At 40.7% G+C, this 288,358-nt stretch overlaps 1 protein-coding gene and 1 pseudogene across 2 annotated transcripts; both read left to right on the forward strand.

Annotated features, from left to right (window-relative positions):
* The first annotated feature begins 6,770 nt into the window (after positions 1–6,770).
* On the forward strand, positions 6,771–230,678 carry ROR2 (receptor tyrosine kinase like orphan receptor 2). Of its 2 annotated transcripts, XM_043514831.1 has the most exons (10): positions 7,267–7,357; positions 8,458–8,667; positions 168,798–168,875; positions 185,294–185,581; positions 186,769–186,799; positions 210,210–210,337; positions 222,216–222,530; positions 223,785–224,030; positions 226,253–226,455; positions 227,617–230,678. In XM_043514831.1, the coding sequence occupies exons 3-10, from the start codon at positions 168,803–168,805 to the stop codon at positions 229,057–229,059; spliced, it is 2,727 nt and encodes a 908-aa protein (XP_043370766.1). In that variant the 5' UTR covers positions 7,267–7,357; positions 8,458–8,667; positions 168,798–168,802; the 3' UTR covers positions 229,060–230,678. The 2 variants fall into 2 exon arrangements, with proteins under 2 accessions (XP_038259065.1, XP_043370766.1); XM_038403137.2 differs by lacking the exon at positions 8,458–8,667 and having other exon boundaries at positions 6,771–7,357.
* LOC119856062 lies at positions 16,891–17,282 on the forward strand (annotated as a pseudogene).
* Positions 230,679–288,358: the final 57,680 nt, after the last annotated feature.

The following is a 288,358-nucleotide window of genomic DNA, read 5'->3' on the forward strand; positions in this document are numbered from 1 at the left end:
AGAAAAAGCACATCAGAAAATGGACTCAAATCCAACAGCACTTAACTGCCACAGAAAGCAGCAACTATGGCCAGCTTTAGTTTTGTGGATGTTCCCATTGCGATGTCTTCTGTGTCTTCTTTGATATTTATCCATGGTTGCTTTTGCTGTCTTATGTGTGCATGCCATGTGTGCCCGAGGGAGCAGGGGAAATTCTGCTTTACCACCCAATTGATCTCTGACTGACAAATCCACATATTTAACTTCTCTTTGTTTGGCTGGACTTGTCACATGTTCTGATCACTTTCTGGCCACCCACACCCATTAAAAGTTACTACAAACTTGCTTTCTCGGGCATGATAAATATTAGGTTGCAATTCTTGTTTTTTATTTTATTTTCTCTTGCACTTTGCCACTCGTACAACTTTTTGGGAATGTCAGTTAGCTAGATATCTCAAGCTATTTTTTTCAAAGCTGTGGCCTACTTTGATACACCTCTACAAGGCTGGTCATGTTAGCTCTGTCATCTGGAGCCCTCTCTCTGACTCCTGGGAGTAGACAACTTCTTATTCCTGTTTGACGTGGTCCGGAGACCGGAACAGATTTTCAAAAGTGCCCATCATCCACAACTGATGCCAGACTTTGAAAAGAGCTCAGGTCCCATTTAGGCATCAAAATAAGGGTAGGTCTACACTGCAATAAAACACCTGTGGCTGGCCCAGATCAGCTGACTTGGGCTGGTGGGTCTTGGGCTGCAGGCCTGTAAAATTGCAATGTAGAGATTCAGGCTCTGTCTGGAGCCTAGGTTCTGTCATCCCACAATGGGGAAGGTCCCTTTGAAACTCTGGCTCTAATTGTGGGTGCTGAGCACTTATAATCTGGCCGTGAGATCCTTTCAAAATCTGGTTCTGTGAGTTCTTTAAGTGGTAGAGCTCCTGTATATTTGTCAATACACTTCTAGTTAGTTTTACCATCTCTCTTGTATATCATTCCAGGGTATCTAGACCTGTAACAGTCCTGACCCTGTACCCATCTAAGTTAGGAACAACAAAAATTATTTTTGTATTTCAGTTTTCTTGGTGAGAGAAACAAGATGATTCAATCATAAGGGCACTAGCCTAGGACTTGGGATGCAAGTTCCTGCTTTGCCATATCCTTCCTGTGGAACCTTGGGCAAGTCACATAGCCTCTTTATCCCTCAGTTCCCCATCTGGAAAATGGGGATAAAGAGCACTCCCCTACATCACAGGGGTGTTGTGAGGATAAATACACTAAAGACTGAGATACTATGGTAATGGGGGCCATGAAAGTATCTAAGATTGATAACGTGCACTAAGATTGATAGGAGTCTTTCAGTACAATCAACAACTAATTATAGTGGGAATCACATTAAAAAGAGTATCTTAGTTATTTTTATTTGGGGAAAGGGGGATTAAAACAGACAAACTCATTCTTCAGTGAAATCACAGGAGTACCAGGGATGACTTTGGCCCTAAGTGGAAATTTTTTTCCAGGTTGGGGTACTTCAATTTTTTATTTGCCCTTATTAAAGAAGCTTGATCTTGCACTGTGTTCAGTTTTGAGCATCAGCAAAGAATTCTTTGGTTGCATTGTTTGTAGTAATAACTGACATTGAGGAGATGGAATGAAGCTTTTCCCCCTTTTTCAATTTTTCTGGTTTTATGTGTGTCAGAGGGTTCAAATGGCAAAATACTACTCAGAGCTTCATAATCCAGATCACCTATAAATTATGGGGGCCAGCTCTGTCTCTTTGAATATTTCTGGAGCATACTTTAAAAAATAATAAAAAGTGTTATTTGTTTTATTTTATTTTTTAGGAAGGGGAAATGCCAGAGATATAATGTATTCACTTTTAAACATATCACTTATGATGACATGAATGCTTGTCAGCATCTGTTGACTGCATGAGACTGACTGTGGTCAGTATGGTATATTTATGTAGGTGAAAGTAACATGGAGACAGTTGCCCTGTGTGTGCACTTGAAAGAGAGGGCAGAAGAGAGCGAGAGATTCCTGCAAATTTTTTTCTTTATTTCTTTTGTGCTAACTTACTAATTAGTGCAAGTGTGTGTGTAAGTGTGTAATATTTAATGTACACTATGTGTAATCTGCTATATGTAGTTATCTACAAAAATATATCATATTACCACTTCTGTAAGAAAAATGCTTTCTAATTAACATAATTTTTCCAGTCTCGTATTTTGGTTGCTATTGAGAACTGTAATTTCTATGTCTCTTTAAAAAAATGTGGGAAACCTGCAAATTTGTTCTGAATAATAGGGACATTACATAGAGCATAGTTCACAGTGGGTGAAATTCACAAGGTCTATGTAGCATTCAAGTCCTATGCTGAGGACTTACGTGGCACTTAACTGGTACTTAGACCTTGAGCTGACCCTCTGCACAGGGAAGAATTTCATCCATTTTGTTAGCCTGAAGTTTGTAAAGTTAAAAATATTTCCATTTTCAATGTAGTAAGAAGGTCATATCTCTCTGAGTTTTACTACCACTAGTAGAGTCTTCTGAAAACTTTAACATAAAACTAGTTTTATGTTTGTATGTAGTGTATGTTTAAAATATATTAGTACATAATACTGCCATTGTATAAAGCTATAAAAATATAACTTTTATTTTGGAGGTCATACATGCTTAGTGGGGATGGGAAAAGACTGTGTTTAGGAATGAGGAGCCAAATTCATCTCTAGTGAAACTTCATTGATTTAGTTGAATTATGTGGCAGGTACTTGCCAACTGTTTAATGAAAACTACACGTGAAGAGCTAGGGGTTGATTCAGCAAGCCTGAGGAATAGAAGCAATCCTTTCCTGTGCAAGTAGTCTCATTGCCTTCAGTGGGCCTAATTACATGAGCATAAATATTGGGCCCCTAACCAGGCGTTGATTTATGTAGTAGATTTAGTGCATGAATTAGATTTTCTCTGGATTTTGGAAGTGATTATGGGATCATTGAAACTTTATGAACTGAAGCCTGAACCACACCAGAGCTCATAAGCCTCCTTAAAACGTAGTTAATATGGGATGTAGAAGTAATATGGTAAAAGGAAACTGTTCAATTTTTTATCAGATTCTCAAATAAGTATCCACCAACTAGCCCCACCTACTGCTTTAAACTGCTCCTATCAGGCACATTTTCAAACCATTTGGTCATTCAAATAAATCCATGCACAGATCTTTCGTAATCAAATAGCAAGGGAACAGTTTGGGACCATATGCTAAAGAACACAAGTGAACGGTCTAATACTTTAAATTAGCAGGGTGAGCAAACCCAGAAGAAATGTAACATTTTGTGCTTGCTGCACATATTTCTTGCTATACAGAGACGGAATTTATACTGTGGTTTCTTATGCTTAGGCTCTGCCAACTGATTCTCCCTGAGCATGCAGCATGCTCATAAGTGGAATATTATGAAACCATGTCTTTGGAGTCAAAGAGACCTAGTTGTATATGCCTTTGAATGCAAATGTTTGTTGCATTAATTGGTCAAGTTTCCCTGTGCTTCAGTTTCCTATGTGAGATGGGAATAATGACATTTAGGTTTCCATCAGAATCTGATCAATCGCTAAATTCAGAGTTTTTTGGATACAGGATCTTGTTTCAGGCCAATATCCTAATTACTTTGCAAGGTGCTTTGAGATCCACAGATGAAAAGCACTGAATAAAGGCAAAGTATTATTTATTTATTTTATTATTTTATTATTATGGGTACATGTGAATAATGAAAACAAGTTATACATGAAAGTAAGTGCATTTGGATTTGCTGCTTCATAGTTCATATAACAAAGAAATCTCAGCTGTATAAGGATAAAATACAGGGGGATTTAGGCCTTATCTATAGGCCGTCAGTTGACTGGTTTAATTTAAATTGGGTTTAAAAATGATTTAGTTAAACCAGTGCAAATTCCTATGTAGACACTCTTCATTTAAGAGTGACTTAGTTTAAACTGAATTTTAATCAATTTAAAGATTAAATTAAACCAAAATATTCTTGGTTTAAACTGAAATAAGAGTGTCCACACAGCCTTTTGTACTGGTTTAACAAAATCAGTTTAATACACTATTTTTAGTTAAACTGGTGCAATTTTCTTTAGAGGTACAGTAGTTCATTCTCAGTATTGACTGTCCCTTGATAAATTAATTGATAAATTCAGTAAATATATTATCCATAATTGCTCTTTACAGAACAGTCACTGCATCTAATTCTGTACAGTGTAATCGTGGGGGAGGGAGGAGAATTGATATGTGTGTAGAAAAATCAACTATTCCTGCAGTAAAACCCACGGGAGGAGGTTCTGGGAAAAGAACTCTCTGCTAGGATGCATTTAGGAATTTTTTCTACATAGTTTTGTCTAACAGTCTTTGGACCAGATTCTGATCTAATTTACACCAGAGTGACTTGACTGGCTTCAGAATCTGTCTCCATGTTATAAGCAAGATGGCCTTGCTTATAATAAGTGTGAGATCTGCCAGGGGACAGGAAAAGAGTTAAGGTTGCTTGGATAATGCTCGCAGCACATTTCCATACTTCAGAATCTTTTTATTTTTGAGAAAACTACAGTGTTCTCTTACTAGCTTTTTTCTTTCAAGTAATTGATAGGATAGTTACTTCAACTATTTTTAATTATTTATTTATGTATGGGAAAAAAAGATTTTTACAACAGAATGTAGTGGACAGTTTTGTTAAAGACATAGGAGAAAGAATAATCAAGCCTACCTTATTCTCCCATGACTATGTAAGCTCTACAGTACAAACAGGAGCAAAAAAGTGGGAAAAACTTATTCTATGATCTATAATCAGTAGATATAAGTTGGAATGTTGTGTTGGAATCCTAAAGGCAGCAGTGGGGTGTGTGCTACTACATAAAAACCAGCAAGGTGAAGTTTACTAATTAGAAAGTGAAATAGACCAATCTAGTTACTTTTTCCTGTCCAAGCTGTGTGGCCTGACAACATTTAACATAAAATGTTAACAATAAATTTGATTTTAACATTATAATTTAATCAGGGTTGTTGTTAGTAATAATAATTCCTTTAAAAAATTTTTTTTTATAATAAATATACATTTTCAGAGAAGGCTAGAGAATCCGGATACTTAGCTTCCTTTAAAATTAATGGAAGTTACATAAATCCCTACATTACTTTTAAAATCTCAAGAATGATTTTTTTCATCTTGACAGGGCCCCTTAAACTGTGTCTCAGGCATACTGGCTGTGTAGGTTGCCTTTGGTGGTAAAAGTTTCCCGAGGATGGCTGGAGGTGGAAACAGATTCAATGTAGTCTGGCATTACTGGCCCCAATTCAAAAAAGCATCCCTGTTCAGAAAAGTGCCTAACTGCTTTCACGAATCAAGGCCTCTTTGCCTAATGATGATCTGGTGTTAGCATTAACTAAGCAGTGACCAGAAAGGAAATTATGACTATTCCAGTCTCTTTCCTTTTTCATGATGAGGTGCCACAGAAATCTTCAGTTTGGGACTGGAAAACTTGGAGGAAAGAAACTGGCCACAGTAACAAAGACATAAAGGACTACGTTGCTGTGTTTGTCTTTGTTTAGGGTAAGTAGAAAATTTTGGACAAAATAATATTTTTTGAAAGAAATGTACATTCAAGGCCGGACTCTGAGAGGCACTGAAATCAATGCCAGTTGTGTGTGCTGAGCACTACTCAGCATCAGGCCATTACACACAATACCTATAACAAAGAATAATAACATTTGTAAGATCTTATATATTTATAGCCTCAATTATTTGATGAGATTTCACCATCACATGATTATGTTTTTGTTTATTCCAACAAATCAAATACATATCTAGAAATGCTATTTCAGTTGCAAATGATATATCAAGCCTCTAGATTTTATATCATGGAATGAACAAGTCCCTACTCTGTTTTCTGCATTATCATTAGGGAATGATTTCTTCATATTGAAGAGCTCTTTGTATGTGCAAAAAAAAAAAGAAAATTGAGAAAGCAAAAAAAAAAAAAGTTGTGCTCAAAATATTTAGCACTAACTGTAATAAATTACGGTTAGTGTCTTGCAGCTTTAAGGGAACAAATCCTGCCCCTAATAGGTAAAATTCGACTTTTTATTTTGAACATTACAACTAAAGAGTATCCACTGTGCTTTCAAGGCAGGATCACATTCTCGGGATAAAAGAAAAGGAGGACTAGTGGCACCTCAGAGACTAACAAATGTATTTGAGCCCAAGCTTTCGTGAGCTACAGCTCTCTCATCTCCTCGTATGTGTTGCAGCGCTAATGAGGCCGGACGTTTCCTTGGAAAGAGTAATGGTTTGTGATCCCTTGCCACGGGATGGAAGTGAAAAAGCTGCTCTTTCTGCAGCTGGGGAAAGGGAGGCCAGTCCCATCCAGCGGTGTATTGTTTCTTCCCTCACGTTTTCCTTTTCAAACACCCTTTTTTGGTATCTTGAAGAATGCTGGAGCTTGTCCCTGCGGGGACGCGCTTGTTGCATGGCCCTAAACGTGCGCAGTCCTCTGCGAATATTATACCGCCCACCTAATTCATTCCTGGATTGCGGCCCCCTTTCCCCTAACAGCCCTTCCCGCAGGCTCGGCTCTCTCAGCAGCGACGGTTTTGCCACCTGAAAACGGGAGTAAATCGCCAAACGCAGGCTCCTGGCCGGTTCGCGGCAGAGCCCGAGATCCGAGCGCACCTGAGCCAGCCGCCCCTGAAGTGAGCAGGGAAAGCCCCGCTCCAGCGGCCCAGGTCCGGCTCGCCTCCCGCTCCTGGCCTTTGCTGGGTTGCCAGCAGAGGGGGCAGCAGCGCAGGGCTTTTCCGTCCCCTCGGCGCCGCGCGTGAGCCGCGGGCTGGGCACGCCCCCCCCCCGTCCCCTGTGGGAGACTCTCCCCAGTGACGCTGGGCTGCCGGAGGCGGCGGCGAGGCGCGCGGCTCGCTCAGTCCGGGACGGCCCGTTACAGTGAGCGCCGGCTGGAGTCCGGGCGCCCCCGCCCCCGCCTGCTGGGCCCTGGGCCGCCGCTGGAGGAAGCGGGAGCCGGACCCGAGGCGAGCTGCGCGGCGCCGAAGCGAGGAGGCGAACTCCACCCCCAGCCCCGGGCTGTCACCGGGCGCAGCGAGCTCCGGGCGGCGCCTCCGCTTCCAGCCGCGGCGTGAAAAAGCCCCGGCCGCGGGGGCCGGAGCGGCTGAACCACAAAGGGCTCTTTGTGCGGCGGCCGGCCGGGCGAAGGAGAAGCGGAGGGAGCCCCGCGGGCAGCATGGTCCGCACCGGGGCGGCCAGGGGGGCACCAGCGCGGCGGCGGGGCGCGGCGAGCTCCCTGCTCGCCCTGCTGGCGGCTTCCTCGCTCCTGCCCCTCTATGCAGCAGGTAAGAGGCGCTGGGACCCCCTTACAGGGCTGGGGGGAGGGGGGGCTATTTCACCCGTGGGTGCTTCCCCCCCGCTGGTTGGGCATGGTCGTTATTCGCTGGCTGCCCGCCTTGCCCACCCGGCCGGAGGGAGGATGCTACTTTTTTTTGGTGGGGTGGGGTGGGGGGGGATGTTCTTGGTTCTTGGAGCTGTGCAAAGCCTCCCCTCCGAGCCGGGGCTGGCGGAGCCCGTTTGTTTGTTGTTGTCTTTGGGGGCCCAATGGAAACCTGATGTTACATTTTGTGCAGGAGAGGCCTGGAGCGGGGGCGGGCGGGCGGGCGGGGGGGGGGGAGAAAAAGCTTTTGAAGCTTCCCCTTCCCGCGATCCATCACCGTCTCTTCTTCCTCATCCCCAGCTGCTCCTGCAGCTGAGCCGCTTAATGGGTTTCAGCCGTGAGTGCCCCGCATGAAGTTTGTTGGTTTTTTGAGGGGGGGGAGCAAAGAAGGGGACGGGGGACGTTTGTTGCAGGCAGAGGCCCTGATGGGGAGCTCAGGGTGGGTCCTCCCCCCCCCCCAGTGGCTATAATAATGTGTTGGGCTGTTGAGCGTTGCCAGAGTCTCGAGGGGGGTGGGGATTAAGGTTGAGTGCGGGGGGGGGGGGGAGAGCAGCGGTGCTTGGCGTTGATGGAGGCTTAATTGAGTCTCTTTCTGTGTGTGTGTTTTGGAGTGTCCCATTTCCTGTGTGTACCTGGCTGAGCCGCCGCAGAGAGCCGAGGGGCTAGCCCTGGGGATCAGGAAGCGTCCGGACTCGGTTCACCAAGCGCTGCGATTGTTTGGAGAGCTGAATAAACTGGCCCTATTAACATCTGACCTCGCACCGTGGCGGAGTGGCTGCGGCTGCTGAAACGTTGCCAGTTTGTCCGGCGTCTCCCTGGTCCAACAACGCCGGGATTTATAGCGAGCTGTGGGAGCGTGTGGGGCGGGAGAGCTGCTCTGGTGTAAGCGTTTCAGTGCCTGTAAAAGAAGCTCCATCCATGGACTGCGTGTTTCGTGCCCAGCTAAGCTGTGTGGCCCTCCCCTTGAAGCAGGCAGGGAGAGGTTTAACGTTTCCTTTCCCCTAGGTTGTGGAGTGGGAACGGGCGATGGGAGCTGCTGCTGGGTTCAGTCCGACACTCTTTGATCTCTCTCTAAACCGTTCTTTGGAAAAGTGCCCCCTTCCCCCCCCCCGCCCCCCGCAGCTGATAAACTTTGCTCCCTAAACCCCTTCCCGGAGGCGTTTTGCCCCGTGATCCTGGGGAGGAGATGACACTGAGTCGTCATTTGCATTGCAGGTTTGTAACCGGTCCGTCCTGGGTCAACTTTGCGACGGAGTGGTTTGGCTGATAACTAATGACTCTTCATTACTTTTTAAGAGGCTTTAATTTAATTGCCCTGACGTGCATGAGGAACCCGACGATGTCTGTAAGGAATAACAGTGATGCTGCAGATTGGAGGGGATTTGTTAATCAGTTGCATGTTTGAAAGGGTTTTTCTTTCCTTTGTTGGTCTCGTAATCCACTTACCTCTCCCCGGGAGGTAACAGATGTCTATATTTCCTGTTGGTCAGCTATGGGCTCCTCGGTCGTGCCATTTGCTGCATTAGCATGGAGGGAGTGGGGGGCGGCACGAGAAAGCTGGAGGGTTTTGGGGGAGGCGGTGGGGTAGGAGGGGAGCCTCACCTCAGGGACTTGGGGTCAGTTCCCGTTGCGCGTCTTTTCTTGAGGCTTTTATTGCTCCCTTAGAAGGGCCTGGGGACAGCGCTAGCAGACTGCAGCGCCCGCACTGCCGCCCCGGCTTCCCTGCAGGGAACTTCAGCCACAGCTTCGGTGTACCTCGGAGCAGAAATTCCACAAGCAGCAAGCCCCTAGCGGTGCGGGGTGTCCGCTGGGCGCAGATGTTCAGTGGGTGCCTTTAAAAGCCTCCCGGAGTCTGGGCTATGGACATGGCGATCCTTCGGTGTATGCTGTCGTTCCAGCTCGAATGCCAGATACTATCCCCCTTCCCCCACCATTTTCTTCCAATTTCTCAAAACAGCTGGATCTGTTCTTAGGGACCAACATGAAGGACTTGCACAGGATTTCCAGAAAGTTTTACTCTACCCTTCTCTGCAAGACAGGACGCCTCCCTCCCCTTTCAACAAAGAGTCTCTAGGCAAAGTCCTAAACTGCCTTATATGCTTAGTTTGATTTTGGTGAGATGATTTCTGTACTCTCGAGGGCTTCGGCAGTGAAATCATAGATGAATGGCATCGTAACTAAACAATATAATCTAAACATTTGACTGCCTGTTACCCAAATCTGCATATTCATTGATTATCTGGCATTCCCAGCTCACTCCTTCCCTTCTTGTGCTGGCAGAAGAAACCTCCCCTCCCCCTCCCTTGCGGATGTCTTTGATGGGTGACCCTTTAAGTATTATTCGCAGGGTGTAGTCACACAACGTTTGCTAGTGACACAGCTCTGCATAATTGACTGCAAAAACAAAGACATGCCAAACAGTTCTCTACATCTCCTGTGAGCAGCAGTTGTCTCTACTGGGAGTTAGTAGGGGAATGTCTTTTTTGTGGGGACAAAAGCACTGAGTGTAAGACAAAATATTCTAAGGAAACCCTGTTGGGTGATGTAAACTGTGCATGCACAATCTTAATTTTATTGTTGTCTGAGATTGTATTGACAATACTAGTTTTATTTCTGTAGTTGCCTTTGTAGGCAATATGACTTGGTTGTGTTGGAATGGTCCTAAAAATAGAATAAATCAAAAAATGCAATTAAAAAAAAAATGTAGGGAGATTTTTTTCCCTCTATTTATTTTTCCTAGAGCTAGGTTGGCTGAAACATACATTGATCTGAAAATATTAGCATGCATATGGTAGAACTCCTATTATTATACAGAATTCGTATCCGCATCTGATCCTCAAAAATGATCTGCGGGTATCTCATCTGCGGATATGAAGTGGGTATCTGCAGATTTGTAGGGCTCTAAAAATGTTGTTTGTTTAATGTTAGGTGCAAGACCTGCACCTTTTAATGACCCTATAGCAACCATTTATGTGCCTTAGAAAGGATGCAGGACATTGGTGTATGATTTTTTTCCTGTTAACAAAATCCCTACTTGTAGAAAACTGAAATGTGTTATGATTTTACAAATACTGCACTTCATAAAATTGTAGATGCTATTAATGAAGAGAACACATTTCTTTGAGTACAGTATTATTAAAATTATTATAGTGCAGATTACATCTAAATGCCTTTAAATATATTACTAGATGTAGTAAAAACCTTGAATTTCTAAAGTTGCATTGGATTTATCTTCCTTCCCCCTTGACTTTAATATATGGGATTTAGCCAGAGACTTCCCATGAAAGTCAATGTAGATTATTTGGCTAAGTCCCATGCAGCTCTGAAAATGGAGGAATCTTAATACAGTTAGTAATACATTTCACTAAGATTTTCTATGGCGAGCTTTTTTCCACATACAAGACATAAATCTTTTTTGTTATATTTACAATGCCAGTTGTATAGCAATTCAGTTTGTCTTTGAGTCAAAAGGTAAATGAAGTTTCCACTGAAACTTTTTTCCCCTGGAGTGTCTTGATTTTGTTAATAGCAATTCCATCACAAATGCTTTTCTCCATAATCTCTTTTCTGCTGTAAATAGGACAGAAATGCAACTTCGTGGGGAGAAAAAGGCAGATTGACAGGCTGGGTGAATTAATCCTATTTAGTGAGCTTTCAGTTGTTTGCAGGAGGGCTGATCTCTTTTTAAATTCACTGCACTTTTGGGCAAGGTGTTAATAGTACTGAGTATTGTCATTTGTATGGAAATGTACTTGTTCATTAATTACGAAACTAGCAGCTTTGGCAGACAAATACTGGTTGGAATGAAATTAAAAAGGGAAGGGTCTTCTTGCAATATGTATTGAGTCTCCATTGATAACTATACGAGTTCTAAATAAAGATTTGTTAGTGTCTTTTTCAGACTGTATCTTCAGAGAACCTTTATTATCAAGTGAAATGTTGTATTCAGTTAAAATGATAGGTAGATGCATTTAGCTTCTGTATATATTGGAAACAACTTTGCAGTCAATAGTCAAGTTTTTTTTCAGAGTCCCTTTTTCATAGTTTGTACATTGTCTACCCAGCAGTCATGTCAAATAAAGCGAACCACCTTTGTTATGCATCAGCTTAGTGTGTTTATAGAAGTGCAGTGTGGTGTTTCTCTTAACAGGGAAGAAATGCTGCTTACAATATTTCATTTAGTTTGTAATATTCTTGTAACTAGGCTCCCTGTGTGAAGGATGGCTTGCTATTTAGGCTTGTTTGTTCTCTCTGGAGCTGTTGCTTTGTAAAGGAAGGTTTCAGAGTAGCAGCCGTATTAGTCTGTATTCGCAAAAAGAAAAGGAGTACTTGTGGCACCTTAGAGACTAACAAATTTATTAGAGCATAAGCTTTTGTGAGCTACAGCTCACTTCATCGGATGCATTTGGTGGAAAAAATTTGGTTTTTTTTCCACCAAATGCATCCGATGAAGTGAGCTGTAGCTCACGAAAGCTTATGCTCTAATAAATTTGTTAGTCTCTAAGGTGCCAGAAATACTCCTTTTCTTTTTGTAAAGGAAGTTTCAGTAGGCTCAGAATGTCTGGAAAGTAGGCAAGTGCTCAAGTCTTCTAATCCAGTGACTACAAAGTAGTTAAAGCTTCAAAGAAAAGGAACAACAGGATTTTGCTGCCCTGACAGAAGATGCATTGTTTGTTAATCCTATTTTTTATTGTTACTAATACTGCAGGCTCCTGCAGCATAGTTATTTGGGACAAATAACAATTTAACTTAAATGATTCTTTCCTCAAAAGATGTGAATAGTTTGAAGTCAAATGTCCCTTACCAATTTACTTTTGTACAAGCTTTTTGAGCTGTTGGCTCAATATTAGTTCTGTTGCAAAAAGCATTCTAGAAAATAGTTCTCTTCAATGATGTTTCCGTTTCAAAATGAAATCAAAACAGGTTGGACAGATACAATTAGCTTATTCATTATCTGCACAAAAGTCAATAAGATGATCATATCTATCAATTCCTAGTACCTTTTTTTCCTGTTTCTTATCGTTTGCCAATTTGGAAATTATGAATCCAAGAAGAGGGAAACAAACTTTCACTTTTGTGTTGTGAGTACAAACTGTGTTTTGGTACCCAGCTTATTTAGAACTGTTACAAATGGCCAAGAGAGAACAATGTAAATAATTCTTGAAAACTTTAAAAAGTAAATTAAAGGCCCAAATTAGGAATTGACAGCTTGATTCAGAGCATTCAGTGGTTCATTTTGCCTAGTTTTTAATTGAGCTATCTACTGCAAGGTTCAGCTCTTTTTCCTAGTGGTTACAATTAATGTAGAACCTAGCAGCAATTGAGTCCAATTGACTCTTACTGGGTATTCTAGTTCTAGAGGGGAGGGCCGGTGCACATAATTATTAGAAATAGATTACACCACGCCTGCCTGTAAAGGACATTAATTTAACCATTGTCTTATTCCGTATTAAATGCAGACTGCAAAAAGTAAAGTAGTATTCTGAATCCCTTTAGGCATTATATTATTCTTTTTCCCTGATATGGTCATATTTTGCATTACATATGATGTGAGGTTTTTACCACATAGGTGACTACTTCAGTATTATCAAGGTCATACTGCGTTGCCAAGGAGTTCCTTTTTCATTATTTTGGTTTGCTCGGGGATCCTAATTTTTTGAGTGGATATGCTTTCCATGCCTTAAAATCCTTGGACTAGATCCACAAAGCATTTAGATGTCTCTTGTTATTTTAGGTGCCTAAGTTCAATAGTTAGATGCTCAGATTCTGCCTAGCCCTGTTGGTGCCAAAATTCCCATGGTGCCTGAGTTTCTGCCAATAGGCATGCATACAGCGGCTTAAATCCTGATGCCCAATGCCTATCTTATGCCTTAAGCCGCAGTGGGAGTCCCAGACTGGGTTCAGAGCACACCTACCAGATCAGACTCTGCATAAAGCACAACCAGAGGAGGTGGCATCACATGTCCTCCCAAGTTATTAGAATACTTTCCCACAATGCAGGAAAACTTGGATTCAGATCCCCATTCTGCCTGATTTGGATCAGGTACTTGAATCCAGGTCTTCCACTTCTTAGCTGACTAGCCTATAGAGTATTTTGCAGCAGAGCAGTCCCCTATTGAAGCAGTTCTACTTTGTACAAAATAATGAAATATTCTAGGGGTGGGAGGGAATAGAGACAGCATCTATATTCCAGTATTTAGGGAACTCTCCTAGGACATGGGAGAGTCAGGTTCAAGTCCTTGACTCAATGAAAATTCAAATATTTTAAACAAAGTGGGAAAGTTTCAACAGGAGATTCCATTAGAGTGGTGGCAGAGCACCTAAAGTTGGACATTGCAATGCTGAGCCTAAGTCCCTTTGTGTCCACGGACTGAGTCCTTTGGGCTTGCCTGTTCCTAGATTTGGTATTACCCAATCAGCAATTAAGGTTGTATTCTCTGAAACCAGCCACTGAAAGATATTACCAGTTGTAATCAATTATACAGACATTCAATAGACGGGCAGTCAATGAAAGCACTGATGACAAACAAGGTCTTAAGGACCTCAAAAAGAGCTCCAGGTAAGCTTTTCTCTCTCACCAACAGGGTTTTGTGTGTGGTTTTTTTTTTTTTTTTTTTGCCTTCCCATGCTATATGGCACGTGATTTGCCAGCTGGGATCATCTGGGCATATCTCATTTAATCAGTTCACTGCCATTGCACAAGCTTTGGGCATTGTGGCATTGGGCCTCACCTGTTCTCTGCCTGTAGCACACAGTTAAGTCCCCTGGGGACTGAAATGCTTTAGTCTAATTAAACTCTTTGTGGCTTAATATATAGTATCTGGATGAAATTTCATGTCCTGCAACATACTGGAAGTCAGACTAGATGACTTAGTGGTCTTAATATTAATCCGTATTATTCTCTCCTATTGGAAAAAACTCACTGAGAAACCTGGGGAGACCTATGAACCCCACTGAACTTAGATTTCTGGCTTCCAATTGCTCTGACTGTTAAAAACTTCTTCTCCTAATATCTATAGCCTAAACATTTTCTTCCATAACTTTAGGTCACTGCTCCTTGTCCTGTTTAGAATTGTTTTAGGTGGTTCATTAACAGCTCATCTGGTAAGTATTATTTCAGGATGAAGTGGCTTCTTTAACTGATTTTCCTTGCTTTTGCCAGCTTAATGGCTTAATGTTATTTTTCTATACTTTTGTGTATTTAACTAGAATGACTTTACTTTGTTGTATAAAGAAAAGATAAATTCAGTCACGGTTCTGCTACAAGTTAGCCTTCACACTCAATTAATTCAAACTAACTTTTCAGCACAACATATGTAACTGTCCAACTGATCGTAAACTGAACTATAAGGATAATATTTTATTTTAACATTGTAAAGATCATGCAATATAACATTTTTGTTTAGAGTGATTGAAGTACCATGTAACTTAGAGTAAAAGATATTACAAATTTTTAAACTCACATTTTTTCCCCAAGAAAAAGTTTCAAGTGTAATTGCATAGAGATATCAATATTGTTTGTACTAGCCAAATACATTTCGTCTCTTAAATTCTATTATAAAGAAAAATAACTTTCTATCACAACATAAACTACAACCTAGGACATTTAAATAAGGTTACTATATGGGGAGAATCTCAGAAAATTATTTTGCTGACTCACCTGACAGCCAGACCAGGTGGGTTTCATTAGCACCAACTCAGATGTAGAAAAGGGGTTGAGTGTTTTTCAGAGGATTGGGAAGCCAGGGACAAAGAAAGAGAGGTTCAGAAGAGAGAACTTTAGGAACAATCTAACTCTGGAAAAAGCTTAGGATAAGGTTCATATTTTCTTGTTTTAAGTTAACAGTAAAGACACGTGTGAGGAAAGGGGTAAATATAGCCCAAGACCTTTTGTATTATGTATATACTTAGTAGCAAGATGGGAACAGCATCTGTTTACATATATCTGCATTGGTAAGATATTAATAATTCAACATATGCACACACCAGAGCTATGCATATCCATACATTTAAAATTATCAACCATAAAGAAGTATGCAAACTCTGTGGAACTCTCCTTTTGTTCTTCAACTCTCACCCCACCCCTGAAAATGGTTCAGTAATACAATAATATGTCCACAAAATGTATAAAGCAACATTAATCCAAATCAGAATATCAAAGTCCTTCAGTCTGAAATAAGATAACATAATACTGCACATCAGGACTTGGGTCGAATATCTAGAATTTCTTGATCTATACTGTTTAGTATATGAAATAAGGAGTTTGACTTTATTTGCTAAGAAATTTTAAGAATTGATGAAAGTTAATGCATGTGGAAATACCATTTCCTTATTATGTTAGTTAGGCTGGTTTTTCCATGATCAATACAAATTCTGCCTTGCATTTTTAAACTAGATACTTCCTTCCTCTTCCAGCCATCAACACTTGCACATCTGGCTGCCACCAGTAAATTGTTTCATTAATTTGTTTTTCTAAAATATATACTTTCTCATTTGGGACATGCAAATATAATATCGGTGGCTAAAGAGGGAGGTCATGACCTGTAATCTCTTTAAGATGTATAACTATTTGCTTCTAAAATTTTACTACCTTTGGGCATTCCCACCAAATATGTAGAGAATTTCCTGCATCACCCCCAACACCTATTAGACTTGCTCTCCTGTAAATTTAGTCTAGTTGGCATGAGATCCCAGTAGTACACAATTTTAAAATAATTTACCCTTATGGTAGTTCTATGTCAGTGAAAGGATATGCCAATCAGAAGTTCCCTTTTTATCTTCCGATGTGGCCCTACCAATAGTATTGTCAGTACTTCAATAAATGTGCATTTCCTAACTAAGATCCAGAGTATTCCATAAAATACACTTCTAGAATTTCTCCTCTAGAATTTCTTTTTTAAAAATGTTTTAAATTTGTAATTTCCCAACATTATTCTTCCATTTGAGCTGTAAGGTAATTTTGATTCATTTGAGAGGTTAAGAAAGGTCACAGTTTTTCTTGTCTGTATCCCTATACCTTAAATATCTTCTTCCAGTGGACTGTCATCAAAGAGAAAAATTTTTTTTTTAAACCAAATGGATGGTGGATTTAATATCTCTAGTCCCTTTAATTGTTTATATTGAAGGGTCACTTACTTATACTCAAGAGACTTTTGCTTTAAGCTATTTCTACACTACAATCTTAAGTCAACCTATGCTGGGTGCACTTACAGCCACCACATTAATTACTGCGGTTCCTGGTGTTCTCCCTACCCTTCTGTCGTGGTATGCGTCCTTACCAGGAGCGCTTCCATCAACTGAAGGGGGCAGTGTGGGGGACTGAGAGCCAAGCTGGAAGATGTGGCCATGGCTAGAGGTAGCAGCAAACTGCTGGGAGCTGCAGGGAATGCTGCTGTTTTTGCTGGGCTAGAGAGAGGTTGGTAGTGCGCTGCAGCAAGGATGGCCCATACCAAGCAGACTGCTCGTAAATGCACCAGCAGCAAAACGCCCTGCAAGCAGCTCACCACTAAGGCAGCCCTGAAAAGTGCCCCCAGCACAGGTGGGGTAAGAAGCCCCATTGCTACTGCCCCAGCACCATGGCCCTGTGGGAAATTCACCAAGCTGCTGATCTGCAAGCTGCCCTTTCAGAGCTTGGTACGGGAGTCGCCCAGGACTTCAAGACCAATTTGCACTTCCAGAGCTCAACCATCATGGCCCTGCAGGAGACGAGCAAGGCCTAACTGGTTGGGCTCTTCAAGGACACCAACCTGTGCACCATCTATGCCAAGAGAGTCATCATCTTTCCCAAGGACATCCAGCTGGCGCGCCACATCTGCGGGGAGAGAGCCTAGAGCACCCCCCTCAGAGCCTGCCGGCTCCCAAAACAGCCTCTCCTCATGGATCTAAAACAGTGGCCCCTCCCTGCAGCAGCTCTTTGCCACTGCATGTAGGGTGGAGCTAACATTTGGGAGCTATATGGAGGGGTTGCTGAGGGTACAGGAGGGGCATGCTTGGGGTGTGTGACTCAAGCTGTTGGGGGGGATGAATCTTTAAATTGTTCCCCCAGGTCTCAGTAGGCCAGTTGTCTTTGGCAGAAGCCCTTAGCCCCACCACCCTGCTGCATGGTAGAAACCCCAGTTCCCCCCTTCTCCCAGTCTGGTAGGTGTGGGAGAGGGGAGCTCCACAAACTGCACTTTAACTGTAAAAGAGCCATATTTGATTTGCGAGCCATAGTTTGGCCACCCATGTTTTAGTATGTTGGCATATCAGGGGAGTTACGTCAGCAGGAGAAGCATTTCAGTATGTACACCTCCACTGTTTTGTCAGCAAAACCTGACTTTTGTTGACAAAACTGTGTAGTGTAGACAAGGCCTTAGATGCTCTACAGGTTACAAGTAATAATCTCATATCTGTGCGGTTCTAATTTATAATCTCTCATACTAACAAAACTTGAGAACTTGAATTGGGACTTTCAAATACATTTTAAAGTAAAATTCACATACTCTCTTTTATCTTGTACCTAAATCATCCTAAGACAGAGATAATATTTTTGAGTGTGCCATATATTTTCTAATTGCTTGGGCTTGATTTTATTCCAGACCTTTTCAGGATATTCTCACAGTTGATTGCCACTTAGGATTCAAATGTCCGCAAATCATATGCTCCTGAGCTCCATCCGTAATGTCCATATAGGACATCATTGGCCACCAAGTGTCCTGTCTGGAGGCAAACTTCTAGGTTATTGTTGATCAAAGACAAATGCCCAAAAGCGCTTCTTCTTTTACCAGAATGAGGAAGGTAATGAACCTCAAAAACCCCCTTGCATTGTAAACTCCAGCAAATGCTGCTTAGCTCAGTTTTAGGACCTTCATCCTAAGCCTTGCATCACAGTAGGTAAAAATGAATGAACATTTTTAAACTGAATGTGTCAGGTAGGAGAGTCTTCTGTCATAATTATTATGACATAAAAATGATATATGGACTAGAGATAAAAATTATGTGTTACTGGGATCTCATGCCAACTAGAGGAAGTTTATACCTTCTTACTAAAACATTAATTTTGTCTTATAAATATAATTAAGCAGTTGGAATATATATATTAGGATAAATCTGAATTCAAAGTATCAAGGAAGAAGGTGTGTCTATGCATAATTACCCCATAAGTATTAGGACAGTGTGTTGAAAGAAGTGATGTAGACCATACATCATTTTGAAGAGATGTTTTAAAATAAAGCTGAAGGAAAAAAAATCTTTTGACAAGCCAAAAACATACTAACCTTGTGGGGAATTCCTTTACTAGGGAACAGGAAATAAAGACATCACCTAGAGTACCCTGGGAACCCTGATAGTTGAAGTTGACGCTATTTGGGATCTTGAAACTTGAAAATATTCTCTGGTTACTGTGGTGGCTGATGGCAAATTCTCTTCTCTTTGATCATAATCCCTTGCATAGGGATAGGTGATCTGGCTTGGGTAAAATTACAAGCTTGAACAGGATCTGAACCAAACCTATTTGAGGATAACTTTGCTGTTTTAATTTTTTTAATAACTGCACTTCCTAGTTCTGGCTGGAAGCAATTTAATGCTGCAAGGGTGAGTAATCTTGAGGTATTTCCAGCCAGACCAGAAGCAGTACTAGATGTCTTGAAAGACTGTGTCTGTTCTTGCTAGAGTTGTAACCCAGTTTTGCAGACTCAGTTGATTTGGACGTAAATATGTGAATTTTCGGATACTTATCCAACTCTTAGAACCCTCTCAGGCTCCTCTCTCATTTGCCTTGTCCTGTTTTGTCAGCATAGTGCTGTAGAAGATTTACTGAATCTCTTTAAATCCTGATACTTTAAGTATATCAAACTAGCTAGAGTTTCATGATGTATTTTTTAAAATTTTAGGGCATATGGATTAGACATTTTTACAAAATCTTCTAACATAATGAACGTTATAAAGAAATGACGTGTGATCATAATATTACTAAAACATTTTAATAGGTGCCCATAGAGGCATCAGACAGAAGGATTCTGGGAATCATTCACAAAGTTAGGAATGGGATACTTATAAATGAACAATTTTATGGAATGGGGAATTTGTAGTAATTCCTGTTGTAGACAGTGTGCATGGATTTTTAAAAATGTTAGATGAAAAATGTCTTACAAATGATCTGTCTACTCTAATAATTATTTCTGATCATGTCATTTTTTGAAGAAAACTTGCACATCTCATTGAGGTGATACGTTAAATCTACCTCAAAAGTAGGCAAAGGATTTGCCATACAGAAATGATATTGAACATGGTCTTACTAATCAAGGACCAGTTTTCAGAGTAGCAGCTGTGTTAGTCTGTATTCGCAAAAAGAAAAGGAGTACTTGTGGCACCTTAGAGACTAACAAATTTATTAGAGCATAAGCTTTCGTGAGCTACAGCTCACTTCATCGGATGCATTTGGTGGAAAAAACAGAGGGGAGATTGATATATACACACACAGAGAACATGAAACAATGGGTTTATCATACACACTGTAAGGAGAGTGATCACTTAAGATAAGCCATCACCAGCAGCAAGGGGGGGAAAGGAGGAAAACTTTTCATGGTGACAAGCAAGGTAGGCTAATTCCAGCAGTTAACAAGAATATCTGAGGAACAGTGGGGGGGGGGGGGGAGAAATAACATGGGGAAATAGTTTTACTGTGTGTAATGACTCATCCATTCCCAGTCTCTATTCAAGCCTAAGTTAATTGTATCCAGTTTGCAAATTAATTCCAATTCTGCAGTCTCTCGTTGGAGTCTGTTTTTGAAGCTTTTTTGTTGAAGGATAGCCACTCTTAGGTCTGAAATCGAGTGACCAGAGAGATTGAAGTGTTCTCCAACTGGTTTTTGAATGTTATAATTCTTGACGTCTGATTTGTGTCCATTCATTCTTTTACGTAGAGACTGTCCAGTTTGACCAATGTACATGGCAGAGGGGCATTGTTGGCACATGATGGCATATATCATATTGGTAGATGCGCAGGTGAACGAGCCTCTGATAGTGTGGCTGATGTGATTAGGCCCTATGATGGTGTCCCCTGAATAGATATGTGGACAGAGTTGGCAACGGGCTTTGTTGCAAGGATAGGTTCCTGGGTTAGTGGTTCTGTTGTGTGATGTGTGGTTGCTGGTGAGTATTTGCTTCAGGTTGGGGGGCTGTATGTAAGCAAGGACTGGCCTGTCTCCCAAGATCTGTGAGAGTGATGGGCCGTCCTTCAGGATGGGTTGTAGATCCTTGATGATGCGTTGGAGAGTTTTTAGTTGGGGGCTGAAGGTGATGGCTAGTGGCGTTCTGTTATTTTCTTTGTTGGGCCAGTCCTGGAGTAGGTGACTTCTGGGTACTCTTCTGGCTCTGTCAATCTGTTTCTTCACTTCAGCAGGTGGATATTGTAGTTGTAGGAATGCATGATAGAGATCTTGTAGGTGTTTGTCTCTGTCTGAGGGGTTGGAGCAAATGCGGTTATATCGTAGAGCTTGGCTGTAGACAATGGATCGTGTGGTATGATCTGGATGAAAGTTAGAGGCATGTAGGTAGGAATAGCGGTCAGTAGGTTTCCAATATAGGGTGGTGTTTATGTGACCATCGCGGATTAGCACCGTAGTGTCCAGGAAGTGGATCTCTTGTGTGGACTGGTCCAGGCTGAGGTTGATGGTGGGATGGAAATTGTTGAAATCCTGGTGGAATTCCTCAAGGGATTCTTTTCCATGGGTCCAGATGATGAAGATGTCATCAATGTAGTGCAAGTAGAGTAGGGGCATTAGGGGACGAGAGCTGAGGAAGCGTTGTTCTAAGTCAGTCATAAAAATGTTGGCATGCTGTGGGGCCATGCGGGTACCCATCGCAGTGCCGCTGACTTGAAGGTATACATTGTCCCCAAATGTGAAAGAGTTATGGGTGAGAACAAAGTCACAAAGTTCAGCCACCAGGTTAGCCGTGACATTATCGGGGATAGTGTTCCCGACGGCTTGTAGTCCATCTTGGTGTGGAATGTTGGTGTAGAGGGCTTCTACATCCATAGTGGCTAGGATGGTGTTTTTAGGAAGATCACCAATGGATTGTAGTTTCCTCAGGAAGTCAGTGGTGTCTCGAAGATAGCTGGGAGTGCTGGTAACGTAGAGCCTGAGGAGGGAGTCTACATAGCCAGACAATCCTGCTTTCAGGGTGCCAATGCCTGAGATGATGGGGCGTCCAGGATTTCCAGGTTTATGGATCTTGGGTAGCAGATAGAATACCCCAGGTCGGGGTTCTAGGGGTGTGTCTGTGCGGATTTGTTCTTGTGCTTTTTCAGGGAGTTTCTTGAGCAAATGCTGTAGTTTCTTTTGGTAACTCTCAGTGGGATCAGAGGGTAATGGCTTGTAGAAAGTGGTGTTGGAGAGCTGCCTAGTAGCCTCTTGTTCATACTCCGACCTATTCATGATGACGACAGCACCTCCTTTGTCAGCCTTTTTGATTACGATGTCAAAGTTGTTTCTGAGGCTGTGGATAGCATTGTGTTCTGCACGGCTGAGGTTATGGGGCAAGCGATGCTGCTTTTCCACAATTTCAGCTTGTGCACATCGGTGGAAACACTCTATGTAGAAGTCCAGTCTGTTGTTTTGACCTTCAGGAGGAGTCCACCCAGAATCCTTCTTTTTGTAGTGTTGGTAGGAAGATCTCTGTGGGTTAATATGTTGGTCAGAGGTGTGTTGGAAATATTCCTTGAGTCGGAGACGTCGAAAATAGGATTCTAGGTCACCACAGAACTGTATCATGTTTGTGGGGTGGAGGGGCAAGAGGAGAGGCCCCGAGATAGGACAGATTCTTCTGCTGGGTTAAGAGTATAGTTGGATAGATTAACAATATTGCTGGGTGGGTTACAGGAACCACTGTTGTGGCCCCTTGTGGCATGTAGTAGTTCAGATAGCTTAGTGTCCTTTTCTTTTGGTAGAGAAGCAAAGTGTGTGTTGTAAATGGCTTGTCTAGTTTTTTTTAAAGTCCAGCCACGAGGAAGTTTGTGTGGAAGGTTGGTTCTTTATGAGAGTATCCAGTTTTGAGAGCTCATTCTTAATCTTTCCCTGTTTGCTGTAGAGGATGTTGATCAGGTGGTTCCGCAGTTTCTTTGAGAGTGTGTGGCACAAGCTGTCAGCATAGTCTGTGCGGTATGTAGATTGTAATGGATTTTTTACCTTCAGTCCTTTTGGTATGATGTCCAACTGTTTGCATTTGGAGAGGAAGATGTCTGTCTGTATCTGTGCGAGTTTTTTCATGAAGTTGACAGATTTCCACTCTATACGGCTAAATTCAGTGCCTTGCATAATGACACGTTTCAGAGTAGCAGCCGTGTTAGTCTGTATTCACCAAAGAAAAGGAGTACTTGTGGCACCTTAGAGACTAACAAATTTATCTGAGCACACTACGGTGCTAATAAGCGATGGCCACATAAACACCACCCTATATCAGAAACCTACTGACCACTATTCCTACCTACATGCCTCTAGCTTTCATCCAGATCATACCACATGATCCATTGTCTACAGCCAAGCTCTACGATATAACTGCATTTGCTCCAACCCCTCAGACAGAGACAAACACCTACAAGATCTCTATCATGCATTCCTACAACTACAATACCCACCTGCTGAAGTGAAGAAACAGATTGACAGAGCCAGAAGAATACCCAGAAGTCACCTACTCCAGGACTGGCCCAACAAAGAAAATAACAGAACACCACTAGCCATCACCTTCAGCCCCCAACTAAAACCTCTCCAACGCATCATCAAGGATCTACAACCCATCCTGAAGGACGACCCATCACTCTCACAGATCTTGGGAGACAGGCCAGTCCTTGCTTACAGACAGCCCCCCAATCTGAAGCAAATACTCACCAGCAACCACACACCACACAACAGAACCACTAACCCAGGAACCTATCCTTGCAACAAAGCCCGTTGCCAACTCTGCCCACATATCTATTCAGGGGACACCATCATAGGGCCTAATCACATCAACCACGCTATCAGAGGCTCGTTCACCTGCGCATCTTCCAATGTGATATATGCCATCATGTGCCAGCAATGCCCCTCTGCCATGTACATTGGTCAAACTGGTCAGTCTCTACGTAAAAGAATAAATGAACACAAATCAGACGTCAAGAATTATAACATTCAAAAACCAATTGGAGAACACTTCAATCTCTCTGGTCACTCAATTACAGACCTGAGAGTGGCTATCCTTCAACAAAAAAATTTCAAAAACAGACTCCAGTGAGAGACTGCAGAATTGGAATTAATTTGCAAACTGGATACAATTAACTTAGGCTTGAATAGAGACTGGGAATGGATGAGTCATTACACAAAGTAAAACTATTTCCCTATGTTATTTCTCCCCCCCACCCCACTCACCACTATTCCTCAGATGTTCTTGTTAACTGCTGGAAATAGCCTACCTTGCTTGTCACTATGAAAGGTTTTCCTCCCTCCCCCTCTGCTGCTGGTGAAGGCTCATCTTAAGTGATCACGCTCCTTACAGTGTGTATGATAAAAACCATTGTTTCATGTTCTCTGTGTGTGTGTGTGTGTGTGTGTGTGTATATCAATCTCCCCTCTGTATTTTCCACCAAATGCATCCGATGAAGTGAGCAGTAGCTCACGAAAGCTTTTGCTCAAATAAATTTGTTAGTCTCTATGGTGCCACAAGTACTCCTTTTCTTTTAATCAAGGACCAGACTCCCCTGAACCTTGTGTTGGGGGAGGAAGCAAAAGTTCCAGGACTGATTTTTTCCTATAACATTGTGCCCCATCCAATGGCAAGGAACAATTCTGATAACTTCAGAGAGATCCGGGACTACTTGTACTCCCTGTGCACTCCTGGAGGTCCAGATTACTCTGGAGGAGTACCATCTATTGAAATAAATGGGGCAGTTCATACCTCGGAGCTATGATTTTAGGCTCTGCAATCTCAGTAAAGCGTCTTTGCATCTGTTATACCTGCTTAACAATCTGAGGTAGTGGTTGTTGGTTTATTTCATTTTTTTTTTGTAACCATAACAGCTAAAGTCTTAAAGAAAGAAAGAGGAAAGGGGGAAGAGGTGAAAGCTGAGACACTGGAGAAGAATTTAGGTCTGTCTGCACCCCTTGCCCCACTAGTCATTTGTGCACTACTCTCTCACTTTTGAATCCACTGCGAATGTGTTTCCCACTGAGTTAAAATCTATCTTACAAAATTAAGACTACCACGAAGAACAACTTTATAATTGTGATGAAATAGCTTTATTTGCAAAACTGCTACTTGATAAGACTTTAGCTTTTCATTACGAGACACAGAAAATAGCTGGATTTAAAAAGATAAAAGATTGTGTGACTCTTCTTTTCTGTAGTACTAAGACGGGCAGCCATAAGCTTGCCCCTCTTCTCATTGGCTGCTTTCATAACCCTCGCTGCTTTAATCACCTCAATAGAGCCAAACTGCCAGTAATATATGCTAACAGCAAAAATGCTTGGCTGATGAGACATTTTTGATGACTGGTTCTACAACAGCTTTGTTCCAGCTGTTCATAAGCATCTGCAGTCGAAGAAACTTGAAGCCAAAGCACTTTCGCTACTTGACAATTGTCCAGCCCATCCTCCAGCCGAATCATTGGTATTGAGTGATGGAAAAATTTGAGTGCTGTACCTACAATCACACAACATCAAAAATCAAACTTAAGACCAGGGCTTTATTCAGAATTTTAAAAACAATTATTGACGGGAGCTGATTCGGCGATCATGTCATGCACGTTTTCAGGCATTTCTGAATTCCTGAAACAGGTAAACATGAAGGAAATTATTTATTTAGTTAAAGCTTGGGATGGAGTAAACAAAAGTCCATTGAAAACTGCTGGATGAAGGCTCTCGGTGATGTCTTTTCTGTCAAAAACAGCTCAGACTCTGAAAACTCCATCAGTGGCACTGATTCAGAGGCAGACTGAATGATTTTCAGAAGAAGACATCCTACAAACAGACACGCAGACAAAAAAGGATAAAGGTAAACTTCCTTTTCAAATGGTAAAAGATTTTAGTTTGAATATGTCGCCGGAATCATAACCGAGTGGCTGGAGATGGATGAAGATTGCCTGACTTCAGAATTTCTGTCTGAGGAAGAAATATTAGCAGGTTGCAAGGCTACGTTGGACCACGAAAGTGATGGCGAGGACGTTGTTGAAAAGGTCAAAATTCGCCCACAGAAGCCCTTAGTGCTGTAGAAACTGTTGTAAGATTTATGGAGGAGCAAAATGCGGAAAATATCGAAATCATTCATCTGCGGCAAATGAGAGACTTCATAAGAGAGCAGAAAATAATGGCGTTTTTTTCTAAGTGAATCATAGACACTTTTTGCAGCATGGCCTTCTTAATCCGTGGTCTGTTAACACACGGTTGTCACGGCTTAACTCCTGACATCTGTACGTAAACGGGTCTGTACTGTACAGACTTTGCAGGCTGAATGCTCCCACTGTGTGCCAGAGAGAGATGGGAGGGATTGTTCCTCCTTAGGACCAATCTCACCCTCAGCTCCCCTTGGGATGATTTGGGTCCACACTATCCCTCAGTGCAAGCCAGGAGCCAAGTATCTGCATAGTTCAGAACATATAACTTCATCATCATAGTAAACTTGAATCCTCAGACTAATTTAAATAAATGTTTAAGCTTTGAACTAAAGCCAATTAATACTATAAAAATATGCATTTCATCAATGTTTGCCATGTATCATGCATTTGCTCCTTCCCTGTCCATCTCCTTTAACCCCCATCTTTGTATGTCTTGTTTCTTCATTCTAACTTCTCTTTACATATTTTCTGTTTCCACCCTGTTAGATATGTTGTTCTCTGCCCACACTCAGTTTCATTCTGGCCCTTTCTTCCAATCTCCTACAACTCTAGATTCTTAATTTGCCATAGTCAACAGGTATAGCACTGTCAGTGCATGCATCTCCACCAGTGGGGGCCCTACCCCAAGGATTAGAGGAGAGTGGAGTTTGTGTCCAGATCTTGGTCTACCTGCCACTTATGGTGGTGGCTCTTGTGATGGGCAGGTACCTCAAGTCACTGAACAGCTGTCAGATGGTTACATTTGAAACAGTGATGGAGAGATGAGTTCCTCCATTTTATTTTGAGAGTTACAGTAAAAATAATGGGCTTGGCTTTTAACCATTTGAGAGATGTCAACATTCTCTCTTTCTGTGAATTAATACTGTTGGTTACAAAAAAGTGGAAATTATGAACTCCTTTCTCCTTTTAGTACATATAACACAGGCATTCTGTGTGAGTTTCTTCATACTTTTCTCCCAGTGACTTTTATCTATGAAGTAGCAAGGCCACTCTCTTTGGTAATTCTGAGTCAGTTAGGTCAGATTTGGGCTTTTCTGTGCAGGGATTGCCAAGTTATACTGAAATGTGTGGTGGTTTTGTGATTTGGATGAATGTCCAAAATAGACTAAGACTTGAGACTACCAAATGTCTTTAATTTAAAAACATAATTTGGACTGGAACCATAGGTCCCAGGGGTAAAAGACCAGTGCTTTCAGTTTTACTACTTAGTTATCATTCCTCCCTCCATAGGGGACTTTTTTTTTCCACTGTGCAAGGGCTACAGTTTACATTGCCTCTTTACCAAAAATGAGTTCAGTTGATTTAGTGTTCTGTTTTGTAATGAAGTATAGGCCTAGGTCATAGTTTAGCTGTTAACAAGATATTTATGAAGTGGTAAAATTTCTCTACTCTGTGGTGAATTTAGTCTCTGGAGTAGGGCGAAAAGTTGGCTGCTTAGCAAATAAAATAAATACACTTTCAAATTATATGTTAAAATTAAATGCAATAGTTTTAATCTTTTAGAACCACTTAAATCAGTTAAATTTCTGGAAACTGCTCAGAACTATTGTAAGCTGATCTTTGCCATAGGAAAGGCTGAAACCATTTCAGTTGGATGAGTAGTGCACAAGGCTGTCCCAGGGAGCAAAGTTTCTGATTTACAGAACAATTTAAATTCATACCTTTATGCTGAATATAAACTCTGAAACGTATTTGAAAATAAAGACCCATTCTTGAGCTCCTTTCTCTGACAAAGCTCCCATTGACTGACTTACATGAGTTTTGCCTAATAATGGACCTGAAAGGTTGACTTAAGATTAGCATTTCTGATCGACTGCTAGTTGTGTTAGGGGTTTTTTTTGTGCTTTTGGGTGTTGGTGGTGAAGTGACATTTGTGATAACAGCAGTATGTTTTTTTCATCTTTGTCTAGTTACTGTAGTTGTTTTGTATTGTGGTAGTACATAAGGCCTAGTTAGAAATAGGGGTCTCATTGTGCTACGCATTGTATCCACCCGTAATGAAAAGATGGTCTCCTCCCCAGAAAGTTTGTTCTCTGTAAATTAGTGAGAGGTTTTTTGACTTGCCAGCAAAAGTATTGAAAATTAATCTTGAATTTCAATTGCATCCATGAACCAGCAGTGGTTCCTCTAAATATTGTTCATATCTATGAATGGCCTGTAGAAGCTTTTTGCAAACTTTCCTCTCCCTTTTTGTATATTGGCAAACTTTGTCAGACCGCTATTCTATGATATAATGAATTTTGAGTAGTGTTTATTGTAATACATCATGTGGGGGAACTTGCACAGTATTTCACCTGTGTCATTAATTAGCTGGGCATATCAAATGTGCTTCTTAAGTGTCAGCTCAGCAGAAGTGATTCTTGATTGTTTTCTCTGAGAGAGGCTGCACGTTAGCTGAGTTCCAGTTCAGGTGGAATTTTTTTTTTTTTTTGTAGTCTCTGTTTCTGTCTGACTCTGGCAGGTAGTGGCTTTCTGTAGTGTAATTCCTCCAGTTACTGGGAAATAGCTCAATTTTATTTTATATTTTGGCTCACTTAATTAAAAGTTAGACTTAAAAGGGGAAATTTGTTTTCCTGAGACTAAGTTCTGTTTTTGCAATAGAGATGAGATCTTATTCAATTTCCAGCTTCAGTGAACCAGTAAAGTGGTGAGAATGGCCCTCAAGCTAAACCTTGCTTGTAGATTCACAAGATCTGACCATGGGGAGGAAAGTGCATTTGTTCGAACATGGACCTTTTTCAAACTTCAGGACCCAGGAATCATTTCTGACAGAAATTTGTCCCTGATTTTCCCCCTCCCCCCATTGAACTGAACTTGAAAGACATGACTCCATAAACATGTTTTGAGTTCATATTTTGCCTGTAAACTACTTATCACCTATAGTTAACATCTCCTAGATCTGGTCCTGCATTATTAATGCCACAAATAATGTAGCTTTGCCCCAGGGTTGGATTAAGGTTATGAGGGGCTAAAGGGAGGGAAGGGCCTAAGTATGAATTACATATTGCAAAAAAAAAAAAGTCATCAAACATTTATCTACATATGTATTATTTATGTAAAATTAACAAGTTTATTCTACTCTCACTAAACTCAGATCTTCAAACAAACACATTTTTTCCCTAGGTTTAGCTGTGGCCAAGTCATGAATGATGTCATTGTAATTCAAAGACCTGACGATTTCATTCTCAGTCCTCAAAAGGGACAAAGCATTGAGATGCTCTTGAGTCATGGTGTATCGGAGGGCATTTTTGACCCTTGTTAGAAGAAAGAAGGAACGTTCTTCACTACAGTTAGTGATCATTAGTGACACACACAGCCGTAATGCAGTTACAACATCTGGGAAACATTCTGTCACATTGGATTCAGTGGTAACTCAGTACATCCAAATAGATTTGCTTTCGTCATTTTTCTCTCTATATCTGAGAGTGATGTGAATTCAACTAACTGAAGGAATTCTTTAGTAAAATCTACTGGGAGATCATCTGGGTACTTCTGACACAGACGTTTGATACCTTCACTGACTCTGGTACTTGAAATGTTAGGGGAAAAATTTGTCAGCACACGAACAGTTTTGTCAATATTTTCATAAGCTCGATCCAATGGTCTAGTGAACTCTTCAGTTTGTCGATGATTGTGATAAAGGTAACTCTGAAGGCTTCCTTGTCACTGAGTGAGTGGGCAGTTGCATCGTCACATGTCTCTTATCTTTTGCGGCATTTGGTTGCATCAACTGATTGATACAGAGAAAAAAATTGTACAATTCTTGGACAAATCCAAACCGCATCAACACAACAATCCACGGCAGACTGGTCAACAAGGTTGAGTGAGTGAGCAGCACATGGTATGTAATCAACCAAAGCATTGTGCTCTTTTATCTTTGCCTGCATCCCTGAATATTTGCCACTCATATTATTGCATTGTCATAGCTTTGGACATGACAAAGGCTGATGTCAATCCCATTTTCGTTGCAGAAATTTAGTAGGTATGAGGCAAGTTTCTCCCCTGTCTGGCTGGCTGGTGATGTTTATGAAGGTCCTGAAACGTTCAGCTGGTCCGCTGGGTAGCACATTACGCAAGATGACAGTCAGCTAATGTATATATGACGCCTCTGGTGTTGAGGCGATGGACACTGAAAAATATCCCACATCTTTGATCTCATCTACAATGGCTGATAGTGTCGTCTTTGCCAGCAGTGCAATGAATTAATCACAAGTAGTCTTTGATAGATATGATGTATGGCCTGTTCATTGACGTGTTGAGCTAAGAAAGGGTCAAATTTAGCGATTAGCTCTAGAACGCCAAAGTAATTGCCATTGGGTTTTAATCCAACAGTCTCATATGAGCCATGGAATGGCAGACCATGCTTAGCAAGAAAAACTATGGTTTCAACTAGCGTATGAGGATATTCTTCCAATAAGCATGAGCTTCCAAAAACTGGTTTTCCAGTTGGGTATCAATTCTGCCACTAACTTTCTTTTGGGCTTGGTAGCTGCTAACTGACAATGTACGCTGCTTACTCATTGCATGATTGGTAATGTATGCAGTATTCTTCCAATCACTGAAGCCTTCATTGAACAGTCCCCACATTTTGGTATCAGAAAAGAGGCAGCAATAAAAACAGTACACTTTTTCTTCTTAGAAGGTGAATAGATGAGCCATTCTCGCTTGCCAATCTGTTAGGCTTCACATATTCCAACATTGATTTGGTCAGATAACGATTCTGATTGGTGTACTCTCACTTTGTCAGTGGAAAGTCAGCGTCTAGATTCTGGCACTTCTGTGGGCCTTTCTCAGTCCAATATGAAATGAGATCTTGAGAAGTCATGTCCTGCTCGCCTGGATCGTTGGAGAAGGATATTTTTGTATTACTATCACTGGAAAAGTCTTCAGAGGAGTGGGGTGAGACTGCAGCTAGAGAAGTCACAGGAGGCTGCTCCTTTTCAACAGTGCAGGTGAAGCAGGTTCGCTTGGCCTTCTTCACCACCAGACTTAGTAGGAGGAAAAAACGTAGGAGAGAAGGAGAACCTTTCAGCACTACATCTTGTCGTTACTGTCTTTCTTTGGCTGCCTCCAATTTCTGCCAGCCTCCTTTTTTCGACATGGCTTCTATTGTCCAGTGTAGGCCTACTATGTACAAAGTTCAATATTGCTTGGGCCCACAAACAGTTGCTTAGTCAACGAAGACAGAATCACAACCACCATGAATTGAATTCACGATCTTGATGGATTAATTTGTACAAAGCAATATCTAATGAGAGAGAAAATTTCCGATCGCCCTGCTATCATCACTCAGCTGTTACTTCAATATGGAATGGAGGGCCTACAGTAGGGCTTAAAAATAAGAGAGCCTAAGGCTATAGCCTTATTAGCCTATGGTTAATCCAGCCCTGGCTTTGCCAATGGCATACCAAACTCTGAAGAGTAGGTATATATTTTTGTTTGGAAAATAAAGATCTCTAATTGAACAACAGTACAGGAATTAGTCCTTTCTGTGCATATGTCCCTCAGTTATTTCTTTCAACCTGTCAAATATACAGCTGCTGGGACTGATTCTGTGCAGGGCAGTGAATTTACGAATCCCATGTTAAACGGAGCCATTTATGTAAGTATTCTCTGTGTGTCTGTCCATAGCAGATGGTAAAACCTTACCCTCTGTGTACTATTGATGCCTAAAGGCTCCCTAATTCTGCTCCATCACATGCAGTGTGGAAGGCCAATATCTCTACCAGACATTTCCATCTGTATTTCTTGGGTCCCATCTCCCCCTTTCCTCCTACACACCCTCCCTCCCTCCCTAGTGGTAAAGGCTACTCATTAAAGTAGTGGTAATATAATTCAATAGATGAAGTGCAAGGAGTTAACTAAATCACACACGCTCTTTTTGTTTGATCTAAGCACCACAGGTTTTCTCAAAACCACTTAGATGCGATGTAGTGCTAATCCTAGGAAAAGTACACTGAGGTCATTTTTCCTCCTTTTGTTAAATGGGAAAATTTGTTTGTGATAAACCAGATTATTTCAGTGAACATATAGTACTTTATTGAATCCATAACAAAGTGTGAAAAGGACTATACAGAGATAATATTGCTTTATAAAATTGGAACTGAAAAGTGTACCTGCCGAGACTTGAATCCAGGTTTCTGTGTTACTTCTCCAACAGTTAATGAGTAACACCTAAAACACAGCAGGGAGTTGCATCCCTTACACAGCTTTGGATGCTTGAGATACTGTGAGTTGGCAAGTGAATAATAATACTTTGGATTTGGGGGTTGGGGTTGAATAGGTGTTACTTAAATTCAAAGATGTCCTAGAATTTTTCAACCATGAATTAAACCTTCAAATCCTGTGCTGTAGCACTGTAAAAAATGTAGCTACTTGCTACAGCAACAGACAGGGTTTTTCCTTTCACTGGAGTAAATCCACACCCTCAAGAGGTGGTAGCTAGGTTGATGGAAGAATTCTCCTGACAACTTAGCAGTGTCTATATCAGGACTTAGGTTTGGTTTAACTATGGCCTGGTCTACACTACACAGTTAGGTGAACGTGAGGTAGTTTAGGTTGACCTAATTATGTAAGTGTACCCAATACAGCCTTGTCCTGCCGATGTAAGTGCCCTATTACATGGATATAACAACTCCACCTCTACAAGAGGCATAGTGCTTATGCTGGTGTAGTTAGGGCGACTCAGTGCATTATGTACATTGGCTGTTGGCTGTCTTGTCAATTTCATGGCTCCATGCTGGGACTGTGAAATTGACAAGAAAGCTGGGCAGCTAGAGCCCCGTTGCCCCTGGCTCCCCACTCCCAGCTGGGGTGCGCCTGCCCATCTTACCTGCTCAGAGAGGTGAGAAGCCCTAGGCGGCTATCTTTGTTGCTCCTGGGCGGGAAGCGAGAGCTCGGGGAAGCAGCTGGGCTCCCGGCAGGGAGTTGCACGGAGCTGAGTGTCCTGGCTTTCAGCCCCTCACCCTGGTGAGGATGTGCACCACTGACAGGAGGAGGATAGCGTGGATATCGGCCACTGCAGTATTTACTGCAGTCGCTGTAAGTCGACCTAATGTAGGTTGACTTGGGGCTGTAGTGTGGACATGCCCGCGCATCTCATGGGTGCGAATTTTTCAAACGGTGAGTGACACAGCTAGTTTGACCTAAGTTTTAGGTATGGACCAGGCCTAAGTTTCCACAGGTATTAAACTGGAACAATACTACTTAGCTACGTAGCCTGAGACACAGAGAGGCTAAGTGAGTAGACCACAGAGAGGTTTTGTCAGGGCCATCATTAGAACTTGGAATTTCTGGCTTCCAGTCCTGTGCTTAGGTCACATCTTGTGGTAACCTAAGAACTGCTTTTAATGCGTCTTTTATTTTGAAATATATTTGTAAATCTTAAGAACCCAGTGCTGCATCTGTTGAAGAGAATAGTGGAACTTCTGTAGACTTAAACTAGGGGATCATCATCAGGTCTCTGTTCTGAAGTATAATGATTAAATGTCTTAAACAAGTTCACGATGTGATTTTTTTTTCTTAAACTGTTTTCAACTTTAAATAAAACAATGTATTTTTATTTGATTTTTTGCCATTACAGAACTTCAAAGATTGGCTTTGATCCTGGTTAATTCAGTTTGGCAATTTCTGTATGGAGAACGAATGGTTTGGTGTCAGACATGTCCCAATAAAAAAGGAATGTACTGTGACCCTGTGGATAGCCCTGGATTGTAATAATAATAATAATAATAATAATAATTAATAAAGGTAGTAAGGAAAAAAAGCCAAAAGAAACAATTTGATTGGAGATTGGCAACTGTATAGGAACTATTGCATGCATTTGATAAGTAGGAAAAAAGTTAATAGGACTAATAAAACTGTAAATGACCCCCAGAGACTTGAATACAGTTAATGACTTGGGCAGAGGATAATGTTGGAAGGTCATTAATCTTCTAGTCTCCTTTGACAAATAATCTTACACTTAAATACAGCAAGGGAAATGTAGGGTCTATTTAAGTATTATTTGATATAAGCTAACCTCTTATGTGCACGCATAGGTGCATAATATATTAGCGGATGAGCCTGTAAGAGTTACAAAAAAAGAGAATAACCAACCAAAATGCTAAAATAAAAATCCTGAACTAGAAGTTCCTGTTTTAACTTTAGACGGAAGAAGAAAAAAAAAAACCACTAGTGCAGATAATGCTGACTTTATTTCATGAAGATTTTCATCATGGGAAGTGAGAAATTTAAAAAATCTTGATGCATTTAAACCTTGTAGCACTACAGTTCTTAACAAGGATTAATAGATTCAAAGGCCAGAAGATATCATTGTGATAATCTAATGTGATCTCCTGCATAACACAGAGCAGAGAACGTCCCCAAAATAATTTCTAGAGCATACTTTTAGTAAACATTGAATCTTGATTTAAAAATGGCCAGGAATGGAGAATTCACCACATCCCTTTGAAAATTGTTCTAATGGTGAATTATCCTTACTGTTAAAATTTACTCCTTATTTCCAGTCTGAATTAGTCTAGCTTCAGCTTCCAGTTGTTCGACTGTTATACCTTTCTCTGTCAGACTGGAGAGGTCATTATCAAATATCCGTTACCCATGTAGATTGAAATCAAGGGTTTGTCTACACTACACTTAAAAAACCTGAAGCACTGAGTCTGAGCACCAGCTCAGCTGATTCGGGCTTGCGGGGATTGGGCTGCGGAGCTAAAAATGCAGTGTAGGCATTCAGGCTTGGGCTGGAGTCCAGGTTGTGAGACGCTTTCCCCCATTATTAGGTCTCAAAGCCTGGGCTCCAGCCTGAGCCTGGATGTCTGTACTGCAGTTTTATAGCTCTGCAGTCCAAGCCTGAATCTACTGACCCTGGCCAGCAGCAGTTGTGCTGTAGGTTATTGCCATGTAAACATACCCCAAGTCACTATTTAACCTTTTCTTCATTAAGTTGAACGGATGAACTCAAGGAGCTCAATTGTTTTATAAGGCAGGGGTTCTCAAACTTCATTGCACCCCGATCCCCTTCTGACACCAAAAATTACTACATGATCCCAGGAAGGGGAGCGAAGCCTGAGCCCAGAAGCCAAAGTCCCAGTCCCCCCGCCCCGGGCAGGGGGTCCAGAGCCGAAGCCCAAGGTCTTCAGCCCCAGGCAGGGGGCCTGTAACCTGAGCCCCACCACCCAGGGCTGAAGCCCTTGGGCTTTGGCCCCAGGTGGTGGGGCTCAGGGTTCAGCCCTGGGCCACAGCAAGTCTAAGCCAGCCCTGGTGACCCCTTTAAAACAGGGTCCCGACCCACAGTTTGAGAACTGATGCTATGTTTTCTAATCCTTTAATAATTTTTGTGGCTCTTCTCTGAACTCTCTCCAGTTTATCAACATCCTCCTTGAATTGTGGGCACCAGAACTGCACACAGTGCTTCAGCAGTGGTCTCGGAAGTAAAATAATCTGTCTACTCCTATTTGAGATTCCCCTGTTAATGAATCCCAGGATCACGTTAGCCCTATTGGCCACAGCGTCACACTGGGAGCTTATGTTCAGCTGACTATTCACTCCCTCCCCCAAATCTTTTTCAGTCACTGCTTTTCCAGAATGGAGTCACCCATCCTATATTCTTTGCTCCTAGATCTACTTGTTTATATTTATATGTATTAAAACAAACATTGTTTGCTTATACCTATCTTTCCAGCCAATTTGGATCACTCTGTATTAGTAACTTGTCGTCTTCATAATTTACCACTCCCCAAGTCTTCTGTCGCTGCAAACTTTATTAGCAATGGTTTTAAATTTTCTTCTAGGTCATTGATAAAAATGTTAAATAGCTTAGGGCTAAGAACTGATCCCTGCAGGACCTACTAGAAACATACCCGCTTGATGGTAATTCCCCAATTACAATTACATTTTGAGACATATCTGTTAACCAGCTTTTAATTCATTTAATGTGTGCCATGTTTATTTTATAGAGACAAGGTGGGTGAGGTAATATCTTTTATTGGACCAACTTCTGTTAGAGAGAGAGAGAGAGACAAGTTTTCGTGTGTACCCAGAGCTCTTCCTCAGGTCTGGGGGGTATGTCTTCACTGCTAATGTTAAAGCGCTGCCATGGCACCAGCACGCTCCCAGTACTGTAAAAATAACCACCCCCACAATGGGAGTAGCTACCAAAGCTAGAAGAGTGGCTCCCAGCGCTGGTGCACTGTCTACGCTGCCACTTCACAGCACTGAAACTTGTATCGCTCTGGGGGTGGTTTTTCACATCCCTGAGCGAGAAAGTTTCAGCGCTATAAAGTGAAAGTGTAGACAAGGCCTGGGAAATGTACTCAGAGTGTCGCACCTAAATACAAGGTAGAACAGATTGTTTAGCATAAGTAGTTAACACATTTTAAGGGACCAATCAAAGTGAAATGGCCCATTAACACCCCTCCAGTGATAGGGAGGAAAGGAAGGGGTGGGGAAAAGCAGCTGGGGAGGCACTTAATGGGTTACAGATTATTGTAATAAGCCATAAATCCAGTGTCTCTGTTCAGTCCATGATTTTTAATGTCTAGCAGAGTAATGAATTTAAGCTTCCTGGCTCATCTTTTGAAAATGTTGTGCAGGTTTCCTTTGAGGATGGATAGGTCAGATACAGAGTGATTGTTTTGTGACAAGTGTTCACCCACAGGTGATGTGGTTTGTCTTTTATCATTTTCCTGTATGTCTTCATTCAAGAGCATAGTGATTGTCTGGTTTCACCCACATAGTTGCTATTTATATCCTTTCAGGTTTTAGGTCAAAATGTTGAGGGGTGCCAAGTCACATGCCTTACATAAGTCTGTTATGTCAACATTATTATCTTTATCAAACTAATTGTAATCTCATCAAAAAAAGATATGAAGCTAGGTTGACAGGATCTATTTTTCATAAATCCATGTTGATTGGCATCGATTATATTACCGTAATTCTTTATTAATTGGGTCCCATATCAGCCATTCCGTTATTTTGACCAGGATTGATGCACTGGTAATGGAAATGTAGTACTGGGAATGAAAAAGGGGAGAGGGATCCAGTCACAGATATCCAGAGTTTTTATGCCTGCAGAATAAATCAATGCTAACAACTGATGAAAAACTGCTTTATTGGGGGAAAACAGAAATACTAGAGCAAAAGGAGGCCTATTCATAAATAGTTAAAATCAACAAACTTTCTAAAATGGCTCAGCCACTGAACTTCTCTTTTAAATCTGTTTTTTAACAAGAAAAATAGGAAAAGAAATACAAACAATTAGAAAACAATGAAAAATTTGTAATTATAGTTGTATTGGAATAGTTGGAAAAGCTGAATATTTTTTAGACTGTGATAGTTGCTAGCAGTTAGTATGTCCCTCACCTAATTGCTTCAAGTCATGCAGGTCAGGGAAAAGCATTGTGATACTGATTTTTTTTCTGAAAACAGAACAATGCTGGTAATTCTAACTTCCATCTCTAGAAAAGCAATAGAACCTACTAGCTCAGTGGTTTTCAGTCTGTAGTCTGCAGACCCCTGAGGGTTCACAGACTATGACAAAGGTTTCTGATGGGTCTGCACCTCCATTTGAAATTTTTTAGGGGTTTGCAAATGAAAAAAAGGTTGAAAACCCTAGTACTAGCTAGTTATTGGATACTTCCACTTCCCTCACTCAATATCCTACCAGTAGGGGGCTCCATAATCCCCAGTGAATGAGAAAGGGAAGTACAATCTGGGGGAAGAGGGTTCTAGGCTCAGGAAATAATCAGAGGCTGCATGAGAGTATGAACTGTATCCTGGGTGCTGGGACTGGAAGGCAGTGAGCCAAACAAATTCACCCTGTTGCTGGCAGAGGGCAATCAGTAGCTGCAGCAGAAGAGGCTGGCAGGTAGGAGAGTAGCATGGAGGAGTTACAGTGAAATTGTTACATTTATACCAGAAGCAAAGAGCTGGAGGTGTAGGGCTGAGCCCCCGGTCTCCCTGCTCTCCTTAGCCACGCTATGTATCCCTGTGCAGTGTGTGCCCTGGGCTCCGCAGCTGAGGGTGCTCTCTGCCCTTCTCTTCCCCCCCGCCTTCAGCTTCTTAGGCAAGACCCCAGAGCAGAATGAACCTGGGACTACGGAGGGGTGAGGTCAGGGTGATCTCCTTGGCAATAGGCCTCTGCCTGGGGGGCCCTGGCTACAGAGTGCACACAGGGCCCTGGCGCTAGTACCTGGTAGAGGAGATGGTCCCGGGCCAGGTAGCCTCTTTCTCTCCTGGACTGCAGAGTGTCCTCCAAGCTGGTAGGTGCTTGCCAATGGGCTATTGAGGCGGGAGCTGGGGTGCTGCAGCTGGAACTGAAACTGGGGATGGATGTGAGGGGGCTGGAGCCACCCGGAGTCCTAGGCAGAGTTGGCTGATGTGGGGAGCTGGGTAGTGTGGCCACACAGACAGTGGAGTCCTCTATGGGGAGCAGGAGCTTTGCACAGATAGAGGGGAAATGGGACAGGATGGACTCGACAGGGAGTCACTGCCTGTTCTCTTGGGTCACCCCGAGCTCCCTCATTGCCTCTATCTTCCTCCCAGCACCTCCCAACTCCTCTCTGCTGAGTTGGTAAATTGCCCCACTTGCCCCAAAGTTCACAAGCCATCACCGTCTCTACCCACCTCCCATCCATAAGAAAATTCTGGTTGCCCTCTTGCTTTTATATTCATGTAGTGGACTGCCCTGTGGCTGAATTAGGAACTATTCTGATTGTTTACTGTAAGTATTAGGGTGTTTGCACCCTATGTTTTGCCATATCTAATAAAACAACTCTTTGTTATTCAAAGCATAAATGTTTATGGGAATTCACCAGGGTCTTGTTTGTAGAATCTAGCATTTGGAGTGCCTCCAGAACCTATCTCTGAGGTCACAGAGCACACTACCAGTCATCATAGGGGCCTGGTGTACCACAGAAGCACCCTGCAGTGAGGTCAGTTACAGTATAAATGTTTTGAGTACCTAGAGCATAATGGAATCATGACTACACTGGGTATATCCTGAAGGAAGAATTTGCTCAAAATGAAATGGAATATTTTTCTGACTAGTTTACAGGAGATAGGTGGCAGGTTGTGCCGTTAGTGTAGAGCCCAGCAACAGACACACTTTTTACAGAAAAAAGAAAAGGAGTACTTATGGCACCTTAGAGACTAACAACTTTATTTGAGCATAAGCTTTCGTGCCTAACACGGCTGCTACTCTGAAACCACTTTTTACAGAATTGCTGTGCCATTTCATTCACACTCATGGTACGTGGCTTTTTATACTGCTGACTACAATAGAAAATTCACCCTTCAGTTTTTCATTTTTTTTTCTTCTGTCTCAATGGACATAGCTAGAACGTGAAATCTGTTCCTTTACCAGACACATGTTTTATGGGTTCAGAAAGACACTTTAAAAAATATGGGCTGGATCTTCAGCTGGTGTAGATTAATGCGTAGTATGGTTCTATTGAAGTCAATGGAGTTGCACTGATCTACACCATCTGACGATCTATCACTAAATAAAAAAAAAATTAAATTTTGAGCCTTGTAAAGTTGACAGATGACTTTTTTCACTGCTGAGAATGGTTTAGATAATAAGGTCTGACTTCAGGCCAACTCACATACCCGGGAGTTATCAGTAACATAGTAAATAACATTCTTTTAGCTGGTTTCAGAGTAGCAGCCGTGTTAGTCTGTATTCGCAAAAAGAAAAGGAGTACTTGTGGCACCTTAGAGACTAACAAATTTATTAGAGCATAAGCTTTCGTGAGCTACAGCTCACTTCATCGGATGCATTTGGTGGAAAAAACAGAGGGGAGATTTATATACATAGAGAACGTGAAACAATGGGTGTTACCATATGCACTGTAACGAGAGTGATCACTTAAGGTGAGCTATTACCAGCAGGAGAGCGGGGGTGGAGGGACCTTTTGTAGTGATAATCAAGGTGGGCCATTTCCTGCAGTTGACAAGAACATCTGAGGAAAAGTGGGGGGTGGGGAATAACATGGGGAAATAGTTTTACTTTGTGTAATGACCCATCCACTCCCAGTCTCTATTCAAGCCTAAGTTAATTGTATCCAGTTTGCAAATTAATTCCAATTCAGCAGTCTCTCATTGGAGTCTGTTTTTGAAGTATTTTTTTGTTGAAGAATTGCCACTTTTAGGTCTGTAATCGAGTGACCAAAGAGATTGAAGTGTTTTCCTACTGGTTTTTGAATGTTATAATTCTTGATGTCTGATTTGTGTTCATTTATTCTTTTACATAGAGGCTGTCCAGTTTGGCCAGTGTACATGGCAGAGGGGCATTGCTAGCACATGATGGCATATATCACATTGGTAGATGCGCAGGTGAACGAGCCTCTGATAGTGTGGCTGATGTGATTAGGCCCTATGATGGTGTCCCCTGAATAGATATGTGGACAGAGTTGGCAATGGGCTTTGTTGCAAGGATAGGTTCCTTGGTTAGTGGTTCTTTTGAGTGGTTGCTGGTGAGTATTTGCTTCAGGTTGGGAGGCTGTCTGTAAGCAAGATCTGTGAGAATGATGGGTCGTCCTTCAGGATGGGTTGTAGATCCTTGATGATGCATTGGAGAGGTTTTAGTTGGGGGTGAAGGTGATGGCTAGTGGCGTTCTGTTATTTTCTTTGTTGGGCCTGTCCTGTAGTAGGTGACTTCTGGGTACTCTTCTGGCTCTGTCAATCTGAGTGAGACTGGGAGTGGATGGGTCATTACACAAAGTAAAACTATTTCCCCATGTTTATTTCCCCCCCCCATTCCTCAGACATTCTTGTTAACTGCTGGAAATGGCCCACATTATCACTCCAAAAGGTTTCTTTCCCCCCCCGCCCGCTGGTAACAGCTCACCTTAAGTGATCACTCCTGTTACAGTGTATATGGTAACACCCATTGTTTCATGTTCTCTATGTATATAAATCTCCCCACTATATTTTCCATTGAATGCATCTGATGAAGTGAGCTGTAGCTCATAAAAGCTTATGCTCAAATAAATTTGTTAATCTCAAAGGTGCCACAAGTACTCCTATTCTTTTAGCTGTGGATCATGGTAAAGTGACTGATTTTAGTCTCAAGCTTTTTTGGTATTCTTTTGAAATTGCCTATAACTAGTCCTCCATTGTACCTACTTTGTTATCATTCTATTAACATTTAATTGAGAGGTGTGCAATTATACCATTTGGATTGCTTATTTACAGTCTAACTGTTCACCGTTTGCTCAGTTCTTTGCAAGTGAATATTAGAAAAATAAGATATTTTAAATGCCGAAGAATAAGATAAGAATCAATTTATTCCAAAGCAAATGCTGCAGAAGATCTTCAGTCTATATTGGAAAGACTTTCTTGCAACATCAGAAATTTTAAGATGATGGACATATTTAGGACATACTTTAAGGATTTCACCATCATGACTTTCATGTCAAGTGATGATGTGGACACCACCTGGAAAGAGAAAAAGAGGGTGACCTAGAGAAACACTGCATAGAGCAATAGAGGAAAGAAGCAAATCCATCAACGTGACACTCAGAAATCTGAACAGACCAGCACAAGACCGAAAGAAATAAATGGTAGAAACTCTGGTGAACGCCCTGTGCATCTGAGAGTGTGGGAAGATAAACAAAGAAGATGACTCCTAACAGCCCACAGATAATGTTTGATACTAAAACAAAGCTTGCTAATATGAAGGATAATTTGTAAAAGTTTAGATGGTGTGTCTTTATCGTGTATAGAATTACCTACAACTTTGGCACAGATTGTAAGTGTTGTGGTGTTTTTTGGTAAACACACAGAGTAAAATCTGATTCCACTGAAGTCAATGAAAGAATTTTTCCACTGACTTCAACAGGACCAGGATTTCACCCATTGATTTTTCTGCATAATGGACTGTGTGACCCTAGGCACCCTGGTATTTATACTCTATACACTAATGCAATGACATTTGTGCAAAATATGATAAACAAGTCTGTTGTAGACAAAAGAATGTGGGTTTACCTCATTTTACGTAGTAGTAGTAAACAAAGCTATCAAGCTAAACCAGTGGGGACTATCCTGTTCCTGAACTCAAGAAATGGAGAATGAACATGGTTCCTGCTTGTTAGACACACACAGGAAACTGAATCCTGATCAGGTGTTCCTGACTTGTAAGACAAAGACATCTCTTTAGGGATATAAGAGAGAGAGAGAGAGAGAGAGAGACTCCATCTTTATCTTTCATCTAGGAAGACAAGGGAAACCAGCACCTTGTACTTCTGTGGAAGGTCCTCGCTGGCAAAAAGTCAACCATTTTGGAAAAAAGAAAGATTGGTAAGAAATCTATCTTGAACAAAGACTGTGGCTTGTTAAGTTGGGTCTTAGCCATTAGAAAGCATAATTTTTCTTCTATTTGCTTGTAACCATTTTTGTCTTTATCCTGTGTACCTGAACTCACTTAAAACATCTCTTATTTGACTCTCTTTGATTAAATAAACTTGTTTTCCTTTTAATCTATACCCAACTCAGTGCTGTGTTTGAACTAAAATGAGTGTTAGCTCTAGTTAAAGTAATAGGTTGTGCTTTTGTCTCTTTAAACGAGCAATGAACCTCATTACTTCTTAGTGTTCTAGGTGAGGTCTCGACTCTTCAGGGCAGATGGTTTTGGGGAAATTCAGAACTGAGAGTATGTTGGTAGTAATCCAGGCTCGTGAAGACCAGGGTGGCGCTGTTGTGTTGTAGGGAGGTTGCTGGGGTCGGAATGCTGAACCAGGGCTGCACAGCACATAGACCAGTGATGGGCAGCTTGTGGCCTGTCAGGGTAATCTGCTGGCAGGCCCTGAGACAGTGTTTACATTGACCGTCGGCAGGCATGGCCGCCTGCAGCTTCCAGTGGCCATGGTTTGCTGTTCCTGGCCAATGGGAGCTGTGGGAAGTGGCGGCCAGCATGTCCCTGCGGCCCGCGCTGCTTCACGCAGCTCCCATTGGCTTGGAATGGTGAACCGCAGCCACTGGGAGCTGCAGGCGGCTGTGTCTGTGGACGGTCAATGTAAACACTGTCTTGTGGGCCGCAGGTTACCCACCACTGACATAGACAGTCTGTGAACTGCATGCTTGGTTGCTGGTGTCTGGGCTGTGAGCCACAACAGTAGAGCATTTAAGGCCTCGCATTTACAGGGCAGTTGGTGTCTACTTGTCTGGGTAGAACCCCAAAACATGACACTCTCGAATTTTGATTGTTGGATATAGTGTTTTCAATAGCTCTCACTTTCATGGTGGTTGTTACCTGTGAGAATATTGGGCACTGTGCTTAAAGCGAGATCAAACTTTTGGTTTTGCCCCAGTGCAGAGGGATGAGAAATGATTCCTGCCTTAAAGGATGTTCAAATTTCAGTCTTTGCGTTTTTGTTGAGTAAATTATTTTGGAGAGCCATAGTATTTAAACTTAAATTCCTGTCAATGACCATATATGGAGTGTTTCTTCATATTTTTGATGGACTGTATTTCAAAATGGCAGGTAAGCTGAAGAGGCATGGGTTTTGATCTCTGGGACGTCCTTGTTGCAATGCATGTGTACGACCTTAAGCCTCGTGGCTTATCTTGCCATCCAGATTTGCAACAAAACAGTTGTAAAAAGTACAACAAAAGAAATAGATTTACAGATAGCAGAAAACAGGTGTATTAGTCAAAGAACTGATTAATCAAGTGGCAGATATATGCTATTTGTGTGTGTGTGTGTGTGTGTGTGTGTGTGTATATATAATAAAAAAAAAATTTTAAAAAAATCCTCAAACACTCAATACCCTTTAAGAAGCCAATCTAGTTCTGAGATGTCCACTCACAGTTGTCGCGGTGTTCTGGGATATGGTGTCACCAGGCAGCACTCAGTCTGACAGTCTGTAAAGGCAGAAGTTATCCATAATTTCTGGAGTCCAAGAAAAAGCTCAGTTCCAAAACAGTCTTTACTGTCTCCCCTCTCCCAGCCTCTTGGATTACTAGGAGAAATAAATAAAGAAATAATTAAACACATACAAGTTTTCTTACCTTTCTTCTGCTTCCAAGGCCCTGGGCTAGTGCAGCTGTCCCTTGCTTCCTTTCAACTTTGGACATTTTTACCAGTCACTGTTTTTGTCCCTCAATTTAAACATCAAAAACAAAAACAGAGCATGGCTCTTTTCGTTCATCACCTCTTCCTGATAGTTATTGCTTTAGTCTCTTTCTTTTTTCTTTCCAATCAAGAGGAGTTGTTTTGTTTTCAACTGAAAATCCCTTGTGAGCCAGAAAGTGCTGATGTTGGGTTTGATACTTGAATGACTCTGCAGCCTTGGGCAAGCTACCTGTGCCTCAGTTTCACCATCTGCAAAACGGGGATAATGCTTCCTTAATCTCAGCAGGAGGAGACTGATTGTGAAGTGCTTTGAAGATGAAAAAACTTTTGTTAGATATTTATTAATAATCATTTCTCCACTGTCTGTAATTCTCTTTCCTCCTTAACTGATCCATTTGCCTTTTTTCCTTCAATTTTGATTTCTCCTTCTAGGTTTCATTGGTACTTCTTAATTACATGTTGTAAAGTAGAAATACTTATTCTTAAGTCCTCCTCCCCACTTACTAACTGCTCTGTTCTGTTACTTGCCCTGGAACACTCTGGCTTGAGCTGTCATGATACCCCTTATAGAATATGAGCCTGCCCCTTCTCAGTCAACCAGCTACTTTTAAATGGGTAGCCAAACTGATGATTTATTGTGGTGTAATTACACTAATCTTTGGCTCTAACGCGAACAAACTCCTCTCTTGTGTAGTGTGGTTTTTTTTTTTCTATTTTGTTTTCCGTGAACAGTGTTGTGGACCTGCGTTGAAGAGCAACAAGGAGACACTATGTCTCTCCATTCCTATAAAAGATATGACATTCTGATACAGCTACTGAATGCAATGGAAAAACTCTTGCTAATTTTTATACTCTTGAAACCGTTACGCCTTTGCATTATGCAGTAGGGTTAAACTTTTCAAACTTTTAAATAAAAGTGGGCTGATTTTCAGACGTACTGAGCACCTTTGTCTTCTGTTGGAAAAAATACATCTGTGAGAATTTCAGGAAGTATCATATTTTTAGGGCTTCTAAATTTCCCTCCCACTCCACATTATAGTGGAAGAATCTTTCCGTTTAAGCAGATTACTGTGGATAGTGTCCTGTCTTCGAATTCTCCCCGTCAAGAGGGTAGTAGTAAATTGTATTAAAGTATACTTTTGTTTAAACTTTTTTCTTTATTGCAGTTAAAAACTATATTGCATCTTTCCTCTTAAATTTACAATGGTATTTTTCTGTTTTGAGTTGCTGCTGTTAAATCAGGGCCTAGAACTCTATCCTTGCATGTTTAGGCTTACTTGGAACTCCATCTGCACTGGTTGTCAGCCAGTTAAGAGTTCCAAGTGGATGCAATTTAATAACCCTTATGCTGCTTTGATTTGCTTTCTATACCATCTGGTCTATGTCACAAAGTTTTTTTTTTTTTTTTTGTTTTGTTTTTTTAAGGATACTCTTTTTTTTTTTTCTTCCAAGTAATATTTTAAACTTCAGTCATGTCATCTGAAAATGGAAGGAGACCCTCTACGGGGGGAAAAAAAAAGATAGAACATGAACAGGAACCTTTAGACAGGTTGGAATGGCAGGAATGTAGTGCACAATAAAGATGTCTGTTCTTTAGGACTGGAGTATTATTTAAACACCTTATAAAATTGAGATTATTTAATGGTACTGAGATCTTCTAGATTGCCCTCTGCTGTTCTGTTCCTGGACTCTGTAACGTTTAATTATTGGGGGAGGATGACGATAATCCTCTTATTTTTGCAATTCAGAATCTCTTCAGGCATTCAGAGCTGAAAGCTAAGCACTGCATTAAAGCTTGTGATCTATTAGCTGTTTTAAATTATACTCGGTTATTGTTTCTCTATAGAATGTAATGACAACATGGCGTAATGCTGCCTAGCTTTAACCATATGGGCGTTTATTCACCATGAGGTTCAGTAAGGTGCTCTTTGAAAAGCTTGTCTGTGTTGTGTGCTGGAATTCATTCTTATTGAGATTGCTCTCATAAATGTAAAGCTATTTGCCAAAATAATCTGGGTGCCTTTCCTTCAGAATTAGGGTTCAGTGTTTTTTTCTACGTTATTTAAGATGGGGTAGCTGATTTAGGTCCAATTCTCAGTGCACTGTTGTCCACATTACATAAATTGTCATTGTGGTTGGCAGCCTTTTTGGCCATCCCAGGTAAAATGGTCTATGGTTTATTGTATAAAGGCACACCACCATATTCTTACAGGTGGTCAGGGTGGAGGCACATTGGGGACAGTGTTTGGAAATTTGTACTGCCACTATCTGTACTTTGTGATGGAGGACTTCTGTCTTCATCACCATCGTCATTCCAGGAGAAGAAGCTGGATGGGGGCTTCTCCAATCCGTCATCCATGCATGCATCCAAGCGGAGATCCTCTGCACAGCATTCTCTAAGTCCTTGTGGGAGTAGTCTCAGTTTCTCTGGTGGTTTCCTTGTTTGATACAATGATCTGCAACCCCATTCCTGTTATTTTTTCATTTTTGTTCCCTGTAATGCATTACATTCTGGGTTCTGTGGCCCCTCCCTCATCTGAGGGGGCAAGCCTTTTATTGCTTGATCGACTTTGTCTACCATCCGAGACTGGTACCATTCATGAGCACTAAATTCACAATTTAAATGTGATTTAACGTACCCCCCCCCATTTACAACCTTTAAGGCCATATATGTTTCAGATCTGGGTAAATAGAGACGCCATCTGAGTTGTGATCGATGGTGTAAGGAGTTAAGGGAGTCAGAGCGTCACTGTGCATGTATTGCCCTGAGTCAGCCATTTAGTCTCACGCACTTTATCAGACTGTTGACATTTTGGCTCAGTCCCTACTCCCCCCACCAATGGCCTGGCTTCCCTCCTCAAAATGGCCAGCCAATTCTTAGTTTGCCAGATATAACATGCTTGTCCTGTCAATCAACTGTTGCTAGATAGGGCATGGCTTCCACAGCTGCTGTAATGATGTCATTTTTCTCCTGCTGAAACATAGTTCCACAGAGGCCACATAACATTTGATATAATTTACAGGGTCTTTTTGTAAGTGATGTCTCTCTCATGCTCTTGCTGAAGTTTGTAATATTTAAAAAAAATTAACCATGCATACTTGCATGTAAATCTATCCTATAATTTTCCAAATTCTGTTTAATATGTAGAGTCTTCAGCAGTTACCCAAAGTTTCCTAGCCAAAAGCAAAATATACATAGCAAATGGAATCTAAAAATACTTTGTACTACATATTTCTTCCTGCCACTGCCACCATTCCCAGAGACACAGGGCTTTAATTCCAGTTTGATTATCAAGGGGGATTTTTAAGGATCCCTGATACCTTCATCTCCATTTGAAGAACAGTATTTTATCATGAGGTATTTTCAACTGCTAGTCTTATGAACCTTATTTATTACTCGAGGGTGGAAGAAAGTTGTATTTTGAAAGGGAGATTTAAAGTGTGAAAAGAAGAAGTTGCAGAAGATGAGTCTTTTGGACTCGTTTTCTTCTGGCCTGCACTGCTGATCTGATCTTTTGATTTTGGAAGCAATAGTTTATTTCACTTTGATTCCAAGTCTATGACCTGTTGAGTGTGTGGGCTCTTGGAGTTCCTTTTCCGCATCGAGATCATAGCAAAATTCCATTTTCCAGTTAAGTATCCAATAAATCTTGAGCTGTCAATATGAAATTTGTGTTCAGTCCCTCAAGATTTCAGGAGGGATTCTGGAAGAGCTCTCATCTGTTGGAGTTGCAGTCCAGGATTTGACTTCCAGAATTAATCAGGGCTGTCAAACGATTAACACCCCCTACAATTAATCGCAAGCTTAAAAAAATAGTCACAGTTAATCACTATTTTAGCCACACTGTTAAACAATAATAAATACCAATTTAAATTTATTATAGATTTTTTTTTCCTCTACATTTTCAAATATAGACAAATGGGAGGATTGGGCCAAAAGAAATCTGATGAAGTTCAACAAGGACAAGTGCAGACCTGCACTTAGGAAGGAAGAATCCCATGCACCGCTACAGGTTGGGGACCGACTGTCTAAGCAGCAGTTCTGCAGAAAAGGACCTGGGGATTACAGTGGATGAGAAGCTGGATATGAGTCAGCATGCCCTTGTTGCCAAGAAGGCCAATGGCCTGTTAGGCTGTATTAGTAGGAGCATTGCCAGCAGATCGAGGGAAGTGATTATTTCCCTCTATTCGGCACTGTTGAGGCCACCCCTGGAGTATTGTGTCCATTTTTGGTCCCCCCCACTACAGAAGGATGTGGACAAATTTGGAGAGAGTCCAGCGGCGGGCAACGGAAATGATTAAGGGGCTGGGGCACATAACTTATGATGAGAGGCTGAGGGAACTGGGGTTATTTAGTCTTCAGAAGAGAAGAGTGAGGGGGAATTTGATAGCAGTTTTCAGCTACCTGAAGGGGGTTCCAAAGAAGATGGAGCTAGGCTGGTGGCAGATGACAGAATAAGAAGTGGTCTCAAGTTGCAGTGAGGGAGGTCTAAGTTGGATATTAGGAAACACTATTTTGCTAGGAGGGTGGTGAAGCCCTGAAATGGGTGACCTAGGGAGGTGGTGGAATCTCCATCTTTGGAGGTTTTTAAGGTCCAGTTTGACAAAGCCCTGCCTGGGATGATTTAGTTGGTGTTGGTCCTGCTTTGAGCAGGGAGTTGGACTAGATGACCTCCTGAGGTCTCTTCCAACCCTAATATTCTATGATTCTATATTGATTTCAATTACAACACAGAATACAAAGTGTAAAGTGCTCACTTTATATTATTATTTTTTGATTACAAATATTTGCACGGTAAAAAAGATAAAAGAAATAGTATTTTTCAGTTCACCTCATAAAAGTACTGCATGGCAATCTCTATCGTAGAAGTGCAACTTACAAATGTAGAATTATTTTGTTTTGTTTGCCCCTTCATGCTTTGACTCAAGTGTTACATTTTTTTTTTTAAAAACATAACTGCACTCCAAAAACAAACATTTGTATGTCCCATCATGCTTTAGAATATCTGGCATTAAATATGTTTCAATGCTGGCTACAACAGTGCCATGCGAATGCCTGTTCTCGCTTTCAGGTGACGTTACAAATAAGAAGTGGGCAGCATTATCTCCCATAACTGTAAACAAAGTTGTTTGTCTTAGCGATTGGCTGAACGAGAAGTAGGACGGAGTGGACTTGTATGAGGTGAACTGAAAAATACTATTTCTTTTATCTTTTTTACAGTGCAAATATTTGTAATAAAAATAGTATAAAGTGACCATTGTAAATAAAAATATATTTGAAAATGTAGGAAAAAAATCCAAAAATTATTTATAATAAATTTAAATTGGTATTCTGTTTAACAGTGTGGTTAAAGCTGTGATTAATGGGACTTTTTTTAATCTAGTTAATTTGTTTTGTGTTAATTGCATGCATTAACTGTGATTAATTGATATCCTGAGAATTGAAGTAACAAAAACGAGCCTGAACCAAATACGGCTTAAGCTCTGCTCTAGTGATAAGGTTGGTTACTTGTATCTCTTCTGTATTCGGTTTACCCCTTTACCTCCATGTTGGCTTCTTCCTTTTTTCTTTGTGCTTCTAATACCAGATGTGTCCCTATCAGTGTAAGTTTTCAGCATTTTATGTTGCTTTTGTACTTAGTTGTAACAGAAAGTGATATCTAAAGTTTGATTTTTACCCTCACTAGTTAAGTCACTTTTTATAAATTAGTCTTTTCATTAAGGTAAACATCAAAGAAGACTAAACATCTGTTCTTTTGCTCACTGCTACCTATACTTTAAATCAAGAAATAAGGCACTGCTGGCCAGTGTTTATTAACCGTGGCGTTATATTTATCATCACTGTACACAAGTACTGAGATGCCAAGGTGATGGGCCACATAGAAGAACCATATATTTAGACAAAGTATGATAGTGAGTAGAAAAATACATGAAGTTGTGACTTTGTTTAAAAATGATTAGTTGTTTGTAGCACAAAAATGTCTCATAACGGGAGACTTATTGACCGTTTGTGAGGCCTAAATGGATCATGACATGTCAAAAACCCAGCTTAAACCCCTTTTAAAAACTTTTGATGTCGCTAGCCTTTCAGAGGTGAAAGTAACTTAAATTACTGGTACGCAGGGTGGCTGGGGTCCTGGCAAGGTGTGCGGGGGGTGGCTCTGGGTTGCTGGAAGAGGTGGGGCTGGGGTCGAAATCCCCCCAACCAGCCTTTCAGCGCTGCCCAGCCCCAGCTGCCCAGGGCTTCATCAGTGATTTAAAGGGCCAGGGGTTCTCTCCGCAGGCACAGCAGTGGCCATTTCTGGATGCAGGTTATTGAGGAAACATGGTTCCATTGTTGGTGGAGCTTGTCAACATCATCTGATTGGGAATGTGGTGGAAGGCAAGTACCTCCTATCTTTTGCTCAGTAAACTATCTTTCTATGTTGGCAGTGTTGCTAACTCGTGATCTGTACCCAATTTCATATTTTGGGGGAAAGTAATTGAGAAGGTAGTAACCTGGCAACTCTGGTTTTTTCTAGGTCATCAAATTTCCATCGCATCTGTCAGTCAATTTTTAGGCCGGGTTTTGGGCTTAACTTTAACTGATCTGGTGGTATTGCTTGATCTCCTTCTGAGAGATAAAGATTATCCATGCTAAGTCTTTTGGCCCTGTTAGTTGCCTTGGATATGAAGACTTCAGCAATGAGATTCTGTTGGCACATTTGAGTCCTTTACTAGGTGTGGATGGAGTTGCTCTATGCTTCTCTTTTCAGGGAAGTCTCTGAGGGTAATATTGGGCAATTGCTTCTCTGCCTTGTGGGATCTCTTCTGTGAGGTATAACAAGACTCTGTTTTATTGGGATCATGGGTGTAGTTTGTATTTCAGTAGAGTCTATACTGTTAGGAGCTTTCCAAATACATGATTTCTCTCTCTTTCCTGCGTGTGTGTGTGTGTGTGTAGGTTATTGGGAGGGTTAGTGGAATGACATGGGATTTGATGTTCAAGAACCCTGCTCTAGACCTGGCTACTGCAGTGGAACAAATGATCCAGTGTTTCTCTAAGATTAGAGTCTGGACAAGGGCTAGCTTTTGAGACTCATTTGGAAATTGAAGCCAATGCAGAATGCAGATGTCCACTTATTAAGAAGACCTTCCATGCACGAGGTACATCACAGAAGTGCTCTGGGATCTGCCCTGGCTCTTCACAATTCTCTGGTGGTTGAGATGTTGGTTTTCACCTGTGAAACCCTAATTGTTTGAAAACTGGGGTTACAACAGAAACTCCCCCCCCCCCCCCGCCATGACATTACTGTTGCAGTTGCAGAGGTGATTGAAAAAAAGGCTGTTCTGTTTAAATGGTCTGGGTCTGGTAGCATTGCATTCTTTATGAAAAGGTCCTTGGTTTTGGAACTTGTTTTTCTCCATTTGTCCACCAGAGCCCATATTTGTTAACCTCCTCCGAATGCTGCAAAGCCCACCTCTTGTCCTGCGCAGGCCTGTAGGAAAAGTGTTGAGGGGAAAGATATACCAGGGTTGAATTGGAGTAGCTTTTGTGACTAGCTAGTGAACTTTTGTATAAATGTTGGAATAATAATAATAGCGTATTAATTACCTTATTTTTTGTGTTTAATGTTGTTTAATTAGCGAAAAGCACCTAATATTAGCATTTTAAATTCCAAAGCGTTTAAAAGAAACCAAAGTTAACTCTGGATTTTTTTGCGGGGGGGGGGGAGTAATTTTTGGTTTCTGGATTTTTTCCTTTTAAGAAGAAAGGAAGTCCTGAGTTGCATTGAGTGCTTGTGTTAGTAATTGTACCATTTCACCAACAATAACAAACATTTATTACTAATTATTATTATAGTAATTGAAAATGTATAGAAGCCTGCTTCAGTATTTGTGTACTAGTGTTGGTTGAAACAAAATAAGGAAAAGGTTTGTCTTTGTTGGTTTTTGTTGTTGTTGTTTTTTTTGTGTTTTTAAATATGGGAGCAAAATTTTATCTTCATGAAGGAAATGTTTTGGAGTCAGTAGTGATTCACCCAGATCGCCAGAGGGGAGAATCTCCTGCTGGGATTTTAAAATATTACAGGAAGAACCTGTAAAGTGCATAACTTGGTTGCCTCAAATTGTTTTACAACAGGTGTTTAATAGAGCTTTGCTGTTTATTACAAACCTTAAATGGATTTTCTGTATTTTCATCCACAATAACAAATGTATATTTGCTAACTCCAGTTTTTTTCTTTACGTTTGGGTGCACAAAAATAATGTTTCTTTTGTCAGGGGTTTCTCTGTATTTGATTTACTTTGGTGCAAATATAGTAGTAGGTCTTCTGTTGTCAACTTCGTTGGAAGTGTGAATCATAAATTAACATCCTGAAATATTACATCTACATTCCATTGCTAATCCTAGTGTTACAAGTCAAACATCAGATTGGGGGATTTTGATAGTTTATCTCAACAAGAATTGAAATAGTTATCCCTTTAACCTTGTTGAAAAGTATTATCTCTGAAAACAAAACAATCAAAACCCAAGAAGCATGCAAGCTTTTTTTCTCTATACAAAAGAATAAAAATGTGCCACAATCTCTGTTTATATAATTGATTGAAACACTAATTCCTCTTTTGCCTGGGTTCTTAAATATTTACAGTTGTTTAATAAAATCCATGATAAGGTTGTTTTTATTGACTTCTCAAGGTGAAAAGTTCTTACCATACTTTTTGCATTTTTAAACAGAACCCATAATTCAGCAGCTACCACTACAAAGGTCATGATCAAAAGATATTTCAGTTAGGCAACAGGCTAAGATTTGGCTTATCAAACATAAAGTCTGATTTTTTTTTTTAAAATTACTTTTGTTTTCCTTGATGATAAAGTAACACTGCTTTGTAAATATGGCAAGTTCCATGTTTTCTTATTCAAACCTAATTTGTTTAAAAACCCAGTTCTCAGGCACAAGCAGATGAATGTTTATTACTCTGACCATGCTCTCTGTCACACTGAGTCAACATTGCCTTGTGGCTTGTTCAACTGGCTACTGTATCTCATATGCCAATGAAGATATTTGGTGCTGCCAACCTGTATCAGGGAGGATGAAACCTAAGAGGGTAGACGCACTGAAACAAGGTAGTTCTTAATTTTAGCCCAGCAACAGCTTAAATATCAATAACTTTGTCAGTTTCATCCATCTGTTTGTTACATTATTTATAAAACATCATGCAGGTTCCGTGGTTAATACGCTGTAGCTTCAGCTGACTTGCGGCTGGAACTAAAGACTATGGCAAATTTCTGTCTCTCCTTCCCCAATTGTTTTTTCTTTAATGATTCAACAAAAAATATTTTTACTTCAAAAAAAACAAAGCTCAGTCTCAGTGTGACATCTCTCTAATACATTAATATTTATTTATACCAGTATATATATTTTGTGGGAACTAGATATCACTGCAGTTGATTGTATCATTCTTGGTACTATGAAAAATTCAGCATCTATGCTTTTCATATAGGCCCCAAAATGTATTCCTGTCATTCATTCCCTACTACTGTTTCATTTTCATGCAAGAGCAAAGAGAAGTATTGTTATACTATACTATTTTTGTCTAAGATTTTGTAAATTTAAACTTGCTAACTAAATGAGAGCATTTTAAAAAATTCTATGTTTTAATCCCTTTTATGTTACTCCTAAGCATATTTTTTTTAAAAATTTAGAACTGATTAAAACAACAATGCTGTGTCTAAACCTGCATTTTTTCTTACTACTTTCTAATCATTCCGTCACCATCATCAAGTACTGTATTATTACAATGCAGAATTCTGTAATCAGTCCTGACATGCATCCACTTTCCATTTGGCCTGGCCCCAGCAAACACAGTTGTGCTCTACTACACGTCATTTCTCTCCATAACCTCCCTTTTTCCTTTGGGTAACATACCTCATTTCAGTACTTACCTCTTGCCACATGAAGAGAGCCTACACATCTGAAAGGATTAATCTAGAAGTAGAATATTTGGTGCATGAATAGGATCTCATTTAGGCCCACAAATACTACTGAACATACAGTGGTTATGTCCTTTTTGACCTTAAACTTAACCAAATCAGCTGTAAATCTAAAATAATATTCTTGTGCTCTCATCAAACTTCCTGCACTTCTTTGGTTAAAGAGGAAGTTTGTACAATGGTCCTCATCTATTGCTTTCCAGAACATCACAGGTTAAAAGACTGCCCTAGGGGTCAGTGGTCCCCAAAGTTAATTGGTGTGTATACAACCTTCTTAACATTTTTTTGTGAATGAATTGATGGAACGTCAAGTTCACAGCTCACCAGTAATACACATACTGCAGTTTGGGAACCACTTCTCTAGATAACATTATGATGAGTGTTCTAGAAATACTCAAGCCTGAGAGAGACTGAAGATTTGGCACCATATTCTAAAATAAAAAACTGCTGTCTCATGGTGGGGGGGAACAGTATGGATGCCAAATACTACCCCATTGGTGCTACAATAAGACCCGTGAAAAATACTTTTCCAAAAAGCAAGAATAATACTCTGCAAAGTTTGGGGCAGGGGTGGGTGAGTGCTCTAACTCAGTTTTAGAATATGCCTTATGTTTACTGATCATTGATATCCAAAGGTCTTGGCACTTTACTCTTGAAACTCACAATTCAGTACAAACAGCAGCAAAAAAAAATTTCCAGTGTATAAACATCACAAAAAAGAATTTCTATTTTTGCATACATTACAGAAACGGTAAGACAGCAACAGGGAGATTGCTGTTGCTAATGCAAAACAAAACAACCCTAAAAAATATTTGCTGCAGCAAGTTCTCTAACATAATAAGTCGTCTTAATTATGGTCCCCATCTCAGAGCATGTTGATGCTTAGTTAGATAGTGGTTTCTTAGGCGCAATAGACTTGATCCACAACAGCCCATTAAAAAAACTTCAACTGACTTCAGTGCACTTGGGATCAGGCCTCAACAGCACAATCCCTAACATAATACTAAATTTGTATGAAGCTTTGGGGCTGTGTTTCTCCACCAAACAGGCTATGGACTTCCCCTGCCCTCTACTACCTAAAAAAACCAAAAAAACAACCCAAAAAATTCCAAACTTTCTTGGTCCTAGAACATAGCTGCGGTCAGAAGCATTTTCAGTCCTGTTGCTTAGGAACAGGAAAACCTGTCTGATGATCATAGAACTGGAAGGGACCTTGAGAGGTCATCTAGTCCAGTCCCCTGCACTCATGGCAGGACTAAGTATTATCTATCTGACTGATATTTGTCTCACTTGCTCTTAAAAATCTCTGACAATAGAGATTCCACAACCTTCCTAGGCAATTTATTTCAGTGCTTAACCTCCCTGACAGTTAGGAAGTTTTTTCCTAGCGTCCAACCTAAACTGCCTTGCTACAATTTAAGCCCATTTTTCTTATCGTCCTATCTTCAGAGGTTAAGGAAAACAATTTTTCTCCCTCCTCCTTGTAACAACCTTTTATGTACTTGAAAACTGTTGTCTTCTCTTCTCCAAACTAAACAAACCCAGTTTTTTTCAATCTTCACTCATAGGTCATAGTTTTAGACCTTTAATCATTTTTGTTGCTCTTCTCTGGACTTTCTCCAATTTGTCCACATCTTTCCTGAAATGTGGTGCCCAAAACTGGACACAATACTCCAGCTGAAACCTAATCAGGGCAGAGTAAAGCAGAAAAATTACTTCTCGTGTCTTGCTTACAGCACACCTGCTAATACATCCCAGAATGTTGTTTGCTTTTAAAAAATATATATATTTTTTTACAACGGCGTTACACTGACTCATATTTAGCTTGTGATCTGCTATGACCCCCAGATCCCTTTCCACAGTACTCCTTCCTAGGCAGTCATTTCCCATTTTGTATGGGTGCAACTGATTGTTCCCTCCTAAGTGGAGTACTTTGCATTTGATACTTATTGAATTTGTTTACTTCAGACCATTTATCCAGTTTGAATTTTAATCCTATCCTCCAAAACACTTGTAAACACTCGCTTGATTTATTTAAAAAAAAAAAAAGAAAGAAAAGAAAAATTGTGCACCCAGCAGCCTAAGTTCCCCCTAAGCTGTGCAGCCACCCACTAGTCTATCAGGTACTCTGTATTTTAGGAGCCTCTCGCCCTCTGCCTTGTAGCCCCTGGCCAGCCACTCCTGGGACCCTCCCGCATGTTGTGCAGAGCGGGGGTGCTGATGTCAGGGTGTCCCCTGCCCCTGTACCCCATCTCCATAGAGCGGGGTGGGGTCGGGGGGCTGTGGGACATGACAGGGCTCAGGGGTGGGATGTAGCTTGCTGGTGGCTGCTGCTGAGTCTGAACAAGCAGGCTTCAGACTGGTAGTGCCCAATCTACTTAAAAGGGCAGGGTATGGGTATGTCTCTCTCTCTCACACACCTCCCAGCACATACTTGTATTATTGTTATTTCTTGATAGTTCCTGCAATGCACATATATTCTCTGTAATTTTATTTTATTCTTTCAAAGTGCTGCTGTTGTTTTAGTTTTTTAACTGGTCTATGCATTTCATAATTTTTATTTCTCTTGCGCTTAAATTTAATTCTTTGAGTAGTGAGTTCTAAAGTGCCTAACCTGTCTTGCCTGGAGTAATTATCTATATAATAACTTTTAAAAAAGATATATGTTATATCTAGGTTTTTTGTTTCTACTGGTGGCACACATCCTTATATTACCTTGATATTGGTGCACATAACAAAATTCATTCCGCATATGGATGGAAAAAATTAGAGGGAACATTGCCAGCAGCTCCCACTGAAATTGTAATTTAATGAATGTTAACTATTTTGTAACCAAAATAAAGTAATGTTATAAATATATGAAAATGTATCTGTGTTAAACTGGTATCTCTTTTCCATTCAAGCATTGTAGCAAATGTAGCAAATTGCAATTAAGTATTTGATTGTTTATACAAATAAACAGGATGCCATGTGCCTCCTCCCTTATTAGACAATCCATCTGTAATAAAGCACTTTTCTAAGGGGTTTCAATAATTTGCATTGCCTTGACCTCATTAGTTAAGTTTAAGTTGTTGGTGAAAGCTCCTTAATCCATTTTATGTATTTTTTGAAATGTAGCATAGATTCAAAGACAGATCAAATTTAGGTTAATTCTTTCCATATATATATATATGTGTGTATATATAATACACACACATTTTTAACTATTCATAACAGTGTGCAAAAGTAAGGTGAAACAAAATCTGGATTTACTTATGTAGTCTAAACATGAAGTTTGAGGAATAAGAAGGCATAATTAAGAAATCCAGGAACACTATATATTTCAGAACAAAACAGCTTGGTAACTTAATATTAACAGTAGGAAAATACACACATTCTCAGCACTGCCTAAGTAATGTAAGAGACAAAACATCCACTTGTGTCTTCTTCCATGCTTGCAAAACATTGTGTCACAGATAATCTGGTCCTTTCAGCCCATGCTTCCCTTCCTGATATCTTGGTTTTATATTTGGAAGAAGAAAAATGTCTCCTCTATGTGACTGTAGCTGTGTGTCTCCCATGCATTTGATGAATACGACTTCTTTTGAGAAGTAGTCTCAATGAATTCTACATTCAAAACACAATCCCATTAGCTATAGGCTGAAACACAACGTTCTTTGAGCTGTCTCCTTCTGAGTGACTTCTCCCTGTCACTTTAAAACACAGTGACATTGGCAGCCCTTTCTTCCTATATCTACTCCATTCTTCTGCTTCTCCCTCCCCCCTTGTCAATCCTTCAGATTGTCCCAAGCCTGCAGATCCCCCCCCCTTTTTTTTTTTTAAATCATGAAGGCCAATTTAAATGCTGAGTCCAATTGGAAATACAGGGTTTTGCCTTGTGTGTCGAGCATTTAGAATTTCAGCACTTTTCAGGATTGAGCCCTTAGTTACATGCCTATTTGAGCACCTATATTTACAGAGAAAATGCCATCAGAATTTCAAAAAAATCAGGGGAATCACAATTGTGCATGGATCACCGTCTCCTCTTATTTGTGCTATGTGGACAGCTTTAACGGGTTTTGTGTTCCCAATTCTGTAAATGAATTGCAGAACACATCTAACTTCTAAAGAAGATCAGATTCTCAGATCAATCTGTTCTGAGCATTGGACTCAGACAGGTATATCCTTAGAGCCTGTTCCTGTTTAAAGTCTATGGCAAATCTCCCACTGGCAGCTTTGGGAACAGGATCGGTTCCCTATTTTGGAGGGAGGGATCAACAAATCTCAAGTAATTCAAGACCCACAATAAACTTTAATTAAAGAACTACCAAACATTGTTCTACCCAAAAGATTAAGGAATGAAGCCTGATGAAAGGAGACAGATGCTGGAACTGTTCTTGTGCTTAGAGCCAATCCCCTCAGGTTTGAAATGGACACACTTTTACTTTAAAAAAAGAAAAAAATATCAAAAGCCGAAGGGACACTTTCAAAGCTACTTGTTGATCCCCAGTTTACCTTATTAACTTTTTAAAATTAATTTAAAAACATTTCTTTTTTTAAGCAAGCATGTCTGCTTCTGTGACTCTGGAATTTTGCAGTGAACTTTCCGTTGGAAGCTTTCATCCTGTATTCTGCCTTGAAACACTACTGTGGCAGGATTTAAAATACAACAGGAGCTAGCTTGAGAAGGAGCATTCCTAGATAATGCCATTGTAATTTGCAAGGTATTTCAGAAAATAAACCAAACCTGGAAAAATGGTTTATTAATATTCTGCAGCTCAATTTACCTTTTAAAAAAAGAAAGTGTGCCAGTCTGACGGGTTTGTAAAGTCTCCAACTGTGTACTTATGTACGGATGAGCAGGTAACAAACTGTTGAGGTTTGTATGCTATTACCAGTATTCGTTCAGTTGAAGAGTGATTAACTCACTTTTATATTTCTATAAAAGTAAATACTAAATTGTATCTGGGATACAAGTTAACAGAGGTCAATAATGTTTGATCTAGAGCATCTAATATGTTTTTTGTTTTTTGTTTTTTTTTTCATTTTAAATGAGCTCTTGACAAACAAACTTAATGTTTTTAAAAAGCACTTGGGCAGGTCAGCTGTATCCTTTTAAAGGTGTTGAAATGGTCACTTTGATGTGAACAGGAACCAATATGGAATCCCATGACTCCATAGCTAACTGGATCAGCCTTTTTTTATTATAAAATAATTTTGACCCCACTCAGCTTTTTTTTATAAAACCCTTTTTTTATTTAAAATTTGTCATGTAATCTTTGTTTGGAGAAGATTTTATTTTGGGAAGTTTGGGGTTATTCAGATATGTTGTTTTTGAGTAATTGAAAAAATGGTGTGTTTTCATTCAGTTGTTCTAATTGTTTTTCTATTCAAAATGATTTGATGTAAAAACTTAAGTGAGAGCTAGTTCACAAGGACTATTCTGTTATGAAGTGGAAGTGCAATAGTCTGAAATTATTAGAAGTAATATTATCATGTGTTATAACTTCCAAGAGAGGTGTGGCAAATGTTACTCTACTTCATGTAATCTAAGTTCTGTTTTATTAAAAAAAAAATACAAAAAAATACCTCATTTGACATGTATGTTAACTCTAAAGGGCTCTGGCCACTGCAAGTGTAACTCCTTGTGACTAGGTCTGGGGATTAGCTTTTGCCTCATATGGCACCCTCTGTCATCAGTTGCTCACACTGTAGTTACATTTTCTCTTTGTAACTCAAGGTGCTTAATCCTTCAGACAGATCACTGTACAGTCCCCCCTTCTGGAGTAGACAAGCTGTCTGGATGTCACCTGAGAGAGCCTTTCATTCCACTTCTAGGTCTTGTAAGTGGCTGGTATGAGAATCCAGGCCTACTCACAACTCCAGGACCCTGTGACTAGGGATTCTGGTCTGCTCAGTCTCAGACCTTGTTTGTTTCCCTGGGCTCCTCCCTACCCAACCGCTCTAACACCAAAGCTTCCTCTGCCCATCCCAGCTACTTCACCCTCTTGCCAGACTCTAGTCCAGGGCAGGATCCCAGGGCTTATTCTCCTCCTGGACTTCCCTCCTTATCCCTGACAGCTAACTCTCTTTCCCTCGAGGGAATGGACTGCAGGCTCCCACCCTGTAGCCTCCTCCTGTGCTCACTTCCTGTCTTTTTATAATCCTAGCCCAGCTCCTACCCTGTTGGGCTTTATTTGCTATTAGGCTTTATCAATCCTTGGCTCTCCTCCAGGTGCAGCATATAAAGTTAATTTTGCCCACTCTGGCCCACATCAACCTGCTCAGGGCTTGTGTGGGATAAGCACTCCCATCACATTGCTACACTCCTTTGTTTCCCTTATAATTTCTGGGTTACTTTTGCCATAATTTTTTCAAAATATCTTTTCTTAATTTCTTCCTTGATTCTCTATCCTCCCAACTGTACGGACTCCAACCTCCACAGAGGTGGAAGGAGGGTATGGACACGTGGTCAGAGACAAGGCTGGTGGTAAAAACTTTACTAATTTCTTGAATTTCTCATGTGTGGATCTAAACTATGACAGTTCAGTTTTTTTTGAAAGGCAATATATTCCCAGACTTTGTTTTTTCTTTTCACTGAAAATAACCTAACAATGGCTGACATGATCCATATGAAGTCTTGTTCTTGGAACCCATTCAAGATTTCTCTGGGTGATCAAAAGAATCTTCCAACCAGATTTATTCTAGTAATAGGTTTCACTATATTTTTATATTATATTTACTTCATTTTATCATGTTTTCCTAATTAGGAAGGATAAGATTAATGGTTTAGAAACCTTTTGGATGAAGCTGTGTTAAGGAGATGCCAGTAACAGTAATAATTTAGCCCCCTGTGATTTTTGGCAGTTTAAAAAAATATCTTGAACAGTTATGGCTTATGAAAGATGTCAGTTTTCTTTGGAACGTTACTCCCATCCTCCACCCTCAATACACTTAAACCTCGGAGTTACAAACATCTTGCAAATGGATGATGTTCGTAACTCTGAACAAAACGTTATGGTTGTACTTTCAAAAGTTTACAACTGAACATTGACTTAATATAGCTTTGAAACTTTACTTCGCAGAAGAAAAATGCTGCTTTTTACCATCTTAATATAAATGAAACAAGCACAGAAACAGTTTCTTGTCAAATCTTTTTTTAAACTTTCCCTTTATTTTTAGTAGTTTATATTTAACACAGTACTGTACTATATTTGCTTTTTTTCTTGTTTTATTTATTTATTTATTTTGCTTCTGCTGCTGCCTGATTGCATACTTTCAGCTCCAAATGAGAGGTGTGTGGTTGATCGGTCAGTTTGTAACTCTGGTGTTGGTAACTCTGAGGTTCTGCTGTATATCTATAGTTGCAGTCTGGTGAGTTGTGATAAATTGGCTTCATGTTTTATGTCAGAAGATGTAGCATTTATTTAATATGGGGAGGTGCTCAAATTTTAATACCATCATTCTATAGTCTAAGATTGGCTTATAAAAGAACCTTAGATTAATATCTGGATGCAAATGAGTCAGCTTCTAAGTTGCTTTATTTTCCTACTTTTTTGAAATACTTTTAAAATCAGTTTAATTAGTTTATCTAGAAGCACTAGTTTTTTCTAATGCATATATTTTGCTCTTTATTTTAAGTAATTGCCTTTATTTTAAATGAACATCTTATTCATATAACTGAGAGCTTTGAGATATGAATAACAATTAACTAAAGCTTGCATACCTACTGATGAGGGTGAAGTTGATTATTGTTCTCTCTAGTGGAGATTATGCAATTAGACTTGTCCACTGCTGCAAATCAGGTTTAAATAATTATTACAGACATTTATGGTTGGTTTATAAGTGTGTTATCTTCCCTAACAATCAAACATAAATATATCTAGTGTTCTAAGATAAGGGTACATGAGATGACAAACCACATTTGTTTCAAAGTTAATTAAGTAGTTTTTAGGATACCTACTTTCCGAAGAATATTTTAAATTTTTCAATAATGAGGGGCACAAGTAGCTGGACCCTACAGAAAATATTTTGATTTAATGTTGCCTCATAAGGAACCAGAAATGAAACTTGAATTAATGTGACAAAAGCAGAGGGTACTAAAAACTGTTTTGGGGGGCAGCAGAGGCAATGCCCTAGTGAAAAGCACAACTCCTCTGTTACTGGGAACTGGAATAATGATGGGATTCCTATTAGTGTGCTATATCTGGACACTGGGGGCACCACCATTTGTTCCAGTCTCTGAATGATACATTTTGCATTGCCACCCCCTTTATCTTTTAAGAGTCAGAAGAAGCTTTTGTATGTTCTGCCTCTTGCAAAGTGTGAGAATCTTTACTGCTCCCCCAGAGCCAACTAGCTGCTGTGAGATGATGGAGAGATTGCAGAGAAGAGGATGGATTACTCTACATGTCCCAAAACCTACGTATTTTGGGTCCTTCTCCCCAGTGAATAACTCTAGTGCCTGCTTCTGCTGTTCTTTAGAGCTTTTCTAGGCAGTGTGAAATTGACTTGATTTGTGACAGTTTCACTGATTCCCCCAGGATTGCAAAGAGCATCTGTAAACCTGACCAGTGACTTAATGTCACTCTGTTTCTATCTGTTTGCAAACTTTAGATGAAAACACTGCATTGGTTTACACTGAAATATTGTTTGTACAACCACAATAGATAAATACTACTATTTTTTAAAAATTGATGTCTTAAATGCTGAAGAAATATATTGTTCATTCTCCCACACTTGCCCGGGAGAGTTCCCACTTTATATTCGTAATTGGATACATAGAATTTTAAAACGTGGATTTATTTATTTATTTATTTTATTTTTTTACTGGTGTGGAGGTTGTCTTTGAGTAGACGCAGCCATGTATTCCACTTGTGTGTGTGTGTGTGTGTGTGTGTGTGTGCGCGCCCAGCACATTGGAGCTGGAGAAATTTGCCTAGCAGTACCTGTAGAGGGGCAGGACTCGCACCTCGTGGCTATAGCCTTTCTCCTGGCTATATGAGGCAGTGCTGCCCCAACCTTCCTTCAGTTCCTTCTTAGCACCCATGACTGGAGTCGCAGCCCTCTGTGGCCTTAACCTCACAACCTGTCAACTAGCATAGCATTCTCTTGTTGTACTAACATTAGTACCCTTAATGTTCGTTGGATGAGTTTAGTTTTACTTGGTGATGCCCTCACTGGGATTTTAACATTGTCTTTTGTGTGGAGGAGCGATCCCTAGCAGCGCTCCCTACACAGGGTGCTTACTCTGTCTCAGCGGGGCCCACATTAAAAAATGTGGTGTTTATCGGCAGATGCTTCAAGAGGAGTCACCTAACTGGCATGCACGGGTACATCTACCTGAAGAATAAGAAATGGTTACTGACTGTAATTGTGGTTCCTTGAGATGTGATGCAGCTGTGTATTCCATGACACACCTTCCACGCCCTCTGCATCAGAGTCGCATTTCCGTGCCTGTGGTGCGAAGGAATTGAGGGAGGGTCAGGGTGGCACTGCTTCATGTAGCCAAGGGAGGGCCTATAGCCATGAGGTGCAAGTGCTATCCCTCTACAGTTACTGCTAGGCACGTTTCTCTGGTTCAAGTATGTAGTACTTAAGTGGAATATATGTCTGCATCGCATCTCAAAGACCCACAGTTATCATAAGTAACCATTTCTTGTTTAGAGACTTTACAGAACAGAAGATATGTGTGACTTGCTGCTTTATTGAATTTCATGGATTGCTTTACTTGTTTTATTGCTTTTTGGAATGGCCCTTTTGTACTTTCCGTTATTGAGCTGGATGTCGTCTTGTAGGTACAACTGGATTCCCAAACATTGCCAGCAATCAAGGCTTTTGCCAAATGAGTTATTGGGGATGTGTGGGGAGAGGAGAAAAGACTCCGTATAGAAAAGCCTCCGTATAGAAAAGCTCTGGTTATTGCTAGATCCAACTATTTCTCATTAGCAGGGGTGTTGGAACAGTTTTTATAGTGGTGGTGCTGGAGCCATTGAATCAAACTGTAAACCCTGTATATAATAAGAAAAGGAGGACTTGTGGCACCTTAGAGACGAATAAATTTATTTGAGCATAAGCTTTCGTGAGCTACAGCTCACTTTGTCGGATGCATTCAGTGGAAAATATGGTGGGGAGATTTATATACACAGAGAACATGAAACAATGGGTGTTACCATAAACGCTGTAAGGAGAGTGATCAGGTAAGGTGAGCTATTACCAGCAGGAGAGTGGGGGTGGGGAGTGGGGGAAGAACCTTTTGTAGTGATAATCAAGGTGGGCCATTTCCAGCAGTTGACAAGAACATCTGAGGAACAGCGGGGGGACGGGAATAAACATGGGGAAATAGTTTTACTTTGTGTAATGACCCATTGACTCCCAGTCTTCATTAAAGCCTAAGTTAATTTCAATTCAGCAGTCTCTCGTTGGAGTCTGTTTTTGAAGTTTTTTTGTTGAAGAATTTCCACTTTTAGGTCTGTAACTGAGTGACCAAAGAGACTGAAGTGTTCTCCGACTGGTTTTTGAATGTTATAATTCTTGACATCTGATTTGTACCAGTCTCCTACCAAAAGGACTGAAGGTAAAAAATCCAGTACAATCTACATACCACACAGACTATGCTGACTGCTTGTGCCACACACGCTCAAAGAAACTGCGGAACCACCTGATCAACATCCTCTACAGCAAACAGGGAAAGATTAAGAATGAGCTCTCAAACCTGGCTACTCTCATAAAAAAAAACCAAAAACCAAAAAACACCAACCTTCCACACAAATTCCTCATGGCTGGACTTTACAAAAACTAGACAAGTCATTTACAACACACACTTTGCTTCTCTACAGAAGAAAAAGGACACTAAACTATCTAAACTACTACATGCCACAAGGGGCCACAACAGTGGTTCCCTTAACTCACCCAGCAATATTGTTAATCTATCCAACTATACTCTTAGCGCAGCAGAAGAATCTGTCCTATCTCGGGGCCTCTCCTTCTGCCCCTCCACCCTCACGAACATGATACAGTTCTGTGGTGACCTAGAATCCTATTTTCGACGTCTCTGACTTCAGGAATATTTCTAACACACCTCCGAACAACATACTAACCCACAGAGACCTTCCTACCAACACTACAAAAAGGAGGATTCTGGGTCGACTCCTCCTGAAGGTCGAAACAACAGACTGGACTTCTACATAGTGTGCTTCCGCTGACGTGCATGGGCTGAAATTGTGGAAAAGCAGCATCACTTGCCCCATAACCTCAGCCGTGCAGAACACAATGCCATCCACAGCCTCAGAAACAACTCTGACATCGTAATCAAAAGAGGTGCTATCGTCATCATGAATAGGTCGCAATATGAACAAGAGGCTGCTAGGCAGCTCTCCAACACCACTTTCTACAAGCCATTACCCTCTGATCCCACTGAGGGTTACCAAAAGAAACTACAGCATTTGCTCAAGAAATTCCCTGAAAAAGCACAAGGACAAATCCGCATAGACACACCCCTGGAACACCAACCAGGGGTATTCTATCTGTTACCCAAAATCCATAAATCTGGAAATCCTGGACGTTCCCATCTCAGGCATTGGCACCCTGACAGCAGGATTGTCTAGCTATGTAGACTCCCTCCTCAGGCCCTATGCTACCAGCATTCCCAGCTATCTTCGAGACACCACTGACTTCCTGAGGAAACTACAATCGTTTGGTGATCTTCCTGAAAGAAAACACCATCCTAGCCACTATGGATGTAGAAGCCCTCTACACCAACATTCCACACCAAGATGGACTACAAGCCGTCGGGAACAGTATCCTCGAAAATGTCACTGCAAACCTGGTGGCTGAACTTTGTGACTTTGTCCTCACCCATAACTCTTTCAGATTTGGGGACAATGTATACCTTCAAATCAGCGGCACTGCTATGGGTACTTGCATGGCCCCACAGTAAGCCAACATTTTTATGGTTTGACTTTGAACAACACTTCCTCAGCTCTGGTCCCCTAATGCCCCTACTCTACTTGCACTACATTGATATCTTCATCATCTGGACCCATGAAAAGGAAGCCCTTGAGGAATTCCACCATGATTTCAACAATTTCCATCCCACCATCAACCTAAGCTTGGACCAGTCCGCACAAGAGATCCACTTCCTGGACACTACGGTGCCTGGATGATCAAATAAACACCACCTTATACTGGAAACCTACTGACCGCTATGCCTACCTACATGCCTCCAGCTTTCATCCAGACCATATCATACGATCCATTGTCTACAGCCAAGCTCTACGATACAACAGCATTTGCTGCAACCCCTCAGACAGAGACAAACACCTACAAGATCTTTATCAGGTGTTCTTACAACTACAATACCCACCTGCTGAAGTGAAGAAACAGATTGACAGAGCCAGAAGAGTATCCAGAAGTCACCTACTACAGGACAGGCCCAACAAAGAAAATAACAGAATGCCGCTAGCCATCAGCTTCAGCCCCCAACTAAAACCTCTCCAACGCATCATCAAGGATCTACAACCTATCCTGAAGGAGGACCCATCACTCTCACAGATCTTGGGAGACAGACCAGTCCTTGCTTACAGACAGCCCCCCAATCTGAAGCAAATACTCACCAGCAACCACACACCACACAACAGAACCACTAACTCAGGAACCTATCCTTACAACAAAGCCCGTTGCCAACTCTGTTCACATGTCTATTCCGGGGACACCATCATAGGGCCTAATCACATCAGCCACACTATCAGAGGCTCGTTCACCTGCGCATCTACCAATGTAATATATGCCATCATGTGCTAGCAATGCCCATCTGCCATGTACACTGGCCAAACTGGACAGCCTCTATGTAAAAGAATAAATGGACACAAATCAGACATCAAGAATTATAACATTCAAAAACCAGTGGGAGAATACTACAATCTCTCCGGTCACTCGATTACAGACCTGAGAGTGGCTATTCTTCAACAAAAAAAAACTTCAAAAACAGACTCCAATGAGAGACGGCTGAATTGGAATTAATTTGCAAACTGGATGCAATTAATGTAGGCTTGAATAAAGACTGGGAGTGGATAGGTCATTACACAAAGTAAAACTATTTCCCCATGTTTATTCCCAACCCCAGCTGTTCCTCTCATGTTCTTGTCAACTGCTGGAAATTGCCCACTTTGATTATCACTACAAAAGGTCCGTCCTCCCCCTTCAAGCCCCCTCGACTCTCCTGCTGGTAATAGCTCATCTTACCTGATCACTCTCATTACAGTGTGTATGGTAACACCCATTGTTTCATGTTCTCTGTGTATATAAATCTCCCCATTGTATTTTCCACAGAATGCATCCGATGAAGTGAGCTGTAGCTCACGAAAGCTTATGCTCCAATAAATTTGTTCATCTCTAAGGTGCCACAAGTCCTCCTTTTTATTTTTGAGAATACAGACTAACACGGCTGCTACTCTGAAACCTGTGTATAATAGAAACCATTTCAAGTAAATGGGTGCGGCAGCACCTCCAGCACCCTTGGTTCCAGCAGCTATGCTCAGTGGTTAAATAAACTAGCAAATCTAACTGTTATTTTAATGTTTATTATGTGTTTTCCAAATAAACAATAAAATAAGGGACATCTACAAACATTTTCAAAGATGAATTAACGTGAAAATACTAACTGATGTTTCAGAAGCATGAGTAATTTGTGAGAAGTTTCAAATATTAGCGTTGCAAATTTTCACTATGTCTTTACTATCAAGGCGTTGTTGAGTTGAATGCTGCTCAGCCTATTCTGAATTGTGACCTATTTCAACTATTTTTTGTTAAAGCCAAGTTTAAAGGAAAGATTATGAGGAAGTTAGGATTCTGGTAATGCTATCAATTGTAAATTCTTGGTCTTTCAATATTGTTTTTATATTGTGGACTGAGATGGTTTTATATTGTGAACGTGAAGGATATCATCTCTTTTTCTGGGTGGATAAAAAATAATTTATTTAAAAAAAAAATCAGATTCTTTTAATGTAAATCAGATTTTTTTAAAAATTTAAATAGTTTTTTTAAAAAAAAAAACATTTAAACTTGAAATTGAAAGCCTACCTTAAGGCCTAAATTTACTATAATCTATTAAAATTTAAATTGATTAAAAAAGATGAAGCAGTATATGTTTGCTGCCAAGTTCTAAAGAGAGTCAAATTGCTGGAAGTCATGGCTAAGTATCTAGAATCAGAGTTTGCTGAAGTGCTAAACCAGCTTTTGACAGCAGTATTTTTTTTCACGTATGTTTGTTCAACTAGTTCAGTTCAATGATTTAGATTATTCAAAAATAAAATAAAATAAAATTCGGAGTTGAAAAAGCAGGAAAGCTTATCTTCCTCTTCCAATCTATGAAGAAAAATTAGGTGCGAGAGGATGAGAGTTTCTTTTTCTAAAATCTTGAAGGACACGTTAGCTAGAAACAATCAGTTCAATTCACTAACTAGATATTGTTTATTTAGCTCAATACCTTAGTTTTTAATGCAAAACATGTTTGGACAAACTTTTCCTTAAATATCCAGCACATTTAAAGTCGTTATTAGTTAATTTAAAAAAAAGTTGTTTTTGTGCATTTTTAGTTGAATTTGAATTTCTGTCCAAAGAGAATTTGATGCAGGACACATGTTTTTTAAAAAAATAACAAAATCTGTATAGATAGAGTATCCTTCTGGGTAGTAAAAATAAGCACCAAATTTGGTGTTAATGCTATAGTTAATTGCAGATCAACGTGTTTTAATGGTTACCAGCTGTGATATTTAAGCACCTTGGATTCACACCCTGTACGCTATTGTAATGTTAGTTTCAAATGATATCTTACAAGCTACAGTTTGTTCAAACAACACACTTCGTCATTAATATCTTTGTAAACCGTATGTGTTAACTTCAGGGTGACTAGATCACAACAGTAAAATATCGGGACACATTGGGGTGCCATCTGCTCCGCCCACAGTCTACCCATGCTGCTCCCAGGCTCTGCCCTCACTGTGCTCCAGGTCCCGCCCCCTCCCTGCTCGGCCCGCCTGCTGCGGCACCCTTTCTCATCCCCCGGCCCGCCGCTGGCTTGCTGCATCCCTCCTCAGTCCCCCACCCACTGCTCACCTCCTTCCTCTCCCCACTAGCCCTATGGCATCGACTTCCCCTCTGCCTGGTGGATGGTCACCCACCCCAAACCACCATTGCCCTTCCCCCATTCCACCTCTTGCCCCAAGTCCCCGCCCCTTCCTTGCCTCTTCTCCACCTCCTCCCCTAAGTGCGCTGTGTCCCTGCTCCTCCCCCTCTCTCCTGGAAAGTCCTAAGCGCTGCCAAACTGCTGTTAGCCGGTGGCGGGGGGGCAGGGGAAGCGCTGGGAGGGAGGGGGAGAAGTGGGGATACGGTGTGCTGGGGTGGGAGAGGGAGGCGACGGGAGGGAGCTTGGCTGCCAGTGTTGTGGAGCACCTGCTAATCTTTCCCTGTGGGTGCTCCCTTCCTGCTTGCCTCCTTGCCTGAATATCGGGACACATGGGGTCTCGATCGTACATTGATCGGGACACGGGACAAAGGGTTAAATATTGGGACAGTCTTTATTTTATATGGACATCTGGTCACCCTAGTTAACCTTATATGTGAAGTTATGAATTCTCTCTGTATAATGTTACTGGAATATGTTTAAGACAAAGACAGCCTAGCCTAGATAAAGGTGATAAGCAGGTCTGTCCTGTAAAAAGGAATGTGGGTTTACCGCAATTTATATAGTCAAAAACAAAGCTATCAAGCTAAATCGGGGGGGGTTGTCTTGAGCCTCAACTTAAAAGACTGAAAATGTGGCTCTTGCACCCTGGAGATACAGGAGATGAATCCTCAGAAGGCCTTCCTAACTTTGAGAATAAAGATGATCCGTTGGGACTATAATGGGCAGAGGGAGACTCTTATCTTTTTCTTTCACTAAGAAGTCAGGGAAAATCAGCACTTCTGTGGAAGGTCTTGAGTGAAAGACAGCCCTGTTGGAAAAGTATACTTTGCTTAAGATGGTATCTCTCACCAAGACTGTCATCTTGCTAGATTAAGTTTTTCACTTTTGTTTGCTTGTAACCATCTCTTACTTGGCATCATTTAACCTATATTCTGTTGTTAATGTTAGTTTTATTTTTATCTAAAGCAACCCAGTACTATGTTTGAATTGAAGTAATTGTTAACTTTGGTTAATGTGGCAAACTGCTTGGTACTAACTGTTGAAAGGAACAAACCTTAGTGGGCCAGCAGAGGGCTGGATGCTTCAGGTCAGACAGTTTTGAGGAAATTTGGGACTAGAAATGGGTTTGGATCATCTTGCCAGATGTAACTAAAACTGGTGGAAACCAGCGTGAACCATTTGGGATGAGAGCACTGAACCATGACTGCACAGCACGAAAGCTTATGTTCAAATAAATTTGTTAGTCTATTATGTGCCACAAGTACTCCTTTTCTTTTTTCACAGCACACAGACACTCAGGATGTTGCATGCTTGTTTGCTGGGTACTGAGGCTGAGAGTCACATCAGCAGAGCATTTAAGGCACCCAGAGTTACCGGGCAGATAGTGACACAACCCCTTTACTGGTCTGGATTGCACTCCCAAAACATGACACCAACCAATGAAAATCTACCTTTCTTTAGGAATATAGTGTAAACGTGAAACCCGATTACAATTGATGATTTAAGTTTTCCTGCTTGCTGATTTAAATCATGTCCACCCTGTGGTCCTTGATCTCATGTTTGTGATCTAGCAATACGCATCCACTCAATCAAGGCAGAAAGCTTTATGACTGAGATACCAAGCCCTTCTATTTTGTGAAGACTTGTCATACAAAGTCACTATTTTTGTTTTGTTTTAATCAAAATGTAATGTTATTCATTTGGCTTAGTTTGGATTTCTAAAAGCAGCTGTTTTTATATAAACTGGTCAAATACCTTCAGAGATGCATTGGTATGAAGGTCATTGCATAAATATAATAATGGTTTCTAAATTAGAACTTTAATTTATAATAGCCAAAACTCAATTATTCTCAATATACAATGCAACTACTTTGACTAAAGGTCTTTTTAGCAAACAGTAAAATAATATAAAAACTCTTGGATGATAACATTTATAAACTCATTTCATTTGCAACATTACATTTTTCACACTGAGATAATCCCAGTATGAATCTGTTTCTGTTTCACACTTCCTCAAAATTAACTAGATTTCCCCCCCCCCCCCCCAAGATATTTTCCCCCTGTAGTTTTATCATGACTTTCATGGAACCTCAGTTTGTGCTGCAGGGGGCTTGTTAACTTACCTTTCCAGGTGGCTTCTGTCATGTTCCCCTGCCTGTTTGACTACCCATTGATGTAAAATACATTGCAGGTCATAAGAACAGAAGGTTTGGAGGCAGGATTGGTAATGGTTGAATGCAACATGCACGTTGGGGATCAGAAAAGACTCTCTTTAATATAGTCTAGAGTACCATCCCTGGTCTTGTTATCTCAGAAGGCAAAGTGAAAATCAATTTGTCAGAGGTAATTTATAGCTTGAAGCTTTTGAAAAGGGGATTGCTCCAAGGAGCATGTGGCTAAAGTGCAGGCCAACACTGATGATGTGCCTTGGATGCTTTCTGACCTGGCTTGATCCAGCTGTACTGAAGCACATACATCACAGTTCTGTCAACAGTTCAGTCTTTACAGTTGTTATGATAAAATATTTTATTGGTTAGGAAAAATGCCTATGCACCCCAGTGAACACAAGCTGCAGATGCAGTTTTGAGTACTTCAGTGAACTCTGTAGAACTTATTTCCTTTTGGCATATTTTCAGCATTTCAGAATGGTGGATATATGTATATGTATAAATGTATATGTAATCTCTTTATAAAGAGGCACACACCACAAGTTTGATTTATACGTTGTTGGAGAGTCTGTGATTTCATACCCAGAAAAGGAAACAGCCCACATCCGGTAGTATAAAAGGAAACTGATTGAATTGGCTTTAGTTAAAATTAGGGCACTGAAAGATTACCCAAAGGAACTTTTGATTCTTAATCAATTTATATAGGTTTTGTCTCGTGCATATGGGAAAAGATGCAGCATATTATGACACATTCTGTATCTTCTCCTTTGACACGATGCAATCCAATGCAATAGGGAACAACAGATATGGGATCAGGGAGAAGTTTGGACTGGCGGGAAATATAGGATTAATTCTTTTTTTAAACTTCCCACAATCAATTGTATAAATGCAAAGATATTGGTACTTTTAAAACATCAGTGTTCCTGTCAGTATATTGAAAATACAGTACCATGAAATGAGCTGTGTATCAAATTTGACCTCATTGTATTTATATCCTAGATGCTAATTAGCACAATAAAACAGATCTTACAAAAAAGTAATTAGTAGTAACTTTGGATCATGAACATTAAATAGAAGATAAAATTGAAATAATCAAAACTACAGATAATTTAGACGATCCCATTGTAGACACTTCAAGAAAATCCTCTGCAGGTTTGGTGGCCTCAGATCTGAATGTAGCCTGAATAAATATTTCCCCCAGGTGCACAAAATGTTATGCACACCAACATCAGTTTTCATTTAAAATCCATTCCATAACTGTAGCTGGAGGCAATTCCAGGCTGTATGAAATAACGTACTCCAGATTGTTAAAAAAACAAAGGAATTTCTCTTCCTTTTGACAGTTTATGCATTTAACGTTTTATTCAGCTTTAAGTAAGAAAAGTGTTTTATTTAAGAAACCAAACATATTGTTTATATAAATAGAATCTTAAAAACTTGTATCTTTAAAAACTTTTTTTTAAATGGATGAAATGCTGAGAAGGTGTTAACTACAAAATAGATGATCTTGAAAGTCTTGATAGGAAAGCTTAGTGTAGTGACTGGTGGGACCTTTCCATTCATGTGAATGGCAGTCCATCTCATTCAGAAAATGCATTAAACTGTTCGTGCTAGAACAGAGGCTGCTGCATATACATATTAGATATTCTGTGATTTTTATGTAGACGAGGCATCATGGCTGACAGTTAATTTTCAGAGCAAAATCTCATTTTCTTTACATTCAAAAGAAGCTAAATTCTGTAGGCAATTGTAATGATTACTTGCATGCTAATATTAGGGCCATTTTGACTCTCAAGTAAAATCCCCATGGCTTCATCAAGTCCTTAATAGTATTATTTTTGGCAGGTTTTTTTCGGTTCACAGTGTGACTAGGACAGACATTAACACAAGTATAATAAATGGGAAGAAGACTAGGGTCACCAGATGTCCAGATTTCATAGGAACAATCCTGATATTCAGGGCTTTGTTTTATAGAGGCACTTACTACTCTCTTTCTCCCTGACCCGATTTTTCACAGTTGCTATCTGGTCATTCTAAACAAGACTGAGAGCATTCATCTGCCAGTTTGTTAATTAATAGAGCGGATTGATGTTGAAAGTATGCCGTCTAGAGGCACAGTTCTACAAACATTTATGCATTTGAGTAACTTTGGTCTTAGAGTTAACATACCGTTAGTTTCAGGTACAGGTATATCCAGAGAATATGGTTAGTTGTAAGTGAGATATGTACCGACATACATTACTTGTGCCAAGCACTATCAAAGTTCACAGACTGAATTTTTTACCTATTTTAAAAAGCAACTTTAGTTAAAGTGAGCAAATAATAGAACTAGTAATATATTAATAACTTTGTCTTTGCTAGAAACAGCCAAGTCAATGTTAAATTATAAATTCAAAAGGAATAAAGGAAATTTCCTATAAAAATTAGAAAATCACCTGTTGTATTTCTCGTTTCTCTTTTCCTGTAGCATTTTCTAACATCCTTTTCCCTCTCTCTTTCTCTCTCTCTAATTTTTTTATCCACTCAAAAGGCCTGTTTTTTTCGCTCAAATCCTTTCACCTAGAAATGTTGTCTTTCTGACTTTTTCCTTTTCCCCACTCTGTTTTCAATGTTTAGTGCGCTCTCCTCCTTTCCTTTCTCCTCTTCCTTTGTTCCTCGCTGTCTTCAAATGTTAGGTGAACTAATGCAGAGTGATGATGCAGGTGTCACTCAGTGGTCAAAGGAAAGAAGAAAAGTGGTAGAAGTCTTAATCATGGCCCATTCATCATGCTGTCTCCCTGAGTGGTTCCCCTCTGCTCTCCTGTACCCTCCTCTGATAGCTGTGGCCCTTCTTTTCTATCCTCACCCCATTGGTGCTTGCTGCTTTCCTTTTTCCTTCTCCCACTTCGTTGGTAGCAGAAGGGGACAACACATGAGAGAAAGTGCTCTAAGTAGAGTCATGACTGGCAAGGGGATGAGATGATTGAGTACATTTTCTCCATCTCAATCTTCTGACATCCAACAGTACAGAATCATAGCTAAATTGATGAGCAGTAAATAGTTATAATGTCCACAATGTACTTCAGAATGAATACTTCATTGAGATGAACTGTGACATTTGAATGGTGACAGGGTACAGCACTCAGAGCTATTGTTTCAGTCTATATGCCTGAAGATTCATATTCTGTAATACTTTGGCCCAGATATTCAGAATTGTGTATGCAAAATTTTGGGTGCATTTGTACACAAACTCTCTGTGACGGCATGCAAATGTGTGTGGACAGTTTGGAAAACAAGCATGTCTTCATATTGGCACCCTACTTTTCTGTTTGGGGTTTTTCTTGACCAGAGACAGCCAGTCATAGAAATGGTATGGTTTTGTGGTGGTCGCAAATGGACAATTAAGCTTAGACCACTAAACTTGCTCACTTGTCAGAGCTAGGATATGACTGAGGTCTCCAGATGTAAAAGGCAAGTACCACTGTACCAGCTATGATGTATTTTTTTCCAGACATGAAGAGCAAAAATATACTTTCAATCAAAATTGCCTCCTCTTTAAAATAAGAGGAAAAACAAGATAGAACGATAGTAAAGTCCCAATGAGAGATCATATTGAGTGACTGTTTATCAGACTATCTCTGATAGTTTGCACTGAACTGAATATATACCTGTCTGTCTCTGTAGGCATCAGGGTCCTTAAAAAATTTAGCAGTAAAGTCTACAGGAAGCAAAGACGTAGAAGTTACATAGATGAATACATCGCATAGCAAATTTTATTTCGAGTCTTTGAGAAATTATTATAAAGTATAGTAAAGAGGGGAAATGATAGAATTCTATTCAACTGCATCTCCATATTCTTCATATTGTTGTTAAAAAAAAGTATATAATTTCACCCTCCCAGATTATCTAAATTTGTCTCACTCTGTTCTTCCCCTTCTCTCTGCTCTGCTGTTGTCCCCAGCCATGACTGTTTACTTTTAAGCTTCTCACATAGGGTATGCTTACACTAGGGAGAAAGTGTGCATTTTATAATGAGAAAGCTGAAATGAAAAATCCTAGAGTAGATAGGGCAAGTTGTAGTTTTACCATTATTTAGTTGATTGAGGTGATCACTTGCTAAATTAACCAGCTAAATTGAGGTAAAACTACAACTTGCCTCATCTGCTCTAGGACCTTATAACATGTCAGCCATCACCTTGTAAAAACAAACTTTTTCCCTAGTTCAGACTTACCCATAAGCTCCTTTGTGCCTTCTTCCCTCCTGCTCCTATTCATGACCCCACCTTCCTGAGCTTGTTTTTAGGGGCTCTACCACTTCAACATACAAGTCCCTCTTGACCTACTAACTTTTCCCATGCTGCCTCCAGTGTATTGAGAGGACATCTAAATTAAGTAGTAATAAAGGGGGAAAATATTCTGTTTCTTATTATCCCTAACCTCAGACTACCTTTAGATTTTTGAGTTCCTTTAGCACATGGACCATTCCTCCTTGTGTGTTTGGACATCATCTAACATATAAAAACTGCCATAAACAATTCACTAATATTATTTTTCTGATTACCCTGATTCTAACTTACCTATGCGTTTCTGTAAGGATTTTATGCAGTAACTAGCATAAATATAAGTGCATATTTTCTCTCTAGTCAGTCCTCTGTCCCAAGTTTTTCATTCCTTGAATCAGGTAAATAGACATATTGAGGTGCTAGTCCTCAAGCTCTCCGTAGCAAACACATTGACAAGGGAAATTCGTGTGTCTGGGAGCAGCAATGCATACTGCTACACTTTCGGAGTGAGAGTAAAGATTATTTCTTAACTGAATAGTTACATTCTGTGTGGAGCATGTTAATTACAACCACCATGAACTTGGGTTTATTTAATTCATTCTTTCAGTCTGACATTACTGCAATATTTTGAGCACAAATAATTTTTCACTTGACAGTGCGTAAGGGGTATATTACCTGCAGTTGTAGTTGAGAGAAGTCCCAGTGTATAACCTTTTTCCTTCCAAACTTAACTCCTTTATTTTCTTATTTCACTTGAACAGGATTTATGCTTGATTAAGTTACTGTCTTTTATCATAATTAAAGGAAAATGTTGTGGAGATTGAACTAAAAACTCTGTTAAATGAAAAACAGATTGTTGGGCCTGTAGTGAAACAAAAGGGACCCTGTCACACACTTTGCCTCCCTTTTTCTGAATAATCAGCAGTCAGAAAGATTTATCTACTGTGAGAATGATTCAACTGTCCTGAGCTGGGGGGCGAGGAGGAAAGAGAGCATATTTAAACTTTCCAGAAAGGAAGCTACATGCTGCAGAGTTAGACTGAGATCATAGGAATGGCAGCCCTAGTATAGTGCTTATAACCTGTATTTGTAAACCGTCTTGCCTGTTTGCAGGTCATGCCAAAAAAGGATTGGTTGATTTTAACAATATCTCTCTTTAGTACGATAAGTGAATTACTGTGTACGCAGTGCTCTTGATTTATAAAGGGCTTCTCCTTATGCTGCCTCAGAGTCTCTCATTTTAAATAACGAAGCCTCCTTGCAATTTTTTAAATGTATATTTCTGGCTGACTTAATTCCACTGTTGTTCTCAACTTCCAGCTAGTTACAGTTACCTGCAAAGAATAACATGCTGTATAAAAATTGTGATAGATCACTGCAAGGTAAACAAAAGAAACCAATTGCTAGTCTTTTTATTCAGATATTTGTTGAAAAACTGTGTTTGTGTTTTCACTTCTATTCCACTGACTTATTGCTAACTTGTGGTGGATCAGGATTTGTTTTTGGGCATTGGAGAAACTTGACATACTACAGTTATTTAATTTACTATAGAAGTGTATAGTTCTACCTATATAATTTAGTTTCCAAATTTTAAATGAAAACACGTGAATAAGCTGCAGATGAAGTTGTCTTCAGCTCTGGCTGTATTGTTGTTGTTTTGTGCTTCAGTGTTACATGGGAAAAAGTATTTTCATATATTTTGATTCCCCCCCTTTTTTTTAAAAAAGTCATTTAATTTTTAAATATTTTTGTTTTATTAAAGTGATACAATTAGCATCTATTGTAATAGAAACAGAGGTGCTCCAACCAAGATGATAGAGGGAACTGATGTCAATGTCTGAATTGGAATCCAAGTTTCGTTGGTTCCTAATGATATGCTAGTAATTATGCCATATCCCTCTCAATAATATGAACAAAGATAGTCAGAAATTATGGGGTTGATAAAGGAGGATATTAGAATATATTTTTCTGTACTTTTGAACACAAATATGAATTGATTACTTTATATTTTTTCGTTCTGAGAATGACAGAAATTCCAATCAAATTGTACTAAAGAATACATCATAGTGTCACTTTTTTTTTCTCCTGTTTTCCCAACTGCATACTCTGCCTTGATTAGTTGGTCACAGTAGCAATTCCTGTTGTATGAAAGGAAATGAATAGGAAGAACTGACAAACAAGGGCAAGAAATGCCTTGCAAGTGGGGTCTTGCTTCAGCCTGTCTCTTTGGGGATCTATTTGCCTCGGTTCTTAAGCATATTTAGCCATTAAATGAGATGGTGTCTGCTATAGCTGTTAGCTAGGGACCTTCAAGTTTGTGATTCATCATCAATTCTGACAAGCTTGTCCCGGCAGCATAGAAAACTCTAGAAGGTATAGGAAACTTCGTATATGTGGGGACCTCTGGCGCTTATTTCAGACCACCTGCCAGAAATCATGCACTATCTGCATAGTGCCCAACCAGATTTTATGTAGGTAGGTAGGTAGGTATTTTATTTGTATTGTGGTAGTGCATAGGAGCCCCTTCGATAAGTCTCTTTTGAAATAAGATAAGCTGATCTGCTTGTGTGTCCAAAGCCTTAGTAGTTGTTCCTTTGTCTAAAATTGTCACTTTGTCTCGGTCTGAAATCTGAAGTCAAAGACCTTAGCCATAAAGGAAAGATCCACTCATACCTCTTGTCTCCGCTGCAGCAGCAAGAATCTCCTCTGACCCAGTTAAGGGAGGGGAGGCAGAGTCATCTTTGTGCTTCTGCCCATATACTGGAAATGTCATTTGGTTATGTTCGGGGATAGGTGGAGATCTTGCTACTTAACTCAAGTTCAACCTGTATAATGAGGGGGAGTTCCTTTCTGAGGAACCATTAGAACAGGCACTGTAAGACCTTGCTGAGAATAACATACTATGCTTTCTGGCTCATGAAAGCCTACTGCTTTTAGGTGAACAAGGATCTGTTTGCTGTCCCTAAGGCGTTCTAGTGGGAAAAGTAATCAGATTCTGCTGAATATTCCCTTCTTGTTCTCTGTGATATAGAAACCTTAACTGAGGGAGGGAAAAAGGAGAAAGGAAGATAAGTTCATTGTACAACAATATCTGGCACAGTTGGTTTGGCACCACTAGATGTCAGTTACATGGTGCATGTCAGTTACTAACCCACAGGTCCAGATTGATGTATCCAAAATGTGGAAACTTTTACAGGCGCTATGTCTTGTTTTGAGAATATGTGTGGGCAAGGAAGAGGTATTTTCCTCTTATAAATCACTGTATCTACTATAAAAGAAAAGAAGTACTCGTGGCACCTTAGAGACTAACAAATTTATTAGAGCATAAGCTTTCGTGAGCTACAGCTCACTTCATCGGATGCATTCACTACTATATACCCCAAACTACAATATTCTCTGTAGCTGAATTTATTTATTTTCCTTTTAGGATGACTATCTGACTCTTGAATTACTAGGTCCAGACCTAAATCAATGTATGCTGGTGTTACATATATGGTTTCTCCATGTGATACTACTTAAGGCCCTGATCCTGCAGACATTTATATAAGTGTTTCACTTTATGCACATGTGTAGTCGCATTGATTTCATTGGAATTACTCACATCTATCACTGCACTATATTTTTTTTAGTTTGAGCATTTTATTTTTAATATTGCTAAAGTGTGGATCTAGTCTGAAAAGTAACCAGGTAAGAATGGTGGCAACTTGTTCAACTGTGTGTATTTAGAGGTATATTTGTGGACGTCAGTGACTAAAATAATGTGCATGCCCTTTTAATCATGTTGACCCTGCAGTCAGCACAGCTAAGAGAGAGGATTTTATTCCTCCTTGTGCACCATGTATGGAATAGTTTACTAAACTTCAATTACAAGGCAATCAATTACACCCCGTACAACTCCACTGAAGACCGTGAAGTTGCAGAGATGTTAGAGAGGGCAGAATTTGGCCTCCGTTATTGCTGATCATAGAAGTATAGAACTGGATGGGTCCTTAATAGGTCATCTAGTCCAGTTACTGGCACTCAAAGCAGATCTAAGTAATAACTAGACCATTCCTGACAGGTGTTGGCTAACCCTGCAATGACAGAGATTCCACAACCTCCTTAGGTAATTTGTTCTAGTGCTTAGTTACCTTGACAGTTAAGAAGTTTTTCCTAATGTCAAACCTAAACCTCTCCTGTTGCAATTTAAGCCCCTTGCTTCTTGTCCTGTCCTCTGAGGTTAAGGAGAACATTTTTTCACCCTCCATCTTTTAACAACCTTTCATGATCTTTAAAACAGTAGTTATGTTCTCCCCCACCCCTAGTCTTCTCTTCTCCAGACTAAACAAACACTCCCCCCCCCCCCCCCCCAATTATTCCTCATGGGTCATGCTTTCTAGACCTTTAATCGTTTTTGTTGTTTTCCTAATTTGTCCACATCTTTCCTGAAACATGGCACCCAGAACTGGACACAATACTCCAGTTGAGGCCTTATCAGCATGGAGCAGAGTGGAAGAATTACTGCTTGTGTCTTGCTTCCAACACTTCTGCTGATACATCCCAGAATGATGTTTGGTATATTTTTTTGCAGTCAAGTGTTGCATTGTTGACTTGTATTTACTTTGTGATCCACTATGACCCCCAGATCCATTTCATCAGTACTCCTTCCTAGGCAGACATTTTCCATTTCATATGTGTGCAACTGATTTGTTTCTTCCTAAGTGGAGTACTTTGCATTTGTCTATAGCAAATTTCATCCTGTTTACTTCAGACCATTTCTCTAATTTTGTCCAGATCATTTTGAATTTTCCTCTCCTTTTCCTCTCCGCTATCCTCTCCTATCTTCATACACAAGAAGGAAAGAGCCCAGCTTGATTCTCTGTATCCAGGTTGAATTTGTAGAATTGTCGCATGAGGGGAGAAAAAACTTGTAAATTGAGCACATTTACTCTGGAAAAGACTGAGGGGCAATAAATAAATGGAACCCCATGATGCCCTTTTAGAAAGCTGCTTTTCAGAGTAGAGCTGTGCTTAATATTAAAATATTTTAAGTAATAAAACTTTGCCTTTTAACCCTCACTAATAACCTCTTTTTATTAATTTGTCCTGCCAAAACTTATAGAAGTTTCATCGTTTATAAAAGCTTGTGATTTAGTGAAAAATTCATTTTCTTTTCCCCTTCCTTTCTCTTCAGCATATGCATAGTTTTAATATCCATGCTGAAGTATCATTAGTGGTGAGCCACAGGTGATAAGTCACCCTTAGTTCCTAATTTAACTGAAAGATTCCATGATATAAATAACTTTCTTTTTAGGGTCATCTGTTTTGCATTTAGCATGGAGTTTCTATACTACCTTGAGATGTTAGCATTGGAGTTGCAGTGGAAATATGTGTGCTTCACTTTGTAAATTAATCAGAAAGCAGGTTTCCATCAACATCAAAAGAGGAATGCTGAACTATAGAGAGGCTAGTTTGGTCAATGTGGGATATATCTTGTGGTAACTATGAAGCAACGAAAGATAATATCCTGCTGTTGTTTTTCTTCATATACTTGAATTGTTAAGGAATTTTTTTAATGAATTTATTTTCTCAGACACTGTCATGATCAGATATATTAAAACAAATCACTTTGCGGGGAAAAAAATCAGAGCTGGCTCACATCTTTGCCACATCCACCTGTGTAAACAAAAGCTCTTTTAAAAAAAAAAAAAGGGTTTAGGTCAGTTCAAATTAAAAAAAAATCTAAGTGACGTTCATTCCATTATAGTCTAGAACTATTTGGCATGGAAAAGAATAGAGTTAGATGGGACTGAGACTGAAGAATGTAGAATTATCTATTTAGATTCTTAAATTGGAACAATTCATTGTAACATCAGAGGTGCTGGGAGGCAAAGACATGGGGTGGGAATGATCAATCACTACTTTTTTACTTCATTGTATAATATGAAAACACTAACAGCTAAATTTAAGGGAAGTAAATGAGAATCAATAAGAGGAAATACTGTGATGGTTTATGCAATGTACAGCTAGCTGATATATGTGCTGTTCACCATTAGTGGAGGTTATCAAGGCAAATATTATAGATGGATTGTTTTATGAAAAAGACAGGATTATTTTATGACAGTAAACATTTGTTGCTCTGTGGTTGAAGGTACTGTTGTGGTCAATTAAACCCCAAGCTTTCTGAGTGTAAACTGAACGCCTGATGGGGACATTAAGGAGTTTCTCTTTCTTCGTGTCCGTATGACCTAAAAACAGACATTATGGGTTTTTTAATCTTTCTTAGTAGCATATTGGCTAATTCCTGCGGCATTTGGATACATAACTTTTAGTTTCCTCTAGCAGCTTCTATGTTACTCAAAGTCATCAGGGCATTCTTCACAATTTATAGAGCAAACCATGCAAATATCTGACATGATCTTCTCCTGTTTCCCTTTCCACCCTCCACACCCTTCTGAAGTGAATCACCTGACCCAGTACTGTTACTCTTACTGCCCTTACTACCTTGTGCTTTTATTTTGAGTACTGTTGCATTGTGGACTGACTGAGGTAAGGAAGCAGTGTGGGTCACTGGTTTGGCACTGATGGTTTGAACCTCTATACTTGTCTGTGATCCAAAATACCTTTCTTTGGAGCTAAAGACATTTCTTTTAAATTAGAGCTTAAAGAAAGTCATGAATGGCTGTAAAAAAAACCAAGGAGTCTGGTGGCACCTTGAAAACTAACAGATTTATTTGGACATAAGCTTTTGTGGGTAAAAAACTCACTTCTTCAGATGCCATGGAGTGCAAATTACAGATACAGGCATAAATATATTGGCACATGAAGAGAATGGAGTTACCTTACAAGTGGAGAACCAGTGTCGACAAGGCCAATTCAGTCAGGTGGATGTGGTCCACTCCCAATAATTGATGAGGAGGTGTCAATACCAAAGAAGGAAAATTGCTTTTTTTAGTGAGCCAGCCACTCCCAGTCCCTATTCAATCCCAAATTAATGCTGGTAAGTTTGAAAATGAATTGTGACTCTGCAGTTTCTCTTTGAAGTCTGTTTTTGAAATTTTTTTTGTTGAAGGATGGCTACTTTTATATCTGTTGTTGAATGTCCAGGGAGATTGAAGTGTTCTCCTACTGGCTTTTGTATGTTACCACTCCCGATGTCGGACCACATCCACCCTGACTGAATTGGCCTTGTCGACACTGGTTCTCCACTTATAAGGTAACTCCCTTCTCTTCATGTGCCAATATATTTATGCCTGTATCTGTAATTTTCACTCCATGCATCTGAAGAAGTGGGTTTTTTACCCACGAAAGCTTATGCCCAAATAAATCTGTTAGTCTTTAAAGTGCCATCCGACTCCTTGTTGTTTTTGTGGATAAAGACTAACATGGCTACCCCGCTGATGAATTGATGTAGAAACATTTGAAGGTATTGTAGTCTATTCAGAATCACAGGGGTTGCGTCTTCAAGCATAAGGATAACTAGTTAGGGGAAAGAATTAGGACAGCCTTGATTGGAAAGGGGAATAGTTTTTATACATAGGGCAGCTGGGCCTTGATAGTTTGGAATTGGATATGAGGCACTGTTTGTAAGAAGGTGGGAAAAAAGTCAGGTCAGAAAAGGAATCGCTCTTGGGGGCTAAATCTTTTCAGGTTTCTTCTATCACTAATTTAAATTGCCATATATATAATTTCATACCAGTCTTTTTCCTTTCAATAGTGCAAAACTATCTTTTTTTTTTTTTTTTCAATTCTGTTTTGTGCAAACAGAATTCCTTCAAAATTCTGTCCTTTGTATCCTGAAGTTCACGTTGGCCCTGGCTTGCTTTCTTCACTTCTAAGAATTGAATATGCTTGTAGGAAGTGTTTTCAGAAGAAGATCTGTGCACTCTTTTGAAATGTTGATGGTTTTCTTTGGAAACAATCATCGCTAAATATTACAAAGGGTGTTTTAGGAATGAGCAGAAATAATTTGTATGAAAGTACTGAATAGCAGGGGTCAGGTCATATCCTCCCAGTTCTGACTTTCCACCTTCCAGACAGTGAACTGTCAGTTGTGGAAATAAGCTGTCCTATAGCTAGACCACCCAGTGAACAATTCAGTGTGTGGAAAGTATGCTGGGAGGACACAAAGGGCGTATGGATTCCTTTATGCCTGGAATCTGTTAGGACAAACCTCCTAAAGTAAGTACCAACATAGTCTGTTTCCGAGCAGAGGTTTAAATCAAGATAATAACTTTATGTAGGGATTTAGTTGAAGAAAGATCTTGTATATCCAGAAATACTAAAATGTACTCTGATTACATTCTGCATGTTTTATAGTTGTTGAAGTACTTAAGATAGCTTGTGGAGGAATCTCAGTGCTAGAAAACAGATAATGGAAGGACATTGGCATCTGAAAGAGGATTTATGACACAGGATGTTAAGACTGAAATGAAGTGACTTTGGGTTTACTTCTTTACTTGAGTAAAACTCCAGATTAACAACTGCAGAATTTGTCCCAGAATCACTGTTACACCAGAGTTAGTTTATTTAAACTATTTAACAATTTTGAATGATGGAGGGAAACTAGAATGGCAATATATCACTTCTGTTAAATAAGATCAAGTTAAGTAGCTTTTAAAATTTAGGTATTGGATTGTTAATTATATATTGCATTCAACTGTGTAGAACTTCCAACGACTGATCCACAACAAATCAGTGCTTAAATGTTGTTTCTGGTTTACTATTATTATGTTACCTTGGTAATCCATTTATGATGATTGAAATGCTTTCCTGCAAAACTTTGGGGATAACATATTTTAGCTCTCCACTTTCTGCTTGTGAGAAACTTAGTGGTGGGTTTTTTTCCCCTCTAATTTATTTAGATTTACAGTTTTTAAGATTGGCTGCTTGGTTTTTGCTTAATCCTGGTTTCCAGTCAGTTCATCCACATTATGAAAAGTTCCAGCCTTCACCTCCATTTCATTGCAAAGATGAAAATCTAAAAAGTAACTTTAGGAAAATCTCCACCTTTAAATTAAATCCTGGACTGCGGCCAGGAGCTGCTTTCTTCCTATGCCAGCATGAGTTTAGGCCTTGCTTATGCTCATCTGCTGGTTTCCTGATGTGGCAGTTGCATATTCATGTACTCTTTTGGGAAGAGTCAGAGTGGGTGTGTGCACAGCCTACAGGTGTTGCTGTTGGAGAAATACATTGTTTGGGAGTATCCAGCATTGCTAGGCACAAGCTTTCAAAAGTAATGAGTTAGATTTAAACAAATAAAGATGATAGCTTAAAAATCATCAGATTTTAAAAAGTAATAATTTGGGGTTCTAGTATTTGAGTGTTTAAGGTCCTGTATTCAAGCTATTACCACTATGGCCAAAAAACTTGTTAAATGAAAACTAAGATTCACAACTATTCACATTCCTCCAGGAGCTGGGGTTTCAAGAAAAAAAGCAAATATTGTGAGAGGTGCAGTAATATTGTGAGAGTTGACAGTACTGAGTATTCAAGAGCCAGCTTAGAGATGACACTCCTTCCCTCCCACCAATATGGCGGCTCCTTAGAATTATCCACCAGTTCTTCCAGACACCCAGCTTGTTAGAAGTTCTGTGGCCTGTACCTTGCTTGTGGTGCCACTATTTAGTGCCTCGCAGGCTTGTGCTCTCAACAGCAGAGAGAGAGAGAGACTGACCGTCATTGTACTTCTAACAAGCTGGCTCCTTGGTGGAGAAAGTGTCTAGCTATCATTACAGCCTGTCAGAAGTTTGGTTAGAATAGAAAATAATATTAGGAGCTGAATCTGTAATCATGTCTTTAAAATTAAAAAGTGTAGGTAGATTGCAAGGATTTTGGTAGTGGGAGAGAAACCATAATGAAGTGAGGCAAGATTTTAAAAAAAATTAAGCATAAAATTAATCGTTTTTGAAAATCTTGATCTAGAAACCTAATGATTTTTGGGTGCTCAACTTGAGACACCTTAAAAGGATCCAATTTTGAGAAAGTGCTAAGCACTGTCCCACTTGAAATCAGGCTCCTTTAAGCCGTCTCAAGTTGAATACCAAAAAAATGGAGGCACTCAAAATCATTAGTCAGTTTTGAAACTCTTGGCCCTAAGTCTATATTGAACTTTAGCCAGATCTTGGTTATTTTTAAATACTGTTTTAGTTTGTAGTCAAACAAGTATGGCTTTCGAATAGACAGATAATCCAAATGTATGATAAATGTATGTTTAGGGGGACTCAGTATGGAGACAAATGCTGAAATCTTAACAACAAATTATTTTAGTAATTACTTGCTCTAAATATCATTTAGAGTCTAACTGGATGACTTGTGCCCTGTGACATCTTTCCCAAACTTTGGGTGACAAACAGTGGTTCACAATATTCCTGTGAAACTTATATGTTGAGTTGTCCTTGGAGGAGAATCAAAGAAGCCAAAGCTCTTCAGATAATATTTTATCTCTAGTCCTCACATCAGAGCTTGGAGGTTGCTAGGAAACATGCAGTCATTGCCTACTGCTTTTCTTCTGACTCAAAACCATATTGTGGTTTGTTTGCTGCACAACATAGGAACTCAAAATACAGGATTCCATTGCTTCTCTTCCTACTCTTCTCCACTGGGAGGGGTTGGCGTGTGGTAGGGGTCTGATGTGAATATAATTGGGGTGGTAGAATGGAGTGCAAAGAAGGAAACCGTGGAAATCAAAATGACTGATAGCACAAAAGTAATAGTGCTGCTAAAGGGCAGTTTTATCCCCTTAGCACCTAATGGCAGACATGCAGCCCTACTCAGAGGGATGGGTCTACATGAAACCTGTAAGTGATTACTTAAATGAAAACAGAAATAGACTATATTTGTCCTTTTTAAAAAAAAATAAAAAGAAGAAGAAATGGAAACTTTGCAACATTTGTAATAACTCAATGACACTTTTCAACAGCAATAAATATTTCCTATTAGTGAAGATTTATGAAAATGGGAATTTAAGGATGTGTCTCTTTATAAGATAGCAGTTGGAAATAATTATCATGGTTACCTATGTACTCCATCATGACAAAGGTGGGTCTTAAGATTTTCCTTCTTATTCTTGGATCGTGACAGTTAATTTTCAGCAACTTTTGCCTACCATTGCTTTGCCTCATTCTTCATGAGAGTGGTCTTTTTCTTGCAGCAGGCACTAAAGCTTATGTAGCTTGATCCTGCAAGGAACAGTGGGCCAGATTTGGAAAAGTATTTAGTCTCCCCTAACGATGCAGATAGGTGCCTAGTGGGATTTTCAAAAAATGCCTAGCTCCCATTCAGTGGTGTAGTCCTAAATCTGAAGGTTCTGAAATGCCACTCACTAAAAGGGCAGAAAATGGGGGTGAGACTTGGGGGTAGGCACAGAAGGAACGGGGGGTTATTATGGGGGGCAGAGAATAGTGGCTGGTTAGGGCTCAGGTCAGGAGTGTCTAGTATAGAGGGTCTAAGGAGAGTTAATGCAGTGGGACCCAGAATCCCAGAGAAGCTTCTCCTAGTCACTCTTGGGAAGTGGTGTCTCCAGCTACCGACTCCAATTTCTGCCTCTGCCCAGAGATGCCCCTGTCTGCCCCTCTTGCCTATACCTTAGAGGCATGGGGGCTCAGGGAGAAGGTGAGGAGTCAGTAGGGGATAGGGAAGGGTCAGATTGAGGCTTCCTCACCAATGCAGCAGCTTATGCTGGATCTGGCCTTGCCACCGCTCAGACATGCACTGCAGACATGAGATATCTGGGCTCCTTGCCCTGGGAGATGTCTCTGAACTCCCTGATTTTTTGGGGGGAGAGGGAGGGACAGCGATGAGACGGGGAGATCGACTGGTGTCAGCACTGACTCTGAGGCCCAGAGCAGCCCAACCAGAATAGCAGTTTCTCCGTTGCCATCTCTGAGGCTGGAGAAGAAAGTAGGAGCTGGGGCCAGCACCAAGATACCCGGCCAGAGGTTTTAAGTGTCAGGGCCCTGGACTCTGTTGTTGCTGCTGCTCAGGGCTCCCTGGTGCAGCAATCTCCTGCCCTTGGGAGCATCTGAGCTGGTGCCAGTAGGCGGAAACACTGAGAGGTGCAGTAGCAGGGAGTGAAGCTGGGCAGGGGTCAGAAGACTGAGCGGGTCTGCTCAGTAGTACCAAAACAGTGTTTCAGTATCCTCCAATTCAGCTACACCACTGCTCTCCTTGAAATCAATGGGAGTTAGGCACCTAGGTGCTTTTGAAAACCCACTGGCGCTTATCTGTATTTTTAGAGGCCTAAATACCTTTGTCTGGCCCTGAGGGCCTCCAGTGAAAACAATAAAATTGAGGATGCTCAGCACCACTGAGAAACGCACAGTGCAGGTTCTGATCCATGATTTGCATCTGCTGGAAAGTCCTGTATAGTAATCAGTTCTAAATTATTTTTCCTTTCACTTTTGTTCTCTGCAGCTTCACTGAACAATAGCCTCGTTTCTCTTCCTTGATTCCCAACCTGGATCCTTTTCTTCCTTTTTTAGGCAGTTTTACAAGCAGTTTAGAGGAATTTTACAAAGAGGAAATTAATACAGAGTAATATAAACAATGTGACATGAAAATACAAAAATGTGACTGAGAGGCTTTATTAAATGCACACAACTCGGATGTGAAGTGACTGCCCGGAGTGGTGTGAGGCCTCCAGTGTACAGAAACAGCTCCTGGCTCCTGCAGCGTGATCTGAAAAACTTGCTGTAAATACATTGTGCTTGTGGTTCCCTGCTCAACCAGCGGCGCCAGGAATTGGTCCAAAGGTTTGGGTTTTTTGTGTAAATGTTACTTCATATTTTGTTACATGATTAAGTTTTTTTTAAGTGCTATTGTTCCATATTTGGATCATTAAAGGCTTTGAGGTATGCCTTGCCCTTAAGAAGTATGGATGTCATCAGTATCCTGTGCAGTGTGTATTTTTTGTATCTTTATTTTAATGTCGTTTTTGACACTCTGCCCGGGATTTGGTTATTAGGTTTTCCTCTCTGGTAAAACAGAAATTAATCTAGTTTTCCCCTTAGAGTGCACAAAGAAGCCTTTTTTTCAGTTTTAGTGAAGTACAGTTTTACTGTATGTGGCAAAAACTCTGTATTCTTATTCCTATATACACTTTTTTTAACTAAGAACAGAACATCTGTCTATTTTATGAAAATGACTTAAAAAGATGTAGCATGAATGATTATACTGGGATGACATTTCCCACTGATCATCTACTTCACTTGCATTTTTTCTTCATATTTTAAGATACATTAGTCAATATATCTTACTTTTTCTCAATATTTAGTCAAAATAGAAAACAGATGTATTTTCGATACTGCCTTTTGTATCAGCTGTATATCAAAGACCTCAAAGGGAATAAGATATACGTTTAGGCCCCAGTCCTGCACTAGGATGCACATAGATGGACCTGTGCTAGGGTTGCCAACTGTCTAATTGCACAATCTCAAATGCCCCTATCCCTCCCCTTCTCACTCCATCCCGCCTCCCTCCATCACTCGCTCTTCCCCACCATCGCTCAATTTCACTGGCAGAGGGTTGGGGTGTGGGAGGAGGTGCAGTCTCTGGACTGGGGGGTGGGGCCTAGAGGTTTGGATTGTGGGAGGGGGCTCCAGGCTGAACCTGGGGCAGGAGGTTGGGGTGGAAGAGGGGGTGGAGGATGCAGACTCTGGGAGGGAGTTTGGGTGTGGGAGGGGGCTCAGGGCTGGGGCAGAGGGTTGGGGTGCAGGAGAAGGTTTGGGATGCAGGCTTTGGCTGGGCGGTGCTTACCTCAGGTGGCGGCTGGAAGCGGCTAGCATGTCCCTGCGGCTTCTAGGTTTGGGGGTGGCCGGGTGGCTCTGTGTGCTGCCCCTGCCTGCGGGCACTGCCCCCGCAGCTCCCATTGGCTGCTGGTCCTGGCCAATGGGAGCTGTGGAGCCTAGGGGCCACAGGGACATGCCAACTGCTTCCAGGAGAGACACGGAGCCAGGGCAGGTAGGGAGCCTGCCTTATCCCTGCCGACAAGACGTTTGGCCTGTTAAAATCTCCCAGATTGCTTTCAATAGCAACTGAGAGATTGAGGCTGATTCCGGAAGACTCCTGGCCAGTCTGGAGGGGGAGGCATCCCTAACCTGTGCACATGAACAGAGCTCCACTGATGTTATAATTGTTTTACTTCAGTAGTCTCGTGGAGGCAAGAATCAGCTTCTATGAATCTTTGTGGAGGATTGCGGTCATAGAAGCTCTTCAGTGCAGTGTGGTTTTCCTTGTTGTTTGTTAGGCACTGAATGCATTTTAGGGACTACCACATTAAAAATAATGTTAATGCAGAAAAGGCAATAAATACAATATATGGCAGGAGTTGTATAGCTTGCAAACAGAGTAATGTTGGACATACCACCTGTAAAATTGGACGGCAAAGGGGTTCTTGGGAATGAGGCAAGATGAAGCTACCTTTTTAAAATTTCCTTTCATTTACTTTTAATTGGCTAGAAAAATGTGTGTTTGTCTCTTAATTTTACTTTGTGTAGATAAAGAAGACTGAATGGAGACCTAATGTTTACCCATTCCTAATTATCTTTCCATGCATATGCAGTTTTGTCATTTATCTACTAGTATTCTATTTTATAATGGACATTTTAAAGCCTGTTAAACTTTACCGGTTGTACTGTAAATATTTCGGTTCTTAACATTCAACTTAAACAGTTTATATTCAGATAACTTTTACTAGGGAGCATGTTATGCGAGTTCCAGTTGGAGGAGAAGGGTAGTCCTTTTTACCCCTGAAGATCTCATTGTATGTTTTGTCCCCACTGCTCTTTGCTTCTCAAACTCAAGGCTACACATCATGGCTAATGCTTCTCAAACTCAAGGCCACACACCATGGCTAACGCAGATTTTTAGATTTCAGAATGACATGTGAAGAGAAATAAAATATTGGGTTTGTGCCTCTTTTTTGCTTCTTTATTATGTTTGAAGAAAGCCTCTTTCCTTGCTCTGCACCCAAAAAGTGCATTGTGTTGAGTTTTTTCCTGCCTGTAGTAGTGGTGTTGGTGTGTTTCTTTTTTACATTACAAATTAGTCCCCTATTTAGGAAAACACTTTAAACATATATCTCAGAATCAGAGCCTCAGATCCAAGACCCATCTGTATAAATTGGCAAATATTAAAATGGCACTATCACACTCACTATCCTTTGGTTTTGCATACTGCTTGAACTTAGTTATGAGGCAGTTCCTCATGAGTAAATGAGGATATGGACAGGATGTTTAGCTCAGCCTCTAGCACCTGCAACCACTTTAACTAGTCTAACTTCATGGCATTGTCGTAAGGACCTCCAGGTGCCAAGTGATCTTTCTTGTCACAGGAGGTAGTGCCGCAGTAAAATCCAATGCTTTACATGCTGCAGTGGCTATATGAGCATTCTGTGGAAATGCAACAGTTTCACTTGTTTTCAGAGTAACTGAAAAATCCCAGTAACGTGCATAGAGATGACTGGTTCATGTCTTCTGGGTTTCGATGGAACACAAGTAAAGCTGTTACATTTCTTTGGATTGCTTATACAGCCATTGTACCATGTACAGCATGAAATTTGACTGTTGCTGCCTCCTGTGGCAGTAAAGATGACTTGGCACCTGGAGGTCCTTACAAGGATGCCATGAAGTTTAGACTAGTTAAAGTGGTTGCCGGAACTAGAGGCTGAGCTAAACATCCTATCATCCTCAGAGACTCGCAACTTAGTAGCAGTATGCACAGCAAAAGATCGCATGTATTCCCTTTCTCTACCCTCCAGTCCTTGTTTACTGCTCATACCAATTACACTTTTGAGTGTAGACATTTATTTTGCTAGCTGTAAAGAAGATGTAAATAGAACTATCTGGGAGTTATAGGGAAGCTTCTCTCACTTCCTGCAGTAGAGTCTTGTAGCCAGATTTTCAGACGTTAACTAATGTGTGTTTCCAGTGTTGGGTGCTCTGATTTTCATCCTGTTGAAAATTTTGGCATTGTAATAATGCATGTTTTGGAGATGTATTAATGACTTCTGTTGCTAAAGGTGCTGCTACTGCTCATATTATCTATGTGTTGAAACACACTGATGCCTCACTCAACCAGAAAAGACCTCTGTGTTCCAGGTCTAAAAGTGAGGTAAACTGCAAGGCTTATTTCTAATGTCAAATGGATTAAAATCCAGTCAATTCCCTGGCTGTATAGCCAAGGAAAGATTAAACAAAGCAATTGCCTAAACTTGTTGTTTGAGTCAGGCCTCAATCATGTGTTTATATAGAAGGGGGAAAATCAGAGAATTACACAAGGCAATAAGGCTTGAGGAATATAGATTTCCCAGTCCCCTCAGAAGGTGGGTTGCTCATGTTCTCCTTCTAAAACTAAATCAGTAACTTTTGGGAGATCTGTGGATTCAGAGCTTGAATAGTAATCTGTTCTCTGGGTATACAATTATTTAGTTTGTGATAAAGTAAAAGGACAGGTAGTCAGAAACATCATGGTCTCAAATAAACTGTAAACCAGGGATCTCAAACTCAAATCACCATGAGGGCCCCATGAGGAGTAGTACATGGCCCGAGGGCTGCAACGATATAAAAGTATAGTCAAAAATGGAAAAACAAAAAATAATATAGTATGCTATTAAAAGTCAGTGTATTAACTTTTTAAAAACTGCAATGCGAAGAGGGGTTTTAATAAAATTTAAATACCTGTAACTATTCCTTACGTGGTCAGTAATACTGATGATGATATACACTAACAGTCTATCAACATAGCTGTAATAGCAGCAACTTTTTAAAGTCACTATTCATACAAAATACATTGCCACTTTTAACAAATATTCTTCCCAACTGCTCACAGCAAAGAATCATACATGCTGAACTTCCCATAGCTCAGATTGCTTGTCTAGTTCATCAGGCCCTGCCCTGCCTCTTTCCACCCCTTCCCCAAATCCCCGTCCTGGCCCTTCCTCTGTTGTACTTCCTCCTCTGAGCACGCTGAGTCCCCTCTTCTCCCCCTCCCTCCTGGAAAGTCCTAAGCGCTGGGAGGTAGGCAGAGGAGCAGGGATGCGGTGCACTCGGAGGGAGGCAGAGACGGAGGGAGCTTGGCTGCCGGTGGAGTCAGTGCGTATGGCAGTCTGTAGGAAATAATCCGCGGGCCGCATGTGGCCCATGGGCCACGTGTTTGAGACCCCTGCTGTAAACATAGTTCTGCTGAAAAGTGACTGTGCAAATAGCATCATGCAGTCCTGTCTCAAATTTTATATAATAAATGCTCAATTGGAGTAAAATATTTTTTTCTAACTGCCAGCCTTGCAAACTCAGCCTGGATTCTGAGAGTCATAAGAATGGCCCTACTGGGTCAGACCAAAGGTCCATCTAGCCCAGTATCCTATCTTCTGACAGTGGCCAGTGCCAAGTACCCCAGAGGGAATGAACAGAGCAGGTAATTGTCAATTGATTCCTCCCCTGTTGCTCATTCCCCAACTTCTGGCAAACAGAAGCTAGGGACACCATTCCTGCCCATCCTGGCTAACAGGATGGACCTATCCTCCATGAATTTATCTAGTTTTTTTTAACCCTGTTATGGTCTTGGCCTTCACAACATCCTCTGACAAGGAGTTCCACAGGTTGACTGTGCATGTGTGAAGAAGTCAAGCTGGAGTCTTTTTAATCTCATGAATCATCATGGATAACATATTGTGCCTTTATCTACAGCTGTGTAACACCACTGTCTTCAATGTGGTTATGCAGGTTGTACTGTTTGGTAGTCTGTAAATAAGCATATTGATGTGCAAAAAGGAACACAATCTATTTTACTTCCTCTTGACTGTCTTGGCCTTTCAGGAATAATGGAAGTAAAATGTAGTGAAAATTACTTATTGTTGTCTTTTAAAATGAGGGCCTTACTCTGAATCACACAGGAGACAGAGCTGTTGGGTAAAAAATGGCCATTTTTAAACGTCTCCATTTAGGGCAGAGCCGTACTTCTATCTTTTTCAGAGAGAGACTGTAGTTAGTCAAAATGGCCTCAACTCACATGGGAAGGCTCAGATGAGGAAACAGAACCAGTACAATATGATTTTTTTATCTGCATTATCCAAAGAAGCCATCAAAAACTTCAAAATGGATCCTTTACTGTTTTCTAAGGGCTTGTACTTGGTGCAAAGTATGACACAGAAGAAGACATTTTAACTCTCCAGAGGAGGTTACAATCTAAGGGCCAATTTTTTTAAATGTTGAGTGCTGGGGCTACAATTTGTCCTAGTCTTTATGCAGGTGGCAGTAGGGGGAGAGCATAAGAAGTCTTTCCCATCCCTCTGTCCCTCCTTTAAGGTGAGGGAGGATAACCGTCCCTGTGTTACTGAGATATAGCATCTCAGTGTGGATAAAGAGAAGGCAGGATCATACTTCGGTAACCCTCTGCATAGGCACATGGAGCAGGATAAGCATGCAGAGGGGAAAAGACTGTACTTCATAAAAGGGTGTAGCAGCAAGTTCACCCTATCATACCAGGGAACCCCAGGAAACCCCCAGGAAACACTCTAGCATGATTGGTGATACTCCTGTTGGTACAACACAGTTATGTACCACTGCTTAGTCTGAGCTATACTTGAATGGCATAATCTAGCCCTAAATAGACAGACTACAAAACAAGTGGGAGTTCCAGAGCAAGTTTCAATCTGAGGCTTTTTATGATAAGTTATTGATAATGAGAGGGTCCAGCAAGAATAGTGGCTTTGAGAGTTCCCCAGGCGTGTGGTTTGCATAGTGAGTGTGTGGGACGGGGAATCAGTATTAAACTTAAAAAAAAAAAAAAATTGACCAGAAATTGTCTAAAAGTACTTTTAAAAAACAAAAAAAACCTGTGAGTTCAAAAAGGTGCCACCTTTTTCAGTGTGTTCAGTTTTGTTATGAATAGCCTGAACAACTTTTGACAATGATAAAGGTACAGGCAGTCCTCGACTTTACGACGTTCGACTTACAATGAACGGCACTTACATTTCTGATTTGACACCCTGATTCGACTTACAACAGTTGGTTTTGACTTTACGATGCTCAGTCCCACAATGGAGTATATTGTGGTTCCAAGTTGCAACGTAATTTTTAGGAACCAGTTGTGTCACAAATCTGAGGACTGCCTGTATTCCATTCTGGCTTTCTTGTGCTTTTAATTTGTAATGTGTTTTCAATGGTATTGATGTGATTGATTAGAATTAGGCTATGTTGCCACTGCTGTGGTGTGCATAACTGACAGTGATTTAATCTCCATCTTTTGTCATTTGGTCTCTTTTCCAGGCTCTTGACAGTTTGTTTAATGATGGAAATATATAATTACAGTAAACAAATTCATGGGCAGAATTAGATCCCGATTCTACAAACTCTTATCTTCAGTAACTACACATTTGTGAATAGCCATTTTCAGCATATGGGTCTCACTATGGATACTCACTTGATACTTAGTGAAACTTTTTCTGTATACATGGAATTCAAGCTATTTTCAGTAGTTCAGGCTTTTTAAAATTTTCTTCTCCATCCGCACATGACCATCAGTACATCATGATTTGAACAACTGTGTAGAAGGTTGAGATATCAAGAAGTATAAGTATGGATCTGTGAGCCCTGTCCAAACCAGTTGGCCCATACTATACACGGTAACTGTGGTATTCACCTGGCATTGACTTCTATGGAGTTAAGCCAATGCTGAGTACTTTTTTGAAAATTCCATCCATCCATAGATTCATAGATACTAAGGTCAGAAGGGACCATTCTGATCATCTAATCTTACCTCCTGCACAACGCAGGCCACAGAATCTCACCCACCCATCCAAATTCCATCCGTTAAACTTGATACCTTTTTAAATAAGGGAAAACATCCCCATCAGTGTCTTTAGACCCTTCTTGTTTTCACTCTATATACTTTCTCCTTTGGACACCTCTTTTTCTCTCACGGTTTCAACTACCACACCCAAATCTATTATTATATTAATTGACAGTGGGCTGACAACTCATCCTATCTCTAATATTGCATCTTGAACTGAGTTTCAGACGTCTTTTCTTGGATGTCCATCTCAAACGCCGTCTGCCCAAAACTCTCCTCCCTACTAATATCACTCCACTTCCTCCCTTTGCTTACTGCTGACATTCCTCCTCTTTCACTCCAGCTCTCAACTTTTGGGATTGTCTTTGATTTCTCTCTCTTCCTCCTCCTCTACACTTTTCAACAAGGATCTTAAGTTCTGTCCCCTCACATTATGTTTTGCTCTTGGATAGTAAGGTGATGAGCCCAAATAAATCAACCAGCAGAAATGCTTGCCTCACTGTATTCTTGTCCACATATTTTTAAAAGATGGCAAAATTTTATCCAAAACTAATTTTTCCCCTCTTATTCACCTCTAATGGAGAGCAAGTTGAAATAAAAAACAGGCCAAAGACTACTCAGATGGTAGCAGGCAGGATGAAGTGAAGTGTGTTCTTCCAGATGTCCAAGGAGAGCATAATCTGTGGTCCATCTCTTGGGACTCCATTTTAAACAGATGGATCTCTTCTTCAGAGGCCATGTTAGAATGGACAAAATAGTTTAATCTGTGTTACCAGTTTGAGTATTTGGAGGACTTGGAAAGAAATAATTTTGGGTGGATGGGGTCTTCAAATATCATCTGTAATGATGGATCTGGGAAAACAAGATTCAAAGAGGTTACTGATCAGATTAAATCGTGTTAAACACTTATCCCACAAATGTCAATTTTGGACGTAACTCTGAGATAATAATATAAAAGGAGTCTAACTTCCTGTCAGTGCTAGTTCATTAGTTTTCCACAGTTTGATATAGACAAGGCACCTTATTTTCATCATTTAGACTTGCTTAACAATATTCTCACCCTGTTTGGCTGTGCCATCTGCTGTAAAATACTCAGTTTAGGACAAACTCATGAATGGGGTGTGGTCGTACCCTTTTACACATGGCCTGAATTGTAGGAGGCATCCCATTCCGAAGATGGATTTGAGTGTGCTTGGTCTGAATAGTGGGAAACCTTAATTTAGGATTTTTGGTGGTGTAAAGATCACCTCGTTACTTTCTTAGATGACTGCCTGAGCTAACTGAATTCTTGCTGGGCCCATTAATAACTTGCATATTTGCTAGGGATCTCAAGGCCTGCATTACAACCATACAACTTAGCAGCTGCTAGGTAAAGTCATGCAAGCTCGCATACTCTAGATCTAACCTTAAGAGTAGGCCTGGGAAATAGAGGCCTAGTAATATAATCGCTTTCCCAATGGCATAGCGGAACATAATAAACTTGCATCCACCAATGTCCATGTATGGTGGTATGGTCCTTACATATTGCTCCTACAGCCTTAAGCCTGAATCAGCTTCTCAAGGCAACACCATCGCCTGTGGCTAGAAGTGCTGTTTCTGGCATGCTGGATTATCTTCATCTTTCTTTAGTTATCTTTAATGCCCCTTTCTCCTCTTTTCTCTTCCTCCTTTCCCCTTTGTTTCTTTTGCCTTATCTGACGACTTCTGCCCCTTTTATTTCCCATCTTGCTGTGTTCCTCATTTCCCTCCATGATTGTCCGGTATATGAAAATTGTGGGAACATTAGTTTTGTGACCCCCCTCTATTTGCTGCATAATCCTGATCTGTTAACTCTGTGTGATCTCGTGCTCACTTCTCTCAGCAGGCGTGCTTATCCCATGCTACTGAATTCACTCATTTTCCAACTCTGTACGTTGTACACTCTGACTGGAGAGCCAAGAAGGAGAAAAGAGTACCAGGTATTGCAGGCAGCACAGTAGTGTAAGCAGCATAAAGAGAGATTTTTTTGCACTTTACTGCAGGGCCTACCTACAGGGTATGTAGGCCCCTAAAGGGTCAACACACTTTTTAATTTAAAAAAAATTGGGACATCGTGAGATAGATGTTCCCATTGTGTTTTTTCTTAGAGGCAGTTCCTTTAAGTTCTCTCCCTCTCCTCTGCTTTTCTTGACTGGAGTGTGCCTGGGGCTGATCCTCTTCTTCATTTGCCTTACTCCTCTCTGGTACAGTCATTCTGCTTTGATACCTTTCTGGCTTTCCTTTCAAAAGGGCCCAACACTGAAGCCTTTTTGTGCTGCACAACATTTATTAAGGAAGGCATGGCATCCAGCCCACTGTAAAGGGATCAGTTGAAACTGTAGGTTGCATGCTTAACAAAGAAATGAAACACATCTATCCCAAAATACTCAATATTGGAGACTGTTTGTTTGTTTGACAGCGACACAGATTGTCACTGGGTAGTTGAAACGTAATTCTTTGAATTTAATGTCATGACAGATGTTAAATATTATGCCTATGCTCATGGATGGAAAAAAAATTCCTTATTTATTTGAAGTGGGTAGCTTAATGGTAAGGCATTTTGCTGTCATTAGAATGAAAATTTAGATAATCCAGAGGTTGTCTTTCACTGCCTGTGCTAGAGACTGTGGTAGTATTGTTGATGTGGTGCCTTCAATGTTAGTGCATGAGAATGCTTTGTTTTGTACCCTGGCACTACCTTATGGCTAACAGGGATGGGAATCTGCTTTGGAGGAAGACTATTTTCTGTCTTCAGTAAGAGGAGAGTGCTGCAGTACTTAGTAGGGAAAGAGACATGGCTGTTTTTGCTGCAGGGCTAGTGCTGGAAAGATCTTCAAGCAAAAAGGAAGTTGCTGTCAGATACAGAGTTTCTTACAAAGAACTACATTGAGTTTATAACAACTTAAACAAGAGCGTACATGATATCTTTTAATGTTGTATAGTTAGTTAAATAAATAATGCATGTTTGTGGTTTTATTATTGTAAACCTTGTTCTGATTTGAACGATGAAGTACTGGCTAAGTATAAATTAAGGGGAAGAAAAACAGATGCTTAGCAAACTACGTAATACCTTACAGAGCCTTCCTTATATGTTAGCTGCTTCTAACGAGCAGTATGACAGAACCGTAAAATCTAGGACCAAATCTTAATTCTGCCACCATTATCTAAGGTCTAAACTTAGCCCCTGAATCCTCCCTCTTTAGCCCACCCATAAACAGAGACATTGTTGCCAGCAGACATAAGGCAGAGCAACATTCTTGGGCTGAACTGGAAAAGCAATCATTTCCTGGCAGAGAACACAGTTGGTCAAGTTATAAAGTGGTTTCACGTGAACAGAGCCCATGCTATCAACTTTTATTAGGGCCCTGTTTATCTTGGGCCTTGTGGGAGTCAAAAGAAGTTGTTTAAATAGAACTTTTAGGTAAACCTTTGTGCTGCATCTAATGGGTCATGTCTGTATGAAATATAGGATTGAGAAAGTGTTTTATTTAACTCCGAAATCACTTTTCAGTTTTGAAAATTACCTTTTTGTGAAAATGACTCGTTAAAAAAAATAACATAAACAAAACATATTTGTATATTTCCGGAGAGTTCTACTGTTTTGATAGATGTGGCTGTGAGGTTATATAATGGTGGTATTTTGACTAGACTGTAGGCCTTGAAAATATTATTTTTGTGTTTTTAAAAATAAATGTAAATGCAGTCATGTACAATCTGCATTACTTTTTGTTGGACTATAAACTTAATCTGTTAAATCTACTTGGTCTAGAGAATGAGTATGTTGACATAAATAATGCTATTCATTGTCTTGTTTTTTAACTTGTGAGACTAGCAGCCCTGCCTATCAAATTCTTAGTATTCAGATGACTATTTCAGTGATTTACACTACACTGTATTCGTCTTGACTAATGAGGGCAGTATAGTTTATCTCTGAGCCGCATATAGTAGTCACTGAGGAAAAAACATAGGAAATGTGGTTTAACCTCTCCCCCCGCCCCCCAAGTACTTTTTAATTATGCTAACACATGTGAATATAAAGATGTACTCTAAAACAGATAATTTTGGAAGGGAAGATTTGAGCTATGGAGAAACACCTTGTAAATCCTGATTCTTAACTGAATAATGCTAAAATAATTGAAGAATAGATATTATTTGAGCCTCCTCTGGGTTGGAAGTATTGAATCATTTTTTAATTAATTGAAGTGGCTGAGATATGTGTTGTGGAACTCATTTTGCTTTTCTCATCTCAGATAATTTTGGTAGACTAGAAAGGAACTGTATCCACATGTCACAACTGAGATTCCAAAAGCCAGATCAGGATTTCTGCAGCTGATTTGAAAGCTAGCAGCACTTTTTGAGGATGATGGTTGCAAAGCACTGTCCTGTTGCATGAAATGGAGTATTTTCCTATGGGCTGAGAAGGGTCAGAAGTCACTTTTGCAGAGCTGAAAACTCTTAAAGCCTGAGGCTTAAAAGACAGAAATGCATAACATCTGCACACATTTCAACAGTATTTTCCTTGATGGGATGTATCTTTAAAATCTCCTCTCCTTTTTAAAATAAATGCTTATTCATAATATTTAACATGAGCCTGAAGAGATTTATGCACTGCTTGACTCTGCTTGCAGGGAAAGGAAAGTGAATAATGAAGTATAAATAAGGCATTGGCTAGAACAACTGTGTTTTTGTATTTGGGCCCAAATATGAATACATCCCCAAATGCTCATCTCTTCCTTAAATTTTCAGGACATGGACTTCTGACATAAATCATGTTTGAAATTTGGATGAAGATCTAGCAACCATGATCTGCACATTAGTCACCTCAAGACTAGACTACTGTAACTTCCTGTGTCAGTCAAAGCCAGTCCAAAAACTCCATATGTGATACAGCACATTACAGCCCACGTCTTGAGGGTGGAGAATAGCGCACACTACTGGCTCCTCATTTCCTTCTAGTTAAAGCTGATATTGTTCTTGTACTGTGCTGTCTCAAGGATTGCCTCATCAGCCACAAATTCCCTCATCAGGGATGTGTGAAGTATAAACGGTTAAGGCTCAGCATTAACTGTGGGTCCCAGATTTTCGAATGCCCCCCTGGCAGGTATCAGAATGAACTTAAAGCTGCCTGTTTTTATAGCTGACCTTCAATAAGAGGCAGAAGCAGGAAGGAACAGACTAGAAACCAAAAGCTCATTTAAATTGCTAAGGTAGAAAGAGTAGAATTCAAATCTTATTAGGCTTATCTTTACATTGTATTTTGTGCCTAGATACTGGTGACTGATACCCCATAATTTAACTAAGACAGATGTCCATATAAAGCAGAAAAGCATTGTGAGAACTCTTACTATGCTAGTTTGGAACTGAAGGGTTGTAGCTCCTCCTTTTTCAAACAGGCAGCAGTACCGCTGATCACCACCAAACATACTTTGGTACCACAGGGGCTGTTTTGTCCTGCTGTGACACTTCCTCTACAATTGTTCGGCCTTATGAGAGAGTCCCAGTAACTTGACCTCTTAATTGTTGAATTGCTGTTTTTCTTTCTCCCTCTCAAATGTCAGACTATGCACACAGAAAGGAAAGAAAACGTCTGGAATGTAGGCAATCCCATCAGCCTACAATTGCGGGGTCAATTTGGGCTAATTGCACCAAGGCAGCTGTTACCCTAAGGGGGAAAGAAGTCTAGTATCTCAGTCAGAGGCCAAGTAGAATGGGAGCTTGCTTGTTTTCTCAGAAACATTATCAAAATACAGCCATGAAACCTATAGCACAAAAGGAGAGGGATAAAGCTAATTCACCCCCTGGATCAAAGGCAGTGAAGCCTTTACAACCTCATTTCATCCTAAATTGGCAACATTTTTATGTTTAGATCTGTATTGTCTGACTAACCCACCTGGCACTGTAGTGTTCACCTTGCCCATAATTCATCAGAGCCTTGCAACAAGTAGAAGCATATTTTTATGGCATTCTTGCTTGGTTTTCCTTAATATCCTTTCATCTTTGGCTGGCTGAGAGATGGTACCATTCCTCTCAAATATCAATCATGCCTTTATACTTTGAGGGTAGGCTATTGCAGTGTGCTTTGCCTGAGATTAGCCTTGATATTGCTTCAGTTACTGCAAAATGTGGTTGTTTACTTTTGAGGTAAAACAGACTGAAGAAGAGCTATTACACCTGTGCTATCAATTCTTCGCTGGCTGCCAGCGCACTTCAGGGTGGAGCTAAAGATGCTGTTAAATACAGTCCTTACTGATCCAGGCGTCAGTTATCTTGAACCACTTATAACATCTGTTTTCAGAAAGAAGGTGTTGGATATTTGTCTCAAAGGTGAAACTTGCAGAAACAGGAAGCAGCGTACTTTCAGAGACAGACTCTCTTGAACCTGTCCATTTTTCAGTGCAAGGTGTAAGAGTCCTCTTTGTTCAGGCTTTTCACTAACTGCAGAATATGGAACCTCCTGAGATTTTCTTTACTGGCTACTATCTGCCATCATGTATACTCTGAGTGAGTCTGGGTCATATCCTGCAAGTGTAAAGGAAATGTTTTCTACGTTGGAGTAAAAGTTTGGTACTGTTCTGACCTTTATATAGTGCAATGAGGTACTACAGTGATAGATGTACAGTGATAGATGTTTTATAAATACTTTGTGGCAATAATGGTCCTATTCTTTCTTGTTTTTAATCAGATCAGCTGTTCCTTTCCCTGTATCTCTGTATCAGAGGTCTTGAGGAGAGAGGTGAAAGAGAGAGAGTCCTCAACCTTTGATTTTTAACATGTTTGAGGCATTTCAAAGCAGTCATCTTGGCTGGTTATTTCATCCGTCATCCAAAACAATTATTATACTATCACAAATTACAGAAACATAACAATCCTTCAGTTATTGTATTTCTTTTCCAATGGGCAACAATATTAAGTATGCGCACATCAGACGGAGAATATTTCAGGCCATCTTCTAACTGTCATATATGTTACTTAAATTTACAAGCAAAAGGAAATATGATAATGATATAAAATAGTTCTAGATAATTATTAGCATACTAATTTATATTTTATGGAGCAAAATATGCATTTGTCCTTATAAAAATTACATTTTAAATTTCATAGACGAGGAGGAAGGGAGATGTGAAATGTACATGTTGGATATTGAGGGCCTGGTTGGACATTGTATGAATTCTGAGGGCCCAAGAAACTTCCAGCTACTGGATGAGTGGGCATAATTCAATGTTGCTATCTCTCGTAACTTTATTATAAGTCTTATGATAACTTGGGTTTGGGTTTTTTTGGTTTGTTGGTGGGGTGAGGAGGGAAGGAGATTTGTGAATTTCTGACTTGAATCTCCCACACTGCTCTGATCCAAAATAGCAGCCATCTCCCATTTCTATCATGGGACGAAAGCCAGATTTCCCTTAGCAAGATGGCCTCTGTCACTTCAACAATTGCAATGAAGGTGAGAGTGCCACCAGAAAAGATGGATCATTGTTTCCAAAGAAGCAGAAGCCAAACTGTTCTCAGAGAAGGTGGTGATCCCTTAGTCACTGTACTTGTCAGCGGTCAAGAGAATGTGGAACAGGTATTGGAATTGGACTATGGGGAAGAGGATGTGTTAGGGACCTGGGCCGGAAACTGGTGTTGCAGGGGAATATGGCATGATAGAAAGGGAGACTATGATGAGTAGGCAGAGGTGAAAGTAAGCCGGTATGCCATACCGGGGTGAATCAGCTTCCCCAGGCGCAATTTAAAGGGCCTGCAGCTCCCAGCAGCGGCTGGAGCCCCCGGCCCTTTAAATTGCTGCCAGAGCCCTGGGGTAGTGGCGGGGGGGCTGGGGTGGCGATTTAAAGGGCCCAGGGTGGTAACGGCAGCCGGAGCCCCGTCCCCGGAGCCCTGCTCCCTGAGAGAAGCAGCGGTGGGGCTCCGGGGACGATTTAAAAGGCCCAGGATTCCGGCCGCTGCTACCATCCTGGGCCCTTTAAACCGCTGCCAGAGCCCCCAGCTGCCGCTGTGACCCTGGCGGGGGGAGGCACTTATCAGTACAGGGTGGGCCAAGGCTGGCTCTGACCCCCCAGCCCTACTCCTTCCGCCCAAGGCCCCGCCCCTTCTGGAAGCCAGAACCGGCCCCAGCCCAGGCCCGTACCGGTAAGTCCTTAGACTTGCTTTCACCCCTGTGAGTAGGAGACTGTAAGGGGAAAGGGAGGGGAATTTAGGGGGTGTTGGATGAAGCACGTGGGACAAGAGACGGCGGGGGGGAGTATGTAGGGAGGACATGCATGGCGCAACTGTCTTTCCTGTCTAGGTAGTGTGGGATAAGTGAGGGATTCTCTCCATACCCCAGGGGCAAAAGTGGATGGGTAGAATTCTCTTCAATCAATGAATAGAGGGGTAACATTTTTATGTATTTAAGGATGATATTTTTACCCTGAGGGAGGGTAGGGAATCAGTGGCTTCCCCCCAAATATGAGAATTCAAAACGCAGATAAGAACTCTGGGTATGTCTACATTGCAATAAAATACCTGCGGCTATATTCCATGTCAGCTGACTCAGGCTTGCCGAGCTCGGACTGCGGGCCAACAAAATTGTCATGTAGAGGCTCTGACTCGAGCTCTAGCCTAAGCCCTGGGACCTTGCAGGATCTACACTGAAATCTTGTAGCCCCAGCCCTGTGAGCCCAAGTCAGTTGGCATGGGCAGCCATGATGGTTTTGTTGCAATGTAGATATACCCTATGTGACTTGTTATTTTAAAATCCTGTGAGTTAATCTCCCCAATTTAAGATTTTTGAACATTTTGAGTTGGTGTGGATGATTCAAGTCCTTGCATTCTCATCTGCCAAAGAGATGAGGTATAAGGTAAGCAGATGCCACATCTTTTAACAGAATGGTGTAATGGAAGTACTCTACCTGTGTTCTCAGGGACTCCAGGATGCATTGTGACTTCATGAAACACAATCCCCCCAAGAGTTTAATCTCCAATGTGATTTATATCATAAATACACAGCTGAGCCTTAATTATGCTGTTGATCAGCATATGTTTTATTAAAAAGAAAAGGAGTACTGTGGCACCTTAGAGACTAACAAATTTATTTGAGCATAAGCTTTCGTGAGCTACAGCTCACTTCATCAGATGCATCCGATGAAGTGAGCTGTAGCTCATGAAAGCTTATGTTCAAATAAATTTGTTAGTCTCTAAGGTGCCACAAGTACTCCTTTTCTTTTTGCGAATACAGACTAACACGGCTGCTACTCTGAAACCTGCCATATATTTTATTGAGGCAGTGGGATAGCTTCTCCTTATGCCTCTTGATTTTTTTAAGATCTCAGTTTTCGTAGCAGTTTCCTTGGTCCTAGAGCAGAGGTGGGCATACTACCGCCCTTGGGACCCTCCTGCCCGGCCCCTGAGCTCCTGGCTCGGGACGCTAGTTCCCGGCCCCTCCCCTGCTGTTCCCCCTCCACCGCAGCCTCAGCTCACTGCGTCGCTGGTGCAATGCTCTGTGCAGTGGGGCTGCGAGCTCTTGCTGGGCAGCCAGCAGCAGAGCCTGGCCTGACCCGGTGCTCTGTGCTGGGCAGTGGAGTGGCTGGCTCCAGCTGGGCTGCATGGCTGCCTGACCAGGTCCTCTAGACGGTGTGGCTGTAGCGCTGCCAGCCACCAGTGCTCCAGACAGCACGGTAAGGGGGCAGGGAGCCGGGAAGGGGGAGGGGAGGGTTGGATAGAGGGCAGGGGAGTTCAGGGTTGTGGTCGGGGTGGTGGGGGTGTGGATAGGCATCAGAGGGCAGGGAACGGGGGTTGAATGGAGACAGGTCCCGCAGGGGCAATCAGGAAGGAGAGGGGAGGTTGGATGGGGTAGCAGGGGGCAGCAGTCAGGGGCAGGGTTTCCAGGGGCGGTCAGGGGACAGGGAGAAGGGGTGGGTGGATGGGATAGGGGTCCCTGGGAGGCAGTCAAGAATGAGAAGAGGGGTTGGATGGGGCAGTGGGGGCAAACAGGTGGGGGATCAGGGGACGGTCAGGGAGGGGTGGATGGGGCAGGGTCCCGGAGGGGGGGTAGTCAGAAAGAAGATGGGGGGTTGGATGGGGTGGCGGGGGGGTAGTCAGGGGACAGGGAGAAGGGGTGGTTGGATGGGGCAGGGGTCCCAGGTGGGCAGTCAGGAATGAGAACGGGTTTGATGGGGCAGCAGGGGGCAGTCAGGGGTGGGGTATTTGGGGGTGGTCAGGGGTTCCAGGGGGGCCATCAGGGGACAGGGAATGGTGGGGGTTGGATGAAGCAGGGGGCTGTCAAGGGGTGAGAAGCAGGGGAGGTCAGATAGGGGTGGGGGCCGGGCCACACCTGGCTGTTTGGGGAGGCACAGCCTTCCCTAACTGGTCCTCCATACAGTTTCGGAAACCCTCAGGCCAAAAAGTTTGCCCGCCCCAGTCTAGAGCCTATGGGAGCATAGTGACCTTATTTTTTAAACAGTGCTGATTGATTCAACAACAACAAAAAAAAAACCCAGTCCTTCAGATGATACTGGTGTAACTGACTCTTCCTCTTTAGAGGTGGAACTGTCATGTTCACTTAAGCCAGACCTTTCTTGAGTGGATTGAGGAAGTGAATATGTTGTTCAGATCTGTTTACCATATTATTGGAAAGAGGATCGCAAATTGGAGAGAGTTGAGAAAAGGTCAACAAAAATAATGAAGGGTTGGAGATATGGAAAAATGAAGAAAGGTTGAAAGGGCTAAATGTGAATAGCTTGGCTAAGTGATGGCTACATGAAGAGAGACTTAAATTTACAACATTTACAAATATTTGGAGGGTGTATACAGAAATATTGTGGTACACGGGCACAACATAACTAGGAATAATAATGGGATGAAACTAAGACAACGTTTTTTCAGTTTCACTGTCAACTTAATATATTTTGCTCTCAGGAACTGTTTCTTTTGGGAGGTGGTGGGAGTCCCATTACTTAAGACTTGCAGAACTAGACTGGGTAAAACACTAGAAAATATACTTTTATTGTCAGGGAGGCAAGTAGGTGATCTATTGTATTTTTTAACATCTGTTAGCACTTATGATTCAGAAGTGCAAAATACTGTTAGTGACTAATACGTTTTGGATAAGAAATGCAAAATGAATGTAGATATTAGACTCACTGCACAGTCATATTATTGGCCACACTTATTTCTTTATCTGCCTGCTGGTTCCTTCATACGACAAACATTCCTTAACTATAATCAATTGTAAATGAGATACTGTGCCGGATTCCAGTGAAGCCTTAGGCTTATAAAATCTGGAAAGCCATTGACATCAGAGGTCACTATGTTGTAACAACATCAAACTACGCCATCTGCTTAGAAAGGGAAACATTCTGTATAAACAGAGATGATGGTGATCTGAAAATATTGAGTGTTCAGTGGCAGAAATTTCCAACTAATTTCCTACACAGTGATGAAAAGGTTTATAACTTTATTATTGGTTTTTCACTCTTTCCCTCTCCCCCCCAAGTGGATGAAATATGTAATATGAAACACTCCACTGGACCCACATTACAGTTGTTCATCCTCTGTATCTAGTAGTGGTGATCAGTTTTGATGAATCAGGGGTGTAAATTGCTGACAGATATTTTTCCTAATAATCTGTGACATGTAATAGTGCCTATAAAGAAGCTATTACAAAGCTTATGTTCTTTAATTCTCTTTTTATTTTTTTCAAAGGGATGTTGTAAACGTAAAACATACAATTTCATCTTTATTATAAATAAGCTGATTTTTAAAATGTTCTCTCAAAAACAACATTTGTAACTACTGCCTCACTAAAAGTACTGGGAAATTAACAGTCTACTCATAACAAAAGGGTGCTGAGTTACTTTGCCTTTATGACCCTACATGTTTTATTCCTCCACTCTGCTCACAGTAACAGAGTAGACAGGCAAGGGGAGCGTTGAAGTATGCAAGAAGTCTGCCTTATGAGACATACCTAGTTTTCATTTGTAGCTTTTTTAAATAGATAACAGTAAATATTGATCTTATCCATTACCATAGAATAGTACAAATTTCCCTAATGTTGTTGTTGTTCTACTCAGATTTGTTTTTCTTGCATTTCTAATAGTGTTAATTATTAGAGGTGCCTGAGGAAGCAGTATTTGGATGTGGGCTAGTTTTCACCTAGGGTTTGGGTTCAATCCTGAATTCTGGATGTGATGTGGGTCTGACTTCAGTTATGCTGAATTCCTGGGAACAGTTTATCAGAAACATTTCATCCCCAAATGGTAAGAATGAGAGATCAGATTACCTTGTGAGATTGTCAACATCTGAATCAGTACTGGAAAATTCCATCCCATCTGGTTTTTGGATCTAACCTAGATCGGGCTCCCATTTCCTCCAAGAAACTGCAGGGGTTCAGATTGTTGGTTCTGTTTTTTGACCCATCTGTATTAAATATATAATTACATTAAAACTATATATTTTTGATTTTTTTGTTGACCAGATATGGAATTTCAGTATCCAGTAATTTTCTTACACACAAACACGTAAGTCATCAAGAGCCACCCAGGAGACGGCATAATTTTTTTTTCCTTACCTCTGTCTTGCCCATTTTCATCCTTTACCAGTATTGTCTACTTCTCTGGTTCTTTTCTTAATTTAGGGCCTGATTTGGCAACTCTGATAACGAGTAATTCTACTGATGGGAACTCAGTATAATTGTCTTTTGCAGAATCGGCCACCTGCCTGTACGCTTTTTGGAACTTCAATTGTTCTGTAAAATGTCATGTATGTCAGTTGTACTATATAAATAATAATCTGTCTGCTTTCCTTGAGAGTATTTTTCTGAATCCAGCTCTTAATAAACTGATGTTATGTGCTAACAGAGAAAACATAATTTGTGACAACTAAAAACAAATTTTAAAATCATCGGTGAAACTAGGGTCTACTTCAGGGATACTTTCTCCTTTTGTTTTAGGAGTATTTTTGCATCTTACCTATTCTCTGTGTAATCAACAAACTTACTGTATAGAATACAATAAAATGAAGGACGAAAAATTACTTTTAATCCCAACTTTACACAGTGTTTTCTTTCCCTAGTTCCATATTTTTCTAAATTATTGCTGATCTCACTAGTAAATGTAATTGGAGAGTTCCACTGTAGAATGAAATCATTCTTGTAATATAGAATTGTACCCAAGTTAACTGCTGCTACTCTTGACCATAGCCACTGATGTTTGCTGTTGACTCAGCTGGCTTGCCTCTGTTTGGGATACATTGAACAGTCACCAGACAGTGTAGCAATTGGATGACCTAAAGAAGAGAAAATGGCTTGTAAACACATGTAGGGCAAAGTATATTCTTGTTTGTTTGGGCACTCTTTTTGCCCATTGTAATGAAAATACTATGCGGGAAACAGAATCACCAACTCAGATGAGACTCTGGGCACAGGTGCCAAATTTGGGTTTTGAATTTTATTTCTTAAAGCTTGAGTAGCTGCCCTGACTTTTAAAAAGGTGTATGGAAATTCTCCTTGTAGTTGGGTGGCTGATGCATTGCTAACAATGCTAAGCACTCTTCCTGGGATATAGTGCAACTTGAATCTGCCGTTTAATTATTTGTACCCTGTTGTGCTGCTTAGTTTAAGTGCTACAGTTTAAATCTTAGCCAGTAACTCAGATAGGCTTTCAAAATTTGAACATTGTTTACAATAAGAAAAGGAGTACTTGTGGCAGCTTAGAGACTAGCAAATTTATTTGAGTCCGAATCCGATGAAGTGAGCTGTAGCTCATGAAAGCTTATGCTCAAATATATTTGTTAGTCTCTAAGGTGCCACAAGCACTCCTTTTCTTTTTGCAAATACAGACTAACACGGCTGCTACTCTGAAACCTGTCATTGTTTACAATGTATCACTTAAATCTTGCATGTTTTCTCTTCATTTGCTTATCCACATCTTGAAATTTGCACTCTCCATGACAGTAATTAAGCATACAATCCCATTAATGATGAGTTAACATCTGTGTTTATTGAGCTATCTCAAGATGATATTACAACACGTGGACTATTTGACTTCTTATCTTATCACAGTATTTCATAATTACTGAATACAGTAGTGACGTGTTAACATCTGAGTTATCTTGTGATATAGAAGCAATAAATGGATGTCATGTCTCGATATACTGTGAGGTAACTCAGAAGATGATGCAAGTCACCATTATACACCTATGTGCATGTTTCAAGGCTATGGTGTTTTACTCCAGTAATGTGTTGGTTGCATCTCTGTCTTATGTAAATTCCTGGAAATGAAGGGCCTCCAACTTTGTGCCTTCCTGCAAAGAAAAAATGCATATTTCTTGAGATACAACCTACAGCTCTTTCATTGGGCAGATGGTTGGAAATTTCAATGGGAAACATGCAACTAACTGAATGCAGGAATTAAATCACGTCCACTGTGAGAGTCAGATCAGCAGATATTTGAATCCTTCACAAACTATCCTATGCTTTCCTCTGTATCTGTGATAGTCAGAATCTTAAAAGTTTGAGCTTCTGTGCATTAAGACCTTATTGAAATGGATAAAAACAGATGTGAATTTTCTAAAAAATTCACTGTACTTTTCAAGGCGTCTGTTTGTCATCAGCTTCTGAGAGCTGCACAAGTCCATCTGTGGTCCTTATGATTTACAGCATGATCGATTTTTGCAGAGGAAAGCAGATGATCCTTCCATTTAATTTTCTCAGTGAGATTATACACGTGCAGGAGCCTACTGTTTGGCTGTTGTGTTATAAACCGTGCTAAGGCTGAGTCTTGGTTGTTCAGAAAGATTTTTTTTCTGGAAAACAGACTTCAGCAACCCTCTTTCTGTGCCAAAGTAGCCCACTAACTAATTGCAAACACATGGGAGTATTTATAAAGAGCAGGTCACTGGGCTCAAAAAGTGACTGATCATATGCTCTGGTTCAGTGTGTATGTATGACAGCCCTTTGCAGTCCTGTTCCATGTCAGCGCAAGGCTGGTTCATCAGTTAGTGACAAAGAACAGCTGCTCTTTAGGCACTAAGCACCCCAAAATATTTCAACAATAAAAGACTGTTCAAGGTAACAGATTTTGAAAATTAGTTTATTGATCGATGATAGGAGTTGGTTGGCCTTTAACTAACTTCCATCATCGACTCATAGCCTGTCTTTGGGAACTTGAGGAGAGCTTGAAAATCCCCAGTTTTCCACTCTCCTTATCTCTCCAGTTATGTAAGCTCTTTATCAAAAGTAACTGTTGCAATACAAATGCCGGCTTCTCAACAGCAGAGCCTGGATGTGAAAGCTTTTAAACCTCAGAAGTTTGGTTCCTCTTAAACTTTTTTTTTTCTTCTTCTCTGTGCTCTTCTAAAAGATTCCTATTTAGTATAAGTAGTCTATAAGGAGAAAAGACTGTCAAGGTTCTAAATTTTGCCATTCAAATATTAGTTTGTGTGGTATAGGGACCTGTCCTTTTAATGTAAAATAGCTAGCATATTGCAGGTCTATAATAATAATAATAATTAATAATAAATAATTATCCTCCATATGTTTTTAAAAAACTGTAATTCTAATGGTGATCTGATCAAGTTCTGAGTAATGCAACCATGCAGGTTATTGCTAAACATTTATTTCACTATTATTTTCACTAGTTCTTGAACAAACCAATGTTCAGAGGATCATTTTGGATAAGTGTGCAAATTTTGGGGTGTTTACTTGAGCCTTATTCAAGTTCTTCAGTCCTTTGGGATATACAGAACTGGCTATCTTGCTTAATTTGACAGTTCTACTGCCAACTCTTGCCATCACCACAATGTGCAGAGGTGCATGGAAGTGATTAATAATAGCAATGGGATTGTGGAGTAGGAGCTGAAATTTTGTTTGAGTTATGGTTGGTTTTGACTTAGCTAATTACCCTAAATCTGATAAACTGGCTATTTTGGCTATTACTGAAATTTTGTCTGAGTTTGTATACCTCCATATTGTCAATTAGTCATACCTACAGAGAGAGAGAGAAACTTATGGTAGTCAAAAAGGGGTTATTGCACTGCTAACGCGTTTAATTTACTGCAAGCAAAACTAGAAGTGAGCAGTTTAGAAGAGACAAGCACCTGGAACACAAACTATCTGTACCTTAAGTGAGTGACTTTTAAAACTTCTGATTTAATTCTGTTAAATGTCTTAAGAATTGGAAATTTTAATTTTTACAGTTCAATTTATAGGCCCAGTTCTGCAGCCACTCTAAACCTGGAACTCCCAAATGGTCTTCTGTTTGCATAGAGGCTGCATGTTTGGGCCCCAAATTATGACTTAAAATGTCAAAAGCTCTGGAAAACTGATTATTTCAGTGCTGATATGAACGTCTGAGGTTCAGAGAAGTTAAATTTTTACACTAGCTCCCCATGCACCTGATCTGTAAGTCTGCCTGTACTTCAGTATACTTTGAGGTTTCAAAGGTACAAATTTATTTTGCCAGAACTTCATAAACTGTTTTCTTTGGTAGGATAGCTCTCTGGGATCTTGGTGTATTTGGCTACAAGCTTGGTGTCGATTAAATCTCCCCTTTCTTTTTCCTTTGGCCATCAGATTTAAAATGTACAGACTGTTTTTCTTGTTGATCAGTGAAATCTTTTTTCTATTACTATGGGTATATTTTGAAAGGGACAATAGGTTGGCCAAATTGGTAGAATATTTCAAAAGTAATAGAAATTTGTTTAAACTCTAACTACAAAAGGACTGAGATAAACTGATGTATGAGTAAATGAAGTATACGAGCCTAAGGCAGCTTGGCCTGGCATAGTTATGTGAGCGCACATTTAATAGCTTCAATTTTTCTTTTTATGGTATCTAATAATTTAAAGGTGTTTTCTTGTAAATAATAAGTAACTTGCTTACATATCTATCTTTGCATCAAACCTCAGTAGCACAAGTCCATTGAAGTCAACGGAAAGAGTGCCAGTGACTTCAATGGGCTTTGCATCAGACTCTTGCTTTGCATAAATAGTATATTGGAATTTGTCTTGACCTAACAGATCTGTGAGGTTTTTATTATGGTGTTAGGCAGTGGAGACTTCTTAAATGATTGCAAATAAGCTGAGACTGAACCAATCTTCTAAAAACTTTTCCTCTATATTTTGCCTTCCATTCTTGGATACATAATCATTAAATGACTAAATAAATCTGTCATATTGTATAGACAGAAAAATAAATAAATGACAATATGATGTGTCATAAAGAGACAAAACAATGGAAGCTTGGGGCTAAATTTGCGTATTCCTCAATGCACTGCAAACATACTAGTGACAGTAGATTATATTTTAAACCTTAAGAAAATGAGGAAGAGGAAAAACCTGGACAATTGCAGAGCACTAATGCTCTGGGATTCAGTTGACCTATCTGATGAAAAAACATAGATCTTTGTTGCATCTGGTAAGAGAGATTCCCATTCACCCTGCCAAATGCCTTCTCTGTATTCAGAACCATGCAGTGACATAATAGTCTGACTTCCTTATCCTCTGTGTGTGTGTGTGGATAGCATCCTACCTTAAATGGTCCAAAATAGCACAGATTACAATAGTGTCATTAGTTTCACTACTAATATACTATACTATACTATACACTATATATACTATATATATTTACAGTAGTGAAATTGTAACAGCATTATTGTAATCTGTACTGTTTTGGACCATTTAAAGCAGGATGCTCTGTCGTCTCTTCTTTGAAAATAATAGAGGGATAACTAAATACTCCCATATTACAGTCCACTTGACTATTATTAATTATTATTATAGGTTTAATTATTTTTATTCTGTGAGTACCTACAATGTACGCTGTTAACACGCACATGAACACACAATCCCTGCAGAGAAGACTTTAAGATTTCATCTCAACCACTACCAATATTCCTTTGATTTTGCTGTTCTGCGCTAGATTTCTCTGTTCTTTTATAATAAAACACCTTTGAACTCTTCAGAATGAAAACAACTGAAATGTTGTGAAACTAATTTTTCATTTTTAGACCACATCTTCCTGTTATAATCCCACCTAAAAAATTGGGTGGGAAGGGATGTTCATTGCTTTGTGAAATTCCTCCCTTTTCTTACCACGAGGCCTTATGAGCTATAGTATACTTGAAAAAGAAATTACAAAATGTTCTGCTTTGTTTTGAGTTTTAGAGCTCATTAAAATGGATTAGAAAATATGTATTTGAGCCCCAGTTACCTATATTTAGGGCCCTACCAAATTCATGGCTGTGAAAAATGCATCACGGACTGTGAAATCTGGTCTTTTGTGTACTTTTACCCTATACTATACAGATTTCACGGGGGAGACGAGAGTTTTTCAAACTGGGGATCCCAACCCAAAATCAGGCCTATGGGGAGGGGGGTCGCGGTATTGCCACCATTACTTGTGCACTGCCTTCAGAGCTGGGGGGCCGGAGAGCCCAACTCTGAAGGCAGCAGTATAGAAGTAAAGGTGGCAATACTGCGACCCCCTTACAATAACTTTGCAACCCCCACCACCAACCTGCTTTTGAGTCAAGACGCCTCCAGTTACAACACCATGAAATTTCAGATTTAAATATCTGAAATCATGAAATTTATGATTTTTTAAAATCCTATAACCGTGAAATTGACCAAAATGGACCGTGAATTTGGTATAACATTTTGTATATTCCTTCCTTTTCCCTTTGTAGTTTTAAATAAGTGGATTATTGGGTAATCAGTTATCTGCATAGTCAGATAATTGGAGTACTTCAGAGTGACATGTTTAACTTTGTGGTATACATTAAGGAAAGCTTATCCCTAATACATATTTAGAAAATATTCTTTATAAAATCTGGTAGCCAGTGTCCCTTAGTGTGAGGCAGTTCGGTGGTCAGTACTTTGTATTGTGGGGCTCATTTTAACAAGAGTTCATTAAATATGGGTTGTGCTATTGCAGAAGAAATAAACTATTACTGTCCTGATTATTGAGTGAAAAAATGTGTTGAGCTCAAAGCACAGTGATATGTCACTTTACAATTCACTAATTTACAGTTATGTGACACATCTGAATAATTAGTGACATTAATTGTAAAACTTGTAAAACTTGGTTAAATTATGTTGACACTTCTTTGAAAAAAGTCAAACTTTAAGTGTGACCAAGCAAATTGTGACTCTTTAAAAGTTGTCACAAGCTGAATTGATTTAGGTTGGCAGAAACCTCACAACAAATATGTATTTTAGAAAAGCAAAGACTGAAGTGAACACAATTTTTGGCCCTAGTGAAAAGGAAATGATTCTAAGAATTGCATAATTCACAAAAGTTCGTTCTTTGCACACACCCCTTCCCCACCCCACCTCCAATTTCATGTTGTCGGGAACAGCTATAAAGAAAGGACAGAAACTAAATTGTTAACCCTTTCAAAACTGGCTCATCCCCAGGTTTGCTGGGAGCTGGCTATTTTCCTAGGGTCCTTGTGTGCTGCGCCAGGGAGATTTTGGATACTCCCAGCCGCCCTTTCATCTCACTTCTCTGCAGTGTTGATGTCTCCTGCTGCTCCCTTCCTTTTTTATCTGGGAAACAGGAGGGGAGACGCATGTTACAGTAGGATGTCAAGTTTGAGGCTGGGAAGACTCGGTCAAGGAATTTACAGCATAAACGCAGGGTCAGCAAGGCATGGAGGTTCAGCTTTCTGGGGTAGTCTGTGGAGGTGTTTAGTACTTGATGTGAGGCAAGGGAGGTGAGTGTTTGTTTCCCTCAAAGAAGAATGGGAGGGAACACATACATTGGAAGGAGAGATGCTGATGATGTTTGTTGCATCCTTAGTGTTCTAAAGATTTATTGGAATTCTCTGGGATGTTTAGATGACATTTTCTAAGCAGGGAATGTCTGTCTGTTTTAATGTGGTGGGAAAAACAAACTACTGCTTTGGTTTTCTTTGTTTTAAGTAACTGCTTTCCATTGTCTTGTGCCTTTTTGTTGCAAATGGGATTATGCACAGTTACTCTTCGGAACAGAAAATAAATTCCTAATGATATGAAGATATGCATTCCATTGCATTCTAACTCAGTTCCTGTAAAGCTTCTTCCCCTCATAGTCCCCATGAGGAGTTGGTTGAGACTATAGATTTAATTATATTGTTGTTTTTGAGACCTCTTGAGTTGTGTATGAAGTGGACAGGAACTAAGAGAGCTGGATTAGTAGCATGCCTGGTAAGGCTGTCTCTCTTCATGTGACTCTAGAGAACTGTTTTGACATTTCCTCTGGGTGTGGCGGGTGGAAATATTTGCTCAAGTGCATGCTAGTTTAGCAGGTTTGTGTCTTCAGTCTACTTTCAAAGCTCGTATAAGGTTCCCAGTGTTTTGTTAGGCCTTTTGGAAAAACAGGAAAATGTGTGACCCCATGACTGAAGATAGTTTCTATGAGTTTCCATAATTGTAAACATTTTAAAAAAAGTAAATTAAAATAATAAATTGAGTGATGAAATTTGTTGGCTAAATTACTATACTCAGTTGGATAAATTACCTGTTAGAAGGTCTATTACCTATTTTAAATATTTGTTTTAAAAATCTTCATGAAAGACTTTGAAAATTGTTTAGACATGAAGGTAAATATGTTATTCCCTGTCAGATTCTAACTGATATAGATTTCTTGAGATTTAGAGATGATTAATCCAAATTCAGGTAATTCTGATCACGAGAATTCAGTCACAAATGTAACTGTATACTTTTTTGCTGTAAACAAATTAGTTTCCTGTTGGCTATTTTTTAAAAAAGGTGTAGTATTTAAATTTATAGTGCCTAACAAACTGTAGTAGTAAGGTTTATCTCTTTATGTATAAGTGAGTTTGGCCTGAATCAGAGTTAGTTCCCTGTATTTTTCTGAATTGAAAGAATTATCCAAGTGGCATACAGTTTTTAGAAATGGAAATCTAACTCTTAGGACCAGACTTTCAAAAGTGCTTGGCACCCAGCAGCTGCTTCTGTTCTCAGTGGGAACTCTGGGGTGATGAGTTCTATTGAAAATCTGGCTTTGAGCTTTTAATCTGTGTTTTGGAACACACTTCAGTTGGCAGGATATCGTAGGGATTTTTCTCTTGAGATGAATCACTATTTAAAAGAGAGAATATCTGTTTATCAAGTTAGAAAAATGTAATTACTAAACCTGTTCAGGGTCTTTTGGCCAGTTCTTAATACTTCAATAGTACTCCTGTACTGAGGTCTTCTGGAGTGTGGGACACACCAGGGTAGGCTCCAGACTAATGAGCAGCTGTGTCACCCCTGCCCTGCAATTGTGGGTGCCTTAATGCCTTGCTGTAGTAGCTTCCATCTAGGCTGATCACAAACAGCCTGCCAGCATTCAAGCCACACCCTGAGTGTCTGTGTGTAACTGCAACCTGCCAGCCAAACTTGGGTTACAAGCTGGCTCTCACCAGCCTTGGTTGTAGTGCAGGGAGAACCCAACACATACCCCAGTCCCAGATTTCCCCCAGAAATGTATGTCCTGTGCTGCCCAGCCCTCTCCAGGAAAGTTCAAAATATTTTAAGTTCATTATTCCTTTAAGGGAATAATATGCATTATTTCAGATAGTTATTCAGACACTTCAATTTAAACACACTGGATGACATAAAACAGTAAAAACAAGTTTATTAACTACAACGAGAGATTTTAAGTGAGTACAAGTAACGAAGCATAAAAGTCAGAAATGGTTACAAGAAAAATAAAGATAAGATGTTTACTAATGAAATTACCTAACTTAGCAACGATATCAGATTCAAGCAAAGTTTTCCTGCAGTCTCACAGACGAAACCTTGTTGGTCAGGACCCCTCCCCCAGAGTCCAATGAATGGTTCCTTTGTCGCTTCAGGTGCAGTGAATGCAATTGGTAGGGGTGTCTGCCCCTTCTGTTTATAGTCCTGTCCTCTCTTTGAGAGGCATTTCCAGCTGGGAGCAGGGCAGTCTGTGTGGAAGGGAACTCCACGATGTTTCTTTGCCGAGATGCAGATTTTTTTTGCCTCTGCCCCATTTCCTGCCAAAGAATGGCCTCTTAGCATGTAATGATCCATCAGCTTTATTTATCTCTGGCTGAAGCGTCAGCTTACCCTTTTTCTATGAGGAACTGGTTTGGCCACTCCACAGACTTCTCTAGAAAACATATTTTTAGTCATGATATCAGTTTGTTTATAACCTCACATGTAATGCTGCTACATGCATTTTCCATTATATTATTGATCAACAGATTGAGTTTTTAAATGATACTTCACAAGACGGATCTTGTACAAACATTATTACAATAGTGTGTAGTGTGTGAACACGGGTATAGTCTGTCGGAGATTGCTATTCCATTCTCCACTGAGATGGAAGAACAAATTGGACCCATACATTGTTCCCTAACTTGCTTTTGTCTATATTTTTTTATTTCATTAATTGCTGATGTCTTCTTTACTACCACTTCTCCACTACCACTTCTCCTCCCCAAAGCAGTTTGAAAATCAATTTAAGTTAAACTGGTACAACTATTGTGTGTAGAAGTGGCTTTATTTAACTGTGGTAAATTAAGATGATGTAAACCTGGTTTAAACCAGTGTAAGAGTGTCCAGACATAAAGGGCTGGCCGACATCCAATTCCTCTATTTCTTTAACTACATCAATTCAGAGGCTGTAAAGGAACAGAAACAAACAATCTCAATATAAGCACCTTTATATTAGCATAACTGTGTCCTTACTAGGGGGTTGGTATCATTTTAACTAAAGCCTGGTCTACACTAGAAAATTAGTCAGTGGTAAGAAAGTCACACCCCGAGCAGTGTAGTTCAGCTGACCTAAGTCCCCAGGTAGACAGATGGAATTCTTCTATCAACATAGCTACCATCTCTCAGGGAGGTGCATTACCTATGTCGATGTGAGAATCCCTGCCATCTACTTAGGGAGTGTCTACACTGAAGTACTACACTGGTGCAGCTGCAGTGTTTCGGTTGTTCCGCTTTAGCATTTTAAGTATGGACAACCCTAAATCAGTTTCTGAACAGATAGAAGTAAATTGGTCTAAGGCCTTGTCTACACTGGCAAGTTTCTGTGCAGTAAAGCATCTTTCTGCAGTGTAACTCCCGAGATGCACATACTGCCAAGCCGCTTAGTGTGCAGAAACTGTGCAGTTGCAGTGCTGTGTGTAAAAAAAAAAAAAAAAAAAAAAACAAAACACAAACCACCACCCCAACGAGAGGTGTACAGCTTTCTGCGCCAGGGTACAGCGCTGCGGTGCCAGTGTAGAGACAGTGGTCGATTACAGCACTGCGATTGGCCTCTGAGAGGGGTCCCACAATGCCTGTTCTCACCTCTCTGGTCATAGGTTTGAACTCTACTGCCCTGCCCTCAGGTGACCAACCATGAGCCCCACCCCTTAAATTCCTTAGGAATTTTGAAAGTTCCCTTCCTGTTTGCTTGGTGATGCATGCAGTGGTCTCAGCGCATCTTTCCAGGTGGCCAGGCCTGCTCCATGCACAGGGCAATCCCCCACTTGGAGCAATGACGAGCTGCTGGACCTCATCAGCATTTCGGGAGAGGAGGCTGCCCAGTCTCAGCTGTGCTCCAGCCATAGGAATTATGATAGCTATGGAGAGATTTCACAATGCATGACAGAAAGGGGCCATGACTGGGATATATTGCAGTACAGGGTCAAAGTGAAGGAGCTGCGGAACATCTACCACAAGGCATTGGAGGCAAACTGCCACTTCAATGCTGCACCCACAAGCTGCCAGTTCTACAAAGAGCTGGACTTGATACTCGGTGGCGACCAAACTCCACTGCGAAGGCCACTGTGGCTGCTTCGGTGGCTCACATACCACCTGAGAGTGGACCGAGCCAGAAGGAGGAAACCTTGGATGGGGAAGGGGACCCAGAGGCAGAAGATGACTTGGAGGTCAGAGATGCATGTAATCAGGAGCTCTCCTCTACCCTGGAGGAGACTAGCCAGTCACAGTTGTCGAAGCTTGGCGAAGCGCAAACAGGAGAGGAGGCCCCTGGTAAGCGTCTTTGATTTTGGGAATCGCTGAAGCGAGTTGTTGAGGCAAGAGGGTTGCAGAAAGCAGACTTGTCTGTATGATGCACGTACTACCACATGCCTAGTTTGAGCGGCTGAAGAGGGTGTTGACTGACTCCCTCACTTCATGAGAATCTGCCTTAGAGATCTCCATGAAACTCTCATGGAGATACTGGGCAATCCACTGCCGCAGGCTCTTTGGCAGAGCTGCTTTGTTTCTTGCCCCATTAAGGGTAACTTTCCTGCACCACTCTGCCATCGTACGGGGCGGTGGCAGGAGAGGGAGGGAGGCGGGGACCATTGCTGCACAAAGGCAAGCCACATAAGAGCTAGGGTGGAAACTGCAGTCTTGGAGAAGACCCTCCCTTGATTTACCTGCTTACCCTCAGCAGTGGGATATCTTCCATAATGACCACAGCCTGTGGAAAATGTGGGGATAAGAATGATTATCAGACCCCTCGCTACACATGCTGGCTCTCCCCAAGAGCCATGTGCCCAGGGTACAGTACGGTCCTGGAACTCTGATTTCCCCTGCCCATGTGGTTATTTACCATTTTGGGGGTCTTGTGACTGATGTGTGCTTGCCTAGGGTCAGCCAGTTAGTGATGGGTATGTGAATAGTGGCTGTGTTTTTAAATCACTGAATCAGTGGTTTAAATCACTTTCTCTGTGAGGTCTGCACTCCACGGCCGAAAAACAAGAAATGAAGGAGTGGCGGAACATTGAGAAGAGGGACTGAAAAGAGAATGTGGCGTGCCAGAGTGAAGCCATGGAGCGGCTCTTAAACATCATGGAGCGCCAAGCAGACGCGCTCCAGACGCTACTGGCCCTGCAAACCGAGCAGCTCCATGCCTGTCTTCACCTGGAACTACTGTTGCAAAACTCTTTCCCATGCGCCCACCACACACCGCCAAAACACGCTTATCAACCTCCTGGCTCCAGTCTGTACCCGCGGCATTCCACTTTTTCCCCCGTCACAGTCCATCCCTGCAGACTCCCAGTACTCACTGCACTCAACACCCATCCCTCTGCAGTTTAGCCCTGCTGAAGTACAGTACCTGATGCACTGTATTCCAAAGGAGAAGGTTGGATATGATACCTGGACATACACAAATCTTTAATCGTCATGGGACCCCACCTCCTCCTGGGACCTTCCCTTTCCCCATGCACCTCACTGCTGATGGTTTTGGTTTTGGTTTTGGTTTTGTTTTGGTTTTGGTTTTGTTTCGGTTTTGTTTCTCTCTCCCCTCCGGTGGTTGTTTTGTAATAAAAGAATTGTTTTGGTTTGAAAGCAATCTGTATTCTATTAATTGAAAGCAAACAGAGCCCTGCAAAGCAACAGGCAGTTTTCTTAAACCTTCATAGTGCATCAACTGCACCAATCTTAATCGCCTCCTAGTATTACAAGCACTGCACTCCCGAGCATAGCAACAAATACTAGTGGCTTTCAGCTTCAAATTGCTGCCTCAAGGGATCCTTGATCCTTATGGCCCCATGCTGCGCCCCTCTAATAGCCCTGGTCTCTAGCTGTTCAAATTCAGTCTTCAGGCGGAGCCTCAGCGGTCCAGCCCTGAGTGAAAATTTCACCCTTCCCTTCACAAGTATTATGAAGCGTACAGCATGTGGCTATAAGCATAGGGATATTGTCATCAGCCAGAACCAGCCTCCCATATAGGCAGCGCCAGCGGGTCTTTAAATGGCCAAAAGCACACTCAACAATCATTCTGCACTTTCTCAGCCTGTTGTTGAACCGCTCCTTGCTGCTGTCAATGTGCCCTGTATATGGCTTCATAAGCCACGGCATTAAGGGGTAGGCAGGGTCTCCGAGATCACAGTGGGTATTTCGACTTCCCCTATGGTGATCTTCTGGTCTGGGAAGCTTGTTTGCAGCTACCTGAACAAGCCAGTGTTCCAAAAGATGTGTGTGTCATGCATCTTTCTGGACCAGCCTACGTCAATGTTCATGAAACGCCCACAGTGATCCAGAAGCGCCTGGAGAACCATAAAGAAATACCTCTTCCAGTTAACGTACTTGGTGGCTAGGTGGTCTGCTGCCAGAATTGGAATATACGTGCCATCTAGCGCCCCTCTGCAGTTCATGAAGCCTATTTGTGCAAAGCCATCCATAATGTCATGCATGTTGCCAGAGTCACAGTCTTTCAGAGCAGGATGTGATTAATGGCCCTGCACACTTCCGTCAACACAAGTCCAACAGTCAACTTTCCCACTACAAACTGGTTAGCGCCTGATCGGTAGCAGTCTGGAGTAGCCAGCTTCCACTGTGCAATTGCCATGCACTTCTCCAACGGCAGGACAGTTCTCATTCTCGTGTCCTTGTGCTGCAGGGCTGGGGCAAGCTCATCACACAGTCCCATGAATGTGGCTTTCCTCATCCGAAAGTTCTGCAGCAATTGCTCATCATCCCGGACGAGCAAGACAATGTGATCCCACCGATCAGTGCTTGTTTCCCGAGCCCAAAAGTGGCGTTCCACTATGGTCAGCACCTCCGTGAGTGCCGCAAGCAATCTCATGTCATAACTATTACACGTGGTGAGATCAATATTGAACTCCTCTGGCCTTTGTAGTTTAAGGAATATCTCCATTGCCACTTGTGACCTGTTGGTGAGAGTGAACAGCATATTGATCAACAGTGCGGGATCTATTCCTGCAGACTGAAGAGGCAGAGCGCGCAATACACAAATGGTTGAAAGATGGCGCCAAATGTGGATGGAAGCACAGGGATTGCTGGGATGCGAAGCAATGCATCACTGGGCATTGGGACAGGACCCAGGATGCCCTGCAGCCCCTCCATCTTCCTATAACTCTTAGCAGCAGAAGAGGAAGAGATGCTCTGTGAGAGAGCTGCCCAGAGTGCACTGCTCTGAATACCACTGCAAGTGCCGCAAGTGTGAACACGCTCTTGTGCAGGCAGCTGACAGTGTGAACACACAACAGCGGTTTCTCTTCAGTGCGCTCTGAGCGGTGCGGTAACTGCCAGCGCTGTAACTCTGTCAGTGTAGACATACCCTAAAAAACCTGTGTAAAAACCAGCCTAAAGGTGCACTAGCTTAACTAAATCAGTGCAGCTTCACACTTCTTATTAAATGGATGCCCCTTTTTGTGTAGACCAGGACCTAGTAGAAAAGTCAGTGTGTACCACAGATGTTTAGTTTCACCAGGATAAATAAAATAGAATTTAAAGTAATAATAAGAATGCATTATGTAACTGTCATAGACAATTATGAGCCTGTATAATATGAACTGTATCTACTATATTAATCTTGGTAATGTTTGTGTCGGGTTGGATCACAGAAACCCCCTTGGGACTGCCACTTGATGTGCCAAGACTACTTCTGCTCCTGCTTTCCTACCCTGTCAGCTTAGGACTTCAGTGCCCTGCCTGGTTTGAGCCAGACCCGCTAGCCTGCTGCAAACCCAGACCCAGGTCTGAACCACGTTCCCTAACAGGTGTAGGTTTAACTGGAAGCAGCTTACAGAAGTGTTCCTGTCTTCAACATTCAGATGCCCAACTCCCATTGGGGTCCAAACCCTAAATAAACCTGTTTTACCCTGTGTAAAGCTTATATAAATAAAAAAGTGATCAAGTAAAAAGTGATTTTATTAAATACAGAAAGTAGGATTTAAGTGGTTCCAAGTAGTAAAAGACAGAACAAAGTGAATTACCAAGCAAAATAAATAAAACACGCAAATCTAAGGCTAATACAGTCATAAAACTGAATATAGATAAAATCTCACCCTCAGAGATGTTTCAATAAGTTTCTTTCACAGACTGGACGTCTTCCTACTCTGGGCACAGTCCTTTCCCCTGGTACAGTCCTTGTTCCAGCTCAGGTAGTAGCTAGGGGATTTCTCATGATGGCTGCCTCCTTTTTTCTGTTCCACCCCCTTATATGGGCCTTGGCACAAGGCGGGAATCCTTTCTTTCTCTGGGTCCCCCCCACAATGGAAAAGTACCAGGTTTAAGATGGATTTCAGTACCAGGTGACTTGGTCACATGTCCTGTGAGACCTGAAGCCTTCATTCCTCCCAGCCTGACTCACAAGAAGGCCTTTCTACAAACAGAGCCATCCACAATCAATTGTCCTGGCTGATGGGAGCCATCAAGTTTCCCCACCACCATTAATGGCCCACACTTTGGATAATTACAATAGTCCCTCAGTTATACTTCATATTTCTAGTTTCAGATAAGTGATACATTTATACAAATAGGATGACCATACTCAGTAGATTTGTAATGATACCTTACAAGAGACCTTTTGCATGAAGCATATTCCAGTTACATTATAGTCATACCCATTAGCATATTTTCATAAAATCATATAGAGTGCAACATCACAATGTTAATGTTTAGTTTTCTGTATTAGGACTTTCCTCCATTTGCATGGTAATTAAACCTCATCTCACAGTGTTTTGAAGATGCTCACTGGAGATGAGGAGACTTATGTGAAACACCTAAGGCCAGAGACTGATTGGAGATGGATCACGATATTTGGGGTTAGGAAGGAATTTTCCCACAGGTTAGATTGGCAGAGACCCTTGGGGTTTTTCACCTTATTTTGCAGCATGGGTCATGGGTCACGTGCAGGTATAAACTAGTGTGAATGGTGGATTCTCAGTAACTTGAAGTCTTTAGAACATTAAAATAAAATGCTTAAGCTGGAAAGACTCCATTTGCAAATCAATGGCTAATCTTGGCTAATCTTCAATTTGCAATATAGAGCCCTACATATGTTGCATTTACTCATGGGGTATTTCTTTGAAAAAAATGTTTTATTCGTGATTCCATAATCCAGTGCATTACACATATATATGGTTTTGTCATGAATTGCAATGTTAGAGTCTCACCGCCAAACATGGATGTTGATTATCTTTGTAGTGCAGACATGAAACCAAACATGCAATATTCTACCTCTTGTCTGTAACCAACTGACACAGACACGGAGTACCTTAAGAGCCTTTCTGTTGGTGAGGGATGACAGGGCTTCATTTTCTTAGACAAAATAATTCCAACTACATCTATTCCCTTTTACTGCTTTCTTAGTACATTTTAAAGGAGTTTTTCTCCCTTGATCATGAGTATAGAAAGCTTTTAAACATCTACATTGCTAGGTAGTGTTTTATGTGTTTATACCTTCTATCACATAATTTTTCTTTTAATCTGTATGCTTATACAGCGGGCAGCTGGAAAATTGAGTGTTTCTAGAAGGGTGTCTGACAATCAAGGTAATGTCATATTTTCCAGCAATACCAGAACTATGCTGTGTATGATTTAACAGGCAATTTCTGCATCAAGAACAGTATTCACTTTGTTTAGCTGAGGATTAGTGAAAATCCCATAATTCATCACTAGTCTGACAGAAGTAGGTTTTAGTTGATTTAGTACCTCATTCTGTATTAAAATATGCACATTTTTCCTTAAATGTTTAATGTTCTGTTTCAAGTACTACTTTGTAGCTTCAATTCATATTCCAGTTGCCTTAAAGTTTCACTTTTGAAATGACAAATCATATTAACGAATGAAAATGCTTTGTAATACATTGCTACTGAGATAAAATGCATTGCTAAGTGTTATTATAAAACTATTCTTCAGAGGAAAATAACTTGCACTATACTGTTATAATAAATTACAAGGGGCTATAACTTATTTACCCATATGTAGTAGTGTATGTAATATGGGATAATTAAAATTGGTTGGCCTATTTTAAGTAGGAAATTAAATGTCTAAATTTATAATTTGATTTCTTAGATTCATCACAACCTTCTATTTGCTGCCTCAATCTACTATTAGGCAAAATGGACTAAAAAGAGTTTTTTGAATTACTGCATTAACATGGGGCTCTACCACACACATCATTGTCGTCCATGCTCTTCTGGCATTTAGTTCCCAGTCATTGTATGTTCACAGCTAGCAGACCCTCCAGAGTGGCTCCTCTTCCACCTTTTGTGCCCTGAGCCACTATTCATTTCATCTACAGAAAATATGGCAGGGGCCCCATTCTCCTTGGGGAAGAATTCAGGCAAGTGGAAATTATAAGACAGTGAGTCGTATATAATTCCTGGTAGATATTAGAGGCAAATTTCTATGTAAACTTTCTTTGAGGAAAAAGAAAAGGAGTACTTGTGGCACCATAGAGACTAACAAATTTATTTGAGCATAAGCTTTCTTATGCTCAAATAAATTTGTTAGTCTCTAAGGTGCCACAAGTACTCCTTTTCTTTTTGTGAATACAGACTAACACGGCTGCTACTCTGAAACCTTTCTTTGAGAAGACTCTTCGCCAGTTGCATGTATGGACTTCATTGCCTTTTTGAAAATTGGCTAAAAAGTTAGCCAACACTTACTTTTTTTATTACCCTGCTCCTATTCATAAAGTTCTGTGTTCCCTATAGTTTGTGTAATGACATCCCTGGTTGGGCCCTCTAGAGGGAGTGAACCCAGGCCCTCTGTGTGATACTGCACCCCATATTTGTCATAGTAGTATTATGATATGATTATGGCATAATTATGACGCATTTTGTACAAGATAAGTCATGTGAGGTGTCATTGAAAAAGTTATGATTTGCTGAATATGATTATCCTATGTGTATGCATGTATCATTTTTGTATATAAAGTTAGGAATATTGACTGTGTATCTGTATTTCAATTGTGCTTACTGTGGGTGACACCCACAACTAGCCTTTCTGGTACAACACTGAAGAAGCCAGACAATGCTGATGGCCCATCAGCAAAGGCAATGGACTGTGGAATATCTTAATCTTCCTATGGGTGTTTTGGCCAGCCTGTAAGCAATGGCTACTGTAACACTGCAAGGTCATGTGATCAAGCCTCATGATTCTGGACTCCAACTTGGGATGTCAGTATTTTTCCACGAACTGGTCTGGGAATTAAGTTTTGAAACAAAGGGTTCCCACCATATGCTAAAGCTATATAAGGCAGGGAGTGACATCATCTGTTGTTCTTTACTTTCCACACAAGAAGACTCCTGGAGACACCTGAGGAACAAAGACTGAACTGGAGGAAATGCTGGACCCAGGCTAAAGGGATTTCTAAGCTTTCTTATGTATGAAAGACCTCAGAAACTCAAGCTGTAAAGTTAATACAGTTTTTGCCTTAAGCTACAAGTCTACCTGTACCATCAGTTAGGGTGAGAATCTGCTAATTCATATCCAATCTATCTAGTATATTAAACTCAGTTTGCGTTTTTGTTTATTTGCTAGGTAATCTGCTTTGATCTGTTTGCTATTGCTTAAATGTATTAACTACAAAAGATAGATTTTATTTTAATCTAAACCAGTGAGTTTTGAATGAAGTGCATGGGAATCTTAGCTCAGAGAGACTGTTGCATATTTCTCTTCACATGGACAGAGGGGTGGAGTGGGCAAACTCTGAGCTTATACTGTACAGTTCCCTGTGCAGCACAAGATGGTATAATTTGGGGTTTATGCTCCAGAGAAGGTGCGTGCCTGGGGAGCTGAGAGTTATGTTGGCTTTAGCCTCTCTATTGTTGGTTCATATGCAGTGGCTGGTCAGAGAGCCTGCATGTAATTGCAGCTGGGTGTGTCTCTACCTGTGTGTATGCTGGTGGAAGTGTAAGACTGGGAGCATGTCTGCAGTTTGTCGTAGCATCACAGGGTGAGAGAGAGCCCAGGTTGGTGGGTCAGAATGCTCAGTGGTCCCCAGTTCCAGTTGGCACCCTGGGGGGAACCCATCACACTCTGGATTTAAAAGTGTAAGCCTCTACTGCATGAGGTAAAGAATCAGGTCAGTTGACTTCAGACTCATAAACCTCAAAGAACCACACTGTGTGCGTTACTTTTTTTTGGGTGCATTTTTGTAAGAGTTCAGCAAGTAGAACCCCAAATTTTAGGAATCTGAGAAATATAGATTAGATACCAACTCATCTTTTGTTTTAAAAGTTGAGAGAACATAGTCTAATTCACAATATCAAAGAACAACTCTCCATTTCATTCTCTAAGAATTCCAAACCTAGCAGTAGATGTATGTATAAAATATATTTGTCCAGAGGCAAACTAGATACTTTGATAATGCTTTCTTCTAAAAATAAACTCATTGTTTTTGGTTTTGCAAGATTATATAGTCTGCTGTATCAGCTTCTCCTTCAATGCTGCAAATGATAGAAAAATAAATCAAAGCATTTCAGGGTATGAAACATCTGCTAGTAATTTGCTTGAGCTCTTGTGCATCATATATCCAGCATATGTAAGTCTAACTAATTTGGCTTACTGAAGTGTATCTTTCTTTCTCTCTCACACCCCTCCCCCCGCCCCATTGTCTTACACCTCCAAAGAGCTTTCCAATGTAGTTGGGTTTTTTAAATCTTCATATTGTTGAACTGCTTGGGTTAAATATATTTGAGAATGCATACCAAATGTGGAGAGTTTAGGTGTATCAGTTGGAGGACATACATGCGTTTATAGTGGGTAGGAAAGAGTGAATGGCAGAATGACACCATAAACTCCAAAATGCCATGCACCGCTTCTGTCCTAGTTGGCACTCTCTTTCCTAGCGAACTCTAAATGGTATATGATGATAAGCCAGGCATGAAGGACAAGTCTCCATCATATCAAAGGCCATGCTGCTGTGAGAAAACTCTCCATTCCATCAGCTCAGGTCATCATTCTGGCTGTGGGAAACGTACAGAATGAATCAACTGACACTTAGATCAGACTAATGAAAGTTAAAAAAGAAGTAATTAACATTGATATGTGCCATTGTTGGGAGTGTCCATTAAGAGCAAAAAGTTAACTGATGATGAGGCACTGCTTACCTAGAGCAGGAAGTACTACAAGCCACAGAGGCCTTCTCAGTTAAGTGAGAATTTTCATCACTGTATGATCTGTGTTTTCTCCTTTCATAAACAAGTGTCCTGAAAAAGATTGGCCACCCCAAAGAGCCTCATTGCCCAAATATTTCTTAGGCAGCTCCCCTCCCCCATTCTGCACTACTGCTTAGCTTTGCTTGCATTAAAACAGATGTATTGTCCCAGGGGGAGCTTCTGTAGAAGAGTGAGTTGAGTGCTGCTCTGATGTCTTGACTCATTAAAGGAAATGGAAATCCCATCTCACTAAGGTCATAAACACTCACCTTTGTGCTAGTGCATGGTCACTACCAAATTTTAATATGAATTCTGTAACATCTTTGTTAGGTGGATTGAAGATCTGGGAAGTGAAATCCAGAATATGTTGTTGATATGTTTTAGAATTCTTGAAGGGTAGATTAAGAAAGTTTTCTTGGGGTATGAGCAAACTAATTTTTACTTATATTGAACCCGCTAAACATCATAGGTTTCAAATATGAAACACTCCTTCCTACATTACTGGGTTTCCACTCTGCTTGAAAGGAAGTGTATGACGGAAACAGCAGAGGGAAAAAATAATAATAAAATGGTGGGAAGGGGATGCGCACACACATGCACACAGTATGCCTGCTTATGCCAACCTACATTTTGAGGCATCATTTATCTCTTGTTAATACTTAGCATAGATTTCTGTTTAACTACAAACCTTGACTAAATATTTTAATGGTATCAGCCTTGAAAAGAAATATGGATTTAAAACATTGGTGGTTAAAAGATGTGTGTATTCCAGCTACTGCAATGAATGCTGCAAACACCGCCCCTCTGCCCCACAAATGAGTTTGAGCCTTGAAACTCTTCCAATTCAACAAGGTTCACCCATCCATATCTTTGAATATTTGTAGAGTGCCAAACTTGGATTTGGGTTGGGTTCAGGTAGGGGATTATTTATTATATAGGTGATAACTCTCTGATACCACATTTCCACAGAGTAGTTGCTAACATATAATTAACATTACACATGAAAAAAAAATAAAATAAAGGATACTCTAAGTAAAAGCTATAAATAAAAGGCACTGCATTTTAGTTTTTAACAATTATAAATCTAAACAGTGGTGCTACAGAGCTAGCAAAGATTTAATCCATATGCAGTTTCCTTGCTAAAAAATTCTTGTTAGGAGGAAATTTCTGCTACTTTGAGCGTTCAGATTTAGGTTAACTTATTATGATTACTGAAACTTGATTTTCTTTAGATGCATAAAAAGTTATACCCCATGTCTACACAAATGCACAATCCCTATAACAACCCTGTTACTGTTTAAACAACTAGTATAAATAATGAACCACTCCATTACCGAGAATATAAATAAATTTAGACAAGTAAGAGTTCTCTGGAGCTGAAAGTTTAGGTTATGCAAAAACTTCAACAGCTGTAATTTGTAGGTCCTTGTAGACGGAGAGTGTGAGTGATGTAAACTATAGAGAGTCGACATTTAGTGTATGTATATTTTGTCACTTTGCCAACAGGCAAGATTTCACCGTTATGTTTCCTCTGCTGGGTACAAGGTTTGAATAGGGCAACATCTGGCAGCAAAGAATTCCACAAAATGCATTAAGCTATATCTTCTGGTAAACAGAATATAGCACTTCACTACATTATTAGTAATAAATCTTCATTTTAGAAAAGTCTGTTTTTAGTAAACATTTCCTAACTGGATGAAATTAAGGAAGAAGAGACTCAAGAAAACAAGTATCCATTAAATTACATTTATTTACATACGGTATTTGCCAATATGTAAAAATTTAATAACATTAAAAGGTAATTTTGAAAAACTATTTCAGTCCAGAAATATGCTTCAGAAATTAGAACATGAACTTGAAAAGTTTGATCCTCTTCTGGCTAAAGAAATAGGAGCCAAAAATTTCAAACCTAGGTGCTTAAAATAAATGCTTAATCCATATTAAAGCCCCAAAGTGAAAGTGGACTGATTTTTTCCAAAAGTATGAAGCACCTGCAATATATGTTAGTGGGATCTGGGGTTGATCTAAACTTCAGAAAATCAGGCCTCTTTTCTTTAAGTGACTGACATTTTAAAGCCTAATTTTAAACATCCAGGTTTGAATATTTTGGCCATGGTGAATATTGTCTTTTGGATGAGATTATAAAAAATGGCAACATGGGTAAAGTTAAGAGTTTTCCTTTACAGACAAAAGGGTAAGGTGTAATGTGTCTCTGGTTCAGGGAATTTTTGTTAAACAGAGCATGGTTCATATTCTATGGCATAAGTCCAGAATTTGTACAGGAGCACCACAGTATGTACCGCCAGTTAGTCTGAGATTGTGACCACACAAGTAATCGTAAACTGCCCATGTGCTATTACATTAGTGAGTAGGGACATAGAAATAAAGTTAGTTATAGGTTTTAACTGGCATGTTTCGGAATCATTAATAGTGGGGATCTTGGATTTTTGAATTACTTCATAGGATTTTTTTTCACAGATATGTTAACTTTCTTTTTAGCTCCCCTATTTTCATTAGTCTGGTTAATGTTCTGTTTTTATTTATAATACAGCAACGTTTTTCAAAGCAATAACACCTGATGTGCAAAATAAACCCCAAACTCAAGTCTGTAGCATGAGGTTTTTCCTCTAAGAGCTGCACAGATTTATGGAAGAATTCTTTTCCACCTTGAAGAAAAGACCCAAGTTAATTCAGGAAAAATAAGAAACAGGTAGAAATATATTAAATGCTAAATGGACTATATTCAAGTGACATAAAGAGTCTACCAAACCAGAGTTCATTTTGCTGTTCAATCCTTAACATGCAGGTGCTATACTCCCCTCTGCAACTTCACATGGAGGAGATCCAAATGCAGCAGGCCCCTATGTGTATGAGAGAGCAGAAGCTTGGTGGAACCATTTCTTCTTCCTGCATCAGTCTTGTAGAAACCTTTCTGTGGATACATAATGACATTGTGGCTCTAGAGACAGAGGATAGGAGGGACCTAAGGGAATGACCAGATCTCTAGAGCCCTAATTTTAAACATCCAGGTTTGAATATTTTGGCCATGGTGAATATAGTCTTTTGGATGACATTATAAAAAATGACAACATGGGTAAAGTTAAGAGTTTTCCTTTACAGACAAAAGGGTAAGGTGTAATGTGTCTCTGATTCAGGGAATTTTTGTTAAACATGCATCTGTATCTGCATCCGATTCATGATTTGCAAACATAGTCCGCAGATGTGGATATCTGTGGATATAAGGTTTCAGAGTAGCAGCCGTGTTAGTCTGTATTCGCAAAAAGAAAAGGAGTACTTGTGGCACCTTAGAGACTAACAAATTTATTAGAGCATAAGCTTTCGTGAGCAGTGAGCTGTAGCTCACGAAAGCTTATGCTCTAATAAATTTGTTAGTCTCTAAGGTGCCACAAGTACTCCTTTTCTTTTTGTGGATATAAGGTGGATTTGCAGGGCTCTGCACTCCCCAGGGCATTCTTTCCCTTCTCTCCCCCACCCAGGCATACCTATGGCAATTTACTAGGGCTGTCGATTTAATCACAGTTAACTCACACGGTTAACTCAAAAAATTAATCGTGATTAAAAATATTAATCTTGATTAATTGCAGTTTTAATCACATTGTTAAACAATAGAATAGCAATTGAAATCTATTAAATATTTTTGGATGTTTTTCTACATTTTCAAATATATTTATTTCAATTACAACACAGATCAAAGTGTACAGTGCTCTTTTTATATTATTTTTTATTACAAATACTTGCACTGTAAAAATGATAAACCAAAGACAGTATTTTTCATTACCTCCCTATGAGTACTGTAGTGCAATCTCTTTACTGTGAAAGTGTAACTTATCGGATGCATTCAGTGGAAAATAGTGGGGAGATTGATATACACACACACACAGGGAACATGAAACAATGGGTTTTATCATACACACTGTAAGGAGAGTGATCACTTAAGATGAGCTATTACCAGCAGGAAGGGGGGGGGGAGTAGGAAAACGTTTTGTGGTGATAATCAAGGTGTGCCATTTCCAGCAGTTAACAAGAACATCTGAGGAACAGTAGGGGGTAGGGTGGGGGAGAAATAACATGGGGAAATGGTTTTACTTTATGTAATGACTCATCCACTCCCAGTCTCTATTCAAGCCTAAGTTAATTGTATCCAGTTTGCAAATTAATTCCAATTCAGCAGTCTCTCGTTGGAGTCTGTTTTTGAAGTTTTTTTGTTGAAGGATAGCCACTCTCAGGTCTGTAATCGTGTGACCGGAGAGATTGAAGTGTTTTCCGACTGGTTTTTGAATGTTATAATTCTTGACGTCTGATTTGTGTCCATTTATTCTTTTACGTAGAGACTGTCCAGTTTGACCAATGTACATGGCAGAGGGGCATTGCTGGCACATGATGGCATATATCACATTGGTAGATGTGCAGGTGAACGAGCCTCTGATAGTGTGGCTGATGTGATTAGGCCCTATGATGGTGTCCCCTGAATAGATATGTGGACAGAGTTGGCAACGGGCTTTGTTGCAAGGATAGGTTCCTGGTTAGTGGTTCTGTTGTGTGGTGTGTGTGGTTGCTGTGAGTATTTGCTTCAGATTGGGGGGCTGTCTGTAAGCAAGGACTGGCCTGTCTCCCAAGATCTGTGAGAATGATGGGTTGTCCTTCAGGATAGGTTGTAGATCCTTGATGATGCGTTGGAGAGGTTTTAGTTGGGGGCTGAAGGTGATGGCTAGTGGCGTTCTGTTATTTTCTTTGTTGGGCCTGTCCTGTAGTAGGTGACTTCTGGGTACTCTTCTGGCTCTGTCAATCTGTTTCTTCACTTCAGCAGGTGGGTATTGTAGTTGTAAGAATGCATGAGAGAGATTTTGTAGGTGTTTGTCTCTGTCTGAGGGGTTGGAGCAAATGCGGTTATATTGTAGAGCTTGGCTGTAGATAATGGATCGCGTGGTATGATCTGGATGAAAGCTAGAGGCATGTAGGTAGGAATAGGAATTCTCTCCCCACCCCCCCACCCCGCTGGTAATAGCTCATCTTAAGTGATCACTCTCCTTACAGTGTGTATGATAAAACCCATTGTTTCACGTTCTCTCTGTGTGTATATAAATCTCCCCACTGTATTTTCCACTGAATGCATCCGATGAAGCGAGCTGTAGCTCACGAAAGCTTATGCTCTAATAAATTTTAGTCTCTAAGATGCCACAAGTACTCCTTTTCTTTTTTGTTTTTTACAGTGCACATATTTGTAATCCAAAATAAATAGAAAGTGAGCACTGTACACTTTGTATTCTGTTATGATTGAAATCAATATATTTGATATGTAGAAAACATCCCAAAATATTTAAATAAATGGTATTCTATTATTATCAGAGCGGTTAATCATGATTAATTTTTTTAATCACTTGACAGCCCTACAGTTTACCTATATGTGCAATGTTGACCCTATCATTTTGATGACAGCTCTGTGGTATCCTCCTGAAGGGTTTGGCAGCAGCCACAGGTGGGGACCACATGGAACCAGAACATTTACGTAAGCCTTCATTGATTTCAGTGTGATGATTCTTGCTTTGCTGCAAAGAGCAGAAGGGTGTGCCAAGACTGTTTTGTGGGCGCTGAATTATTTTGTTTGCCCTCTTTTGTCTTGGGTTGCAGTCGTGTCTTGAAGGCTAGAGCAACACCTACAGCCAGAGAGAAATGTTGGGGATGAGAGAGGCTCTCTAGAGAGGGACAGCCTGTGACACGCTGGAGAATGCAGGCATTCACTTTCCGTTCCTCGTACAAGAGTAAATCAAAGGCAAATTGAAAGCCCATGCATGAAAGAACCTAAACAGCATAGATCCAGGGTTCAAGTGGCTGAGGGAGCCAGCGACAACAGGCAACCCAGTAGAGCAATGCCAGCAGCAACTTTTGCAACTGTGGGCCACTCAAGAATAGCACCAAGTGACCCAACAGCTGCTGCATGAGATGGTGACCTAGCCAAAAGGTAACAAAACCAGGTACAGCAGTTACTGATGAGGCTACATCTGGCTGAGGCAGCCCAGGATCCAATGGCTGGAGCTGTGAGCCCAGGGCCTGTACTCCCACCAGTACCTATGAAGCTGACTAATCTGGGGCCTCATGCTGACCCCTCTTTCTGACTTCTTTTGAGTGGGTGGCAGTGTCTTCCAGAGCATTGAGCCCTTGTGCTGGCCCTACTTTGCTGGCCCACTCCAGGCAGGGGCTTGATCCTGTGTAGCAGATGGGTGCTGAACTTCCACCAGAACACAGAGCCCAAGTTTTATATTTCATTGCTCCTTCCCCAGTATATTCTCTGTAGCTGTCAGAGCCAATTTATATACTATCGCTTCAAGACAGGTTGGAGAGAATCCTCAGCCTTTACCTTGGAAAATCTGGAAGACAGTCTGTGAGGAGTTGTAGGCTATCCTGGATCAAGGAATAGTTGAAGAGTCCTGAAATGACTGACAATGTCCCATTGTATTTCACCCAAAAAACCAATGGCTCAATATGCTCCTGCATGCTTCCGAAAAGTTAATATGACATCTAAGTGTGAGGTGTACTCGATGCCACAACTGGATGACCCATTGGAGCGTCTAGGGGCTACCAAATATATCAGTACTTCAGATCTTACAAAAGTGCAGATCCCTTTGTCACCCACATTGTAATAAAACACAGCCTTCTGAACCTTTGATCTCTTTCATTACATATCAATGCTCTTTGGCTTACATTTGAGCAACCACAATGTTTCAATGTTTAATGGTGCTCAGGCCTCCTCAGCACTCTACCACTACATACTTGGACAATAAACTATATATAGTGCCAACTGCGGTGATCACATGCAACAAGTACAAACTGTTCTCCAGTCCTTGGTTGAAACGGGTCTCTCAGCCAATCTGGCCAAATGGAAATTGGCAAATAAAGAAGTTACCTGTCTGGGTTATATGTAGAAAGAGGCCACTTTAGGCCGCTAGTTAGCAAAGTGCAGGCATTGTCAGCACATCCCATTCTTAAAACAAAAAAACAGGTAAGACGTGTCCTTCAGTTGCCTGCCTATTACAGCGATCTGTCCCTGGTTTTACCACCATGGCGAACCTTCTAGCTACCTAATAAAAGGTTGTAGTCTGAGGAGGATCTATTGTAGTGACCATTGTGAAAAAGGCCTATAACTCCTTGAAGAACTGGTTTTGCCAGGAGTGAATTCTTTTCAATCAGGAACAATATCCCCGATAATGTCACGGCAAACCTGGTGGCTGAGTTTTGTGACTTTGTCCTCACCCACAACTATTTCAGATTTGGGGACAATTTATACCTTCAAGTCAGCGGCACTGCTATGGGTACCCGCATGGCCCCACAGTATGCCAACATTTTTGTGGCTGACTTAGAACAATGCTTCCTCAGGGCCCCTTCCACCCTAATTGAATTGGCCACATTAGCACTGACCCCCCACTTGATAAGGCAACTCCCATCTTTTCATGTGCTGTATATTTATACCTGCTTACTGTATTTTCCACTTCATGCATCTGATGAAGTGGTTTATCTCTGACAAAAGTTTATGCCCAAATAAATTTGTTAGTCTCTAAGGTGCCACAAGGACTCCTCGTTGTCTTTTCAATCCAAATTTCTCGAAGGAGTTATTTTACAGCTGGATGCCTCAGAGGTAGGCCTGGTGTGGTACTGTTGCAGGAGATGAATACTGAGCAGCACCCAGTTTTGTATCTAAATAGGAAAGTGTTCCCAAGGAGATAGCCTACTCTGTGATTGAAAAGGAGGCACTCACAGTCAAATGAACCATAGAGTCCCTTAAGTATTATTTACTTGGTAACCCCTTTTCCTTCATTACAGACCATGCCTATTCCGGTGGCTAAACACAATGAAAGGAACATATTCCTGAATTATGCAATGGCACTTAGTTCTTCAGTGCTATAGTTTTAGGGTGCAACGTTGTGACAGAGAAAAACACAACAATACAGACGTCTTTTTGTGGGAAATGAGGGAATGAACATGGGGTGAGAGGAACCAGAATTCCATCTTGAGGGGCAGGTTATGTAGTGGGACACGTTCCCACCCTGGTCAGGAAGGAGTTAGAGCTCCTCTGGGCACAATGAGCCCCAACTTGGTGCACCTGTGGCACCTGGAGAGGGGCAGATCCTTAAAAGGGAGAGTCTAAGCCCAGTGGAGGGCAGTACTCGGAGGGAAGCAAATCTACAGCACAAAGCTTCCTAGCCCCCTAGAGCAGGACTGCCTACCCAGCAAGCTGCTGACAAGCCTCTGCTACCTGGTTCCACTGGAGAGGTAGAGGGGTCATCTTATCTTTGCTTTGCTTCCTTTTCATTAAAGCCAGGGTGCTCAGCCTGGGGCTATTAGACACAAAGGGGGGTAGGAATGCCCTTCACAGAGGCTGCCTTGTGAGGAACAGCACAGCTATCCTGGCCCATTTTGTGGGCTGCAGGATTATTTTGTTTGCCTTTGTTTTCATTTTGGACTGAGGTTATGCCTTGAAGTGAGGGAATTGCCGTCCTAGGACTTACACCCAGGAGACTGCACCTTACACTCCAAAGAGTCAGCCAGAGAGGGATGTTGGGGATGAGGGAGATACTGAGGTGCGGTAGGGATATAGCCTATGATAATACATAGATATAAAAAAAAACCCTGAAGTTAATACCTGATGTAAAGGGATTGATTTTAAGAGATGGTTTGGTCCCGTTATGAATATAAAGCAGTATGTTGATAGGAATTGTCAGTGACTGGGATATGGGTGGTTGTGCCTAGTGGTTAGAGCAGGAGTCAATAGTCAAGTACAGGAGCTAGGAATGAGAGCTGAGGGTCATATTACCTACAGTGAGGCAAGGCTGGGTCCTAGGCAGAGATTCATGGGCAAATGCTTTGAGCAGCTGCTGAACAGCTGCTGGGTTTAATAGCTGGTTTGCGGACTCTTCCAACTAATTAGGCAGTGTAGCCAGTCAGGTAGCCTACAACAGGCTAGCATCATGCATTAGATTGTCCTGAGACTGGTTTTGCTGCAGGCCCTTGTTCCAGAGTGGCTTTGTAGCAGGTTCTAATTCCTGTGGAAATTTTTTTTAAAGCTATGTAACTATCATTCTTATGATCTTTTGAATGCAAGTATCCTAATAGTGTCAAGATATTCTCGTTTAAGTTCTGACTGCCAATGTTAAAAGGTCAGTCTTAAAGGCCTTTAAGGACCTTAATTTCTAAATTCAGTCATTGTGATCTTAGTAGTGGTGAGCGCATGTATGTATTGAGGGTGAAGGGAGAGAAGGTGGTGTAAGGCTTTGAAAATAATAGCTTTTCTCTCATCTTTTAAATTAAAAAAAAAAAATTTTTAAAATGAACTAACTTGTTTTAGACCAGACGCCAGAACAAAAGTTCCATCTGTATAATAATGCCCAAGCTCAGGTTTTAGTCCTTGTATTTTTCCAGCTTGGTAGACTTGCTGGAAATGGACTGTTTATCCCTAGGCTAATGATTGGAACTAACTAAGGGGAGGGGGCAGTGAGAGAAGACGAAGAGCAAAGCTCCTCTCTGATTTTTGCTAGTACCGTATTAATGACAAACATATAAATGATGAATATGAACCTTTTAGTTGAATGGAATACTTATCTGGGTCTTACGTTGATAAGAGGATTAGAGTTGTATCTGGAGATCCATTTCAAGAAAAATAATCATGATGTGTCACAAAACCCAGGCACTTTCCCTCAGTTTATTCAGTCAGTCATATGGTTACCCACTCTTGGAGGAGGATCAATCTGATTTACACGGCAGACTACTGGCAGGAATGTGTCCAGACTTTGTGCTCAAATAGCACCTGATCCAATTCCGACTGATGTCTTTGGGAATTAAATCAGACTGATACATAGGTGGTCCTGTTCTTTGTTCAACAGTTCTGATCCCAGGTCTTAAATCAGTTTCACCAACGTATGCTAGACCCGGCTTCCTTCTGTTCACAGGAACAGGAAACCTGGCAAAGGGCAATAATAGATCTTTGTCAGATTCTCTTCCTTTTGTATTTAAGTACTTTATGCAGCAAAGAACACTCTTGCTTATTTCAAGTAAAAGTCACCTATTCTTTGATATATTTACATCTTCGTGGTAGCCAGAGTCACCCTTTGGGTAGGGCGAATTGGGGCGGCTGCTCCGGGCCCCGCGCTTTGAGGCTCGGTGCAATTGACCAGTGTGGTCGGTCCCAAAAAAGCAACCCCTAAGGGACGGCCCTGATGGTAGCTATTGTCGAGCAACTTCAAATTAAGAACATACTTAGTGGTGGTGTCTGGTTTTCATTTGAGGATTTTGAAACATTCTCTGCACTTGGGAATTGCAACTAAAATTGGTCTTCAGTTATATAATCTTGTCCACTAACTCTTCCACCTTGCTGAAAAACATTAATGTTTATGAAATATGAAGTATTACAACTCCTACTGGGAATTAGTGGCCCATTTTATGGAATATTTTGACTATTGTGATTATTATTTGTATACTGGAAGCACTTTGGGGCCCCAACCACATGTATGACTCACTGTGTTAGCCACTAGACAAACAAATCATAAGAGATGGTCCCTGTCCCTAAGAGCTTACAATATAAATAGACGAGACAGACAAAGAGCAGAAGTATCTCCATTTTACCGATGGGGAAATGAGGCACAGAGAGATTTGCTGATTTGTCCATGGTCACACAGGAAGTCAATTGCAAAGCTGGGTATTGCACCCCGATCTCCTGACAAGCTTCAGCTTGATTTGAGTTAAAATGGCCTGGATTTAACCCTCTGGGGCTGCGGGGAGGGGGCAGGAAACTGTGTTCATAACTAAGGCTATGATTATGTCACAGAAGTTATGGAATCCGTGACTTCCATTGAACTCCCTAACATTTTCTGCCCCAGGGCTGGAGCTCCCAGCCACCCCCCTACTCCACACCCTCTGGCAGTTCTCAGCCACTGCCCTGGTGGGAGGACCCTGCAGCTGCCCAGCCACAGTGGTGGGTGAGGGGACCTTACAGCAGCCCAGTGCCTGTGCACAGGGGTACCCTGGGGCTCCCACTCAGTTCAGCGGTTGGGCAGGGGGGACAGATCCCCAGCAGCAGTGAGTGCTGAATCGCCTCCCCATTTTGTCAGGGATATTTTTAATGAAAGTCAGGCAAAGGTCACAGGCTTCCGTGAATTTTTGTTGTCAGTGACCTGTCTGTGACTTTTACTAACATCATCTGTGACAAAAACTTTTCCTTATTTATAATAAAATGTAAACACATTCTTAACTGTAACAACAACCACCTGCAAGTTTAATATCAAGAAGCACACTTTCAAACTACTACATGAAATATAAAGTGAAAAGAGATTTGTCAGTCACACAATCAATGCAGAGCTTTTTCCACCTGTCTTAAAAGCTTACTTGTATAGACCATCAACAGCATAGAACAGATGAATTAATACATTAGTTTTCAGTGGGACTCTAATTTGTTTTTCTTCTTGAGTTTTGATGAACTCTTGTTTCTAAGTATGGAGTGTAGTGTTTTTTTTTTTTGTTTTTTTTTTACCTCTCACAGGCACAAATCCTATGTGTAATCAAGATCAAAACCTGTATAATATTTAATAGTACAAAATAAAAAACTCTGAAATAAAATGATGGGCTAGATCAGGGTGGGCAAACTTTTTGGCCTGTGGGCCACATCTGGGTATGAAAATTGTATGACAGGCCATGAATGCTTACAAAACTGGGGTTAGGGTGCGGGGTTGAGGTGGGGATTAGGGTTCTGGCTAGGGATACGTGCTCTGGGGTGGGGCTGGGGATGAGGGGTTGGGGCGCAGGACAATGCTCCAGGCTGGGACTGAGGGGTTCGGAGGGCAGTAGGGGGATCAGGGCTGGGACAGGAGGTTGGGGCATGGGAAGGGGTCGGGGATGCATGCTCTGGGCAGCAGTTTACCTCAAGCAGCTCCCAGAAGCAGCAGCATGTCTCCCCTCCAGCTCCTACACAGAGGCGCGCCCAGGTGGCTCTGTGTGCTGCCTGCACAGCCAATGGGAGCTGCAGGCGTGGTGTTTGGGGCGTGGGCAGCATATGGAGCCCCATGGCTGCCCCTATGCATAGGAACCAGATGGGGGACATGCTGCTGCTTCTGGGAGCCGTGCAGACTGGGGCAAGCCCCAGACCCCACTCCCCAACTGGAGCACCAGAGCAGACCAAGCCCTGGACCCCAATGGGAGCTCAAGGGATGGATTAAAATGTCTGGGGGGCCAGATGCAGCCCCCAGGCCGTAATTTTCCCACCTCTGGGCTAGATTCTGCCACCTTTATTCATGTTTACAGACTTAAAGGCCAGAAGAGACCACCAGAACATCTAGTGTGACTGCCTATATATCACAAGCCACCAACACACTAAACCCCACAACCAAAATGAAACCATAGATGATCAGCTTGTTGTGTGCCACAAGTGAACATTGGAGACAGAGAAGTGCACCAGTGGAATACCTTACTCCATGAGTATTCCCCTCAGAAGGTCCTAATTTTTTGTCAGTCAGATTTACAGTCCCAAATTATTTCAGTGAATATGCCTACATTCTGATTGGGTTATCTGCACTTAATGATAGTTCACCCTGAGTTCATGCAGCTAGACTGGCTGCATATGCAAATCTCTGCTTCATCATTGGCTCTTTGGTCTGTTATAGCTTGCCTGGGCCTCTAACTTCATCTCCCCTTCCAAATATCATTTTGAAAAAGAGTAAAATCATTATGCTTTTGGTTTGGGATCTTTACAAAGGAAAGTTTATTGGTGATGAAAGTATTTGTATTGAATGTTGGACCTCAGCAATGTATCCTGTAATATTTTTCAGTATGTTCGCTGTGGTGTTTCTATACTAGTGTGTAGTGTACAGTGTAGCTATGTAGCTATAAATTCAATAAAGTCAAGGGGAGAAAATATCAGATTTAGGAAGGTAGGTAAAGCTAATATCAGGTTTTATTTAACCTCACTGCATCAGTGTAGTTCCTCTTTAATGTAAAATAGGAACTGTTTATCAAGGGGGAAATCCCATATATCGTGGGGCATCCTTGGGTCTAGACCCTACAGACCCTGCCTATAATTAATACTTCAAATAAATATAACTTATTCTACATGTTGTTACACCAATCTAACAATTTTAGGTTTTATATCAATATAATTACTTTGGTGCAAAAACTGTGTAGCTTAGGCCTTGGTGTTGATGTGAAGTCTGTTTCTTTTAATGAGTAGCAAAATGCATACATGCATTTAATTCCTCTTTGATTAGTGACTTGATTAGTAATAGCATGCTGGAGCTGTATTAATAGGCAACCTAGCCTATCATGGCTCCTTTTGCTTTAAATCAACAAAAAACATGCAGATTAAAATTTAATAAAGTAGGAGATTTAATTTTATGTTTTAATCTAAAGCCACAAAGAACTTTTCCAAATGAATTAAGTTTGACCATAAATTATGAGTACACCAAAGATCACTTTTTCATGACTCAGATCAATAAGGTCATTTGTAATCCCCTTAAAGGCCTTGCTTTAGCAACATAAGACGGTATATGCATTGCTTCTTTTGTTTATGCAGTTGTTTAATAAGTTAATATGACTGGAGAACAATTCCTCTGACCTTTTGTCCCATGAAATGGTAATTGGTAAAGAAGGTAAAATTGGATCCTGATAAAGGAAATCAACTTTTCTATTGCCCATTAGGACTTGAGTTGTGATGGTGTGACTGGGATAGGATATGTGTCAAACTCAACTATTACATGCTATGGAACTCTGTCGTTATTTTATTGTACTTTGCCCATTTTGTATACCTATTCCTGGAAGGGGATTTAGTCCAATTAAGGACTCACATATGTTATTGTTCAGTACTCAGACTTCTATTCATATCAATGCAAATTTTGAATATGCAGGAACTGCAGTGCCAGGCCATTTTATTTTTAGCATCTTTTTTTTTGTCTTATACAGCAGCTGTAAACTTTAGGTTATTTTCTAATTTTTTTCACTTATCTCTGTGTGTGTGTTTGTGTGTAAACATAAATGCTGAATAATTACATGATATTGTGGAGTCATTTTTGTTGCTTGTATACAAGTGAATATGTTTGGGTTCCTTTCATTTTTTTTTAAACGCAGAAGTCATGTCTGTATTCAAAGTGACTATTACTTATTTCTGGTACAAAGTTTTGCCTACGTTTTATCCATAATCTGCCTATACAGGAAAAAAAATATAAAGGAACGAGTTTGCCTTTATTTTATCAAATTATTTCTTGAGGGAAGTGAGGTAAGAATTTTGACTGCCTTCAAATTTATTGCAGGTAATTGGAGTAGTTCATTAGAACATGGCAATTCCAGTCATTTTGATGCATACAGCCATGTAGTGTCCAGCTTTTTACTTATGTGTGAGTCTTAGTTTAACAAGAGGTTCGTGCAGATAGCACCTTTTGCATTTTAATATAATCTGAAGTTAACTGCTCTTTTTAAAATGTTTGAAGTGTAACTTGACATTTGACTCTTAGTTATCTTAATAACTTCTCCCACTGATGTTGTTCTTAGATGAATCATCACATGAGCAAAAGAGATGCCTCATTTATCGAACCCATGCTATGAAGCTAAGAGACACTAATGGACAAACACATAATTGAGCAGAGCACTTCTTAATTTATTAGAAATACAATGCTTATTCTGTCAAGCAAATCAGGTTAGCTATTTCAAATTAATCTACACTAAAGGGGCACAGAAACAGAACAGAGAAGAACAGAGCCAGCAAGGTCAGAGGGGAATATATCCATCTTTTGAATTTCTGAGTCATAGTTTAAATATTTGAGAACCCATTCTAGGAGTAGTACAGAGTTCTTGGTGTTAGATCTTTGACCGGATCTTATCTACATCCATACAGCAGTATTGTAAATCACAAAGTCTCTTTCATGTCAGCTGCTTTGTAGAAAAACTGAGAACCATCATGTAATGGAAAATCTAGAGGAGCTTTTCTAGTGCATCATAACTTCTTATCTCGCGGCAGAAAGTGCAGTGCAGACAAATAGTCATTCTGATCTTTTCAGACGCACGTTTCTTCAGTCCCATAACACATAACGCTGATTAACATGGTACATTTTTGTTTAATGCTTTGAACAGAATTTTTAAAATATTTTCCCAAAGTACACAAATTACATGGCAGCATGTCCTCGTATCTTTATTACAATGCCAGCAATTACCCAGTGCAACCAATTATAGTCCCTCCCACCAAAAAGATCTTCATAATTTGGCTGTGGATTATTATTTAGATCAGAATATAAACTGCCTCTGTACATCCCCCAATTAGGGACAATGAAATAGTTTGTAAGTTCACAAAATGAAAAAGTAACATCACTTAAAAAACACTTGGTGCTGAGAAATTCAAGTATGACAGCCTTGGAGAAAAGTTTTGTGTTAATAAAAGTTACTTTTTGGGTGCCAGATATTGTAAACCTCCCTCACCCCTTCTGCCTTTACAGTATAATTGAACCCTGCATCTCTGAGGGATCATTTCTGATTGCTAAATGTTGGCACTTCTACGGACTGCTAACGAGTGCCAGTTATTGCTAGTTTTGATGGTAGTCTTTTGTGATGGAAATGCTCATTTACCAGAAAGCAGCCATCAGTTGCCTACTTTTTATTCCCAACCTCAGCTAGTGAACTGGTTTTTAAGATAAGAAACCTATTATTGGAGTGTTGATAGTGATGGGTAATGTGAGTTGCAAAGTTTTCTGACATTTGAGGAAGAGTCCATTGCTTTTCAGCCTCTCTTGTCAGCCAGCTACCTTCCCACTCTCTTATGACCCACCCTTTCCACTACCTTTATGGAGCCTGGGTCCTGCTGCTATGATCTCCTCCTTCATGTTGCTTATCTGAGCCTTAGCTGTATGCTAACCCCAACATGTCATCTTTCTGCCTTCTGGCAAACTCCTCACTGATTATGCTGCCACACTATGGATTATCAAAAAGAAAAGCAGTACTTGTGGCACCTTAGAGACTAACAAATTTATTAGAGCATAAGCTTTCGTGAGCTACAGCTCACTTCAGCTGTAGCTCATGAAAGCTTATGCTCTAATAAATTTGTTAGTCTCTAAGGTGCCACAAGTACTGCTTTTCTTTTTGCGAATACAGACTAACACGGCTGCTACTCTGAAACCTGTCACTATGGATTATGACAGGTTTCAGAGTAGCAGCCGTGTTAGTCTGTATTCGCAAAAAGAAAAGGAGTACTTGTGGCACCTTAGAGACTAACACATTTATTAGAGCATAAGCTTTCGTGAGCTACAGCTCACTTCATCGGCTGCATTTGGTGGAAAATACAGAGGGGAGATTGATATACACACACAGAGAACATGAAACAATGGGTTTATCATACACACTGTAAGGAGAGTGATCACTTCAGATAAGCCATCACCAGCAGCGGGGGGAGGGAGAAGGAGGAAAACCTTTCATGGTGACAAGCAAGGTAGGCTATTTCCAGCAGTTAACAAGAATATCTAAGGAACAGTGGGGGGTGGGGTAGGGGGGAGAAATACGTTTACTTTGTGTAATGACTCATCCATTCCCAGTCTCTATTCAAACCTAAGTTAATTGTATCCAGTTTGCAAATTAATTCCAATTCAGCAGTCTCTTTTTCAGGGAGTTTCTTGAGCAAATGCTGTAGTTTCTTTTGGTAACTCTGTGGGATCAGAGGGTAATGGCTTGTAGAAAGTGGTGTTGGAGAGCTGCCTAGTAGCCTCTTGTTCATACTCCGACCCATTCATGATGACGACAGCACCTCCTTTGTCAGCCTTTTTGATTATGATGTCAGAGTTTATGGAACTCGCTTGGGAAAGCACCATAATTCACAATCCGATAGGTACAAGTACAGCTGAGCTCAAGACCACTCACGAAGCACAGAGAAGGTGACCGGGTGATGTGTACAAACTTGAACAAACCCCTAGTTTCACAGAATTGACTTGAACAGCCCTGGTGAATTGGGATGTCTGGCCACCCTAACTAGAAGTGATAGTCTGTTGTATTTCATTAATACCCTGAGCTATCCAGTAATCTCCTCCCATGACATCACTCTCCCAAGGAAGGCTTTGAAATGTTTAGTTAATTGAATAACCTGACTGGATTCATATTCCTAGGTGTTTTATAAGAACTGAGATAATTTGCTGTTGAAACCTTTGCTGCATCCTAACCCCCTAAGCTTTCTCACTTTCCATTGCACAAGATAACCATGCTGCTTCTACAAATATCAGATACATGGAGTGCACCAATCCACATGAAGCCTCATTACCAACAGAGGTTTTGGCATCTCCTCCAAGGACCTAGAGTCACATAATCTGTTAACACTGTTCTGTTTAGTGCCTGGATATAAAGAAGCACTATTGGTTCTTGTGTGCTTTCCTGTATATTAGATCTACCCACCTGTACCCTTTTCTATATCCTAAACTTTAAAAGTTACCTATAACTAATGTAAAGGAACTTGATTGCTTACATACTTGGAACAATTCCTTTGGCAGTTGCCCGTAGATGTTATAAAGTATTAGTTTCCAAGAGAAGTGGGTTGGTGTTTTTTTGACTCTTACTTGTGTAACTTTATTGTAATGCATCACACAAATAAGTATTACTTATGCAAATATTTGCTTAAGGATAATGAAAACCACACCTGTCCCTTTTGATTAGGTAAACAGTGGTTCTAAGTAAATGGATCAAATCTAAAAGTGACAATTAAGGTGTGTACATAAATACTTATGGGATTGTAAAGCGCCTATTATATATATATCATCTATTTTGAAATGTAGACATTTTATTTAAATGCATTAAGATGAAATGCATATCTTTGCTCATTTTGTATTCTCACTGTGGATAATATTCTGTTTCACAAATGTCTTGAAAACAAAATCCCTTTCAAATGCCAAAGATAAGTGAAAATGTCATATTTCAGAACTGTTAGGAGTACTGTTGGGTTATCTGGCAGTTGCTTGGTCTTGGTGTCTACTTTTGTGGACTTCATAATTTAAGGGTGGAACCAATCAATTTTACATCAGTAAATACTGCTGGGGTATAATAGAGCACAGCTTGTTCCACTTCTGCATATGAATATGTTTAGAACACTTTTTTCCATGGACATCAGTTTTCGTTGCATGTGTTGAAATTAAGTGGCCTTAATTAAACTATAGTAATACAACGGAAATGAGTGTAAAAACCATAAATGTGGTGTTCTGTGTTTGAATGTGACTGACTTCAAGATCAAGTTTTCTCAGTTTATTAGATGTGGGGTTTGGTTTTTTTTTTTTTTTATTTTCAGTTCTCACCTTTCAGAGTAGCAGCCATGTTAGTCTGTATTCGCAAAAAGAAAAGGAGTACTTGTGGCACCTTAGAGACTAAGAAATTTATTTGAGCATAAGCTTTTGTGAGCTACGTAGCTCATGAAAGCTTATGCTCAAATAAATTTGTTAGTCTCTAAGGTGCCACAAGTACTCCAGTTCTCACCTTGGAATGTAAAGGTCAAGATGTGTTTCTGGCTTATGTATCAACAACGATGGAAATTCTGTGATCAAAACTTCATAAATTATTTTATGAAGCTCACTATCCTAAAGTTTTGTTGGCTTTACAGTGGTAATAGGAATTTAAAATAGTAAAGCATGTTTTACACAGTAAAGGAAGCAGATACAAGTATGCACAGGTTTCAGAGTAGCAGCCGTGTTAGTCTGTATTCGCAAAAAGAAAAGGAGTACTTGTGGCACCTTAGAGACTAACAAATTTATTAGAGCATAAGCTTTCGTGAGCTACAGCTCACTTCATCGGATGCATACCTTTTGAGTAAGAAGGTGCCAGTTTTACAATCATTTTCTGAGTTGAACTGCATTTTCAGTAGCTGTCACTTTCTGGATAGCCATTTACTTTGCCAATTCATTAATGTGACAGTGTCCTTAAATGATGCTATTAAGTGTAGATCATCATAATGTGATTACAGTTGAACTGCTTATGATTAACATGAGTTGCAGTCATGTAACTGGATAATGAGTTATAGGAGTTCCCTGCCTAACTTAGAGAAAATGTAGCAGTTCAGCTCGAACTGCCAATGCTTTTGAAAACCCACCCACAAGTGCATGTGCCTGCATTCAGGAAAGCTCAGCAGAAGACATTTTCTGTACATCAGTGTATTGTTGAGAATGAGCTTGTTGGCTTCTATCTGTGGAACTGTGACCAGATTTTAGTTTTGGTTGCATGCTGTCCACCCTCTGAAAGCTGCAAGTGTTTCCAGCTGGGTATACTCCCACTATTCAGTTACTCGCTTCAGTGTTTTATTTTGAGGAAAGAATAAAGCTCAGTAAATTTTGTCTTTTTGTAGTGTAAAAGTTTTTTGTTATAGCTCTACTAATTAAAATAAATATATTAAGAGTAACTGACAGCAGCTCTGTTTTAGGTTGCTGAGCTATGAATCATTCCTGTAGCTTTTAAGGGAGGCTTGAGAAGGAGGAGAAACAGGAATTTCTCATGTGGAGATTGTTTATCCTTTCTCAGTTTTAATCAGAGAGCTCAGACAGGCTCTTCAGTGAGAGAAGGAATCACTTGTCCTGCCTAGAACAGTTAAACAGCATGTGAACCTGAGCTCAGTGCTGAAAGTAGGCTGTGCTGTGTTGAATTTAAAAACTCATCCACCTATAGCTCCCCAGAAAACACAGAGGTGGTTTGGTTGCTTGAGAAAGTGGTGCAGTGTGGCAGTTTCCGAAGCAGCACTCAAAGATTGGCAAATAGGAAATGTAGCACTGACCATGCCTGAACAGGGAGTGTACCTGCAAGGTCCTTGTTCTTAATTTCTCAAGACAATACCGCTAGCCCTGGTGCCCCAATATGTATGTGCAGGACTGTGGGATGTGCACTAAGAATAGTTTTTGTGTGCATTTCAGATTGGAAAGAAAGCCCATTCAAAAGAGAATGCAATTGCCATCAAAATGTAGTATTTGGGTGCAGTGAACCCAAACATGAGAAGAAGCTGACTGAAAAACCAGTATAAATAAAATTCATGATTTTTTTCTAATTTTGTTAAAATTTTTATTTACGTTTTTAAAAATTGAAGAATTTTGACCAGCTCTACTCCTGAATCCTCCCTACCTAGGAATTCAGATTCCATACACTAAACACACTTTAGTTTTTGTTTTTATTTTGTATTTTTTTAAAAAAACCATCCATGTCTGCTTGTGAAAGTTCAGATTGACTGCATGCAGACTGAGTTCTCTGTCCACAACGCAGTTACAGCACAGAGTAGTATTGCAAGCTTACCTGCTAATGCACCTCTACCCCAGCCTTGAGTCTTCGTGCTAACACAGCCTTTGGCCTGCACTGAAACGATCAACAGTGATGCCAGTTAACATCAACTGCAATAGTACTTCAGTTTTTGTGATGAGAATACATATGCTGTAAGAACTAGAACAGTTTTTCACCTAGACCACACAAATCCACAAAAATGGTAATGACTTTCAGATATTGCTTACCTGAATTCCGTTCAGACTGGTGGCATGTTTCACAGAGACACTATCCCATTTTCCAGAGCCATCCAGTTTTTCATCTCTGTACAAAAGAAAAGGAGTACTTGTGGCACCTTAGAGACTAACAAATTTATTTGAGCATAAGCTTTCGTGAGCTGCAGCTCACTTCATCGGATGCATCTCTGTACAGTTATCCCTAGCAAGAGAGAGAGGTGGCCACCTTTTATATATGTAGAAACTATAAGCAGTAGTTGTATTTAAGACCTTCTCTTCACTAGAATATTGCCTTGTTAGAACACCACCTTGAGGAGTCATATTAACTAATGCAGTGTTATACACAACTTTGCAATCTACAAATCCAGAACTGTTATGTTTAACCATCACGTTAGCTGGTCTTGAGTAAACCTATGGTTGAAGTAAGGTTGATCTGCGAGCAGCTGACATGAAGTTTAAACACAATGGTCACAGTCCCATTGTGTTTTGTTAACATGACTTTGCAAAGCTGTGTTCTAAAATGACCTAGTTTTCTAGAGAAGACAAGCCCAAACACGGTAATAATAACGCACATCTGCCTATTTGTCTGCATGGAATTTGTCTAGAATTGCCATGTCAGCTGATTTCAAAGAAGATAATTCTAAGAATCCACTAAACTACTTGAGAATAAATATTGTATTCCAGTGCATTAGGAAGTTTTGGGTATGCTGTACCTCTGAAAAATCAAGTTTTATTTAGGTGCTTACATTACTTCAATTGATATTTAACTTTAGGCTCACAGGTTTGAAAATTTTAGTGCTAATTTGTCTCTATTTCAAATTCTGTATTGGTAAGATAGAGATGGTAAGTGCTTACCCACGAATATTTCAACATTTTTAAAAAAAGCTTTTAGTTTCTTAAGTACTGTATAATACTTTGCACTTGCTATTTGTAGGAGAGTAGATTGGCTAGAACTCAAGCCACCCCTTCTTTTCAGACTGATGTAATTTTTTTATTTTTGGAAGATAGTTACAAGATGTTGATATTAGGGCAGTCAAGCGATTAAAAAAATTAATCATGATTAATCGAGCTGTTAATAAAATACCATTTATTTAAATATTTTTGGATATTTTCTACATGTTCAAATATATTGATTTCAATTACAATACAGAATACGAAGTGTACAGTGCTCACTTTATATTTATTTTTGAGTACAAATATTTGCATAAAGGAAATAGTATTTTTCAATTCACCTAATACAAGTACTATAGTGCAATCTCTTTATCATGAAAGTGCAACTTACAAATGTAGAATCATATACAAAAAAACACTGCATTCAAAAATAAAACAATGTAAAATTTTAGAGCCTACAACCGCAAATATTTGCAGATAATGCTGCCTGCTTCTTGTTTACAGTGTCACCTGTGAGAACAGTCATTCACATGGCACTGCTATACCTGACCTCGCAAGACATTTACATGCCAGATGCGCTAAAGATTCAACGTCCCTTGATGCTTCAACCTCCATTCTAGAGGACATGTGTCCATGCTGATGATGGGTTCTGCTCGACAACGATCCAAAGCAGTGCAGACCGATGCATGTTCATTTTCATCATCTGAGTCAGATGCCACCAGCAGACTGTTTGTTTGTTTTTTTGGTGGTTCGGGTTCTCTAGTATCTGTATCAGAGTGTTGCTCTTTTAAGACTTCTGAAAGCTGGCTCCACACCTAACCCTCTCAGATTTTGGAAGGCATTTCAGATTCTTAAATCTTGGGTCGAGTGCTGTAGCTATCTTTAAAAATCTCACGTTGGTATCTTCTTTGCATTTTGTCAGATTTGCAATGAAAGCGTTCTTAAAATGAACATTTGCTGGGTCATCATCCGAAACTGCTATAACATGAAATATATGGCATAATGCAGGTAAAACAGAGTAGGAGACGTACAATTCTCCCCCAAGGAGTTCAGTCACAAATATAATTAACACCTTTTTTTTTAACGAGTGTTATCAGCATGGAAGCATGTCCTCTGGACCAATGGCCGAAGCATGAACATATGAATCTCTAGTGCATCTGACATGTAAATATCTTGCAACACTGGTTACAAAAGTGTCATGTGAACGCCTGTTCTCGCTTTCAGGTGACATTGTAAACAAGAATCGGGAAGCATTATTTTCTGCAAATGTAAACTTGTTTGTCTGAGCAATTGGCTGAACAAGAAGTAGGACTGAGTGGACTTGTAACCTTTAAAGTTTTACATGGTTTTATTTTTGAGTGCAGTTATGTAACAAAAAAAACCCTACATTTGTAAGTTGCACTTTCATGATAGAGATTGCACTATAGTACTTGTATGAGGTGAATTGAAAAATACTATTTCTTTTGATTATCATTTTTACAGTGCAAATATTTAATAAAAATATAAAGTGAGTATTGTATATTTTGTATTCTGTGTTGTAACTGACGTCAATATATTTGAAAAGTAGAAAAACATCCAAAATACTTAATAAATTTCAATTGGTATTCTGTTGTTTAACAGTGCAATTAATCACGATTAATTTTTTTTGAGTTAACTGCAAATAATCGACAGCCCTAGTTGATAGCCTTCCAAAAGTTTAACATTATTGCAGCATCATAATGTGAAAATGACTTTTAGGATAAAATATTTTTTCTTTGTCAGACTCAACTGTGACCTATATTCTTTTTAGCCTACTTCCTATTACAGAGGGTCTAATGTTATTACTTTGGCCCTAATACAGGAAATTACTTAAGCATGTGCTTAGAGTTAAGCCCATGCTTAAGTGTGTTCCTTGAATGGGGTGTTTTTCTCATCTGGGGCCTTTAAAGATTTCAGCCCAAAGCTGCACATAGGACTGGTATTTTTGGATTTTAAATGATTTTTTAGAAACTGAGCACTATGAAAATTGTTCTCTCCTAATGGTGGAGTGTTATACTCGTAAATCATGATTATTTTTAGTCTTTTGGTTGAGACTGTTTTATTTTCACAGCCAGAAGCAGTAAAATAATGAATCATGTAATAATGTCATGAATAATTGTCTTGTTAACTTGAGGTTCTTTGAGCTGCAGGTGTGTTTAGTGCTGCTGTTGAGGGCTTTCAAGTTAAGATTTTACAGCTGAGGTGGAGAAGAGCTTTGGAATGTGTCCATGTTTTCCAAAAGGTTTTCTTTAGTATAACACTTAACCAATAATTACTGTCTGTTATGAAAGCTAGCTTGAGTTCCATGTCTTTCTCTTTATTTAAAAAAAAAAAAAAAAGTTCAAGGGTTTTTACATGTTCCTGAATGTATTGACTTGGTGGTGTGTGTTTTTGCTTCAGAGCTGTTTAACATAGATATGGTTTCTACATATGACATAGTGTGTATTTGTGATACCTAGTCAACTTAGGGGTTCATAAGTTGCAAAAATCACATATGACTTTGATGTGACTTCATGGCTTAAATGACTCAAGTGTTTTATGCCATAAATACCTCAATTTTATTATTAACTATCTGAAAGAGTTTTATTTGGCCCTAGCCATCTCTTTCTTAATATTAACAAAGCCTGTTTTCCTTGCCCCTTTTTATTATGGGTACATAGACAATATAGTTTCTCCATTTAGTATAGAAAAATATGGCCTCTATTAGTAGATAAAGTGTATGGACTCCTGATGGGATCCCCTGCTGTCCTATGCTCTAGCAAGTGTGTTTTCACCTTAATTCACATCCTTCTCTTGGCTTTTATAGCTTCATTATTTCTAAACCAAACTCCTTTAAATGTTTCATTGAGGAGTTTCAGAGTAGCAGCCATGTTAGTCTGTATTCCAAAAAAGAAAAGGAGTACTTGTGGCACCTTAGGGACTAACATTTATTTGAGCATAAGCTTTTGTGAGCTACAGCTCACTTCAATGCATTCCGATGAAGTGAGCTGTAGCTCACAAAAGCTTAAGCTCAAATAAATTTGTTAGTCCCTAAGGTGCCACAAGTAGTCCTTTTCATCGAGGAGTAAGTCCCTGGCAAATCAGGACTTGTTTTACAGTTTAAAACTCTGAAAATTATGTTAACTGCTGAACACTCCCCTATTTTCATGCCTAGATCTTTCTAGCTGTCTTATCTTAGGTGCTTATATGCCCCCTCCCCCCCGTCAAATCTGAGCACCTCACAATTTATATCATATTGTATTATATGTATCCTCACAATACCCTATGAGGAAAGGAAATAATACTATTTCTATTTTACAGATGTGGAACAAAGAGGTTAAGGGACAGATTTTGAAGTCAATGGGAGTTAGGTACCTACACACTTTTTAAAATCCCACAAAGTGCCTATCTGAATCTCTAGGTGCTTAAATACCTATGAAAATCTGGTGATTTGATTGGGGCCAGTCAGGAAATCTGTGGCAAAGCAGAGAATTGAACTCAGGTCTTCTATTACCTGACCACTGAACCATATTTCTCTCTCTCTCTCAATCTAACAAAATCAGACAAGTTGGATTATACCTTACCCTTTTTTAAAGATCTTTTTGACTGACTATTTTTATACCGTAGCTTAGCTTTTTCAGAAATAATTTGTATTTGAAAATGGGGACTTAAAAATGAAACCATAACTAGTTTCTACCCCAATGTTGTTATAATTTCTCAATGAGGTTTTTATTCTGAAGGAGATCAGAATAAATATTTATTCCATATGTCTCTCTCTAAGGTTTATATAGAATTTGACCTTTCATTTTTAAGATGCAAATATGATATGCAGAGGGAAGAACTTTAAGTCATTTTAACAGCTTAACTCACAAAATGTGAGCTGTGTAAATGGAAGGCAAAAGATTGATAGGGAGTTGGAAATGCTGTGTGGTATAGAATATGCATAAATGATATGAGGAGTCTGAATGAATCAGATGATCCGCTGAACTCTGTATGAATTTCTCATATTATTATTTTAGATGGCTGGACTGGTTCTGCATTTAATATTGACCTGATGCTACATGTAGGGGCACCTGGAGGATGAGTAAAAAGTAGATATACTACAAATCTTCATTGTAAGATTTTTCTTTTTGGAAGTGGGGTAGGGTTTCCTGTGGAGATCAAGATCATTCCAGCTTTATGTAGATTCAGCATTTTTTTTTATGCTACACTGAATAAAGTGTTTTATCTCTTTTTAGGGACATGCATTTGATATTGGTGGATCAGTTTTCAAACATAGGCAAATTAATATATCGTAATAAGCATATGAGCACAAACATTCAGATTAGTACATGTATGCAAATTCCGTTTTTGAGTGCCTAAGTGCCAACTGAATCTCTGATTATGCGATTTTGAAATCCTATTAAGATGCAATCATTTGAAGATTGGGCACCCTCTATACAAAAGTCCACCCTGGAAATCTTGTTTGTAGATAATACAGGAGAGGGTTGCATGAAGGTGATATAGCATATATTGCTTAAAAACTTATTTTAATTTTATGCAAAAATTTCTGACCAAAAAAGTGAGTGCATTAGCCACTGTCAAGGTTGATTGGCCCCAAATGTGAGCTAGCCTTCTACTTCATATATATTTTGTTTCAATGTTTTTTTTTCTTATTTTTCTAAAAATGAATCATTTCAGTCTAGTAGACATGAAAAACAGAACAAATTTATGTTAAGGAAACAAGTTTCATGATTCCAAGAGAGATGCTTATAAATAATGAGAACAACTTGTGTATATATATATATATATCTGACCCCTAGTAAAATGGCTTCTTATTTAGGTGTGTATTGTGCCAACCTGAGTTTTAGTTACTTGTAAGGTTGGCATTTCTCTTAGGTTCAACATTCTTGTATCATGTGAATTTGCTAGTTAGCTCTTGTTGAAGTTAGAGCAGACGTAGAAAGGCTGACTCGAATTCTAACATTTTAATAGTGAAAGCTCCTATTGCTGTCAATTTAGCTTGAGATCACGTTAAAGGATACTTTCTCTGAGGAATCAAAAAATCAACTTTTACATTGAAATAATTGATTAGATAACTTCACTGTGTGTTGTGTATGTTCTAAGAACTGTATATAATGCCTCTGGCACCAAACAACTGAATTAAAAAGTATAGACATTTTCCCTCTTTGTATTTTTATGTGAAATGACAACTGTCACAGAAAAAGTAGATCTCCTAAATCTTCTGTAACTATAAAAGCAGTGTACTGATCTTGTAGTACAACTGCATCTTTTGTAGACGGTTCGCCGCCCATTACAGGTTTGCCAAGCCCATTTTGCAATTGGTTGCCAGGGCTGAAGATGTTGGAAAAGGAATTTCAATTAAAGGCCCTGATTCAGCAACCTAAATAGCCTGCTTCCCAAATCCAAAGTAATCAGATTGGTAGCTGAATCAAAGCCGACAGTGGGTCCTTTGTTTGGGGAGTTCTAGAGGTTAGTAATTGACAGAAGGTCAACAAAGTTTTATGAAGAAAAGAACAGAATATTAGGGGGTATTAAACTGAAGTTTTTTTTTCTTTTGGGAGTTTTATATTATTGAAATAAAGTTAGAACTTAAGTCAAAGGTTGACATAGTGAGTGGTAAAGAGGGTGAGTTACTATTTTAATTCTAGAAAATTAATTCAGCTCCTGGATTAATATATATTGATAAGTGAAAGGTTTGGACAGAACTAAGATCTATGGTTTGCTCCTCAGCTATAATTTACAAATAATTCTTTTAAAATATAAAAATGGTTAGTGTTTAAGCAGTGGGAGCTTACATGTAATCTGTTTTTTTGGTTTTTTTTGTATGGCTGATAAACATGCAATATAATATTTTAATAGTGTTACATCCATAAACATTATCAACTCTATTTATTACAACGGATTTGCATATACTGAAATGATCCCTGAACTAAAGAAATCGTTAAATTCTGAAATGAGTATTTAACTATTAGTTTATCAGTAGTGCATGCCCTGTGATTAGACTTTTTGTTAACTGAGAAATCACAAATTCTGTATTGGTACATGTGCTAGGGCAATCTTGCCTCTGCCTTACAGGATGTTTACTTCCATGCCAGTTCATGAGAAGGAGTCCCAAGAATTTTTATAAAAGGTGGCCTAAACTGTCTACCCCCCCCCACCAAATCCCTATCAAGTTGACCACTTTTCCTCATGTTCTATCACAAAAGAGTACATTCTGAAAGGGATGGAATTGACAGAGGAAGGGATAATACCATGCTTAATGTAGAGGGTTGGTTTTTAAATCCAAATTGGGCAAGGACCTTGATTTTTACACTACTGTTTTTCTTTCTTGAATTTGCAAGGATGGCTGCATCCTTGCAATGTATGTGCAAAAACACAGTCTGTTCTCTTATGTTTCCTTTTATTGAATAATGAATAGATTTTTTTAAAAAAATAAAATCTTCATAACTAGCTTATGGCATACAAGCTCTTATGAACTAAGAGATTTCTTATCTATGCAATCAACAAATATAGCACACACAATGAACTAGCAAAACCACTAGAACCTTACTGCTCTTTCACATTTTATCAGTATACTTTAATTGCTTAGTACCAAAAGGTTAGGAGTTCAGTTCACATACCTGTCTCTGTAGTCTTACTCTTTATGACCAATGTATAATTCAACCAATCCAAAGAGGGAGCAGTACTATCCAATGCTGCTATCTTTCAGTTAAAGCATTAAAGATGAAATTATGTCAATCTCTTTCTTCTGTTTGTGGTTTCTTAAGGATCTGTTCTGTTGGCCTGAGCGATTAATGGCTCCTTTTTCTGTCGGTCAGCATTTTCAAAGGGGACTATTGACACTCTGGTTACTGAGTGCTCCACAGTAGCCTTGGTGGTTTGTCTGACTTCAGTTAACTACAGAGATTTACATACCAGCATGCTACTCAACTAACGTTTTAGCAATGTGAGTTCATACTATTGCATCTAGGCTTCAGATCATGCGCATTTCTCTTCAAGTCAATTATTTAATAATAGCTGTTTGCATACAGTTAATGTGAAAGAGCAGTTCATCCTCCACCTATTCTTTCATACCTGTAATCCTGGTTGCTCGCTTGCGTATCCATCCTTTGCTAGTTGACATACTTAAATTTTGATGCGGACGGACACAGTGGCTAAATGAGGACAGACACATTCATGGAATAAACAGCAGGTCACAACTTTTAATACATTTTAACATAGTAGAGGGGCACTACCTGTCCATCACCCATACTCTTTATACCAAGTATTTAATAGGTTACAGTGAGGGGGTTACATGTTCCTTACCATATAACCCATAACTCAGGATTGGCTCTCCTCAGCCTACCTACCAGGATTCAACTTGCTCTGAGTTCTGCCATCCTCCTCCTTGCGAGGGGGACAGAGAGTGCAGAGGGTGCTGGCGGGGGACCATGGCCCACTTTATCCATTACTTTATCCTATGAGCCCCCGGCCCAGCATCTGTCGGGACCATTCCTAGGTAAGTATGGGTAGAGTAGGGCTGCTGGAATGGAGCTGAAAGAGGCTCCACATGGCCCCAGTACTAAGTTAAATCCTGGGAGCTGGGGCATGCTGGCCAATCAGCATCCCTCTCCCCCCAGTTGGCCAATGGGGGATCAAGACTCCCGTGGAGGGGGGGAGCTACCTGGTATCCCACAGTGAGTATCTTCCTTCCTCACCGCAGGAGACTTTTCCCTCTTCAGTGCCAGACCTGTCGAGTCTTCCACCCACTGAAGTTAATGGGTGGCATTTTTTGGTAAGGTTGAGCAACACTGCTGGAACTGTATACTACATGAAGTCTGGTGTTTTTGTCACATCTGAAATTAATATAATAATACGCAATTAGGTCTTATCTACCAAAAGCTTTCTACTTGTAAAGATACTGTAGCGCAAACATAAGTCATGCATCTGAAAAGATCCAGTAGGTCTGCTCCTCTATCGCTACCAATTAAAGTATTGGGTAACATGGCAGCCACCCAGTTCTTCCCCCAGTTGTAATAGCAGGAATATCTAAACCATGACCTTAAATGCATAATATTTTAAATTCTGTGTACAATATGAGGAACAGCTTGATCCTTTAAGTTTTAAAACCTTTTATTCTCCAGACTCCCAACCAAATTAATGTTTAGGAACATAGATACGATATACCATTATTACTGTTGGTTTTATTTTTATTTTTAATTATTATTCATATGCTTAGTAATAAATATACTGTGCACTCTGCAAGATATCAGTGAAAACCGTAGCTGCCTCAAGGAATTTGCAGTCTAGAGTGGTCTAACGGGATGCCCTGGAAAGAAAGAAACTGGAGGTTTTTTGTTCAGTCCATGTGTGCATGACGGTGTCAAAAATGCATGGGAAGAAAGGAAAAAATGGGAGAGTAGCCACCAGGAAGGGGCAAATTGGGAAATCAGAGCTGGGATCTTGACACAGCGGAGTGGAGAAGAGATGCAGTGACACACAAGGTCTCAGATGTAAGCTGGAGAAAAGATGCATGGGGTCTCGAAAGGACTACCAGCAGTGTAGACTTGATGCAGAGATCACAAGTTTCAGAGTAGCAGCCGTGTTAGTCTGTATTGGCAAAAAGAAAAGGAGTACTTGTGGCACCTTAGAGACTAACAAATTTATTTGAGCATAAGCTTTCGTGAGCTACAGCGGTGGCTCTCTCTGTCATAGCAATCCAGGGAGTAAATGGGTGGGGGATACATCGAGGATTATTTTCTGTTTTAGCTCAGCACTGTGGATCCGGTTCTAGCAGAGGAGAACGTATTAAGACGACAGGAATGTAAAATTATGAAGAATTTAGAGAAGCAGTCAACAGGAATGGAGAAGTGGGTGCATGAACTCTGCCTCTGAGCGGCTCTTGGCACTTTTGAATCTGTGGTTCTCTCATATTGTTTAATATAAAGGGAAAAAAACTTTCCATGTGCAAAATGACTCATTGGCAGGTCTGATTCAGAGGCATGTACAATGTAAAATCTTTGGAATATTTCATATTGAATACAGCTCTGTGTTGCTTTAACTCTTAGTTCAGAAATGTCAGAGTTAGAATTAGGGCTGTCAATTAACACATTCTTAAACAATAGTAAAATACCAATTTAAATTTATTATAAATATTTTGGGATGTTTTTCTACATTTTCAAATATATTGATTTCAATTACAATAGAATACAAAGTGTACTATGCTCACTTTATATTTTTATAACAAATATTTGCACTGTAAAAAACAAAAGAAATAGTATTTTTCATCTCACCTCATGTGAGTACTGTAGTGAAATCTTTATCGTGAAAGAGCAACTTAAAAATGTAGAATTTTTTTTTTACGTAACTGCACTCAAAAACAAAACAGTGTCAAACTTTAGAGCCTACAAGTGCACTCAGTCCTACTTGTTCAGCCAGTAGCTAAGGGTATGCCTATACTATCCACCAGATCAGCGGGCAGCGATTGAGCCAGCGGGGGTCAATTTATCGTGTCTAGTGTAGACACGATAAATCGACCCCCAAGCGCTCTCCTGTCGACTCCTGTACTCCACCTTAGCAAGAGGCACAGGTGGAGTTGACGGGGGAGTGTCAGCAGTCGACTCAATGCAGTGAAGACACCGCAGTGAGTAAAATTATGTCGACTTCATGTAGCTGAAGTTGCATATCTTAAATCGATTTCCGCCTCCCCACCCCCAGTGTAGACCAGGCCTAAGACAAACAAGTTTGTTTACATTTACAAGAGATAATGCTGCCCATTTCTTATTTACAATGTCACCTGAAAGTGAGAACAGGCGTTTGCAGGAACTGTTATAGCTGGCCTTGCAAGGTATTTAGGTACCAGATATGTTAAACATTCATATGCCTCTTTGTGCTTTGACTTCGAGGCTCTGAAGTTTTACATTGTTTTGTCTTTTGCATGCAGTTGTGTTAAAAATAATTCTACATTTGTAAGTTGCACTTTCATGATAGACATTGCACTGCAGTGCTTGTATGAGGTGAACTGAAAAATACTATTTATTTTGTTTTTTACAGTGTAAATATTTGTAATTAAGAATAATAATTTCTCCCTCTCGTCCTTTACCCTGTCCTCCCTTCCCCTGTGAGACACTGTACACTTCATGTTCTCTAAAAGAAAAGGAGTACTTGTGGCACCTTAGAGACTAAGGATACATCTACAGTACGAAATTATTTCGAAATTATTCTATTCGAATTTTCAGAAGCTATTTTATACGTTTGGTCTTCTGTGTCTCCACTAAAGTGCATGAATTCAGCAGATTGCGTCCACAGTACCAAGGCTAGCATCGAATGTCAGAGTGGTGCACTGTGGGTAGCTATCCCACAATTCCCACAGTCCCTGCTGCCCATTGGAATTCCAGGTTAAGCTCCCAGTTTATGATGGGGCAAAAACATTCTCGCGGGTGTTTCTGGGTGTGTGTTGTCAGAAAGCTATGGCAGACAATCGTTTTGCGCCTTTTTGGCATGAAGACGCCATACCGTTTTCAGCAGACGGTACACCGCTGCTCTCCTGCTACTGTGAATCCACCTCTCCAACTCAAATCTGCTCAGCCATCGTGAACCGAGCAGCACAGCTTCCGCCACCAACTCTGCTCTCCTGCTATTGCCACGCTTCCGAGCTTCTCCATGTTGTCTGTCCTGGGCTCCCACCTCCATGAAAGCCACAGAAGACCACCATTTTCAGCCTTTGTTCGGCTATCGTGAACCAAACAGCACAGCTTCTGCTGCCACTCTGCTCTCCTACGTTTCACGCCCTTTTTCCAGGATTACCCATGCAGGCACCATAGCCATGGAGCCCGATCAGATCTCTGCTGCAGTTTTGACCATTGTAAACACCTCGCTCATTATCCAGCAGTATGTGCAGTACCTGCAAAACCGGGCGAGGAAGCAATGACAGTGCGATTACTATAGTGATGAGGACATGGATACAGACGGGATGGCATGTGGTGATTGGGAGATCATGGTACTGTTGGGCCAGGTTCATGCTGTGGAATGCCAATTCTGGGCCCGGGAAACAAGCACAGACTGGTGGCACCGCATACTGTTGCAGGTATGGGATGATTCCCAGTGCCTGAGAAACTTTCGTATGTAGTAGGGCCACTTTCATGGAACTTTGTGACTTGATGTCCCCTGCCTTGAAGCACAAAATGAGAGCAGCCCTCACAGTTGAGAAGCGAGTGGCCATAGCCCTGTGGAAGCTTGCAATGCCCGACAGCTACTGGTCAGTCGGGAATCAATTTGGAGTGGGGAAATCTACTGTGGGGGGCTGCTGTGCTGCAAGTAGCCAACGCAATCATTGACCAGCTGCTATCAAGGGTAGTGAGTTTGGGAAATGTGCAGACCATTGTGGATGACTTTAATGCGCTGGGGTTCCCTAACTGCAGCGGGGCAATAGACGGAATGCATATCCCTATCTTGGCTCCGGAACACTGGGGCGGCCAGTACATAAACCGCAAGGGGTATTTTTCCATGGTGCTGCAAGCACTGGTGCATCACAAGGGACGTTTCACTGACATCAACGTGGGATGGTCGGGAAAGGTGCATGACGTTCGCATCTTCAGGAACTCTGGTCTGTTTGAACAGCTGAAGGAAGGAACTTGCTTCCCAGACCAGAAAATTACTGTTGGAGATGTTGAAATGCCTACAGTTATCCTCGGGGACCCAACCTACTCCTTAATGCCATGGCTCATGAAGCCGTACACAGGCACCCTGGACAGTAGTAAGGAGCAGTTCAGCTATAGGCTGAACAAGTGCTGAATGGTGGTAGAATGTGCGTTTGGATGTTTGAAAGCGCGCTGGTGCAGTTTACTGATTCGGTTAGATCTCAGCACAACCAATATTCCAATTATAATTGCTGCTTGTTGTGTGCTCCACAATATCTGTGAAAGTAAGGGGGAGACATTTATGGTGGGGTGGGAGGTTGAGGCAACTCACCTGGTGGCCAATTTCGCACAACCAGACAACAGCGCAATTAGAAGAGCGCAGCAGGGCACGCTGCACATCAGAGAAGCTTCTCTGATGACGCACATCAGAGAAGCTTCCATCCTCCCCATGGAAGGAAAGGCCTGGGTAGAGACTGTCGAATCGTGGAAGTCAACGAATGGCTATGCAGGTGGTGTTGGAGAGATGGCTTTGGATTCTTTGACCATGGGATGGTGTTCCAAGAAGGAGGAGTGCTAGGCAGAGACTGGCTCCACCTAACAAAGAGAGGGATGAGCATCTTCGCAAGCAGGCTGGCTAATCTAGTGAGAAGGGCTTTAAACTAGGTTCATTGGGAAAAGGGGACCAAAGCCCTGAGGTAAGTGGGGAAGTGGGATACCAGGAGGAAACATGAGCAGGAGCGTGCGAGAGGAGAGGGCTCCTGCCTCATACTGAGAAAGAGGGATGATCAGTGAGTTATCTCAAGTGCCTATACACAAATGTAAGAAGTCTGGAAAACAAGCAGGGAGAACTGGAAGTCCTGGCACAGTCCAGGAATTATGATGTGATTGGAATAACAGAGACTTGGTGGGATAACTCACATGACTAGAGTACCTGTCATGAATGGATATAAACTGTTCAGGAAGGACAGGCAGGGCAGAAAAGGTGGGGGAGTTGCATTGTATGTAAGCGAGCAGTATGACTGCTCAGAGCTCAAATATGAAACTGCAGAAAAACCTGAGAGTCTCTGGATTAAGTTTAGAAGCGTAAGCAAGAAGGGTGATGTCGTGGTGGGAGTCTGCTATAGACCACCAGACCAGGAGGATGAGGTGAATGAGGCTTTCTTCCAGCAACTCACGAAAGTTACTAGATCGCAGGCCCTAGTTCTCATGGGAGACTTCATTCACCCTGATATCTGCTGGGAGAGCAATACAGCAGTGCACAGACAATCCAGGAAGTTTTTGGAAAGTGTAGGGGACAATTTCCTGGTGCAAGTGCTGGAGGAACTAACTAGGGGCAGAGCTCTTCTTGACCTGCTGCTCACAAACTGGGAAGAATTAGTAGGGGAAGCAAAAGTGGATGGGAACCTGGGAGGCAGTGACCATGAGATGGTCGAGTTCAGGATCCTGACACAGGGAAGAAAGGAGAGCAGCAGAATACGGACCCTGGACTTCAGAAAAGCTGACTTTGACTCCCTCAATCTGCGGATATGATTGCAGAGCCATTGGCCATTATCTTTGAAAACTCATGGTGACCGGGGCAAGTCCGGTCTGGAAGAATGCTAATGTAGTGCCCATCTTTTAAAAAAAAAAAAAAAAAAAAAAGGGGGGGGGGGGAAGGAGTAGGATCCTGGGAACTACAGGCCAGTCAGCCTCACCTCAGTCCCTGGAAAAATCATGGAGCAGGTCCTCAAGGAATCAATTCTGAAGCATTTAGAGGAGAGGAAAGTGATCAGGAATATTCAGCATGGATTCACCAAGGGCAAGTCATGCCTGACTAATCTAATTGCCTTCTATGATGAGATAACTGGCTCTGTGAGTGAGGGGAAAGCAGTGGACATGTTGTTCCTTGACTTCAGCAAAGCTTTTGACACGGTCTCCCACAGTATTCTTGCCAGCAAGTTAAAGTAGTATGGGCTGGATGAATGGACTATAAGGTGAATAGAAAGTTGGCTAGATTGTCGGGCTCAATGGATGGTGATCAATGGTTCCATGTCTAGTTGGCAGCCGGTATCAAGTGGAGTGCCCCAAGGGTCGGTCCGCGGGCCGGTTTTGTTCAATATCTTCGTAAATGATCTGGAGGATGGTGTGGATTGCACCCTTAGCAAGTTTGCAGATGACACTAAACTGGGAGGAATGGTAGATATGCTGGAGGGTAGGGATAGGATACAGAGGGCCCTAGACAAATTAGAGGATTGGGCCAAAAGAAATCTGATGAGATTCAACAAGGACAAGTGCAGAGTCCTGCACTTAGGATGGAAGAATCCCATGCACCGCTACAGACTAGGGACCGAATGGCTCAGCAGCAGTTCTGCAGAAAAGGACTTAGGGGTTACAGTGGATGAGAAGCTGGATATGAGTCAACAGTGTGCCGTTGTTGCCAAGAAGGCCGATGGCATTTTGGGATGTATAAGTAGGGGCATTGCCAGCAGATCAAGGGACATAATCGTTCCCCTCTATTCGACATTGGTGAGGCCTCATCTGGAGTACATTGTCCAGTTTTGGGCTCCACACTACAAGAAGGATGTGGAAAAATTGGAAAACATCCAGCGGAGGGCAAAAAAATGATTAGGGAACTGCAACACATGATTTATGAGGAGAGGCTGAGGGAACTGGGATTGTTTAGTCTGCGGAAGAGAAGAATGAGGGGGGATTTGAAGCTGCTTTCAATTATCTGAAAGGGGGTTCCAAAGAGAATGGATCTAGACTGTTCTCAGTGGTAGCAGATGACAGAACAAGGAGTAATGATCTCAAGTTGCAGTGGGGGAGGTTTAGGTTGGATATTAGGAAAAACTTTTTCGCTAGGAGGGTGGTGAAACTCTGGAATGCGTTCCCTAGGGAGGTGTTGGAATCTCCTTCCTTAGAAGTTTTTAAGGTCAGGCTTGACAAAGCCCTGGCTGGGATGATTTAGTTGGGGATTGGTCCTGCTTTGAGCAGGGGGTTGGACTAGATGACCTCCTGAGGTCTCTTCCAACCCTGATATTCTATGATTCTATGATTTGAAAGCCAGTTTCATGACTGGCCAGGGTACGGTGTGAGAGTTGTGCATTTCTATTAAAGTTACCTGCCCCCTATATATATATTAAAGGAAATAAAATCACAATTGTTTAAAAACCATTCTTTATTATTTGTTGCACAAAACATTGAGAGAAATCAGAAGCTAGGCGTCGGGGGGGGGGGGGTAATTGGGTTAGGAGGGTGGAGGAGGAGGGAAGGACAAATCCAGAAACCAAATAAAAATTTAGAGTATGCCAGCTTTCTGCTGCTTGTGCAATCCTCTGGGGTTGACTGTGTGGGTCCCCGTAGCCTGCTCCCCACCCCCGTGTTCTTGGGTGTCTGGGTGAGGAGGCTATGGAACTTGGGGAGGAGGGAGGGCAGTTATTCAGGGGCTGCAGTGGCAGTCTGTGGTCTTGCTTCCTTTCCCGCATTAGATCCACCATATAGTGGAGCATGTCAGTTTGCTTCCCCATGAGCTTGACCATAGCATCCTGCCTGGTCTCATTGCGCACATCCCTTCTCTCTTCGTATTCATGTAACGCTTTACGTGACTCCGCAATTGTTTGCCTCTATGCATTCAACTGGGCCCTATCAGGGCAGGAGGACTGCATGAGCTCGGCAAACATGTCGTCCCGAGTTCTTTTTTTCTGATTTCTAATCTGGACCACCCTCTGGGATGGAGTAAATAGGGGCCACATTGAAACATTTGCACCTGCTGCAGGAAGAGAAAAAGGGAGGGTAGTATTTTAAAAGATACATTTTAGAGAACAAAGGGGACACTGTTTCTCAGTGAAACAGGCAATTCATAGTACACAGCACATGTTCTTTTTGTACAAGGTCTCATTTTGCCTCTTATACTGAAGTGCCTGCCACTTTGGTGTGAGTAAGCCATCACATGCGGCCAGGCAACAGAATTAAGCTTGCAGGTAGCCTGTAAGCTCTCTGGGATGATTGCTTCACACAACACCCTCCTCCCTCCCTCCCCCCCACACCCTGTGGGACTCTGATGATGCTCTGAGCAGGGATGAGCCCTTTAAGCTAAACGCGAACAGCCCAGCGTGACTAGGTTTCCCCCCACCCCCCGTGTAGCTCCGATCAAGCTCTCACTCACCAGAAGTGCCTTCTCCAGGGTCATGGTCTGGGAGCATGCTTTGGGAGTGGGGGAGGCTATTGGCTCCGGTGTTAAGAATAGTTCCTGGCTAGGGAGGAAAACAGATTCCCCACTTGGCACCTGTGCACTGTCGTCCTCCTTCTCCTCCTCTTTGTCCTCCAATAACTCCTCCTCCTCACTCCGTGCTACTCCCCTCTTGCAGGTGTCCACGGACAGTGGTGGAGTAGTGGTGTCATCACCCCCCCCATAATTGCATGCAGCTCATGGTAGAAGCGGCATGTATGGGGCTGTGACCCAGAGCGCCTGTTTGCCTCCCTGGCTTTTTGGTACGCTTGCCTGAGCTCCTTGATTTTTGTACGACACTGTTCTGTGTCCCCGGAGTAGCCTCTTTCCATTATGGCTCTGGAGACTTTAGCATATGTATTTGCATTCCTTTTTTTTTTTTTTTTTTTGGGGGGAACGTAGTTCTGCCATAACAGTTTGGTCTCCCCAACATGCAATGAGATCCAGTACCTCCCATTCGGACCATGCTGGAGCTTGTCTGCGAATCCGGGACTATGTGGTCGCCTGTGATTGGTGGACTCTTCATGGTCACCTGTGATTGTGGACTGTGCTGATGGTCACCAAACAGGAAATTCAAAAGTTCCCGGGGCTTTTACTGCCTACTTGGCTAGTGCATCGGAGTTCAGTGTGTTGTTCAGAGCGGTCACAAGGGAGCATTCTGGGATAGCTCCCAGAGGCCAATATCGTCGAATTGCGTCCACAGTACCTGTAACCCGGAACTGCAATCTCGATTTTAGTGCTACTCCACTTGCCGAGGTGGAGTACAGAAATCGGAGTAAAGAGTGCTTTAAATTGAAAAAACTGGTTTGGTCATGTGGATGGAACCAGTTTTATTTTGAGGTAACTCGGCTAATTAGAAATAACCACGTACTGTAGACCAGGTCTAATGAATTTATTTGAGCATAAGCTTTTGTGTGCTCAAATAAATTTGTTAGTCTCTAAGGTGCCACAAGTACTCCTTTTCTTTTTGCAGATACAGACTAACACGGCTGCTACTCTGAAACCGTTGTATTCTCTGTTGTAATTGAAATCAATATATTTGAAAATGTAGAAAAACATTCAAAAATATTTATAATTTAAATTGGTATTCTGTTATTAGCAGTGTGATTAAAACCCTGATTGATTGCTACTATTTTTATCTTGTGATTAATTGCGATTATTTTTAATCACTTGACAGCCCTACTTAAAATTAAGAGTTCATAATAAATATGGTTTAAAAAAGAAAACTTTCAGATTAGAATATTTAAAAGATAAAATGTTTCTTTCATTATTGTGACAGTTGAAAATGGCAGATCTGTTTCGGCTTTAGAATTTACAGCCCACACAGAGCATTTTTTGATTTAACATTGCTTAGTCATGGAGACTTTGCTGGTGTATACTGTCTGTGGTTTGCAATTATTTTTTGATAAGGCACATCTGGAGACAAATGTTTTTGCCAGATGTAAACATACCAAGCACAAGGAGAAATTACATAAAGCTATTATTAAAGCATTTTAAAATCAGCAGATGCTTTTGTCTCATTCCATTCTAATGTGAGAGTTAAAAAACACCAGCTAGGGATGTGGGTGTGGGAAGAGAGAGTCGCTCTCTATAGGCTTCTCATGTTTGTCCCTTTTGAGAATCCCACTTAACTGATAAAGGAATGCAGAAAACACAGGAAATAAAGTTGAGCATAGATCAATAACATAAAAAAAATAGTAAAGGACACTTAAATCATTGCATGGGCATTGAATGTTCCATAGAGGAATGTGAGTGTAGGTCATCATGTATCATAACTGCGCCTGTCCAAAATTTTATTTATAAAACCGTCCTGTTCTTTTGTAATTCCCAGTGTACTCCGGTCACTTGAAGAAGTCATCAATTGAAAGCATAACATTGAGAATAAGCTGAGTTTATGCACATGTGACTCAAAGACCGCCTCTCCAGGATTGTCACACACTGCCTTCCCCTCCAACTCTTGGTATGAGACCTTGGCTTTGGCTTCACTGCCCAAAAAAAAAAATGTGTTTTTACAGCAGAATAATTAACATGCATTAGCTGTCCCGCTGTAAAAATCCTAGTGGAGACAAGGCAGTGTAATTTTACCAAAGTAGCTAGGTAAAGTGAATCACAGGAGAGAGTATAGGATAATGAAGTACTTTTGCTTGGATCCACAAAGGGACTTGGGCACATTGAAAGACACTGGAATCTTTAAAGCCTGAGTTAGGTGCTCCCAATACAATGTGTGGGGAGAGAGAGGTGCTTGAGAATGGGAGCCATAACAGCCAGCACACTAGCCAATGGAAGATGTCAATGAGGGGTGTTCCCAAGCCCCACCTCCTCACGGAGTTCAGTGCCCAACATCTGAGCTGCAGGGAGGCACCTATCTCTGCTTGAGCTGGGAACCCCTCTGGAGGAGTTAGTGGTTGAGCTGTTTCTTGCGAGAAGTAGTTCTAGTGAAAGCAACTCTATAACTGTATCTCTTATAAATCCATCCCCCTCCCTGTTGCTGAAAGAATGTTTTAAAACAAAAAAAGTCAAAACCCTGCGACAGTAGTCATCATTTTTGCAAAAACCATAAAAATAAAAAAAAAAACAACTCTGTGTGCTGTCCCTACTGCTCTTCAGGAGCAGCCAACTAACAGTTTCCAGTGCTGTGCTGTGATATTGTATACTGGTGCGTAAACAAAAAGTTGAACAAAAAGATATTAATTGCAACACCATTAGGAATATTGAGGTGGGGGGGAAGAGAGTTCTAGGTTTGACCTAGAGTAAATGGTGGATTCTCTGTAACTTGAAGTCTTTAAATCAAGATTTGAGGACTTCAGTAACTAAGCCAGAGGTTATGGGTTTATTTCAGAAGTGGGCAGGTTTGGAGCCTGCAAGGTGCAGGAGGTCGGACTAGATGATCATGATGGTCCCTTCTGGCCTTAGTCTGAGTGCGCGCTAATGGTAAAATGATAGAACTAGCTGGGGAAATACTAGATTTTCAAGCCCCCAGTTCTAAGAGACTTTTACAAATAGCAAATAATGTGTAGTTATAAAACACTCTGATTTGAATTCTGTTGCTGTCTTTCAATGCCTTGGTGGCATCATTCAAAAGATGGTGTTGGGGTTGGGAAGCACAAAGCATCAGAGATGGGTCTAACCTGTGAAAATAGAATTTAAATTAATGTAATATATTCTCAAAAGTAAATCTGATGCCGTGTTTCTCTCAAGAATATCAACAGAGTTTCACTACTGATTAATCTGATATGACAAAGGCGGTTTGCAGAAAGTATTTGAATTTTTTGTGTGTGTGTATAGAACTGTAACACACTCTTTAATGCTGTCACTATGTCAAGCACAATACCTTCAATTTGTTGTGCTGAATAGATCTTATAGTCAATAAGGGCTAATTCCTGATCCCTTGAAGTCGATGGGAATTTTGCCACAGGCTTCAGTGGGACCAAGTTTTGGCCCCAAGTGAGTTTAAATACCCAACATTTTTATTCTGTTCAAGAAGAGAAAGATCAACTCAATCTCAACTGGTTTAAAATTTCAGTGGTTTATTTTTCACTTAGGTGAAATGGAGATACCAGATTCCAATGATCCTCTGAGTCAAGTGGATGGACATGACAGGCAAATTCCAACACCTAAAGGTAAAAATAAGAATGATTTCAATTCTTTTCTTTTTTTGAGTAAAAGTGTAGTTTAAAATGTACTATGCAAAGGAGTCATTTTTGTTATGTACTTCCTTTGTTTACCCAGGCATCAATATGTTGTGAGAAAGATAAGGCATGTCTACACAAACGCTTACTGCCTGGCAAGCCAGGGTTTAAATCTACAGTACTCCAGCATTCTGCACGCTAACTGTCCATGTGGACCCTATGATGTGCACTAAAAGTTCCATAGTGTGCATTGACCTACTGCTGTACCACAGGGCTTGCGTAGACATGCCCATGTTGTGTCCCAAATGTGACTTCATATTGGTATGGAAAATACCCTCACCAGTGGTCTCATCTAGATTCCAGGAGTCCGATTAATTTTTGTTTAAACTTTCCTTCAGAAACTTGTTGGGTAATTTGATGACTGAACCACAAAAAAACAAAAAAAAAAGTTTCTGTTACATACTCAGTAAAACCATATCATTATGTTACTCCATAGGCAGCATAAAAGTGACATACCTATGAGATGCTACATTCCAGTTTGGATACAATCTCAGGAAATGCATGTTTGCATTACTTACCTGTATTTTGACATGACTGTTTTTGGTAATGTCTTTCTGCCAGCTCCCTTACCACATACAATACTAAAGCAAGGTCACAGTGGGGAAAGGAAAACGGTGACAAAGCCCCAGAACTGCCAAGGTATAAAGGATGCTATAAAACAAGCAAAACGCTATTAATTGACTAGAATAATGGTCATGATGTAGTATCATTGAACATCGTACTGCTGATAATATTACAGAGCAGGGATTTGAGGAGGAGATGGGGACAGAATCGTATGGCCCTTTTGAAATTATTGCATCTTGGGGAGTAACAAGCATATTTTTCAGCAAAGCTGCTATTTATCTTTTCTTTTTTTCTCTTGTTGGGGGAGAGTTTTATTTCATATTTAGTGTTGAGTTTATATATCTTCATTGGTTTAACAGTTTTCTTTTTGTGCAATAACTCCGTCTCTCTCTCCTTCTTGCTGTGGCAAGGATTTCTTTCCCAATGGTTGGATTTTCTTGGTCATATTTAGTGTACATAGCTCTTAGTTAGTTAGTATATATAGTAGTTGTCCCTGTCATCAAGGGACTGTTCGCCCCAGGGGCTGGACATGCCCTGTTCCCCAGGCTTCAAGCCATGTGTCCCTTGCTGCAAGCCGATGCCACACGCTAGCCGTCTAAAGTGGCTGGGGAGTCTCACGTTAAAGAGAGGGCCAGATCTGCAGGGACTTCAAACCTCATACCAGAAAGGACAGGGAAATTCAAATGAAAGCCATTCTTATGGAGATGGCCCTCAAACCAGGATCAGAACTGAGCCTCTCCAAATCAGCACCGAGCACTCCTCCAGCACCATGTTCTTCCCAGCACCAGTCTCCATCCCTGGTGCTGAAGAGAGACAAGCGGGGAGGAGCTGGCATAGTGAGACCTGCATCGGGCCACTTGTCCTCCCCCGAGCCACTGATGGCTCCACAGACTCCGTCTAGAGTGCCTTCCACAGAATCCCATGAGCAGCCATGTAGCCAGATGGTTCCTGGCCCTCTTGACACCGGAGACTTTTCAGGTGCTGTCCCTCCTGATCCCGCTGACTCCTAAGGACCCCTGCCGGCGAGGGCAACCAGGGTCAGAAGGAAAGAAGTCCATCAAGCTCCGTCCCAGTATGAGGCACCGTCCAGAGGCAAGCTCTCCATGGTACCAATGCATTGGTCACCGTCCTGACACCGGTCCCCAGTCTCTCAGCACTGCCCAGTGGTGGAAGCGGGTACTGCACCACCATGGTCTCCAAAGGAAGAATCCTCTTAGGAGCTGGAAGGAGTGAAGGATTCCCCTTCAAAAACCTGTTGATACCTAGCCTCCAGATTTCGGTACTGGCCCTCCCGCTGGCACCTAGCCACCAGGCCACTGGCCGATGTACTGGAACCTCTGGGGGTTTCCACAGATACCAGCACCCCCATTCCACCACTCGACTTGGTGGTGTCAGAAAGGTGGGCCACTACCTTATCCAACTTTTCCAGTTTAAGCAAGCTTTGAGGGTAAATCATAGGCCAAGTGCAGTTAACAGTAGGCCATAACAATATTGCGATTAGGGGAATTTTAAGCGGAACTGGCTGAATAGTCGGGCTTTCAGAAACTCTTTTGCTGCCATATTGTCCCTTGGCCGCCCACTAAGAGGACCTTTACTCATCCTTCCTTAGCACATACTATTATCCTGCAACAGGGAGTTCTTAAAAAAAAATGGAAAGGTTTTATTAGATTATTTTTGTTCCACACCAACTATATATCTCCAACCAGTAGGCTCTACTGGGGAGGTACAGTTTTAATCTGTGGGACTCGCTGTCCAAATATAAAGACTCCCTCCCACAGGAATCAAGGCAGGAATTTATGGCCATCTTGGAGGTGGACAAAACTGTGGCCAGAACTTCCCTTTAGGCGGCTCTGTATGTGGCCAACTCAGCATCCAGGACTAAGGCTTCAGCTGTCATCATGAGGCACTGTTCGTGTCTTCAATTGTCTGCCTTCCTGACGGGTTTTAGAAGACTGTCCAAGACCTCCCCTTTGAAGGCTCCTCACTGTTTTCTGAGCAGACAGACTTGAAGCTCCACAGCTTCAAGGACTCAAGAATTACACTTTGTTAATTAGGCATTTATACGCTACCAGCCTCCAGGAAGCTCTTTAGGTACCAGCAACCTTCCAGGTTCACGCACCTTCCAGGCAGGAGCCCTACAGAAGTAAAGGGAAGGATTATAAACAACAACCCCTCCCTTCTACCTCTGCCTCCCAGTCAGGCTCTCTCAGATACTCTTGTGGGGCTAGCAGGCCTTTTGAAGGTATGCCCAAGGACATTATTACCAGTCTCAGTTCCAGATGCGCCGCCTCTTTTTTGTTTTTGGAAACCTGTCACCCTTCAGCCCAGCATGGTCCTATATAACATCAGACAGTTGGATATTGAGTACAGTAACTGCTGGTTACACCCTTCAATTTTCATCCACCCCTCATGAGCAGCTTCTCATCTAGGAGGTGCAAGCCCTCCAATGCGTGGAGCTGGTGGAGGAGGTTCCTTGAGCGTTGATCCCAAAGACCACGGGGGGGACTACGGCCTATCCTGGACCTGCGTGGTCTCAACAAATATCTCAAGAAACTGAGGTTCTCCATGGCCTCTCTGGCCTCCATCATTCCCTCCCTGGATCTAGGAGACTGATACTCCACCCTTGACTTAAAGGATGCCTATTTCCACATCTTCATTTTCTGCAGCCACAGAAGATTCTTCAGGTTCATGGTGGGGTAACACCACTACCAATACACTGCTCTTCTGTCTATCAGCAGCCCCATGGGTTTTGACTAAGCGTATGGTGGTGATGGCAGCCTTCCTCAGGCATCGAAGCATGCAAGTCTATCCATACCTTGATGACAGGTTGATCATAGGTCGGTCACTGGCTCAGCTGTGGCACAGTATCAGCAAAGTACAGGTCACCTTCCAGGCACTAGGTCTATTGATAAACGAGCAGAAGTCAACCCTGGTCCCGGTTCAGAGAATAGAGTTCATCGAGGCATTGCTCGATTCAGCCCAGGCCATGGCCTCCCTATCGGCTGCCCGTTTCCAAGCTATGTTGGACCAGATTTCCAAAGTCATGATCCACCCACTAACGACAGTTTGGGTCTGCCTCAAGCTGTTGGGTGACATGGCGGCATGCACCTACATGGTGCAGCACGCAAAGCTGTGCCTCGGACACCTTCGGATGTGGCTGGAATCGGTCTACTCTCCTAGCAGACACATTCTGGACTCGATACTCATGATTTCACCTCTGGTCCTCGCTTGGTGGAGAGATCCAGGATCTGTAATGAAAGGGTGCATTTTACTGCCCCTCATCCATCAGTAATCTTGGTCTCAGATGAGTCAGATCTGGGGCATCAGACCTTGGCAGCGTCAGGAACCAGGGCTTTTAGTCCCAGGAAGAACTCTCCCTGCATCTAATGTCAGGGAACTCTACGGTACGCTTGGTTTGCCAGGTGCTCCTTCCCCAGATCTCAGGCAAAGTGGTGCAGGTCTTGACAGACAACACGGCATCAATGTTTTACACATCAGTGGTCACCAACCCATAGATTGTGATAGATTGGTCGATCCTGGAGCCTCTGCCAGTTGATTGCAATCTCTGGCTGCTAAAAGTCTGGTGGTGCAATGGGGCTGCCACTAAGGCAGGCTCCCTGCCTGACCTGGCCTCACGCCTCTCCCAGAAGTGGCCAGCATGCCTCAGCAGCCCTTGGGTGGGTGTAGGGGGCAGTGGTCTCTGCATACTGCTCCTGCCTTCAAGCACCACTGCTGCAGCTCCCATTGGCTGGGAATGGGGAACTGCAGCCAATGGGAGCTGCAGGAGCAGTACTGGAGAGGGAAAATGCGCAGAGTCATGTGTCTGCCCCCAGGGCCATAGGAGCACGTTGGCCCCTTCCAGGAGCGGCGTGGGGCTGGGGCAGGCAGGGAGCCTGTCTTAGCCCTGCTGCGCCGCCTCCTAGGAGCCACCTGAGGTAAGTGCCGCTCGGTGGGAGCCCAGTCCTGAGCCCCCACCCAGAGCCAGCACCCCATACCCCCTCCTGCACCTCAGCACTCTGCCCCAGTCTGGAGCCCTCTCCTGCACCCAAACTCCATCTCAGAGCTTGCTCCCCTCATCCCCTCCTGCATCCCAACTCCCTGCCCCAGGATCAGTCTAGAGTTGCCTCCCACACTACGAACCCCTCAATCCCAGCCCAGAGCCCACCCTTCCATCCCCAACCCGGTGAAAGTGGGGAGGGGGGATGGAGTGAGCAGGGCGGGGCTTCGGGGAAGTGGCAGGGACTCAGTGAAGGGGCGGGGTAGATCCTGGGTTGCACTTAAATTAAAAAAGTGATCTTGTGCGTAAAAAGATTGGAGACCATTGTTTTACATCAACAAGCAGGGAGGGACTCAATCTTCAGCCCTGTGCCAAGAGGCCCACAGGCTGTGGGACTTCGGGCATGAAATACGCTATTCATCTCAAGTCGTCACATCTCCCAGGAGTCTGAAATATGCTGGCGGATAGCCTCAGCAGATCCTTTACCTCTCACCACGAATGGTCTCTTCACCCAGTGCTAGTCAGTGTCATCTTCAAGAAGTGGGGGTCCCCCAGGTGGACCTGTTTGCCACCAGACAGAGCAGGAAATGCCATCAGTTCAGTTTGTTGCACGGGCACAGCGTGGGCTCCCTCTCCAATGTCTTCCTGCTCCTGCGGGCAGATTGCTTACTATATGCCTTCCCACCTATTCCCTTGGTTCACAATGTCTTCCTAAAGATCAAACGGGACAAGGTGAAGGTTATCCTGATAACTCCTGTGCGGTCATGCCAGCATTTGTTCATGTAACAGGGCGTAGCAGGAGTGCCCCCCCCCCCTTTGCTCCTGCTTCTACTCTGTTCCAAAAACCACTCAGAGACATTCTGGCTCAGCAATCACTGGGGCAGTTTATTTACAGCATGTAATCTCACCACCTTCTTACCATCTACAGCTTGGGGGTTTCAGCCTTAAGGAATTCTCAATCTCTGCAGTCAAGAAGGAAGAGTTACCCCTCTCCTTCCACTCTCCGGCTTCCCCCTTTCTGTCTGCTGGCTCAGGGATTCCTGCCCAGCACCTTGTCACAGTTTGGTATGTTTCTGAACCTCTCAGTGGCAGTTCCACTCATGCTCCCACCCTGCCTGGACTTGATTTCACAAGACCACGGATGGTTGCTTGGCTTGAACGTCACCTCCCAGCACCTGATGGCATAGTTGCTGAACCCTGAAGAGTAGGCCTGCTTGGAACAGGATCAACAAGTCTTGCTAGCTAGTAGAAAGCCTTCCACCAGGACTACCTACTTGGCCAAGTGGAGACATTTCATTTGTTGGGCCTCTGAATAGAAAATCTCTCCATTCCGGTCCTCTCTGCAATCTATCTTGGACGATCTGCTCCACTCAAAGCATCAAGGTCTGGCTCTCTCATCTATTAAAGTTCACTTGGCAGCCATTTCAGCCTTCCACCCTCCAGTTCATGGCAGATGAGTGTTCTCCCCTGAGATGACAGGTTTCTCAAGGGGCTGGAAAGACTCTACACTCAGGTTCATAAGCTGATCCCCTCATGGGACTTAAACCTGGTCCTGTTGAGGCTCACTGGGTCTCCCTTCAAGCCATTAGCGTCATGCCCCATACTGCTTCTCTCTTGGAAGGTCGCCTTCCTGATGGCCATCACCTTGGCCAAAGGGTGTCTGAGATCAAAGTCCTGACGTCAGAACCCCCTTATATGGTGTTCTTCAAGGAACCCATCTGGCTTTCCTACCAAAGGTGGTGTCACAGTTCCACAACAACTAGGACCTTTTTCTTCCTGTCTTCCCAAATCCTCACAAGACGGCAGAGGAACATCAGCTTTGTACACTGGATGTTAGGTGGGCCCTCACCTTCTATATTTAGAGTACAAAGCTCTTCCACAAGTCCACACAACTCGCTGTAGCAGTAACAGAAAGGATGAGCGGCCTGTGTCATCCCAAAGAATCTCATCCTGGATAACCGCCTGTATCGCTTGCTACGAGCAGGCAAAGGTTCCGCTTCTGGCCATCATGACTGCACATTCCATGAGAGTCCAGGCTGCTTCAGCCGCGTTCCTCACACAAGTACTAATCCAGGATATCTGAAGAGCCGCCACATGGTCGTCAGTTCATACCTTTGCATCCTGCTATGCCATCACCCAATGTGACGAGGCCAGTTTCAGGAGACCAGTGTTGCAGTCAGTACATCCGTGAGCTGACCTCTGGGGTTATTGCTTGTAAGCAATGTAAGCTTTGGCATTGCACATACATTTTTTTATCATTGACCTTGGTAGGGCCTCTTTCCAGAATGTTGTTTTGAGATATTTACCTAAAAGGTCTTCCTTTGTGAGTGAATTTTTGCATGTAGCAGTGATTTCACTCCTTGCTGCAATCAGCTATGTGTTCCAAAATGGATATTATTTAAACCATACATATTTTCTTCATTGGGAAGCCCAAAAGTATTATCAGTCTAGTGGTAGTTGTAGCCTTTGTTTTTTAACCTGTTTAATAACTGTTCTTAAGAATTTGGTAACAGTTTGATAATATTCCCATAATCTGTGAAAGAAGTTTCCTTATTTCTACCATCTTTCCAACAGTCACAAGAATCACTGCTCCATTTTAATCTGTTTACTGTGAGATTCTGTTTGCTATAATTTATATTATTTTCATTCCATTTTAAAAGATGAGGAACTGGCAATCTAACAGAGGTAATTCAATACATAAGAGTTCTGACTATATTGCAGTGTCAGTTGTTTCTGTAACTTAGTGTATATGTGGGATGCCAGGGCTATCATAATTTGATATGTAGACTAAATTTTGCTAACCTCTAAACTCTTGACAGAACAGTTTTGAATTTGTCCAGGCAAGATGGAAGAGTAGAATTGATTGTAAGACATTTTATAAACCATAACAAGTGAGAAGTTTAATTTAAAACTACTGTGCCTCTGGCAAATACAGAAATATCCAGCAGATAGATTTTTCTGTCTGAATCTTTGGCATTCAGACAGCAGATCCAAAGCCTATTGAAGGCAGTGGGAGTTTTTCCTTTGATTTCAATGGGCTTTGGATCAAAGTCAGAGTAAAGCAAAGATTCCATAACAATAACTTGTGTATAATGAAGCAAATTAGTATGCAATATAATAGGACTTTTAAAAATAAAAGTTTTCTACTTGAATATCTGTATCCCAAGCAAATGTAATTGTTGGAACATAACACATATTTATAACTGCAGTAATACTATTTGAACATAGTGAACCTTAACCATTTTTGTAGGGGCTTTTCTTTCCTTGTTTCTTAAAATATACCACTGCTATAGCAGATTGTAAACTTAAATAGATTTAGTAAAGTCTCCAGTTGGCTGGCACAGTATTTGAAGTATTGCTCACAAGACACAATTTAAATACGTAAACATAATTCAAGTTCTGTTACATTGCATTTCACTTTTTCATACATTTATGGGAAATAGAATATTTTTAAGGAGAGAGCACCAAATTTTTTAGGAATCATGAGATGCACAATTAATGAAAGAAATCAGTTTCTTACCCCAAATCATTGCATCTAAGTGGAATCCACACAATATTTGTGGCATACCACGCACCATAAAAAGTAACTGTTCATTATCACCACAGAAATTAAATAAAGAAAACATTCTTAACAATATAGTTGGTTAAATTTTCCACTTTGTTTGGAAGATCTGCAATTATAGGTTATCTGAAAAGAACTTCAAATAACAGGGCAGCATAACAAATGGCTGGCTGCAATGTCATACAATTACTTCAGATTTAGTAAATTCTGTAAACAGCAGGCTTCTGTATCGTTTCTCAGAAGAAATGAAACTACCAAATAAAGAGAGTGTGCTTCAGGGTATTGATACAGAAATGGGGTAGGTGTAGTACATTGTGCTTATCTTTTTAACTTTTTCTGTAGGATGTTGGTAGGAAAACATTGGTGCCAGGGTAGTTCAGTAGGTCAAAAATATTTATTACTTTATTTATTGTAACAAAGTAACTTAAAATATTATTGAATATGTTTGTAAAAATGGCAGGAGAAAAAAATAAATTTGAGCAAAAGTCAGAGTTAGTGAAAGTGGATTTCATTTCATTGACTTCAGGGAAATGGCATCTGGTCACACCAGATCTGAATTTGGCCATAGAATATTGGCGTTTCTTTCTCTGATAGCAGTTTTGTTCCTGTCACTTTTTGTATTTGGTTCTTAAATTCAGATCACATATTCTGGATCACTTAAAAGATGTGCAGCAAATTCATTCTTAGAGTAACTGGTTTCACTGAAATTGCACAGAAATGAATTTGAGCCGATTTGTCTAGTAATCCTTTGTGGTTGAGGTTTTGATCTGTAATAATTACCTCTCATGCATCCTATCTCGCTGAATTAAATACCATTCTACAGTTGAATAAATTTTAATTTACAAGGGAATGTCTGTGACTAGGCTGATTTAGCCAAATTCACTCCGAGTCAAGATTTTTAAATAGCTGACAGTAAAAAGTATTGAAGCAGGTGGTGCCCAGCCTATGAGCTGGAGGTCAATTTGTGGCTTTCAAGGGTGATCATATTAAGAAGAAAAAGATTTTAATTATGAATTGAAAGAGTGCTTCCTGACTGCACCCTGTGGTTTTCAAACAAAAGTGCTTAAAGCAGCCCCTTCACTACAGAGAGGTGGTATGGAGCACAGTGACCTCAACTGCCTTCTGCCACTTGCCTGGTAGAACCAGAAGCAGCTCTGATATGACCTGGGAATGCTCTGAGTAGCAGCTGTTGTTTCCCGGCTATAGCCGCAGAGCAGCTTCTGATCTGGCCATCTGCTATATCACAGGGAAAAGAGTAACTGGGTAGTTCAAAGATGGGAATTCAACTGGAATTGGAAGGAAGTACGTAATAAAGGATAGCTCCTCTCCTCCATACAGCAATGCAGAACACCCACGAGAGGAGGGAAAGGAGGAAAGCACCGGCAACCAGTTACAGCTCCCTGACTCTTTGACGTGGTTCAGGTCATAACAGCCTGGGAAGAGCCAGGGGTAGCAGAGAGAGAATATAGTAGCCAAATATGCTGGCCCCTCAAAAATCCCCCATGCCTGGGGAATCCAGACAAGGGACTTGTGGGTGGCTTCTTCTCCCTAATTGCTGTTTGGGTAACACAAGTATAGTGGAGGAAATGAGAAGAAATGACCCAAAGTATCAATTGTTGCCCCTTAACCCTTTTGGAATGAAGTTGGGCCCTGGGACTGAAAAGGTTGGGTACTGCTATATTAGATCTTGCCCTATGTATGTGATAGAACTATGTGCTGTAATGATCACTCCCAGGCTTTCATTGTCCTCAGGTAAAGATGCTGCCATGAAACCAACAAATTCAAAGAGCATTCTCACTGATGACATTAAGGATGGATAAATGATGTGAGCAGTCTCTGAAACTGAGCTCCAAACTTTTAATAGTTTTGTATCGGGTGCCCTTTAACAGAGACTCGGATATTCCCTTACTGCTTCACCCCGTTTGCAAGCGCCTCTGCGTCTGAGGATCCCATTGTGAGATAAGACTGGCAAACTGCACAGGATGCTGCTGCATCCCAGTGTCTCTTACTCTTGTGTGCAAAACATTCTCTAGCAGCCAAAACTTCCCCCCCACACAAACACACACAACGACCCAGGCCTCAATCTCATCCACATCTTTTCTGCTGAACCTTCCTGCCCCATCACCTGTGATTAACGTATTAAGCCTGGCCCGCTCAGCTGCTAAACTGCCTGTTTAAACTTGTGCCCCCACCCATAGTCACAAGAATTATGGTTCCACTCCTCTTCTGTTTAGATAGCTACCACACTACAGCTGTCAACTGTATGTCTTTACACTGGCCCTCCCAAACTTAGGGCTTGATGATTTTGTCAGAATTGGAGAGCAGAACTTTATTTTTGTTTCTTTTCGTTAAATATTTTTTCTGATGTAAGTGGTATCATTGGAAACCCATACTTTGACAAGTATATTGAATTATTGCAACCTGTCCATCTTCCTCCTCCCATCTCTGCCTTGACAACCCAAAGTGAAAGTAAACTATGTTGTTGTTCCTGGCTTTGTAAAAGTGGCAATATCAGTTTTGGATTTTTTAAATACTACATTAAGGATGAGAGAGTCTTGGAAATTGCTATTCTAATTTGTGGTGGGATGTATGTGCGTTCTCTGTTGCTAATTGAAATACTGGGGTGGGTGGGTGAGTTCTTCAGAAATGTTAAATTCAAATAATAGTTAGAAATTAGTTACTTGTACCCGTCCCAATAACGAAGGTATCAAAAGATACAGAAAGGTCAATTGGTGATTTTCTAAGAACATAAGAATATAATAGTGGGCATACTGTGTCAGACCAATGGTCCATCTAGCCCAGTATCTTGTCTTCCAAAAGTGTCCGGTGCCAGATGATTCAGAGGCCATGAACAGAACAGGGCAATTCACCTGTCGTCCTGTCCCAGCTTCTGACAGAAGTTTAGGGACACCCAGAGCATGGGGTTGCATCCCTGACCATCTTGGCTAATTGCCATTGATGGACCTATTTCCCAAGAACTTATCTAATTCTTTTTTGAACCAATTATACTTTGGGCCTTCACAACTTCCCCGGCAATGAGTTCCACAGCTTCACTGTATGTTGTGTGAAGAAGTACTTCCTTATGTTTATTTTAAACTTGCTGCTTATTTATTTATTGAGTAATTTTGTATCCTCTCCAGACTTTCCCACCTCGCTGTTTACCCCTTTTCCCAGATCTTTGACTATGCTGAATAGCACAGATCCTAGTACAGATCTTTGGGGGATCCTGCTATTTATCTCTCTCCACTGGGACAACTGAACATTGATTTCTACCCTGTGTTTCCTAGAAGACCTTCCCCCGTATCCTATGTATGCCTACTTTGCTTAGGAGCCTTTGTTAAGGGACCCTGTCTGAAAGTCCAAGTACACTGTATCAACAGAATCACCCTTGTCCACATGTTTGCTGACCTCTCCAAACAATTCTAATAGATTGATAGGAATGATTTCCCTTTACAAAAGTTTCATGTTGACTCTTCCACAACATATCATGTTCATTTATCTGTCTGTTAATTCTGTTCTTTATTATAGTTGCAACCAATTTGCCTGGTAGTGAAGTTAGGCTTACCAGCCAGCAATTGCTAGGATCACCTCTGGAACCTTTTTTAAAAAATTGGCATCACATTCCAGTCATCTGTCATAGAATGTGATTTAAGTGATAGATTACATACTGCAGTTAGAAATTCTTTAATTTCATATCAGAGTTCCTTCAGAACTCTTGAATGAATACCATCTGGTGACTTACTACTGTTTAATGTATCAGTTTGTTCCAAAACCTTCTCTATTGACACCTCAGTCTGGGTCAGTCCCTCAGATTTGTCACCTAAAAAGAATGGCTCAGGTGTGGGAATATCCCTCAAATCCTCTGCAGTGAAGACTAATGCAAAGAATTAATTTAGTTTCTCCACAATGGCCTTGTTTTCCTTGAGTTCTCCTTTAGCACCACAATTGTCAAGGGCTTCTGATGTACTTTTTATTTGCTGCTGTTAGTTTTTTGTCTTTTGCTCATTGCTCTTCAAATTCTTTTTTGGCCTGATTAATCGTACTTTTACACTTGACTTGCCAGTGTTTATGCTCCTTTCTATTTTCCTAAACAGGATTTGACTTCCAATTTTTAAATGATGTCTTTTTGTCTCTAACCACTTCTTTTCCTCTATTTAGCCATGGTGGTATTTTTTTCATCCTCTTAATTGTTTTTTGTTTTTTTGGGGGGGTTATATATTTAATTTGAGCTTATATTTTGGTCTTTTTTTAAAGATTTCATGTAACTTGCTGGCATTTCACTCTTGTGATTTAATTTCTGGTTAAAGAGCCTTCTCATTTTTGTGTAGTTCTCGTTTTTGAAGTTAAATGCTACTGTGGTGGGTTTCTTTAGTATCCCCCCCACACACACACACGTTAAATTTAATTACATTGTGGTTGCTGTTACCGAGTGGTTCAGTTATATTAATCTCTTGTTTCAGAGTAGCAGCCGTGTTAGTCTGTATTCGCAAAAAGAAAAGGAGTACTTGTGGCACCTTAGAGACTAACAAATTTATTTGAGCATAAGCTTTCGTGAGCTACAGCTCACTTCATCGGATGCATTCGATGAAGTGAGCTGTAGCTCACGAAAGCTTATGCTCAAATAAATTTGTTAGTCTCTAAGGTGCCACAAGTACTCCTTTTCTTTTTGCGAATACAGACTAACATGGCTGCTATTCTGAAACCTGTCATTATGCAAGGCACTCAATTCAGCCGTATAGAGTGGAAATCTATCAACTTCATGAAAAAACTCATACAGATGCAGACAGACATCATCTTCCTCTCCAAATGCAAACAGATAGGAATGCATCCGATGAAGTGAGCTGTAGCTCACGAAAGCTTATGCTCAAATAAATTTGTTAGTCTCTAAGGTGCCACAAGTACTCCTTTTTCTTTTTATTAATCTCTTGGACCAGATCATGTACGCAATTTAGAACTAAATCAAGAATTGCCTCTCCCCTTGTGGGTTTCAGAACTAGCTGCTTCAAGAAGCAGTCATTAATGGTGTCTAGAAATTTCACCTCTGTATCCTGTTCTGAGGTGACATTTTCCCAGTCAAGACAGGGATCTTTGAAATCCCCCATTATTATTGGGTGTTCTATTTTTGTAGCCTCTCTAATCTCAATCTGAGTATTGTACAATCACTGTCACCATACTGGTGAGGGAGTCAGTAATGTGTTCCTACTGGTTTATTGTTGTTCAAGCATGAAATTCTATCCATAGATATTCTGTGGTACAGTTTGATTCATTTAAGATTTTTACTATATTTCACTGTATAGTTTCTTTCACTTATAGTGCCACTTCACCACCACTGTGACCTAATCTGCCATTCCAGTGTATTTTGTACTCTTATTACAATGCCCCATCAATTATCATCATTCTACCAAGTTTCTATGATGCCTATTATATCAGTATCCTCATTTAATACCAGGTACTCAAGTTAACCCATTTTAGCGTTTAGATCTAGAATTTGTATAGAAGTACTTATAAAAGTTGTCAATATTTGTCTGTCTTCATGTAATGTAACTGAATGGGCCTCTTTTTCATTTGATAACTTTTCTTTAGTTCCTACCTGTACTTTTCAACTTCTATCCTCTCCTCTTTATTAGGATATGGGATATCCCTTTCAATAAATCCTTCCCTAAAGAATGTCTGTGTCTCAACCGTGTGCTCCCCTGCACTTTTCAGCTTTCCCTTGGTTTAAAAACTCCTCTTCAACCTTTTTAATTTTACATTCCTGCGGTCTGGTTCCATTTTGCTTTAGGTGCAGCCCATCCTTCCTGTATAGCTTCCTCCTTTCCCACAAGGTTCCCCAGTTCCTAATAAACCAAAATCCCTCCTTCAAACATGATCGGCTCATCTATGCCTTGAGGCCTTGCAGTTCTGCCTAACTGGCCCTGCACATGGAACTGGAAGCATTTCAGAGAATGTTATCATGGAGATCCTGGATTTAATCTTTGACCTAGCAGCCTAGATTTGGCCTCCAGGACACTCTCCTATCTTTCCCTATGTCATTGGTACCTACATGTACCACAACCACCAGTGCCTCCGCAGTACTGCACGTAAGTCTGTTTAGGTGACTCAAGAGGTCTGCGACCTTTGCATCGGACAAGCAATTCATCATGAGGTTCTCCTGGTCAACACAAACCCAATTGTCTATATTTCTAATAATTAAATCCTCCATTACTATTACTTGTCTCTTCCTAATAATGGGGTCCCCTCCCCTGGATACATATCCTCAGTGTGAGGATGTTCTGTCTACATGCAGGCATGTCATCCTTTTAATTCAAACACTACAAAAATAAAATCTAACTAGAATTATGTTACAACAAATGTAGTTTCATTTGTGCATAATTGTGTAATCTCCTTCATACAGACAATCAAATAGAATTGCAAAGTATTGGGGAGAATTTTATTTTTGCAACTACCAATCCAATGTTATAATTTTACTTTCTGCCTTGTATTTTTTGTTATTCTCTGATGCTCCATTTAATCATTGTCTCCCTCATTTCTATGCTCTTTCCCTTTTGAATTGCTCTTTGCTTCCCTCATTCCCCTACCCCTCTTATTTTTTAAAAAAATCAAATTTTTGAAGAGGTTTTTCAGGATGTCTTATTTACCATCTTTAACTGCTTCCCTCAAAAAGGCCTCACATCAAGGTGACACTTCCACTTCTTTTGAAGAGGCTGGACATGTTTCCTTCTTAATGCTCCTCCTTCCAGGAGATTGATTTCTGGTAACCTGTTCTCTCTGTCTTCCCTATCTCTGCCTACCTGACCAAAACCATGGGTAAATATCCTATTTGTGCAGTGCTTCTACCTTTTGTGGCTTAGTGACTAAATTGCCAGTGAGCCAACAGCATAGCTTCTCCCACATCCACGTTTTTTGTCAGTCTTCTCTCCTTTGTCTTAGTTTGTCTTTCACAATCCTCTTTTATCTCCTCCCTTCATCTTTCCCTTATGTTTTTCTCTTTTCTCGTTTCATTTTCTTCTCCTTCTATCCCCACCTGTATTTCTCCTCCTCCTCTTTCCACTTCCCTCTTTTCATTCCCCTAAGGATCTCCCAGATCTCTGACCTTACCTCAGGTCATCCTGGTGCTGCTGCTTCTACATATACAACAGCCGTTCTTCAGCTCAAAACTGCTGATACTGATATAAATGTTAAACGGCCTGTCTTTATTTATTAAATACTGTTCAGTTCAGTGATAATACCAACTCATTTAAGTTATACCTTGCATCATTGGTGAGATGCTTTTCAACAACACATTGAATACATATTCACTCTATTTTGCAAACCATTTGAAGAGGCTTGTGCCATCCAAGTGTGGAGACTTCTAAATAATATGGTAGTGCCTCACTATTTAGACATTAGTATTAAAATAAATAAATTGGTCCATCTTTCTACAAATACAGTACATTTTATAGTACATTTTCTAGGATATGGTAGAGGTCTATGAAATCATGAATGGTGTGGAGAAAGTGAATAAGGAAGTGTTACTTATTCCTTCACATAACACAAGAACTAGGGGTCACCCAATGAAATTAATAGGCAGCAGGTTTAAAACAAACATAAGGAAGCTTTTCACACAATGCACAGTCAAGGTGTGGAACTTGTTGCCAGAGGATGTTGTGAAGGCCAAAAATATAACTCTGTTCACAAAAGAATTAGATACATTCAAAGAGGATAGGTCCATTAGTGGCTATTATCCAAGATGGTCAGGGATGCAATCCCATGCTCTGGGTGTCCTTAAACCTCTGACTGTCAAAAATTTGGGGATGGATCACTTGAAATTGCCCTGTTCTGTTCATTCCCTCTGAAGTATCTGGCACTGGCCATCACTGGAAGACAGGATACTGGGCTAAATGGACCATTAGTCTGACCCAGTATGGCCATTCTTATGATACAAGCTAAATAGAGGAGAAAAAATCTTATTCCAGAATTCCACACAGGCAGTTATAGTTGTATAAATTTACATTTTACCTTATCTCCGTGTAACTTGCCGTGTAGGTAAACCCTCATTCATGACACAGAAATTGGAGGATGATACTGTTCCAAATCCAGGGTGATGAGAATTGTGTTTCTGCCTAGCATATATTTAAAAGAAAACTGAAACCATTTTAAAGAGCTGTTCATAAAAATAAGCCCTTGGGCAGTCTCTTATCCAAATCCCACGGAAGTTTGATCTTTTCTGAACTTTCACTTTTACAGGTTACTTTCTGACCTTTCTGGAACCAGTCAACAATATCACCATAGTCCAGGGCCAGACAGCAATTCTCCATTGCAAGGTAGCAGGAAATCCTTCCCCCAATGTCAGATGGTTAAAAAATGATGCACCAGTGGTTCAGGAGCCAAGAAGGATCATCATAAGAAAAACAGATTATGGTTCACGGTTAAGAATCCAAGATCTCGACACTACTGACACTGGGTACTATCAGTGTGTAGCTACTAATGGAATGAAGACAATAACTGCAACAGGAGTTCTTTTTGTAAGGCTTGGTGAGTCATTTTGCATTAAAATGTGGCTTTTTATGACTACTTTAATTAGTTTATAAACTAGTTCTTAATTTTCACAATAGAAAAATAAGAAATTAATTTGCTGTTTAAAAAAAACCCCTCAGCATTAAAAGAAATAAATAAAAGTTGTTGCCTGCGACCTCTCTTTTTGCACAAGAGCTCTTAGCTAAACCTGATACCCATTTACTTGTAATAAAAGAAAGGAAATACAGATGGAATGGTCTGTAAATATACATCTCAAAGAAAATCACAAATGTTAAAGAAGGCCCAGTGCAAGGTACAAAAATGGTATGTTTCATTGCTTTCAAATTATCACAATATTCATAGAATATCAGGGTTGGAAAGACCTCAGGAGGTCACCCCTGCTCAAAGCAGGACCACTCCCTGAACTCTGTTTATAAAAAAAAAAAAAAAAAAAAAAAGCTTTTGAAAGGAAAAGGGGAATGAATAGCAGTTCAAAGTGTTCACTGGTGTTCATAGTTTGGAGCCCAATCCTTGTGAGATACTGAATGCCCTCAAATGGGTAAAATTAATGGAAGTTGAGGGCACACAGTACCTGGTAGGAGGTGCTCATCCCTTTTGAGGGATTGGTCACTTAATCTGCAATCAGGACTTCTTTGAATGTGTTTTTTAAAAGTCCCTGAGGTGGTGGCACAAAACTCTAGGGACACTCCATTTCCTAGATACTGTTTAATATTGTTATGGTAATGACTAACTCCGCTATTTGCCTTAGAGAGATGTATTAAATACTAGAGCATCATATCATGTTTCTATTGTGACACAGGTTACAGGCATACCCCTGATGCATCCTAATAGCTCTGATATTAAGCCTAGAATGATTTTAATTGGGCTTAATAAGAGATAAGTGATATGCCAAGATAATGCTTTGTATTTTGGGGCGTGTATGTTTCTATACCATGAGATGCATTCTAACAAAAACTAAGTCCCCTCATGTTTCTGCCTGAGTAGACAGAAGATTCATGTGATTTTTATTTGTGGTTTTGAAAATAACCATATTATGGGCAGGAACTCATAGCCTTTTATTTGATGCTTTGCAAACCTTCCTTAAAAAAATCTACGGAGTTCTATTTAGCCTGCTACTAGCTTTTTTTAATGCTACAGTCATGAGCTGAATTCGTCAATAATTTTTATTTGTTTTATGTTCATAGGTCCAACAAACAGCCCGAATCATAATTTTCAGTAAGTACTTTTTGGAAATCATTTACTGCATCCTTAATGATTTTGCAGTGAAAGAATTTGGGTCATAAATACTGTTAACACTGCTAGCAGTCACCACATGTCTTTGCTAAAAATATTTAGCTTGATTGAAAACCGTCAGAATGGCTGAAGTCTTTTCAAACAAGGATAGCATTGTATTACAGTTAGTTTTGGTTTGACAGAATTTTCTTGAGCAACTTCTGCTTGCATATTTCTTATTTTAGAGACACAAAATACCGCAAAACTGTGATGTTTAGACAGTAACCATTTACAGGACAAGTATGAGCAACACTGGTGGTCAGAAATGAAGAGGTCAAATTTTAGGTCACTGTGGTTGTAACTTTACCCATGTTATGTTACTGTAACTTGAAAAATCAAGTAAAATTAGTTCAGGTATTTGTCTCTGAGCAATTAGGAAACCTCTGTTCTGTAATGTAATGTAATTTATACATGAATGTTTCATGATGGCTTCCTTATTTCTGTCAGCTGCCTGGAGCTGGTGGGCTAACCAAATAAAATAAATAAAAAATAAAAAAGAAAGAAAGAAGGAAGATTGGCTTTGTTTTGCCATTACTGTTGCATTTGTTTGAATAAATTTAAGTAAGCTTTATTGTATCATTTCTTCATGTAAATTCTGTGAAGCTGGTATTCAGTAGTAGATTGTTCAGAGGCTTATAACTGGGCCAATTTAGGCACATTTTCACAGGTATGACAAAAGTCCTGACACCAGGATGACTCATCCAAGCTTCCCACCTTCCCCTCCCCGCCAGTCCCTTGTCAAATTTTAAGTCTTTTCTCCAAAGCATGGAGGCACTAGAGCTTTTCAGAGAAATAGTTGTAAGATTTTTTTTTTTTAATATGGGCAAAACAGCATATTTCCCCCTAACTTTATTTCTGGAAATGACTGAACCATTTTACCTGAAACTTTCCCCAAAATAAGTGGCCATTGGCAGACACCTAACATAGACAATTTCATCATGAATAGTTTAAATTTAACAGTTGGCAACAGGATCTTATCATGGAGATTGTTGGGCAACTTGAAATACAGATTTCTTTGCACATAACACCTACAATTGATGTTTAAAATCTGAATGTGGTAGGGAAATAGGGGGATCTGGAGTGTGGGTAGAAAATAATGGATGTGGGTATGGAGAGAGATGTTGAGGAGTGGGGCTTTGGGGAGACAAAGGGAAGAGAATACATGTCACCACTGATAGCTAACAATGTTGATAACTATTAGACTTCACTCCACTGATACAGACTTCATTAGAAACTCAGAAATTCCTTCTACGTAGGTGCTCATTCAAGTGCATATACTACGAAAACAAGCATAAAAAAGCAAGAAAATCACTAGTTAGTCCTCACCCCACAGTTGCAACTTACAACTATTATTTTGCTTTCTCAGCATTACTGTAACTTGACTCACAGGTTTCAGAGTAGCAGCCGTGTTAGTCTGTATTCGCAAAAAGAAAAGGAGTACTTGTGGCACCTTAGAGACTAACAAATTTATTAGAGCATAAGCTTTCGTAATGCATCCGATGAAGTGAGCTGTAGCTCACGAAAGCTTATGCTCTAATAAATTTGTTAGTCTCTAAGGTGCCACAAGTACTCCTTTTCTTTTTGTAACTTGACTATATCCACCACCCAGAGCCACACGCCTCCTCTCTTCATCTTCACACACAAGGAGGAACTTTAACTTCAATACCAAATATCAGCTATTGAAAAACAGTGCACAGCATTGTACATCCTCATTATATCACCTAAATAACATTCCTGGGGAATGTTACAAACAAGAACTCCCCAAAGTGTTAAACACCCCATAAACAATAATCTAGCACAACAGTCTTAAATGTCACCATCAACTAAATCCTCACCTGACTATACACACTAGCCTTCTCCTTCAATACAATGAGATCATCATGCCAAACAATTAGAAAGCATCCATCCCTGATGACTCTAGTGTCTGAACTGAAGACTGCACATTTTGTGTGGAAATGGGAAGGCATGTGCTCTTTGGCTGGTGGATATGGAAGAAGTTGTTGCAGGGGTTGGGTGAGCACTTTAATGTTTTCTTGGCTTTTTATGTTTGGTGGTGAAATTATCACTTTAGTAATCTTTAAATGCCTTGGAATTAATTTTTTGTTTTCAGGAATTAATATATGTATTTAAGAAATATTTGAGACAGATTCAGGCTCCCATTCCAGAAGCTCTGCATAGGGAACATGGCTGGGAAAAACAGGATGTGACTGGGGTGATCCAGCTATTTATTCCTAGCAGTCAGAACAGTCCATCAAGAACATAAGGTGCTAGGCATAGGTTAAAATAGCCTTGCTAGCCAGAGAATCCAGTTTTATTTAACGTCTTTTGCCCCTTTCTGAGGTATGCTGAATGTAATTCTGACATGCACCAAGATTCTGGGCTTCCTTATTTGCTTGCCTTCTAGTTGAAAATATCTGGGGGTTTTTTCAAGGTATATCCAATCAATACTTATGTCTTTTTCATTGTATTTTGGGGTCTTGTATTTTGTCAAGTATTCATTTTTGTTTGGGCTGCAAATGTTTTTTTTTTTTAAATTATGCAACCTGGCATGTATGCATGGATGGGTGGGAGGGAGCAGAGAGTGAGGGAAGAGGAGGAGAGAGATGACCTTCTGAACTGCCAGCAGAACTAGACTACAGAAGGAACTGGTGTGGAACAAAGGGCTCATTTTATTCATTAGCCATCCAATCCAGTTTCCATCTGAAGCACAAAGTTCTGTGCCTCTTGGCATTCATGTTTTTTAAAAAGATACACTTCAGTGAGAACACTGAAGTCAGTTGTACCTCAAGTTAAACAATCCCTAAGTCTTAAAGAATATCAACCTTTATCTGTTTGATATAATCTATCATATAAATTTTCATTTAATCCATATGCTTATGTTGCGGCCATATGCTAAATGGGGCTTCTAGAAGACTGTGTAACAATCAAGGATTGCCAAACACATTGAGTCAGATTTGCCCATATAAAAAAGGACTGTAGATGAAGGATGAATAGGGTGAATAAGGATGAAGTCAATAGGGTTTCATAAAAGTCTTAGTAAGATTTTATAACAATTACACTAAAGTCATACAGATTTTAATTTTCTTTTAAAGACTTTCCAGAAGTGGTTGGTTTAAAATTTTTCCATAAAGGTTTATCATTATCTGTAAAGTTCTGGAGTATGTTTCTAGAAAGATGTAAAAATACAGATTTATCAAAATTACCACATTTGGTTTGTAAATCAATTCTAGTTTGGTGATTTGTCTTATCTAACCATTAAATTTTAATTCCCTGGCTTATGGCCATGGTAAAAGCACACTTTCAAATATATAATGGAAAGTTGGTTTTTTTGTTTGTTTTTTAATTTTTTTTAAAGTGTCTGACCAACCTTTGCTGTGGTATGAAGGTTGTCACGTTTTCCGTTTCATAATACAGCAGTAGAGGTATGGTTAGACACAAGCTCATTCCTTTCTGTTTTACTGTGTAATCCTGTTATCTTCTACGATCAATGATACTCACTTCTGAAAAGGAATTGCAATTTGCCCTTCTCTCAGAAAAGGTGACACTTCTGCCATTCAGAAAGATGCAGGTTTGTTAGTTATTGTTTACATTTTAAAGTAGACAGGAAGCAAATATCAGACAAACCTTAGAAAATGCAATGTTAGCAAAACTTAGTAACTTTAATAGATTCCAAGGCCAGAAGGGACCATTGTGATCCTCAACTCTGACCTCCTGTATAGCATATGACATAGAACTTGCCCAGAAAAATTCGTAGAGTAGATCTTTTAGAAGAAACATCCAATCTTGATTTAAAAATTGTAATTGATGGATGATCTGCCATGACCCTTGGTAAATTGTTCCAGTGGTTAATTACTCACTATTAAAAATGTACAGCTTATTTCCAGTCTGAATTTGTCTAGCTTCAGCTTCTAGCCATTGGATCATGTTAAACCTTTCTCTGCTAGACTGAGGAGCCCATTATTAAATATTTGTACCCAGGTAGGTACTTATAGAATGATAGATTTCAGTCTCTCAGTCCTAAGATGATGGCTGAAAACTGTTCTCTTCCCCTTTTTAAAATGTGGTTCATGTTTTTAAAAAAAAAAAAAAAAGTTTTAAAGACTACATATTCTTTAACCAAAAATATGTGTTGGGGAGGTAAGGGGGGAGAGGTCTTTTAATTTTTTTTAAAATTAATTATTTAGATGGAAATTTGAAATCCCAGCCCATGGTTTCTGATTAAGGCAGTGGCCAGAGTTTTCTAACAGGACTTGCTTTTGTGGGAAAGAGGCATTTCTCTCATCCCCACACCAATGCTGCAGCTAGTTGGGACTTGGGATAGAGGGTATTTTTCCAGATGTCTGCTGGCTCTGGGGCTTGTGAAAAGCTGTTAGACCCTCGACAGCGAGTAGAGAGTAGGGGAGGGTACAGCAGCTAGTGCCAGGAGGGAAATGTAGTTGGTAAATTAAGCCATTAAAGTGTAGCCTAGGACAAGAGGCAAGGATCCACTAGTAGGAACTTACCTATTTGTAAAGGACGTTGATCCCATCCCCCAGGGACTTCAGGACATGAAAGGTTCCTTCCTGACCTCCCATGCAGAAGCACCAGACTTAAGATATGTCTACACTATTACTGGAAGTGTAATTTTCAGAACTGCCCCTTTCCCACAAAAGCAAGTCCTGTTAGAAGTGTAGTTGCAATAGAAGTTGCAACAGCATGAGTGGTGGGACAGGCTGAGAATTACCTAGGGTTCTGGGTGGGATTGTACTTGGAATGGCTGCCATGTTCTGCTGCTTGCATCACCGTGGCTAAATTCTGTTTTTAGTGTGTCAGAGCTGGCGCTGGGTATGTCTGCCCAATCTGGAAATTATACCTCCAGCTCCAGTGTAGACATACCCATAGTAACTGTGAGATGGCTGTTGTGGCATACCTCCCACCCACCCCCTAAGCAGAGGTGGGCAAACTACGGCTCGCAGGCCACATCCGGCCTGCGGGACCCTCCAACCCGGCCGCTGAGCTCCTGGCCCGGGACGCTATCCCCCAGCCCCTCCCCCGCAGCCTCAGCTCACTGTGCCGCCAGCGCAATGCTCTGGGCTGGGGCAGGGGGAAGCTGTGAACTCCAACATGACCATTTTCAAAGAGCTGGACTGGGTGCTCTCCAGCACTCCCAGTACTGAGCCTGAGGGACACATGACCCTTTTCCTCAAACCCACCAGCCTCATTGTCTGACAGGGTGCTGAAGAAGGCCAGGTTGTGGAAGCAGTGGGGACAGGGGCGGAGGAGGCCCCAGAGGAAGAGGAGCATGTTATCCTGTACCTCTGCTTGAAGGAGCTGGTTCTGCAAGTCCCTTCTGAAAAGGAGGGAGGCCCTGAGTCTCAGCAGAAACCAGAACCCAAGACAAGTAAGCTAAAACTCCACCCTCCCCACCAATATCCCCTCCCTCATTCTCGGGGTCTGCATGGAGGACTGGAAGGCCACCCAACCCTTCTGTTAACACATACAATGGTCCCCAACCAAAACACAACTTAAATTCAACATTTTATTGAATTACCATGAACCACTATGCAGCTTTTGGCAGAAGCTATAGAACAGATTATCAGCTAACTATCATGTTGCTCATGGGTCTGTGCGTTTGTTGGCCAACAGTCTGACAGCAAGGGAGGGGGTGGGGAGAAAGTTCAGGTTCGGGGACAGGACATTTGTATGTGATTAATGGTTCTCCAAAGTTACAGCTGTTTTCTGCTCTTTTCAAGATCACAGACTTTCAGTACAGTAATCCCACACAGCTCTACAAATGGGAGCTATGTGAAAGGGAGAGTCGGTTTAGTATCAGGGCTGGGATGGAAAAGGGGAACCTTTGCTTCTGAGAGGAATGTGACAGTGGTCCTCTGTCACAGTATGAATGTTCTCAAGCATTGCCGGTCCCTAGTGTCCACTGTCTCCCCACTTGGAGCCAGGCTGCACAAGTCAGGAGGAAGGGGGATCCGCTCCCACAATTGCACAGACACCCTGCAGTGTCCCTTTGCAAGGGGGAGGCGAGTGGCTTGTGGTCGTGATTGGAAAGTTTACGGAATGCAACTCTTTATTCCTCCCTGTTCCTTTCTCTAGTCTTTTTTGGATGAAGGGACCAGGTTTCCTGACGGTGCAGGGGGAGGCCTGGGGGTGGGTGGGCATTTGCATTGGTTTGCGACTCCCTCTCCATGCAGGCTCCATCTGCTAGCTTGGAATATAGTCTATTTCCATGCAAATTGCCTGCCAGTCCTGTAAGCATATGTCAGCAAATTTCTGGTACAGCAGAAACTCAAGCTGGTTCTTAAGGTTCAATGGTGCTGCCAATTTGCTTGGTCCACCTTCATAGCTCTCCATCTCTTCTCCATTCAGCAATACGTACAGGGTGACAAGTAGCATAAACATCTCTCTGGCATAGATTGCCGGATCCCCACATCATGCCCTTTTCCAGTCTGGTACTTTCAAAATTGTATGTTCTCCAATTGATGACCAGCCTTCAATGAAGAAATACATACACGTCAATGCATTAAAATTTTAAAACCATTAGTTCGTGCACCCTTCCATTTTCAGCAGATGCTCCTTTCTGGGGGGGCTGCAGAAGTTGTCTGATACTGAAGAATGCTGAACAACTGCATTCCTGAAATGCTGAGACATAGGACCCAACCACCTATCCCATGACGATGGGGTAGCCACAGGACTTCTTGCACGACACCCAAAATCCCTCCTGGGAAGCCCTGTGACTATGCAGGAGGGGAACAATGAGCCTTAGACTGTGCCTGAAGACCAGGGTGTAACTGGCCCCCAAACCCTGCTCAGGAGATGACCCATTTGTCCCCCAGAACAGTTTCTGGCACCATGTCCCTCACCCCTCATTTGGGGGATGGAGAGGTCAAGGCCAAGGAGACAGGGACATAGGCAGTAAAGTTTTTAGGTTCTTTGGAGTGTCTATTCCTTTCTGGTTTCATTCATAGTTCCTTTTAAAAAATGTTCAGAGTTAATGCTACATGTACTAGTTTCAATAAATGTTAGTTTCTACACATGCAATTTGATCATTTGAGTGGCATTGGTAGCAGGACTGTAACAGATTTGGATTTTTCCCTTCCTATAAAAAATGGTCTTGGATTTCATAAAGAAAGGGTTGACTGGGAAAAGTTGAAAAATAGGCTAATAGGGGTTGTTGCTATTGATACACGTGGTTTGGATTCTCAAAACAAATACTAACCCAAATATAAAAATGAAGTCGTACAATGGAACTTTACCTTCTTCCATGCCATTGTTTAAACGTGATATTTTTATTGCACCACTAGCAGATCCTGGCCCTCAAAACAGGAATATCAGCTATAGGAGGGTCATCTATTGTGAGATCTTACAGTAACATTGGGGATCATATGCTCCTGCACCCTGTTGTTGACACAGAAAGAAGGGGCTCTGGTCAGAGCTTCCTTATGCTCTGCAGAGCTCCAGCTGTCAGATTGGCCCCTACTGGACATGGGTAGCTGGCATAATTTAAAGCATACTTCAGGCTGCACTAAATTAATGTTACGTTGGACATACCTGACACATAGCTAATACAGGGTTGGGGGAAATGCAAAGGGTGCCTCTCCTCCCCTTCCTTAATTGTGCTGTGTTCTCATTGGCCACAATTGAAGATCTGGGCCATTGTTCTTTCCTGAAACATGACTCTTCTAAATCTGTTTGTTGACTTTGGTTAGAAGATAGAGCATCTGTCTCTGGCTTATTTATCCTTAAAAGTTGAATCTCTTTTGTCACATCTTGTGAAGTATGTATCTGTTTTTATTGCTATAAGCATAGCTAAATGGGAAAACTGCCATCTGTTTCTAATACTTCAGAATTTTTAAGATTGTCTGAAGGGTTTGGACATATTGCTTGCAACCCTGCTTCACATGGGCTACAACATACAGTCCTGTAATGTAGTCGATGAAAGATAAAAGTATAAAAATGTGGTAAATGTTTGTTTTCCTATAAATCCCATACTTCGAGTTTAAAATGTAAACTTGCCAACAGATATCAATGCACTGTCTAATGTCACCATGTGGGAGGTTTGACACACAACTTGTATGAGTGTTCCCCAGGCGCCTCCTTCATATGCAGTAGAGGTCAGAATGTATCTTTTTGGCTAGAGAGCTGCAGTTTGTTTTTAGTAGTCAGCATGCTATTACATTGGTCAAGTGGGAAGCAGTAACTCAGGTGCACAGCGTACAGCTAAAGGCCAAATGCATCTCTGACCTCATAAAATTTGACTCCCAGATGCCCTCTCCCAGTGAACACTGGCTGGCAAGAGAGCTGATCAACAGCAGGTACTTATTTTTGGTGAGATCAAAGAAACAATTTGAATTATTCTGTCAAAGAAGTTACAAGTAAGGCTTGTTTGTGCATTTCTTATTTTTAAACAAGGTGTATATGTAAATCGATATGCGAATTAGCGATAGCCCTTGGGCTTATTCTGCTACTGCAGCTGTTGGACATCCCGGATGATCTTTAGTTTGTTTTGAATTTACTTTTAACCCCAACTGTTCAGTAACTTAAATGGCTTTCAAAGTATTTATTGTGTCCCTACAAAAGGGCAGTTGTTTGTTCCTGTGACTTCCTGTGCAGCATTTTATGCCACGTTGAGTTTAATTAGAGTGCCTTAGGATGCATACTGACCTTAAAGTGGGTGAAAGGTATGCATGGGTGAGGGGAGGCAAGAAGATAGAGGGAACACTGTTATAATAAAATCTAGTCAATTTCAAAAAATGAGTTAAAAGTAATTTCAGGTATTACACCTGCCCATAAAGCATCCTGCCTATTTTTATGGTTTCATAATCACGCTTTCCTATTTTTAAATGCTTTATTTTCTCCTTTTGCTCTTTGATAGAACCACACAGACAATATGTGAAACTTACCTATTTGACTGTTGTTTGACAAAAAGTAAAACAGACAGTACAAAGTAAACAAACTGAAAAAAGACTGCTTTTTACTTTTTAATTAAACTAAAATTATCTTAGATGGTGTTTGTAATAAAAAATAAGTTAAAAATTCCCACAGAAATGACTTTAAAAAAAAAGCTTCTAATTCCCCACTAAGTCTAAAATATGAGGTGACATAGGAAATATTTCTCTAAAAATTAAGTAATTTAAAACATTTACAACCCCCAAAAAATTACTAACCACAGTGTCTGTTTTGACATTTTATTAAGTCTGATAGTAATATGAAACAAAGGGGTAGTTACTTCAGAGCCACATTTTTGTCAGTTTTGGTTTATATAGCTGTAAGCATCAAAGAAGTAGTTTCAGACTTAGTTTTGTTTAAATTTTTGGTTTACAAGTGAAATTCACAAGCCTAAGCTATATCTCCCCCACTTTAGAGTTGGAAAATCAGTATCTTCCAAATTCAGAATGGGAGGTAAACTTTCTCTTGTTGCATTTACAGCCCTTCTGTATATTTGTGAAACTGTTCTCTCGATATGTTGAACTACAGAAATTTTGACATTTTCACCTACTTTATTCTACAAAATCAGTTTTGAAAAGTTCCCCTTTTGACACTCTGTGTCAATAGAATGGCTCATTGTTTTGCAATACTCAAAGGGCTAAAAGAAGTACATGAAGTGTGTGTAATGTTACTACAGCAGATTTCCCAGAAAGTGGGAAAAACTGGCTGAGCTGTCAATGGTATTAGGAAATTGTTTAATATGAAGGTTTCTTTCTTTCTTTCTTTTTAAGATCAGAGTCTATCTTTCCATTCTCTCCTCTGTTGCAATGGACTACAGTTTATTAAACGTTACACTAAAACATAATTATAACTGCCAAATCTGTTAAACTGGAATCTGAAATTAGAGAAGAAAACATTCTTTGGAGGTTGTATTCTGTGCTTGCAGGGTTGAAATACCGTAGCTGCTGCTTAAATATGATCCGAGATGGTCTAAAGTGGTTGTGGTGTGCTTAGTCGACTGTTTACAGCCCAGTGCTCCAGTGGCTCTCACCCTCTCTCACAATCTCTCTGATTGCTGTCAGCAGCCTGTTTGAGAGTAGTGTATAAAAGCTTTAGGAGGTTACCAGGTGCTGCTATTAAAATTAATGTATTTTTCTTCCATTATTAGTTGGGTGGTTTTTTTTTTGCAGGGGGGGAATCAAAACAATGGTCATCGTACATTCATATCTCCATTACCCAAGCTGACAGAAATCTCAATACATGCAGGACATTAGTGTGAGGCATGATGAGCTAAGTGCTTCCGTACTAAGTTTAGGAACAATATTTGTTTTCTTAATTGAATTTCTAAGTATTTTTATTGATTATTAACTTTACATATGATTAGGTGAATTTATGCAGCTGCCATTACCATTGCTTATAACCAATAAATTGGCATAACTTGACGTGCATGGAGTCCAAAAACAAATTACAATTGTGACTTTTGAACATAAGCCAGTTTGCTTTACCAGAGCTTTGTACGATAGTTTCTACTAATTTTTATAATATAGTAGCAGAGGTCAGATGAATAGATGTTGCACTGAAGTATGAATTTGAAGGAGGATGGAGAAAAAAAAAGAGAATGCTTTAGAAATAAATGATGATTGACACCCAGTAATTGGTTTTGAATTGAAAGGAACAAAAACTAAAAGAAAATGATCATTTAGGATTACGCATATTGCACATTTTCAGTAAATGTATAGTAGTTGGGAGCTATTTGATGTAAACTTCCCTTGAATTCCAGAGGCATTGGTTGAGATCGGTGTGTCATTCCAAGCGTTTTAAAATAGCAAACTGAAAAAATATCAATCGTGGAATTATATTGACGTCTGCATGGCTCATCAGGGTTGGAAACTTTAGCTCCGCTACACTGATCTCTGCCTCTTGAGCTTAACTGAGTAACTGATAACCATAGCAGGTTTTCATCCTCTGTATGGGCCAGCACTAGAGGGGATGAGAGATGCAATTGGCTAGTGGGTTTCATAGATATTTGCTGACAACAGAGGAATGGTGAGATTTAGGAATCTTGGGTTCCATTCCAGATTCTGGAGGGGTGTGTTCTCTAGTAATTAGACACTTCTACCTCTGGCCAAGTACCATATCTCTTCCCCATCCCCCAGCTTCTTGTCCCAGTCTGCCCCTTTCCACTCCCACCAAACTCCTTGTTACAGTCCCAGTCTTCCCCCTCACTTCTAGGCTTCCTGTCCGAGGTTCCTCACCTATTCTCGGGCCTAGTCTCTTCTACCCCTCCCGCAGCCAGGTTCTTTGTCTCAGTCTGCTCCTTCCACCACCACGCAAGTCTGGTTCTTGTCCCTTCTGAATTTCAGTCGGGTGGCTTTCTCCATACTGCCTGGGTGCCAGCAGGGGCAGTCACTGAGAGTGCAGGAGAGACAGTCTCCCTGCTCTCAGTTCTAGGTTCCAGCACCCCAGCAACTTGCAGTAGCCAGAAGTAGTAGCTGCAGGAAGAATCTTTGGAGAACTGACTGGCAAATTCTGTCAAGTCTGTACTCTGTGTGTGAGAACTGAGATTTTAGAAAGGCTTATAATTTGGCCAAATTTGGGCAGTTTTTCATGGAAACAGCAAAAGGCACATTCCTGACACCAAGCTGGTTCCCCCGCCTAATTTCATGAAGCATGAAGGTGCCAAAGCTTCTCAATGAAATGGTTGTAATTTTTTTTATCATGAGCAAAACATGTATTTTTCCCTAACCTCATTCTTAGAAATGACTGAGCCACTGTTGCTGAAACTTTCAAAAAAAAACCCCATCATCTGAAGGCAGAGAGTTGTCATGGGAAATTTAAGCACAGATGCATGCTAGCTCTCGTCAAGCTAGCTCCTAAAAGTAGCAGTGTGGCTGCAGCAGCAGAGGTGGTGGCTAGGACTGGGCGTCCAAGTATAATCCCCAGCTGTCCAGGCCACCAGAGCCACACTGCTATTTTTAGGCACGCGGTCCAGCAGATCTAGCCTGTAAATGTCTATCCAGGAAGGGAATTGCATCTCCCAGCGGCTGTGTACCTGAAGAGCTCTGGGTAAGCTTGAAAGCTCGTCTCTCTCACTAACCAAAGTTGGTCCAATAAAAGATATTACCTAACCCACCTTCTGTAGAACATTCCCTGAAATTTCAGACTTGATTGGATGCAGCACATTATCACATTACAGATGTACAAACAGAGAAATGTGGTCAAATTGAGCGTAAGGCCTTCACGAGCTCAGCCAATAAAATTTCAGTATGACCATTTCAACAAATAGGAATACCATGAGCATGTTTGGGTGCATACTGAATACTTGGTTCAATACATTACATCACATGATCTAATTAACAGTAACAAATTAAACATGCCTGATGCTGTTTTGGAGGACAGTCTTTATTTTTTAGATATTTTTAGACATTAATTCTGGAGCTTCGACTAATAAAATGCCCTTTGCTTGAAGTCCCATTTTTTTCAGGGAATTCTTTCTAGATAACTTTTTCTTAACAAAATTAAATAAATGTTAATCGCCAACCAATAAAATGCCAGTGAAAGCTTAATAATATCCCATTTCACTTTATTTAGATTAAATATTGTAACAACTATATTCTGGGGTGCTCCAATACTGAGTGTGTGGTGCCAAAATTCATGGGCCATATCCTCAGCTTACATAAATTGTCATAGCACCATTGACTTTGCTTGAGCTGTGACTGTTTATACAAGTTGAAGATCTGGTCCCATCTGTTTAGGTTTAGGCACTCTACTGAGCCTGTTGCACTAGCCAACTCTAGTCTTCTCAATATCTTTGCAACTCCACTCCTACTTGTTGTTAGGGATGGCTTAAATCTTCTCTTCCCACATTAAATAATTTTTAATTAAATAATATTTCTTATCTTGGAGTAGGTGAGGTCAGTAATATAGGGAGAGAGTCAGAAGTTGAGGTATACATGCTTATTGTGGACATATGGACGGAAATTTTTAAAGGCACTTACCAGTTCCTTTCATGATATCCTTTCTACAGAATTTTTAAACTAATTATAGATATCTATTATATTCTATAGGTTGCTTTAAATCAAGGATGGGCAAACTATGGCCCACGGACCAGATCTGGTCCATCAGGGCTTTGGATCCGACCAGCGGGATTGCCACCCATGTGGCGCCGCGGGCCCTGCGCTGCTCCACGAAGTGGCCAGCACCACATCCCTGGGGGAGTGGGGAGCAGAGGGCTTGGTGCGCTGCCCTCGCCTGCAGGCACTGCCCCCCGCTGCTCCTATTGGCCAGGAATGGGAACTGCAGCCAATGGGAGCTTCGGGGGAGATACCCGCAGGCGAGGGCAGCTCATGGAGCCCTGCACACACACATCCCAGGGGCCGCAGGGACGTGATGCCGGCTGCTTCTGGGAGCAGCGCAGGGCCAGGGCAGGCAGGGAGCCTGGCTTAGCCTCGCTGCCACCCCAGAGCCGCTCCAGGTAAGTGGTGCCAGGCCAGAGTCTGCACCCTGCACCCCTCCTGTTCCCCAACCCCCTGCCCTGAGCCTCCTGCCGGACCCCTTCTGCTCCCCAACCCCTGCCCTGAGCCCCCCTCATACACTCCGCACCTCTCCTCTGCCCCAACCCCTTGCCCTGAGCCCCTTCCTGCACACCGCACCCCCTACTCTCTCCCACACTCCAACCACCTGCCCCAACCCTACATTCATGGTCCTGCATGCAATTTCCCCACCCAGATGTGGCCCTCGGGCCAAAAAGTTCACCCACCCCTGCTTTTAAATGGTTGTTAGAATATAATATGAGGGTTCTTCCTACTAATTTGATAACAATCATAGGGGGCCATGAATCTATTTATCCATTTATTACATTACAAGAGAAATCCCCCTCAAATTATTTTAAGTAATCCTTTTGTGTTACTTACATATGGTACAATAGTTTAATGGGATATTTATTTTTAAAACTTAATTTTCTGAAATATATCTGTCTAGTTTCTTAGAATGCTGATCATCTTGATGTTTGGGTGCACGTAGTGAACAGTGACAATAGTAGATGTTGCACAATAACCAGACCAGATGTAACAATCCTGTAGACCAAATATTTGTACAATTACATTTTTATTTTGTGTATCGATCAGGAGAAATGCAAACTCCATCAAGCGCTTTACTATTTAATCTTTTAGGCTCTGATTCAGGAAAACACGTGCGCTTGTGCCTCTGTGTTTTCCTGAATCGGCATGGATTTAAGCACCACTTAAATGGTTTTTTGCATTAAGGTTTAATATCCTTCAAGTTGCTGAGTTCCCTCAACTCCAGTTCACTTATCTGGCAGGATTGGGCTCCTAGTTACTTAATGTTCAATCTGTTAATTGTTATAGGAGCAGAGAAATGAATCAACGTTATTACTAAGAACACTTAATCTCTCTATCTCATACTGTCACAGACATCTTTGATTTAAAGTAAAATACTAAATTATTCATGAACAATGCATAAATGCCATGAGTTACTGATAGCAGTTGAACAGGATATAAACAAGTTCTGGATACCTACTTAATGGATAACAATTCATATCCTTAGTTTGCCTTAGCTAACAATTTGTTAGTCAATAGTTAAATGTTCAAGGTAGGAGAATTCCTGTTTGTTGTTGACACGCAGTTTTGGAGGAAAGAGTATGGTATCTTTAACTTCTTAAACAAAGTAATTTTAATGTACAAGCTTTCCTTATGTTCTAGCTTGAGTTTATGGGACCAAGAGAGGAAGAAGAAAAGCTCTCATTAGCAAATATTAGGTCCCTCTTAGCAGTGCCTGCTTTCAAAATGCGTTCAATGAACCCTTCTGTCTCATAGTTAAAAATCTCTAAATCATCATGTTTCTGTGCACCATCTATGTAAAACCTGTGTGCCATCATGTGTGTTCCTGTTGCCTGAAGTTCTGTCTGGGATTTTGTAACGTGTATTAACATATGAAATATCAACTTTAACATCCACATTTAAACTAGGAATATTCTACATTTTTCAACAAAAGCCACTGGGTCTGATCCTCTTTATTGTCAGGGACACCAAGTGCATGCCCACTTTAGGCTCTAATTGGTTTCTCTATTCCTATTTACCTCCAGGAAAGGAATTTTATATAGAATGAAGTTTCCATGAGTCACTCTTCAGTTGTTTGGACATTTTTCTCTAATATGCCCTCCAGCCTGTTCAGCTGTGACAGTTGTGTACAATAGATTGTGTTACAGTTATCATGTGTTGCATTCTGTCCATATTTATTCTTTTCACCATTTCAGCTTTTCCATTAAGAAAGGCCCCTTTGTTTTGTAGGTCTTTTCTTTGATGTCTTTGTCTAGGTGGTGGAGTATCATCTATAAAGTTAAAATAATATTTAGAGACTCTAGACGGTAAGAAGAGTTAGATAAGCAGTCAAAGCAGGGACTGCTGCACTGGGGGAAAAGGGTAAAATGGGGGCCAGGTGGAGCTACCCCTCCTCTTAGCACCTCTGGCTCCAGAACAGTGCAGCAGAGACTCTCTCTTACCCCCACTTTGGGGGTACTACAACCCAGATGATGCCTCCCCTCTCCTGAAAAACTGAAGAGGAGCCAGCCAGAGACTCCAGCCCAGAGGAGCAGCTGCAGCCAAAGCAGGGATCTTTGGACATTCAGAGAACTTGCTGCAGTTTTGACTGGATTGTCTCTGCTCTATGCTCAGTGGCAGCATTAGGCACCTGCAACCCATGAAGTCGCAGGGGGGTCCGAAGCAGTGAGTTGGACTTCCGATACGGTGACTCAGTTACTTGGCCCTGGTGACAAAGTGAAAGCCAAAGTGAATCTCAAACACTGCCCAGCATGATGATGCAGGGACACAAACCCCTCCTAACGTGACTGGCAGCAACACTGGTAGGGGCCCCCGAATTGCACTTTGCAGGGGGCCATGATGAGGAAAATGCCGCCACTGCACTGTGCTGATTGGCTATTTGTTGCAACCTTCTCCTTCCCCCTTTCACAGTCTCTTCACTCCACACCTATTGCTCAGGCTCCCCTCTCCCCTGCCCTATTCCCTCACCCGTGTTCCCTTCAGTGTCACCTCTCCCTTCCCTTTTCTGCCCATGTAGCTGATCCCCTCCTTACTAAACCCCCTTCTTCCCCCCAAAAAAAGAAATTGTGGCACTAACCTGCTGTTCGCTGCCATCACAGTATAGTGTTCCCCTTCCTCCACCCTGCCTGTCCTATCTAGTTAGATTGTGAGCTCATCAGGGCTCTGCTGCTCTGTGTTTATACAGTCCCTAGTGCAATGGGCCCTATTCTTGATTTGGTCCTTAGGCACTACATAATAAACATGATTAATAATAGTAGTGGAAATAGTATGTAATAGTGGGTTCAGTATATTTATGCAATGCCTGTAGTGTACACAGCATTTTATATTTTGTAAATATTTCAAATGAGATGTTTGTTTGCATGAAGCTATATTGTTTTATAACCTTTAAGTACAGTTGATGTTATGTGATTGCAAAGTGATTATTTATATGGAAATAATAAATGTTTAACAAAACACCAGTAATTGAAAATATTTTCAGTTCTGCATAACAAATTCTTTTGAAAGATCTCTTATAACATTCCTGTTTCCATAGCACACAAAAGGTTTTTGAGGGCCTGAAATGCCACCTGAGTGGGAAGAAGGCACTCTAGTGTGTTTTGCGTTATAGAGAAAAGGAATCTAGGGCTTTGTTTGTTGTTTTGCTTTCCCCATATTGCATATATATTTCCTTCCTTTCACAGATTCAAAGTTGTAGGATAGCAGTTGGAGAGACTGTGTTTAACCAGGTTGTAATGTATGTGTGATAAGGAGCTAACTCCACCCCCCCACACTCCCTTATCAATGCTGAGCCCTCTTTACTCTCTGACATGGGCCCTGTGAGCCTGGCATGAGTTGAACATCAGCTGCAAAAGTAAAAAATACCATTTTCTTTTCTTATGATGCATAAAGACAAACCTCGATGTTTCTTGGCTTTTATTTCCCCCTCTCCCCCTCCCCCATCTTTTCCCCCCAAAAGGTTGTTCTCCTTCTTTGATTTTACATTAGAAATATCAGTTCTTGACTTCTCTCTTTTGCTGGAGTACTCCTTTCAGTGCAGGAAGACCAGTGGGATTATCATCACAAGAGACTGAAATTGGGTGTTAAGAGAAATGGGAATGTTCAGTCAGATTGTTTAAAACTACTGACAAACACTTGGGAGAATAATTCTTTTTGAAGAAAAATTGCATTGCATCTCCCCTTTAATGAAACAATAAGGCCAAGTCTACACTACAAAAATGTGTTGACCAAACTTAGGTTGGTATACAGCCACTGCAGTTATTACATTGCTTGTGTGTGTGCACACTTGGCTCCTTGTGTCGGCAGTGCGTGTCCTCACCAGGAACGCTTATGGCAATTGTATTGTCAGTGTCAGGCATAATGGGATGACTGTTGCTGGCGTTCAGGAGTCAACGTAAGCAACTCAGCATTGACACTGACAGTACATTGACCTAATTACGTTGATCATGAGTCTACGTACCTCATGGAGGTGGCATTACTAAATTGTTGTAGAGAGGCACTTAATGTCGATGGGAAACAAATAGAAATGAAAACACTTACACAGCTAGGTCGACGCAAGGTAGCTTATGTTAACCTAACAATGTAGTGTAGACCAGGCCTAAGAAATTGCTGCTCCAAGTCTCCAGACTTTGAGAGAATTCTTTAGCAAAAAAGTCAAACAAACAAATCAGGAAGTAAAGACTTTTAGTCTTCTTGATACCTCTACTACCTGATTGATACCAAGTAGAAAGCAAAAAATAGCAACAATAACAACCTGGGAAAAGTGAGGTAATCTTTAAAGATACATAAATAATTAGTAAAAGACAAAAGCAAAAAAGTTTTCCTTTGCAGTTCATCTTTAGGATCTCAGTAGCCTGGGACAAACTGAGCTGTCATGAACTGCTGAGTTAAGTTTAAGATTTGTTCTTTTAACGCTGATCAGAGTAACCTTTTCAGCTCAAGCAGCAGAAAATTGAAGAGGCTGTGTTTCTGCCTATTTTCAGCCACTCTAACTTCTGCTCCATCCAGAAATTCAGTTACTGGCATCTAGTTTGGGACAAATATCAAAAGCTTCATGTGACTTCAAAGAACTCTGCTTGAATGGAGAATGAAGCCCCTCTCATTTTCTTTTAACAATTCTCTCTGTACTTTTGCTCCATGTGTTATGCCCCATGCTGACTATATGCGCAGTTGAGTGAAATTAATTGAACATTAGTCATGGACTGGCTATCTGTGCCACCATTTCTGTAGCTTTGTTGAACATGACTACCTTTGTTAAAAGGATTAAATGTAGCATAGTACTCAGTCACTACTATTCATAGATTCCAAGGCCAGAAAGGACCTTTGTGATCATCATCTCTGACTTCCTGTATAACACAGGCCAGAGAACTTCCCCAAAATAATTCCTAGAGCAGATCTTTTAGAAAAACATCCAGTTTTGATTTAAAAATTGTCAGTGATGGAAAATCCACCACAACCCTTGGTAAATTGTTCCAGTGGTTAATTACTCTCACTATTAACAATATATGTCTTATATCCAGTCTGAATTTGTCTAGCTTCAACTTCCAGCCATTGGATCATGTTACAGCTTTCTCTGCTAGATTGAAAAGCTCATTATGAATGTAGATTTTCCCTGTGTAGGTACTTATAGACTGATCAAATCACCCTTAACCTTCTCTTTGTTAAGCTAAATAGATTTTTGCTTGAATCTATAAGGCATGTTTTCTAATCCTTTAATCATCCTTGTGGCTCTTTTCTAAATTCTCTCCAATGTATCAACATCCTTCTTGAATTGTGGACACCTGAACTGATACAGTACTCCAGCAACAGTCAAACCAGTGTCAAAATCAGAGGTAAAATAACTTCTCTACTTCTGCTCAAGATTCCCCTGTTTATGCATCCCAGGATTGCATTAGCTCTCTTGGCTGCAGCATCACAGTGAAAGCTCATGTTCAACTGATTATCCCGCATGCGCCGCCAAATCTTTTTTTTCAGAATCACTACTTCCCAGAATTCCCATCCTATAAGTGTGGCCTACATTCTTTGTTCCTAGATGTATACATTTATGTTTAAATGTATTAAAACACATATTATTTGCTTGTGCCCAGTTTACTAAGCAATCCAGATCACTCTGTCTTCATTATTTACCACTCCCCCAAATTTTTATGTCATCTGCAAACTTTATCAGTGAAGATTTTATATTTTCTTTCAAGCCATTGATAAAAATGTTAAATACCATAGGGCTAAGAACCAGTCCCTGCCAGAATTGCACTAGAAATACACCCACTCAATGTCAGCCAGCTTTTAGTCCATTTAATGGCCATGTTAACTTCTATATCATTGTAGTTTTTTAAAAGTTGTGCAGTATCAAGTCTTATAGAAATCTAAGTAAATTATTTTAACACTATTACCTTTTAGAGCTAAACTGGTAATCTCATCAACCAAAGATAAACTAGTTTAACAGGATCTATTTTCCATAAAACCACCTTCATTGGTATTAATTATATTACACCTCCTTTAATTCTTTATTAATCAAGCCCCATATCAGCTGCCTCATTGTCTTGCCCTGGATCAGTGCTAGACTGACAGGCCTATAATTACCCAGGTCATCCTGTTTTTATTCTTTTTAAATATGGGCACTTATTAGCTTGCTTCCAGTCTTCTGGAACTTCCAATTGTTCCAAGGCTTATTGAAAGTCAGTATTAGCAGTCAAGTAAGCACCTCAGCCAGCGCTTTTAAAACTATTGGATGCAAGTTATCTGGACCTGATGATTTAAAAATGTCTAACTTTAGTAGCTGCTGTTTAACATCCTCCTGAGATACTAGTAAAATGCAAAGTGTTATCTTCATATGATAAGACTATATCATCTGTTTTCCCCAAGTATAAAACAGAAATATTTATTGACCAATTCTGCCTCTTCTGCATTGTTATTGATAATTCTATCTTTTCCATCTAGCAATGGACCAATACCATCATTAGGATTCTATTTGTTCCCATTATACTTTTAAAAATGCTTTTTTATTGACCTTAACTCTGCTGGCCATAGAAGAGTTCTTGTGTTCCTTTGCTTCCCTTATCAATGTTCTATAATTCCTAGCTTCTGATTTATATTATTACATTCAACTTCCCCATTCTTCTATTTATTTTATGTATACGTACGTGTGCGTGTGTGTGCGTGTGTGTGCGCGTGTGTGTGTGTGTGCGCGCGCCGAGGGCCACATCTGGGTGGGGAAATTGTATGCAGGGCTAGGGTAGGGGGTTGGGGTGCGGGAGGGAGGGCAGGGGGTGGGAGGGAGTGCGGTGTGCAGGAATGGGCTCAGGGCAAGGGATTGGGGTGTCGGGTGTATGAGGGGGCTCAGGGAAGGACGTTGGGTTCAGGAGGGGTGCGGAGTGCAGGAGGGAGCTCGGGATTGGGGTGCAGGGTGCGACAGGGGCTCAGGGCAGAGAGTTGGGACACACGTGCGCGCGTGCACACACACACACACACACAGAGCAAATTGATTGATTTTCACCAGTATGGCCTTCTTCCTCGATTATGGGATTGTGCTTCTTGGGTAAGTAGTAAAACATTCTTAAACAATTCACAATTATCTTCCACATTTTTCTGATTAAATTCTTCCTTGCAGCTGATTTGGCTCAGAATAGTTTTCAGCTTTGTGAAATTGACCCCTCTAAAGTACTAAGTATATATTACTGGTTTGGACTTTATTCTGTTTGCACATTATAAATATCATCAAGTCATGATCACTTGTACCTAAGCTATCATTAATTTTTAGTTCTGTGATCAGTACCTCTTTATCTGTCAAGATCAGGTCTATTATAGAATTCCCCTGTGTTGATTGCAACATGTTTTGAGTTAGGAAAATGTCGTGTATAATATATAGAAATTCCAATAATATTTTAGCACTGGCAACATGAGACTTCCAGCATGTGTCACTCAAACTGAAGTCCCCTGTGATCATGCAGCTTTTTTCCCTTACACATTATAGGTAGGTGCATAAGGAGCCAATCATCCTGTTTCCCTAGTGTGATTTGGTGATCTGTAGCAGACACTAGCTAATACTCCACCTTACACTTTATCTCTTAGTATATTGACCCATAAGCATTTGAGATCGTTTTCTTTGAAGTTGTCAGCCAGACTTGCCAGACTCATTTTAGTGCTTTGCCTGGACTATATTAGAGAGATATAAAGGATTCATTTGGAACATGGCATTTTAATAACAAGAGTCTTGCTTCTGTCAGAATCTCTGACATCAGATTGCTGTTAATTTTTGTGCCTATCCAAGGCCATATTTCAAATTAATCAGTAGTTGACTATAACATTCCACAGAGAAAATCTGTATTATAATGTATATATACACCATATCTGAACGATATTTGCAAGTTCTGACAAATAAACAAACTGAACCTGAGTGATTACCATTCTTGTCACCAAAACCTTGTTAATTAGATTCATTATTCCGTCAAATTCTTTATGCTGGCAGAAAGGTGGAGCAGGAGGGTAAGCTATGGTTACACATAGTTCTCTTAACTGACTTTGTTCCTCATGATCAGTGTTTGAACTTTGCCTTAGTGAAAGAGGTCAAACGGGTTTCATATTCATGTAGCTCATTATGGAGATCATTGACTTTCCTATTGGGGTGGTCTGGGCTGACTAAACTGTGCAGCTTGTTTAACGCTTCAATTTTTTTGGACTCTGAGTATTTAGGAATTGTTAGAAAATGAGGTTTTAATACGATAATGAGTGTGCAGCTGAAAACAGGCAATTAACTTGACCTGAAAGCTTCCGATTCTACCTGTCCTTTGTTCCCATTGGAGAAAAGTGAAATGTCTCTGTGGTGGTTAATCTTCATTCAGCATTTGTGGATGAATTATTATTTTATTAATTTTTAACATGTATATTGTGGTAGGGTTTAGCACAGGGGTGGCAAACTTTCTGGGCCGAGGGCCACATCTGGGTGGGGAAATTGTATACAGGGCCAGGGCAGGGGGTTGAGATGTGGGAGGGAGTGCGGGGGGAGGGGGTGCAGTGTGCAGGAACAGGTTCAGGGCAAGGGATTGGGGTATGAGGGGGCTCAGGAAAGGGGGTTGGGGTTCAGGAGGGGTGCAGAGTGCAGGAGGGAACTCAAGGCAGGGGTTTGAGGTGCGACGAGGGCTCAGGGCAGAGAGTTGGGGTGCAGGAGGGGTGTGGCTGTGGCAAGGGGCTCCGGGCAGGGGGCAGGAGGGGTGCGAGCTCCGGCCCGCTGCTGCTTACCTAAAGCAGCTCTCTGGTGGCAGCAGTGCACACCGGGGCCAGGGCAGGCTCCGCTGCTCCGGGAAGCAGCCGGCACCACGTCCCTGCGCAGCCCCTGGGGGAGGCACAGGGCTCCGCGGGCTGCCCTTGCCACCCCTCCAGATACTTCCCCCCAAGCTCCCATTGGCTGCAGCTCCCTGTTCCCAGCCAATGGGAGCTGTGGCAAGTGGTGCCTGGAGGCAAGGGCAATGCATGGAGCCCTCTGCGTTCCCCTCCAGGGCACCATGTCCGTGGGGCCAGCCGCTTCTGAGAGCAGCGCAGGAGCTGCAGCACCACGGGGGGGGGGGGGGAGGGGAGAGCAATCCTGCAGGCCGGATCCAAGGCCCTGAGGTGCCGGGGCTGGATCCGGCCCGCGGGCCATAGTTTGCCCACCCCTGGCTTAGCGGCTTCAACCAGGTCAGAGCTCCATTACGTTAGGCACTTGGCAAATATATAATAAATGGCAGTCTATAATAAGGTGGACCCTCCTGTGGGAGACCACAGCATGACAGGTTTGCTTCCCTCCATTTCCCCTTTATTCACCCATGCAAAGGAGTGTCTGTCTCAAGAATCTAAACAAGGGGAGTAGAAAAGAAGTTAACACTTAATTACTTTTCATTCTGTTTATCCAACTCTTGGTTCAGAATTATGCCATATTTTAAATGAATCTTGGGCAAGTCCTATTTTGCTATTTGCTTAAGGAAATAAAGAATTGTAGAAGGAGGTGGGAGACGAGAGCCAACTGCTTGCCTAATTGTATTCAATGCAGTCAGATGCTAGAAATTCATGAGGATGTGTAACATGATCTATATTACTGTTTCAGTTTAACAGCTTTTTAATAGGTTCATATGTCAAATCCCATTACCGTTAGCCTATGATTTAGAGATTATTCTTGGTTTTTACCTTCTTTCTTGAATTAGATGTTTGCAGTGGTGCCCCCATAAATACTTCCAAAGTGGTGTGAAGGTAGGCATGGGGAGGCAGTAGCACCTGGAGTATTGAAGAGTTTCAGATTTAAGTCATTTTAAGACTATATTTCTTAAAAATTTATTGGGGACAGCTGGACATCTGCAGATGCACTTATAGAATCCCCTTGTCTTTTGCAGAGAAGATTACCATGAAGATGGGTTCTGTCAGCCTTACAGGGGAATTGCATGTGCACGAATCATTGGAAACAGGACCATTTACGTGGACTCCCTCCAGATGCAAGGAGAAATTGAAAACCGAATTACTGGTAGGATTATATGCCTCTAGTGGGACAATAATCATTTGTTCCAGTATCCAGTTCAAGTGCCAATGTTACTAGTTTTATTATCATAGACTTATCAATTAATTAATCAATTAATGGCCAAAGTTACCCTTATAGTGAGGTTTGAACAAGCAATCCCTTTTCTCTCTCTTGTATTCAAAAAACATTGTTTTACAGGCCAAAAATCTGCTATCATGTTAAAAACATTTTTCACCTCAAGTGAAGTGTCAAAGGCTTGACTTTTTAACAGCTTGTAATTTATATTGGTGTGTTTTACATGATAGATTCAAATGGAAGTATATTTTTAAAAGTCCAAGTGCATTGTAGTGTAATGAAAAACTGTTGTGGTGACTTTGCCCTTAGGCTTCCTCCCTTTTACTGCAAAATCCCAGGGGAGTTCTGATTTAACATTGATCTATATAAACGAAGTAATGACCTTTCCATGCTCTACTCCTGCTAATTCTTTCCGTGAACGCCATTTTGATACACGCTCAGAAACATTTGGTGTTCAAAAGTTTAATTATTTTTCCGGCACAGTAGATGAACATTCAGTTTCTTCACAGAACCACACCAGAGTGATCAGTGATATTAACAGCGGTTGATTCTAATGCCCCTCTGCTAGAGCAGTCAGATAAATCCATACATCGCTAAGGAGCAAAGCAAACCAAACACGATCCTATTTATTACCATTTAGCTCACCATCATCACTGTATATTTGAACTCTTAAGAAAAGGATTAACATGTTTGCTGCAGTGAGGTTTTCCAGAAAATGTAGCTACTTTTTGATCAAGTTAACTTTGTTCCCATATACATGTGGCCTTCCACATGCTGATTGAGTAATATTGGTGTTTGTGGGGGTTGTGTGTTTGGTATGCAGGCCTGAGGTTGGAATTATGTTTTTTTCGGAAGTTGATGTCAGTTTTCTTTATTAATAAAATTTGATACAGCACTTACACTCAGATCCTGCAAATAGATCTGTGCAGGTGTTAGCCCTGTGCCTGCCCAGAGTGCCACTGATTTCCATGTGGCCATGTGCAGGAGCAGGGATCTACCATGCAGAGGCAACTGCGGGATTGGGGCCTTAGTGCATATAGAGGTGGTAATGAGAAGGCAAGACCAAATAGTATTTTAAAAGTATAAGAATTTTGAGAGATGTTTACCAAATGCCTTGTGGACTAATTGCTATAGATTTTGCAATGTGGTCAGTTGTTGTGGAGATTCTTAAATGTAACCCTTCAGTGTATTAAGCAAATATCTTAGTATTTGGGGAATTGAGCTTGTTTGCTTATTAGTGGAGAAACAGCTATCTCTTAAAAAAAGAAAAAAAAAACACCTCTCCATTTGTACTTGCATAGAGGTATATACTGTATAGCGAAGACTGTGGCTCTTTGTGAATGGGTAGTAGGGACACCTACTGTCCAAAGCTAAAACTGGCAGTTAAAATGTCATGTAGGGATGGGTTTTGTTCTGGGCCTGAAGAGTAAAATTTACCTATGGTGGTCTGACATTTTGTGGTGTTGTGAAGTGTTCAGTTCAGTGTTGCTAACTCTTGTAATTTAAACAAAAGCCAGCTGATGTTTGATATTTTTAATTAAAATTTTATCTCCTAAAGTCATATGATATCTGAGAATCTCAGCTTTCATTTAAAAAAAAAACTTTCCAGCCTTTATGGCTCTGGAGAAAAGCTTGTAAACATGACCTCTAGAGACTCAAAAAGTCAGAAGGCAAATAAACAGAGATCCAAATTTATTATTTTTATGATTTTAAGCCAATCTCATGATTATTGGAGATCTGACTCATGATTTTTGAATGCTCAGGATTAGCAATATTGTTGCATCATTTAACACTGAAAAATCAGTTTTTGTTTTTTCACTGAAGTAAACAATGTGGTATTTGCAGTAATTTTTACTTCACTAAAGAATAAAAATACTCTTGTTCAGGGACTGAAGAGCAAATTTTACCTATGGTAGCTTGTCATTTTGTGGTGTTGTGAAGTATTCAGTTATTCAGTGTTGCCAACCCTTGCAATTTAAAGAAAAGCCAGCTGATGTGCTGTGGTGTGTTTGTTTGTTTGTTTAATTTACCCTTCTTGACAGTTGCCATTTTCTTCACCTTTCTTTGGGTTTCTCTAGCTAAACAACTTCAGCCCTCAAGAACTCCAAATTTTCTTTGTGCATGTTGATTCACATGCATTCTGGCTCATTCTTTTTAGGTGACAAATCTGAGGAACTGTCCCAGATTGAGGTGTCAACAGAGGACCTTTTGGAACAAATTAATACATTAAACAGTAATAAGTCCTCAGGACCAGATGATATTTGCCCAAGAGTTCTGAAGGAACTCAAATACCAAACTGCAGAACTACTAACTGTGGTATGTAAGTGTGATGATGGAGTGGTGTGCTGTACCCCCGTCTCTTCCACGAAGCGTGTTCTGAGATGTTCTTGCTTGTAAACTCCATCATGTATTTTATTTACAGTGTTTTAATTCTTCCACCAAAACACATCAGTGTTTCCACACTTTTACACTGTAGCTCAACTTACTAACCCCTTCTCCAAAAGGAGGGGGTGGAGGATAAGGCTTCTCTAATCAGAGGATTCCATTTGTCAGGTTATCCTAGCTTTCTGTTTCTCTCCTTCTCTTCCCCTTGAGCCTTTGAGCCTTCTTCCTGTGCTCTTTTATACAGCTTCCCTGTTAATCAGCTCACTAGTACCAATCTAGCCTGGTAACCAGGTACACACCATTGTCCAATTAAGTCTTCCCCAGGGAAACCTAATTAGTCCTAATAGTGACTAGACTGATTGCTCAAGTGCTAGCCCTCAGTACTCTGTCACATAACTCCTCCCCTTTCCCAACAGAAGGGAGTTTACCTGTTCTGTTCATTCCCTCTGAAGCAGCTCACATTGGCCACTGTCAGAAGGCAGGATACTGGACTAGATGGACCTTTGGTCTGACCCAGTATGGCTGTTCTTATGTTCTTAGGAGTTTCTTCCCTCATATTTTTCCTCCTTTACAGGAGGATCTATCAGGTTTCTGCCCCTTCTAGTCCTCATGTTGTTCATTTTGGGTCCTATTATAGGGTCCATCCATTCTCCACCCACAAAAATTGCATTGGGTGGATGAGGGTTGTCCTCATAATTATGTCTCTGCCCACATGTCATCACACCAAGGGCAGCCTGTTGAGCTGTTCTCCCTCTTTGTTGTTCTCCCTCTTTGTGCCCTCTTTGTTGTTGGTGGGGTCCTAAGTTCCATGTAAACTGCGCGGCCATGCAGCAGCCTATTAAGCACCACACAGGTGCTCAGGGAACCTGCCTGGCTGGGACCTATGGGGGAAGGGCGCCCCTCCCCAGGCCCCAACCCAGCCTGGTCCCTAACCTGCCATGGCTGGGGGAGGAGCGGCCAAGCTCTGGCCCAGACCTGCTGCAGCCGGAGCACCCTTCTCCCAGCCTCAACTCAGTCCCCAGATGTGCCGCAGCAAGGGGATGGGCCAGGGGCGGGGTGCCTATTCCTTAGCCCCAGCCCCAGCCCCAGAGCTATCGTGGCAAGGAGAGGCACCTCTCCGCCCAAGCCCAGGTACTGTTGCAGGGAGTCCTCTCTCCCCGCTTTAGTCCCGAAGCAGCTTGCACCCCAAACCCTTCATCCCTGGCCCCAACCCAGAGCCTGCACCCCCAGCCAGAGCCCTCTTCCCCTGCACCCCAACCCTCTAACCGAGCCCTGAGCCCCTCATCCCCAACCCCAGATCCACACCCCAACCCTCTGCCCCAGTCCTGAGCTCCCTCCCACACTCCAAACCGTTTGGCCCCACTCCCACCTCAGTGGGGAAACTTCTCTGTCCGCGGCTTATAATTTCATTTATTTCCTCTACGTTTTTTTCCTTGCTCTGCAGGTTGTATTTCCTCCCTCCGGGGCCTCTGTGCCCACTACAAGGGAGTGGGGCAATCCATCAACTACCTCTATATGTTTCCACCTTCATGTCCCCTTGACTTCCAGGGACACCTGTACCATCGGGCAGAATTTCATGTCCCCATGTACACATTCAGTTTTGACCCTACCTCCAGTATCCTCTGTGGTTTCATTAACTCCCACCTTATTAGCGAAAGAAATGAAGCCATGTCCACTAGATCCATTTGGCGCTTCCTCCCTATCTTGGTGCCTCCTTCTTACCATTACTAAGATGGTAGGTACAGTACTTTCTTTTTTCTTCCCTGCCTGGGGGTCTCGGCCTACCCTCAAAACCATGAAAGCCCACAGTCTATGTATATGTCTGTCACGTCCACATTGGAAATACACTGTGGCCCAAGCCCCTGCCAGAGTTTTGTTGGGTTCCTCCTTCATCTTCTTGGGGCCCTTTCTGGCTGTAGGTGTCCCAATCCTCCTCCTCCTCCTCCCCAGATCTAGTCCCATAACCCAATGACTTACTCTGGGAATGTCCACCTCTGCAAACTCCTCTGTAAAATTAACTGGTTGATGCACCTAACCTATACTCTGGTATTGTTAGGGCGACTCTGAAAAAACTGTTCCAGAATCAGAGCCCATAATCTCTCTTGCCTCCCACTCCAGTTTGGGTATCAGGCCTTAACCAATGAGTGGCCCGGTCTGTTAATTTCTGTGCAAATGCACAGGGCTGTAACCCCCTAGTCCATCTTATGGGTCTCAATTTCTGGCAAATTTTCCTGTGGACACATCCACCTGGTTCAGGGTGGCTCCCTTAACCACGGCAAAGTCTCTACTGAGAGCCATATACGCAAACTGTACTTCCCTGTTAAACAGGGTGGCAGCTGTTCTGTCCCAACTGGCTCTTATGTCCACTTTTTCTAAAGTAAGCAAAACCACATCAGAGTCACCTGCAGGTCCCATCTTCCAGAGTCCTGTGCTCGGTTTCCCATCACAGGACTCACCAAACTTTACTAGAGTTGCTGCTGAATCTGAGCTTGCTCCCTTACAAATTCCTGAAGTCTCTTTCACTGCTCAGCCTACCAGGCAAGCCAGGACTGTTTCCTTTCTTGTGGGGTTGGAAAGTCAGGAGGGTCTTCTGCATATCTCTTTGTGGCTCCACCATCATTGCAGTGTTCCCTTTGTCACCCAGACTGCCAGATCTCTACACCAGCTTCTCTGTTAAGTTCTCTGTTCTCATGGATACAAGCAAATCTTGGACAAGCCCTGAGTTGTGACAGGGCAGCGTGCGATACCTTTGCCTCTTTTGCAAACTCAGAGTGCCCTGAGACCTTAGTGCTTGTAAGCACCAACTTGTTGTTTATTTATGGTGTTTTAATCCCTCCACCAATACATGTCAGTTTGTCCACACTTTTACACTGTATCTCAGCTTCAACCCCTTCTCCAAAAGGGGTAGGTAGTGAGGGGCAAGGTGTCTCTAATCAGAGGACTCCCTTTGTCAGGCTCTCCTAGCTTTCAGTTTGTCTCCTTCTCTTCCCCCTGAGTATTTTCTCCAGGGGAATCTTGTTAGGAGCCTTATTCCTTCACCCGCTCACTTCCCTGGTCCTTCTCGCATGAACAGAGAGCAACAATATCCAAAGTCTGTAATTAGTAGGGCTATCAAGTGATTTAAAAAATTAATCTTGATCAATCGCACTATTAAACAACAATAGAATACCATTTATTTAAATATTTTTGGATGTTTTCTACATTTTAAAATATATGGCTTTCAATTACAACACAGAATACAAAGTGTACAGTGCTCACTTTATATTTATATATGTGCATTGTAAAAAAACAAAATAGTTTTATTCAATTCACCAATTCAAGTACTTTAGTGCAATCTCTTTATCATGAAAGTTGAACTTACAAATGTAGAATTATGTAGAAAAAAACCTGCATTCAAAAATAAAACAATGTAATATTTTAGAGCCTACTAGTCCACTCAGTCCTACTTCTTGTTCAGCCAATTGCTCAGACAAACAAGTTTGTATACATTTACAAGAGATAACGCTGCCCACTTTTTGTTAACAATGTCCCTGAAAGTGAGACCAGGCGTTCTCATAGTACTGTCGTTGCCTGCATCACAAGATATTTGTGTCAGATGCGCTAAAGACTCATATCTCCCTTCATGCTTCAGCCACCATTCCATAGAACATGCATCCATACTGATGATGGGTTCTGCTCGAAAACAATCCAAAGCAGTGCAGACCGATGCATGTTCATTTTCATTATTTGAGTCAGATGCCACCAGTAGAAGGTTGGTTTTCTTTTTTGGTGGTTCGGATTCTGTAGTTTCTGCATTGGAGCATTGCTCTTTTCAGACATCTAAAAGCGTGCTCCACACCTTGTTGCTCTTAGATTTTGGAAAGCACTTCAGATTCTTAAACCTGGGGTCGAGTGCTGTAGCTCTCTTCAGAAACCTCACATGGGTACCATCTTTGTGTTTTCTCAAATCTACAGTGAAAGTGTTCTTAAAATGAACAAGATGTGCTGGGTCATCATCCAAGACTGCTGTAACATGTAACGTGCTGTAATATGGCAGAATGCAGGTAAAACAGAGCAGGGGGCATACAACTCTCCCACAGTCACAAATTTAATTAACACATTATTTTTTTTAACAAGTGTCATCAGCATGGAAGCACGTCCTCTGGAATGGTGGCCGAAGCATGTAGGGGCATATGAATGTCTGGCATATCTGGCATGTAAATACATTGCAATACTGGCTACAAATGTGCCATGCGAATACCTGTTCTTACTTACGGGTGACATTGTAAATAAGAAGGGGGCAGCATTATCTCCTGTAAATGTAAACAAACTTGTTTGTCTCAGCGATTGGCTGAATTAGAAGTAGGACTGTAGGTTCTGAAGTGGATTTGTAGGCTCTGAAGTTTTACACTGTTTGAGTGTAGTTATATAACAAAAAGAAATCTACATTTGTAAGTTGCTCTTTCACGACAAAGACATTGCACTACAGTACTTGTATGAGGTGAATTGAAAAATACTATTTCTTTTGTATATCATTTTTACAGGGCAAATATTTATAATAAAAAATAATATACACTTTGATTTCAATTGCAATACAGAATACAATATACGTGGAAATTCAGAAAAACATACCAATTGAAATTTATTAACTATTTTGGATTCTATTGTTTAACAGCACAATTAAAACTGCGATTAATTGTGATCAATTTTTGAGTTAATTGCGTGAGTTAACTGCGATTAATCGACAACCCTAGTAATTAGTACTAACACTGACCAGAATACTGTCTCAAGGGCTAGCCCTCAGCTCTCTGTCACAGTAAATCACCCTCTCTACCAGATGACTAGAGGATAGCTAAGGTAACACCTATTTTTTAAAAAGCCCCCAGAGGCAATCCTGGCAGTACCAGGCAAATTGGTTACAACTATAGTAAAGAACAGAATTATCAGACATATATAGAAACATAATATGTTGGGGAAGAGCTTTTGTAAAGGGAAATTATGCCTCACCAATCTATTCGAATTCTTTGGCGTGAGAGTCTGCAAGTACGTGGACAAGGGTGTTCCAGTCAATACTGTGCACTTGAGCTTTCAGAAAGCCTTTGACAAGATCCCCAACCAAAGTCTCTTAAGCAAAGTAGGCAGTCATGGGATAAGAGGGAAAGACCTCTCCTGGATCACTAAATAGTTAAAAGATAGGTAACAAAGAGTAGGAATAAACAATCAGTTTCACAATGGAGAGAGGTGGCCCACCAGGGATCTGTACTGGGACCAGTGCTTACGTATTTTCATAAATTAACTGGAAAAAAGGGTAAACAGTGAGGTGGCAAAATTTGCTGATCATTCAAAATTACTGCAAATAGTTAAGTCCAAAGCTGACTGTGAAGAGTCACAATGTGGTCTCACTAAACTGGGTGACTGGGCAAAAAAATGGCTGATGAAAATTCAGTGTTGATAAATGCAAAGTAATGCACATTGGAAAACATAATGCCAATTATACATACAAAATTATGGGGTCTAAATTAGCTGTTACCACTCAAGAAAGAGATCTTGGAGTCATCTTAGATAATTTTCTGCAAAAAGACGCTCAATATGCAGCAACAGCCAAAAAAGTTAACAATGTTAGGAACCATTAGGAAAAGGATAGATAATCAGATGAAAAATATCATAATGTCACAATGGTATGCCCGCACCTTGAATACTGCATGCAGTTCTGGTCGCCCCATTTCAAAAAATACATTAGAATTGGAAAAAGTACGGAGAAGGGCAACAGAAATGATTTGGGGTTTGGGCCAGCTTCTTTATGAGGTGAGATTGAAAAGACTGGGGCTGCTCATCGTAGAAAAGAGAGATGGCTAACGGGGGGATATACGATATATGCTCGTTCATCAGCCAAATTTTTTTAGTAAAAAAGGGAAGCACCAGAGAAGGGAGTCGGCTTATGAATGGGTATAGAGAGGGAGAGATGGGACACAGCCCCTCCCCACAACAGAGGGTGCAAGGAGAGCCAGAAGGGAAGAGGCTGGGCCAGAGTCTCTCCACTTCTGGCCATGCTGCTCTCCCCCCAGCCTCCGAAGCAGCTGCGGCTCCGGGGCTGGTCGGCTACAGCCATGCCGCTTGGCCCCGCCCACCAGAGCAGGCTGTGGCCGCGCCGCCCAGCCCAGTCCTCTGGAACATGCTGCAGCCACGCCGCCCGGTCTGGCCCGCTGGAGCAGCTCCAGTCAGGCCAGAGACATTCTCCCCTGGCCCTCTTAAGGTGGGAAGGGATGGAATGGGGAGAATGTGGGGGGTCCCAGGCTAGGGGTGGGGTCATGTGGGGGGTGGCCACAGGGATTACTCCCCTGACCCCCTTCTTCCCCCCCACCCCCAAAAAAATTTACCCACCAATCTCTGTCCTGGCTCATCAGGGTAAGCAATTGGTGCACCGGGACACTTTGTTTAATTAGGCTTACCTCCGTGCCTGCAGATGCTTGAGGTAAACAAACCATCTCGACCCACCAGCAGCTTATCCTGATGGCCCAGGAGCCTAAGTTTGCTGACCGCTAAATTATAGGGTCATCTTATGAATGGGACATAAAAAATTTTCCATTTTTACTTATCCATCTTGGGTGGGGGGGGGTCAGCTTATAAACGATCCGGCTTATGATCAAGTATATATGGTAATAGTCTATAAAATTATGAATGGTGTGCAGAAAGTGAATAGGGAAGTGTTATTTACCTCTTCACATAACACAAGAACTGGGGATGGCCCGATGACATTAATAGGCAGCTGGTTGAAAATAAACGTAAGGAAGTACTTCATACAATGCATAGTCAAGCTGTGGAACTCATTGCCAGCAGATGTTGTGAAGGCCAAAAGTATAACTGGGTTCAAAGAAGAATTAGATAAGTATACCTGGTGAATAAGGGAAGCAAGCTAGAGGATATGAGGATGGCTTCTAGGGAGACTTTGGGGGAGCAGGCAGATTGAGAAACATGAAGGGTTGAGTGAGTCTTTGGAGAGATGAGGGTTTATCGGTGATGTGCAGGGGACAGAGCAGTGGTTTTAAAACTTTTTTTTTTCTGGCAACCCAGTTGAAGAAAATTGTTGATCCCGTGACCCAGTGGAGCTGGGGATGAGAGGTTTGGGGTGTGGGAGGGGGCTCCGGGCAGGGGGATGGAATGCGGGAGGGGGCCAGGGCTCTGGGCTGGGGATGCGGGCTCTGGGGTGGGGCCAGGAATGAGGGTTTGGGGTACAGGAGGGGGCTCTGGGTTTGGGGGGGGCTCAGGGCTGGGGCAGGGGATTGGGATGTGAGCTTACCTTGGGTGGCTCCCAGTTAGCGGTGCAGCAGGGGTGCTAAGGGAGGCTTCTTGCCTCTCCTGGCACTGCGGGCCATGCTGCGCCCCGGAAGCGGCCAGCAGCAGGTCCGGCTCCTAGGCGGAGGCGTGTGGCTCTCGCCCATAGGCACCATGCCCTCCTCCCCGCAGCTCCCATTGGCTGGTTCCTGGCCAATGGTAGTACGGAGCCAGTGCTCGGGAGGAAGCAGCACTTGGAGCCCTGTGGCCCCCCCACCTAGGAGCTGCACCTGCTGCTGGCCGCTTCTGGGGCGCAGCACGGAGCCAGGACAGGTAGGGACTAGCCTGGGACTTTTAACGGCCCAGTCAGTGGTGCTGACCAGAGCTGCCGTGACCCAGTGCCTTACATTCTGCAACCCACAGTTTGCAAACTACTAGGATAGAGGGAAGAGCCTTTTTGTGCAGTAGGCCAGGAGTGGAGGGGCACCAGTGTCTCCGTGCCAAGGCATTAGGCCTTGAAGGTTGCCCCAGTGCACCAAGGCAACAGTGCTGATAAGAAAGCCCTTCAAGAGCCTCTGTGCAGATACTCTGTTCCACAGCACAGCTGCCTTGGCTCTCTGGTGCACCAGTAAGAACATGCCTCCCTCACGTTCCTGATGTTCCTGCACATGTGTGAGGCATACTTCAGCCCCTGCTGTCTCCACCCCCAACCCTGTTCTCTTCAAGCACCAAGTCCAATACAATACACCAAGAACAATACCAAGTCCTCCTCATAATACATCTATCACTCATGTATGCAGATCTGAAGTCTGTAATACCTACATAAAAATTACTACCAAATGTAGTTGTTTGCAGTATTTTAGCTGTGTTCATCCCAGGATATTAGAGAGACAAGGTGACTGAGGTAATACCTGTTGTTAAAGTTGGTGCAGTAAAAGATATTACTTCTCCCACCTTGTCTCTACCAAATTTTGAACAGTCACTAACAATTAGATCACCCATTCACATTGACATTTTCTCCTAAACTTTACAGAGAAGCATATCTTACAGCTATTTTGCCATCTGAAAACAATACCTCACTTACTTGCACTTACTTGCACTTTGTCTTCCAGTACGAAGACACTTACAGAACTACTTACAATAGAACTGATGAAAGCCTATGTTAATAATCAAAGCACCAAAATTTATAACCAGTAAACAGGGCTCATGTTGAAGTAGCAGCACATTGTCTGTTCAGGAAGAGATATGTTGGCATAGTTGGTGGAAGGATGGAGGTGAAGCTGAGGAGAGGACCTAATGAGTGGATCATAGACGGGGCATTGAATGATTTAACAGCTTATTTCCTTGCTTTTTATGGTTTGTGTTGATGGAATAAGCAGTCTAACAACCCTAACTCAAAGTTAATTTTTGTGTGTGGGAATATTCCTATATTTAGGGCTTGATTCATCCATTGGATACATGATGCACATCATTAGTTCTCTCTTCTTTAAAATGTTGAAGAAAACTCCCAGATAAATGGCAGTGTGTAGGCGTTCAGTGCCTATGGGGAGGATCAAGTCCTTAGTGAGTTGACACTTGTCTTAATAGGATTGGGGCTTTGGGATTATCAATATGCATTTTATCTCAGCACCTGCTATCTGGCTTCTCATTGTAAAATATCATCAAATGTTAATAGAGTCCTTCCTTTTGTCTGGCAAGGATTGAAAATAAAGATTGCTTGGCTTATTGATGAAAATGTCTGGAGAAAGCATGAGGCTTAGTGATCTAAACTCAGGTTTGATCTAACTAGAAACTTGACACTACAGATTCAAGTCCTGACAGGGTTGGCTCAGTCCTTCCAAGACAAATAAATCAAGCACCATACAGTTTATTCTATAAGGGTGTCTTGAATCACACCATCGAAACTGAGGTCCTATGCGCTCTGTGTGGACGTTAAAGATACAACAGCATTTGGGTTTGCCCCATTAAGTCTAGCCAGTATTTCCTTTCCACTATTGTTCTGTGCATTATTTGTCTGCCTAGCTTCCACACTCCACCTCACTGATACTGCACGAAGATAGGCTTTGAGATCCTTCAAGACGCAGGGTGCTGTGTTAACGTAAAAACTATTTTATTTGTTTTGTTTAATTTATTATGTACTAGTGCTCATCCTGTAATTTTTGCTTATTTCCAGCCGCGTTTACGATGATTGGCACTTCTACCCATTTATCTGATCAGTGCTCACAGTTTGCCATCCCATCATTCTGTCACTTTGTGTTTCCACTGTGTGATGAGCGCTCTCGGACCCCCAAGCCAAGGGAGCTGTGTCGGGATGAATGTGAAGTTCTGGAGAACGACCTCTGTAGGCAGGAATATAACATTGCTAGGTCCAATCCCCTCATCCTGATGCAACTACAACTGCCCAAGTGTGAGGACCTGCCACTGCCTGACACTCTGGAGGCTGCCAACTGCATAAGAATTGGGATCCCTGTAGAACGGCTCAACAGATGTAAGGTTTAATGTTTCAAGCTTTGAGCTTTTTTATTTCTCTTGTCACTGACAAGATTTTAAAATGAGATGGTCTACGTTGACTCTAGCTACATAAACTTATTGTCATACTGAATGTTTTCATAAGGAGATCTGATTGCCTTTCGTAATGCATAATACTGATCATAACCTGCACTGTTGCAAAATATAGAGCTAGATGGGAAGCTTAGAGGAATTGAGTGATCATGAAAGCTGCTGATCTGACAACTCTGGAAGATAAAGGCCTGTATCCACACAAGAAGTACACCAGAAACAAGTGAAAGCTTCCCCATGCCACTATCAGTGTATAACAACTCTGTTCTGTAGGATCCCTGTGTAGTAAGAGTGCAGTTCACCCACCTGTCCTGTTCAGTCCTTGGCCTCTTGGCTGAGACTCTGTATCCATCTACGAGTAGGTTTTGTTTGAATTTCAATAATCTTTAAGTAGGTCACAAAAGCTTCACTTGAAATGATTGTTAAGAAACGATACATTTTAGGATAGTTAACTTTCATTCTTTTAATATGGACTATTAATCCCACAAATCAAGCTGGGAGTATAATTCTCCTTGCTATACTGGATGCATGCATCTGTGGGTGTTTTATTAGCATCCAAGGGTTTGATTCGTTGTTATTATATACTGCTAATTTTCTCTGCCTACTCCATTCCCCTATAACTGATCGCCATACCCACATGCTCAGCTACATTAGACTAACATGACTATACGTAGATAGCTGGCAAGATTCATAGTCTGCTAAACTTACTCTGAATTCCCATCCCTTCAGTACCACCTCCTCTTCTAGCAATCGGCAGAGTTGAGCAGCAGGGGCAGTTTTGTAGAGCTGGTCAGGATCAATTAGGATGAAATGTAACCATTTGAGTTGTAATGCAGAGGTACTTAGGAACTGATTAGTTCCAGGTAGCTGAGAAGCAGAATCAGCCAAAGAGGTGTGTTTGTGGTGAAGAAGGAGATAAAATCAGCCAGGGAGTTGGAAAAGATACCAGCCAGAGGGAATGGAGAAAACAAAAGCAACTGGGATCAGGGGAAAGAGAATAACCAAGCAAGGGAAGGAGTCAGCCAATCAAATCTGGCTCCAGGGGCTAATAGCAAGTATAATTTCCCATGGTTCTTAGGGTTCATGGCACTCCCTCTAATGGGTGAAGTTCTACATGTGAGAACAGCAAACATAAAGTGTTCTCTTCATTTATTTTAATTTTATGTGAAATCCCTTGTTACAGATCACCAGTGTTACAATGGCTCTGGAGCTGATTATAGAGGGACCATTAGTGTCACCAAATCAGGCCACAATTGTCAGCATTGGAATTCCCAGCATCCTCATAACCATGATCTGACAAGCACACAGTTTCCAGAGCTAGGAGGTGGACATGCATATTGCCGAAATCCTGGAAGTCAGATGGAAGGTCCCTGGTGTTTTACACAGAATAAAAACGTACGCATGGAACTGTGTGAAGTACCGTCTTGTAGTATGTATTATTTTATTTCCCCTTTACTACTGTCCTAAAGCTTTTATGGTTTTAAATATTGCTAATTGTTAGAGTATCACTCATTGAGAAATTTACAATTCTAAGGTTTTCATTGGTTCTAATGTGGCACCATTGTTTCTTGTTACACGTTTGTAATGTTGTTTTCAGGCCAAAGTTTGTTGCCTGGAACGCTGTACTGCCTGCCTATTGTATTTCTGGAGCAAAAAACAGAGACATAATTAATGATATTACATACATTTAATATATCATATTTCCGTATACAGTTTAGTTTCTGATTTGGTTGATATAGTTGGTGTTGCTCTGAATATACATTAAGAAATAATTTGGTTTTATGTAACACTGTTCAGCATTATCTTACTGTTTCTATCTAAGGCATCTTAGTTTGGAGAACATAGATTCTCATTCTGGCCTTGAGGTGGATGGCATACTAAGCCAAGAAACCAACAAAAGTCGGCTTTACCCAACTTTTGCATTGGAAAAAGGAGATGATAATTCACATCCTGTAGAGGGAGATAAAGCATTATACTTGGTTATAGGAAACAAAATCAAAAGCATAGAATCAAAGGCACCATGCAGATCATGATTTTAAAATAAATCTTCTAGACTAAATACCTAGTAGTGAAAATGCTCATGAATCAGTATTGCTTTAGTATTAGCAAGAAGCCATCCTAGTAAACCCAACGGAGTCCTGCCCTATAGTGACACTCTAGTACAGTCCCTTTAGCTTCAATGCATTAGCATAGAATTCATTTTAGAGCCATTACTGGTAGTTTGAGTGCCAAAGGTGAACTCATTACTGTGCAGAACAAGGAAAAAGGCACAATCCCTGCTGCAATAAGTGTGAAGTATAAGCCTCACAAACATTGCTTCATTACAAACAGGCAGTACTTAAAATTAAAACTGTAAAATGTAAAATTTCTGGTTTACGTCACTTCATTACTTGATTTGACTTAAAAAGAAAAATGTATATTACATGATGATGTGTTATGAAGATTTTATTCATATGAGTTTGGGAGGGAAGCATTCACAAATGGCATAGTCACAAATTTCATAAGGCATCCCACATGAGTGCCAATAAAACCTTTTGTACCATACCATGCTGTCCTGTACTCTGTATATGCCACACATTTTACAGAAAATATTTTAGAAATGCTTCAGAGAGCCTTTATTAAATATATTGACACTATTTTTTATCCGTGTCTGCCTGAGAAACAAGACTACCTTGATACCAAAAAATTCAATGGTATCTAAATAATTTGGAGGTGGGGAGAGATTTCATATTTTGTGGGCCAACACAGTAGTGTTGACAGAGTTAAATTAGTGGGCAAAGTGCTGATGAAAGGGTTCAAGTTGGATGATAAGGGCTGTTTGACATATGGCTCTGCAGTTTATCACATTGAGATCGCTCGTGCGTGCATACCTACATGTATAATGATGAAGACTAATCACTGTACTTCATCCAGTAAGCAAGTTAATGCAATTGCACAACAGTCTGTATTTGCAAAAAGAAAAGGAGTACTTGAGCACCTTAGAGACTAACAAATTTATTTGAGCATAAGCTTTCGTGAGCTACAGCTTCCGATGCAGCTGATGAAGTGAGCTGTAGCTCACAAAAGCTTATGCTCAAATAAATTTGTTAGTCTCTAAGGTGCCACAAGTACTCCTTTTCTTTTTTCAATAATAGAGTTTCAGATGTAAAATAAACAATGCTTTCGTTACGTATCCTTGAACCCACTAGTTGCCATGTCCATTCAACATTTATTCTCAGGAATATTTGACAGAAAATTAGTTTGTGGCTGATGGAATTAAAAGCCTGTACTTAGAATGAAAAGGAGTACTTGTGGCACCTTAGAGACTAACAAATTTATTTGAGCATAAGCTTTCGTGAGCTACAGCTCACTTCATCGGATGTATGTACAGTACCTGTAGCTCATGAAAGCTTATGCTCAAATAAATTTGTTAGTCTCTAAGGTGTCACAAGTACTCCTTTTCTTTTTTGCGAATACAGACTAACACGGTTGCTACTCTGAAACCTGTACTTAGAATGTAACTTCTGTTTTAAAATCATGTGATTTGCTTCTTTTGTTTAAAGATTAGTCTCAATATTCACATGAGTTTTTTTAAATTTACTTTGCTTTTGAATACTTTAAAAAAAAAAAAACAGCATCACCTGAAAACAATAAATATTTAAATCCCAACAGGTCCACGTGACAACAGCAAAATGGGGATCCTCTACATTCTGGTTCCTAGCATAGCCATCCCTTTGGTTATTGCTTGCCTTTTCTTCTTGGTCTGCGTGTGTAGGAACAAACAAAAGGCATCTGCTGCTACACCCCAACGTCGCCAGTTGATGGCATCTCCTAGCCAGGACATGGAAATGCCACTTATTAATCAGCACAAACAGGTATTTTTTGCAGACTTTTTAAAGGCCAAGATTGTGAAAAATGTTTTGATTTTGAATGCCTCACATTTTGGCCAAATTGAGGCATCTGTAAAAGGCCTGATTTTCAGAGTGTTTACAAAGCACCCAACTTATGAAAATCAGGCCCTTTGGGGTATCTCCCAAAGTTGAGCACCCAAATCCACTGTCAATACAGCTTTCAATACAAAAAATATTTCGATGTAGTTTGTATTTGTGTGTGTAACTGGCACTCCTAGTCATTCTTTGCTTTGTCTTCTTACTTCAGTGACTAGAAATCTTGATATCTGATTCATTCTTAATTTTGCCCCAGTAACGGCTTGTAGTTTTGCTTGTTTTCAGCAGTACATGCAACAATTTTCCTTCCGAATTACTCTACTTTGGTTTCCAATGTGCTGAAGCCCTCATTGGACCAGGGGAAAAGGATATGGAAGAGTCTATGTACAGTATTCTTCTAAGCCTGGGTACCTCAGAAGACAGTACAATCAAAATGACTTTTTAAATTTTTGATAAAAGTCTATTTTTTAACTTCCAGAATATGAATGATTTTCTGGCTAATTAAAAGGTCTCCATGTTAGAATTGTGTTCAGATCTAAAGTAGATTTTTGTTTTATCCTAGTATTTACAAAATGTTAGCTCAAAAAAAACAATACACAGTTTGGTAGAGTTGGCAACACCTGTTCAGGAAACTGTCAGCTAAAAGAATGGACATTGCCAGTTGAACCAAACTGTGTATTAATTTTGTGAGTCCATTAAGGAATGAGGTTTAATGGCAGAGCTGTATGGGGATTGCCCAGGTCTGATTGTCCTGTGATTAAACAAATAGTCCCTTGTTTCTAAAGCTGCCAATTTTACCCAGAATTGATAATCTTTTCAACTTGCAGAAATATGGTGCTCTTTTGTATTTATCAATTGAAATAATCATGCTCACCTTCCAACACAATTAAATTTGGACTTCTGATAATAGTATCAATTTCAAGGTTATGAGTAAAATTAAGATCTAGTTGAATATACAACAATGATGTAAATGGAAAAGAAACTTTGACAAAACAGTCATCCTGTGGTAGCATGTAACCATTAGTTTTGTCTTTAATAGAGAATTGTAGTGTTATAAAACACTATGAATTAACTTGATTTTTTTTCCAGACTAAACTTAAAGAGATCAATCTATCTACTGTGAGGTTTATGGAAGAGCTAGGGGAAGAAAGGTTTGGAAAAGTCTATAAGGGGCATCTGTTTGGTACAACGCCTGGTGAACAGACACAAGCTATTGCCATCAAAACACTCAAAGACAAAGCAGAATTGGCTCTTCGGGAAGAATTTAAACACGAAGCAATGATGAGATCACGTTTACAGCACCCAAATATTGTCTGCTTGCTGGGAATAGTGACAAAAGAACAGCCCATCAGCATGATATTTAGTTATTGTTCCCACAGTGATCTCCATGAGTTTTTAGTTATGAGATCTCCCCATTCTGATGTTGGCAGCACTGATGATGACAAGACAGTAAAATCAGCTCTGGAACCAGCAGATTTTTTTCACATTGTGACTCAGGTAGCTGCGGGAATGGAATACCTCTCAAGTCATCATATCGTTCACAAGGACTTAGCCACCAGAAATGTATTGGTATTTGATAAGCTTAATGTGAAAATATCTGATTTAGGCCTTTTCCGAGAAGTTTACTCTGCTGATTACTTTAAACTCATGGGAAATTCCCTTCTTCCTATCCGATGGATGTCCCCTGAGGCTATCATGTACGGCAAATTTTCTGTTGATTCAGATATTTGGTCCTATGGAGTTGTGCTGTGGGAAATTTTCAGCTATGGCCTGCAGCCTTACTGTGGTTATTCTAACCAGGATGTCATTGAAATGATAAGGAATCGACAGGTTTTGCCATGTCCAGACGACTGCCCCACATGGATATACACTTTGATGTTGGAATGTTGGAATGAATTCCCCAACAGAAGACCAAGATTTAAAGATATTCACAATAGACTAAGAACATGGGGAAACATTTCTAATTACAACAGCTCAGCACAAACCTCTGGGGCAAGCAACACCACACAAACAAGTTCTCTCAGCACAAGCCCCGTTAGTAATATCAGCAATGCTAGGTACGTTGGACCAAAGCAGAAAACTCAAGCTTTCCCTCAACCACAGTTCATACAAATGAAAGGGCAGATCAGACCAATGGTCCCACCTCCTCAGCTCTACATTCCTGTCAATGGTTATCAACCAATGCCAGCGTATGGTGCCTACTTGCCAAATTTTTACCCTGTCCAAATCCCAATGCAAATGGCTCCACAGCAAATTCCTCCACAGATGATTCCAAAACCAGGCTCCCATCACAGTGGGAGTGGTTCTACCAGCACAGGCTATGTAACAACAGCACCCTCCAATGCATCTGTGGCCGACAGGGCTGCTCTGCTCTCAGAGGGTACAGATGATACACATAATGGAGCAGAAGATATAGCCCAAAAACCTGTCCAGGAAGAGGAGGAGGAGGAGGGTTCTGTACCAGAAACAGAATTACTAGGGGATAATGACACTCTTCAGATGGATGAAGCAGAGATTCAATCCGAAGCCTAATGAAATTGGACTCACTACTAAGAGAAAGTTTCACATCACTTCAGTGCAGTTGGAGACTGTAGTCCCTTTGACTTAAGATCAGTCATTTTGATCTGACTTTTTAGCCACAACTGACCAAACTTAAAAATAAAATCAAATAAAATCAGTAATGATATACCAAGTTTATTGATCATTGCAAAAATCTGATGGCAACAAACATGATGGTATAGAATTGCTGTTTCTAATTTTTTTGACTACCGTTCTTGAGAGGCTGCTTTACTATAATGTACTGTTGCTGTGCAACATATTGCGGAGTAGCATTGCAAATCATGTATATCATGATCTGTGATCGTAATTTTAATGAATTATTCTTAAGTCAATAACAGAAAAAGGAATCAAACTACAGTAGCACGCAGGATTGCTCTGAGTGTGAAGAAGTGCCCTGGATGTGATGGATAGCTTAGCATATAGTATTTATCTCTTTGATATAATGGACAAGAGATTGTATGTTTATTTTTTAAATCTGAAAAAAAAAGTTAAGAATATTGTTCCATGTTTGTATTACAATAGGCAGAAAATTAGGGAAATGGGACATAACGTGAGAAAAGAGAGAATGTCTTTCTTACATTGCTCCCAGGGACTATGGCAGAGACTTCCAATGAGATCAGTTGATTTCCTCTGTGAATGAGTTCCTTCACTGCTGCATATTTTTAGCAGCAAGTAGCCTTAATACATTGTTAACCAAAAGCAGACACATTAGAGGCTGTGCACTAACTTAACAATCCAACTTCTGTTGCATGTTGGTTGTCAAGTACAGAAAAGGGCATAAGATACGCATTTCTACGTTTTAAAAGTTTTTGCAGGGTTATGAACTCACCTGATTTTGGTGAGGATAGTGCTAGATTGCATGTAAAACCTTGTTAGTTTCCTGCCTTTTTAGTGAAAATGGATTTTTGAATTTTAGAAGACCAAAATAAGCAGTATTGTACAGAATACTGTTTTTGTGCTTCTTGCAAGATGAATCATGTACAGATCTTTAAATGTAATTTATGTTTTATTACATTTTATATACCTTTTTCATTTAAGTATTTTGAACTTTGAAGAAAAGGCTTTGTAATTTAATCGTTTACATTATCCACTTGGGATGCAGTTTTATTGTATTTTTTTTGGTTCATTTTGTAAAATATATAAGCAGGTCCATACATTTCAAGACTGTTTCTGTAATACACACATACACTGTAGTATTGTAATAGCTTACACACAGTATAGTCATAAATTGTAAATCCAACACGGAATATCCAATAAAGTGATGCAAAACTTTTGATTGTTATCTTTACAGCTCCTACAAAAGTTATTTTAGTTACAACACTTTGTGAAATGAAGTACACTGTAGAAGTGGAAATGGCCAAAGTTCCTTATGGTTACAGTTTTTTATGAACTACTACTATACTCAGTTTGGATCTACTTACAAGGTGTGCATCATTGTAACCTACAGCCTATGTCACTGCTTTACTGGTTTCTAGCTTTTCACCTGGACTTGGAAATGCACTGGTAGGAAAAGAATGAAAAAGCTCTATTGCTTTTTGTTAATGTAAGGTGGCTTTGGATGCTATTAATAAAACATTATAAATATTTTGGAAGTTACTACTTTTGTCTTTTTTTTTTTAAATTATTTTGGTTTTGATATGTAACAGCATATTCTACTTGTCATCTTCTCTTTTGCTTACTTTTTTATTACTGACAAAGAATTAGAGGCAAGGCTGGTCAAGTGATGTCCAAAATTCTCCAGTAAGAGAAATCAAATATTAATTACTGATGCACAGTGGAACCAATTCTGAACAATACATCCTAAAGTTTACTACAATTAATACAATCCAACATCTTTACAATTTTTTGTTTTATAAACTCTCCTAATCTGCATCCTCACTCCTCATAAATTTAGCGTATCAGTGCAATCAGGAGAAAAAAAAAAGCATTTTATGATTTGTTTGCTCCTTATATGAAGCCTAAATCCCCTCTTCCACCATCAGTTGGGTTGAGAGATGAAGTGTAAGAGAACTCTTTAGGCATTTGTTTCCGCATTTATCCCATTTGTGCTCTGCTAATTTCCAGGCCTTTGAGTATTCTAAACATTGTAAAATCAGGTGAGACATGGAAAAATATAAATACTTCAATTATCTGAATTGAAAAATGCTGCTCTGAACTAAAGGATGCATATAAAATCAAAGTTCACATTACATAGTGGTGGGATGTTGCTTCTAGTTTTTCCAACTATTTTAGTTGCTTTTACTACAGAGCAGAAGAAAGACAGTAGTACAAAATATACCCGTGGGCTTTTGAGAAACCATGATAATCAGAAACAAACTAGGGAAATGTGGTCTAGATGAAGATACTATAAAGTGGGGGTCCTCCACTTGTTGAAAAACTGTTTCTAAGGTCAGTTGTGGATCCCGTAATATTCAATATTTTTATTATTAACTTGGGTAGTGGAGTGGAGAGTATGCTTATAAAATTTGCCGATGACACCAAGCAGGAAGGGGTTTCATGAACTTTGGAGGACACAATTAGAGTTCAAAATGATCTTGACAAATTGGAGCATTGGTCTGAAATCACCATGATAAAATTCAATAAAGACAAGTGCAAAGTACTGCACTTAGGAAGGAAAATCAAAAGCACAACTAAAAAATGGAAGTAACTGGCTAAGAGGTAGTACTGCTGAAAAAGATCTGGGGGCTATAGTGGGTCACAAATTGAATACAACAACAATGTGATGCAGTTGCAAAAAGCTAATATCACTCTGTAGTGTAGTACGAGCATGGGCATGTTTAGTCTTGAAAAAAGAAGATGGAAGGAAAACTGACAAGTCTTCAACTATGTTAAGAGCTGTTATAAAGAGGACTGTGATCAGTTGTTCTCCATTTCCCATCTCCAGTGGACAAGAAGTAATATGTAATCTGCAGCAAGGTAGATTTAGGTTAGATATTAGGAAAAGCTTTCTAACTATAAGGGTAGTTAAACTCTGGAATAGGCTTCCAAGGGAGGTTGTAGAATCCCTGTCACTGGAAGTTTTTTAAGAACAGGTTAGACAAACACCTCTCAGGGATGGTCGAGGTTTACTTGGTCCTGCCTCACCATAGGGGGCTGGACATGATAATCTCTCAAGGTCCCTTCCAGCCCTTCTATGACTTTGATACATCTGTAAGAGGTAAGACTTTCCCAGCCAATGAATTCAGTGCCTCAGTTCATGTGGATTTAAAACAGTCCCTCAGAAGTCACTCTACCATACCACTCCAAGAGCATTGTAGGCTCTTACTTATGTGGGGAAAAACTAATTTGAAAGCAGAGATACAATTTCATAAATAACACATTTATAAATACAGATGTATCCTATTTTTCTGAGCTTTGAGAGGAAGTTTCATTCTTTAGGCATTACTTAAATCACACTGTTTAATATTTGACATTAATAATTGGCATAAAGCCTGATCCACAATTCTAAATGATCACATGCACACCCTTGCATAAGAACATTTGTACTGAGCTTCCTGGATCTGCAAGGGTTGGGCATCAGGGGTGGCCCGTCCATATAGGTAAACTAGGCGGTCGCCTAGGGTGCCAAGTTAAATGGGGCGCCAATTTTGAGGGGGAAAATCAAATTAAAAAAAAGAAAAAGATGAAAAAAATAAAATAGCTAAGATGTTATTTCAATTCCTTTGCACTTAATATGAATTATAATTCATTTCTCTATATTTCTGAGAATGTATTAATGTCAAATCTTTTCTTTACTGCAAATATAAATAATATTTTAGTGATTTTTTTTTTCAATTTGCGACGTAGGGTCAAGATGACCCACTTGGCAATTTTGATAAGCAATAACTCAGCCACAATGAGAAACATCTGCCAGCGGCAAGAGCTGCAATGCTAGTGACACCTAACTCGAACATACATCAAGGTCGCATAGCCGGAAATTCATGTAGAGTGGAGATATCATGATAGATGATAGTTGATAGATGTCAAACGGTCATTTTAACACACGTCGCAGGTAGATGGTTAAGAATCGAACAAATACTGTGGAAAATTGTGTTTCTTGGTGCCGAAGAATAAAGAATAACATCTTTCAGCATTATAAATCCAAAATGTGAGTATCTTTAAGCGTTATTAAACCTTAGCGTTATTATCAGACTATGTAATTATGAACTTTCCTTGTTATAACTGGTTCAAATGGAATAAATAAGGTCCATAAAAGAAAAGTTACAGCATTAACACTTAATAGACTACAAAAGCGATGACATCACACTCCAAGCGGGTAACCGTGAGGAAGGGGATTACTTTCCAAACAACCAGTGTTGGGTTATAACGTGTGCATCATTGTAACCTACAGCCTATGTCACTGCTCTACTGATTTCTAGCTTTTCACCTGGACTTGGAAATGCAGTGGTAGGAAAACAATGAAAAAGCTCTATTGCTTTTTGTTAATGTAAGGCGGCTTTGGATGCTATTAATAAAACATTATAAATATTTTGGAAGTTCCTACTTTTGTCTTTTTTTAAAAATTATTTTGGCTTTGATATGTAACAGCATATTCCACTTGTCATCTTCTCTTTTTTGCTTACTTTTTTATTTACTGACAAAGAATTAGAGGCAAGACTGGTCAAGTGTAAAAGCTGTAAGTAACTGTTTTAATAAGTAAGTTAGTGTATGTTACTAATCATTGAACCTTTAAGAAGTGAAAAGACATTTTGGGATGGCTGAAATGTGGTTTAAATCACCAATCATCCTTAACGCAATAATGCTTGCAGTTGGGAGCACAGTACATAACAATATTCAAATGCCCCATGCACAAAGAGGAAAAAGAAAACCCTCAGGAGTATCATCAATGAAAGGCTGAGAAGGAAAAGGACCAAGCAAAACAGCAGGGATCCTTCCTGTAATATCTTTGCTTTAATCCAAATAAAGATGGGAGCAGTTCACAGCATCCAGAAGAAGGAATATTACTTGGAGAGGAGGTTAGCGCACACTCACATGGAAGCAGTTTGGAACATCAAGATGAAGGTATATTACTTCGAGATGAGGGTAGCTCACATCCACAAAAAAGCAACTTGGAAACTCAAGATGATGGAAAGTTACTTCTAGATGAAGGCAGCTCACAGCATCAGACTGATATGGAAGTGGAGAAAATGTATTCACTTTCAGAGACGCATACAGAAATTGAAGTAAATGAGGTAGAAGGAAGAAAGGATGAGGAAGTTACAAACAAGTTCCAGTATGGGAACCCAGCTACATGGTCCAGATGTGATGACAGTGTGTGGCAAATTCTTGTGGAACATGGACCCGAACAGGTTCATGAATTTCCCTTCCCTGAGGATGGAAATAAAAGAAAATTCTCTGCTCAGCATTACAAGAGGAAACTCATTAATGGGGAAGAAATTCATTGAAACTGATTACAAATTCAGTGTCGAAGGACTCTGTGTTTTGCTTTTGCTGCAAGTTGTTTACAAACAAGCAATTGGTACATCACTTACTGAAAATGGTTCGAAGGACTGGAAAAGCATATCTTCAATTCTCTCTTCACATGAAAGAAGTACAGAACATTTGGACTGTTTTCAAAATTGGAAAACTTGAATTACAATTGAAAAAAGGAAAAACTATCGATGAAAAAAATGTACGTGTGATTAAGAAAAAAGAATATTGGCAATAAATATTAGAGCGTCTGATTGCTTTAGTGAGAGTTCTCGGTGGGCAAAATTTAGCATTCTGCGGCCATGGTAGAAATGAAAAATTATACACTTCAGGTAATGGAAACTTTTTAAAATTGGTTGAATACCTAGCTTTGTTTGATCTAGTCATGAAGGAGCATCTACGTAAAATAACTGATCATGAAACACAGGTTCATTACTTAGGAAAAAATATGCAGAATGAACTGATTCAAATCCTAGCAAATACCATTAAAAAGAGAATTGTAGAAGCTGCCCATTCTGCGAAATACTTTTCATTAATACTGAACTGTACACCAGATGTGAGTCACGTTGAACAAATGACAATGATCATTCGTTTTGTGGATATGGAAAAGTCTGCAGATGAAGATAATGTTGAAGTGCTTATAAAGGGACATTTTGGGGGGTTTCGTACCACTGAAGGACACGACTGGAGCATTTATGACTGAAACTATTCTACAAGAGCTTGAAACAATGCCATTATCTGTTGAAAGCTCATGTGGTCAAGGCTATGATAATGGGAGTAATGTGAAGGGTAAAGACAATAGTGTGCAAAGGAGAATGATGGAAATCAATCCTAGGGCCTTTTCGTTCCTTGCAGTGCGCATTCTCTGAATTTGATTGTCAATGATGCTGCTAGATGTTTGGAGGCAAGCAGTTTCTTTGACCTGGTGCAATGTGTTTATATGTTTTTCTCAAGCTCAACATGCTGTTGGGAGATTCTGACTCACCATGTGAATTCTCTAACTGTGAAACCACTTAGTCAGACAAGATGGGAGAGTCACATTCATGCTTTGAAACCTCTTCGCTATGAACTTGGAAACATTTATGATGCCCTAATTGAAATTTCTGATGATACTACCTTTACTAGATCATCTGGCAATACGGGACGTTGAGATGCAGAAGCTCTTGCAAATGGCCTTTCCAAGTTCAAATTTGTGACTTCGCTCGGTTTGTGGTATAATATCCTTTTCGAGATTAACCTCACTAGTAAGCAGCTTCAGGAAAAGAACTTGAATGTACATTCTGCTATTCAAAAACTGCAGCAAACTAAAAATATTCTGGAGGAATTCAGAAGTGATTCATAGATTCATAGATAGTAAGGTCAGAAGGGACCATTCTGATCATCTAGTCTGACCTTCTGCACAATGCAGGCCACAGAATCTCACCCACCCATTCCTCTGAAAAACCTCACCTATGTCTGAGCTATTGAAGTCCTCAAATTGTGGTTTAAAGGCTTCAAGGAGCAGAGAATCCTCCCTCAAGTGACCCGTGCCCCATGCTACAGAGGAAGGCGAAAAACCTCCAGGGCCTCTTCCAATCTGCCCTGGAGGAAAATTCCTTTCTGACCCCAAATATGGCGATCAGCTAAACCCTGAGCATATGGGCAAGATTCACCAGCCAGATATTACAGAAAATTCTTTCCTGGGTAACTCAGATCCCATCCATCTAATATCCCATCTCAGGGGATTAGGCCTATTCACCCTGAATATTTAAAGATCAATAAATTACCAAAATCACACTATCCCATCATACCATCTCCTCCATAAACTTATTGAGTAGAATCTTTAAGCCAGATAGATCTTTTGCCCTCACTGCTTCCCTTGGAAGGCTATTCCAAAACTTCATTCCTCTGATGGTTAGAAACCTTCTTCTTATTTCAAGTCTAAACTTCCTGGTGGCCAGTTTATACCCATTTGTTCTTGTGTCCACATTGGTGCTGAGCTTAAATAATTCCTCTCCCTCTTCTGTATTTATCCCTCTGATATATTTATAGAGAGCAATCATATCTCCCCTCAACCTTCTTTTAGTTAGGCTAAACAAGCCAAGCTCCTTGAGTCTCCTTTCATAAGACAAGTTTTCCATTCCTCGGATCATCCTAGTAGCCCTTCTCTGTACCTGTTCCAGTTTGAATTCATCCTTCTTAAACATGGGAGACCAGAACTGCACACAGTATTCCAGGTGAGGTCTCACTAGTGCCTTGTATAATGGTACTAAAACCTCCTTATCCCTACTGGAAATACCTCTCCTGATGCATCCCAAAACCGCATTAGCTTTTTTCACAGCCATATCACATTGGCAGCTCATAGTCATCTTATGATCAACCAATACTCAAAGGTCGTTCTCCTCTTCCGTTACTTCTAATTGATGCATCCCCAGCTTATAACTAAAATTCTTGTTATTAATCCCTAAATGCATAACCTTACACTTCTCACTATTAAATTTCATCCTATTACTATTACTCCAGTTTACAAGGTCATCCAGATCCTCCTGTATAATATCCCGATCCTTCTCTGAATTGGCAATACATCCCAGCTTTGTATCATCCACAAACTTTATTAGCACGCTCCCACTTTTGGTGCCGAGGTCAGTAATAAAAAGATTAAATCAGATTGGTCCCAAAACTGATCCCTGAGGAACTCCACTGGTAACCTCCCTCCAGCCTGACAGTTCACCTTTCAGTAGGACCCATTGTAGTCTCCCCTTTAACCAATTCCTTATCCGCCTTTTTATGTTCATATTGATCCCCATCTTTTCCAATTTACCTAATATTTCCCCATGTGGCACAGTATCAAACGCCTTACTGAAATCTAGGTAAATTAGATCCACTGCATTTCCTTTGTCTAAAAAATCTGTTACTTTCTCAAAGAAGGAGATCAGGTTGGTTTGGCACGATCTACCATTTGAAAAACCGTGTTGTATTTTGTCCCATTTACCATTGACTTCAATGTCCTTAACTATTTTCTCCGTCAAAATTTTTTCCAAAACCTTGCATACTACAGATGTCAAACTAACTGGCCTGTAGTTACCCGGATCACTTTTTTTTTCCTTTCTTAAAATAGGAACTATATTAGCAATTCTCCAATCATTCGGTACAATTCCTGAGTTTACAGATGCATTAAAAATTCTTGCTAATGGGCTTGCAATTTCAGGTGCCAATTCCTTTAATATTCTTGGATGAAGATTATCTGGGCCCCCCGTTTTAGTCCCATTAAGCTGTTTCAGTTTTCCTTCTAACTCAAATATGGTAATATCTACCTCCATATCCTCATTCCCATTTGTCATGCTACCATTATCCCTAAGATCCTCTTTAGCCTTATTAAAGACTGAGGCAAAGTATTTGTTTAGATATTGGGCCTTGCCTAGATTATCTTTAGCCTCCACTCCATCCTCAGTGTTTAGCGGCCCCACTTCTTCTTTCTTAGCTTTCTTCTTATTTATATGGCTATAGAACCTTTTACTATTGGTTTTAATTCCCTTTGCAAGGTCCAACTCTACTCGACTTTTAGCCTGTCTCACTTTATCACTACTTGTTCTGACCTCAATAAGGTAGCTTTCCTTGCTGATCCCTCCCATCTTCCACTCCCTGTATGCTTTCTGCTTCTTCATAATCACCTCTCTAAGATGCTTGCTCATCCAGCTTGGTCTACAACTCCTTCCTATGAATTTTTTCCCCTTTCTTGGGATACAGGCTTCCGATAGCTTCTGCAGCTTTGATTTAAAGTATTTAAATCCCAGGCCTTCTCTACCTTTAGATCCATAAATTCTTCAGTCCAATCCACTTCCCTAACCAATTGCCTTAATTTTTGAAAGTCAGCCCTTTTGAAATCAAAAACCCTAGTTGCAGATTTATTTTTGTTAATCCTTCCGTTCAGTTTGAATTTAATTAGCTCATGATCACTTGAACCAAGATTATCCCCTACAACCATTTCTTCTATGAGGTCCTCACTACTCACCCAAACCAAATCTAAAATGGCATCCCCTCTAGTCGGTTGAGCAACTACTTGATGAAAGAATCCATCAGCTATCGCATCTAGTGCCCTAGATATCTGTGCCCTATTATTACTACTAGCACTGGTCCTCCAATCTATATCTGGGAAGTTAAAATCTCCCATGATCACGCAGTTTCCATTAGTATTTACTTTATTAAAAACATTTTAAAAGGGCTCTATTCATATCCAAATTAGATCCCAGTGGTCTATAGCACACCCCAAGCACTATTGTAGGAGAGGCTTTACTAGTTATCTTCCCCAATGTAATTTTTGTCCAGACGGACTCTGTCTTATCCATTGCATCACTTCTTATTTCTTTACATTCTACCTCATCATTGATATACAATGCTACTCCACCACCTTTACCTTTATTTCTGTCTTTACTAAACAGCACATACCCTTCAATACCTGTAGTCCAGTCATGACTACTATTCCACCATATTTCTGTTATCCCTATAATATCTGGTTTCACTTCCTGCACCAGTAGCTCTAGTTCCATTTTGTTACCTAGGTTCCTCGCATTGGTGTACAAATAACTTAATTTTTGCTGTTTGGCCTCGCTCACATTTTGTACCCTATGAGGCACTGTCATTCTACAGCCAGTATAACCTATTAGATTGGTATCCACACTGCCCTCACTCCTTATATACATTCTCCTACCCATGGCTGTATCCTTTCTTACTTCATCTTCTTCCTTCTCAATGCTAAAATCTGGCGTGGAGATTACCTGGACATCTCCCAACCATCTCCCCCCAATTCCTAGTTTAAAGCTCTCTATCAGTTGTGCCAGCCTCCATCCTAGAAGTCTATTTCCTTTCCTACTTAGATGAAGTCCATCCCGAGAGAACTGTCCTCTGTCCATGAATGCCTCCCAGTGGCCATACATCCCAAAGCCCTCCTTATAGCACCGCTGCCTAAGCCGTCTGTTGACAGTCATAATCTTGTCACACCTTTGTTGCCCTTCTCTAGGAACAGGCAGAATCCCACTAAAGATCACCTGAGCCTCGATTTCCTTAAGCGTCTTCCCCAGCCTAGCATAGTCTCCCTTAATACTTTCCAGCGAGAATCTAGCCGTACCATTTGTTCCCACATGAAGGATAATTAGGGGATTCTTTCCCGCTCCCTTTAGGATCCTTTTCAACCTCAGGTCTACATCCCGTATCTTAGCATCTGAAAGACAGCACACCCTTCTATTCTCTGGATCAGCTCTAGTTACAGGCCTATCTATTCTTCTCAATAAAGAGTCCCCGATCACATAGACCTGCCTTTTCCTGGTGATGATGCTATTCTTCAGTCTCTCCCCTGTTCCCTCTGGCTGCAAGTTCTTTCCATTCCTGTTTTCCCTTATAATCCTCTTCAACCCATCCTGTATCCTCCTGGGGCTCATATTTGGTTTAGTCTCCCTTGACTCTTCCCCTTTTCCTATAGGACTAGCCTCTCTTCTATTCTTCCTTGCTATTCCACCTTCAGCGACTACAAGCTGAGCCCTTTCTTCATTTTCCAACTCTGCAAACCTGTTCCTAAGCTCTGTTTCTCCTTCACTAGCCCCTCTTTTCCTCTGCCTAGTTCTTTTAGTCACATGCTTCCACTGACCACTTTCCTCACAAGTCTCCCCTCAAAATTCCCCAGCCCTGCTTCCATCTGTAAATCTGAGCTTTTCCCTTCAGATACCTCATGTCTTTGCTCCATCATCTGCTCAAACCCCTTCCTAAACTCAACCAGACTTTCCACCTGCATCTCCCAAACCTTGGATCTTTTCCTCCATCAGCTCTATCAGACGGCATTTCATGCAGAAAAAACTCTTACCAGGTCCCCCTTCCAGGATCATGTGCATACCACAGCTTCCACATCCAGTCATCCTCATTGTGTCTTCCACAACACGAGTCACTCCCACAGCTGCCTCCGTGATGAAGGGTTCGAAAGAACTCTGGTAGATTATTTCAAGCTTGTTGAAGAAATAGACTTTCTGACAGAATTTGAACCAGAGCCAGTTCGCATTCGGCAAAAGAAACAGCAGTTTTCTTATGAAAGATGAGGCACACCCATTCAGAACCCAAAACAAAGGGCCAAAGTTAATTTCTACTTTGCAGTCCTTGACACTGCTATTCACTCGGTTGACGAAAGATTTCAACAGATGCAGCAACTAGAGTCAGTATTTGGCTTTTATATATGAATCCACAGCTTGCAAAAGAAAACAGCAAAACAGATAAGATAAGGGAATTAAAACCAATAGTAAAAGGTTCTATAGCCATATAAATAAGAAGAAAACTAAGAAGGAAGAAGTGGGGCCGCTTAACACTGAGGATGGAGTGGAGGTTAAGGATAATCTAGGCATGGCCCAGTATCTAAACAAATACTTTGCCTCAGTCTTTAATAAGGCTAAAGAGGATCTTAGGGATAATGGTAGCATGACAAATGGGAATGAGGATATGGAGGTAGATATTACCATATCTGAGGTAGAAGCAAAACTCAAACAGCTTAATGGGACTAAATCGGGGGGCCCAGATAATCTTCATCCAAGAATATTAAAGGAATTGGCACCTGAAATTGCAAGCCCATTAGCAAGAATTTTTAATGAATCTGTAAACTCAGGAGTTGTACCGAATGATTGGAGAATTGCTAATATAGTTCCTATTTTTAAGAAAGGAAAAAAAAGTGATCCGGGTAACTACAGGCCAGTTAGTTTGACATCTGTAGTATGCAAGGTTTTGGAAAAAATTTTGATGGAGAAAGTAGTTAAGAACATTGAGGTCAAAAGGATAATTGGGACAAAATACAACATGTTTTTACAAAAGGTAGATCGTGCCAAACCAACCTGATCTCCTTCTTTGAGAAAGTAACAGATTTTTTAGACAAACTCAGTGGATCTAATTCACCTAGATGTCAGTAAGGCATTTGATACCGTGCACATGGGGAAATATTAGATAAATTGGAAAAGATGGAGATCAATATGAACATAAAAAGGCGGATAAGGAATTGGTTAAAGGGGAGACTACAACGGGTCCTACTGAAAGGTGAACTGTCAGGCTGGAGGGAGGTTACCAGTGGAGTTCCTCAGGGATCAGTTTTGGGACCAATCTGATTTAATCTTTTTATTACTGACCTCGGCACAAAAAGTGGGAGTGTGCTAATAAAGTTTGTGGATGATACAAAGCTGGCAGGTATTGCCAATTTAGAGAAGGACCAGGATATCATACAGGAGGATCTGGATGACCTTGTAAACTGGAGTAATAGTAATAGAATGAAATTTAATAGTGAGAAGTGTAAGGTTATGCATTTAAGGATTAATAAGAAGAATTTTAGTTATAAGCTGGGGATGCATCAATTAGAAGTAACGGAGGAGGAGAAGGACCTTGGAGTATTTGGTTTATCATAGGATGACTATGAGCTGCCAATGTGATATGGCTGTGAAAAAAGCTAATGCAGTCTTGGGATGCATCAGGAGAGGTATTTCCAGTAGGGATAAGGAGGTTTTAGTACCGTTACACAAGGCACTGGTGAGACCTCACCTGGAATACTGTGTGCAGTTCTGGTCTCCCATGTTTAAGAAGGATGAATTCAAACTGGAACAGGTACAGAGAAGGGCTACTAGGATGATCCGAGGAATGGAAAACTTGTCTTATGAAAGGAGACTCAAGGAGCTTGGCTTGTTTAGACTAACCAAAAGAAGGCTGAGGGGAGATATGATTGCTCTCTATAAATAGAGGGATAAATACAGGAGAGGGAGAGGAATTATTTAAGCTCAGTACCAATGTGGACACAAGAACAAATGGATATAAACTGGCCACCAGGAAGTTTAGACTTGAAATTGGACAAAGGTTTCTAACCATCAGAGGAGTGAAGTTTTGGAATAGCCTTCCAAGGGAAGCAGTGGGGGCAAAAGATCTATCTGGCTTTAAGATTAAACTTGATAAATTTATGGAGGAGATGGTATGATGGGATAATGTGATTTTGGTAATTAATTGATCTTTAAATATTCATGGTAAATAGGCCTAGTGGCCTGATATGGGATATTAGATGGGTGGGATCTGAGTTACCCAGGAAAGAATTTTCTGTAGTATCTGGCTGGTGAATCTTGCCCATATGCTCAGGGTTTAGCTGATCACCATATTTGGGGTCAGGAAGGAATTTTCCTCCAGGGCAGATTGGAAGAGACCCTGGAGGTTTTTCGCCTTCCTTTGTAGCATGGGGCACGGGTCACTTGAGGGAGGATTCTCTGCTCCTTGAAGTCTTTAAACCATGATTTGAGGACTTCAGTAGCTCAGACATAGGTGAGGTTATTCGCAGGAGTGGGTGGGTGAGATTCTGTGGCCTGCATTGTGCAGGAGGTCAGACTAGATGATCAGAATGGTCCCTTCTGACCTTAGTATCTATGAATCTATAAGAGAATTTTGTGTAAAACTGGAATCGGTATTGACTCACGAAAATTCAAAAGGCATCGATGCTACAGATTTGTGTAGTGAGCTTCAGGCTTTTTCAAGACACCTTAAGAAACATTCCACTCCTGAAGAAGTACTGAAGTTTGTTTGTGAAAATAAACTGACAGTTTTCCAAACATTTTTATAGCTCTACGCATTCTTTTCACTTTGCCAGTTTCTGTAGCTAGTGGGGAACGTAGCTTCTCAAAGTTAAAATTGATAAAAATATATCTGCATTCAACAGTGATGCAAGAGAGACTTGTTGGACTTGCCATTATGTCAATAGAGAATGAAATAGTTGGAAAACTGGATCTAAAAGAACTAGTGACTGAATTTTTTAAACTTAAAGCAAGAAAAGTCATGTTTTAAGAGCACAGCATATTTTTATTCAGTGTTTTGTAAATAAAGGTTAAAGTTCATTTAAGAATTTTCTTATTTCTTTCTATATTGGATGTGGTGGTAATGGCAGCTAAAGCAGGATAGTGTAATGGATGTTTTTGGATTTGTAATAATAAAAATTATAATTAACATTTTTAATGCATTTTTATTTGAAATTAGCCTGAAATATCATCTTGCTGTCATGTACAAATCTATTCTGAAAATTTCATGTCTCTATTTTATCTGATCTCAGAAACATTGGTTGGACAGACGGATGGACAAACTGAATAATTAAGCCTCTGTTTAAAAAAAAACTCTTAAAAAACATTAAAAGGAAAAAAAAAAGGGGGGGGGGGAAATATTTCCCAGTTTACCAAAAACCTCAGCCTAGATCTGCCCTTGGGGTTTGGTGGTGGGGGCGCTGATTGCATGGTTCACCTAGGGCACCAGTTGCTGGCAGCTAGTCTAGGGCCTCCCCTGTTGGGCACATTGTAGTTCTAATACTCTAAGGAAAATTTCTACTTCACTGTAGCCGTCACTCCCAATCTCACCAGTGATCTGATTTTGAGCTCTGCTTCTCAGTACAGAAAGGAACAATTGAATTTAATTCCATATGGGAAGGATTCTTCAACTGAAGCCCTCTTTGGCAGTGTGGGATGTGAGGTGAGTGAGCTGAGGTTTGTTGTGAGAAGACTTCTCACAGGGATCACTTAGTCTCAGAAGATTTGGGTTCAGACTTTCAGATACTTACCCAAGAGTTACATTATATAGTTCATTAGCAATGCCCTCGAGACAGCTCAATAGCACTAACATTATACCTGGAAGTAAAGTTTATCTAATCAAGTTCTGAGTTTTTTCAAGTTTACACGGGCAGAATTTTTTATTTTCTGGCCACACAAGCAAAGTCATCGGTGGTTGAAGTGTTTGTGTTTCCTATGAACAAAGAAAACCTCTTGGTTCTTGAATTTTAGGTTTTTTTCCCTCTTATTTCCTCCTTTTCATTTTGAAATTTAGTTTTGAGTCTGATTTTTCCACTCCATCAGATGCTCAGATCCCACCCTGTACCAGGTGCCCTATGCTAAGGTCCCCAGGTTTCAAACCTTATGCGGACTACAAAAAGTCTATGCCTGTTAGTGACCCTCATTCCTGCTGTTTAAGTGCTGGGATGAGGGTGATGTTAGAGACAGGTGCTCTGTTTGTCGCAGCTTCAATAGCAGAATGAAGAAGCTGAAGGATGAGCACTTCCAATATAACTTAGGCACCAGAGCACACTGAGTCGTCCAAGGAAAGCTCTTTCAAGACTCCTTCCTGAAGTGCTCTTCCAGTTCTGCCTGCAGAAAGAGGCTGCAGGAGATCCCCATCTCCATGACTGTCTTCTATGAGGCCCCAGACTTAGCCGCACAAGCATAACCAGATGTTGGAATCTGTCTGTTTGAAGTCCAGAGTGAGGGACTGTTCCACAGAAGGGCATGCCAGTACCAATGGTAGCATGTGCGCTTCAGCTCACTGCTCCCCTGTACTGGCTCATTTACAGCGACCAGAGATGTCAACGCTGCTGCCCTCTCAGAGACTGTTGAGACCAGCTACTTTGGTGGCAACTAAGCAGTCATCTATGTGATCCCTGTAGGTCAGCAACCTGTTCCATACCAACTAAGCCAGAGGCTTATGCTGCAACCAGGGACTTGTTATGCCTGTCAGTACTGCTATTGCTTCAGGCCAAAGACCTGTGCAGCTACAGAGATCTTTGGCACCAGGATGTTTCTCTCTGGGGTCACCGGCTTTGGACTCAGTACCACCTCCTCCCACCTCCTCTGGTTCAGTTCCAAATCTTCCATGCCACACATCACCAGCTACTAGAAAGCCATCTGTGCTCTCTCCAGCACTGTTCCTGCCCCTATAGATATCAGTCACAGAGGACCCCTCCAGTATCACATCACCTTTTTCAGGTTACTCTGAAGTAGGCTCTCAAGTGTCCCAGTACAGAGAGTGGAGAGCTCCCACTTTCATCACCGTGGCTTGGAAAAGAGTTCTGCCATGGATTGGGATGCTTGGACCAGTCATGAATGGAGCCCAGTACCATTCCAGCATCCTCAGTGAGCAGTTCCAATAACTCATTGCTGAGGGCCACCTTATTTCTCAATCAGCCCAATAGGCTTCCCTAGATAGGGCAGACTCTGTAGCCAGGGTCATGGTAATGACAATAATGATGCGCCATTCCACCTGGTCACAGTCCTCTGGAATTCCTGTGGAGTGCAACACACAATTTGAGGATCTCCCCTTAGAAGGATGTGTCTTGTTTTCATCCAAAATAGATGAGGCTTTGCATACCCTAAAGAAGTCTAGCTGTTCTGAAGTCCTTGGCCTCTATGCTCCTGCCATGAAAAGGACAAAATATTGTCCTCAATACCAGACTAGATGATAGCCTACCCCTTTCATCCAGCTGACCAATCTAAGAAAAGACAAAGGTTCCAGAGCAGAAAGACAATGCTTTCTATTTTCTCTGTCTCTTCTTCAAGGCATCTCCAAGCAGCAATTTTAACTCTTATGTTGATGACAGCATACTACCTGATCTGGATCTCACTGGGCCCTCCCCACCATTCCAGGACAAGCTATCTCATTTCCTAAATTAATGACAGTCCTCCATTTCAGACAAATGGGTGCTAAGCAGGGCAGATATACCCTGCACTTCCTTTTCTTCTCCCCACCCCCACTTCAACTCCCCTCCACGGCCCTCATTATGGGCCCCTTTCATAAGTCTGTGCTAAGACAAGAAGTTTAGGCTCTACATTCTTTAGGAGCCACAGAAGAGGTGTCCTCTCTTCATTGGGAAAGGGGATTTTATTTCCTGGATTTTCTAATACCCAAGGCCAGAGAAGGTCTCCAACCCATCCTAGACCTTCAGAACCACATCAAGAAGATAAAGTTTCATATGGTGTCTCTGGCTATGATGATCCTTTCCTTACATTCAAGAGACTGGTGTGGTGCCCCAGCCTACAGGATGTATGCTTCCACGTGCCAATTCATTCTGCCCACAGGAAATTCATGAGATTTGTTGTAGGAGAAGATCATTACCAATTCACCATCCCGATATTTGGCCTGTCATTGGCACTGAGGGTTTTTACCAAGTGCATGACACTAGTGGCTACATACCTCTGCAAAAAAGATCTCCACGTGGGTCCTTATCTGAACAACTAGTTAGTCTGGGGTCCTTCCACACCAGGTACAGGCCATAGTCCATCAAACAATGTGACGGGTTCAACATCCTGGGCCTGAAAATAAGCAAAGAGAAGTTGAGATCACTCTGCAAAGAATAGAATTCATTGATGTTGTTTTGGATTCAATATCTGCCAGAGCATTCTTGCTTCTTTCAAATTCAGTGGGATCTCTTTGCATCCCCCTCAAGGCCATCCTCAGACCACTGTCAGCAATTGCCTTATGGTTTAAGTCACATGGCCGCATGTACATATTTGATCTGTTATGTCAGGCTGCACGTCAGGGCACTGGAGGCATGGTTCAAGGCAGTCTATCATCCTCAATTTCCCCATCTAGACAGGCTGGTATGCATCCCAGACGGGATATTGTCCTTGCTGAACTGATGGAAGAGCCAAGACATGTAGGGAGTTCTCTTCTCTCCCCAAACTCCCACCCATGATTCTGTTAAGAGCTGTCTCAGCCATGGAATAGGACTGGGAGGGTACATCTGGGCACCCTTCAGGCTTAGGGTTTGTGGACTGCCAACAAGGCTTGGGGCTTCACATAAACATACTCAAGTTGCACACAATATCTCAGTAGTTCCTGCCTGACATTCAGGGCAGGATTGTCCAGCTACTCACTGACAACTCCACAGTGATGTGTTATTTGAACAAGCAAGGGAGCACCAGGTCTGATTCTAGGCATGAGTGTAAGGTGAGACATTTTTCTAGTCTGAAACCAAAGAGTTTCTGCTAGCAGTAGTAAGCAAACTTCTATTTCCTTTAATGATTTAGGTGCCCTTTGGGAACAGCTACACCACTTCACAATAAGCTCCAGTGGGGATTCTGGCACAAGGAGACATAATTTCTTCTAGATCACCCTTCATGCAGTCATGGGATAAAGCATATTGCCCCTATGTAGGCTAGTGCTGAGTGGGAGAGGGTGGACTATGGCCCCAACCGACTTTGGGGTATACTGAAGAAGCAATTCCTGTGCAACTCATAGTGCAAACACTGCAATTCTGAAGGTCCTTTCATGTGAGACACAAGGAGATTAATAGATTCCAAGGCCTGAAGTGACCATTGTGATCATCTCATCTGACCTCCTGTATAACACAGATCAAAGAGCTTCCCCCAAATAATTCCTAGAGCGGATCTTTTAGAAAAACATCCAATCTTTAAACATCCAATTATTATTTTTATATAATATTTCTATTACAGTAGCACCAAAATGCTCTAATAAGGCCCCCATTGTGCTAGGTGCTGCAAAAGCATAAAAAGATATGGTCTCTGCCCTAAAGAGTTTACAATCTAATAACTCCCCTTGAAAGCCTTTTCTTGTGCCTATCTTCATAAGCACATGTCAAACTCTAGGCCTAAATAATTGTGACTCTCATTCACCTAATATGTGCTGCAACTGGCATAGACTATTTTATATTCTTTGTTTTATTAGTGAGTAGATCCTTGTAGATGATTCTATGTATGTTAGTACCTCCCTCATGCTTCCCCTCCCGCCCCCATGTCATTTCTTCAATACACAAGCAACTTAACTTTAACTTTTTGTCCTAATACAAGATATGCATGTGAGGTAGAACAGGGTATATGCAAAACATTAAGTAGAGAAGAAGTACTAAGTCACTTTCTTTAAATGGAACACACTGAAAACATAACTTTAAATCTTAGCAGAGCAGTGGCACATTGCACAAGCAGAGTGAAGTAATATAACTGAGGTTATGGCAGGAAGTGGAACTTGTATGGGGTTCACAGGTTATAAATCTCCAGGAGAGTCAGATTTTAAAATAATACAATATTAAAGGAACTCGTATTCAGATATAGTTACTTCTCATTTCCATTGATCTGAAAGAGGAACTTTACTTTATCTCAAATACAGCGGACCTGATGGTTTAACTGTCCTTCTTAAGAGCTGAGACTAAAATGGGAAATAATACATCTGCTCACTGGGTTTTTTGTTAACTCTAAATACAGAATAATTTGGAAAGACTTAAGGACTCAATTTACCACCTCCTTTTAATTAAATCAAATATTTGTCTCTGTGCACCAAATAAGCATTAATCACCAGAGAGTTTGATTATATAAATGTGCTTTGGTTGTTGCGTACTGTGTTTCTGTAGATGAAAGATATATTTGCTCAATTAGACACTCTGCCTCAAAGTCTAATTTCAAATTAAATTAGAAAACAATTACTTCTAAAATAGTCCAGGGAAGTAGATTTGAAGTACTTTATGAGACTGGAACTAGTGACTGTCCTGAATCAAAATTAATTTTCAAGAAATAACAGCTGCCAAAATCTCTCCTGGCTGTTTATTGGGAGTTTATTGGAATGAAACTGGATTTGTAAAATTGTAGGAATTTTAAAACCCTGTTACCATTTTGTGTGAACTCAACATGAACCATCATTAACAAATTAAATGAATTCCTTTCAGAATCACAAACTGTTTTACTAATTTATGGAGCGTATCTAAGAAACTTGATCACAGACTAGAGCAGCAGCTGACTAAGCTGAGGTAGTCTCTGGGGCCTTAAAAATGTTAAGACTTTCAGTGTCGTATGTGAATTTAATTTAGATTTAATGTGACTTACATTAAATAGGGGCTGATTATTCCCAAACATATTTTGAGATTTTACAATTATGGTAAAGATAAATATCTTACAAAACTATTAATCCTATGAAAGACATAGTTATGAATCTGATAGTCTGTTTACTACTCCATTATTGTCGTATCAAATTTTAATTAAACATGTATTTGAGATGCTACCTGAAAAGGATAGAGAAAAGGCTTATAAAATAGATTTGACTATAGGCTTCTCACATTGTGTCTGTTCCCACAATATATCTCATTTTCTCAGCCAGGGTATGCCTCTCCTTCATGTATCTCTGCTTGCCTTGCTTAAGTCCCACTATAGTGAATGATTATTTCTGTATAAAGTAATGGTGGAATAATTTAGACTCCTAACGGTTAACTGTGTAATACTTGGGACTACAAGTTCATTTATTCTTGTGGAGCAGGTAACTTGCATCCTACCTTTCCTCCATTTCCCCATCCTAGAACCTATTCCTGACCTTTACTCCCTGACACATTTTTCAAAGGAGAACAGCAGCATTCATTAATGTATTTTCTACACTTGGAATAGTGTTCACTAGAGACAACCTACAAACTCTTTTTATTTCAAATATGTACTTAGAATACTGAAAAACATGCATCAACATAAAAAAAAGCACAAAAGAAATGTCTTTCATTTTGTGGTTTATGATGGATCCTACCTACATCCAAACAACCTTAGGGTGTCTATCTGAAACCCAGATCCTTATTTTGCAGTTCGAGCTCATCTCTATCTTGTTATGACCTCTATATGTAAACCTTGTAAAACATGAATGCTGCCTTTTCTTCAACTCTTAGCAATGTTTTCGTTTTATAACTCCAGGATCAAATGTGTAATGTGAGCCTTGAATTATCACATGTCAAATCTAACACTATGCTGGAATCTGTAACAATGCTAATGTGAATAGCAATATTTTTGTGGATGCATTTTTGTAGAAGCATTGCAGGCCTCTCAGGTGCACACACTTTCCTGGGTGACGGCATGACAGCTGGGTCATGTGTCCTAATGAAAACAATATCTACAGTTCCTGTATTGATAGCTCCATGTCAGCCCGAGAGGCTGCTCTATACAAGAGATGTAGTGGGTCCCCCTGCACCTTCTCTGATAGTTGCATGTGAAGGCAATAGTTCTCGTCCCATGTGATGATTTGGTCTGGGTAAATTCTCTCAGTTGCACGCATAAGTGAATGTTCAAACTGTCCATTTAACTGTCTGCATGGACAAAACCATGCACAAAATGGAGATTGTCTTTTTAACTTCTTATTCCCTCATGGTAGTCTTGGGGATGTCTAGACTTTTCCTAATATACACATAATTCCCATCAAAAAATAAAATACATTATACAAGGGACTGGATTGGGACTTGGGTGCTGCTTTCAACTTGCAACATAGCCACAGTCATTTTGTGTGACTCTGGGCAGTCACTTATGTTTGTTCCCCATCTATAAAATGGAGGTAATATTTCCCTAACTTACACAGGTATCATGGGGTAAATTCATTAATCATTTTTATATATAGCACCTACTAACCCCAGTTATAGACCCCATCGTGCTAAGCACTGTATAGGCACATAACGAAGTCAATCCCTGCCTCCGGATGCTTACAGTTTAAGTTGGCTGTGAGGTACTTTAGTTACTACTATGATGTGTAAGCACCCAGGTACATAGACACCATTGAATTGACAAAGGGCACTTTACTTCTGAAAAATGGTCTGAAGTAAAAAGACGCATCTTATAATGACAAATGTTCTTATAGGTCATGAACCAAAGCCCTCTGAAGTCAATGAAAAGATTCCCATAGTCTTCAATGGGCTTTGGATCAAGGCCATAATGAACAACCATTTTTGTTCTGTTAGATAAGTTCTCACTATGTTGTAATCATTGTACTATTAAAATATGGTGTAGAATTCTGGTTTCTTAAAATAGTTTCCAGCATATGTGCAATTAATATAAACCAAATGTTACATTTCCTTTCTCCAGAAAGCACTTCCAAATGTTTATTTTACATGGTAATGTGCCATACTAACACCTTAATTTGTTCTGTGGATACCATATATATTCATAGAACATACTGTGTTTTCTTTAATGGCTTTCATTAACTTGATTATGCCCATGAGCATGATCTTTACCAAAATAACCTAGCAGGAAAACCTCATTTCTTGGTTTGTGCATGGAAACTAGCATACATATATTAGCAAGGGTCTGCTTTTAATAAACAGCAGTTAATACATTTATTTTGAAAATACAATTATAAATTTAATTGTGAGTGAAACATCATATTTTTCAAAGATTTATAATTTCCTGGTTCTGGAAATTGTTGAATATATATATAGCCTAAAACTGATCACATATTTGATGAGATTGGCTATGTTTTTGTTAAAGGAATTTTGGTTACACCTGAAAAGTGTGTAAAGGGCCCTGAAAAAGGTCTCACTACTCCTTTTGGATGACGTACCAGTGTTTGATCCTGAGCCAAGTGGACAAAGCGACAATAACAGGTGGGAGTAAAACTTTGTTTTGTCATTGGGGTATTTTGAAAGCAACCAACCATAGAGTTAGTGTTATTTGATCAAGTATCATAGGTACTTACACAAAACAAGGAGTCTGAGGCACTCAGTGCTTATATACAGGTTCCAGAGTTGCTAAAGGGTTGGGATAAACAAGAGGCAATGATTTACAAATATGGTCCAAAGGATCTCACTGGTATCCTACATTAGAACTGGCTGTCTCAGTCCTCTAGTGAAGTCAGTCAGGGTTAGATCCACAGAAGGGACTTAAACTCAGTATTGCACAAGCTATCTTTTGGTGCCCAGCCAGCCATTGGAATTGTTGGCCCTGACTTAGGCATCCTGACTTATACATTGCACAGGGAGAGCTAGTTGGCTAGGAATGGGATTTATGAGAGCCAGCACTCTGAGCAAGGAGCCACCTAAACTAGCCAGTAGGAAATGTTGAGAAGAGCGGAGTGGCTTAAGCCCTGTCTTTTAAAGGAAGTTAGGCACCAAACTCCGGGCTAGAAGGAGGCGTTTCCCTCTACTTAGGATTCACAGCTGCTGTGGAGTTACCTGATTAAGCCAAGCCAGCCCTTTCTCACAAAAAATAAGAAGGTGGTGGTGCCCCCCTTTACCCTATAGCCTAGTGGTTAGAGCACTCACCTGTGAGTCAGAGCAGGGACTTGAACACATCTTGTCCCATTTTCCAGATGAGTGCCTGGACCACTGTGCTAGGGGTTCTGAGGAACTGCTGTCTTTCCTGTTGGAGCTGTTTCACTTATTTTACAAAAATATTTAAACAGTTGTTGGGCCAGTGTGAGAGAATGTTCTGAGGGCCACTTGAGTGGGCCAATGAAGTCCGCTCACAACCTATATAAATCTCTCCTCTGTTTTTTCCACCAAATGCATCCGATGAAGTGAGCTGTAGCTCACAAAAGCTTATGCTCTAATAAATTTGTTAGTCTCTAAGGTGCCACAAGTACTCCTTTTCTTTTTGCGAATACAGACTAACACGGCTGCTACTCTGAAAACAGTACAAGTGAAACTCTGTCCAGTAGCAGAGATTAAAATCCTAATAATGAACTGCATTGGGAAGGGCAGGAGGAGGACTTGGAAGCAGTTCTGGAAAGGTGAATGTAATAGGGTATGCTGAGGCAGGAGTTGACTCAGCACCCTGTCACTCAAATTCCCACCAATATAGTTTAACTGGGACTAATTGGAAGATCAATTAACAAGTGGTGCTACAGCTGAGGGAGTAAATAGAGGGGGAAGCCCTGGAAGGAGGTTGAAGTGGAGCCTGAAGGAAGGCAGAGATTGACAGCCTGAAGCATATGCGGGAGCTCGCTGGCATTTTAAAATATATGCAAATAGCGCTACAGACAGAGGCCTATTGAAAGAATATACTACAACGTGGTGGTGATGAAGGAGACTGAAGTGTAGGGTGACCAGACAGCAAGTGTGAAAAATCGAGACGGGGATGGAGGGTAATAGGTGCCTATGTAAGACAAAGCCCCAAATATCGGAACTGTCCCTATAAAATCGGGACATCTGGTCACCCTACTGAAGTGGTTTGGTCTGTACTTAAGTACTCACAGGGGGCCCCGTGGCTGTGATGGTATAATCTAACCCTGATCTAAGATGGTTAGTTAACGCTGGATATTTGGCAATCAATTAACTCATTAATGGACACCAAACTCTAGTCTATGCATCCCTTAGGGCTTCCCTGCTATAATAGCCCATCACAGATGCAATGAGCTGGGCTTTCTGGGGGCTCTCTGTCCCCAGTCCTTCCCTTGGGCGGGGGGTTCATCTCATTCTGTTCTCTCTTGTCACTGAGCGTATTGGACCTGGCTCTAGGAGCCAGCCTGGGCCACACACATCAACCCAGGGATGGAGAGGAGCACAGGACCACTGGGACTCAGCCCATTCCCAGGTCAGGACATTTCCTTTTCCCTAGGAAGCTGCTGGATGCAGTGGCCCCACCCAGCAGTAGACAGCTCCTATGCCCCTTTCCTGTGGGGCAGTTGCAGTCATGAATGGACCCTGGCTACTGGCTGAGGTGCAACAGGGACAATGCATTGGTGCCACCAGTTGGAGCTGCTGTGGGAGAGCTAGAGGATATACGCTTCTGCCCTCACCCAGACCAGGAGCAGTGTGCCCCATGCACTTGCTGGGTGGCTCCCCCACCAATGAGACTGGAGGGCCAAGGGGAAGGAACTGTGGAGGGGTCAAAGTGCTACAGCAGGAGAACCCATGCAACCTCCCCTGCCCCGGCTCCCTCTGTGGGTGTGGTGCCATAGAAAGGAGAACCGGAAAGGGGATATGGCTTTGTCTTCCCAGATGACCCAGCTGAAGGCACTGCTCTGGGCCCAGCCCGGACTGAGTGACCATCCAGGCAGAGAGAACCCACCGACACATGTGCACCCATCCTCCTGCAGCCCCTGGGCAGGGACCACACATGAGCACACCCCAAATCCTACTTGTACAGGATGGAGCTATTGCAGCCTTCTGGCCTTTCTGGCTGAAAAGAGTATCCATAGGTCCCTTGTGCTTGGCTCTTCCAGCCACTATTGCATCAGACTCCCCTTGCAGCTGCCAGGTCTGCCATCACCATGCCATGAGGCATAGTGCTGGGGCATAGTACTAAAGACAGGGGTCGAAGGCACGGTCTTAAAGTTGTGGCCAATTAAGATTGTATCTCAGGCATTGCCTACACTGGTGGTGGCATGTAGGATATAGGTAGCTACACACCACAGTGAAAGTCGGTCTGCGTCCACACTGCAGTGTGTAGCTATGTGCAGCAATGAAAGACTCTGGCAGCAGGAACACTACATTGCTACAAATGGCAGTGTAGCTATGAGAGGCACTGCTTGGGTGTGTAGAGAGATGTGTAGGGTACGTACCTTAGGGTTCTGGCATATCCGTACTCTTCTAGCCTAAACAGTGTCACACTGTCTAGACTATTTATAGCCATGCTGGGGGGCATGCTTTATATGTTCTCTACGTGCCGCCTTAGGGTAGAATACGCAGAATACTTTAGTGCTCATCCTGATGGAATTTCTGTTTCTATAACTGTCCATTTGCATTGTCACTTTTTTTTTCCTCTCTATGAGCTTAATCTTTGGGGCAGGTATTGTCTGTTGTTCATCTGTACAGCTCTGAGCACAATCCTAATTGTGACTTCTGAGGACTACTGTCATACAAATAGAAAAGGAGTACTTGTGGCACCTTAGAGACTAACAAATTTATTTGAGCATAAGCTTTCGTGAGCTACAGCTCACTCCATCGGATGCATCTGATAAAGTGAGCTGTAGCTCACGAAAGCTTATGCTCAAATAAATTTGTTAGTCTCTAAGGTGCCACAAGTACTCCTTTTCTTTTTGCAAATACAGACTAACACGGCTGCTACTCTGAAACCTGTCATACAAATAATAAGCATTAAGCAAACCAGAGTTGCCTAGTGTTAGGTTCAGAGTTTGTTTTAAACTTCCAACTAATATTAGTGAAAAGGAGAAGTTAAAATACTGGATGGTGCAGATCAGAATAAGCACCTAGAATTAGATATTTATCTCAACCTTGTCAGAGCTTCCTGTGTTAGTAAAAGTGGAGTGGAAAACAGACTTTCAAACAAGATTTCCAGTACTACTTACTTCTTCTTAGGGTAGAAATACAGCATCCTGCCCTGTGCTATTTCAGCACTTCCAGTTTTGTCTGGACCCCCAAAAATGTGGAAATGCATGAAAATATAATTAGATAAGGAGAAACTGTTTGGAATCTCAGAAAAATTTGCATTCAGGTCTAGTTCATGTTTTAGATTAAGCTCTTTTTTTAAAGAGAAATTTTGTCCATCCTTCATAGAGATTTAATACTTAGGTTTTATTGTGATACCAAATAGATGCATTAAGTGTTAACAGTGTATATATCACATTTTTACATATTTACTTTGCATGAATTTGGCATTCTTCAAGACTTTGTAATCAGTATTTTCCTACATTCTTGTATTTCATTTTTTGTTTCCTGTATTTCTCCTTGAATAATTTTCCAGTGAATGTAGGGCTGCACACGTTAAATTTACTTTTACTTTCTTTCAAGCCAAGCTTGAAAACTTTTTTTAATGAAAAATTGTACTGCAATATCAAAGTAATTTTGGTCTGATATTGTAATACAAAAATCTTTAGTGAGCATTCCTCTGAGGAAATGATGGGAAATGATTCTTCCAGTTCTTCTCTCCCAGAATTCCCAATGAAGCTAGTAGCAGTTCTTCTTGCAGAATGCTTTCGGGTTTGGGCTCTAACTGGATTCCACACAGTAACAGAATCTTATTTATTAGGTTCAGGTCCTTCAAACATGCATGTGCTTAACTTTACACATGGGAGTAGTCACACTGATGGGGCTGGGCCATTATTTCTGTATGTATGAAAATCTTAGTTTAAGCCATTTATCTAAAGCAAGTGGAGGTAGTTTTGTGTCGATAAAATTGGAGAAAAGGAGCAATGGTGAGTGAGATTGCTTTTTAAAAAATGTGCAGAAGTCTGGGGAAAGGTCATTTAAAGTCCATAGGAATTTAAAATGGATAAAAAAAATCTAAGGCTCTTAGGAATAAACTTAATGTATTAGATATTGAAACCAGTCCAAGAAAAGTGAGTGATAAGTTATCACTGCTTCAAAGGGTGGAATGCAGTAAAGAAGAATAAGAAAAGGAATTTCATATATCTTGGGAATTAGTGTATCAACCTTGCATTCTCTAGGAGCAGCGTATACAAGTTATAAAGGGAGAGCTTGGTCTCTTGTTTCTGTGTGCTGTATCCCTCAACACTTTGCAGAATAGTGGCCATCATTTAGAATTAGCTCCACATGGCAGAATCCCTATTGATTTCAGTGGGGCTTAATGTGGGCATAGACATCTGCCCCTACAGAGCTTGTTGCAGGATCAGCCCTTATGAAGTTACTCCACACAATATTACAGTATTTGCCTGTTGTAGACATAATTTAAATTTTTGTCTACTCACAACTGTCCTTCCCTTAAACTAGAACATAAGAACGGCCATACTGGGTCAGACTAATGGTCCATCTAGCCCAGTAATCTGTCTTCCAATAGTGGCCAATGCCACATGCTTCAAGGGAATGAACAGAACAGGCAATCATCAAGTGATCCATACCCTGTCATCCACTCCTAGCTTCTGGCAAACAGAGGCTAGGACACTCAGAACATGGTGTTGCATCCCTGCCCAACCTGACTAATAGCCATTGATGGACCTATCCTCCATGAACTTATCTAGTTCACGACATCCCCTGGCAAAGAGTTCCACAGATTGACTGTGTGTTTGAAGAAGTGCTTCCTTTTGTTAATTTTAAACTTGCTGCCTATTAATTTCATTGGGTGACCCTTAGTTCTTGTGTTATGAGAAGGAGTAAATAACACTTCCTTATTTACTTTCTCCACACCAGTCATGATTTTATAGACCTCTGTCATATCCCCCCTTAGTCATCTCTTTTCCAAGCTGAAGAGTCCCAATCTTTTTAATCTCTCCTCATAGATAAGCTGTTCTATACCCCTAATCATTTTTGTTGCTCTTCTCTGCACCTTTTCCAATTCCAATATATCTTTTTTGAGATGGTGCGACCAAATCTGCATACTGTATTCAATATGTGGGCATACCATGGATTTATACAGAGACAATATCATATTTTCTGTCTTATCTACCTCTTTCCGAAAGGTTCCTAACATTCAGTTAGCTTTTTTGACGACCGCTGCACCAGAACAGAGTGAAGACAAGCATGCTTAACTAACTTCAGTTTATGTAATTTATGTTCCAATAAACTATCTATTCTTCCTCCAGCTGAAAATCAAAATCCCCATAACTGGTGCACTGTCAATTTCTGAATTTGGTATCTCTTCATTGCTCATTTTCAATAATCATAGTTAATAGAAAAATCTTTAATAAAAATGAGCATCAGATCTTTAAATATGATCATAAGCTTTTAAGTAAGTCTTAAGACATTTTGCATTTGGTGCCCTCACATTCAAGTGCTGGTTGGATTAGGAAGCCAGTGACTTTCAATTGACGTTAAACAGGAAATAATTAGATAGCAGTTGGTATTATATGAGCACATAAGGGCTAAATTAGAACTAAAAGGTTTGATGTATGGAGAGATGTTTCCAGTGAGTGGGATTTTCCTTTAAATGAATAGATATTAAGTGGATCTGACTGTATAGTGTATTTTTTATTTTGCATGAGTGTGGAGGAAAGAGATGCCTTTTAGGAGTTTGACTTTGCTCTTCAGTCTCTGTATAAAACCTGATCTAGAAAAGAATCTACGTATATGCTTGACATTAAGTACAAAAATAATCCAATTGACTTGAGCTTGTAGGTAGAAATAATTGTCACTTCACAGAAAATGCATTTCCACAGAAATATAGATGAGTTATTTTGAGAACTGCCACATATCTGCATCCACAGAACTGAGAACTACAAAGGTCTGTCAGAATATGTACAGTCATATTAGATGGTCACTGTTAGGAAATCATGCACCCCAGACAGTATATCCAGACTTTGTGTAGAATGTGGCATATGTGAAATTTTACATCGTTCTTACAACACTGACTCTGTTTTCAGTGATATTAAACTTGGGGAAAGACATGCAAGTATTGATTTATAAATTTCTGCAAACTTTGTTAAACCTAGAAGCACAAAGTGGAGTGTGTTTTTTTAAAGTCATGGCTACTGAATCAGTCAGGTGCTTTTTGGAATAACCCAAGGTGACATGACATGCAGGCAGTTTTAGTCCTATGATAATATTATGAATGTTTGTTGACACTTTCTCAAAGCTTTTTATTGATTTGGTTAAAGTGTTGTATGAATGCAGCATTTCAGTAGCAAAATATGATCAAGATGTGTTGTCCATGATACTGCCATAGCCATTAATTTAATGCTTTGTTATGCAGCAAAATACCTTGGCATTGACAATCTTATGGGAAACTGGATAATTGTGCTGGTAGTTAGCTGTCTAGTAAGTCTCCCTTAAAACAGAACTCTTTGCTTGGGTAATGCATTGTCCTGGCAGTCACTTCATTACTGGGACGTCAGTGTCCTGAATTTTCTCCTTTGCATCCTCTCTCATATATTAGTGTAGTGCTGCTTCTACCTTAGGATCATAGGTTTCTCTGCCTTAGTGTTATTCCCCCCTGGGTTTATCTTACAATTATTCCATGTGGTCTTCTGAATTCTGTTATTTTTTTGTGCATTTGACATTTGCAGATTTTCTTGTACCCCCTGCAGGTATATTTTGTAAGGTGTAACTTCTGATACCTCCACCATTACCTCCTGCTGCTTTTGATTTATTGAGGAAGACAGGTTGTGTGTGTGTGTGTGTGTGCGCGCACGCACACTGCAGTAGTGACTTTTTCAGCTGATACAAAGGACTATTTGTATAAATACAAAAAAAGTTTTGTTTTTTTTTTTAAGATTTAACAGAATGACAAATATAATTGAGGAGAGCAAATCAAATCCAAAGGAGAAACAGAAAAAGGAATACCTATATACACACACGACACATAGTTCTAATGTCCGGTAACTACAAATTACAACACACTTTTGTAATTATAGGGTCTGGTCACCAGTACATAAAACATGTGGAATGTGCCAGTGAATTTGGTCCATCAAATACGTATTCATACCCATTTCAGTTTAAGAAAAAAGTCACTAACAATTCTATATTATTCTTGAATGTTTCCAATGTACCATTTTATTTAAATGTGAATGGTATGTATGGAATGTATCTAAAGACCAATATTGAACTGAGAAGAATTTTCCCAGTGCTGCAGAATGACTTTTGTATCTTTTAGTTTTCAGTGCAGAGTTTCACTCCTACTTAGGGGCTCAGAGTTCTGGGAGCCAGTTGAAGGTGGGAAAGCATGGAGGTAGGAGATGTTAACTTCCAAAGATTCAGATTTGGGAGAAGACCTGCATTTCTCATAATATACTCAATTTTCAAATCTTTGGAGGTTTGCTCATCACTAGTTACTGTAGTTTTTAAAAGATACTATTTTTCATGCATACATTCACAAAGCTTTTAATTTTTCCATTCTCCATGGCTGACCTCTGATTTAAATCAAGAAAAATCTCCAAGGAAGAACATATTTAAGCACTTGAAACAAAACTAAAGTAGTGTGTTAGGCAACCTTAACCTAGTTTCTCTTTCCCTTGCCCATTGGCATCAGATACTTAAAAACAAGTAGATCTCTTGTGGTGCTCTCACTTATGCCCACACACACAAGCATCCCTTCCTCCCTGTGCCACACTTTTTAGGGGGGTTTGTCCTATGACTATGAAGACTTTGATTTGTAGATCTTTGCCTAGTCAGATAAATATAAAATGGGTAAGAAAAATAGGCCATTTAAAAGTGTTCTGTTTGGATTCTGCCATATTCCCTCTGGCTCTCAGTTTTTGATATTCAAGTGTCTGCTCATACATAGACTAAAAAAATGGAACCTGGTTAGAGTGATGTTATGACTCCATGATTCCATTTGGACTAGTCATTAGTTTATGATTGCAGCAACTCTGCTTGAAATTTTCCTGGAATTTATTGGACCAGTTGCATGGTTTTAAACTCTTAGTTTGCAATTTTGAAAAGGCCTCTGCATCAAGTTTGAATCTCTAATAAACTTCCTATTGTGGCTCCAATTTTCTAATTCTTATTTCCTCTGTTCTCTTCTTTCAATATTTTATGTATCTATCTTAGATAGCAGTGGAGAGGCGCAGAGATGACCTGAGCATGCCAGGGGAGAGGGCAGGGCGGGGGGAAGAGTGAAGGCAGCATGCTCAGTACAAGCCAAGCAGCAAATCGGGGGAGAGGGGGCACATGACCCTGCATGCCCCTCCATATGTCGCCACTGGAGAGGAGAATGTAATGTATATTAATATATGAAGCACTCAAAAATCAAGAAATTCAATATTATGGCTACAAACTCAACTTTCCCTGTGCACATTCAGGTGTCTGCCTTAAAAAAAAATCCTTATAATTACAGGTGGAGTGGGTAGCAACACCTACGTTTAAGGTCCCTACGCTTCCCATTCTCAGCAGTTGCTCATGATTTTGCCAAACTTCAACCATTGAGGCTGAATTTTTCCACATGCTTGGTCTGTGTCTTAGGACAAAAAATGATAGGCAATAAAGAAATGGGAGCGAGATGAAAGGTCAAAGCTGATGTGTATTCATAAATTAACCATAAAAGTGGTCTTGATAGCCAGCTGGTGGTGGTTAACTGTGTAGTGTGCCATTGAAAGATTAAATACAATGCATCGAACTGGCATGTCATTAGGCAATGCACAAACAAACACAATTAACCTCCTATAAGAATTCAAATCCCTCTTATGTAATTGATTTAAAAAAACTTTTAAAATCCATTTGAAATGTTCAATGCTATGTTTTCTTCATCAGAGAAGTGTTTTGTTTCATTGTAAGTATCTTTAATGGCTAGTTCAGACTAATTGTTTGAGTATCTGATCTGGTTGCTTATGTGCATGCACTATAAGCCTTCAAACACCCACATGTGTAGAATTACATGGTAATTTTCAAACTGATTCAGCCTACCTCTGTGTTTTCCTTTCTTGTTTCAAACAAGTAAGTGTCACCAAGGGACCAATGTTGAGACAATGGAACAAACTGTGCTCTTACAAAAATGCAGGTTCCAGCATTTGGATCATTTAGTCATCCAGGACTATAACTCTCAGGGACCCTCTTTGAATTTCTTTGTAAATAGTTGAGCTTATAGTTTGAAGCCTTTATTTGAATTTTGATATAAGGATATCTTCAATTTATTTTGAAAATATAGTACTAGGATTTTATATTGTTCTCATTGTTGTAATAGATTTTATTGTTCTCAAATATACAAGGCCAAACTCATCCCTGGTGTAATTTCATTGGCCATTGTTTCTTCTTTGGACCCTGAGTAGTAGTTTTGAATCTTTTGCTTTCTGAATGACCTGAAACAGTTGAAAATTCTGTTGGTTAGTGAGTGTAAAATGTAGCAGAAATTTTTTTCCTTAATAATATTCACCAAAAGTTTACAGATTTATCAATAATTACTAGATGCAAGCTTAGTTTCTCAACTCTGGAATAGCAACTTCTCACAAACAACTTAAATACTCACCTAGTACTGTTCATTTTAATTAATTCGGAAATAAATTTTCTTTTTAATTGAAACATTGGGAATCGTGCTTTGATGCATTAATTTATACCCTCCACTTTTCTCCTAACATACATTTGAATATCATGTAAAGAAGATGATTTATAATGAAGTTCATTTAATGTGACTCATTTCTTAGTAGTCTCAGAATACTTTATAGTTGGTGAATTATACTTCAAATTAACTTAAAATTAAGCAGTAAAGACAGACAATCACCAACTATTCATCAGCTGTAAAATAGCTCTTTTCTAAGAAATCATTTACAACAGTATGTCAAGGAATCACCAAAACATTTTGTAAATATGCATTAGGATTCTTGGGTATACAAACTGATATTAACAAGAATCTCTAACATGTGAGGTTAATAAGTATGCCCTCTACTGCAACGACCTTATGCTCAGGAAGGTGAGATGAAGCAGAACAAGGCTTATAAAACAGCAACTAAAGGGAATATTGAAGAGGGAGTGTCTCACAAAAAGTGGAAGGGAAGAAAAGGAAAAAGTGAAGTTCTTCTCTGAAATGTCATTATGGAAAAATGGCAGCTTTTTCTACTCCTCGTATCTACTCCCTACACCATAGTTGCTCACTGTAGTGACAAAATATATTTTACTCCAATTAATCCTGCAGAGTCAACACAGCTGAGAAGGAGGGAAATGGATTTTATTCCTTTTGTGCCTCATCAACATAACTGTTTGCCAGGTTCCAGTCAGTTACATATATGCAACCCTGCTGAAGGCAATGGATAATCAGAAGACTGAGTTCGCACAGGTGTTACCAAATGCCTAATTTGAGCTGCAGAATCTTTATTACTAGTGATAATATGTCTCAGATCTAGAGGCATGGCTACGAAGGACCTCCTCTGACCATGGCAAACATCAGAACCCATTGTGCAGTACTTTGCTTCAAACTGCATTATTCTGTTCAGGGAATCTTCATTAGGCTAAAAGAGGATGCAGTGTTACCAACTCTCATGATTTTATCACAATAGTCTTGTGATATTTGGTGTTTTTTCTTAAAGCCTCAGCTCTTGGAGTCATGTGAAGACATAACTATTTTAGCTTTCAATTTAAAAAAAGTTCTGGCCCTCATGGCTGCAGAGAGAACCTGGAAAATATGACCTGAGTGAACCCTAGAGGCTCAAAAGCCAGAAGGCAAATATAATTGTATTGGTTTTCTTTTAATAATGATTTTTTAGTCAATCTGATGATTTTTGGAGGGCTGATTCATGCTTCTTTGAATACTTGAGGGTGGCGATACTGGAGCTCTTCTACACATTCAACCTGGTCCTATCCAGTCTGTGATCTGCCCTCCTCCATCTAAAGCAGGGGGATGGAGGTGGGAAATGGTGCCACAGAGGTCCTCACCACATGGAGATCTGAGGAGGAGGATCTGGGTAAACGAGGGAAGAAAGGGAAGTGTTCCAGAGTGAGACAAAGATCAAATTCTGCTCTCAGTTACATTAGCATAAATTGAGAGTAACGCAATGGAAAGTTTTGACTGCAGAATTGGTAACCAATGCACGAGTCCACTGGTAATATTTTAGCATTTACAAAATGGAGAAATAACTTAGATTCATGATGCAGACTACTTTATTGTAGGTGAATAGCAGCAGCAAAACTGAATTGGAGGGAACAGCTATGCTTGAATTGTTCATTCTGGTACAAACAAAATAAATTCTAATGCAGACAAGATTTGCACCCTGTCAGCACTAGATTTTTACAGTCCTGTTAATTGACACTTGTTGAAACATGACTAATATGTAAGTGTAGATGTACTCCTCTTTTTTAAAACTATAGCTCAGCTCTGTAAATACTTTTTGTTTTGAACATAGCAGATGTGAAGGATAACATTGGAGTGAAACTGTCAAAGTGTTAAATTGTTTAAGTACAGAGTGGATAAATTTGGCTTCAGTATAAGGAGTTCCAGTGTATGTGGCAGTACAATGTCTGGATATGGGAATGTTAGAAACAATTTAGAATGAATTGCACCAATAACCAGAATTCTTATTCCACCTTAGGGATATTGCACAGCAAGGTTGGTATTCAGATTCTAAAAACCGATGGAAAAATGGATGTGTAGCAGAGGTGGTGGGCAGAGAAGGAATCACAAAACATCAACACTTGTATGATGTCCTACTATATAGGGATTTTACACTGCAGGCTTGAATCTGGAAACCAGGCTTGAATTATGCAAGGATAAGCTAGGGTGTAAATTTAAGGTGCAAAAGCCATTCTGAACTATCTCCCTGTATGGAGACTTATTGCATAATAAGAGCAGAGGTGCTGGAACTAAGAGTGCTAGGGGAGCTGACGCACCCCCCTGTCTTGAAGTGGATTCCATCATATACAGGGTATACAGTTTAGTTCAATGGCTCTCAGCACCACCACTATACAAATTGTTCCAGCATCCCTGAATAAGTGTGTCCACATGGAGAGCTAGTGCAGAATAGCTTTTATGCAGTAGCTACTCTGGACTTTTTCCCTGTGTGGACAAGCCCTTATAAAAGTGATGGATCTACAGTTCTAGATCAGGAAATTGGGGTAATTTCTGTTTTCTTGTTTTGTGAGTCTTCTGACAGGTTTAGTAATGAACAGAGGGCAAGAAAGACTGTGAGAGAAGGACTTCTTTTTAATTGATTCAGCACTCAGAGTACTAATGCAATGATGGAACTGTAGAGGAACCTGTCAGAGCTATAGTTTACCACAAGCCATAGAGGCCTTGATATTTTACATATCTTGATTAACCCTCATATGGGTAGACCCTGACACAGTCAAAGAATATCCTCTATTCTCCACAAGCATTCATATCCCTACAGGCAGGTGCAGTAAGCTTAACTGAAAAAAGCTCCTGCTGCAGTAGAGAAATAAGAAATGTATTTGCAAGATCAGAGGAATTAATTTACAATAGTACAGTTTGGAGCAGCTATGTGCTGCTGTGTGTTACTGCATTTGCTTGTTATGTCAAGACACTTTATTTAAATCATCCATAAGTCATAAAAGAAAATGAGTTTGTTGGTCTCACACTAGTTCTTAGAGGATATTTGACAAAACACCACATGTTTTTATAATTTATATGATTGGAGGATCTACTCTAGAGAGCCCAGAAATGGATAGTAAGGGAGTTTCACATCTGAATTAAGCTGCAAGGATGTCAAAACTGTAGGGAAAAGTTTATGTAGTTTTGGCCTGGTTACATTGTGCTTGTGAAACTTGCTCTTATTTGCCTTGCGGCGAGTAGATATTTCAGAGAGCTTCCAATCATTTTGTCATTTGATATTGTTCACACATTGTGATATATAGGGATAACCATAAAAAAGGGAAAATCCATTCCAACTCTCACAGATATATTTTCAAAGAGGAACATTAAGATTAAGTTTTTGACTCACATTCATGCTAAAAAGAGCTGCACAATTAAATCCCCCAAGCATTGCTTTGAAAACTTACCTCTTGCTGTTTTTCTACAACACTCTCTTTGTGGTTTCTGAGCACTTTTCATTTGTATCCTTACATGAATGTAGCTTAGTGAGTGCCTATAGATTAGAGATATGGGATTTAGTTTAGTTTGCTTACAGCTGGGATATTATATGGTTAAAGGGGACAGAACAGAAAAGAATTCTGTTATGAATTCTGAGTGACTGAAAATGGATTTAGAATGGAAAGATGACCATAACCTCTTGCAAAATGCTAATGTCTTGCATGAGCCCTGTGTGAGTCCAATACAGTCCTATTTAAGTACTCATGGCAAAATCTGTTTTCCAGAATGTATGTTTATTCATTTCCCTACTAGAACTATTTGATTTTACACTGAATAAAGGAAAAAGTTAAATTTCATTCAAGTAACAAGTTCTCTTGTTTGAAAGTTACAGTAGCTGGTTTTGGTAAATTTGTTTAATTTCATAAGTATAATTAATCAATTACTGAACCTGTATTGTAAGAATTAACCATTTCTGTTCCTCTGAAAAGTGTCACTTGATTCTGACTAGTAGCTAAAATAAATCACTGTTGCGTAGTGGGAAAAATTTAAAATATGTACAATATGTTTTCCAGTAAGTTAACACAGAGGAAGATCTAAAAATAGTTTGTAACAAGGACAATGGTTCAAATTAGAGCTAAACAACTAATTCTCTGAACCATTGAGAGATTGTACAAAGGGGTATGACTCGGGTAAAATGGGAATAATCAAGAAAAAATATTTTTGAGTGTATTATAATGAAAAGTATCTAATTTGTTGAATAGACAAACACAGATTTTTCATTGTGGGGTTCAGTGAGACATAATTCAGATATCTGCAGTTTCTGCTTACACAGAACTCTGAACTAGTGCAATGAGACTGTATTGCAGTTAATATTGTTTCCACAAGATGGCAGAAGAAATCAATCAATGTACAACAGCAACATTATTGTCTGCATTCTGATAGACAGGTATACTCTAATAGCCTACTAAGCAATAACAACACAATTACAATATAATGTTCCCAGAAGAGAGTATGACATTTGTTATTGTACGTTAATAACAGATAAACATTTGGCAAGGATGGGTATTTCTTCCTATTTGTAGACTAGGGGACATAGAACAGTGTAACAACTGCTAAATAATTTTCAACTAATACACATAAGTATTCATGGAACAAGCATGAATTAAATTATAAAGGCATCTGTTACACCATGAGGGACTTACTGCTACAGTGGGCACCTGCTACTCAACAGGAAAACAAGAACATCCGAAAAGAACTCTTCATCTGGATGAGATACTAAACTTCATGATAACTCCCCATTGGCGTTGACTGAAGTATTAAGCATTATTAGTTTTTAAGTAAAAATGGATAGGCATTGAAACACTCAATATGAGAGATCCAACCTATCTAGGTGCCTGCAAGTGCCACTGAAATATCCCTTGATAATTGGATCCTGCGGCTCTTGTGAAACTAAAATATGCAGCATGTTAATTTGGTGTTTGAAGAAGTACTGGAAACATGACTGCCTGGAGTAGCGTAGCGCCTCAGTGGCAGTCAGCACCACAGTCTTACACTTAAAGAGAGAACACAAAGAGAAGTGTAGGAAAGGCCTAAAAGGGGATCGGTGAGACGGAACTAAGTCTAACTATGAAATGGGCTTTCTCAAGCCGTTCCTAAAGTGAAACAACTGTGGTTTATTTTTTGAAGATGTTTCAGTGATGATACCTCTGCAGCCATGGATGTCTGACATGTTGGTGTTTGCATCTGAATTTTCCACTAGCCAAGTTGTAAGTAGGTTTGTGTCTGAGATTACCTCATTATTTCACAGAAAGAGAGAAAGCACTACTATGCTGTTGAAAAATAAATGCATCTTTCTTGTTGTCCTGGCTGGCCTTTCAGTTGAAGCACCTGGCTGGAAATGGGGAAAATCAGGTTTGCCTTTCTTGTCCTGTTGCAAGAGACATGCTGTGGCAAGTTACTTCGTTCCCTGCCAGGTTTGGTGCCGGAGTAGGGGGCTAGTGCCAGCATGTGAGTTGCAGAGGTTGAATGGGTAGCCTGTAAGAAGTTGCTTGTTTTGCTTGTCATTAAGGCTGACTTCACACATTGACAGGAATTGCAGCAGGATGGACTACATTTGCACAAGCAGCAAAGAGTCCTGTGGCATCTTATAGACTAACAGATGTATTGGAGCATAAGCTTTCGTGGGTAAATACCCACTTCGTCGGATGCATCACTTTGTTTGCACAGTCTCTTAACTGAGCTTCAGTGCAACAAATAATTTGACCAGCTGTACTGTTATAGTGTAATGGCTAAAATGTAGACTAGGGTAGCATTTTCAAAACATTTTAGGTATTTAGGAGTTGAATACCCATTGACTGTAGATCATATAGGTGTCTTTATGCTATTAGTTAGATGATTTGTGTAAAGTGCCCAGATTTGTCTAGGAATTATGCCATGCCCATCATCTGGTACCTGAATACCCCGATAACAAATTCTGTCCTGATGAGTGTGATGCAAATGCTAAGACTCCTGCACAATACTATAATCTAGTTGTTGTTGTCCTTTTAAAACAAAAAATAAAATTGGATATTTACAAATCTTCAAGTTAGGCATATTACCGTATGCATTTTTATTACTATAATTAGCTATATTACCGTAGAGTTCATTGCTCCACGGGACTGTCTAAAGAGGATTAGATGAGGAAGGTAAGTACAGTATATGTCTGAACCAAGAGTGAATGTCACAAATTGTTTAAGAAGTTCCTTGAAATATCCTGACCAGTTGGATCCCTGAGTTATCGCACTTTGACACAGTCGCAACAATTTGCTTTATTGCTTAGAATTCTTTGAACATGGCACTGTAGGTAAGTATTCAGTAAGGGTAAATGTCATCCCTGAGCAGAATGCCAGGACAAGGCCTATGAACATGTAAATCCTATTTTGAGGACTTAAGTGGGACCTAAATTGCCCATAGGCTACTGTGCACGGGTGAATTTATTCCCTGATACAGTCTTAAAATATCCATTTGTATTTAGGATCATTTGCACCTTTCCTCCTAGGATTTGGAAGAGCTTTACAAATAATCCTTACAATCAAGAAGTGAAGTAAATATGGGTTTAGTTCCAGGCTGCACTGTTAAGATAAGGTGGGTTTATTCAGCTTTGCACAATTCACAAGTTCTCCACGTGCATTTTCACAATACAGAGCATCTCTGAAGAGGAAAATGCCAAGCTTAAAGTGGTCTTGGAGACTGAATAGCCTCTCCTCACTTCTAAATAGGGGAAATCGTTTAAGACACAAAGACAGTAATTGCTAGCCTACAATATGATTTCTTTCTTCACGCTTACAGTATGAACATAAGGTTTCAGAGTAGCAGCCGTGTTAGTCTGTATTCGCAAAAAGAAAAGGAGTACTTGTGGCACCTTAGAGACTAACAAATTTATTAGAGCATAAGCTTTCGTGAGCTAATGCATCCGATGAAGTGAGCTGTAGCTCACGAAAGCTTATGCTCTAATAAATTTGTTAGTCTCTAAGGTGCCACAAGTACTCCTTTTCTTTTTAGTATGAACATAAGACTTTCATTGCTAATATCTGAGTTTAATCAGGTTTTTCATCCCATTGATAGACAAAAATATGAGACTGTCTCAATTTTACAGTTTGCACTTTAGAGCTAGCTAGCTATAGATATAAAACTAAATGAGCTCTAATCCTTCATTACACAATATATTAGTGTGTTAAAATTAGGGACCAAAATGAGTGGTCCAAAACAGCTTGACTTTCATCCCAGATCTGTATCTTTTTGCAGATTAGTTTGGTTAAGGAGACCTCTGACTCTCTGTGGTGGGTAGTCTTCTATAAACATCTCTGCTTCCGGATTCCCACTATGGCTCCTCTCTCTGTCTGTCAGCCCCTCCCAACTCCACTTTTCTTGCCATGAGTCTTCCCCCAGCTCTCAGAACCCCTCCTTTTTAAAGATATGTTGCAGGAGCTAGATGCTACCTCTGAGCTCCACTGCCTCCATACTGAATTATTGCACAATTATCAGTTGTATCCAATAACAGGAGAAATACTGTTACTATATTTACAGAGTGGCATAATTGGGAGTAGAGCTATGCTATGCTTTCATGAAACTTGGCCCACATTTGCTGAAACTTGTGGTGCGAACCTGGTCAAATATGAACAAACCTCATTTTTCTCCATGAGATACAGAGAAGAATTTTTGGATTTTGTGTTAGGTTTTACAGGGTGTAGAGCTGAAACCTGATGTTTTGTTTCTTGCTCATGAGTTTTCAGGTTTGTTCAATAAAGAGTGTGAAACCCCTTGAAAAAGGGGAGAGTGGGAGGCATATAAACTGGAAGTGGCAAGGCTTGCATGGCTGTAACTTAGAGCCCTAAGGCAGGATGCAGGACAGGAGAACTAGGAAGTGAAAGGAAAGTGAGGCTGCAAGAGTTGTGAGCTATGTGTTCAGAGAATAACAAGTGTAGTCTAAGGGACTCACGTAAGCGGTTCTAGTAAAATGGTGGTTTTGTTATGAGAACTTGTGTATGTCTTCTTCCCTCCCCCCACCCCCCGTATTTGATGCACATGATAAATCAAGTTCTTCAGCACATTCAAAGGACTGGGGCTTTCCAGACTGCATGGCACTTGAAACTCAAAACAGGGATGGGAAACGTTTAGGAGGAACTGTGTTGGAGGTGTTGCTTTGTGTGAGCCTCATTTGGGGTGAGATACTCCATAGGGTCAGATATGTCTCTGAGCACCTGAAGGCTTTAGCTAAGCTGAACCTCCAGACCTTTTGTGATTTGTCCCTCATCAGTTAGTTATAATGAAAGAGATTTGATAAGGTAGAGTTGAACATATATACTCTCCTCCTTTACTCTCAAATATCTTTCTGTACATTTTCAAATAAAAATGCTCCTTGGATTTCCTTTGTGAAGGAGTGCTTGGCCAGAATTCTTAGAGGAAAACTGGGAAACCAAACCACATGCTAGTTTACTGAGATACTACTAGGTGAATAAATAAATAATGGGTAGATAAATAATTGAATCACATTTTTTTGATGATGTAAAAAAAGATTGAAAGTAGACATTGGGGAAATCTTATTCTCCCTTCTAGTGTTCCAGGTTCATTCCATTAAAGTTTATTTTATTCAGAAGTGATGGCATGAATAAGCATATGTTAGCTGTATTAATTCTGTCTCTTTTTCACAGTCTTACATCACCAATAGCTGTGTGTTGCTTTGGCAAGTACAATATATCCTGTGCTCAGGAAGGTTCTAATCATTAGCAGTTGCTGCCCAATCTCTCTCTCTCTCTCTCTCTCCTTATTAACAGTGTTTTTAAAAAATAAAAAGAATGCAGCCTTATTTTAAGGCTTTTATGCTATGTTACAGTGAAGATGATTTTTATTTAAATTGAGATACAATTATATTCTAAGGGTCTGAGCACAGAACAGGGATTCAAGAACTACTGAGTTCCAATTCTGGCATTGACAATGATTTCCTTTATAGCCTTAGGCAAGTAACTTAACCCTATTTCAGTTTCCCCATCTGGAAAACCGGGTAATCTTTGTGTGCAGTTCTCACTCCTATGTTGCACCCCTTAGCCTGAAAAATGGGGGAACTCTGTAAGCTCTTAGAGTTTTAGGATACTAACTGTGGCGGTAGCAGATTGAAAAGTGAACCAGGCCTCCTCCTCCCCCTCCCCCGCCCCCATACTGATGTATGTAGCACCCACTGGACTGAAAGATTCACTACTCAGCAGATGGGTCTAATAAATCTTTATTAAGGCAAAACATTAGCAAATAATGATCAGTTAATCATAAGTGGGAAGCTCATCAGGACAGTCATCTCACACACAGTCACCTCCAGCACCACACAATACACAGCTTCAGCTTCCTGTTGTTAATCTGACTTATTTATAACTTTTGTAATCTTTCCTTATACATATGTATTAGTCTTTCATTTCCATGTTAACCCTCCTCCCCATCAAGTATAAGTTTTGCATTAGCTAAAACAGATCTTCTCTAGCTTTGTAAAAAGAACAGGAGTACTTGTGGCACCTTAGAGACTAACAAATTTATTTGAGCATAAGCTTTTGTGAACTAGAGCTCACTTCATCGGATGCATTCAATGTGCAGCGGCACAGGAGCTAGCAAACAGAGCTCTAAACAGGGGAGTTTGAGTGGGAGTTTGCAAGGGGAGTTTGTCTTGTGGTGCTTGTTTGGGGTTTGCTTTTGCTGGGGAGGTGGTCTTTTTGGTGTGGCTTGTGTTGCCCAGATTAACAGGATTTAGGTGGGAAGGAGATGACAGATACAGAGGCAGCTGTGGGAGTGACTCCTGTAGTGAAAGACACATTGAGGATGACTGGATGTGGAAGCTGTGGTATGTACATGATCCTGGAGGGGGGAACCGGTAAGAGTTTTTTCTGCATGAAATGTCGTCTGATAGAGCTGATGGAGGAAAAGATCCGAGGTTTGGAGATGCAGGTGGAAAGTCTGGTTGAGTTTAGGAAGGGGTTTGAGCAGATGATGGAGCAAAGATATGAGGTATCTGAAGGGAAAAGCTCAGACTCACAGATGGAAGCAGGGCTGGGGAATTTTGAGGAGAGACTGGATGAGGAAAGTGGTCAGTGGAAACATGTGACTCAAAGAACCAAGCAGAGAAAAAGACGGGCTAGTGAAGGAGAAATAGAGCTTAGGAACAGGTTTGCAGAGTTGGAAAATGAAGAAGGGGCTCAGCAAGTACTTGTTGAAGGTGGAAGGGTAAGGAAGAAGAGAAGAGAGGCTAGTCCTATAGAAAAAGGGGAAGAGTCAAGAGAGACTACACCAAATATGAGCCCCAGGAGGATACAGGATGGGTTGAAGAGGATTGTAAGGGAAAATAGGAATGGAAAGAACTTGCAGCCAGAGGGAACAGGGGAGAGACTGAAGAATAGCATCATCACCAGGAAAAGGCAGGTCTGTGTGATCGGGGACTCTTTATTGAGAAGAATAGACAGGCCTGTAACTAGAGCTGATCCTGAGAATAGAAGGGTGTGCTGTCTTCCGGGTGCTAAGATACGGGATGTAGACCTGAGGTTGAAAAGGATCCTAAAGGGAGTGGGAAAGAATCCCCTAATTATCCTTCATGTGGGAACAAATGATACAGCCAGATTCTCGCTGGAAAGTATCAAGGGAGACTATGCTAGGCTGGGGAAGACACTTAAGGAAATTGAGGCTCAGGTGATCTTTAGCGGGATCCTTCCTGTTCCTAGAGAAGGGCAACAAAGGTGTGACAAGATTATGACTGTCAACAGATGGCTTAGGCAGTGGTGCTATAAGAAGGGCTTTGGGATGTATGGCCACTGGGAGGCATTCATGGACAGAGGTCAGTTCTCTCGGGATGGACTTCATCTGAGTAGGGAAGGAAATAGACTTCTAGGATCGAGGCTGGCACAACTGATAAAGAGAGCTTTAAACTAGGAATTGGGGGGAGATGGATGGGAGATGTCCAGAAAATCTCCACGCCAGATTATAGCACTGAGAGGGAAGAAGATGAAGTAAGAAAGGATACAGCCATGGGTAGGAGAATGTATATAAGGAGCGAGGGCGGTGTGGATACTAGTCTAATAGGTTATACTGGCTGTAGAATGACTGTGCCTAATAGGGTACAAAATGTGAGTGAGTCCAAACAGCAAAAATTAAGATGTTTGTACACCAATGCGAGGAGTCTAGGTAACAAAATGGAGGAACTAGAGCTACTGGTGCAGAAAGTGAAACCAGATATTATAGGGATAACAGAAACATGGTGGAATAGTAGTCATGACTGGACTACAGGTATTGAAGGGTATGTGCTGTTTAGGAAAGACAGAAACAAAGGTAAAGGGGGTGGAGTAGCATTGTATATCAATGATGAGGTAGAATGTAAAGAAATAAGAAGCGATGCAATGGATAAGACAGAGTCCGTCTGGACAAAAATTACATTGGGGAAGAAAACTAGTAAAGCCTCTCCTACGATAGTGCTTGGGGTGTGCTATAGACCTCCGGGATCTAATTTGGATATGGATAGAGCCCTTTTTAATGTCTTTAATCAAGTAAATACTAATGGAAACTGCATGATCATGGGAGACTTTAACTTCCCAGATATAGACTGGAGGACCAGTGCTAGTAATAATAATAGGGCTCAGATTTTCCTAGATGCGATAGCTGATAGATTCCTTCATCAAGTAGTTGCTGAACCGACTAGAGGGGATGCCATTGTAGATTTAATTTTGGTGAGTAGCGAGGACCTCATAGAAGAAATGGTTGTAGGGGACAATCTTGGCTCAAGTGATCATGAGCTAATTCAGTCCAAACTAAATGGAAGGATTAACAAAAATAAATCTGCAACTAGGGTTTTTGATTTCAAAAGGGCTGACTTTCAAAAATTAAGGAAATTAGTTAGGGAAGTGGATTGGACTGAAGAACTTATGGATCTAAAGGTAGAGGAGGCCTGGGATTACTTTAAATCAAAACTGCAGAAGCTATCGGAAGCCTGTATCCCAAGAAAGGGGAAAAAATTCATAGGAAGGAGTTGTAGACCAGGCTGGATGAGCAGGCATCTTAGAGAGGTGATTATGAAGAAGCAGAAAGCATACAGGGAGTGGAAGATGGGAGGGATCAGCAAGGAAAGCTACCTTATTGAGGTCAGAACAAGTAGGGATAAAGTGAGACAGGCTAAAAGTCGAGTAGAGTTGGACCTTGCAAAGGGAATTAAAACCAATAGTAAAAGGTTCTATAGCCATATAAATAAGAAGAAAACTAAGAAGGAAGAAGTGGGGCCGCTTAACACTGAGGATGGAGCGGAGGTTAAAGATAATCTAGGCATGGCCCAATATCTAAACAAATACTTTGCCTCAGTCTTTAATAAGGCTAAAGAGGATCTCGGGGATAATGGTAGCATGACAAATGGGAAGGAGGATATAGAGGTAGATATTACCATATCAGAGGTAGAAGCGAAACTGAAACAGCTTAATGGGACTAAATCGGGGGGCCCAGATAATCTTCATCCAAGAATATTAAAGGAATTGGCACCTGAAATTGCAAGCTCATTAGCAAGAATTTTTAATGCATCTGTAAACTCAGGAATAGTACCGAATGATTGGAGAATTGCTAATATAGTTCCTATTTTTAAGAAAGGAAAAAAAAGTGATCCGGGTAACTACAGGCCAGTTAGTTTGACATCTGTAGTATGCAAGGTCCTGGAAAAAATTTTGAAGGAGAAATTAGTTAAGGACATTGAAGTCAATGGTAAATGGGACAAAATACAACATGGTTTTACAAAAGGTAGATCGTGCCAAACCAACCTGATCTCCTTTTTTGAAAAAGTAACAGATTTTTTAGATAAAGGAAATGCAGTGGATCTAATTTACCTAGATTTCAGTAAGGCATTTGATACCGTGCCACATGGGGAATTATTAGTTAAATTGGAGAAAATGGGGATCAATATGAACATCAAAAGGTGGATAAGGAATTGGTTAAAGGGGAGACTGCAACGGGTCCTACTGAAAGGCGAACTGTCAGGTTGGATGGAGGTTACCAGTGGAGTTCCTCAGGGATCGGTTTTGGGACCAATCTTATTTAATCTTTTTATTACTGACCTTGGCACAAAAAGTGGGAGTGTGCTAATAAAGTTTGCAGATGATACAAAGCTGGGAGGTATTGCCAATTCGGAGAAGGATCGGGATATTATACAGGAGGATCTGGATGACCTTGTAAACTGGAGTAATAGTAATAGGATGAAATTTAATAGTGAGAAGTGTAAGGTTATGCATTTAGGGATTAATAACAAGAATTTTAGTTATAAGTTGGGGACGCAGCAATTAGAAGTAACGGAAGAGGAGAAGGACCTTGGAGTATTGGTTGATCATAGGATGACTATGAGCTGCCAATGTGATATGGCTGTGAAAAAAGCTAATGCGGTTTTGGGATGCATCAGGAGAGGCATTTCCAGTAGGGATAAGGAGGTTTTAGTACCGTTATACAAGGCACTGGTGAGACCTCACCTAGAATACTGTGTGCAGTTCTGGTCTCCCATGTTTAAAAAGGATGAATTCAAACTGGAGCAGGTACAGAGAAGGGCTACTCGGATGATCCGAGGAATGGAAAACTTGTCTTATGAAAAAAGAAAAGGAGTACTTGTGGCACCTTAGAGACTAACAAATATAAATTTGTTAGTCTCTAAGGTGCCACAAGTACTCCTTTTCTTTTTGCGAATACAGACTAACACGGCTGCTATTCTGAAACTTGTCTTATGAAAGGAGACTTAAGGAGCTGGGCTTGTTTAGCCTAACTAAAAGAAGGTTGAGGGGAGATATGATTGCTCTCTATAAATATATCAGAGGGATAAATATAGGAGAGGGAGAGGAATTATTTAAGCTCAGCACCAATGTGGACACAAGAACAAATGGGTATAAACTGGCCACCAGGAAGTTTAGACTTGAAATCAGACGAAGGTTTTTAACCATCAGAGGAGTGAAGTTTTGGAATAACCTTCCAAGGGAAGCAGTGGGGGCAAAAGATCTATCTGGTTTTAAGATTCTACTCGATAAGTTTATGGAGGAGATGGTATGATGGGATAATGGGATTTTGGTAAGTAATTGATCTTTAAATATTCAGGGTAAATAGGCCAAATCCCCTGAGATGGGATATTAGATGGATGGGATCTGAGTTACTATAGAAAATTCTTTCCTGGGTATCTGGCTGGTGAATGTTGCCCATGTGCTCAGGGTTTAGCTGATTGCCATATTTGGGGTCGGGAAGGAATTTTCCTCCAGGGCAGATTGGAGAGGCCCTGGAGGTTTTTTTGCCTTCCTCTGTAGCATGTGGTATGGTTGACTGGAGGGAGGCTTCTCTGCTCCTTGAAGTTTTGAACCATGATTTAAGGACTTCAATAGCTCAGACATGGGTGAGGTTTTTCATAGGAGTGGGTGGGTGACATTCTGTGGCCTGCACTGTACAGGAGGTCGGACTAGATGATCAGAATGGTCCCTTCTGACCTTAGTATCTATGAATCTATAAGATGAGCTATTACCAGTGGGGAGTGCAGGGGGAGAAAGAAAACCTTTAATAGTGATAATCAAGGTGGGCCATTTCCAGCAGTTGATAAGAAAGTCTGAGGAACAGTGGCGGGGGCGGGGGGGGGAATAACATGGGGAAATAGTTTTACTTTGTGTAATGACCCATCCACTCCCAGTCTCTATTGAAGCCTAAGTTCAACATACTAACATTCAAAAACCAGTTGGAGAACACTTCAATCTCTCCGGTCACTCGATTACGGACCTAAGAGTGGCTATTCTTCAACAAAAAAAACTTCAAAAACAGACTCCAACGAGAGATTGCTGAATTGGAATTAATTTGCAAACTGGATACAATTAACTTAGGCTTGAATAGAGACTGGGAGTGGATGGGTCATTACACAAAGTAAAACTATTTCTCCATGTTATTTCCTCCCCCTCACCCTCTCACTGTTCCTCAGACGTTCTTGTCAACTGGTGGAAATGGCCCACCTTGATTATCACTATTAAAGGTTTTCTTTCTCCTGCGGTCCTCCCCACCCCCACGCTGGTAATAGCTCATCTTAAGTGATCACTCTCCTTACAGTGTGTATGATAACACCCATTGTTTCATGTTCTCTGTGTGTGTATATAAATCTCCCCACTGTATTTTCCACTGAATGCATCCGATGAAGTGAGCTGTAGCTCACGAAAGCTTATGCTCAAATAAATGTGTTAGTTTCTGAGGTACCACAAGTCCTCCTTTTCTCTCTGTTGGAATTGTCTTTACTGTGTTGCCTGTTTGCACTTTGTGAATGTTAAACATTTTCTTTTGGAAATCCCTCAAATGTCCTACTTTCCAGGATTGAGATTCCTGCCAGATGATTTATTCAGAAAAGCAGAATGAAAAGTAAATAATGTTTCATTGTCTGAAGATATCATTCAGGATCCTCCCCTCTGAGCCTAGAGGGAAATTGTTTGAGGTAGTTTTAGGCTTTACACCTGTTGTATTATTTGTATTTTGAGACATCTTTCATTTTTTCCCCAATAACTTTTCATCACATTTCCTTTGCTTCCTGTTCAATAAGGAACCGAACAGAACGCTCCAAGGGCAGCAGTTAAGCTCAGAAGGTGACATGCAATGACTAGCTGGGATGGTAGAGGGCTGCTCACAGTCTGATCTGCTGCTACTGCCTTAGAAATCAAAAGATCATAAGAGTTTGGGGTGTTCTGCCTGTCTCATGCTATGGAGCTGAGATTCAGGAGCGAGAATCCTGCACAGGTGGTATTTCTGGTGCAGCAGAATTAAGTAATTTTCTCTTAGCTACCTCATATGGGTGTCATGAGGATTAATTAATTAATATTTGCAAGGAGCTATAAAAATAAGTGCTAAACATGAGCTTGTATACTTTTAACTGGCAAAAGTACCTAATGTAAGATACCAGGACAGGAGTACGTCCTGCTTGATCAAAGTTTTCATCAAAGACAACTGATTAGATGTGTTAACAACTGGGCAAATGCCATGTGGAATTAGTCACCATCTAGGACAATTTCAGACTGAGATACCATTATATTCACTTCTTCAATGTTATGTTCTATCATACCATTTCCATCTAGGGAATTTCATACCTTATTTTGATGCTTTACTACTTTCTACTGACAATTTTCTCAGTTGATAACCTGCTTTGGAAGGTGGGTTGAAACAGTTCTTCTGTGGGAAAGTGGAAGAATCCTGTCTGAGCAGTGGGCAAATACAGTTTCCCCCAGCTCTACCTGACTCACTTCATCCTGTCAGTTTAAAATAGAACAGAATCCTAGATCCAGCTCCATATGGCCATCCTTTAGAATGTCCCAGGAGTATAGACATTCATTACAAAGGGGTGAATTCTTTGACTGACACCTTGTGCAACCATATTGAAATAAATAAAGTTGCATGGGTTCAAATTAGGCCAGAATTTGGCCCAACAGCTGACAGAAGAAAATATATGGGCATCTTTCAGAACGTATAGCTAGCCAGTATGCAAGGAGAATCTTTTGGACTACCACTGAATCTAATATGAACAATATCTTTTTTTTTTGTTCAATTAGCCTTATGGTTTACAGAAAATACTGTTTTGTGGAAACTGTATGGGTCATCATGGGAATGTTTACTAGGAATTACACTGTATTGTAAAGATGTGGATCATGACAATCATTTTAAACTAAGCTATTTACCTCTTGTTTTTTCTCAAGAGGTAAAAATTAAAGTAGTTGAATGTTCACAACTATCTTCATAATGGAAAGCCAATACATATTTGCACTACACAATGAAAGAATGGGTATTGAAAACAGTAATGGGAAATTAGACTAGTTTCTTAGGAAAAATAGAACCACTGGATGTCATTCTTATTCACTATCACCGTAATTAATAGTGTCTGTTCGAAGAAGAAAATAGGCACAGATTGCTTGAGTTTTGAGAACTGTACTCTGGGGTCCGTCCTTCACTCATTTCCCAATGATAATGAATGTAGAAGAAAATGAGTGCAGGCATTTTCTTTAAATACGTTTGTCCATGACCTATGTTCAAAGGGAAAATGCCGTATGTAAAATATTGAAACAACAGTGTGGGCATTTCATGTAGAGACTGATACACTCAATTAAAAATCTTGTTAATTCTTTGTGGGCTTCTATTCGATGCAGTGGCATCTTTATTTCTCCATATTATAAATAAATAATTAAATCAGCTTTTGAATGAATATGAACTCCCAGTTATTTTTTCCCTCTACTCCTTTCCCATGTTGTTTTCCTTTCTGATGGCAGTCACTATTCCCAGTTCTGTAAAGCATCCTCTCGCCATAAAGCATTTTGGGATAATTTGGGTGAAAACTTCCATGGAAAATAAATTGTGTGTGAAGAGAAAATTCAGTCAAGAGTTGTAGGCAGTTGCCTCTTCATAGAACAAAAAGCTAGTTAGAGTGTGTCTGGAAAAATCAATCAAGCCCATGGCACTTACTTCCAGGAAAGAAAGACCATTTATTTTGTACTAACCACATTTATCTGCCAAGATTCTTCTGAGTCTTCACAGGAGAATTTTTCTTTCGAGGATGTAGATTATGCAAGATGATTTTGTTTAATCTTAGTGGTAAACTATGAGTGCAGTAAGTGTTAAGCACATCTGAAAATCAGGCCGCATTTATTTAGGTGCCTGAATAAGGATTTAGGTACTTTGTTGCAGGTACCCACATTTGAAAATTGTGGTTTGGCTCTCTTAAATCTCTTTGTGAGGGATGCTACAAATAGGATTCTGTTGCAGGATATTTTTTCTATACTTTTTCCAGACTCAAATCTCAGAATAATTGGTTGCTATTTTATTGTTCCAGGGGAACTTCAGCAACTATAGCAAGTAATGCATGAATTGTAGGATGCTGCTGCTTTTACATCTATCTTCTAAGCAACTCAGACTGTGCTCACAACTGCTATAATGAGATGAGGTGAGTTTCAGGAACTGCAAAAGCTTTCTTTCCTATCCCCTTTCCTTAGAATGCCGGTCATGTACAATGCACAGTGCAGAATTATTGATGTAATTGCCAAGTTTCCAGCATCATGTTATGATTCATCTACAAACAGTCACATATTAGAAAACCTAGAAAATAGCAGCCTATTTTAGACTAGTCAAAGATACAGGAGATGGCTCACAGATGCCCTTTCTCTGCACCTAGAGAACAACAGATGTGTGTTCTTGGGCCCTACAAATTAGTATCTTCCATGCCAGAGAATGGTGAATCTCCTGAGACCCTTTAAATTATTATTACTATTTATTTGTATTATCATACAGTTATAGGCTAGGACCCCACTGTGCTAGGTACTGTCCAAACAGAAAACAAAAAAGAATCCTTGCCCGAAGGACCTTACAGACTAAGGCAATGAATACTGACAGAGGAGTATAAAGAAGCAATGAGCCAATATTGGTCAGTGTGATAGGCTGTGTTCTCAGCACACGGGCAGCCTACTGTCAGGTTGTTTTTTTTTTTTTTTGTCGACCTTACAGCAAAGAAGAGTTGACATCATGGCAAAGGAGAGTTTTGAGGAGGGCTTTGAAGAAAGATGAGGTCGCTTTGCGAATGTTCCTGGGGAGCACCTCCCAACCACAAGGAGAAAGCATTAAGGTGTTTGTTTGAAAATTTAACAAGTGGGAGTTGGAGGCTGGCCTCATGGGTTGATCAGCGGTGGGAATCGAGCTTTTGATACGAATGAGAGATGATAGGTAGGGTGGCGATAGGCCGTGAAGGGCCTTGAGGGTGAAGACAAATAGCTTATGTTTGATATAGTAGAGAAGAGAGAGCCGGTTGAGGTCAAAAAGAGGAGGGGTGAATGGTCAAAGCAAAAGGCTCAGAAAATGATCTTTGTAGCACATATACAGTGTGTCAGGCTTTTCAGGATCACATCAGGCTCAGAGGTTTTCATACATGCAACAGTACTACCGTGAAGTATTTTGTGAACAGACGGGGTGGGGGTGCACATTCAATGTGCATTATCAGGTGGCAATCAGGCTCTGACAGTTTTGACTTGGGGAAAACATTACCTTGTGGCTGATCATTTGCCTGGTATACACAATCACTGGGTGGGCCACCTCAGCAGGAATTTCTCCCTGACTCGTGTGGTCTCTGAAGCCCAGCTCCCTGCAAATCAGCTTTGTAGTTTGGGGCACCCTGATGGTGAATTGTTCACCATGAGAGAAAATGAGAAATGCCAGATGTTCTGCTCCTGACGTGATCTAAATCAGGCTCCTTGACCAATGCTTTTCACCTGAGCTGGGAATCAGCACTCCTGTATGCTTTTCCTCCAATTCTGATTGTCCCATTGGTCATTCTCAAGCTGAAATTGGTCGTGCCAAGCTCATTCTGATTGCTTCAGCATGGTCAAGACAAAGTTGGTTCTCCGACCTCTTCATATTAGTGGTTTACCCTTCCATATCCCTTCCTCTTCATCCCAACCTCCTGATTCAGCATTGTAGTGAGGTTTTGCATCCAGCACTCAGCTCCCTGCATCTCACAGGGTAGATGCTGCATGGCTAGATGAGGAGAAGGATTAACAATAGGAAGCCCTCCAACAGGGCAGCCTATTCAGCCAAGTGGAAACAATTCTTGATATGCTCGTTAGCCTGAGGAGTTCTGCTGATGCTAGCTTGTATCCTGGACATGTTGGAGTACCTGTTGCAACTTCCCATCCATGGGCAGTTGGGATTTTCAAATTCCATGGCAGTGGAGTTCTTAAAAGGAGTCATTCATCTTCACCCACTGATTAAAAAGCTGATTCCTTTGTGGGACCTTAATATTGTCTTAGTGGCCCTTATGGGACCTCTGTTTGTGCCTCTGGTGACATCTTCTTTCCCCCTTCTGTATCAGAAAACTGCTGCTTTTGTGGTGATAACATCTGCAAGGAGAGGTGTGCGAGTTCCAGGCTTTCTTACATGCATACTAAGTTTTTATCAAAGGTGGTTTCCCAGTTTATCTTGAAACAAGTTACATATCGGCCTGTGTTCTTCTCTAAGCCACATTCAACCCCAGAGGAACTGCATCTTAACACATTGGATGTCAGGTGAAGTCTAGTTATTTATCTGGATAGAACTAAACCTTTCCTTTCATCACCTCATGTGGACCCAATGAAGGGTCAAGTGGTCTTTTCAGAGACAATTTCCAAGTATATAACTTCTTGCATGATGATAGCATATGCAGTAGCCCATGCTATGCCTCCTCAAGGGGTCTGAGCTCATTCTAGGATAGTTCAGGCAACATCAATGACATTTCTAAATGATATTTCTATATTGGAGCGACAATGTGGATGAGGTAATATCTTTTATTGGACCAACTTCTGTTGGTAAGAGAGACAAGCTTTCAAGCTTCTTCAGGCCTGAAGAAGAGCTCTGTGTAAACTCGAAAGCTTATCTCTCTCACCAATGGAAGTTGGTCCAATAAAAGATATTATCTCACCCACTTTATCTCTCTAATATCCTGGGACCAACACGGCTACAACAACACAGCATACATTACTATATTGGACTTTTGCAGGGCAGCCACTTGGTCCTCTGTGTATACTTTCAAAAACTACTGTGCCATTATGGCTGTGTCTAGATCAGATGCAAAATTTTGCAACTTCTTTAAACAGACTCCAAGACCTGCTGTGAGTACTGCTTGCAAGTTAACCACAGGGCTGCATCTACTCGAAGAAGAAAAAAAATCATTACCTAACTGTAACAGTTCTTTGAGATGTGATGCAGATGTATATTCCATTATCCCTCCTCCATCCTCTCTCACAATAAGCTCTGTACTTCTGATGTTTGGTGTGAAGGAAATGAGGGAGTTGTGATGGCATCACCCTTATATGGCCAGCGGAGGAGCTATGGCCTCAGGGAATGAGCACCACTCCTATGGTACTGTTAGGCAAAGCTGTCCAGCTCTAGTACACGGGTCACATGCAATACACAACTCGAAGAACATTCTTTTTCCTTTCCCTCATAGAACCTTTTTTTTTTTTAAAAAAAGATTGGGAGAGGAGTCAAACAATAACCAAATTAGAAGACAAGAGTAAAGATCACCTCTATAATAAACTAAAATTCTCATCCCCAATGGGTTGCCCATTAACTGATCACTCAATGTGATCTTTATCAGCTAAATAAATATATCTGACTAATAACACATAAGACAGCACATAGAAATCATGCAATGCAAATTTTCCTCTACAAGGCATTTATAACAAAGAGTTGTTTCATTGCAGTCATTTAGGTATTCCTAAAAGCTATAATTATTTTCCGTGCTATATTGAATATGACATTTACTACCATAGCCGTTGTCTTTCTTTTTGTGTGCAATTTCTCCATGAGTTTGGTTTATTTTTAAAATATTTATAGTGAGTGTGCCTAGGAATAGCTCTGATGCTTCATTGGCCATTTAGTTTATTAGCCTGCTGCTTCACTAGAGGAGAGGAGGTTTGGCTGGATTATCCCTCAATGAGATGCATATGGGCACATTTTCAGAGCTGCTTCCTCCTCCTCCCCTCCCCGCCCCCTGTATCTTCCTTAAAACTTCTGTATGTTTTCTCTTACTCTGGTATACTTACTATTTGAATTTCAGAGTAGCAGCCATGTTAGTCTGTATTCGCAAAAAAGAAAAGGAGTACTTGTGGCACCTTAGAGACTAACAAATTTATTTGAGCATAAGCTTTCGTGAGCTACAGCTCACTTCATCGGATGAAGCGAGCTGTAGCTCACGAAAGCTTATGCTCAAATAAATTTGTTAGTCTCTAAGGTGTCACAAGTACTCCTTTTCTTTTTTACTATTTGAATTAAAACCTTTCTGAAAAAAAATTATAGGTACCTCAGTGACAACTTCCCCCATATTTTAGATGATTTATTGAGTGTAGTTTTTGTAACTTGGAATTGAGTTCACTGAGACAATGGTTCCCAATCTTTTTCATACCGTTGAACCTAAGTTAACATAAGAGTGGCCATACTGGGTCAGACCAAACGTCCATCTAGCCCAGTAACCTGTCTTCCGACAGTGGCCAATGTTGGGTGCCCCAGAGGGAATGAACAGAACAGATAATCACCAAGTGACCCATCCCCTGTTGTCCATTCCCAGCTTCTGACAAACAGAGGCTAGGGACACCATCCCTGTCCATCGTGGTTAATAGCCACGGACCTATCCTCCATGAACTTATCTAGTTCTTTTTCAAACCCTGTTATAGGTACAACAAAATGTCACAATAAAAAGTTTGGGTATCCTTCTCCATTAGTTTTGGGATCTAACTCCCATCTAGTCATAAAAAGGCAGAGGGGATCACAATGCTTGGGTAGAAAATCCATGCACCAGGAGTGCTCAGCTACATTTAAACTCCGTTTCAGACCTTCACGTGTAAAGAAGAGATACCAGTACCACACTTGGCTGCTGTAATCAACACTGAGGCACCCAAATATGTCACCTCAGTGTTGATTTGAGCACCTCAATATAGTACTTATTTAGGTATTCAAGTTTGAAAATTGGGCCTTCAGAGTAAGTCATTAACTTTAAAGATTCTTAATTGTCTCAGATCTGCAGGACATGAAACTTTTACACATGAATAGGAAAAAAGCTTTATATGATCTGGATTCCATAAGAGGGAGGTTGTATTTCATAAATTTATGGAAATTTATGTTGTGTATTGATTCTGTAATTTAATTATTGAATGTAATGGCTCAGAAACCATTTCTGAAATTTTAAGGAAACTCCTAGTGTCTGTATTTGGTGGTCTGAAGGTAACAAAGGAGATCTGGAAATGAGGAGAACCAATGCATCAATAGTAAGTTTTTGTTTTGTTTTAGAAGTAAAAATGTTGATTCAATCTTTGAGTCTACTGAAAAACAAAACTTAAGAGCTAGGATATTATCCAAAGTGGACTGGGCATCTTTTGTCTATTAAAATGTTCATGAAAGTTTAACTGCTATATGGATGAACTGCTCTTTTTCCACCTGCAATGTTTTGGAGCGGATTACATAGTTGCTAAATTAAAAAAAAAAAAAAAAAAAAAAAGGTCAGGACCAACTCTATATGTAAGGTGGGGAGGCTCTGAAAGCTACAGGAGCATTGTGTGTGCATTCTGGTGAAGTTTAGGTTATTTTGTATATGAATTAATTATATGGGACTCTGATTGCTTTCAGGAAGTTTTTACTTATGGAAGCTCCACCAGAAATCAAACTTTCCTACATAGTCCTTTCTTACCCGACAGATCCCAGATTCCCCTATTGGTTGTCTTCTTGAGGAGGACATTGGATGGCCTGCTCAACTCATCTGGTATGATTGTCTGTCATGCAGGCCTACTCCCAGTCCAGGGGATGATGGCAGTGCTACTCCATGAGCACCTCTTGTAGGGCATTAACCTCTAATATTCGCCACTCCTTAGGGTTTCCCCTTTTTCTTGTCTGCCTGGGGGTTCTCCCCGATGGCTTCTCTCATGAACTGATTAAAATTAAAATATTTTTTGATAGAAATTGTCTTTGTTTTTGAAAATCTTAATTTTTTTAAATGAAATGTTTCCGTTCTGAAAAAGTCCACCAGCTGTCTAAACTAATCAATCAAAACTGATAGTAGTGGGGTGAGGTTGGGAGCAGGGAAAGAGATCCAAGCATCATAACTGGAGGAGTTTTAATAAATTTGAAAAACGGAACATTTTGAGGAAAATGGATATATTTTCACTAAAATTCTAAAGTTTTGGAAAAATGGGCAAATTTTGTATAAGTTAATAAATAAATAAATAAATAAAATTGAACATAAAATGTCAATCAGCTCTACTGCTTCCTCCTCTTGTGCTGTGGGGGGGAGGAGAGGGATTGAATCTTCTTCTTTTCCCCATGGGGTTCCCTTTTGTGCCATCTCTTTTTACTCTGGCTTCCCCAGCACACTTAGCAACAGAGAGGTAGAGACTTCCTCCTAGTCCAGTAATCATGTGCTGGGCCATAAGAATCCTGCAGACTGAGTTGCTCGTGGAAGTGCAAGCTTGCTAGCTAAACCAATTAGATTAACCCTTGTCAGTTTTTACAGTGCCTCTTTATGTAAAGAGTAAGGATAAAGATTCTTAAGTCTTTTCCCCTTAGACACTCTCAAACTGTTGAAAAACTTATCAATAGCAAGTAAAAGTATACTAGCATTGTACCTGGACTATAATGCTATGAATAACTCTCAGAACTATTTATATGAAATTTTAGTTGTGGAAACAATTTTTTCCAGTCACCTCCACCTCAGGATCCAAATGAGAAAATATTTATGCATTCTGTATTCTTGCTAAATAAAAATGTCACTTTCAGTGTAAAACAGGATTAGAGTACAGCTTTGATTTATTTTAGATACTCATCTCTTTTTACAATGTGTTTAACTTTTTTCCAAACCCCACTGTGTACCTTGTAAATAGCAAGAAAACAAAGGCAAAAACCTATACTATATCTGCTCACAGAATGAACATTTCTGTATACACACACCTTCCTGTGAAAATGCGTCAGCTTTTCAGGTGTGCTCAGCACTTCAACAGCAAGTTATGTACAATTCACTGCAGCTGAACATAGTTCCAGATACCTTCTTACAATTCTATAGTTAATGTGTCACCCTTTGTATAGTAAACTCGTATTTTGGGATATTTATTTCTTGGTCATAAAAATTTCTCTGGACATGAACTTGGAATATAACGTCTCAGCTAAAGATTAAATTTCTTTATATATATATATATAGAGAGAGAGAGAGAGAGAGAGAGATAGAGAGAGATTTTCTTTTTATATAAATACAATTTCAAGACTATCACTTTGGTCATTTTTCAGTATGAATTGTGTAAGGCACGCTGTGACGTACAAGTCAAAACCAGGTGTGTTTGATAACAGATTTTACTACCCTTTATTCCTCAAAATAGACTGGAGAGGAAAAAATAAATTAAGATGTGGTTTCATGTTTAAAAATTTAGTATGTATCATGCTCAATGCTTTTTGAAATGCTCAGATATATTTTTCCTAACATTTTAACCACCAGACAGCTCCATATTTGTGAACACCAGCTGTACTGTAGTCCATCCAGCTGCATTTTATATTGTGAATTAGATTTTTTCTCTGTCTCATTTTCATCCATGTGATAAATTGTAGTCTGCAGACCAAAACTAATCCATAAACATCAAAATGGAATTCACACAACCAAATGTAAAGGGTGAAAACTTGCACCACAAAATATTAAATGTTCAGGATATTTGTGCTTATTTTGAAACATGTACCCTATAACATCTACTCACACTCTAATAGAACGGCCCTTTAGTTTCATAATGGCAATATTCCACATTGTACGTAAGAGTTGGAGGATATACATGTTTCACCCGTGATAGCTTATGGGTAGGGTGACCATATTTCCCAAAGGGAAAACAGGACCCTGCGTGGAGCTGGCCTTGGCCCTCTCCTACCCCCATGGGGCTGGCCCTGCTCTCCCCTCACCCCCGCAAGGGCTGGCTTGAGCCGCTCGCCCAGGGCCGCCTCCCCCTCCCCCGGATCCCCTGTGCGAGGCTGAGGTTGCTGGAACTCTGCCTGTCCCCGCAAGAGGCTATCACTGGAACCCTGCTTGGCTCCCCATCCCCGCACAAGCCCTAGGTCCCCCGCTGTAAAGGGATGGCATCACCCCTTGCCCCTTGCACGTTCTTCTACACTGCACCCCATCTGACTTTTTTAACAAAAGTGAGCATTTGTCCCATTTGCTCTTGCCACCTGATCAGGTTGGCAAAAGCAAATGGGACAAATGCCCACATTTGCCAAAAAGTCGAGACGGCCGAGACAGGGCTTAGAAAGGGGACTTGTCCTGGCCAAAACAGAATGTACGGTAACGCGACTTATGGGCTGTATTTTGTGTTTGTTTTTGTTTGTTTGCTTGCTTCTTGTCTCAATTGTAGTGCCATTCCTTTAATAAAGCTTTTGGTTATGTGAATTTTGTGTAAACTTCAGAGTCTTGTGTGACTATCTCATCATCTATTAAAGGTTAGAAGAATTATCCAAATAACACATTTTTTTAAAAAGTTTTAAATTTTTTTTTTAGTTTTGAAATTTTGTTTCCATGAGTTTATTTGCCATAGTTCTTTCATGTCATTATTTTTCAAACCTTGTTGTATAGCTGATGCTTAGAATAAGATCCCAATTTAAATCATTAATCCAAATTTCACCGCTCCCTGCTAGTCCTGTAATGGATTGATTCAAATGCCAGATCGGACTATCCGATCCAAACTGTTTGCTGTTCAATCCTATCTGTAATATAATGTAAATGGTTTCCTGAGTCCAAAGATGGCTAAGTAGGCAAAGTTACTGCTGTGAAATGAAATGATTAACACAAAAGGATAGCTTTGTGGTGGATATCTCTCTCTGATTCCCATTATACAATCGAAGTTGTGTAGTGGAAAATCTTACACAGCGTTCTAAAAACTTTCTCAGAAGTGCCTGTTGTCTACAAGTTTAATATTCACCTCAACACTCTTATTTCCTTTTCATATTGGATACGAGAGCCCTGAATTTATAATTACAGCAATAATTTGGTTATTTCTTTAGCGCTTAAAAGTCGTTGT

The sequence above is a fragment of the Dermochelys coriacea genome, chromosome 5 (assembly GCF_009764565.3).
Source record: "Dermochelys coriacea isolate rDerCor1 chromosome 5, rDerCor1.pri.v4, whole genome shotgun sequence".
NCBI lineage: Eukaryota > Metazoa > Chordata > Testudines > Dermochelyidae > Dermochelys > Dermochelys coriacea.

What these genes read in the sequence shown, in the direction of transcription:
- ROR2 (XM_038403137.2), top strand. Translation starts at nt 7,249, where the DNA reads ATGGTCCGCACCGGGGCGGCCAGGGGGGCACCAGCGCGGCGGCGGGGC. An exon ending in GCAAATTCCAACACCTAAAG is followed by an intron (nt 168,876 to 185,293) that starts GTAAAAATAAGA and finishes TCACTTTTACAG; the next exon opens with GTTACTTTCTGACCTTTCTG. An exon ending in GTGTGAAGTACCGTCTTGTA is followed by an intron (nt 224,031 to 226,252) that starts GTATGTATTATT and finishes AAATCCCAACAG; the next exon opens with GTCCACGTGACAACAGCAAA.